This window comes from Euprymna scolopes, chromosome 30 (genome assembly GCF_053919585.1).
Source record: "Euprymna scolopes isolate OS-2025 chromosome 30, ASM5391958v1, whole genome shotgun sequence".
NCBI lineage: Eukaryota > Metazoa > Mollusca > Cephalopoda > Sepiida > Sepiolidae > Euprymna > Euprymna scolopes.
The window spans coordinates 31,568,932-31,773,720 of NC_136511.1; the positions used below are offsets into that span (position 1 = coordinate 31,568,932).

General features: G+C 32.9%; 1 protein-coding gene across 1 annotated transcript; it reads right to left on the bottom strand.

Annotated features, from left to right (window-relative positions):
• Window positions 1-796: 796 nt before the first annotated feature.
• LOC145254562 (uncharacterized) lies at window positions 797-132,995 on the bottom strand. The gene is made up of 18 exons (XM_080113144.1): window positions 132,617-132,995; window positions 62,668-62,842; window positions 36,284-36,376; window positions 35,291-35,425; window positions 35,051-35,164; window positions 30,447-30,526; window positions 29,353-29,458; window positions 28,495-28,552; window positions 26,539-26,633; window positions 25,695-25,838; window positions 23,755-23,902; window positions 20,367-22,190; window positions 18,054-18,173; window positions 15,707-15,835; window positions 13,746-13,959; window positions 8,414-9,255; window positions 3,382-3,443; window positions 797-1,745 (listed from the first exon to the last, which is right to left on the bottom strand). The coding sequence occupies exons 2-18, from the start codon at window positions 62,812-62,814 to the stop codon at window positions 1,173-1,175; spliced, it is 4,884 nt and encodes a 1,627-aa protein (XP_079969270.1). The 5' UTR covers window positions 62,815-62,842; window positions 132,617-132,995; the 3' UTR covers window positions 797-1,172.
• Window positions 132,996-204,789: the final 71,794 nt, after the last annotated feature.

Here is a 204,789-nt window from a genome sequence, read left to right on the forward strand (position 1 = left end):
ATGCCTATGGATCTTCTGATGACACAAAGTAATCATATTTTTCATGAGTTTATATGTGGCTATATATTTTTAACCAATATTTTGAAATAAATATATATATATATATATATATATATATATATATATATATATATATATATATATATATATAATGTGATCAAAATACATTTGAATATTTACTTTCCATAACTTATTTTAAAATAGGTTATAATTAATTAATATTTGTTGTTATTCATTTGTACTGTTTTATTTTCCCTCTATATCTGCAAAAGTTAAATATAACAGCATAAAGAAATGCCTGCTAAATTCAACAGTTGTGAAAGCAACAAGAAAAAAATGGATCAGTTTGAAGACAGTGACTAATTCCATGGCAAAATAAATGAAAATAGAATCTATCATTCAACTGAATGAAAACAAACCAAATTAGTTTATAAACAAAAACTTTTTTCAAAATTATAGATTTTTTTGTAAAAACATTCACATGTTTTTGTTAATAATAATTGTTTCTCTACATCAAACACAGTCAAAGATGAGCATGGATTTATAGGGCCAAGCAAACAACGCTTCCAAAACAGATTTCTTAGAATGACTCGATGTGCCGAAGAAAGTGTGGAGAGGGTATGCCAAAAAACAAAATTGTTAGTAGGGGGAAATATACAAAAAACTACTTTAAGTTGCGGAGATATGCCAAGGAATAATTTTTAGAAGGGGTGGTATGCCAAACCAAAGATGTTTTTAGAAGGCGGATAAAAAAATTGATAATTGTGTTTCTTTGAATATCAAGATTTAAAGTTCCTTTTTTGTTTGTTTTATAAAAAGCTCAAATAGAATATTTACCCAAGAAAGAGGAAAAAAATGGGATTCTATTTTATTCATAATTAGTTCATTTAAATTCATGATTCAAAACTCTCTGGTCGACTTGGTAATTATTTTGTTACTATGGGCAAAAGAAAGGTATAGGAACAGAAAAAGGTTAGCTACCACCCTAAGAAAATACCCTTCATTACCCAAACCCTCTCCAAGAGAGAGAGGGCATTTTACAAAATGACCAAGCCTGTACCTTCGGGTAAATTTTTTTTAAATAAAAAAACCCCAGAAAGCAAGAGAGTTTTATCGGATTCCATCCCACTTATTTTCTCAAATGAAAGTAATCCCTTTCACAAATTAACAACTTAACTGTTCGGTTGAAAACGGCTCATATAGAATGAGCACTTTTCACAGTAAGTCTGCCCTTTGGCAACCGGTCTCTTTTGACACAAACTACATAACGGACTTTCAGTGGACATTGTACTATCGAGACCATCATCACTGGCAGAACTGCTGCTACTACTGCTGCTGCTGCTGTCAAATTCATTGTCCAGACTTCGATGAGTCGTTGTGTGAACCTCATATGGATATGTATCATCAGTCAAAGCAATTAGAGCGATGCTGTCGCAGAACGTCACAGACTTCCGGGGCCGCGACCCTTGCTGAAACTGGTGCTTGCTGAGAGCAGGTTTTGGTAGAGTGGTACTCGACTCGGACTTGCTCCGCATACGGAATGTGGGGCGTGATGTATCATTTGATTCGCTTGTATCTGATGAGCTGATGGCAAGGTTGTCCACCGAAGCATTCTTCTTGGTACCGACAACGTCTTCAAACTTTGAGGCAAGGACTTTGACGCTGGGTCGCAGACTCTCTTCATCACTACACGGTTGTTCCGCTGAATGAAGGTTATATTTGTCTACCTGGTTGAACCCAGAAATCTGAAAAGGTAAAGAAAAATGAAAAAGTGTTTAGTCTCATTTGTCAATGTTCAAAGAATTTAAAAGAAAACAAATCCATCAACCAGAATTTTTTCTGTTGCAATGCTCGTTTGTCTTTACGACATTTCAACTCTTTTCCCGTTATTTAATACAAAATCCAGTAATTTTGAAAAAAATATTTCAAGAACGGTTTATTTTCAAAATATATGGCATAATTATATTATTAGATCACAGAAGTTAATACCAAAATGGGTGACTATTTGATAATACCAAGTGACATATGTGCTTGGAGAGAGATGGGTGCTGCCAAACTGTTCTTGCTCAAGACATGTTGCATGAAATAATTCAGCTCCTCCCCCAAATCTGGAAAGTTAATGGATTTGGATCGATCGATATCTTCAAATATTTATTCAGAGTGCTTGGTTTGATTGTTTTGTAGGAAAGAAATATTTTTGTTTTCAGTTTTGCAAAACGTGATTGAGTTTTGCAAAGAAAAAGGAAAATAAAACAAAGCCATTCATCTCACGGATAAACTTTGGAATTCCTTCCCTATTTCCTGCTTTCCTGATTGTACTAACCTGCAAAAGTCTAAATGTGATGTGAACAGACATTTCGAATATGCAATCTCAAATAGTAGCCTCTTATGTCCAAATGGCAATGTCGTGTTTGGGGGTGAAAAAAGAAAACATCTGTGTCATTAATGATCAAAATATGAATAATTTGACTCGGATTCATCTCTAGATCATGAGTATACATGCATTATCATCTCAGCTTTTTACATCGGATTGACGAAGATTCAATGCAAAAAAAAAATTTTCAACTCCACTCCTGTCAAAGCCTGCAAACTTATTGACAGCTGCAAATGCATAGTCAATTCTCAAGGTACCTGCAAACCAAATCTAAATATATCTACATCCATTGTGCTATCCTTTTATTACAATCATTGCTACACTCTGACCAACAATCCCATGTCAAATTTCTTTTTTCTACCCCAATGAATAGCTTCTTACAACTGATAAATCCTATTTCTTTTGTTAAAGTTTTTCCTTTTTTTTCTTTTACTTTCAAACATTTGGGATGGGTGGGTGCCTATAGTATGACATAAGTGTGTTTCAGTTTGAACAAAGGCGGTTCAATAATAATCTAGAGTCTGCATCTGCACCAAATTTCAATAAAACTAAAATATTTTCAATATATAACAGATCGAGACAACTGCTAGTATGTTAATACTGTGAATCTATTGCAAAAAAAGCAGATACAATTTTCTAAATATGTTTGAATATTCAAAGAGTGGATGTTATAAATTCAAACAAAATGGTGCTGTATCAGTAATAGTAAAGCAGTCCAGTCTATTAAAATAGACAAAAGTTGTGATAATATCCAAAGTTGTGATAATTTTAAAAAAATAAGGTTTTTGGATTATTTGATGCCAAAAGCACACTATCAGAAAGAATTAAATTTATATTTAACCCAAGGAAGAATAGGTTCATAACATTTCACAATCACAGTGAATGCAACACATTCAACTGAATTTGAAATCAGCTTTGCCAATTCTAGTCTGCATCGGAATCCAGTAAACCATTGTGCATCTACTCCTCACAAGAGTCAAGTGAAAGGGAGGGAGAGCAAATCTTACCTGCTGTGGTGCACTGTTGGCAGAGGAGGGTCTGGCATTGTTGTTTGGTGTGGGGTTTACTGCTATAAAACAGAAAAAATGTTCACTTATTAATATTTTGTATAAACAATAATAAAAACGAAAAGAATTGTTAGGAGAAAGGAGAGATTGCAGATTTTCAAATTCAATCTAATTTAGAATCAACTTTTATATTCTGTTCTTCAAATTTCTATAGCGTAGAGAAAGATAATATTTCAAAGATGATAAACATCTTTGGCTACGAACAAAATCTTGTATCAATTCTACATTTTTTATTTAAAACTTTTTTTTTTAAAAACATTCTCAAATCATTTGTTTTTCCTTAAATAATTGATTTTTAAACTCAAGTTATCTTGATAAAAAAAACAAACAAATAAAAACTTATATCTTCAAGTTTAAATTTATTAAAATAATGAAGAAATCCAAAGCATTTCTTTTATTATTTAAACATATTTTTTGAGATTTTAATATACTTGGAAAAATAAGACGTACAGTGCAAAAAATAAATCAAATTTATCTTGATTGTTTCAAGAAATTTTTTAGTAATTTAGTTTTTATTTACATTCTTTTACTTTAAAAATTGTGAAGAGAATTTATGAATTCTACTGTTTTGCATAGATATGGGGCATTCCAAACACCTATATATTAATAAAATAGTGTGCGTGTGTTATTTTGTGCATCATGCTTGTTTAATTGTTATGGACTTCCATTTCTTGTAATAAATAATTTTACAAAGAATTCTTCATAAGTTTTTCTGGTTTTGATTATAGCTGAAGGAACTCAAGTTATACATATATATATATATATATATATATATATATATATATATATATATTTTTTCATAAATTTTGGTTTTGATTCAAGCTAATGCACCTAAGTCATATGGATATATTTTTTATTTTTGAAATTGCAACTTTATAATATATAAAAATCGATAGAACATTAACTCTTTAATAATATATACAAAATCTACAAGAATTAAAATATCATATTAAAGCATACTTTACAACCGGGCTATGTTGGGCATCCCTGCTAGCTTAGATAAATACTTTTGCAGTTTTAACAAAAGAGCTACAATAATATCAGAGTGTCTCCATTTAAGCTGAACTTCTACAGAATGCCAACATCAATATATGACACATGATCAGTCCCCTGATGAATTTCCATAGGTCCTACTAGTTCATTAATATTATTTGCTTCTCATCTGTTATACAGTAATCGTCTGATCTGGAATGCAGCATTTGGTGCTTGTCTTGAATTCTTCCCATATGAGAAAAAACAAAATTAAAGATTGTTTGGTTTGATTATTTTGTTTTATGGCATATCAACTCTGTTTAGGTTATTTAATGGCTAATCCAGTTATTTTGGAAACAGTTTTTATGCTTCAAATTCTTTCTATATTCAAATATTTATTTGAAGAATTTGGTTTGGTTGTTTTATGGCATATCAACCTTTTTTTCAGGTTATTTGATGCCAAATCCAGTTATTTTAGAAATAGTATTTATGTTGCAGTTATTTTGTGGAAGGGTTTTATTCTTCAAGCTTTTTGTATCTTAAATTGCTAGTTTGCAGTGTTTGGTTGTTTTATAGTGGATTTTATCGTTTTTCTTCACTGCCCTGCAGAATATAAGTTTTGCAATGGGAGAGGGAAAAGGGTTACAGAATGAAAAGAAATTTAATAAACATTTTTATCCAATTTTGATAATGTATGAATCTTTTTTTTTTCTATTTTATATAATTCATCTGCAAAATTTGTTGTATTTAAAATGTAAGTTTTATAATCGGTTTCGTGTGTTCATTATAATTAAAATTAAAAAAAAATCTTACAGATGCTGAGAAATGGAGTAAAATATATTAAGAAATGTTAAATGAATATATATATATAAAAGTTTTAAAATTTTTTTTCACAATATTATTTTGTATTCCTGCACGTCACCAATTGAAAACGAATAAAGTTATAAACTTTTATACTTTTCGTATTCTTTTTTATTCATATATATATTAGTGTTGGGACGATTAATCAGAATTAGAAATATTGGAACTTTTTGTAGTATCAGAACCAGGAAAAATTTGTGCCTATTTTCTGATGGCAAAAACGATTATATTTTAAAAAAAAATCTTCCCCTGCTGATAGCAATAATGAAATAAATATTGGTTTAAACTTCCAAGAGTGTTTTTACATTTGAGAAAATATATGCACATTTAATTTAGTGTTTTTATGGTAATGAGGACAAAATAAACTTTTTATAGTTAAATATTTAGAGACTTAGAAAAGAATCGGAATTTAGTATAGAATTGGGAAAAATATTGGAATCGTCTTATCACATATATATACCTAAAACACAAAAAACTAAATTTCTCGTTGAAAAAAAGGTATTAAATTTAAACAGTTTCAATAAATAAAATTTATCAATTTATTAAATCAATAAAAATGTTAATTTTATAAAGCAAGAATAAGCAAGAAATTTTTTTTCGTTAGTGAGCAAAGAAATGTGTTATAAAGTGAAAACTGATCTTTGATTTATTGTTTCTTAAAACTGAGAAAAAAAAGGAAAGTATAAAGTGCAACATTTGATTCTGGATTAAGTATGATTTAAACAAGCTACAGATTGTGAGATTTAGTTTTGACCGAATTAGAAGAGGATTTCAAATTTATTTCTGTGAAAAGTACTCATAACTGAATTCTACAATTACTGAATCCACTTTCAATTTCATTTTAATCATTAAATAAATTTAACATAGATATATATATAGATATATTTATTTTACAATATCACATTTTCTTATTATGTAGATTACAAACAGACAATGGTGATTATTATATATATATATATATATATATATATATTGAAAATATATAGAATAAAATTAGAATACAGAACTGCACACCTGTCAAACTCTTCCATTTGTGTGCTTTCCAGCTAACTACAATATGGTTGTCTTCAAGTCCAACATAAACAAATTCTTGATGAGCCATCCCTTTAAGTAATCCAATTTACCAAATTTCCACTACTAATGATTACTATGATATTGTACGCTCATTAAGCCTTATCCTCCAGACCTTGATAAGTGCCGACTCTTTTGTATAAAATATAGCAATTTAGCTACACAGAATGAAACATGGAAAATTCTTTGTAGCTTAATTGACATAGATATTAATATATTTTTAAAACTTACTGCCTGTCGAAGTAAATACTGAAAATAGATAGCTAAAATTTTATGTAGATACATAATAGATAAATAAATATACACTCCAATAGCTTATTTCCTCACACTGCTAATCATTGGAATTCCCCTCCTGCTTCCTGTTTTTAATAACATACAGAAATTTAAATATGTAAATTAGCATCTCACTGCACAACTCCCCACTTTGGATGGCCCTAATTCACAGTAACCTCTTACATGTCAGTTGCATAGTGACTTGTTTTGTGTGAACAAAAGTAAGCTAGCATTTTGAATTAAAAATTATCAAAAGTATTTTATCTTATTTCTTCCTCCACAACTACAAAACGTGCATTTTAATATAGAATTAATTTGATGTCTTACTACGGTATTTGATAATGGATCTATTCTCTTTCTTTTTTGTACTGTGGAAATTGAATTTTATGAACAGTAATGTTCTTTTTTGGGGGGGGGGGATAAACTTACAAGAATTCCATTCTGAATAGATTCAATGCGTTAAAAAATGTTTAATTATATGTTGCCATGAAACAGGCGTAAACAACTTTAATATATTTGTGTATATTCTATTTTAAATATGATTTACATTTATTTAAATTGTGAATATATTTTATTCAGTCACAGAAATACTAAATAATGACTGCAAAGATTTCTACAAAACCACTGCAGTTGTTATGTAGCATTTACATGTGTGCGTGCGTACATGTGATTATATATCTATGATATCAAATTGAAGTTTGATTTTAGGTTCAATCTTCATGAGATTCCTTATATTTAATATCAAATTATATTAAAAATAAAAATATAATAGTAAAGGGAATATTTCTGAATACAGAGCTTGAAAGCCATTGTATAAACTTGTCAAAATAGAGAAATTGGCTGAGCAAAGAAGAAAACGGAGAAAGGAAGGGTGTAAAATGGAAGGAGGGGGAAAGATAGTTTTAACGTTATACTTGCTAACTATATATATATATATATATATATATATATATATATATATATATATAAATAAACTCCTGTAAATTTTCTTCAATATCTATTAAGGATTGGACTTTGTAAATGAAACATCACCTAATGATGTCCTTAGTTAGTTATAACTAGTTGATTGAAACATACTTATGAATGCGTAGTGATACGTAAATGTTTATGTACAAATAAATAAAAGTATATAAAACAAAATTATCAAAATGGAGGAAAGGTTTTGCATACACAAAGGACTTCATATTCTTTCAGATAGAGGAGCATAATAAACATTGCTTATTTTCACATTTTATTGCAGTTTCATGGGACATCCAATCGTTTATGAAATACATGTTTAAATTCTTTTAAATCTTATGATGCACTGATAAATGCAGAAGCAAATTCTATCTAAAGAAGCTATTGGTTTAAAATGCAAGCATTAATGGTTAATTATATTAATGGTTAATTATATTAATGGTTAATTATAAGAAAGAATAAACATGCAGCTGCACAGAAAGGTAAACATGTTCAAGACAGAGAGAAAGAGTTTTAGTAGCGTTGTTAGTACCTGTCGGGTTAAAGCATGCATTTTCAAAGCGAGGTTCAGCAGAAACTGGCCGTGCACGGGCTGTAGAAATGCTGCATTTAGGCTTAGTAGCAATACCAACAGGTGTGGTACTACGATGTACACCAGGCTTAACTTGAAAAACAGCGGCTGTGGTTAGCTTAGTATAGGTAGATGGACTGACAGTCAGGTTAGTAATGCTAGTCGTACTAACAGCAGATGCTTTGGCAGAGGAAGGTCTCTGTGACGGATGGCTTGCAGCAAACCGTGTCACAGTTGGACAAGTGGAAGCAATTTTGTAAGACGCACTTGTAAGATGGCTTGAAGATAAGTTGCTTGCCATCGACAAGGATGTGGGGTTGTCTAATCTGCTGTCAGTGGCATCAATATCTCGATCAACATGCTGGCCATTGTATCCATGCAAATTGTACTGGGAAGGTACAGTCGGCAGGATACGAGACCCACTGAGATTCTGGCTACAGCTGCTCGAAGATGAGGATGATGCAATCTTGCTGATCGAACCCTGTCGACGGATCATATCTTGCTGAAGTAGATGCTGGATTTCTTGCTTGTTAATCCTTGCAGGTGTTTGTCGGTTGTGCATGTTAGGAACCGTTGTTTTCGTAGAATCGCAGGAAGCTACGCTATCAGGAATTGAGTCAGAACGATTGTGAGAAACTGGGATCGTACTTGAAGGACGGATCTGTGGACAGCCAGGATAACCAACACCAAGGCCATTGCTTGAGGGCGGGTTTGGTGTGTATGCCCTTCCGCTTGATAGACCGTTTCCAGTTTGTTGGTTCAACTGTTTCTGCCGACTTAAAAATTCTTGATAAATGCCTGCTTCACGTGAAGCTGAACTTATCTCAAAATGTCTTGGCTGGTTTTTCGGCAAGGTTCCATAAATATCAATGCTTTTACGAGAGTCGCAGGTGTTTAATATCTGAGGCGGCAATTCTGTTTTAGCTGATGAACCACCTAAAGGTCCAGACTTTGAAGAACTTGTATTTGTCTTTTCACATGCACTGGCCTGTTGCACACAGCCATTGGTGGAGGAAACCATGTTGTTGTTGGAGGTGTCTCTCATGCTGTAGCTAGAAGAAGCAGAGGTGGAGGTGCTGGTCAAGGACATTGGACCAGCCATGCAATTCCTACGACAAGAAAAACGAATGAATGAACAAAAATGGAAAGAATAATTAGACATTTACAAAAAGGACAAAACAGGCAAGATGACGTTAGTGGTCAACATACATTTTTTAAAGACTCAGTCGGGTGAAATACTAATGTTTTATCAATAAATTTGGGTGAGTTTCATTACCCTGGAAATATTGCATTTTGATTAAAAAAAAAAAAAACAGCATTCACACTAAGTTGGTTGAATCAGTTTTCCCAAAAGGAGGAAGTTTACAAATATTAATATTTTAATATTAATACAAATATTAATATTTATTAATATTTCATATCAAGTTTACAAATGGTCCCCAGTCCCATGTATATCCCCAATCAGAGGAGATAACCACGTTAGGTTTTTGTAGTTTGTGAGTGTAGATGCCTTTCTATATAAAACATTTGGTATTATAAAATGGTTACCCATTTGGTAATGATCAGTCTCAACATTACTTAACTTTATTTGAGAACTGGTGTGTCAATGTGATTATATCGTATATCACATTTTGATTGAATCCCCCATTAAAAAAAATGATTTTCCTTAATTTTGATTTTGGTATTTGGTTTTAAAAACTAAATACTAAAACAGTTTAATTGGATATTTTTCATAATTTACATCTAGCCATTTTTAGATGTTTTTTTTTAAGGTTTTGTAATTTAAATCAAATGCTTTTGTTAGATTAGCATTTTAGTCTTGAATAAAAAAAATTATCAAATAAAAAAAAAACAAATATCAAGATCTCATTTTTATTTCTATTTGAATCAAGAAATCTTATAGTAGAGATTTCTAGTTGAAATCATGTAGTTTTCTATCTCACCAGGAGAACAAATTCAAAGTCCTCTTAACATTATTGAACCCATTGTCCTCCATTTTGGAAAGAAAAAGAAACCATGGGACCAAGCGAGATATTGTTAAAAATAATCGACAATGTATCGATTGAGTTGTTTTTACTTTTCCAGGGATTTTTCTCAATTGTTTAAATAAAGAATAAAAGAGAAAATTTACTTCAATTTATTTTATATCCAAAGTTTTCTGAAGTTATTATTAGGGTGTGAGTGTGTGTGTGTGATAAAAATTATGAAATATTCCAATATGCTTGAAAATCGAAAAACCAAAATTATTTCCATGTTTTGTCTTTATTTCAAGATTTTCTCAGGATGATTTATTTGAAGAAATAAAATATAAGTAAAAGATTTGAATATATTCGGTGCGTTTCTGATCTAAACAAAAACCTTTTCACAAATATTTTTCAATATTTTACTTGTATTTTATTTCTTCAAAGCAATCAACCCAAAGAAGTATTGACAAAGATGAAACACTGATGATTATATAAATAATTTTGGCTTCAAATAAATATTTCTTTGTAACAGGCATTTCAAATTGTCGTAGACTCTTGAAAATTCAGTATCTTATTGCTATACATCTTATGAGATGACAGACCAATTTTATGATTTCAGGTTTAAATGAACAGCTACAGCAGGAATTGGAATACATTCTACTAAAGCCGGAGTATCACAGCTGGTGAATCTTAAAAATGCAATCTGGATGTGAGGACATTTTAAAAGTATGATATGCAATAAAATTTGGTTTTAAACTTGGAAAAAATGCCACACAAAACATATGGGATGATTCTGACTGCTTTTGGACCATCTTGCATGAATCAAGCATCAGTTTTTGAGTGGCATAAGAGATTCAAAAAAGGCAGGGAGTCTGTGAGGGATGATGAGAGGTATGAGAGAAGTAAGGAAGTCAAAACACCAGAGTTGATTGGCCAAATAAAGAATTTCATGGATAAGAACTGCCATGTGTTTATAGAGACAATAAATGCAGAGTTTGATGGCAGGGTGGGAACAGTACACACAATTATTCATGAGGAACGAAAGATGCGGAAAATTTGCACAAAGTTTGTTCCAAGGGTGTTCCATCTTTGTCAGACAAAAATGGGCATCAAGACAGTTCTTCACTCTCCCTATAGTCCAGACATTACTCCCTGTGACTTTTAGTTATTCCATAAGCTCAAGGAAAACCTTCGAGGCTATCGTTATGAGACAATTGAGATGAAAGAGGCTGTGACGAGAGTCATTTTCCAGAAGTTATTGGAATGGTACAACAAGTGCATTGCATCCAGAGGAGATTACTTCAAATGGGATTAAAGTTTCATGTGTCTACTATCAATAAACGTGGTCACATGAAAAAAGTCTGGAAACTTATTGAAGACACCTCGTATATATTACAATGACCTAAAAAAAATATTGCGTGCACACACACACACACACACAGATTGTTATTTTATGTTTAGTAAATCATTTCTCAGCTATTATTTACAAGCATAAAAATCAAAAGTTGAATTTTTTTCAGGACAATGTTGTGCATTTGACAAATTCAACACAGAAGTCTGAAGCGCAAAAGCTTTGGACACCAGTTGATAAAGAGCATTCAAAGTTTATTTGCTATGAAATTTGTCAAACAAATATTACTAATGGAGATTTGGTATCTATTTCCCTGAAATCTGAAACTGTACTATCACTATCTTCCACTACTCAATTCAGGAGTGTAGTATAGTATCTGTTCTATTGTCATGATGCCGTTCTCCCAGGCTTTACCTTGTTTAAAAGGCAATGTAGCATATGTTAATCAGTCATATTTTTCTTAATTTAAGATAATTTGAAGTTTCTTATAGAAATTTTTATCAAGGTGTACACATTTATGTGTAAATTAAAAATTTATGCAAAATATTTTCTCAAAGATAAGATTGTCATTTCATTGTTTTTTTTTTATGAAAAGAATTAAGTGGTTCATGCAGAAAGAATAAAAATATTTCAAGCAATATTTTCTTGCTGTTTTTCATGCAATTCAAATGGGACAAAAAAAAAAAACTTTTTAAAGAATCCATGCCATGCATTGATTTACTTAAAAAATTTGTTTAAAAAAAAAAAAAAAAATTACGAATCTTTTATAAAATATTTAAAATGCAGACATTTTAGCTAAAGTTTTTCACAAAAAACATTCAAACAATTTGCAATGAAAATAAACTCCACAAACAATAGAAAAATCAAGTAAAAATTAATCAAAGAAATATTGGCATACAAAATTGTCTCACTATCTACCCAACATTATTAACTTTTATCCTAAAGTGGCGTATGGGCCTTGATAAGAGGTGACTGCCAAATAAAAAACAAAATGATGAATTTCAGATTAATTATATATATATATATATATATATATATATATATATATATATATATATATATATATTCATTCAGGTTTGAGGTATTAAAAACTCGGGAATAATAAAGACAACAAGGTTGTTAGATAGTGCTCAATAAAAAGAGCAAAATATATTTTTTTTATTATTTGAGGTTAAATAATTACATATGGTCACTACAAATAGCCATCTGTTTCAGTCAAAGAGACTTTTTCAGGTGACCCAGAACCTCTTGATGCCAAAAAGAAAAACCCTTTTTCCCTTTCCCTTTTTGGTGTTGAGAGGTTCTGGGTCGCCTGAGGAAGTCTCTTTGACTGAAATAGATGGCTATTTGTAGCGACCATATGTAAATGTTTACCCTCAAATGATATATATATAATTATAAAACTCTGGACTATCTGACCACCTTTGCTTACATTTTGTCTATCAAAAACATTGCTGTCATAGAAGAAACCAGCTCGTGTTTAATTCACACTCCTTTCCATGAAGAGAGTCATGATACCTGGCAAATTCATTCAAAGGGGCACAAAAAGGGAAGACACTGCCAGTCAAGATGCACTGTCAAACCTTAGAACAACTTAACCTCTATCACCAATATTAAGCACTCATCTTTAAATACATATAATCTTGCATAGCTGAATGACTTCACAGCTGAATGATTTATTAAAAAAAATAAATAAATAAAATAAAGGCTAGTCAGAATCAAATATTTGTCCACGGCATTGCTGGTTCAATCTAGGTTTCAAAGTTAATCTGCCTTAATTTTATCTCTTAGATATTAATCTATGAAAAATGAAACATTTTTTTTCCAGTTTGCCTGAGTTCAATACATCAGTCCCATCACCACAATGTTGCATCTCTATGTCTGTTTTACAAATATTTTAATGAAATGTACTCTGATGAAATCTTTGCACTTGTGCCACCTCAAACAGCTAGACTTTGAAATTCCCTTCCTGCTACCAACTTCCCTGGCTGTACCGATATGCAGAAGTTTAAATGTAACATAAACCAACATCTTGTTAACCTAGGTATGGTCCTAAATAGTAGCCTTTTACATCCAAGTGGCAGTATGTCTTGTTAAAGGTGAACGCAAGTAAAAAAAAAAAAAATCCCAATTGAAACAAGTAATGTAGAAAGCGCAAAGAAAATGAAATACATTTCAATACGCAACTGGATGTGGTGTCTCGTAAAACAAGATTCAATTTAACGTTTCTTCGTACATAATATTTTGGGTTAGTGTCTTCTTAAAGACTTTCATTTGCAATTACCTGAGAGCAGAGTTTTCAGCAGCTGAACTTGGAACAGTCATAACGGAGGCAGGTCGCAGATTGGGAGGCTGGAACTGTTGTTGCTGCTGCTGCTGTTTACTGTATTTGTTGTATAAAGTCCGTCTCTTCGTCATACAACAATGGTGTTTAGTTTGGACATAATTCACGGCTTGCACATGAATATTGACCAACGCCAACACCTGTTTACAACAACCTGATAAAAAAGAATAACATTTAAGTTTTTTTTTATATCTTAAAAAAGAATATCTTAAGTATATTGTGTTTTTTTTCAATTTTCTTCTCTTGTTCAAGCTGGGGATGGGGCATCCAACCAGATGCCAAAGATTCACCCACTATGTCATATAATCCAACTGAGAGATCTTTTTAAAGATTCTAACCGTCCATTTAAGTGCAAATTGTTTGAATCTCTTTCACTTGGTTCACCGGATATATTTGCCAGGTGGTTTTTGTGTCTATATGCATTCAACTAAATTAAAAAACTACACAAGATACATTCATATTTGGATTTATATATTTATTATTTATCATGTATTGAAATTATTTATAAAGGATAACTATAGATATATATATATATATATACACACACACACACCGACAAAAACCAAAAACAACAAGAAGGAATAACTTCATATTTGTATTTTTTTTTTTTCGGATTATTACAATTGTTTCGGCATAAACCAAACAATTTAAAATTTTATAACATTTAAAAATTTTTGTAGTTACATCTGATCAGAAATGTTTGAAAAAATACAAAGTTTGTATGTATCTTGACACATTTTCATTCCATTAAAACTACATACATACATATATATATGTATATATGTATACATACATACATATATAGGTAGTAATAATCTATAGAAATAGCAATATATTATGACCAGTAGAAAGATTGTGCATCTAGAAAAAAAGTTCTTAAAATTTATACTAGAATTGTGTGTAAGAATAAAGTACTTGGTAAAATTCATTTGTAAAGTTACACTCTTCTGGAGGCTGAAGGTTCAGTGGGTGACAGTCAAAACAATTGTGAATTGCTTAGGACTTGTACTCAGTTATGACTGATGGAATGAGAGAATGGTAGCCACAAGGAGTAAATAAAGAACTCCATTTGAAATTCTGTGCAGAGAATAACAAAATGATTCCGGAGTTCGACAAGATACACCTTAAGCAGGTTGGAGATTACATCGGCCAAACCATAGTGAAAATACCACTCGAGATGAAAACAGTAGTTTGAATAATATGAATAACCAATCTTTATCTAAAAAATTCAGAAATGTAATTTTTTGTTTTTGTTTTATTTTTAAATGTCTTAAAAACTTTTTTAAAAAGATGTACTTTAAAAGAATCCTTTTTAGATCTTTTAAAGTTTTCTTTTGTAGAAAACAAAGAAAATACTGCTTGATTTCACAAAATCTGTAAAATATCTGGCACTCGTGCACTTTAACTTCGGAAGAGTTCTAGTAAGAAAATAGGCAAACCAAATTTTTTATAATATTGTAAATTTTTATTTGTACATTTTTTTAAATTATTTGGAGATATAGACTGTTATATTTTATTTGGGAATTTAAAACTATTTTGAAATTTTTTTGATCATAGTTTAAAAACTTGAAATTCAAGAAACTTGTTTTGAATTAAAAAATTTTGGTATGAATAATCATTAACATCATGATTGTCTCCCCTTTTCGCTATTATAATTCTAGTGTCCAAATTAAAAAAAAGATCAATGACTTTTAAAAATATAAAATGTTAAAAAACGATATTTTTAAAATAGACTTTTTTTATAACTCTAGAACATATTTTAGATTTTTTTTTACTGTTAAGTTCAAAATAAATTGCTGCAAATCCATGTAATTTGATAAAATTGAACCAAATGCAACAACTTATACGATAACGTCGTGAAATAAACAAGTTTTAGGAAAACATTTTAATTCCAAACTCACCGATGGCTTTATCACAATGACAAATAGCCGTACGCAAATCGCCTTTCGCTTCCGCTAAAAGACATTGCTCCATTAAATCATCAACCTGGAGGCAACATCGCTGGACATAATCCTCTTGAGACGAGGAACCTATTTTAAAAAATGAGAAAATAAATATTATTCACATTTTGTGAAAATAAAGTTTTATTGAAGATATTGTTTCCCTTCCTTTTCTTTAACTGTTTTTTAACATTTTTATATGCTATGCACTCTTGTTTTAAGATAAACATGTTAATTGTGAGCGCCCTCTACATAAGCAATATGTTATCCATGTCGCTTTCTAGATTTTCTAAAATCTGGTTTCCATTCTCTTAAGTTGGGCTTAATGGAGAACAGTGTTGTTGACATCACAATTCAAAAATCCTTGCCATCTTTAGTGGGCAAATTTATTGATTTTAATTCTCCAATCAGTGCATGATATTTTAAAGATATTCGGGGACAAAGTGGTAGTAGGCAGGAAGGTTCGAACCCGTGATGCGAAGGTGGAAGAGAAAATGAAAGAAAACCTGACGTCTTACCTCTACTCCATGATGCGACCAGAAGTTCAGAATGTTAAAATTAGTAAAGTCATTCCAAACGATACGATGACTTGCAAAAATGGTGGTGCAAAAAACCCCCCAAAAAAACCCCGACCCTCCCAGTAGAAAACTGCCAAGTTGAGGGTGAAGGAATTAATGTTTTTAGCCAATTTTTCGATATTTGTTGTCTGAAGTGTCAAGCTTCAAAATGATACCAACTTTGTGAAAATCTGTCATACCTGTTGAAAGTTTTAGGCAGATATACATATACATATAAACAGACAGGTGAGATCTATAGTATGTTTGGTTTTGCTGTTTTGTAAAAAAAAAAAAAAAAAAATTGTTTTCATTTTTTAATTTGTAGAACATGCTTCATTTTTGCAAAGAGAAAAAAAAAAATCACGCCAATGTTTGGTGCATTTTAAGTCAGAAAGCCAATATCTTTAGAGAGCCTGATCTAATAGCATCCAGTCACCATTTGAGAAAATTTCCCGGTGCATCAACACGAACGACATGAATCAAAACTAAGTGCCATTGAGGTAACTGCCAAGGCTGCTGCGAGGAAGGTGGATTCTATTGTGTTAGAAAGTTACTCACATCTTGTTGCCCAACTCCCTACATAGTATCCCTGCAAATCTGGTCCCATATAGTAGCCCCTTATGACTAAGTGGCACTGTCTTATTTGGGGAGAAAAGAAAACAGCAAAAATGGCAAAAACAAGGAATCATCTGATGCTATTCCCTCAAACCATTTTTTTTCAACGGCATCACAATATTCTCTTCTGTATCAAGTTGAAACACCAGTTCTCATCAAATGCTCAAAGTTGAGCCTTGCCAGTATTTAGCTAACCGAGTGTCATTTTTTATTTAAGGAGAGTAGAAAGAGGACCCTAAGCTTATTTTCAGCAATCTTGTAACGATCACTTCCATTTATTTTGTCCTTTAGTCCTCACATTCTATGACGTTTCTGACAGAGAGAAGAATTGATGTTTTCCGAGTTGGAATATATTTATCTAACACATTATTGGCCAGTGTTTAACCTTGAAGTAGTATTTTTTATTTATTTTAGCACCTCAAATCAAGTGGCTTTATGCCTTGTCTGGAGCAATTTCCATAAAAAAAAATAATTTAAAAGATATGACTGAAAAATCTTATTTTCTCATATCTTTGGAAAATGTAAAGAAAAAATTTCTTGTCTCCACTTCTGCTAGCAAGTTAGACTAGACTCTCAAGCCTTTGTAGAGCAACTAATCTCAAAAAAAGAAATCTCAAATACAACTAATCTTTCCATTTCATTCGGCTCATCTTTGATGTTTCTTGCATTTGAGATAAGCAGACTCCAGCGAAATGCATCTGGTGATAAAGCAACCCTTGCTTTACTGTAAACTCCTATTCATGTAGGCACACTTTCAGAATGTATCCATTGTTTTGACAAACAGTCAACAATGTGCAAAGGATTTCAACCAACTTTCTTTTTCCACAATTGGAAGACCATTTTATAACTATTGTACGCTGTAAAATGGACCCCTTCTTGGAGTTGAAAATAATAATTAAAAATAAATTAGTTTTATAGAAAGGATGATAAAGCTCAAACTTTGGCAAGTCTACAGTGGGGATAATGATGATCACGAGATTAAAGACAAACTAAAAATCTGGGTGAACCAAGTTAGAGTAGAATTTGTTCCATAGAAACACTTTCATCAAAACTCATGACCTTGTGCCTAACATCCTAAGGAGGAAGTAAATACAATAGATTAAGATCGATTATGATTTGTTTTCAAAATTGTATACCTTGACTTGTTTGGGTAGAATTCATATTATTCTGGATCCCAGACTTGAAGGTGATCAAATCAGTTCCATTGGCTGGACTTGGATTGGGGTGTGTCGAAATAATGGCCTTTGTTCTGGCATCTAAAGCAAAAAAAACAAACAAAAAAAACATTGAACAAACATCTAAATACAATGTTTTAGGAGAATGTTCATGTCACACTCCAGTCGATTATTCGTGTCATGCTATGCTGAAGCGCTCACTTAAAAATAATCACTAAGTGACTTTTACTTCACTTAATTTGTTTAATCTTCAATGAACAAGGTTTCTAACAAATAGAAAGAATCAATACATTTAACGCTTATTGTTCGCTAGTATTTAATAATAAAGTGTTTTTTAGCTTCTTACATCCAGTGGTTTCATACTTTGTCTGGAGCAATTTCCATAAAAAAAATATGCTGTTCAAGAAACATCGATATAATTGACAGCAATCAGATTTAAATACAGGAAAAACATTTCTGTACAGAACTTGATATCTGAAGAAGGCCGAAAGCAACATCGTTTGAAACATCATAAAAATATTGACGGTAATTTAAATAAAACATTTTTATTTTATTTGACTGATTGTTTAATGAACACCAGTTTTATTTGGCTGCATAATAAATGAACAGATTCTTTTTTTTTATCATATATCATTTAAATCAGGGGTGCTGGCGTTGGCAAACTTCCAGAACCTCATGGCAGAGCTGAAGACAAAAGAGCAGTCATGTGCGCACTACATAAAGAAAATTGGCAATTGTTTGTTAGAGTTTAATGCTACTCAAGCCAATCTCTATATTCATATGCTATCATTTTCAGGAAGATGCTGAGGTTGTTTCACTCCCACCAAAAATTGCAACACTGTTTCACTTGAACTCTTCTAGAGTGACGGATGAGATTCTAACACTATAAGCCGATATTCAGCTGATGCAAAGCTTATGAACAATTCTAGAACTCACAAAAAAGGACAAATACCCCAACATCAGGAAATGTGTTATCCTCTTGAGTATTTTCCCACAAAGGCTATTAAGTCCGAATACAGCTTCACCATGACTGATAAGCATCTGGAGGCCAGCTTGAAGCTACTCTCCACACGATGCAACCCTGACTGATTCCATCTAATGCAAGTCATCAATGTAAAGTAATGACAAAAAATGCACAGAGTTTCACTTTGCAATTTGTGTTGATGCAGTAATGCAACGTACACCTGCATATATTCTACATATAAAAATAATTTACGATTTATTCATAAATAATGTGTTTTGCATTTTTGTAGGTGGTAGATCATTTAGATATAGTCATGTCATAAGTAGCTCTTATGCTGAAAAAGTATGTGCACCACTGATGTAAGTGCACAGCTGCTCTTTCAATGTGACTGCACCAAGTTTTGCAAACAGCTCCTACACTTGTATTATTATTCATCGGACTACTGTTCTCATCGTGAGTGTGACTTTCACGTTTCTCCGACCTTCTTCAGGTGTATCTTGTCGAACTCGGAAATATTTCTGTCGAACTCGGGAATTTGGACGGAATTTTGAGCGGAACCCTTTATTTACTTCACGCATGGTAGCGTGCTCATTCCGTCAGCCATAACTGGCGCTACCCCCGTGAAGTGAATAAAGGGTTCCGCTCAAAATTCAGTCCAAATTCCCGAGTTTGACAGAAACATTCCCTAGTTCGACACGATACACCTGAAGAAGGTCAGAGGTTACATCGACCGAAACGTTGTGAAAATCAAGATGAGAACAGTAATCCAATGAATAATAGAAATAACCAATTCTCATCTCCTACACTGTCGAGATTTATTCTTCCTCCAAGGTCATCTGATCTAAGTCTGTCCTTAAGACTCACATTACACATCCATCAAATCATTCTCATATCATCACATACAAATTATATCTGATGGATGTAAAGATTAAAAAATACAAAAAAAAACAAAACAAATATTGGTGTATAACCAATGTTTGTTTGGTTTTCGTATTTTTTAATCTTTACATCCATCAGATAATTTCCCACCCCCTGCTGTAAATGCTTTCTCTAAATTGCCAAAAACTTTGTCCTTTCTATTTATTTTAAAATCTACCAAATCGGAAAATCGATTAAACAGGCAAAAACTAATTTCTACTAAATTTAATTGCATATTCTATAATTGCTCATTTGGCTTAAATGGTTTGAAATGTTCACTAAAAAACTGCTAATCAATCCTTGATTGAGCCACACCAAAAACATCAACTAGGGTTGATCAATTTAGTTTTTTAAATAATGGAAATACAAAAAACAAAAATCATATTACTTACCTCGTACAATATGGCCACCCATTGGCTTGTCAGGAAGAAGTTTCTTCCCTTGCTGTAGAAGAGTGGAGCGAATTGATTGAGATGAAGAAGATATTGCCGTATTATTAATCGCTGGCGGTTTTGAACCCAGAGAAGCATCTGCGCAGGTGAGATCACTTGGATACATCGGTCCATCAAGACCGCTATCCACGCTACCTTTCCTGGGCAAATAAAGCGGTTTTGAACTCATGGGATCATCAATGGCTCTTTTTTGAGTGACATAATAGACATCATCTTTTGATTGCGGCAAGTTCTTGAACTGGTTTTCAAGGAGACAATCCTTTGGTAAGGTCTTGATATGGTTCACTTTGTTGGCGGAATTGAAGTATTGCGGGTCCATTGTTATGCTACTCGTCGAACTCGAACTGTTACGGTCACTGCTGCCGTAGCCAGAATCTCGGTGAGATTCCAATGACAGATTGTCGTATGGAATCTCTAAAGTAAGAGCTTCACTTAGCTCAGTCTTGGACGGATTGCCATTAATCAAGATATTCTTACTTGAAAGCTGATTACTGCCAAGCGATTTCCGTTGTGGTGATGGAGATTTCATATGAAGTCTTTTCATGACGTTCTTCACCATTTTCCGATCGATGTAATTGTCCTCGTTGTATGTATCGTCTTGATCCAAATACGATTTACTAAGCGTCTTCGTTGGCGGTTGAGTAAATGAACTTTCACTGTTCGTCCTGCTGTTTGTCGAAGACAATGAATGAGCAGAGGCGCTCCTCACCATGTGGCTATTAAACGGACCATTTCCAAAGACTCCTTGCTGACCAGATCGTCGAGCTTGACCATTGTAATATCCGTGGAAGCTAGTTTCCAACTTGGCCGGAGACTGACGGTACTGAGAATGCAGAGAAGAGCTCGACGAGGTTGTGGTGGTGGTAGAAGCTGGTCGAGAGTTCTGTGGAGGTTGAATCATAGGCGTACTCGAAGGTGGTCGCTTTACAAGGGTGGACTCTTTACTCCTTGGTAACGTTGCAAGGCCGGAATGAAGCGGACTGCCCTCCACATTTTCATAATAGTGATTGTTAATTGGCTGAGCCATTGGCTTGATAACCTGATGACTCCCGTTTGAAATGTTGTAGCCATTCGATGAAATAACTTGCGAGTTTCCAGGATCCTTGGAACTACCACCAGGTAGACTAGGTCCAGCCTTGTACCGACTACTTAAAGAACTGGCATCATCGGATTTTTGGTAAGCGTTATCCACTTGGTATCGGATCAAATCTGCTGGAACTCGGTTTCCCTTTTTAAAACTTTCCTGTTTTTGGATTTCAAACGCTTTGCTCATGTTTATGGGTGGTGGCTGCGGAATTCTTTCAACCGCTGAAGCTTGCTGTACATTATAGACACCGGCATTAGAGTTTCCGCCCTGTTGAAAAGATGCCTTGAGAAACCCGTTGTTGCATACATATTCTCCAAGCAAATTTGCATCATCAGTTTCAGATGTAACGCTGTTTGGTTTGGACGACTGTACACTAACAGGAGCAGAGTGAGAGCTAAATGAGTCATAGTGTGACCCCTGGCTAGTCATCTGGCTGGACATTGAGACTCGGTCCTCTTTACCATTGATAGCCATCAGGAAACTTGGTTGGCGCTGATGATCGGTGTTAGCAGAACTGATAGAATCTCTGTCAGAGTCAATATAACGGTGACAAGTGTCAGGGCCTGGCGTGATGGCGCGACGATTCTGGGTCTCAACAAAACTGCTGTGCATATCAGGATTTGGAGTGATAGCTCGTCTCAAATCAGCCGATTGACTTCTTGGTATACAGTTCGGAGCTGCAGAAGAAAGAGAAACACTTTTAGAATAGAAAATCATTGAAAATATTTTTGAAACTTTTTAAGATAATTCCAAGTTGGAACAACAATCCGATTAACCCTTATCCTCAAGTGGCTTTTGGCCTTGGTAATTTTAAACCATCATGCCCACCATTCAGTCTTGAGAGAAAATGGATAAACCCTGTAAGCAAGGCTGTGTGTGAAAGAAGGGTTGTGTAACCCACCAAAATCATCTCTCCTAAATTGACACTCTTTAAATATAGGATGACTGGAAACAATGCCGAGATAAGCAGAGAGTACATAGAGCACCTGGTATTCTTAAATAGTCACCTATCCTGTACTGGCCAGGCTTAATGTTGCTTAACTTTAGTGATCTAATGAGAACAGATGCGGTCAAACATGAGTATATAAAAAAACATTTCCACAAGATGCTCCGTCTTTCAGTCTGTCTAACCAAGTTTGTCATTGTCGCTAAACTTACACATCTTAAAAATATTTCTTTCCATCTTCTACAAAAACTGTGCATTCAAGCTCAAGTTAGTTTGAAAATGTTTGCCAGCTGATAACACCCAACTACCTTGGCCACAAAGCGTTTCATTAATTGGTATTTTTGCACTTTGTAAACCAGATTTCCATAAATGTCTGCTACAGTTCACTTGGCACTTAACAAACTGCCAGTATAAGTCAAGCACCGATCAAATTTAAAAAAACCTTAGGGAACAACAAATAACAATTTAAAAAGAAAAATCCAAAAACAATAAAATAAAATACAACAAACTACACAAGCTTCATGAATAATTTTAATTTTTTATGGGAATAAATAGAAACATTTTTCGCATGATTAAAAGTAAATTTTCTTTTAAAATTTAGAAGTCTCTGTGATGAGGAACAGTATGTTCTGAGCCCACCTCACATTCTCTCTTCAGATTTTTTTGTGGCCACATCGTGCATCCATAGTTAGATGATCTTGAAGAATTATGACTTGGTCTGGCATCTGTAATAATTTGTCCAGCATAGTTAGATTCATTGTCGTGTACTCCATTCTTTTGACAGATTAAAATTAAAGCTAAATATTTTTTCTTCCAATTTATTAAAAGTCATCTACTCAGCTTTTTATTGGTTAATCATATTACCACTTTTTTTTTATTGGTTAATCATATTACCACTTTTTTTTTTATTGGTTAATCATATTACCACTTTTTTTTTTTATTGGTTAATCATATTACCACTTTTTTTTATTGGTTAATCATATTACCACTTTTTTTTATTGGTTAATCATATTACCACTTTTTTTTATTGGTTAATCATATTACCACTTTTTTTTATTGGTTAATCATATTACCACTTTTTTTTTTATTGGTTAATCATATTACCACTTTTTTTTATTGGTTAATCATATTACCACTTTTTGATCAGCTGATCAACTCAATCAGTGCTCGGCATATTCCGGCAGTTTGCATTGGTTTCCTGTCGAGCCCTAGCTGACATTTATGAAATCCGGTTTGTAAAGTGTACCCATTAATCATCATCAATAAGTCATTTAAATGAGCCCCTTTCTACTCACCCGATTTGAAACCAGGAGCCATGATGACTTTTTGGGGTGCTTCTGCCGTATGAATTGGAGTTCCATTCGGGTTGGCATAAAGTAGCAACAAAGGCTGATAGTGACTTCGGCAACATTTTTCCACAACATTTTCCCAATTGGTTCCCATCTGGAAAAAGAAAAGAAAAAAATGGCTTATTTTATTTCAAAGAAATATTGGCAATCGTTCAAAATTCTCCCTATATTAAAAAAATAAAATACAAAAAAATCTTTATTATGTGCATACCCATGACAGAACGAAAAGATCATATTCCAAAAATCACATAAATTGATTAAGTAATTTTATTTTTATAAAGAAAATAATTTTTAAATGATTTAAAGTGATCAATGGGCAATTGTAAACATTAAAAGGTTAATCTTACAAGTTTGAATAATTATGGACTTATCTGCCAGTGTTTCTTCAAGATGGCAATGTGAGAGTTCCTTTCTGTTTACTCATAAAATTTGATTTTCTTAGTTATAAATAAAACTGCTTTATTAATTTATCTGACTTTTGGAATATGACATTTTTTGTCAGTCACAGGTATATGCATCATAAAATTTTATGTTTTCATTTTTTTTTTTTAACAGAGAGAATTCTGGGCAAAACCCCTTAAAATTGGTTTTTAAAAAAAAACGTTGTTTTTTTTATTTCAAAGAAATATTAAAAACAAAACTTCTAGAGATTAAAATGGTAGTTCTGCAATATTTTCTATCTGTCATCGCCCCCTTATAACAAAGAAAATAGTACTTATAACAAAGAAAATAGTACTTATAACAAAGAAAATAGTACTTATAACAAAGAAAATAGTACTTATAACAAAGAAAATAGTACTTATAACAAAGAAAGATTTATGAAACTAATACAAGAAATGTAAAATATTGGTGAATTCTTCAATCTTAACAGATTTTTTGTGGCCAGCTTCATAGACAGAAACAACTACTTATCTCACTTAAACATTAGTTGGCTCATTGGATAGTGACATCTGTTTCTTTTTCATTGTATTAAACTAGCCTCATCATCAAAGTAAAGATACAGTAGCAAGTTTCCCCTTCCTTTCCATTTCATAATCTGACGATTTAAAAAACTCAAAAAATATTGTTGCTTTATGCCTAAAGATTTTTTTGTTGTTTTATAACCAAGATCAACCTCAACATCAGTAAGATGAACCTAAACGAGGTTGGAGATTACCTCAGTTGAAACTTATTTAAAGTAACATCCAAATTGAGAACAGTAGTTGAATAATCCAAATAATGCAAGTTATCAATTTCATCTCAAAAGTTCCAAAACAATTTAACATTTTTTCCCTCTTGCTGATTTATATATTTAGGTGATTACCTAAAAAAGAAAAAAATCATATTAACAGTAATCTGGGCCCGAAGTAAATTGCAACTAAGTATATTATTATATTGTCACAGTACTACAATAGAAAATGAAAATGTTGCTAAGTTAAATATTATATAACAATTTATATATTGTATCCAATATTTTGATAATATTGTGATATTTTCATCTTTCACTTGTGCCATTTTTATTCATTTTTTTACCATAAGCCATTTTACATAAACTCACATTGGATTTCAGTTTTGAATCAAATATTTATCCGTTTATCATTTTAATATCAGCAATGGAAAATCAAGTTTAAAAAAATGAGAATCATTTTCGGAAATTAAGCTACATTTTTCTAATTCCAATACTTCCTAAACTTTTGATTTTTTCAATTCCTGATTTCGATTAATCATAACACTAAATTATAACTACTAAATTACTAATCATAACTACTAAATTAGTAAATTAAAAAAAAAAAAAGATGCAAGAAACAAGCACAACATCTGAATCACAAAAAAGTTTTTGTGGATTCCAAAAAAGTTTTTAATCCCTTTAATTTTACCGATTCATGAAAGAAATTTTTCTTGCTTACCTCTTTGACGGTAGCGTCATCAAAATAGTACCAACTGTGGTCTCGCGTGTGAAACACAAACGTGGAATAATGTTTGCCGTAATAGCAAACGAGACCGACCAAGTGAAGTTCAGGCAAGTCCTTTATTGTTGAAGAATGAAACATCTAGGGAGGGGAAAGAAAAAATAACACGTGTATAATTTTATTTTTAAAAGATCCAACAATTGTGCCTTCCATATTTTATGCTTCCTCTGGAAGATGACAATCTCCAAATATTGAGTGAATTATCTATTGTATTCAACAAAATGTTACCTAAGTATACATTTTATATATATATATATATATATAACAATAAAGTAAAGGTTGAATTTACTTATAACAATTTGATTTCATATCTGAATTTTTACATTAAATCACAAGTTCAGTTTTCCAAAAGGATAACTGTTGTGTCGTAAGACAATAGTAAAAGAAGAAAATCAAGTTGAGGTTGGTTTAACAAACGGAATGTATTAACATAACAGGTACAAAGGTAGGAATACAGGTATAACTGATTAGCGCTCAGCTAGGCAGTGGAGTACTGTCACTCCTTCTCACCGGTGTAGACATTACTGGCACTATATATATATATATATATATATATATATATAGTGAGAACCGGCGTAATTCTCCTTATGCATAGAAAGGCCGGTATAACTATCAGGTATAAAAACCTTACAACCAAAATTAATTATATACATATATATTATATTTAAATTGAAAATTAAAAAAAACAACAAAAAAATCTAATAAACAAAAACAGAATACAAAACTAAATCATGCCAATTTTTTGTTTATTCAAATCAGATATAAGTAAACATTTACTTACATCTTGTAGATAAAGACTGGTTCTTATATTCATCATAACCGCTGAAATAAGATCCGTACTTGGGCAATCCGAGTTCCAAACAAGTCCAATGCTCACTAGAATGAAACCAATACGCTGAGTCAACATGGTTGCAAATTGAAAACAAACAAAAAAATTCAAAAAATTCAGTCAATTACAATTTTTTGTTTATTTATCTACAACACCTTCTGTAAACTCACTTAACCTTTAATTTTAGAATTTTACTGCCGAAAAAAATACTTCTGAATCTAGGCACGACAAATTTTAACACCTTCACATCTAAGATTATTATATATTTTTATAGTTATATGAAGAAAACAGAAGATATATGTGTGTCTAAATGTTTTAGTTTTAATGAAAAGTCTCCAATTTCCAAGATTAAAAAGTTCACGTCAGGGTTGTAATAAAACAGCTGTTTAATGACAGGTTTAAAGTAGTGGAAATCCGTTTGTTGTCCATAATCGCAGGGAGTTCAAATGTCAGTAGTACTTAGTTTAGTTTTATGCACAAGAGGCACTCGTGAAAATTAAGGGTTTTTTTTCATGTAATTTTAATAGATATTTTAGACATTAATAAATATTCTCTACATTTCAATTTCTTTGAAGGTAAAATATATGCAGAATTGAAAATTCAAAGATTGCAGATTTGCATTTAGCCGGATCCACAGTACACCAATGAAGCAAGCTTCACAAAATTTCAATTTCTTCAAAGCCTTCACTTTTGGACATTTTCTAGAATCAGAACGGTGAATGCTGTTTTTTTGTTTTAAATCAAAATTGAAATAAGGATTCTAGACATAAAGTTAAGTATCATTACATCTTGAATTTTTTCATCTTTGTAAGAGGACATAAATGCACATACACTAGACAAGTAAAATTATTTGCACCACTTTTATGTCCTCTTACAAAGATAAAAAAAATTCAAGATATATATATATATATATATATATTCTGAATCAATGTAGAATTACAACAAAATTTATTGTTTGACAAAAGAGTACAAATAATTCCTCAAGTTTTTTCCTTAATCCATGGATTTTCAATGAATGGCTCATCTCATCGGAGGAAATGTTATTAGCAAAATGTATATAGGCAATTATAAATTTTGCTTATTAGCACAGAAATTGAAACTTAAATTTGAAATGATAGTGTATAAAAGATACTTTAGGCTTACAGTATTATACAATCAGCATTTTGGTATTTCATTTAATATATGTGTATCCAATATGGTGGCATGAGATTTGTTGTTTTGGAAATCAATTTTTTTTTTGGGGGGGGGGGTCTATGACTATTACCTTAAGTAAATGTTTTCAATCTCTGTTTTTAGAGATGAGTTATTAAGTGATGAGGAAAACATATCCTGCTAGCCAATAAAACATGCAAAACACAATATAATGAAAATTTAGGTGTCTGCCTAAATTAAAACTTAAAAAAAAAAGAATAAAATAAACAGAATTTATTGATTCCATCTTTTGGCATTTAGAATAAAAACCACTAGCATATGTATGTATGTAAGAGCAGGGCTGGTCTGAAGAGCCACCTTCGTTCACACAGAAAATAGGAATTGATGCATCTTGATCACATCTCCACGTGTATATGTGTGTACATATGTGTATATAATTAAAAAAAAAAAAAATTTCCAAAAAATACATGAAAATGATTGAGTAATCAACAATAAAGCAAGGGAAAGATCGTCTTCCGTCAAGAAGTGACAATCACCATGTATGTATGATGAGCATTGAATCTTTTTGAAATTCCTTTTTTTTTTTTCTTCGTTTTTCATGTTATATCAAAAACACAAAAAAGAAAAAGATTTCAACCGGTACTCACAAAGACAAAATAACAAGTATGTATATATGTAACAGTATATTTTGCAGTAATAAACATTTTGAGATAAAAACTTGTCAATAAAAATGAAAGCCGTTATTAAATGACTTACCAACATCTGGTTGGTTGTACAACGTTCTACAGATTGGTACCTTCCTGCCACACATTTTCTGAAAAGAGAAGATACATACAAGGATTGAAACCGTTTTAATGATTACCGATATTCAGTATTTGAAAACAAAAAATATATCAGGAAAGAAATGAAAGAAATAAAACCATTGTTAAAACCATCTTAATGATTACCGATATTCAGTATTTGAAAACAAAAAATATATCAGGAAAGAAATGAAAGAAATAAAACCATTGTTAAAACCATCTTAATGATTACCGATATTCAGTATTTGAAAACAAAAAATATATCAGGAAAGAAATGAAAGAAATAAAACCATTGTTAAAACCATCTTAATGATTACCGATATTCAGTATTTGAAAACAAAAAATATATCAGGAAAGAAATGAAAGAAATAAAACCATTGTTAAAACCATCTTAATGATTACCGATATTCAGTATTTGAAAACAAAAAATATATCAGGAAAGAAATGAAAGAAATAAAACCATTGTTAAAACCATCTTAATGATTACCGATATTCAGTATTTGAAAACAAAAAATATATCAGGAAAGAAATGAAAGAAATAAAACCGTTGTTAAAACCATCGTGTTAAACTAGTATCATTAAAGTAATCTCAGTAGAAAATTACTGATAAATGTTGAGCCATAAAACTTGCTTTAATGGCTGTTCTGAATATTTAGGCAGTGTTGATTTTCAAAAGGTAATATTTTAAAGACATGCTTCATAAAAACCACAAATTCTGAAGAAAAATGTTCATGTGATCCGACATTGGAATAGACTATTTTTAAGTTTCTTTCCTTTTTTATTCAATAAGAAAATTTTTTAAATGGACACTTACTGGACAATCTCTGATATCGCCTTCACTTCGGGCGTTACGTAATAACATTCCAAATCGGCTTGGCGATATTTTGTGACCAACTGCAATCATATTGCTCGCAAGAGAACTGAAAAACAGAAATTTTTTTTCATGTATACAATGATAGTAACAGATTAACTGAACCGAAAAATTCAATTTTTATTATAAAATTCATTAAATATAAAAATTTAATTGATATAATTGGAATTTTTTTTAATGAAAAATTTAATTTTTCTTCCAACACGTTTGGCGGTATTCACCCTAATAATCAAAGACTTCGCAATTTTTTTTATTGTTTAGATTCATTGGACTCATCTGGAGTTGCAGTTTCACATTTCAGTTGATGTAATCTCCAACCTTCTATCTTGTTGAACTCTGGAATTTGGACGGAATTTCAAACTGAACTCTTTACTTCATGGGGGTAGTATGCTCTTGTTCCATCAGCCATGAATGGATAGAGGTCCTAAGTAATTAGCAGTTGTATTTTTCACTTGTCCACACTGAGAATGGAACCTTTAACCTTCAGGAGAAGGTCACTTTTATAATCGATTTTTCCAAGTACTCTAACCACTGCGCCATGGGTCTTTGCGGACAGTTCTAGTATGAATTTTGGGAGCTTAAAAACTATTTTCATACACATGTTTGGTCATTTTTTAATACTTTACAAAAAAATTGGATAAATTATTTTCATACACATGTTTGATCATTTTTTAATACTTTACAAAAAAATTGGATAAATTATTTTCATACACATGTTTGGTCATTTTTTAATACTTTACAAAAAAATTGGATAAATTATTTTTATACACATGTTTGGTCATTTTTTAATACTTTACAAAAAAATTGGATAAATTATTTTCATACACATGTTTGGTCATTTTTTAATACTTTACAAAAAAATTGGATAAATTATTTTCATACACATGTTTGGTCATTTTTTAATACTTTACAAAAAAATTGGATAAATTATTTTCATATACATGTTTGGTCATTTTTTAATACTTTACAAAAAAATTAGATAAACTATTGTTTGATGTTCAAGTTAAGAGTATGGGGAATGCTTTTTTTTTACTTACACGAGGGCTGTAACAGAAACATAATGGACAATCTCCGAGAAGATCATTGGTTCAGAATTTGCTCCACAGACACATCGAACCTGTAAAAATAGGAGAGAATAAAAGTTTTCATTGCATATTCATGAAAAATGGCGACATTTTCAAGATAACCGAGCCAAAATATTAAAAATCAATGTCATTTAATTTGTTTTTTTTACATAGGCATCACCACTTATCAAGGCTAAAGACCACTCGAGGATAAGTGTTAAGAGTGTACAGTAGTCAATTGGACAATATAGTAATTGTTAGTAATGGAAATTCGATAAATTTGTTAACTAAAGTGGAACGGCTCATCAAGAACTTGCTTATGTTGGACTTGAAGACAACCATATTGTAGTCAGCTGGGAAGCAGGAAAACGGGAGACAATTCACCAGGCATGCAGTTCTAAGAAATAAGCTTTGTTCATGCAATCTACGTTTAGGTTTAGGCACAGATAAAGAGTGGGGGGAATTATTGATAGTGTTTTCAGCTAGACGAGTGTTTCTTGTGAAAGTTTGGCGAGGGGGGGGACCATAGATTGAAGCTCAGTCTAGCACTTGCCATGAAAATAATGATAAAGCAAAGACAAACCTGCAACATCTCTGTGAAATAGAGGTTGCAGGAAAGAGAAAAGGACATCTCCTACGAGGCTACAAAGTCTATTTTGAACTCTATCAAGGCAGGACAAGTCCTTTCTAGCAGCTCCTGTCCAAATGTGGCAACAGTACTCCATCCTTGGACATACCTGGCTCTTATATAGATTGAGAATTGCATTAGCAGTGAGAATTTGTAAATTATTTTTCATGGAGTTTTCAATTTCATCTTAATTTAATTTTCCGTTTTAGTTTAACTTGATTCATCTTTTTGATGAGGCCATTATGTTTGATATAAATCTCTGTAAGGCAGCCATGATGGATTTTATTTAAGCAATGTTTAAATATTTTAATCGTGCATTTCTCAAGTCTAGATGAGTAAAATAAAATAAATTTTCACTTGAAATGACTCCTCATGTACTATTTATCTGATCGGGCTCCTTGTCTGAACCAATGTGACTCTCCCTCTCCAGATTTCCCAGTCTTCCATCCACTGCTTCAGATCTTCAGGATCACAGTTAGCGTCATGTGCAATTTGCCGGATGTACATGGATCTAGGTCGTCCTATGCTTGTGTGCCCGTGCCGTGGAGTCCACAGCAATACATTTCTTATCAGCTTTTGCTTGCTCTTCTAGCAATGATTGGCAAATCATAGACGTTGTTCTCTGATGGTGGTAAATATGGCAGGTAGGGTACCATAAAGTTGCTGCTTCATGATCTTGCCAAGATATATTTAACACGTTTCATAGCATACGGGTATAGGTACCATCTAGCTTTCTTTTCAATCTTTTGGTGAGTGTCCAGGTTTTAGCACCATAAACAAGGACAAACTCCACCACCTCATGTACTAAGATTTAATGTAACATTTTTGATTCCTACACACAATTATTTTCTCATATCAAGACTAGTGATTTCACTGAATAAGGGTAAAATGGTTGTATGAGCATAGGGAAGATGAGACACAAGCCAGCAGCCTCATCAGTATTCCCCGATAAGGGTGCCTCAAGCGATTAGTAATAAACTAATCCCTTGTCAATGAGAAAAGACACATCCTAGGAGAGTGGACCTCCTAGAACTGCACAGTACCAGCAATATGCTTCAATAAACATGGAAATGGCCATTTCAGAAATGGTCTCGATTCCATTGATGTTGGTACAGAGGTAAATAAAAATCTAGCAGCGCAGAGGTGGGATGAGCGCAATGAAAAGTGATATCAGATGTTCTTGCTAATTTTTTATAACCTAAAAGTGTACTGCTTAATTGATAAGAATCAGACATTTTTTTTTTGCAAATTGAGAAACAAAAATTTTCGAAGTGAGGGGGGGGGGAGACTGATGTGTTGTATGCCTGCTGGGTTATTTGTTTTTTATTATTTAAGAGCAATAATTTAATTTCTAAGTAACATCCTGTCATTTGTAAAGGAAAGAAACCTTAATAAATAATCTATTGAATTTATCTAAATGTGACTATAATAAATAAGTCAGTTTTGTTTTTATTGAAAAAAAATATGAAAAAAAAAAGGGCGGGATAATGAATGATAGTAACATCTGGAGACTTGAAGTTTGTTCAACAGGAATTTTACTCTTCTGGGGTTATTTAATGCTGATATAGGACCTATACTACATCTGGTGCTCCCAGATAAGGCTGTCTGAAAATACTGGCTTCCTGACTTCAATGCATATTTTTGTCCCTAACCCTTTGTAAAACTTAATCATATTCTGCAAAGTCAAAAAACAAAAGTTTTTCTCTACAAAACCACAAAACCAAAACCTATGAATAAATATTTGACAATATAAACAACTTCAAGTATAAAACCCTTTTTCCAAAATTAATGGAATCGGCATTAAATAACCCAAAAAGAGTTGATGTATCGTAAAACAAAACAACCAAACGTACACTACATGATTCATTGTATACATAATTTAACAGATGTTACTTTAGCCATCATAAAGTGGGGGGGGGGTAATCATAGTTCCGTCCAATCTTTTATGGTTATTTACCTTTCTTAAGAGATTGGACGGAATTGTGATTTTGTATTCTACTTTACATAATGCTAGTAAAAAGGGGATCTGCTCAAATATATAGCAAATTCATTTGGCATCGTCCACAAATATAACCCTGCTCCTAACTCTGAACCCCTTTTACTATTTTTTGTACTTATGCAAAATACAAACTGTGCTGTTTTTGTAGATAGGATTTCCAAGTTAAATTCAATATTTACAGTATTTAAATATTTAGGTGATAGTAAATAGTTAAAGCTTTTCATTCCATGTTAAGAATGGCTTTCTAAATAAGATTTCAACACATGCCATAAATGCCCTATGTTTTTATCATTTTTTTTAATCTATTTTTAAGTCAGGAAAAAATATCTTCACTTTTTGTAGATGTCAAACACAAATACAAAATTGCAAAATGTATTGAATACAAAACTAATATCATTGGATTTTTAATTAAATTTTAATCAAATTGTATTTGATCGTGGTATGTGCATCTCTCCTTTTTTATCAGTTGTATTCATATTTTGTTTTAGCTGAGGATGAGGCATCCTACCAGATGCAAGACAGTTTCCTGTTATCTCATACACTCTAACCGAGAGATCTTTTAATGATTGTAACTGTCCCTTTTAAAAAAAAAAGACATATATATAAAAGCGAAAATGTGTGTATTAGTGTGTGCACTTTTATTGTATGTCCACAAAAGCCTTTTTTCGAGGGGGCGCTTAATCGGCTCACTCCATAAAACTTTTTATATGCTGTCTAAATCATAATATCTATGACTTAAGAATGGGGGTCGCGTCTATCTTTAATTTGCCTGACTTTTATGCGCTATTTTCAAGATTTTTTTCCATCGCCGCATGTTGATTCAGCTTTTTCGTATAAAAGCGAAACTAATTCGAAGCTGGCATTGAATGTCCAGAAAGCAATCAGCTTTGATCAATGCGGAGATTTGGACAATCCCCTTTTGATGGGGAGTTTGTTTTAGATCGGGGTTCCGCTGTTGGTTAAATTCCGCGAGAAGTTTTTCTATACTTCAGAGTTCATAATATCTTAGCTTCGCAAATGGACACAGTTTCTTTCCTTTTTTTTGATAGAGTTAAAAAAAAAATTCCCCCCATGCTGTCATCTCGAGTGTTTGTCTTTTTCGTATAATGAAGCGACACTATTCAAACACAACACATGGCTCCTGGCCAGATTTAAAAGCAACATTCATTTCTGCGCATGTGTGACGACTCCTACAATTCTTAAGTTAATTACCAACTCATTGAATTCCTTATCCTCTTTGGTCTAATGGTTAGCAAGGAAGACTAATAACCCTACGTTTTCGAGTTCGATCCCACCTCTCCATTGTTTTTTTTTATTTTGTCCTTGTGCCAATATCCTCCACCCAGGCAAAAGTTAATTACCAACTAATTGAATTCACTGTCCTCTTTGGCCTGATGGTTAGCGTGGAAAAGAAATTACCCATCCTCTCTCTATCGTTTTCTTTTTTTTTTTTTAAACCACGTGGAAACCATTCTTAACATCACTTTGTTCTTGTGCCAATATCCTCCACCCGGACAATGCCGGGTACTCCCCACTAGTTTAGTATAAATGGGTATGCTGATTTTTAATTTTATATACCAAGAAGTTATCTCATTATATAAATTTCAATTTGGCAGTTATATTTTTTGATGTGTGATAAGATATTTAAAAAAAATAATCTTATTCAAAAATGAATGAAAGGAAAAATAATTTGAAAACCATTGTCATTCAGGGCCTCAATGAAACGTAGTTGACAACATAAATGCTATGCAGCAGACATGCAACAAGACACGTGTATGCCAGAAGATTTTTTGGTCAGAGGGCAAAGGTAATTATCTGAAAGGGTTCAATCTTGAAAAGTGAATTAAAATGAAAAACATAGATCAAAATAAAATAAAAAATAAAACAAAAAAAATAAAACAAAGAAAGAAAGTGGAAGAAATTGCTTGTGCTAAAGTTCAAATTACTTACCTGATCCGAAACTGTAAGAGAAAATTTCCGATGCGTCAGGCAGTGAGAAGCATTACATTGATCTTCATTGTAGCCATTCGCAACGTGAAAATGGATTCTTCGGAGAATGTTTTCCTGAAGTAAAAAAAAAACAAAAAACAAATTTACATTTAGGAAAAAATGCTTCGAATATGCAAATGCACAAATGTGGAACAAGCAAATATGGAACACACAAATATGGAGCGTCAATGTTATACTTACAAAGCATTCAGCCGCATCATCCATGTGTCCAAGCTGAAAACGATGTTGATCAACAAATGCTTCGGCCAGTGCCCGACGGAGTGCATTTGGGTGGAGAGAACTCTTATCACTGTACTGGAGTTGCGTGAAAATTACCTGAAACGACGAAACACTTTGGTGCTTATTTAGAATCACACTTAAAAATAAATAAAATACAGAAAATGCAAATTCCAAAAATCACATACATTGATCAAGTAGTTTTTTTTAATAAGAATATCAAATATACATTTGTTCATTTTTATCTCAGTAAAATTGGAATTTGCTTATTGTGCTGCAATTATCAGTTGTTCTGTTTCACCTAGGTCATGAGTCATGCATGATTTCAACATTTCCTTGATTATAAAACTTCATTTCAGGCAAAGATGAACCTTTCATAATTCAGAAGTATAGGTCCAGAGTCAAGTGAAAACCTAGTCTTGATGTGAAAATGTTCCGATTACCAAACCGGATTTCCTGTTTTAGTATAATATAAAAAAAAATTTTAAAATAAAAAAAATGTTCAAAAGTTTCACATTTTCTTTTATTTCATTTTAAACGAAAGCGCGTTATTATTAGGTTGGTGCAAAAAGAATGTCGGTTTTTGACGTTCAACTATATATATAAAAAATGACATTTTTGCACCAACTTAATATATATTAGATTTATTTTAAACTAAAACAGGAAGTTTTGGTTTAGTAATCGGAACATTTTCACATCAAGACTAGGTTTTCACTTTACACTGGTACGGTCGCACTTAGGGTCGCCTATTCTTCTGAATCACTGAACCCTTTTTATCACAATAACAAGGCACATTGAGCCTGAATCTGAACCCCAAACGAGAAGGCCAGAGAACACATCAGTTGAAACGTAGCATAAATGTTGATGTGGACAATAGTTTAAAGAAAAACTATAGAAAAAAAGATTCATGTAAGATTAAAAAAACATTTTTTTACGTGAAAAAGATGGAATGCTTACCTTCAAATTGCAAAAGATACATGAATTGCCCATACAAACATGACCGGTGTATCGCTTGAGACTGCGTCGAAATACATCAAGATGCCAAAAAACCTGCAGAGAAACAAAATAAAATTAAATTTTTGTAGACAGATCTTCAAGGCCACATCAGTGATACAGTACGTCTGACAATGGATCTACAGCCAGACGACACAGATGGCATTCATTGAATAGCCACTTGTGAGTGATGCATAAGCAAGTTGGAAAACCATACATGAAAAGACTATAAAAATGGCTAATTATCTTTATTAATTATTTATTACTAATTATCTTTATTAATTATAGCAAAACCATACATGAAAAACTATAGAAACGGCTAATTATCTTTCTATAAAAAAAAGTTTAACTGGATTATAACGTTTAACTTAATAGCATTTAAACTAATAATTCAATTATTGCTTCTGACTAATCAATTTTTTTTTTGTATCTTATTATTGAAAATAAATAATGTATCTTTTGTTAACGCATAAAACAATTTTTCATAATACAAAAAACTTGTGTGATGTTTTATGAAGAAAAAATGTTTTCAAGGTTACATTCTCTTTGCTGGTTTAATGCAATTCTAGAAAGAACAAGGGAAAAGAAATAAACAACTTTTGAATCAACTTCTTATGTTTGAAAAAACACAAGGCATCAGCCACATACTAAATCATGGATCGATTTCAGAATTGTATTATTCAGATTATTTGGACTATACATTTATTCTCACAACGTTTCTGCTGAACTTAGGAATCTGCATGGAATTTTAAAGAACTTTTTATTTAATCCATGGGGTAGTTTGTTCTTGCCCTGTCAATCATATTCAAGCAAAAGTCTCAAGTAATTAGCAATTGTATTCTAAGTATTACTCACAGTAAGGATTGAACCTTCAACCTCTATAAGAGTGTCACTACAACTAAATATTACCAAATACTTTACCCTTGTGGACAATTCTTGTAGAAATTTTGGGAGCCTTAAACTATTGTTTTTTTTAGATGTACAATCTTACGACTTATCACTATAGATCACTACTTCTTACAACATAGTACTGTATATTATTTCAATTATCAATCTTCATCTCCACATGAGGAAACCTAATATCAAATTGATTTTGAATGTTTTAAAAACAAAAAAGGCATTATTGATGATCTTGATCATCTAAACCAGTTTTTATTTTCAATCAAAAAAATTTGTTCAAAACATGGATACTTATCTACAAATAAAGCAATTCCAATGGCACAAAGCTTACAGCATGTTATTTTACATCGTACATTTAAAGGCTTCAGATTTGACTAGGAAGACTACTTCTGAAATTGAGTGAGGCACCAACCTAGCATTCGATCGATGATCAGTTCCTGTTCTCACAGTACAGCACTAGCAAAGAGGAGTTGACACCTAATGATTTTTTTTTTCATGGAAATAGCTTCAGAGAAGACGTGAAACCACTTGATGTAATGAGCTAAAGATATTAGACAGTAGATGCCTGTTGACCCTCGTCTTAAAATGATCCAGGTTATAGGTAGGAGGAAAACAGTATACATGGATAGAGTTCCACAAACCTTAGTTCTTAGATACATCATTTTGTTTTAACTAAACCCCTATCACAATTTTTTTATTTTTATTTTTAAATTTCGTCCTTAGAAATGCTTTACTCCCTTAAACATCAAAGTATACATGTTTGTAAATTGAACAAGGCAGACTTTATAATTCGGTCATATGATTTTTTATTAGAATTTTAGAAGCAATAATTAATTTTTACGTTAAGGGTAACGTACAGTTCTAACATTTCAAAATACGACTTAGAGACAACGCGCGGATCTTTACAAAGAGACTTTTCTTTCTCCAACTTTACAACATGGCAAGAAAGAAGAGAAAAAAAAAAAAAAGAAAACAACATACTGAGGATGGAGTATAGCTCCGAAATATATTTATATTATGAATTTCAAACAAGTAAAATATTTGTTTATTTTCATAATATTGCGTTGTGATTTGGCTTTCAAGTGCACTTGGATCGTATTTTATTTTATTCAATTCAAATTAAGTTTTCATTTATTTACATTCTTTGTTAATTATACTCAAATATTTGTCACCTTCAGCAACATAAAATGTCCTACGAATCTGCGTCTTGTTCCATAGAATGATAATAGTCATAATTAGACTGGATTCTTTTATAAGATTTGCCAGAAAAAAAGATTAAATTTAAAACTAGAAGCATATGGAATAGAAGGAAAATGAAAGATGGAAACGACAAATAAAAATGAAGAAACAACAAAAAAGACAGAAGAGGTTAAGATAGTCAACATGAAGGTAAAATATATAGGAAAAATGAATGCAGATGAAGAGTGTTCGATCCTCATAGATTCCAGTTACCCCGATCTTACTCCATCATAAACAGATCAAATACAAAAGATACACACTTAGTGTGCATCTTTCATAGCTTGTAATTTAATGTTTACAAAATATTTTTTTTACTGACCAGACAAAAAAACAAAAAAAAAACAAAAAAAAAAAAAACAAAAGCGAATAATTAAAAAGGTATATAAAAAAATACATTCATCCAAAATAAAAACAAGAAACAAAATAAAAACAAGAAACAAAAGTTTAACTTCCGCGTTGTCTAAGAGACCCTTAGGAGAACAAAAGCAGATTTAAAGGGGGAAAGACAGGTCATTATCACTAGAGAAAAAGGACCCTAATCTATGAATAGCTAAGCTAACAACAGGTAAGAAGCCGCCTACAGTACCCGCCGAACTACCCCAAAGCAAATTTATTAAGAGTTGAATTAAGAGCAAGCAACAGCTGCAGACAGCAGGAGCAGCACGAGTCCAACTTGGTCGACAACACTCATTACAATTATGACTAATGCACTAACAGCCACTTCAAGTGCTGGGAACGGACAATATTAAGTATCTCTTTGCCACCTCATCGAATGTAAATATTAGACTCAACCAAACGTAAAATCAGGTCCTCGGCTATTACAAGTATTGGACAATATATGAAGAAACTAAATCATCATCAGCGTCATATTCAATTTAACTTCTATTTTACATGCTGGCATGTGTTGGCTGGCTTTAAGAAATTGACTGTATCCCTTTTTCTTGCAAGACCATTTTTATCACTTCCTTCTATGTTTTCCTTTCTCTATGAAACGACCTTGCTACCTCAACTGTTGCACATCTACCAAGCCAAACACTCATTCTTTTAACGTGGACATACCATTGAATACAGCATAATCACATTGAAACATCGGTTCTTATTAGATAACCAAAGTTAAGTGACATGAAGCCTGGCCATTACCAGATGGGTGACCATTTGAGAATACTTGATGTTGTATATCATCTTCCCATAACATGGATATACATGTGGTTGGGGACTGCTTGTAAATTTTGTATTCCCTGTAAACTTACTTCTTTGGAGGAAACCGGCATAGCTCATACCACATTAAGTATTACTCGTTCAATATACCATCAAAGTCTCCTATTCTGCACATATCTCCCTTTACTGTCCAGATTTAATCGTTCTCTGAAGTCATCAAAATAAATCTGGTTTTTAAGATGTACACACAACACCTCCATCATATAATTTTTATGTCATGTCTCTTCATACAACGCATGTCCTCAATTCTCACTAGTCTCTTTCAATATTCTATTAAGGTTCGGGCATCTAGGGAATTAAGGATTAACCTTGAATACCACATATAGAGGCCAAAAGCCATTCGAGAATAAAAGTGTAACGAGATGAAACGATTGTTAGTTGAAAAATGAAGAACCTCATGAAACGATTGAAGATTAGAATGAATGTTTTTATAACAAGAATGTATTGACATCCGATTTGAAAAATATTTCTGCTGAAACATTTATTTTTGCATGCAGGCTGGTTTCCTTTTTAAAAATGGATAAAAACACAGAATAGCTAACATTCGATAACTTGTAAACCCTCCAAAAACGAACACATTAATATCAATTCCAATTAAATTATCTACCTAACTTGCATATTTGTAACGTTTATAACATTTTATTTCATGATTTTCATAAAGGAAAAAACAAAATGTCTTCTTGATATTTAATAATTGCCAACAACAACAACAACAGGGAGGTCAAAGTGGCAAGTGGTTGACTACACGAACAAACAACCTGGGTGTGCCAAGTTGAAGAAAAAATATGACATTTGAAACAAAAATGTTATAATCGTTAAAATTATGCAAGTACAGAATTGAATTCTCCTGCGTTTAGTGCAGATCTTTGATTAAATGTTAACTTTTTTTGTACTTTTATCCGAAAGTGACAAACTTTAATTGCTCCTCTTCCAATACGAATGATACACCATTTACAATTTATTTCATGATTTTCATTAAAAACAAAAAAAAACTTGTCTTCTTGATATTTAATAACTGCCAACAACAGCAGGGAAGTGACGGTGGCAAATGGTTAACAGACAACCTGGGTGTGTCAAGTTGAATTGCTCCCTACCATTAGCAATGATGCACCATTTACAAATGACGAAACACAAAGACTTTTGAAAGTATTAAGGAAAAAAAAATATGCTTATATGTGCAAAATATATAAAAAAAAAATTTGAATTCTTTAATGGCTGAAAAATTTTATTTTAATGTTTTTTTTTTATTTACTTTTGTCAATTTTGCTCTGGCTCATTGCCTTAATATCTTCAATTTCAAAAACCCAAGAAAGCAATTTCTGGTTGCACTTCTCAATTGAAATCAGTCCTTGTAAAAGTAAAATCAAATCGTATCTTTGGACTTCAAATAGTTGATAGAATTCTTACTTAAATGAAACAATATTCATAATAGACTAGCGGGGAGGGGGGCGTTGCCCGGTCGTAAAATACGGTTAAATAAAAATCAAAAAACGGGACTTGGGTGCCATCAGCCAAAAGCAAAATTTTTTAAGTGCAAAAAAAAAAAAAAAAAAAAAAAAAAAAATGCTGTGTGCTGGGCATGAACTTGCAAAACTTAAGTTTGTAAGCAAACACGTTATCGATCGGACCAAGACACTACATGTTATGATGTTGCAAATTAAACTTTAAAACGAAAGAACCAAACTGTCGTTCATGCATGTGCAATTTATAAACAGCATCGAAATCAAGACTTTTACTGACCCCGCTTCAAAAAATATATTTCTACATAAAAGAATTCACGATTTTTTTTCTAATTTTTCGATATCATATATCCGAGAGATTGGCTTTCAATGATACGTTTGGGCTGCTTCGATACGGATGACAAAAATTACATACATACACACAGACGGCTGAGACTTAATCTAGAGACTGCACTTGCTAACATAAGTATAATGGAACATCCCAGCCTTTTTATAAACTTTCTCCAGTTTCTATCGCAGAAATAAACTGAGAGTTCAACCAGCAGTTTCATGTGATGTCCAGGAGAGAACAAAAATGCTGTAAAAAATCGTTTCTTTAAAAGAAAAATGTGTGAATTTCCAGAATTTGCAAACAAAAAAACAAAAACACAAAAAGAAAATGAGTAAAAAAAAATAAATAAATGTCACCAAAGACAAGATAAGTTTTCTTGATATATATATATCTCAAGTTTAATGATTAAAGTTAAATTCTGTAGATTAAAATATATACAAATATATTTAAATTAAGAATTTATTTTTTGAAACATATTCCTTGTTTTAAACAATAAATTCTTAACTTATTTTAATCTACAGAATTTAACTTTAATCATTAAACTTATATATTGCTCTATTTTTATATATTGAGCTTTACCGTTTTGGCTAGGATCATCCTGAAAATATTAACTCAATGTAATATCTAACAGGAAAATTCACTTGATCTCTAATCTGATTTATCTCTCTCTCTCTCTCTATATATATATATATATATAGTTTTTAAATCCCCGAAATAGTGTTTCATGGTAAACAACTGATGATCCCTTAAAAATAGATTACTGGTACTATAGTGAATTCGAGAGAGCAAGTTTATGCAGTGATTGCAGGTGATTGAATGACTTACTGACTAAATTTTCTAACGAATGATATTTTTTCTTTTTTTTTGTATAGTTTTAAAGATTAAAAACTTCTAAGACTATATATATATATCTATATAATTATAAAACTCAAATGACCTTGTAACGAGTGATGTAACCTACTTTCTGGTTTACGACATCTGGTTGCGCATGCGCGCATAAACATCAACGTAAACAAACAAAAATCGCTTCTTTCGCAGATTTTGACCTGTGCACTGAAATATTAACGTTATTATTTCGAAATTATTTAACATGGGAAGAGTGGGGGTGTTTTGCAACTATTCTTTATTACAACTATACTGTTGCTATTTTCTTACAACTAAACAACTTTAACCCGTTGACAAACAAAAGAACAATTGTAGTAAAGCCAAGAATACTACTACTCTCTATCCGGCCCTTTTCCTTCCTTCCTTTTTTTTTTTTATTTTTTGTTTACATTTCTAGATACAAAAATAGTTGTGTGAGAACGGTGAATTTGTTGACACATTTACTAATCTGTTTCAATAGAAGTTTTATTTTATTCATTTATTTAGGTTTTATTTTTTTTGCTTCAGGTTTTATTCATTTTTCTTTTTAGATTTTAAGTTTCTATAACTTGCTTGAAGGATTCCAATATGGGTTTTTCATTCTTATATTTCTCATGGGTAGATTCATGTACGTTTTTTCTGCTAAATGACTTTCGTCGGCGTTCGATTCTTAGGAAAATCATGTTTAATTTTCGATTTTTGAACGATTATTCGGAAAAATAGGTAACTTTACACGAATAGCGAGGTTTTTTTTTCATGTTTGAGTGATCCGTCCATGATTTTTCATTTTAATATACTTTCATAGAAATGTTTCTGTTATGTCAAAAAAAAACTATTTTCTTTACGTTACAAGTGTCACGCTCACACATGAATTCCATAGCTAATATAACATACTGACCCAATGGGTCACAGATAGTCTATATATATATATATATAGATACAGCCTGTAGAGTTAGAACGAAAGAATGGTTTCATCAGAGACCTGGTCAAACCTCGATAATCGCTCAAAAATCGAAAATGAAATATACTGACAGAAACACATCCAATAAATTGCACCAATCTTATGAAAACGTATGTTCTATCATCCTTTTTTTTTTTGTTGGCTATTCTGTAAAATAGCCAAGAAATTTAAAGATGAATCAAACTAAAAAAATAAATAAATCATTGTAGCCTGAAGCGACATTTGAACCTTTGACTCAAGCCATATTTCTAATAAATCCCCCTGTTAACAATGAGTTTAATCAGAAATACTCATTTTTATCTAAAAAGGTCAGTTCTAGCTGCCAAAAACAAGGTAGGGACAGGTGATTTCTTACAAAGGATATAAACTGAGTAGGGAGTGAGGGGTATGTAGGGGAAGAAATAAGGTCTGATATATTAATGGAAAATATTGACTGTTGCATCCGGAGAGAGGGGAGGAGCTGCTTTGTCATATTTTGCCTACCTGACTGAATCTGATGATGACGCTGAGAGCAAGAGAGGTCGTGAAGCAAGAAGCAGTGAACCGGCTGATTATTGATCATACTCTTTCTTTAAAGACATGGATGCTTTTGTTGTAGCTATTCATGGGGAAGGGAAGTTGTTTTTCTATTCTTAATGAAGAATTGTGTAAAATGCGCAGATATTATTTTGCAGTATTTACTTGAATAGCCAGCAAAAACAAAAGGGGTGAAAAAAAATAAATATACAGCAAACAAAGGTTACCAAAGATAAGTTACTTTTCTACCTACCTGGATAATGTTTTGTGTTTTAACTTATTTTAAACTATTTTTCTATAGTTTAATAAAGTACTGTAAAGCCTGTCTAGTAAGAACAAAAAAAAAATGGTGGTTTCACTAGAGGCAGAGTTGAGGCCCAACTATCGCTAAGAAATAAAAAATTAAACAAAATACTAATAATAATTGTCTGTATTTTTGAGATGAGGTGTTTTCATTGATTGAGATTGTCGGACTGACTTCCTCATCTTGGTTGTTATTGTCACAACGTTTCGGCCGTTTTGCCCTCCGGCCTTCGTCAGGTGTTTTGTATCGAACTGGGGAACCGTTTGTTTGGAGTCTCGAACCCAACCCTTTATTATTATAGACGTTGTATCAAAGTTTACAGTTACCCAAAGGTGCTGAGTTCAATCCTGAACGAAGGCAGTGAAAAAGTAACATTCAAAACAGAGAATCAGCAACTATGTCCCAAAGCCTACCTGGAGTCCGAACACGGTACCCCTGTAATAATAATAAAGGGTTGGGTTCGAGACTCCTAACAAACGGTTCCCCAGTTCGATACAAAACACCTGACGAAGACTGGAGGACAAAACGGCCGAAACGTTGTGACAATAACAACCAAGATGAGGAAGCCAGTCCGACAATCTCAATCAATAAAATACTAATAGATGACATTTTTGCATGATTTAGTGAATGTTTTTCTATCAGTGTTTTGCTTAATCTTGGATGTTTGAGCAATTATCATAGCCCAAATAAGGTTCTAAAGAGAACCATTTTTTGTTGTTCTAATTCAACAGGTTTTATACTAAATTTATTTTTTAAATAACAAAACACTTTAAAATAAGTTAAATCACAAAATCATATCCCGATGGGTAGAGGAGCAACTTTGGTAACATTTGCTTTGTAATTTTTTTCACCACTTTTTTGTTTTGCTGACTATTCTAATAAAATGTACTATTTTTTTGCTTAATCAGAAGGCAAACATACATCTTAGCAAGAGGCAGCACACAAAAAAAGAGTGACAGAAGTAGAGATACTGGATGAGAGAGGGGGAGGAGATCCTAAGTTAAAGATCAGCACGAGAGGAAGGAGGAGAAATAAAACAGATAACATATTTAAAAAAAAAAAAAAAAAAAAAAAAAAAAGTGTGTTATTTCATGATGAAAGATTAAACTAATCCAACAGCAACTCATTTGAAACAAAACCGGTTTCAGGCTAAATCCGCCCACAGAGTGACATGACTATTTTTCACACAGAAAAAAAAAATCTTCAATAGATTAGAAAGAGATTGAGAAACAAACAAGTTTAATTCACATTTACTTCGTCCTTTCAGAAGAAAAAAGGTAACTGCAAATAAACTTTTTGGCACGTTAAAACGAGCAAAAGTTATAGGCCATTGACTTGAATGCTTTATAGTATAAAGTGATGGTTAAATTTGTGTTTATTTTTGCATTAATACTAATCAGTATTAATCGCTAACTGTACATCGAATGGATACCATAATACTTAGTTCGCTACACGTTATCAATGAGGCTACACATAGACAAAGGTCTGTACAATATTTCAGCCAGATTGGCTCAGTAGTTTCCTCAAAAACTTTTAGACTAAATGTGGTAATGTGGTGACTAATTTTTATTAATCTAACAGTGCATCCAAAGGATACCATAATACTTTGCTGCAACTTATCATAAAGGTCAATACAAAATTTCAATCAGATCTGCCCAGTAATTTCAGTGAAGTGGAACAGACAGACTAAAAGAAATATAAGATAGAAATAAAAAAATTATGAAAACTGGATTGACATGTTTGAAATATTAACATGCATTTTGATCTTATTTTGGATTAGTTTCACCAGAAATGTTTCAAAATGATATAAGCTTTTCTTTGTGTGTAAAACTAAGGGAGGTAATTCATACAGCATGTATTCAAACTAAGTGATTGGATCTCTAATTTCGGATTTGTAAAGATGGTCTTCACGAAGACAGACATTATTTAAATTGTCAAACTTTTTATTTAAATTTTTAGCAGAATATATTGCATAATTTTAATTGTAGAATATGTTTAATATTTAAGTCTTAATTGTTTGCAGCAAAAATCCAATTCATAATAACGTGCCGATGTCAATCACCGTATAGACTAGAACATAGGTAAAAAAAATTATAATCTGTTCATTAGTATAGAAAAGTATCCCGTACATAGATATATGTAGTACAATCATGTTGGTAAACAGCTTATCATTAAATCACTGAAGTTAAGCAAGGTTGAATCTAGTCAGAACGAAAATGAGTGACCATTTGAGAATACCAGGCGCTGTATGCGATCTCCACTTATCTCAGCAGTCGTTTTCAGTCGTCCTGGATTTCTCCTTGCCACTGGAATCAGGCAGTGCTGACTCTGGAAAGGTGTGGTTAAGGGTTGCTGTAACCCTTGATTCACAATTGCACACGCAGCCACCCCTATAGGATATTCATTATCTCTAGAAACTGACAAGCATAAACAGATGAATCATTGATCTTGTACATTTAGAAGGAATGGTGAGAGAGTGCAGAAAAAGACGCAAACAACTAAGAACGTAGCATGATACCATATGTGTGTTCTTTGACTTCCAGATCAGGTAACTTAACTAATTAGCGAGAACTTGGAGAAATGTTAATCCATGATGGGGGTGGGGGTCGGGTTCTACATTATGAAGAGAACATGTATACTAAGCCAAAAGCCCTCCGAGGCCCAGGCGACAAGATCAAAGTGTAGTATCTGTTCCGGCAGATACTGCACTTGAGATGGTTTGTACCAGTCAATGGAGGGGAGGCCCTCTATACTGGGACAATTATTATTTTTGGTAACCAGAGTGCCCCCTTTTTGCCTACTTTTAGGGGAGCTGGTTTTTACCTCACATTAAAAACGGCCTTGTGCCTAATTTGCTCAGTGGGGGAGCAAATAAATACCATCTGTTCCGACAGATACTGCAAGCAAAGACCATATGTGGGGGCGACCCCACATATAAGACCTTGGTCAATGTAGGGGCAACCCTTCATACCAATTGTCACTATCCAGCTCCCCTACTCCCCAGGGAGCTGGTCCCCATTTCCCCTTCACTCCTCACATTAAAAATCGGCCTTGTGCCTAATTTGCTCGGTGGGGGAGCAAATAAATACCATCTGTTCCGACAGATACTGCAAGCAAAGACCAGATGTGGGAGCAACCCCACATATCTGATCTTTAACCAGCTCCCATTTCCCACCTCTCGGGAGATGGTCCCCTTTTTCCCTTCCCCCTCCCTTCACTCCTCACATTAAAAATTGGCCTTGTGCCTAATTTGCTCGGTGGGGGAGCAAATAAATACCTACTGAGCTTCAAGCTAACGCAAGCATTGGCGAATCAAAATGTTATTGTTTGTAAACAAGACGACAGCTTTCATCCAAGTAAATTTAATTTCTTTTTGTATGTTTTGTTCAAGTTTGACATTCAAGGATTAATTTAAAACCTTTAATATTCGCAATTAAAACAAAGATACCCATGTGAATCTGCCGAATCAACAAACAGAAGCAACGAAATCTGCAGGTATTTGAAAGGACTCGTATATAAACTGATCTTTCAAACTTTGTTTTATTGTCAATCAAATCCAAGAACGAGACACACACATATATATATATATATATATATATATATATATATATATATATATATATATCTACACTAATAAAAGAAAAATAATTTTGGAATATACTAGTATTCGTTGAGTTTTATAACTGTTTCTGTATATTCATTATTTTCAACTTTGGATATGCTTTTTACCTTATCAGCTCAATTTTATTTTTTCCATTTATGTGTTAATAAGCAAAATTTATGTCTATTTTGCTGACAACATTTCCTCCGAAGAGATGAGTCATTTATTGAAAATCCATGTTAAGGAGAAGACTTTAATAATTATCTGTACTCCTTGGTTAAACAATAAATTTTGTTATAATTATACATAATTTCCATTTGCTGTGAGATATATATATATATATATATATATATATATGCAGGGTGTCTACAAAGTCTGGCTACATTATGTAGCCAGACTTTGTGGAAGCATCCTGTAGATTATGTAGCCAGACTTTGTGGGCACCATATATATATATATATATATATATATATATATATATATATATATATATGCACACGTGTGTGTGTGTGTGTGTGTGTGTGTGTGTGTGTGTGTGTGTGTGTGTGTGTGTGTGTATACAGGGTGCTCACAAAGTTTGGCTACATAATGTAGCCAGACTTTGTGGACACCCTGTATATATATATTACAGCTTATGTAGTCAACCTCAAGTGTACAACTCAATGAATATTAGACATTTAAATGATACCAAAATATAAGTCAAAGCAAATATAAATTGAGATATATTCCGAAAGTAAAAAAAAAAACTCATAAAAAGCAAAATTGGTTTTATCTAAAAAAAGAAATTACACCAATTTCATCATTGTTGATAAAAATGAAACATTTACAAAAATGAATACTATATAAAAAAAAAAAAAGAAAATATTTTTATTTTATTTTTTCATAAGGTATGTGATTCTGGACAAGCACCTGATTTTGTACTGTATTTTCTTGAAAAAATATTGTGGGTTCTGCATTCTTATCGCACAACCATAAAGAAACATCGTTTTGTTTTATTTCAAATCTGAATAATAGAAACCAAAAAGAATAAAAATGGGTCTCCTTTATTCTGATGCAACGCAGAAGTTTTTGCTAGTTTTAGATGTACTACTGTGCTTAGGTTTGAAATACGCAGTCAGGAAATGAGTGTTTGGACTGAATAATTAATGAGCTACATCATTTTGAATGTTACTTGATTATCGTTTAGAAGACTCAAACAGAGAGGAAGTTTTTTTTTTTCTTTTTTTGTTATCATTAATTCAACAAGTCACGGATGGTTGAACTTGCGTTTTCTTTATTCTCTTTGTCTCTATGTAGTCTTTTTAAATCAGTTTCATCATCTTGCGTTTAGTTATATTTTTTTTAATCCATAAATATCCCCAAACTTAGTTTGATATGTTATCCGGTTAAATTTTATCTATATATAAAGTTAAGTTTATGTATCTGTTTATATATTACATGATTCACCCCTAAACTAATGAGCCTATTTTAAGGACTTTGGAACATTTTTGGATCTTGAAAGGAACTAATATATAATTCATCCTTTCGGTAATCATCATTGCAGGAAATTATTATCGCCAATCGAGAGATTCGAACCTGGCCATGAAGCCATCTCTGATGCCATTAGCAAGAAACCGCTCGGTGAATGTTAACTGCAAGAAATACAGTTGAAATAAACATTTATATAAAGCATAAATGTCAAGACTGCCGAGAGTGATCTTATGATTATAACATCATGATCTGCGCACGTGAGCTTAAGTGACCGATTTATTTCAACTTAGAGTGCTCAACAATAAGAACTGAGTTTTAAAGGGACTGACATCATATATATATATATATATATATATATATATATATATATATATATATATATATATATATACTAGCAGAAGTACCCGTCATTGACTGGACTAAAATAGTCTTTAAAAAAAAAAAAAATGGACTCTGATTTATGAACGTATGAAAGGTTATGAAAAGGAGGTGTAGGTGTAAAGAGATAGCTTCAAAATTTTAGGTGATCAAAACCAAAGCAACCTCCTCAAACGAACATGAGGGGGGCCAGTAGTGGGAATTTTTGACACAAACGCATGAATATTAAGGTTCCCCCATTATAAGTGACCCTCATGGAGCCCCAACCTCTGTTGGTATAAGTGAGCGATGTAACCCATAAAAATCTCCCCCTTTCCTATGGTAGGGTTATCATGGCAAGATCTTTTGAGCGTGCATAGGGTTCCCATTTATTAGTGACACCTCTGGGGTCCCCATCCCATTGGTGAGGGTAAGCGGTGTAACCTGTCAAAACCTTCCCCTTCCCATGGTGTGTTATCCTGCCAGATTTGATAGCTCTACTTGTGTGTGTGTGTGTGCAAAGGGTTTCATAGGAAATAGACACAAAGTGTTTTTTTATATATAAGTAGAAATACACACACACACACACATATATATATATATATATATATATATATATATATATATATATTATACACACACACAAACTTTCCAGCAGAAAGTTGTAGCCAACAGGACATATGTGACCACCAAGTGAAAACATGCCAGGAATTTTCAGCAAAGTCGTGGTCAGTTGAGGGGAAAAAGTTTTTCCAACACATAATTATGGCCAGAGATGTGAAGGCTTGAGTCATGCACAGAAAAATGTCAGAGTAGCTCAATGAACGAGTTCAAATACAACAGAAATAATATTCAGCTTTTGAGAGTTAAATGATGTCAGCCATACTTATTTGCTGATTCCTTCTTTTGTGACACAAAATCGTGGCAATTCTTCACTTTCCATTTGTTCACAAGCACGGGGGAGAGAAGAAATGTCCAAAGTGCTTATGTGTTCATTTAAAATATTTTTTAAAAAAAATCAACTTGACTTGGTTTATTTTGTTCACGGCATATCAACCCTTTGCAGGTTATTGAATGTCTAATCTAGTAATTCTGAAAAAAAAAAAAAAAAGTTTTATATATTATTTAATTGGAATTCATTATTGAAATGAGTTTTATTTATTAATTTATTGCAGAATATTATCCTCATCTGTTTTTTTTTTGGTTGTTTCATGATGTTTCGGCCAACTATTCCTCTGGCCTTCGTCAAGTAACCGCGATGGGATAGGAATTCCGAATCTCCGAACTGCATCCTCAGAAATTACTGCATTCTGTAGTTGTCGTTGTCTCACCATGTTTTGGCAAAGTAAGCCTTTGGCCGGCTTTGGGTAGGATTGAAACTGCTATCTTCAGACAATGGTCACCTGGAACCATAGAGATTCAATGTCTCTATCCACTGCGCCACAGGTTGGCCAAAACGTGGTGAGATGACAACAACTATGGAAGGCAGTAATTTCTGAGGATGCAGTTAGGAGATTCGGAATTCGTATCTCGTCGCAGTGACCTGAGAAGGGCAGAGGAATAGTTGACTGAAACGTCATGAAACTAAAAAAAGATGAGGATAATAGTCCGCAACAAATAAATTAAAAGGCTTTTATGCTTCAAATTCTTTAAATATTTATTCAGGGTTTTTGGTTTATTGTTTTAAGGCAAATTAATGCTTTTTGGATCATCTAATCCTGAGCCCGATAAGTGTTAAATGAATGGATTCTGCCCCAGAAAACATCAATTCTTCCCCTTTTCTCGGAAACATCACTCATGGAATGTGAGGACTAAAGGACAAATTAAGGGAAGGGAAAGTGAAAAGAATGCTAAAATTAAATCCAAGGTCCATTTTCTACTCTTAGAGATTTGGAGGCATATATTTTGTAAACAAATAGATGGGACCCTGACAGGTACAAGTCAGAGAAGAACCAAGCGTAGTGGTAGTGACATCCCTCTTCACAGCCCCAAAATTGGAGAAGGTGGGAATCACCATTGGGTGCACTTTATGGTCATTACCAGTATGATGTGTCAGGGGTAGCTTGTGTAGTTGATAAGGTAGCAAAAGAAAAATGGGATGGGGTAGGGACAAACACCTTACCCAAGGGTACTTGAAGCAGTTCAGTGTTATGCCCAAGAATAAATTCTATCTAACCCTAAGAGGTACTTCCACTCCTCAAAGTCAGTGAATCTGAAAGTAATAACTACAAAATAATTTCACACAACCCCAAAAGATCCTAAATTGAGACCCTCACCGTAGGAGCTATTTGAACTTTTTAAAAGTGAGTTAGCATTAGGGTTTAACATTTGCACCAGTGTAAAAAACTTGTAAGAAAAATACAGAAAACAAAGCAACTTGTAACTTTTTCGAATCGAGATGAGGAGTGACAGACACTCGCTGATACACTTCTGACACAAGGATGACGACACATTTTATTTGAAGAGTATTGATTAATCGTGAATCTGGAGAAAGTCAGACATCATTTACCAGAATTTGTTGCAGAAAACAAATAAAATTAGTTGTTCTGCATAGGAGGGGAAACAGCTGTCCAATAATAGTTTCAGATCAGATTGCAATTTGGAAAAAAAAAAAAAAAAAAAAAAGAAAACGCTGTTTGGATTATTCAAACTACTATTTATTATCTTAAATGTTATTTTCACAACGTTTCAGCTGATATAACCTATGACCTTCTTCAGGTGTATCCTGGCACACTCAGGAATCTACATGAAATTTCCAAAATCCATGAGAGTAACAAGATTACATTCTGTCAGTCATGCAGTTTTAATTTGCAATTGTATTCTTAGTATTGCCCGCATTAAGGATCGAACCCTCAACCTTCAGAATTTCACTTAAAACTAATTTTCACTAATTACTGTATCCGTTATGTCACAGGCCTTTGTAGATAATTCTTGTATGAATTTAGGAAGCGTTAAATCTAGTTTTTGTTTTGAGATGTTCCATCTTAGTATTTATAAGTCATCATCACTAAATTGAGATCTTAAAGTTATTAATTTTGTAAATTTTACCTTTCTAATCTGTTGTAGATGACTAAGTAGTTCGTATTCCTGAAACAAGTTGTACAATGAATATAGAAACACCAAACCGAAAATTTTGGAAAAAGAATGTGTTGTTATTTTGAATTTAATTTGGTTGAAAACAGAATGAAAATTTTGTAAAAACATTTTTTATATCTTGAAATCATGCTTGGTGATCAGGACAAATCATAGCATACAAAAATGAATGAGACAAAATGTTGGAATGGGTGAACATTTTTCGTGCTAATGATTTGGAAAGAGCAGAAAAACCATTGTGATGAGTTAATTTTGTTGATATTGAAAAGTTGAAACAATTGAACCTAAGAAAAAAAACAAACAAAAAGAAAAAGAGAAACATGATTTTGATGTTAAAATCTATGAAAAATTATGTGTAAAAGTTACTGTTGGAGGGTAAGAGATAAAAGGAAATGGCGACATTTTCTCTTTAATTTAAGAAAAAGATTTTAGAAATGCAATAGATTTTTTAGTCCGTTAAAAACGGTAAAAAAGTTACAACCTGTTGAAACAAGTGCTTTATGTCAAATTGATAGTTGAATTATGTCAAATTGATAGTTGAATATGGTTAAATTTGTGCTCATTTATGCATTAAATACTAATCCAATAGTTTCCGAGAAAATTTCTCGAGTTAATGTGGTATTGTGGTGACTAAACCCTATTAATCCCTAACTGTGCATCAAATAGATGCATAATACTTAGTTTGCTGCACCTTATAAAGGTACACACAAAATTTCAGGCAAATTGAACCAGTAGTTTCCAAGGAAAAGTGGTAAGACAGACAAAGAGAAATTTAATATAGAATTCAAAGTTCATTAAAATCAAAGTTAAATTCCATTTTCGGTACATAAAAAATTTGACATAATTAGAAAAATGACTTTTTTTTAATTTAACGTATTCAAAGGAGTCAAAATCATTTATTTGCCTCCTGACAGCAAAATATGTGTTGAGCAGTGTCATATATGTCACTTACATATAAACTGTTTCATTGTATCACAGCTCTTCAGTGTGACTAGACAGGTAGATGAACTCTTCAGCCAGATCTAGAAGGAAACTGATGCAAAACCTGCAGCTCAAGTGATTCCTGTTCACCTTGATGCACCACAAAAGTGATTCATCCATGTTGTTGCTTCCTTTGCTGGCGGCTAGCACTTGGAGCAGTACAAAGCAGACAGCTTTTTAAATATCAGTATTTTATACTATTCAACATTTTTTTATGTTTCAGACACAAATATATCTGCCACATATTATTTAAGCATAACACCAGCAAAAATAGCATCAGAATTTTCAGTTTCAGAAAGATCATACTATACTTTAATATAGACACCGCCAAAACTGGGGGGGCAGGTCAGTACTTTTTGACGGACCGTCTTTTTAAAAATCTACCAAAAATCAGGTAATTATCCGATCACTACGAAATTTTCAGCGATTATTAGGAGAAGAATGAACTTTATAACAGTGTACTTATTTTTCATAAACGATATTTATATATATATATTTTTTTGCTTACAAAACCCCCCCTTGTTTTGAAGTGGGAACAAATATGCTTAAAATAATCATCTGAACCTGAACAAAACATATTGTGTTGTTGTAAGGGACAGAATTATAGATTAAAAAAAAAAAAAAAAAAAAAAATTGTTTGCATACCTTATTTTGACGTCTGAATATCAGAACTTCGATTGTGTTTAATTATCCCGCTTTTGAGTTTTGAAGTGTGAAATTCGGTAAATATGTTAAGTAAAATAATTAATTTAAGTTAAGCAAAACAAAAAAAAAAAATTTTTATATTTATACGAAAATAGCCATTTTAAAATTTTTGATAAATAAATTAACAATTTTTTTTTAGCGAGCCGAATAATGCATGACCATTATTAAACAGAGCATGCTTTGAATAATCGATACAAAAAAAAAAAATTCGATAAATATTGTGCCCTTTGTGTTAAAAATAGCATCATTTTTTTCGATCTCGTTTGAAAACGTTTGCCGCCTTTCGACTACGGTGGACCAAACGCGCTGAAATAATTTTTTTTTATTCTGCTTTAAATTGCCCCCTCCCCCCATTTTGGGGAGCCTGGCCCCCACACACATACACATTAAAAACCAAACTCATACAAATGGTCACCCATCTGGTACTGGCCAGCCTCAGCTTAATAATACATTGAAATTTTCGTCACTGAAAAATAAGTTTTTTTGGCCTGTTTGGTCTTCCATAGTTTTCGTCTCATCAAAAGAAAACGTAAACAGAGTCGATCTGAACTCTACGGCGACGCGAAATATCTGGTTACCTATATGAATAAGTGGAATTATTTGAAATTCAGGTACTTATATTATAATATTTTTGCATATTCTCTTAGAAAATCATCCTAAATCTTAGTTAGACAATAAATGAATAAATAAATTATTTCAAAAACCCTTTTTTTTTTTAAATATTTAAGTACGTTTTTTGTGCAAGACAAAAAATATCAATTGTTAACTTTTTGGGAAAATTTAACATTTAAAATTGAATTAAAAATAGTAGAAAAAGTTTTACATTATTCTGTTTTCTATATGATAAAATTCAGGGTTTTATCTTTCTAGAAAAAAAAAAGTTACTCAGAAATAATGGATTTTAATAAATGTAATTTAGTTTTAAAAAACAACAACAACTTGATTTTGCGGCCATTTTTGGCGGTGCCTACTTTAATAGGAAGGTGAACTTAGTTTGTGTCAAATGTCTGCAAACCTTGGGATTCCACTTTCCAATGTTAATCGAATGATTGTCCAATTCATTAAAAAATATAAAAATAAATTCTCTTGCCTAGATCCATCAGGACGCTGACAACAGTCTTGATTATTAATAAAAAATGGAGGGAGGGGGGGGGGGTCCGGTACAGTTCTAGGCAGTCCACTATCTCAAAGCGAACAGAGTTTGAGCGATTGTTAAGATGGCTTATTCCCTGTCAACCGAAGTATGTTTTTAATCCTGTACAGTTTGAGGGGGTCCAGCCTTTGATTTCTCCTTTAAGAATTGATTAGTTTATTGCTAATCACCTGGGGCACCCCTACTGGAGAATACTGATAAGGCTGCCCAAGTATGTTTTGCAGACCAGAGTACTCTTCCTCTAGGGCGCTGACTCTTCAGATGCCTCTTTGATCCTTGTGTCACATCTTTCTGCCATGGAAGGGCAATCAATATCAATGCCAATTTACTTTCATTTGTATTTAAATTCTTTGCAATACTCTTCATCTGGAGCGTTATTTTTCACAATGTTTCAACCGATGTTACTTCCAATTTTCTTCAGATGTATCTTATCGAACTTGTGAACCTATGGCGTGGTGGATTTATTGGTAAAAATTCAGTTGTAAGTTACTGTCTTCTGGAGGTTGAAGGTTCAATCCTCAATGCAGGCAACACTCAAAATACACTTGCATTTCTAATAAATTCTACCCAATCATGGCCGACAGAACAAAAGCATGATACCTTTGTAGGTTAGAGGGTTCCATTCAAAATTCTATGTAATAACAGAAAGCATCCAGAGTTCAATAAGCTACGCCTGAATAAGGTTGCGGAAATAACAAGAACACTAATCTGAATAATATGAATTATCAACCCTTATCATCTGTGGCACAGTGGATAGAGCCTCCCCCGCCCCCCGTGGTGCAGTGGATATAGCCATTGAGTCGCTCATTGAGCAATGTCTGAAAATAGTGGTTTCAATCCTACCCAAAGCTGGCCAGAGGACGAGTTGGCCAAAAATGTGGTGAAACAACTATGGAAGACAGTAACACACAACAACTATGGAAGACAGTAATAACTGGAGATACAGTTATGAGACTCAGCATTACTATCTCGTCACCATTAACGATCTGAAGAAGGCCAGAGAAGGAGTTGCCAGAAACGTGGTAAGACAACTATAAAGATGAGGATAACAGTCTGCAAAAATGAATACCTATACGCCTTTCATATCTGTATAATTTTACGGCTTTCATTCTATCTCTACCTTTCATAATGAAACTCCTATTTAAAACTTGAGTGAACGTCGTCTAGCGATACTTGATAAGGATCAAGACAAAATACAAAAGCAAAACAAAAACCGGAGACAACACGTAATACAATTTGATGTTTTAATCCTGACACAAAGCTTCTTTTGAAAAGTTTCAAAGATTAAATTAAAAAAGGTTTTTGTTAATTTTACAGAAAACAACTTTCCCAAGAGAACTTTGCAGCAGAAAGTAGCAAAAACATAAATCGGGCAATTAATTTAAACTTTCGAGGCCCTCAAGGTAAGTTTCTTTTACTTATGTAAAACAAACAAAAACAAACAAACTATTATATAACGTGGGAAATCCATTTAGAAAGATTTAACAGAATCGCTTAACCTTCAACCAAATTTTAACTAGCATTTTGTCTAAGCTCAAAGATAAAAATAAAAAAATATTGGTGAAGAAAACTTATATTAAATACGAGTTCAACATGTGTCATATAATGTTATATACGTAATAACAGAAGATACATTCTAAAATATGCATTAGTTCTGGGATTAAATTATGTTTAAAAAACAAAACAACTCATTTCACTGTTTTATTATTACTGGAATGATGGAAATCTTCCTAAGATTCCAGTTTCTATTTATGTCCTACAAAAGACCTTGGTATTTCATTATCGTCTTCCTTTCAGTACTGTTTAAGTCTTTAACTATGGTTACTACTCCGTGTTTCATAGAACTATGTCAGGCATTAATAGATATGTAATAGTTTATGAATTTTCAAATGAATGGAAAAGGAAATTGTGGTGGTGATTGTATCTCCTTGAGTCACAGGTGTGTGTGTATATATATATATTATATATATATATATATATTATATTATATATATATATATATATATATTATATTATATATATAATATTATATTATATATATAATATTATATTATATATATATTATATATAATATAATATTATATTATATATATATTATATATATATTATATATAATATAATATTATATTATATATATATTATATATAATATAATATTATATTATATATATATTATATATATATATATATATTATATTATATTATATATATATATATATATATATATATTCATTCAATGTTCCTGTCTGATCAGAATACTATTTCCAATATTCTCATCGTATATTATATATTAAAAAGATCAGGGATAAAAGTTACATAGAAGTTTATTGTATCAGCAAATGAATAAGGATAGAAATAAGAGTAGGAAAAAATCTCTTTAGGCCAAAGCATTTCAAAGCTAAATGCTTCTCATCAGAAGAGGAGAAAAGTCAGCATTATACAAATAAAAACTGACTTAACATTTAGATTAGAAATGAAAAATAGGGAATGAAATAAATGAGGGCTAATAAAAAAAAAGCAACAAAAAAAAAATTAGCAATGAGGAAAGGAGTAGATGCGAAGACCTAAAAAAGTTCTTACTTTTTTTCATTATTGTCCTTATTGATTTTGTAAAGTTTTTATTCTTCATCTTTTTAATTTATGAATCGCTTCTCTTAACCGGCTAAAACTTTACCTTTTCAATTTTATTATATAAATTTGGAAAATATATATGGTAATAAAGTCATACAGAATTTTCTAGATTTCATCTTCGTGAGAATTCATCAGGCTATTGCATGGAATCAAGGTTATTTCATGTTATATATAAGAACATATATATATTACACATACACATGGTAGTGAGTTTGATAGTCAGCCAAACAGATTCTTTGTTATTTACTAGTGATGGTATGATTCCAATATTTTCCGATTCTAATGCAATTACTGATTCCTTACTAAATTCTCGATTCAGATTCATTATAAATCTCTAAATATTTAACTATAAAGTAGTTATTTTTTCACAATCATTGTAAAAACACATGTTAAATATGCAGATATTTTCTCAAGCGTAAAATACACTTGTGGAAGATAATCTATAAATTTTAGTTTTACTATTAATTAAAAAAAAAAAAAAAAATCAATAAATATTTTTTTATCATTACTAACAGCAGTAGAAGATTTTGTTTTTAACAAACATTTTAAAAAAGACAAAAAAATCATTTTTGGCATATAAAAAAAAAAAAATAGGTACAAATTCTTTTTTTAATAGTCCCAAGCAACACTCTGCTAATTAATTAAAATAAGACCCATGAATACAAATTACTGAGATTTCCATTTGTTTTCATTTAACAAATATAAAATGATTTTGTTTTTCAAATTAGTTAGCAGGTCATGTTTTTTTAAGTTATAACTTTCATAAAATACTATCTACAATAAAATACAGTTTAGAATAAATTTTTTATTCAAAGAATTTTGAATTTAGCTACAAAAGCTTTTTTCAATAAGCATAAATTTTTTCTCTAACAAATATAAAACCATAATTCTGCCATGACAGAAAGGTGTTATTTAACAAAAACAATATTCAGAAACTTTTGTTTTGAAAATTTGAAGATGGGTATTATTTTGATTATTCAAACTGTCCTTATCTTGCAAGTTATTTTCACGTTTCAGCCAATGTAACCTTCGACCTTCTTCTGATGTGACTTGTTAAACTATGGAATTTCAAACAGAACTCTTTGATAGATCAGAGTTAGCTCCTGTTTCATTAGCCATGGTCCAGGGTAACAGCTGTAATTTGTAATTAGTATCACCTGGACAGAGAGTCGAACCTCCAATCTCCACAATACAAACACTTAGAACTGATTATACCTAGCACTTTTATCCATTGTTTCACAGGTTCGTAGGACTATTGCGATTTTACCTTATAATCGCAACCTTGAAATGGATTAATGCCATATCCCCGGGGTTCTACTGTATTGTCTACAATTTTTTTTTCTTCAACTTCTATTCCTTAATTTCTTTCAATGTATTTTTTAAAATTTTATTTAGGATTTTACAGTAATATGGAATTTATATGAAATCTATATATTAATACAATAGTGTGTGTTAGTGTGTCACACATCTTTTTTTCTTCTGAGTGACTGTCCTTTAATTGTTATGATCTTCTATTTCTTGTAATAAATAATTTTACCAAAAATTCTTCACAAGTTTTGGTTTCGATTAAAACTGAAGAAACTAAAGTTATATATGTATACATATATTTTTTCTTCATAAGTATTGGTTTCAAGTCATGGATATATATTTTTTAATTTTGAAATCACAACTTTATAATATATAATAATCAATAGAAAATTGACACCATAATAATATATACGAAATCTGCATGAATCAAAGTATCATATTAAGCGTATTTTACAACCTGTCTATGCAAAGCGTCCCTGCTAGCTTAGTTTTGCAGTTTTCACAAAAGAATTATAATAGTAGGGCGTCTCCATTTACGCTGAACATCCACAGAATGCCAACATCAATATATTACATATGAAAGAATCCGCTGTGGAATTTCCACAGGTCTCGTTAGAGAAAGTATAAATAATCCTGGGCAATGCTGTGTCGGGTCAGCTAGTATAGATTCTATGTGGCATATGAAATAAGAGTTTAGTATTTTTTATGACTGCATATTTTAAGTCATGAAATAAAACTCTTGAAAATATGGATTGATTCTATTTTGCGTACACATTCCTTTATGTTTAGTTACATGGCAAAAATGTGATGCACATGTGTACGAAGAATAGCCGGCAATTAAGTAGAGAGCACTTAAGTAAAACGATCTGGCAGTTAGAGAAAGACCAACGTACAACAGCATGATAACCACAAACAACAGCTGGTCAAACTGTTTGGACAATTCCAATTAAACACATTAAAAAAAAATACAGATTGTGTAGGTGAGTCGAGAAATAGCCCAATTGAAAAGAATAGAATTAATGAAAGATAGCAAGAAAGAGGCAGAGATTGGGTGAATGAAAGATAGTAAGCAAAAACATAAGTAAAGAGTGAACCAATGAGTGAGAGCTTGGGCAAACAAGTGACCAGTGAGTGAACAAGTGACAATATTTGGATCATTTGGTTGCAAAAATTGTATTTGGTTGCAATTTAAGCATAGTGGTGATGAATGCCACACAATCATATTGCACTAAAGTTGAAGGAGATAGAATTGAACAAAAAATTAGATGGAATAAATGCAGGAATAAAAAGCAAAAAAGCAAAACTAAAAACAAAACTGAAAAAACTGCAACACCTGCCATTGATTAAGATGACATGGATGAAGAGGCATTCATCTGAATGTAACAGTTTGGAAAACACTTGCAAGTTCGGACATGTCTGTTACGTGCTTTGTTTAAAAATAAATGGTCACTCTGCATGTTATAGTAATTACTAAACTTCGCCTTTTTTAACAGCCATTTTTTTTTTCTAAGTTTTTACCAAATCATAAAAAAGTAAAAAACAATAAAATGAAAAATTCTGTAGATCATGTTTTAACATTTAATGTTTTGAAATTTTTTAGATGAGGATTGATAATTTGTATTATTCAGACTATCATTCTCATCTTAGCTGTTATTTCCATAATGTTTCCCCTGACCTTAAGATGCATTTTTTCAATTTACGAAAAGAATCATAAACAATATTTTGGGGTAAGATCTGACTTATTAACCGGAAATGACGTTTGTATTCCCAATGTGCCAACAATGCATATAATGATAACCCTTTGTTTATAAAATAAAGCTGAACGTCGGATGCTTTTTGAAATAACAATCCTTAGTAATTAAAGTAAATACGATGTGAATTTTGTATTTTGTCAAATTATTACTGTAGAAAACGTAATAATTTAATATTATGTTTTAGAATTTTTGAGATATGCATTTAGGATTTAGATTACTTGGGTTATTCTGACTACTATTCTCATCTTGATTTCATGTTTTATATTTCAGCTAATATAACCTCTGAACATCTTCTGGTGCATCTTTTCAAACTGTTTAATTTAAGGATATATACAGAATTTTAAACGGGATCATTTATTTAATCAATATGAGTCGATTGTTTTTGTTTCATCAGCCATGTCTGGGTAGAGGTGTCAATTATATCATTCTTAGTCATTAATACCTGCTGTAAGGATTTAACTTCCAACCTCCACACAATCACTACTAAGAACTAATTATCAAACAGCGCCTTTAACTGTTGTGCCATGCCAAGAGATAAGTTAACAATTATGAGTTCCAGGTCCAAGGATTCCTAACCTGATTTTATCTTTCTGAATTTTTTAGATGAATATTGATAATTCATTTTATTTGGATTCCTTGGACTACCGTTCTCATCTTGAGTGTTATTTTTGCAATGTTTCTGTCAATATAACCTCCTACCTTCTTCAGATGTATCTTGTTGAATTTGGGAATCATCACAGAATTTTGTACGGAACAATTTACTTAATCCACAGGAGCAGCATGTTCATGTCCCATCAGTCATGACTGGATAAAAGTCTTAAGTAATTTACAAAATCCTGAGTATCACCCACACTGAGGATTGAACCTTCAACTTTATTTAACCAAGTACTTTATCCGTTACGCAATGGATTAAATAAAAGGGTTCCATTTAAAATTCTGTGCAGATTCCTGAATTTGACAGACAGATTCCAGTGTTTGACAAAATACGTCTGAAGAAAGTTGGTGGCATTAGCAGAAACGCTGTGCAAATGACACGCAAGATGAGAACATTTGGCCAAAGAATTGACTGATTGAAAGACTCCCAAATTCCAAAATATCCACCAAGAAGTTCAGAAGTTAATTGGAACAAATAAGAAACAGCGTGGCTTTCGGGCAAAGATCACAGTGTAGTATCTGTTCTGATGCTACACTTCACCTATTCTGCCTTGGTCAGTGGAGGAGAAATCCTTCATGACCGAGACAATTTTAATTTTTATTCCAATCTAGAGTACCCGTTTTGGGGAGCTGGATTTTTCCCAAATAAAAAAATCGACCTTGTGTCTAACTCTGCCCTCATGGGGAGACAAGAAAATAGGAACAGTAAAATTGTTAAAACTTTAGTGACCAATATTGTGGTTGTTTCCGTTAATGCAGCCTTCCACAGGTAAATTATATCGAGTAATTTGAGGTTCTGGATAAGAAAAGAATATTATTTCGAAAGAATATTTTCAATTTGCATCTTACCTGTACAGCGCTATTCAAAAAACAATTGTTTTCTCCTGGAGGGTTTCGTAATCCTTTCGTTGTAGCAAGAGAGAGACTGTGATGACGGTCCCACGTGTCTTCATAGAGACACTTCTCAGGGAACTGGAAGAGCTCAACGTCATCCATAGCTGTGGGTCAAGTCCAAAACCGCATTCTACAAGAAAGAAATACAAAGGGTTAATATTTGAATACAAAGATTCGCAGAGTGGATTTCATAAGGTAAAGAAGCAAAGAACTTACTGTTAGTATAATTCTAAATGTATAAATGCAAAATTTGAATTCAAGTTTACACATAGATGGATCATCTTTTATATACTGTTTATATATTGTTAAGCATATATAATCAATATCATAGATATCGATTTTGAAAAAGGAGATTATTTGTTGAGTTTTGTTGTTTCATTCTACCCAAATATTTTGCATTTGTGTTCAAATGTTTCTTTAGAGAGACTTGATTTTTTAACAACTTGCGATCTATTTCTAAATTTCAAATGAACAAATAAGTCGATTTGTTTCTTTGCGATCACATTCAAAAGAAAGAAATTCGCATCGAAATTATTGACATAATAATCTATGAATAAATGAAGATTTTCTTCTGCATTTACAAAAAAAAAAAAAAAAATTTTTTAAATAAAATAATTAAATTTGATTTATGAAAACAAAAAAAAAAGCAATACAAAACAAAATTAAAACAATACTCTTGAGAAACACCGAATAAATACAGCTAGTTCATCAAATGAAAAACATTTTAGAAATCGCTAGTCGTCCCTATCCAATGTTGCCCGGGAGTAAAAAATACTCTCTAGATTTGGATGCGTATTTTGAAGAAACTATTAATGAAAAAAAAAAAAAAAAAAAAACTTCAAACATATTTACATGTTATTTAATTGGAATTCATTATTTATTGCACAACGTTTCAGCCAACTATTCCTCTGGTCTTCATCAGGTGGTAACCATAACAAGATAGGAACTTCGAATCCCCTAACTGCATTCTCAGAAATTACAACTATGGATGGCAGTAATTGCTGAGAATGCAGTTAGGAGATTCATTGTTCCTATCCCGTTGTGGTTACCACCTGATGAAGGCCCGAGGAATAGTTGGCTGAAACGTTGTGAAACAACAACTAAGAAAGATGAGGATAATAGTCCGCAATAAATAAATTAAAACATTTGTTTGTTTTACAAGCAAAAGTGAAGTGACCGTAAAGGAAGTACGAGTTCACTCCCTTATTACAAAACAGGTCTGCCCACAGAAGAAATAAAAAAAACAAAAGACCCCCCCCCTCCCAAAAAAAAAACAAAAAAACTCTGGATAAAATGCTTTATAGAAAGGAAAGAAATTAATATTTTTCATAATTCTTAACATATTGCACTGATCAGAAAGACAAATTGACGAATCAGAACCAAACATCGATTTACCAGATCATTTGTTATCAACTCTGAAGATAATTTCATGTTAGAAGAATCTTAACGTTGTTCACAACTGAGGTAGGAAGGAAACGACAGACATACACCGCATATTTATTACTATATCACAGATTTTAATCGAGATTTACGACAAGTTTTAAAATGCTTTGTTATACATTTCATATAAAACAAAACTTTATTGATCATTAATTTTCTCATTGTTAAACAAAAACTTCTGTACAGACTTCTCAATTTCGAGCATTGCACACAGAAACATACAAGTCATCATCCAATAAGCTGATATTTATGATAGGACAATATTAAGAGAACACAGGTATTTGCTTCCAAAGTTGAAAGCTTTTAATAAGAATAACCAATCACATTTTTTCTATCACGTGGTCACTTGTCCTTTTATGTAAAAACAAGTGTGTGACAAGCATGCACGGAAGCACTCAAGTATTGTATATCAATGTTGGGCCTACCTACAGCGAAAATGAGTTCATCCAAGGGCTATAAAAAGCCGTTATCATAGTTGCTTAAAAGGTAACTGCCAAGGTTTCTCTGGTAACGTGTTGAGTTGTTTCTATGAAGTCGTTTGAAATCATGTGTTGAATCAACACAGGCATTTGGGTTCGAATCGACAGAGTTGTCCGTCACATGGGCAAAATTATTCGGGACTGCGTTGGGTCACATGGACAAAATTGTCCGGGAACGCCTTGGGTCACGTGGACAAAATTGTCCGGGAACGCCTTGGGTCACGTGGACAAAATTGTCCGGGAACGCCTTGGGTCACGTGGACAAAATTGTCCGGGAACGCCTTGGGTCACGTGGACAAAATTGTCCGGGAACGCCTTGGGTCACGTGGACAAAATTGTCCGGGAACGCCTTGGGTCACGTGGACAAAATTGTCCGGGAACGCCTTGGGTCACGTGGACAAAATTGTCCGGGAACGCCTTGGGTCACGTGGACAAAATTGTCCGGGAACGCCTTGGGTCACGTGGACAAAATTGTCCGGGAACGCCTTGGGTCACGTGGACAAAATTGTCCGGGAACGCCTTGGGTCACGTGGACAAAATTGTCCGGGAACGCCTTGGGTCACGTGGACAAAATTGTCCGGGAACGCCTTGGGTCACGTGGACAAAATTGTCCGGGAACGCCTTGGGTCACGTGGACAAAATTGTCCGGGAACGCCTTGGGTCACGTGGACAAAATTGTCCGGGAACGCCTTGGGTCACGTGGACAAAATTGTCCGGGAACGCCTTGGGTCACGTGGACAAAATTATCCAGGACCGTGCTAAAGCGTGTGGACAAAATTGTTCGGGACCATGCAGAAGCATGAGGATGAAACTGTTCAGGACGATGCCAGAGTGTGTGAATGGAATTGTTCGAGACTGTGTTGAGTTGTATATATATGACATCGTGTGGTTTACGTTTATTATCCAGTTGACTTAATAGTTGTCAGTCATGCCACCACATGTGATAAATTTTTTTTTTTTTTTTTTCTTTTGTCTCTTCACACATGAAGCATCCCTGGTTAGCAACTCCAGTATTCAATCAGAGTCATTGCATAAACACCAAGTTGTTTCATAGGACCGGCATATTTAAAAAAATTTTTTTTTTATTTCAAATGTGCATGTGTGCCATGCAACGATTCTTTTAAGACAACAAAATTCGCTCGAGATCATTATTATTATTATTATCATTATTTAACGTTTATTAACCCTAAACAAGATATATTGCCACTTGGACGCAAGGGGCTACTAATTGAGATCATGTCTACAGGAACCATATGAAGGGAATTGAACAGCGAGATACTATCTGCATTACATCCAGACCTCTACATATCAGTACAGCCAGAAAAGTAGGAAACAGAAGGAATTTGAAAGTCAAAGGAAGATACAAAAGTAGAAAGCTTTCTAGCATCATAAGAACCTACATCTGTTGGGTTACTTACATCAAGGGGGGAATGACGACCACAAGCCCGTTGAAGCACGTTCCATCAAAATATTTGTAAAACAGGCAAAGAGATGCAACATTGTGATGACAGAGGTTGGAGCTGACGTTTGGTAGGGGATAGAATAATTCATATGATAAAACCGAGCTTATACATTTATAGTTAAATTTTTTTTTTTTTTTTTTTTTTTTAGCTAATTTCAAAAGTTCATATCCTTTTATGATTATTCAAAAAATGCTAGTTATAAATAAAACAAGATTTCAATTTTTCTTTCATTTTCATAAAAGTCTCAAGCAACAAAATTCTATTCATTTTTAACAGCGTGTTCAATTTTAGGGGGAAAAAGTTCAAATAGGTGAAAACCTCAAATTTTGACACTTTGCAATTTCACATTTTATTCAACTAAAAGTGTTTTCATGAGGACTCGACACTAAACATATTTAAGAAGCCTACAAAAATTCCAAAAGCCAATTAAACATTTAAAGCCATTTTGATTTTATGTAGAGTCTTTAATATTTTTATATATTTTTAACAGTAATAAAACAACCAACGTTAATACATTATATTTTTTAGATAAATGAGCAGATAAAAATGGAAAAAGAGGTTAAACAGTATCAAAGTTTTAAACGGCGGTAAAAGAATTGATATACAAAGCAGACGATTTTCAATACGTCAAAGTATAGAAATATACGTACATATCATATCCAACATCAAAAGATGTACTTGATTCACACCCATGAGTTTTTATTTATTATTTAAACAATTTTTTTATATAGTAGGTCTTATATGCGTTTCGTTGAATAGCGGAAGACCACTCAAACTAAACTCAAAGATAAATGTATATTCCTCAAAAATAACAATGTTCGGGAAAGTCTAAAAAAAAAAAAAAAAAAAAAAAAAAAAAAAAGATATTGTAGTGTTTATAGACTACCCCTTCTGAGCTCAAACCACACGTGGAAAAACGTATTACGTCGCCATATTGGATTTCTCTCTCATTATGTATGTGTGAGAGAGATAGAAACAGTTGTAAACAAATTATATTCATATCTTACGTTTCTGAATTTTTGAGATGAGGATTAGTTATTCGTATTATTTGGAATCTTTGAACTACTGTTCTCATCTTGAGTGTCATTTTCACATTTCGGTTGGAGGTTAAATCGACTGAAGCATTGTGAAAAATGACACTCCAGATGAGAACAGTAGATTTCATATAATACGTATTCATATCTTGCTAAAATAAATGTGTAAGAAAACTTTTATACAAAAGCAACAAAGTCTTAGTTTGGACCAAATATGAGCCATAATATTAGATTGTTTACTTTAAACTTTAAAAAAAAATTACTTTCTATTCGCTAGTTTAAACTAAGTGGTCGATTCTAGTCAAAGACAACCCGAAGGCTCCTTTTTCATTAGCTACTATACCGAAATGTAGGAGAAGGTGCCACTCCTTACTAAGGATTATCCCACTTGTCTTTGATCTTTACCTTAAAATGCTGAACGTTTAGCAAGGGGACACATGTACAAAGTTTTGGTATGACTGAGGATTGAACCCTGGTCTCCAGGTCCATTAACACTTACAAGTATGCCGAGTTTAAAGACTTTTAAATCATTTCTGAATTTTGAAATGCCACATTAATTTATGCGCATAACCAATAAATTTATTCAATACAGATTAAAATAAAAGATGTCGGAAATGTGTTTATATCATACCCCCCCCCCCCGAAACTCGATTTTAAAGCATTCATAGTCACATAGTAACGTTTGACTCGAAATGAAGATTGAAACTAAAGTCAAGTATCAAAGTTCATTTGTGCTTCTCAAAAGCAAACACTTTTCAACGTTGCACTTTGTCGCATTGAATTCAAACTTCAATCAGCCATTTTCAATGTAAATGCGATCATAAACAAAATCGATCAAAAACTACTCTCATACAAACTTGTCCCTTTTCAGTTAAGGATTCAAAACCTTTTCTATTTCTCAAACGATGATGAACGTCAAATGAGAAAAAGTCAATCTTAAAGAATTATAGATCGGTCTTATACTTACATATCTACAAGATAAAGTGTGGAGAAAAGGCAAAACCGAAATCAAGTAATCAAGTAAATATCCGTTTGTGGAAATGCATTTGCAGTGGCTTTCACGTGAAGCTGGTTCACATGAAGTGTTGCAGGTGGAGGAGTGATTGGTTATAAGCTAAAGGGATTATTATTGAGGAGGAGGAGGCGGCGCAGTGGGAGGTTAATACGACCGACCTTTTGACCCAGGGCAGGGATTTACCCAGATCTAAATAATACCACCTAAAAGAAGGTAGAAACCCAAATGAGTATGCATAAAGTGTGAGAGAAAGAGAAGAGGAAGAGATGGAATAACTTCTCATCTCAAAGTTATCACAGATACAAACCTTTCGAATTGTAATGGCGACTATAGATCAAATTTTACCGATTTACAAAAAACAAAACAAAAAAACAGTGAGCATAAAGCAAACAAAAAAAGCAACAAAAATGCACATATTCATAGAAAAAAGGTTCAAATAATTGCAGATATTGTTCAGATATTTTTGAGGAGGAAGCAATGGAAGTAAAATGAGTAAAATTCATACTTTTTGCACGTAGATTTACTTTCACATTTACAGAAACCGCAGATAATCACTGTCACTATTCGAAAAAAAAAAAAAAAATCAAATCAAAATTAAAAACAGTGTTCAGAACAATAACCGTTTTAAAAGGCAGTGCACAGTCGTCAGACTACTCGGGTTTCACCATAAAGGGCCCCCCAGAATACAAAAGATGAAAAACATGTTTTATATCTTTTGCAACCTGAGGAACCCTCTACAGATGGAACTTGAATAGCCTAACAAACATGCACCACATATTTAATATATAATTATTAGCAGGGTGACCTGATGTTGCCCGGGATTGAATGATGATACACGAATGTTTCACTCTCCTATATTTTCATTATAATCGAAATTGGTGAAATTGTACATTTTTCAATCAAATCGATTGATTGCCTGCTCTAGCTGGAAACTCATCGCGGTGCACCGAGAGGAAGCTCCCATGTCTCTAACAGTGACTTAGTTCGCAATACATTGTAGTCTAAATGCACTGTAGAGAACCAACTGTTGATTTTATAAAATTATTTCGTATATATATAAGGGCTTAAATTAAAGTTTAAAATGCAAAAGTTAAGTATCATACTTTAGTTGTACTCTAAACAGAAATATTCATTTTGAACATGCCCCTGTCATATCAAAGAACCTACTGTTGATTTTATATGTCGGGCCTTTCTGCTTGTGTGGTAATCAAACTTCTCAAATGCACTTGTGATGTTAGGCTGTGTAAGGTGTTAACTTTAGTCAAAATCGCTTGTTCCTCTATTGATCAGATTATTTCGATTATCGATACTTATCGAAGACATTCTGATACAAAACCTAAGAGCACTGCCAGGCAAATAATGTATCTTTGTGTGAAATTTCATAAAAATCAGTCACACCGTTTTCGAGTCCGTAGGGAACGATCTCATAAAGTTCCCTTTATATGATAGAGATTTTATGCATCCATACAAAATATAAGGAATGATATCTTCAGTATTTATTTCAATTGCCATATATATTTTATAACATATTTGTTATAAACTTTATACAAACATTTTGGCTGCACATTTTTTTTTTTTTTTTTTACAAAGGCATCACCACATTATCAAGGTCCAGAGGCCACTCAAGGGTTAAAGAGTGTACAGTAGAAATTGGACAATATAGTAATCATTGGTAATGAAAATTTGGTAAATTTGATAACTTATATGGAACGGCTCATCAAGAACTTATTTACTTTAGACTTGAACACAACCATATTGTAGTCAGCCGGAAAGCAGGAAAACGGAAGACAATTCCACAGGCGTGCAGTTCTAAGAAAGAAGCTTTGTTCATGGAATCTACGTTTAGGTTTAGGCACAGATAAAGAGTGGGGGGAATTATTGATAGTGTTTACAGCTAGATGAGTGTTTTTTGTGAAAGTTTGGCGAGGGGGGACCATAGATTTAAGCTCAGTCGAACACTTTCTCAGGTAAGGGTTTAATATGGATGTGAAAAATAAAAATGTATAAATTAAAATGAATAGTTTTATACCAAATAAAAATACGGCTTTATTTACTGAACATTTTTGTATAAACAGTAAAGATTCATTGATTTCTGATTAATCATCTGAGCATTACTAATATATATATATATATATATATATATATATATATATATATATACACACACACACATATACACACACAGTATCCACAGTCTGGCTACATAATGTAGCCAGACTGTGGGCACTCATATATATATATATATATATATATATATAACACACACGTATGTGTGTGTGTATATATATATATATATACAGGGTGCCCACAAAGTCTGGCTACATAATCTACAGGATGCTTCTACAAAGTCTGGCTACATAATGTAGCCAGACTTTGTGAACACCCTGTATATATATATATATATATATATATATATATATATATCACAGCAGATGTGTGTGTGAAAATATTTAACAGATAAACTCTTAAACAACTAGTCACATAACATGGACATCAACAGAAAATAGTAGTCATATACCAAAGATAGTTTATAACAAGTAAAATCTTTGTTTGGATGAATAACGCGTACAGAAATATGCCAGCAAGTTGAAATGCAAAATGTTCATTTCAACTTGTCGACATTTTTCCGCATGTGTAAATTTATTCATAACTTGAAGTGGTTTAATTTTAAATATTTTTTTTTATCTAACTATCAATAGCTCAAACGGGAATGCAACACAGCTGGAGTGCTAAATGTTTTGGTTTCAATTCTAGCTCATGGCAGCCAAGTCATTTTTTTTTAAACATCTTTTGAAATCAGTACTATATATTAGGTACAATATAATATTCAACAGAGAATTGGCTCTGTAATAATATCAAACTCTGCATGAATTAAAATATATTTAAGTGTATTTTACGATTGGGCAAAACTGGTCGCCTCTTGCTGGTATATAATAGAGAAAATCTACATATTTTCCTGACAGTAAATAGCAATTGTTCAACCTAGATGCACATACTCCCGACTAACTCAGTAAGTTGCAAAACTCCCTGTTTCTAGATGCCAGAAAGCTTTCGACTATAGTTCATTCTCTCAGACTGCTAGACTTAGGAATTCCCTCTATTTTTCTTGCTTCCTTGACTATACTAACCTACAGAAGTTTAAATGTAATGTAAACAAACATCACTGCTCAACTCCCCACAATTCTGTGTTAGACAAGATCCCAAATAGTTCAAAGTGGCAATATGCCTTGCTTGAAGTAAAAACGAATAAAAAAGTAAAATTTAAAAATGGACAGTATGAGTTAAGAGATGCAATAAATAGAAAAACACTTAAAAGTTGAAATAAAAAATTAGGGTAGAATTGTTCAGATTCTTTGATTATTGAGTAATTCTTTTATATCTATAAAAGTGAGAATGTGTGTGAGGACACTTCTCAACCTACATACTCAACAAATTTTTGATCTACAAGCTTGAAATTTTATATATAGGGTATTCAGACATGTGGGAACCGTTTTAATCTGTTTTCATCCGGGGGAGGGGGAGCTGCTAAGGGGTCAAAATTGAAAAATTGGTACATGGGTGGGGGGGTCATCAGATTTTTATGTTTGTAACCGTTTCACGAATGAGCATGCGTGAATCAATCACATGAGAGCTTCCTTATGTTAAGAATAAGTAGATTTGAAAACACTTTAAATCGTGTCAACCTGGTCTAATGGTTATCGTACTTCACTCACTGTCTTTAGGGTTTGATTTCGATCTCAGCTACATTATTTTTTTTTACACTTACAAGAAGTGAACGGATTAGAAAAAAAACATGTCTTGGTTTTTGTATGAATTTAAATATACGTATTTTACGACCAGGTATGCCAGGTGGCCTGCTAATCTATCATATAAATCTCACCTGTCTGTTTAAATGTATGTTTGTATGTCTATCTAAAACTTTCAACTAAGGTGACGGATTTTCATGAGATCAATATCGTTCTGAAGCTCGGCCCTTCAGATGACAAATATCAAGAAATTTGCTAAAAACATTAATTCCTTCACCCTCAACTATGCACTTTACTATAGGGAGGGGTCGCTTTTTTCGCCGATATTTTCAAAAGTCATCCCCTCTTTTCGATTGACTAGCCTTAATTTAAACCTTTGTCTCTTCCGGTTTGGTGATGGACGCAACAGCAAAGACGTCACTTTTTTTTTCACGTTCTTTTCCTCTTTTGCGGTACGGGTTCGAGCCTGCCTGCCTACTACCACTGTTTGCTCAACACACCTCCAAACACCCGGGCAACGCCGGGCACCCAGGTTAATATATATAATTATTATTATTATTAACCTATTAGTACTTTAGAAAAAGTCTACATATTTTCCAGACAGTTTAAGATATTTATAACAGGTGGTATAATAAATTAGGAGATGCAATAGAAATCACATTGAAAGTTAAACTAAAATAAGAGAAACCCACGATAACGTCAATGTTTATCTGATTCATGAGCAAACCGCAGGTCGGGTTACTAAGAAATCAGGTCATTGAGTACTACCTGCAGCGTAGTCGGGTTGCCGGCAAGTAAACCACTTCAATCAACAGGAAAGTGCCAAACCACTCGGCAGGATACAAAAACAAGATGCACAAAAGGCAATTCTTTGATAGCCTCAAGTCCAGTCAGCTTCCTGTAGGCATGGAAGGAAACTAGTTGGTTTTGGTTTCTTTCCTTGCTACTGGATTCTGGTCTCGTTTTGAATAAGCATCGCTGGGACAAGTGTAGCTTTAGCGGCTGTATCTCTTTCTCACAGGCATACAAAACAGTTAACAGGCATAGAATACAGAATTAACAATGTATGTTGAAGAATTTACCCGGAATTTCCAAGAAGGTTAGTAATCACATTAAGTCTGGATCGTAGGAAACATTAGAAAAAAACAAACAAAAAAACAAAAAGCAATCTGAAATAAAACCGACACAACATCTTTTATTTAATTTGGTTTTCTGGCATATCAACCCTTTCTATTAGGTTGGTGCAAAACTAATGTCGTTTTTGACATGAACTTGAACGCCAAAAAACATTTTTGCATCAACCTGATACATTTGAATCATTCAGACAACTGTTCTCGTTTTTTACAATGTTTCATTCGATGTAACCCTCCACCTTCTTCAGTTGTAGCTTTTCAAACAAGAATGTTTACAGAATTTCAAACCCAGTAAATTATATGCGATGGTTGGTGTGGACTTGTGTTTATATACAAACACATTTATTTTGGTCGTCATTGCAGAGTATAGAATATATATTTCTCAAACTTTTGAATATTTGTCATTTTCAACTAACCAACATCTTTTCTAAAAATCAGTTCCATTAATTTGTGCACCTTAAACGATTATAATGCAACAAACTACGTTCAGACTTCGGTGATCATCACGTCTCCATGCGATTAAAACTAAATGACGTCATGCAATATCCTTCAACCCAAATCTTCCCTTGCTGAACATTAAAAAGATTTCTTCTCGATTGATCGGAATATATATATATATATATATATATATATATATATATATATATATATATATATATATATATATAGATATATATATATATATAGAGAGAGATATATATATATAGAGAGAGAGATATTAAAGAACATAACTGTTTTCGCTCCAATCTTAGAAAGGTCCTCGTTGACAACATAAAAATTATGCAACATGAAAAAAATATAAAAAATAAAAATTCTTGAAGCGTTATATATTAGAACCCTTCAACCCACTATAAATGATATCGCATTCGAGAAAAGCAGTAACGTTCTAAAATGTCTTGCGTAATTCGTAGTGGACGGACTTTGTTAACAGTGCCCACGAACTTGCTGATTTTAATACTCAAATTTTTAATTGACCTTTATTTTTCATCGACTCTATATATATTTTAACTTATTATCACCTAAGGCCGTTTACTGTATATTTTAGTTTTCACTTTTAATTCACATTTTCGCTCCTTCGCACTTTTACTTCAACACCTGAAGATGATTCGTGGACGAATCGAAACCGCTTGTGATAGTAACTATGGAACTTTTATTAATATTTTTGATTTTGATACAAAAAAAAAAAAAAAAAAAAAAATCATAAAGGAAAGTGTCTCGGAGACACTTTGCTTTATGATTTTTTTTTTTTCGATTTTCCATATAATCTTATATATATATATATATATATATATATATATGAATAAAAAAGAATGCGAAAAGTATAAAAGTTTATAACTTTTCTTTATTCGTTTTTAATTGGTGACGTGCAGGAATACAAAATAATGATATTATGAAAAAAAATTAAAAAACTTTTTTTTATAAGTACATAATTTTCGACCGATCCTTCAGTCTTCATCGGTGTATATACATATATATATATACTTCATATATATATATATATATATATATATATATATATATATATATATATATATGAAGTATATATATATATATATATATATATATATATATATATACATGAAGTATATATATTATATATATATATATATATACATGAAGTATATATATTATATATATATACATGAAGTATATATATTATATATATATATATATATATACATGAAGTATATATATTATATATATATATATATATATATACATGAAGTATATATATTATATATATATATATATATACTTCATATATATATATATGAAGTATATATATATATATATATATATATACTTCATATATATATATATATATATGAAGTATATATATTATATATATATATACTAGCAAAGATACCCGTGCTTCGCACGGAGCTTTGTTGCGCACTCGGGTACCAAAATCTGTGGGCACCTTTCCAGTAAGTTGATGTTGTAAGAGCAACGATTGCATAAGGTGATTAACATTTTAACTACCTCTTGTAGTGACTGAAATTCAATCAGGAACTTCACAAAACATTTTCATCAAAAAGGAAGGTTACTTGATGTTACATAGTAAATTTTTCATTGAAGTCATTTTCAACTCTTGCTTAAATTTTATCTTGCACATTCAATACTAAAAACTTACCACAATCAGATCATGTCAGTTTTTCCTCATATCCATTTCTCGAACTTTTCACTAAAGAGCCTCAGGGTAAACTACATTTCTGCTGCTTTGATTTGGAGCCAGAATGTAGAGTTTTTCTGAACTTCCTGTCCGGCTGATGGAGACGTAGAACATACCGTGACTGAAGCAGTCTGATGTCAAGTCTACGCCAATGGTGTTAAATGTCTGACCTTGACTTTTGTTTATGCTCATTGCAAAACACACCTTCACAGGAAATTGGAGTCTCCGGAATTTAAATGGAAGTACTGAGTCCGATGGAACTAAGGGGATCCTTGGCAGTAGAACGGTTTCGCCTTTGTAGGGACCACAGGAAATGGTGGCCTCAAGTACATTGGTGTGCAATCTGGTGATAACACATCTGGTTCCGTTTGTTATTTTTGGCGGTTCCAAGGATCGAAGAATCATGATTGGCGATCCAATTTTGAGATTTAAAATGTGTGGAGGCATTCCAGATATCTCCAAAGAGTTTAAAAACTCCACAGGGTAGTGAACAGCTTCATATTCATTAGTAGCTGAATCAACTGACTTGTATTGCTTTGTGTCTCCTGGAAATTCATCCATTATTGAATTGTTCAAATGATTCACATTGCTGTTTAATGGCGAAATAATAGCCCTCTCAGCAAGCCAATCCGGTGATTTTCCATTGTTTTGCAGGTCTGGGTACACTTTGTCTTTCAGTTGCTTCTGATTACCGACACATTTACCAAGCGCAGTTGGAATCTTAATTGTGTCAGGTGAAGAAGTGATAGGAAACTGACCATTACCGATTTGGAGAAGCAATTTTGAGAAGTCTGCTGCAGCTGTGTTATCAGAGATATAGGCTCTCATATTAGTAGTCAGTCTCTTCACTATAACGTGCCTCCAGAGATAGGATTGTTTCAAACTTGCATTGACAATGTTAGCCCTTGTGCCATTTTTAACCACTGGGAGGATTTGACGGAAATCACCGCAAAATAAGGTTGGAATGCCACCCATGGGATTCTTGTTTCCTGTGATGTCTTGCAGTGTTCGGTCAATTGCTTCATAAGCACTCTTGTGCGTCATTGGGGCTTCATCTACAATGATTGCAGAGGTGTCTCTAATTACATTTGCCAAGGCTGAGTTACCAGTAATTTTGCAAACTGGCTGATCCATTCGATGAGTATCCAAGGGTACTTTAAAAGTGCTGTGAAGAGTGCGGCCACCTTGTAGTAGAGTAGCAGCAATGCCACTGAATGCTGTTGCAAGCACAATCTTTCTCATGGATCTAATCTTTGCAAGGATCAAATTGATTACAAAAGTCTTGCCCGTACCACCTGGAGCATCAAGAAACATCATGTTTTTGTTCATTTCACCTTGTGCTTCCAACATTGCCATGAATGAATTGTAAACTTCTCTTTGAGAATCGGTCAGTTTTTCTTGCATATTTTCTGCTTGTAGGGAAGTTCTTCAAGATTATAAGTAACTTCACGTTGATACTCTCTCGCGAGTCTTTCATCTCTCCCTTGCATTGGTGCAGGTAATCCATAGCTTGCCAATGGTTGACCGCACATAAGGAGAACTTTTTCTTCAATTAGACAAAGAGTTTTATTGTAGATGTCCTCATTAAAATCTGCTTCTGGATTGTTAACTTCTTGCCTGTATCTGTGAAGAATGTCTTCAGATATTACATCACGAAAAGCCATCCAGATCTCAAGAGGATTTCTTGGCTCACAGGCTGTTAAAATTATCACAAATAGGCTTCGCAAATTAGAAGGTGATTGAGTGGCACTTGCCTCTCCTACTGCTTGATGCAAGTGATGGTCAATTTCTAGAAGGCCTCGAGCAAGGCACGCTGCTCTGTATGTTTCAAACACCTGACCATTGTATGCTCGCAAATTTTGAAATGAAGTTGGACCAGCAACCTCATTGAGCAACAGGCGTAAGAAATAACACTCCCCTGCTTTTGGACTAATCGTGTAGATTCTCCCAATGCATGGTGCCTTCCATACATCATCATTTTCAGTACCTTCAACTTGTACCCCACGCATTCTTCTCATCCATTTCTTTGTCGATTTGTTCCAAGTGTAAAACTCAGGGACTTCTACGTATTTGAGACCCCTTGCAAAGTCATCCTCATGGCAGAGTTGAAAAAATGCTGTCAAAGTTGTGGCAGGCGGTGGACCTTGGGCTCGTTCCAGAGCAGTATCAGCTGAGAACATGACACGCTGCCCATTTTCAAGATGAACAGAAAGTTGTACAATTGGGGGGAAATGTTCATGGATGGGATGTTCCAATATCCTCCAGGCTGCCTCTGAACTGCCGACATACCTTGCATTCTGGAACTGCTGGATCTCATCCACAATGTGACTTTGTACTTGGCCTTGTTGGTTAGCTGCTCCATCAGTTCTTTGTAGTTCAAACACTGCTTGATCACATCCTTTATTCACGTATTTGAGGACATATTTGATGCTTTGGATCGAGCTGCAAATTTCTACGTTAATGTGAGCGTTGAACTGCTGAAGGAGGACCTTGTTGTAAGGAACAATCCACTGGTTTGTTATTTCTTGATTAACATACCGACCATTTCTCTTCATCCTTATTGTACCAGTCTGGCCTCCATCTTCTGGTTTTCTTCGCCTGTACTTGGGGTAAGAGTCTTGGCCTTGCTTGGTACACTGAAGAAATTCTTTTGGGTATTTTTTGGAACATTTGTTGTCAATCATACATGGACAATTTGGATTAAATGGTCCACAAGGTCCATGCACCATATGTGCCATCAGTCCTCTTTTTTGATATTCAATACTGTACAGGAAAGCCCTCAACCTGCCAAATCCTCCCTTTTTAATAAATTCAAGTAACTTTTTTAGCTTCTGCCTGAAAACCCTGGCAACAATATCTGGACGATCCTGAGGGTCTTGCCCTTGAAGACAATTTTCTGTAATTTCTGTCCACTTTGGATTTGTTGTGAACATGATGAAGAGGTCGGCTCGGCCCATTCGCCGAACATATGCCATGGCATCACTTTGACGCTCAAACATGTATCGAGGGCCTCCTGTATAAGTTGCCGGAAGTACAACTCGTTGACCAAACTGTTCTGGATTCCCATCCTCCCTAAGAATTGAATCTCTCAAGTTGCTATAATTGTCAGCTCTCAGGGTCTGTTGCTCACGCCTCAGGAACTGTAAACGTTCTGTTTCAATCTTGCAGTACACATCCACCAGCCATTGTTGAAATAGCCTTCGGTACCAGAGAAAATAGTTTCCAGGCCGAGTCATTAAATGGTACGAATAAAATTGCTGTTGGGTAACTTTTCGCCCATTGGATGCCTTCATGTAGATGTTGTAAGATGGAGAACCATAGGGGTACATTAACGGGTACATTAAAGTATCGTAGAGGGGATGTAGTTCGGAGATCCATTTTAATGTATCATTTCTAAAACGCAAGACAATATCCCGGTTAGCTGTTGGTTCATTCTCCATTAATATTCCAATCTCATACGTTGTTGTTGGAGCATTGAATCGCCGTGGATGCTCTTCTTGCAGCCTTCGGTCTTCCCTTATGACAACTTTATGTTCTACCAAGTGTTCTTCTTCAATCCTCTCCTTTGTTGTTTTCAGCTGACAAATAAAGCTGTTGTTCTCATGTAAAAATTCAGTCAGACTTTGGAGAATGTCTCTATTGAGTCTACTGTCACGTCCCCGATTATGTAGTTCCTCTTCCAGACTATCCAAGAAGTAGACTTGAATAAATTTTGCTGTTTCATCTTCAGGTGGTAAAAGACTCCCAATCTGGTGGCAAACCTGGCCTCGAATTCTAAAAGAAGGATTCCACCCATGTACTGCCGCAATTTTGTGACCAAATGATGTCATTGCAAAACAATTGTTATAACTGCGTAGATTTTGCAGAAAATCTTTAGAGATGGGACCATTGCCGGAGAGCAAATCTTGAAGCAACTGAGGCAGTGGTGGAAAGCTATCAAGTACAACTTTGCCAGAAGAACAACAACAACCAGGGGTTTCTCCTTTAAATTTTACAGCTGAGCAATGTTGACATACTTTGTCCATTTTTCCTATATCAGCTGTAGTGAGAGAGTCATTTTTGTTGTAGAGCAATCCTTTTCTATTGCAGTGTTCTATTTCATGGTGTCTCAAAGCAGTCATTCGTTGTCTAGCTGCCTCGTTTTCTGTCAATTGCTGGGGCAAAGTCATACTCTCTCTCCATGCAGCCTCTCGTTGTTGCCCTTGGTATAGGCGAAAGCTTCGTTGGGTTTCCGATTCATTCTGATGTCGTTGAGCCACTCTCAACTCACCTTGTGTACGTCTACTTACCTCATAATTCATTCGATCGTAATATTGCTTCTCTTTCCAGTGCATATCTTTGCCTTTCTTGAATTTCATCTTGTGATGAATTTAACCGCCTTACAGCATGTCTAGTTCTGTCAGCTTCACGTTGGGTTTCTCTTTCCAAATCTGACAGTCTTGCTCTCCTTTCTCTTTGACGTATCCTGTTAAGTTCTAGACGTCTTTCTCTATCTGAATTGTTTTCATTGGAGCGAATTGCAGCAACTCTTTCTTCCTCACTTTCGTTTCTACTTCGTTTGGGTGGCATAATTTCGGTTTTAAACGGAATTGTTTAACGATATTAATGATTGTAAATTAATTAAGCGTAAAGGAAATGTATACTAACTGAAATGGACGAACTATAAATAATATTTCTGAATAGTACAATTATAAACAATTATGCCTCCCCACGGGACAGAGTTAGACACCAGGGTCGTTTTTTAACGTGGAGAAAAGGTACAAAAATAAAAATTGTCTCAGTCGTGAAGGATTTCTCCTCCACCGAAAGAGAACAAGAAAATGAAGTGCAGCATCTGAAGAGCAGATACTACACTTTGATCTTGACCAAAAGGAATGAATAAAAGCGACCTACGTGTGACTCATTACTTCCGGGTGTAAACGTCACAGTCTAAAAGTAATAATTAAAAAAAAAAAGTAAATGTAAAATAAATGTAATACCAACTTAGGTTAACTAAGTAAACAGTACAATTAAAACAGTTCTATTAAAACAAATAATTACTAAGATCTAGGTAATTGTTAGTCTCATTGTTATGGTTTTAAAGAAAAAAATGTGTAAAAAAAAGTTCTGCTTTTGTGAGTACGTGTATTTCTTTTAAATTACATAACCTTTTTATTTTATTATTTATATCTCTTTTAAATTTATATATTTTGTTAGTAAACTGGAAGAAATTCAGTTGAATAAAACCTTGTTCGTGTTCTTTACGTTAAACTCATATCTTTATAAAGGTGCCGGGAAAACTCGTCCCGGGAAAACTCGTCTCGGGAAAACTCGTCTCGGGAAAACTCGTCTCCGGAAAACTCGTCTCCGGAAAACTCGTCTCGGGAAAACTCGTCCCCTTTCGCTAGGTAGGAAAACTGGTCCCTTATTGAATAAATATCGATTGAAAACACATTTTATGATCGTTCTTGAAGGAGATATTGTTTTTTAAAATAAACTATAGCCCCCCCCCATAATATTTTAAAAAAAATATTTTTACTTGTTTAATGTTTTTTTTTGTGTTTTTAATAAAAGCGTTTATTATGTTCATAAACGAGACCGCATATTTTTTTTTATATTAATATAAAAAGAATTTACGGGTTTGTATTAGTGTACACATAGATTCGAAAAAGTGTTCAAAAAACAAATATATAACAAATAAATGTTATCAAAGGCAAGATAAGTTACTTTTCTACCTAACTGGATATATTTTTTGTGTTTTTATTCAGTGTAACATGTTTATTCAGCTCGAAAAACATGCAATGTTTACCGATGTATTGGAAAATTCAAAATGGCAGCCGACTGTCTCTCGGAGAGGGTACGTTTCGGAAAAGGTATTATAAATAATAAACTAGACAAAATACTGTTAGAAATTCGCTCAATATATGTTACCGTGACATAAGTTGACATGTATTCGGTTGTTTTCTAACAGTATTTTGTCTAGTTTATTATTTATAATACCTTTTCCCAAACGTACCCTCTCCGAGAGACAGTCGGCTGCCATTTTGAATTTTCCAATACATCGGTAAACATTGCATGTTTTTCGAGCTGAATAAGCATGTTACACTGAATAAAAACACAAAAAATATATCCAGTTAGGTAGAAAAGTAACTTATCTTGCCTTTGGTAACATTTATTTGTTATATATTTGTTTTTTGACAACTTTTTCGAATCTATGTGTACAGTAATACAAACCCGAATTTACTTACTGTTGTTTATAAAAGGGTAAAATCGATTTTTCTACTTCGCCGACTATGTTATTTATTTATTTGGAATCGTTTATTTGGCGAAGAAAAAAAAACAGAAAACAAACAAAAAACATGTCGGTCGAGTGTTACGGGAGAACGAGAAATAATGCTTAGGGGGTCTTGATAATCGCTAAAAAATAGAAAATTAAAGAAATTACTGAGGGAGATTTGGGTTTTAAAAGAAAATAATAAATTTTAATATTTTTTAAAATATAATTTAGAGAGAGAGGGGGGGGATAAAACCTATATCTCCCTTTGAAAAGCAACCAACAAAAAATGAAATTAAAAAGATTCTTGATAAACGGTAGCGGAGTTTTCAATAAAATTGATTAATAAATTTATTTAGTGATTACTTTCTCTCTTAATGATTGATTTTAGAATTTTGAAGTAAAAATTTAAAAAATTAAAAATGAGTTAACAAGAGATTGTTAACACATGGCATCTCTCGCGTCAAAAAATATTTCGCTTTTAATTTATTAGTTAATTTTTGCAAAATTTGACAGGACGACAATAAATGTTGATAATTGATAAAATCATAATTTTAAATAACGCATGAGTGCATTTGGTATGACAGAAAACAAAAACATAACAACAAAAAACTATCTAAATTAAAAAACAAAACCAAAAGCGTAACGAAGAATCGAATCGCTCCCTGTTTTTTAATTTTTGGGTTTTGTTTTTTTTATTGTTTTTATGACTCCAAAAAACATTCGTTAAAATAAGAACAAAAAAAAAATTGTAATTAACTTTGTATGAACATAATAAACGCTTTAAAATAAGTTAAACCACTAAGAACTTAGCCAGTTAGGTAGAAAACGGACACTTAGAAAATCGATTTTATTTAAAAAAAAAAAAAAAAAAAAAAAAAAAAACATTAAACAAGTAAAAATATTTTTTTAAAAATATTATGGGGGGGGGGGCTATAGTTTATTTTAAAAAACAATATCTCCTTCAAGAACGATCATAAAATGTGTTTTCAATCGATATTTATTCAATTAGGGACCAGTTTTCCTACCTAGCGAAAGGGGACGAGTTTTCCGGAGACGAGTTTTCCGGAGACGAGTTTTCCGGAGACGAGTTTTCCCGGGACGAGTTTTCCTAAATTCCTTTATAAAAGGTTCATCCGGTTTAAAGAAAGCACTAAGTTTAAATAAGACTGGAAATAACTAATTCAATATATAAATAGAAAAATGAAATAAATATAAGCTTTAAGTCTTAAGATAGTAATAATCAAAATGTAATAAATTATTTGTAGTTCAAATCTATGATAAACAGGCTTTCGAAATAGGCTCGACCAGAAAGATTAAATTGGAACGAAATTATAATCTCCGTGCCATTTTCAAAACAACCCCACAAAAGTAACGGTATCCTGCAGTTGGTTAAAATGACAACGTTGGTTGTAAGAAAAATGTAAAAGAAAATGCGCTTATCTGTTTATTTTGACCTGTTTTATTTAATTAAAAAAAAATTGGCTATAACTGGAAGAGAGCGTTATGTTTTGGGGGTTGTTTAAAAAATAGAATGGAAATAAAGTTAGTTCCGTTTTAATTGTCTTTAATTGCGGCAAGCGCTAACAAAATCGAAAAATCACTGTTTACATTCGAAATGTTAACTTTTATAGGTTTACAGGTTTGCTGACAAGGCTGGGGGTGTTTAATACAATTATTTTACTAAATTGATTTTTTTCATTTAAAAATAAAATTATTTCTTTTTTAATAAAGTTTTATTTTAAAATATTTGTTTTTGTTTATTTATATACAATTACGATAGTTGAATTGTATTCTTTCAATTATATTGGCAAGTAAAATATAAAAGATTAAAACGGAACGAAATTGAAATTTCCATTACATTTTCAATACAATCCCAAAACATAAAGCTTTGCTCGCCAATGAATTGTTTTGATAATATACGTAAAGTGAAATAAATCGAATATAAAATTAAATGAAAATATATTAAATAATTAAATATTAAATAGACTTTGTAAATAGTACAGTTGAAATGATTAGAATATTTCCAATACGTAATAAGGTCGAGGTAATTAGTTAAAGAGATTTAATATAATGTGATATGCAAATGAGCATAAGTCATTCGATATGGGGGTGGTTTGTAGACTAGTATATAAACAAATTAGGCATAGATTCTTATGTCTCCTATAACAGAAACATCCTAAAATGGGTTCTAATGTTTCTCTACCAGGAGAGATCTACCCTCTTACCTCCTTTATATTTCGTTGATGATGGAGAGCTGTACACACAGACAGAAACACACGAACCCTATTACTTTATAAAAATATAGATATATATACATATACTTCATATATATATATATATATATGAAGTATATATATATATATATATATATACTTCATATATATATATATATATATGAAGTATATATATTATATATATATATATATAATATATATATATATAATATATATATATATATATATATATACTTCAGTCTTCATCGGTGTGTATATATATATATGCAGGCACGTCTGCAAAAGTTACTCTCACGAACATGTCGACATTAGCACATGGGTTTGCATCAAGTGCAGTCATTACACACTCTGCAACCTTTCATTTTTCCTCAACCCAGAGAAAACAATTCAGCAGTACAGTACCCCCCTTCAGCTTCCTCCTTCTTTGAATAGTCTACCAAGCGATAAGTAAAGATTGAAAATTGCGAATGTTGAATAACAGCCCCCCCCCCCCCAAAAAAAAAAATGGAGAAAAATTCAAACTTGGACAGCGGAAATAGTGAGAAATGAGAGAGGCTCTGATGATTAGAGCACAATCACGGAGCAATAGGAAGGAAAATTGGGGATAGTCAATTCGGTGGCTAAAATGATACAATAATGGCCATACTAATGTTAGTCATTACAGCAGTTATAAAAAGAGGATTAATCTATTTTGATTGTGGTTCAGACAATCCCTGGAAATTCCAATGCTATGCCATCCCATGGATATTTGATAACGATGATGCAGATCAATGATTTTTTTTTTTTTTTAATCATGGCTTTCTTTCCTTCGGAATCTCTTTTGGTGAACCTCTATATCTTTATTTTTCAGTAATGAAAAGAAAACTAAAGAACATATATTAACAGTTATTTTGGAAAGAAAATTTAAACCATAGTAACGTTACATGTACCATGACGGAAGGGAGTCCATATGGACTACAACTTGACCAATAATATAAAATTTCATTTTTATAATGAATTTTATACCTACAGACAGGAGTCTTAAGAAATTGAAATTTAGAGGATTCTATTTTTTTTTTTTTTTTTTTTTTTTTTTACATGGAGCTCATCGCATATCAAGGCCCGGAAGCCACTCAGAGATAAGAGTTATTGCGTGTACATGAATTAATGGGATAGTATTGTAGCAATCGTTAGTATTGGAGACTTGATAAAGTATCTTACTTAAGGGGGCGGTTCATCAGGAATTTGTTTATGTTGGACTTGATCCGTATCTAATAAATATGGATCACATTTAATGCAAATATGATTGTAATTATGAAATAAGGTTATGCTTTTTTTTTTACATAAGAGTCACCACTTATCAAGGCCCAGAAGCCACTCGAGGATAAAGGTTAAATAGAGTACAGTAGTCAATAGGACAATAATATTATATTATGTCTCTTTAAATCTATATAAAAATATCCCAAGGAAACTGAAATTTGAGGAATATTTATTCATGCATAATAGCCATTGTTAACTTTCACAAAAATTGGACTCCCCCCCCCCAACACACATACTTTACCCATTTACATAAAACTAAATATAGCCCACATTACCTACGTTTATGCCTTGCAACTATGTTCAAAATCACCAGTTAAGTGCAATTTGAAATATGCATACTATTAGCCTAGGAGAGAATCCTGTACACAAAAATATATAAAAACACAGACACTGCATGGTTTCCATGCAGTCTTAAAAGAATGGATACTTCATGTAAGAATAGCTGCTCATGTGAAGCAAGGGTTGCACAATAACCACCTTTTTTGAGTCGGAACTGCCCGATTCCAGTGACAAGGAAAAGGCCAGGACGACTGGAAACAATACCAAGATAAGCGGAGAGCAAACACAGCGCCTGGTATTCTCAAATGGTCACCCATCTTGATACTGAGCAGACTTAATGTCACTTAAACACACACACACACCTAACATTATGTGTTGGGATGATTAATCTGAAAAATCAAAACTTTTTGGGGGTATCGGAATCGATGTTGGAAAAAACTATTTTCTGATGCCAAAAACGATTCCTTTTTTAAAAATTTTCCACTGCTGGTAGTAATAATACAATTAAATATTTTTTTGATTTTAAACTACAAGTAAAGCTAAAATCTAATCATCCTCCCCACAAGTGCTTTTTATAGTTCAGAAAATATCTGCACATTTTATGTATTTTTATGGTAATTGAGGAAAAATAATTTTATACTTAAATATTTACAGATTTATAAAGAATCAGAATCGGATATTTAGTATGGAATCTGGAAAAATATTGGCATGGTTTCAATATATATATATATATATATATATATATATATATAAGTATTATAGTTTGCTTGAAATATTGTGTTCTGTGTATAATTGTATATTTTACTCCAACACTTTGATAAAAAGAAAAAATGGCAGTTGTCAAGGGAGAAGAAGATGAAGTGTATGGGCGCGCAATCGTGGCATGCAATGTGAGAATACTGTCAACTGAATAGTACTGTTTTCGTTTGTAATGTTGGCAACCTTCAAGTGGTCTCTCTTGTGAGTATCTGATTCTATGCCAACACAAAAGAATTAAATAAGTTTAAAAATTTTAACAAGCAGAAACGTGAATTACATTTGCAATGGATGGGGTGCAGTGGGGTGGAGTGTGCAAAAGTTAACCCGGCACTGAAGCCAACGTTGCGTCACAAAGCTGTCACCGGATGACGAGTTGGTGAGGAAATACTTGGAGGTCACTACACTGTCGGTATAACGAGGAAGTATCAAATTCAACTGACGTTGAAAATAAACACAGACCTAACTTTTGCGTAGGTGGACGTGTGGGAAATGGTTGGGGTGGGGGCAAAACATTCAATTCTTCAAAAAAAAAAAAAAAAAAAAAATTCGAAAAATTAAAGGTCGCCAAGAAAATTGAAAGAATTAAAAAAATGAGCCAAATAAAATAACGTTTACTAGGTTGGTCTTTGAATTGCGTTTTAATGTTCGTCAGAGTTGGTTTCAACTCCCTGCTATTGATGTTGAAGTTACTCAAATTCGAGTCAGCTTTGCGTTGTGATCGCCGATGGTAGTATGGTTATGTTGGAACGATGATCTCAGCCAACGTAAACGATAGCGTTTCATGAAAATAGTCACTGTGTAGGGCTTTACGTTGCGAGCGAAACAGTTGCATTTGTGAGTTATTTTTCCAAATGGCAACTAGAAATAATAAAACGCTTATCTTTTGGCGATTGCATTGCTGAGTGAAAAATGTTTTTTAACCTTTTTTATATAAAATGAGCAAATTAACATCTTTAACGAAAGCTGTTTAAAAAACACATTTGAACCAATTCAAGTGTTTATATTTTCAAGTCTACACATAAAAATTCGATGCATATTTCAAATTACACTTATTTTAAAAATACAAAAACATCTTGATGATGTACGTACTTGTCATGTAACGAAGATGTCATATTCCGAAAATCATGTGCGTTTACATTACAAACGAAAACAGTACTATTCAGTTGACAGTATTCTCACATTGCATGCCACGGTTGCGCGCCCATACACTTCATCTTCTTCCCCCTTGACAACTGCCATTTTTTACATAAAGTTTTTTTTTTGTGATTTACCGCCTCCTCCCCTCTTGAGCAGAATTGTTGGTAAAGACCAAGATAAACTCCTCTAGGTACTCATACATCTTATCTAAATCTATGATTGAAAAAAAAAAAAAGAAGTAAAACCGTTAACAATAAAGATATAATCGGTAAAAAAAAAAAAATGATTGGCGGACATGTAAAATGAAAACTCGCATAAAATTCAGTTTCATAAAGAATTGCTGAAAATTTCATAAAAATTAGATGAATCCAAATGCTTTGAAAGTTTCTTTTCAAAGAATCCATTTGTTTACATAGAAACATAGCCTCTTATTCCTCCCTCGATTTTCAAACGAGAGTAGACCTTTCGGCAAACTTATAACCCGTTTCCCTTATCTTGTCATATCTATGAGCGATATTTCTGACACAGGGAGAAGAATTTTTGTTTTTTGGTGTTGATCCACAATACTTATTGTTGGCTAGTTATTGACCTTGAAGTAATATTTTTAGCTCCTTACAGCAACTGGTTTCGTGTCTTGTCTGGTGCGATTTTTAGAAGAGAAAAATAATGTAATGGTATAAAAATCACTGACGTTTCAGCTAGCGAGAACATTTTAATAACATCGACTTTTTTTGTTTTAAGTATTTTTCATCCCTAAATTACTATTTAAGTGCGGTGCTTTAATTATAAAAACTTTCCATCTTAAATAGGATAACAGACAAGGCTGAACGATGTAAAATTTAATATAACAATCGAATCAAATGGAGATTGACGAATGGCTAAAGGCTAGTCAGTTGTTTGTTTAGGTTGCTTCTGCTGGAAAGATAAGGCAGAGGCCTTTGTTATTCTTAAGTTCTAACAAGAAGATGCAAACAGCATTGGTAAATGGCTGAAAAAAAACAAAAAAAAAGGGGGGGGGTCGACGAGGAAATATTTCTTATTCTCTGTGTTAAAGTACACAAGGAAAAGGCCGCCTTCGTTGTCATCGAACGGAAACAACATCTTTCAAACGTCTTTGCCTTCACGGATTCGTGCCTTGAGCCGCAATAGATATCGACATGAATCCCCCAAAAAGTGGATTGCTTAAAATCCTTACTGTCGATCAGATAAGAAAAAAAAAAAAAAATGGTGAAAAACTCCGGCTCCATTGGAGCCATTTTCTTTACAAACTCAACATACCGGTTCTTTTTTAGTAGCGAACACGGCGAAAAGATCGACGTTAATGACCGTAAGCAATCCGCTAGGGAGGGGGGCATATTGATATCTATACTGATCCCCAAGAAAGGCAAAGAGGAGCATATTGTTCATAAACGTTAAGACTCAGAGTAAAAAGGATAAAATTCTCTTAACAGTGAACCTGATTCAAATCATTATTATTTAGGTCCAACAATAAGAAAGAAAGAAAATCAGTATTTCTTATTAAAAACAAAACAAATCCAAATGAATGCAGAGGATAAGAATTGATCTTGAATCGATGAACAAAGAAACAACAACGATTCAAATGGAAAGAAAAACAAAGGAGGATCTCATCAAACCTTGATCAGATTGACACAATGGATTAAATTGTCACCTGAGATTAACCCTTTCATGCCCCTGTCCCCTAATCCCGTTTTCATCTTTCCTGATTTGCAAGATCAGATTAAGAACAGAACTGTAAAATCACATGAATTCACAAATGGCTAAAAAAAAAGTCAAAATTTGATCTGTATATTGATATTGTAAATGTTTTTTGTTTTGTTTTTTGTTTGAATTGTGAAAAAGATAAAAGATATAAGAAATGATCATCTCAGGTTGAGTTTAACTCAAGGAATTCTGTTATGTTGTGATGTATCTTTGTTATCTGTTATATAAAGGTCAATTGTCTTTGTGTATGTTTGTATGTTCAACTAAAGCTAAAAAAATAAACACAAAATATCCACAAAGTATTTTCCTGCCTTTCTCTGGATGCATAATATCTAAAATTTGGAAAAAAAAAGAATATTCTTTGACCTTAAACTGGATCAAATTTCAGGGGAAGGAGTCTCTTTTCCATCTACTTGATATATTAATTAAAAGGAAGTAACTATTTTTACAAGTTTATTTCCCTTACAGACATATTCATTGAGAAATCTATAAAAGTGTGCGTGTGTATTAAGAGAGAGAAATGGGCTAGGCCGAGAAGAAAGAGGAATAAAACTGAAGGAGAGAAAGATAAAGGTTTTGAGATGTTACATTTTTGCTAGTACTTGAGAAATATAAAAGCAATACACTGATATAAAAATTCAGATTTTTTTATTATTATTATTATTATTATTATTATTATTATTATTAGTAGTAGTAGTAGTAGTAGTAATAATATTAGTAGTTGCATTGATAGTCATCGTAGTAATTGTTGTATTATTATTACTAGTAGTAGTAGCATTTGAATTATTCAAACTACTGTCCTCTTCTTGATTGTTATTTGCACAACATTTTGGCTGATGTAACCTCCAACCTTATTCAGGTGTATCCTGTTGAACTTAGGAATATGTACAAAATATTGTCATAACTTGGATCGGTAGAGAGCATGAGTTATATAGTGGCACATCTCTGATCTTGCTCATTGAACATTGTATCACTTTCTTGGGATTTGTACACAGCTAGTAGATGGTCTGCAACAAAAAAAAAGCGAGTTTCATCAATCAGAAATGGAATCCTGTCTTTTCTATGGCGACAATTCTATCGTTGCATCCTGTAGAAATATTCCTTGCAATCAAATTCATCATCGGAAAAAACACTAAAATAGGCCGTAATTTAGGTATGCAAATAATTGCATGGATTTGACAGGAAGAGCTAATAATGATGGAAAGAAAGCAGTGACAGTATTTTGATTTTCTATTGAATTCTTTTTTTTTAATTCTATTCTTTTGGATTTAGATTAATTGTTGGTGAGGGGGCAACTTCTAACAGCAGAAGTTGGAGTCTGCACTTTTTGAACAAGCCATTATTTTTAAAATTAACGCTACATCTCTTATGGTGATAAGCATTTTGTCTTTCAATTGAAAATTGGAAACTAACAGGACCTGTGTACTGGTGTTGCCCGGTGGAAGTATGCCTTCACCCCCAACTTGTATGTAAAAAACAAACTATGTAGCCAAAATGAATGTACTGTAGTGATGTACTCACTCATTTCATATATGTTCATACGGAGTTTAACTTCCAAATAATAGCATTTTTTTTTTATAAAAAAAAAAAAAAAATTATGCAATTTTATTAAAAGAAATATGTTGCAGAAGTAAAATTGTTGTCAAAAAATAAGTTTATTATTTTGTTCAAATAAGTTTGGTATTTTTTTTTTGGCAAAATAATAAAGACCCACAACTATCTGGGAGCTAATCTCTTCAATTTAGACCAGAGAAAACATCTTTAATTTCACCATATTTGCTATATAGCATTAATGAAGGCAATGGTCAAGGTTCAAGAAAAGTTTAATTAGTTTCTCACCGCTTTTCTCATTCACTCTAATTTGACGACATGTATAGATGTTCAGGTAATCTGTAAACGAATAATACGTGTAAAATGGTCACTGACAAATAGTCTTGCCATAACCTAAACAAAGTGCGCATGTGCACTGTTTGGCTGCCCGTTGGAAAGCATAACATTTTGTTGGCAATAATTTTACAAGCAATAATCATTATCCTAATACAGGAAAACGTAAAAATGTAGTTAAATCGCATGGAAAAGAAAACGATTAACAAATACATTTACATATTTTGTTGTTGTTTTTTATTTGTTCTACGATGACGAAGTAGATTTTATAGTAGATAGTGTTTTAAACTCTGTAAAAGAAAACAAGTGAACGGGTTATTTAATGTTCATTTAATGATTTTCTCTTGTATTTTTCAGTTTTACATGCCTGTAATGACCTATGCGGTAAATGAACTTGACTCGAGGAAAATAAAATGTCTCTCAGCAATACCATATTTAAATGTTAACCAAAGCTTCCATTTATAAAGCGAAGAAATTGATTCTGGAATATGAAAATTTTCAGAGCTCAACCAATCAGAATGGATGGACTTTGGAAAGGGAGCCTTTATTATTTCGAAACGATAATTGGGAAGATTATATTATGTCCATGTATCTATGTGCCAGTTACGATCTGTGTAATTACAGAATCTGTGGAACATGTAGAATTCGTGCTGGTGACAACTGGTAGTGATGGCAGGATTAAATATTTAGAGAGAAAAATAGGGCTTTTTCCTCTAAAGATGTTGCGATTGTAATGCTATTGCTCGTAACATACTATTATCACGACTGAATGTGTCTAAAATTTTGTTCATAAGCTACATAAGATAGTGGCTATTAGTCTAGATGTATTGAATTTGCATGTGGCATCTATTGTTGCAAAACTACGATACTTCGGTCCAGAAAGGGAATTTCTGCAATCATTTTATTATATGGAGATAAAATCCAAGAATGAATTTGTTCAATTAATATTTTTATATGAAGTTATTCAATAATTATTTCCGTGTGACAATCATTTTCAAGTTGATTAAAATTAATACCAATAATCATTAGCAAAAGAAAAATGAACGTTTTTTGCAATCATTTTAGCCATTAGCAAATCAACTATGATTGTAAAATAAACCGTAGGATATGCATTCAATAATCCATCAATTCTGCCTTTGAGAGATAATGGAAACTTCCGATAAGGGTAGCTGCGTGTGTAAGTGTGAAGCAAGGGTTGCACAATTCCAACCACACCTCTCCTGAATCGATGCTTGAATTCAAGGAGAAGTCCAGAATAATTGGAAACAATGCCGAGATAAGCAGACAGCACATACAATGCCTGGTATTTGCAAATAGTCACACATTTAGTACTGACCGAGCTCAACGTTTCTTAAGTTTGACGATCTAACAGGAACTTATGTGTCAATGTGATTATGACATATACCCAATAATTGCATAGATTCGATGAAAAGTGAATCGAATGATCTTAACATCTGCACATTTTATGACTTGCACATCTATTTACAATTATGCTGCACATGTGTGCATCTTTCTCCAATCTTCATGACAATTATGTCATTGTATCTGGAGGAACCATTTTTTTAAAGAATCCAACAAAAAATATTAATTCATATCAACCCACAATCACATTCATCCATCTTTTCATCAAGACATTATCAGGAACAAATATAAAGAAATGATGGTGGCTAAGTGGCTAACGACCTGTGCTGGTAATCCAAGTGTGCACAGTTCGAATCCAGTTCATATCAAAGAAATACTTTCACTTAGGAATGTTGGCAACCTTCATGTAGTCCCTATCGTAAGTACCTAATGTCTTTCTATAAAAAATTCTAACTAGAAAGATGTCTAGGAAACGAATGCCAACAATAGAACCATTTGATTCATTCTAAATATATGTACGCCCTCTGGAAGCAAGATTTGATTTTTCAGGAATGCAGATAAAAGGTTAGTTATTTCCTTCAATGTCTTCCCCATAAAATGTATACACAAAGCTATTACTTATATAGCATTTCTTATTATAGGTCTATCTTGGGGATGGGAACGTATCAATACCAATAATATATATATAAGTATTAAATAAAAAGTTATAGCGATAAATAGTAAGGTTGTACATCAAAAAACAATAGGTTTAAGGCTCCCAAAATTCATACTAGAATTGTCTGTGACGTAACGGATAAAGTACTAGTCTCAGTTGTAAGGTTCAAATTACAGTTCAATCCTCAGTGCAGAATTGCGAATTACTTAAGACTTACTTGTCTGATGGAACAAGAACATACTATCCTCGTGGATTAAATAAAGGATTCTTTTCGTGTAATTCTGTATAGATTCCAGAGTTCAACAAAAAGATTATGGAATTTGACAAATACACATGAAGGTCGGGGGTTACATCGACCGAAACATTGTGAAAAAAACTCATGAGAACAGTAGCCTGAATAATTCAAATAATACAACAATAGAAGGATTTGGCTTTTCCACCACAACTAGTCTTTTTCATTTACAGATGTAGTCTTTCAGCTCAATTTATAATATTAATCCCCCTCCCACATCAGAAAACATTCCTATTTAAATAAATGAATACAATAGAAAGAAGAAAAAAAAATCAGTAAATTATTATAGGTGGGTCAAGATCAAATCAATGAGAATGGCAAAAGGTATTTGTAATGAAGGAGTGGTTTATTCTTCTTAAAGAAAAGAAAACACTCCTTTGTGTGTGTGTGTGTGTGTGTGTGTGTGTGTGTGTTATTTCTATGAATTCAAATAAACAGGAAGTTGACACACGTGATAGAAAGAAAAAAAGACTGGAGTGAAAGTTAAGCAAATATTTCACAACATTATTTGCTGATGAATTCGAGACAAAAGTTCACCTATTTTTAATCTGGTCATTTAGGTTTAGGGAAAATTTGTTTTAATTGAAAAAGGCTTTAGTCATTATTAGGCTATGACAACATATTGTTTTCATTGTTTTGACTCTTGAGTGTGTATCCGTTGATATGTTACATACTTTTACATAGAGTGATGTGGTTCTCGATTGATTAACTGTCTGTATCGGATATATACTCGAGAGTAAAAACAATGATAAGAATATGTTGTTGTCCTAGTCATTACACATATCTTTCGCTTTTGTGTTAATCCCAAACTATTAAGAGGTTCACAGTAAAAGTTTCTTGTCCCAATATGGCACGATCACAAGCTTGATCTGAGTGAAAGCCGATTTTATAGAGAACATTATTATGCAGGGCGCCTACTGATTTCATCATTAACCTTTCTTTTCGTTGAGTCCATGCATCTTCTAATGTTAAAAGACAGTGCTGTTGTTAGATCTCAGCACATGACAAAACCGTCCGAGCCATTTTTCCATTATCTTGCCAGCGATCAGAGTGTGTGTGTGTGAGATACATATATACATGAGAGACATTCCAAAGGTAATGCTTCCTATTTTTTTAAATTTCCATCCGAATGGATCAGAGGAGATTGTAAACTGCATTATTATGATGACTGAATTTATGCATTCATGATCTGAATGTTTCGTCTCCCTACTGCAGATATTGATGGTGTTAAACTAAGAAAGCAACCCCTGTTGTGGATGTGCATCAGAAGCAAAGATGCGTCATCGAATTCCTGGCTGAAATGCAATGACAATGGTGGTGACTATGTAGATAAATAAATTCTGGAGCATGAAAGGTCGCTAATTCTAATGGTACCACACCCGTCTTTGTAGTTCTTCAACTTTTTGAGTTAAAAAAAAAGGAGGTTTTACTTTTAGAACGACCATCCTATATAAATTTCCTCCCACTTGGACAAAGAACTTTTATGAAAATATATCTGCTGCTTACTTAGCGTGATGCAAAGCTTTTCGTGAACAAACAAATGGAGCATTTTAAAAGAAGTCAATATTTAGATAAAGACATTGGAGATATTGTTTACGAACACCAATCCTGCGGTAGAACTGCCGACTATCAACTTGATGGTTGGAGGTTCAATTCCTGGCTTGGTGTTAGTCTAAATGCACCAAAGGACTGTGATACAACAAAGCAGTGTCTGCGGATGACACACACACACACAATCTATAATCTAATATATAAAAGGCACTATATCTGTCTCCATATTTTTTTCAAACTATCTCTTCCGAAACTAAAAGTCACAAAGTGGCGCTAGGGGCCTCAAATGATTGGATTTTTTTTATGTACTGTTCTTTTATTGGTCTTTAGCCGGTTAAAATAGTTTTTAATGGGTTAAAATAGTTTTTAAGGGGTCATAAAAAGGTCAAAATTGAAAAAAAAAATCGTTATACATTTTGTACATTTATCTTAGTTTATTTTCAGTCAGTTCGTAAGCGTGTCACGTTGGTACAGTGGTAAGATATAGGGAGAGGGAGCAAAGAACTAGAGATAGATAAAAAAAAAAAAAAAACATCTAGGTGATTTATGTGGTTAATTACAAATTATGGCAAGATAGAACTTTTTTTTTCTCAACCATAAATCAATCCCAAAACTGATAAATATTTTGCATATATGTTAAACTATACATTAAAAAAAACTTAAAGGATCAAATGTTGCTTAACTCATATTTTATATAATGTTTGGCATGCTTATATATTTGTGAGTACACAATTTGCACCTACAATAATTAACTGGTCATTATGAATTTGAAACAGGCATTAGTAGTACAAATGTGAGCTATATTTAGTTTTATGCAAAGAAGCATAAGAGATGAATGCTCTTTGTGAAAATTCAAATGTATTCGATTTTTGTGACATTTTAACAATAGGTATTGCATTATCGTTATTTTCATGGTAAGTGCTCGTCATGGTCCCTCCTGGCCTGACTTTTGCAAAAAACACTCGTCTAGCTGAAACCACTACCATTAATTTCCCCCACTCTTTATTTGAGCCTAAACCTAAACAGATTATATGAACAAAGCTTCTTTCTTAGAACTGTACGCCCGTGGAACTTTTCTGTTTTCCTACTTTCCAACTGACTACAACATGGTCGTCTTCAAGTCCAGCACAAACAAATTCTTCAGCCATCTCCTTAAGTAATCCAATTTACCAAATTTCCACTACTAACGATGACTACGACATTGTCCCATTGACTACTGTACACTCATTAAGCCTTATCCTCGAGTAGCCTTCAGGCCTTTATAAATGGTGACTTCTTTGTAAAAAAAAAAAAAAAATATTCCCCAAATTTTGATTTCTTTCACATATTTTTTGGAAACATAAATAGGCGCAATCACTGATTTGAAAATATTTCAGATTTGCATTGAATTTGACTTCCTAGTCATCAGACTCCAGTTAAGCAAGATTCCTTGAATTTGAATTTCAAAAGACCATTTTAGACATTTTCTAAAATTAAAATCATCTTCAAGATTTGGATGAAAATGAGAATAACGTTTCTAGACATAAGGTTTAGTATCATTCATTATATCTTGATTTTAATCTTCGTAAGAAGACATTAGTGTAAAACTACTTTAGGGAATTAATTTCACTCATCCTCAGACGGGTTCTCTTCTAGTTTAGTATTTATATATAACATTAGTAAACATTCCAAAGTTATTCAGCAATAAAATATGAATTAAGTGAATGCTTTTGTGCCTTTGAAATGTTATATAAAGTTATATATGCTCTGAAAAGGTAAATTCATTTTTATTGAGCTTATTTGTGACAATTTTGAATAACTTTATTGAATATATACATGATAAGCATATATTTGTTAAAAAATATAAACACTTTTTTCTCCCATTTCGGTCTAGCTGGGATGGGGCATCCTACAGAATGCCGACATTCACCCATACAATCGGGTTTTGTCAGATCACCGAAGTTAAGCAATATTAAGCTTGTTTAATACCAGATGGGTGACAATTTAGGAATTCTAAGTGCTGTGTGTGCTCTCCATGTATCCCGGCATTGTCTTCAGTCATCTTAGATTTCCACTTGCCACTGGTATTTAACAACGCCGACTCAGAAGAGGTGAGGTTGGAGATTGAGTAATTTTTACCACAAAAAAATTTCACACGCAGGCACCATTATATTGAGTATCTGTCAAGACTGAAGAAAGCTACCATCTTATACATTCCAACCGGGAGATCACGTTAGGATTATAACAGTCCCTTTAAGTACAATATATATGTGCAAAGGCACAAATGTTCATAATTGACTTCATTAAAATGTTTCTTGTCGCAAGCATTTCCACCAGAAAAGATCGCCCATCCTACTTTCAAGAAAAGGAAACAATTCCAAATATCACATTCCCTGAACATTTGGATAACATCTCGGATACAAACACTTATCCCCCCCCGCCTCTCTCCAACTTCTTTTGTCCAAGAGCATTTATTCATTTAATTACTGATTTCGTAAATCGGGCACTTGTCTCAAAATTAGGAGTTTGCTTCGAGATGTTCTCGCGGTTTTGATTAGATCGAGTGCACCGAAATTAAAACGCATTTCGTAATCGACTTGATTGCTTAATTGTGGAAACCCTGCCGAGAAATTGTTCAGTTTTCTTCCGATTGGCTGCCTCACTCGCAGAGAAAGAAAAAAGGTGAAAAGGAAATAGAAGTGTTGCAGGAACTCCATTTCACAGGAAATTAAATCACCAAGAACCAAATTAACTACGGAGACATCAGTAGTACATTAATACCAAACTAGAACTGTGGGCTCAGTGTGTCGTGTAAATCATTTAGTCAGAGATGCTGCTCCACTTTTACTTTCAGATGTTGAGAACGTTTATGTTGTCCCTCCCGATCTGTGTGTAATCTACCCTAAAACCCCTGAAAAATGTCATCTATATTTTTAAAACATTTTTTTACAAGAAAATAAAAACCTTTGTGAGCGGGGGCTACTCAGTTACCCATTTGAGAACGATTGGCATCTTAATTGCAATTTCAATACTACCAAATGCACTGCTTTCACAAATATGCTTGAGAAAAGTTCTATGATTAGCTAGGGATTAAGTAGTAGGCCAGATTAGACGAACAAGCCACAGTAGAGCAACTTGGCTTAGAAAAGGAAAACTTCAAAATAGCATACAACCAGGTTTGACATGTATTATACATGGTGCTCCTGAACACGCACTTAAGTAGTGAAAGAGTGCGCCATATTCTCATTGCACAATCTATTTAAAACAAATTTAAGTGTTAAATTTTTCTGATAATTTCAAACGATCATCTCTGTGATCAATAAACTGTTCATAGTACTGAGATTTACGAGGGTCGTTCCAAAAGTAAAGCCTCTTTTTTTCTTTTAACTCCACAAAAAGTTGAAGAGTTACAAAGACGGGAGTGGTATCATTAAATAAGCAACCTTTTTATGCTCCAGAATTTATTTTTCTACATAGTCACCACCATTCTCACATGCTATGTTGAGGTATTATTTGGAGCTGCGAGAACACAGCGAGGTTAAGAGGTGGGGTGAATGCAGCGTCAGTAAAAGTGCTGTAAAATTATTTAGAACGCAGGTACCACTGGAGAGAACTAAAATTATAACAAGGGAGATAACCCTCCACGTCCATTTTTTTTTTTTTTTTCTTTTTGCATGTATTCATTTATTACGCTATTGATGAGTCATTCGATGACATTGGCGGACGGCTGTTACCACCATGACCTTATTTATCTATTAAAAGAACAGTGATGATTTACTCAGTTTATCAATGTCTGAGGGGGGGGGGCATTATTCAATAGGTGTATGATTAGTTTTTTGTTTGTTTTTTAATATTTAGACTGTACTGTTTATAAAAATAAAATCGAATGTAAAAATTGACCTTCATTTGCAAATACAACATAAGAGCAAAAACGACTTTTTAATCAAATCTATAAAGTTAGGTTGGTATAAGATACAGCTCCTTGCTACACAATTCCCCACGCAGATTGAACTCTAAATCTGGCTCCTATCACAGTAGCACGCATGCTTCATTGGTGGCAATATGTTTGATTAGGAATAAAAACATACACAAATGTTTTAAATCATACAAAAGACGTGATAGAATATTCCTCAGTTTTGGGATTGAGATATTTTTAAAAATTATTTGAATTAGGCATAATTTGCAATTTACTTACTAAATTTCTATCAATCATTTTGTAACTCTCTCGCTCTGTTTCTTAACAGTTGACTGTAACAAAAGTAAATAAAAATACTGGAATAGTTCATTATAAGCCTTCTCAATACAAAATGCTTAAATAATCACCTAAAAATAAAAATCAACAAGTGAGACAACTCATTTTAAATTTAATAAGACTTATCTACCTTAAGTTTAAAAGTATGCAAACAAATAATCGCTTGTACTACTTGTTTTGGTCGGACTATTGTTCTCATCTTGTTAATTGTGCAACGTTTCGGTTAGTGTAGCTTTCGACCTTCGTCAGGCATGTTGGTCGCCATATTGGAATCATCTAAAAAAAATTCAGAACTGTACATAATCGTTTATATTTTCATTTTCACAAATTTTTATTTTTCAAACAAAATTCAAAACATTTTGATTCGCTTGTCTTTTTTCTCCATTGACCCATTTTTTTCATCTATTTAAGTGACACACACGTACCAGATAGAACCACCTGGCACAACAATAGCACTGGACAAAGAACTTATTTATTGGTCTTCAAATAAAATGTCATTGTCAGTTTGCCATTTTTTCTTAAGAAATAATGAGTTTCTAGAGATTAGTCTACAATATAAACATATTTTTTTGAGTTTGAAAAACAAGATCCAAATAGTTGCTCTGGCATATCGATACTTATACCAGCTAAAAATCTATTAGAGTGGAAACATTTTCCCTTACTAACTAAAACCAATTAAAGAGAAGTTATCCAATTTTACAGAGTTTGTGATTAATAATATTAATAATTGTTAACTATTCTGCACTTCCTCAAATGGATTGCTATCTATTCTGCACTTTCAACAAACAATTTCCGGGATTAAATTAAACACACCTCTGTCACTCCAAAATTCTATATTAAGCTGTCTCTGGAAAACAAGTTTTTTTGTTATTATTGAAACCGACATCTCATTTGCATATGATGAATCTTGTTAATTCACAAAATCGCCAACATATAATTAGAAGCAGTTGCCATTAAAATTTTTTGTACCAATTTTTAAGGCATTTAATCACACAGTTCTCTTCAAGTTTTTTTTTCAAAAGTGAATATATATTTTAATTAAATTGTTTGGGTTTTTATCACTTACACATTTATTTTTCTCTTCACTTCTTTAACTGGAAAGAGTGTATTCTTCTCTTTCTAGAAAGAATTCGGGGAAAAAAATGCCAATAACAGAATCGAGCTGATCAAAAATGTATTGTGCGGATCCATTTAAAGACCTGGATAATAAAACATACGACAAAAAGTCAGTAGTCTCCTTCCCCTTCCAAACCGCATTAAAAAAAAAAAAAAAAAAATCACACCTGCGTGCCCCCATTACTCTACTAGCGGAAATTCTTTGAGTGCAGCAACAAGTGCACTGGTTTTCTAAGCCAGCCAAAATGGCCAACATTTTCAATCTTACAATATCAAAAATATGTTTCACAGATTAACATTTAAAAATTCAAACATAATAAATATATGTTATCAGCAATTTTTAAAGAAAAATCCTGACCTTTCACATCCTTGATCATAAACTTAATCTCTCGACTGATGACTATCAATGAGGTAAATGTTTAAAAATACGACTGATATGAGATAAGGTCAGTTTCACAGCGTTTGACTGTCACTTCACTTCAGCAAAATGAAGCCCTGGACAACTCGGCTGATTGTTGGGCTTCATAGTCAAGCATTATCAGCTCATTTCCTGGCAAAAGCAAACATTTCGCACATGAATGATTTAAAGATTAATTGATTTTGTAGACGTGCATTTTGTAAATAGTTTGTGAATTTAAAATCTCTCACAGATATGTTGTTGCAAGTCTCGGTCTTTTTTTATCAATACTATTTTTCAAAATTGTTTGATCTATTCCTTGCTTCCTTTGTTTCTGCTCGTTTGACTACTTGGTCTAGTGGTCTCCATCAATTTGCTGTTCTAATATCTTATTGTAATACAGCTTATTCCAGTAGCTTTTTTTCTAGGAACTGCAATCTTGTGGAATTCTCTTCCTGCTGCTTGTTTCCCCTCCTACCTATAGTCTTACATTTTTCATGTCTTTGTGATAACCATCTTTCATTCTTGTTAGCTCCTTACATTAAGTGGTTTCATGCTTTGTCTGGAGCGATTTCCATAAAGAAAGTTAAATTCTGAATCAGAAATTGGAGTGACAGGTATAATTCTGGTCAAAACGTTGATTTACTACCCCCCCCTTTCCAGGAGAGGAGACACAAGGTCAGGTGTAGGTTTGAAAAGCCAGCACATCAGGAGACATGCACTCTGGCATACAAAGAAAAAAAAAATGTCAGAGAAACCTTATTTGCATTTCCTGGTGGTAGTACCTCAGGCGATCAGTATGTAAGTAACACCTTCTCAAAGAGGTGAAGCATGGAAAAAAAGGCCCCCTAGGACCGAATAGAATTATACTTTAATCAGACAGCAACAAAGTTTATTGTGGAGACCGATACGAGCAACTTTCAAAGTGGACATGAATGCAATAGAAACTATGGATCGAATTCAAGCTCCCCATATTTGGGGTCTGATCAACATAATTTAAGATCATAACCAGAACAATACTTGCATAGAAAAGAAAAGATATTAGAGCTCTGTCCTTTCTTACTTTCTAGAATAAAGAGCTACAGTAAAGGGTTGTCTCCCTTTATTTTATCCTAACATCTCCAACTAACAATTGGTGTAAGAGGAATTATTTACAATACATCTCAGTTTTCCGGGATTAAGTGCCCCCACCCCCACCTCACAAATCTTCCTTCGTAACTCCATTGTTTTTTTTTGGTTTCCTACATTTATGCCTTTCTCAGTGCATGTGACATCAAGCTCAGATTTTTTTTTACATGTGATCCTGTCACCGAGAGTGAATTTACTTCATGTGTAAAAATAAGACTACACTTTAGAACACATTGTACGCGTTAGATGTTTTCAATAAATACAAAACAGTATTTGTTTCAATAAACTGTAACTCAAAAACCAAGCATTTCCAGTATTTTTTCTTCACAATTTATAGAACATAAGCCCGATGTTATGCTATGAATGTTCTAAACACTATATGTATAATATATATATATATATATATGAGAAAGCGAGAGAGAAGGATAGATAAGAGGTAAATAATTTTGAGATTATCATTTACATATGCTCTGCAAATTCAACATAAGCAACACTGTACGATCGTTTCCGAGACAATATTGGTTTTTTATTGAAAATGAATATCATGAACGACAATGAAAATTGACACCAAGTTGAAAGTTAAAATGCAGCATTAGGACCAATGGGCAGGCATGAAACCGTTATAAATCAAATCCAGAGGTAGAGATGATTATAACTCAATTTTAACTATTTTATAAACGTACAATGGAGCACAACAAATAAAGATAAAATTTTAAGTGAAAAAAAAAAAAAAAAAATGGGAACAAATAATTATGCATGCCAAAAGGCCAAGAAAATTGTTTTATTAAACGACTGGGATGTTCAATTCTATCTAAGTGGGCACATCCAAGAATGGAGTACTGTTGCCACATCTGAGCAGGAGCTACTAGAAAGGACTTATCCTGCCTCGATAGAGTTCAAAATAAACATTGTAGCCTCGTAGAGGATGTCCTTTTCTCCTCCCTGAAACCTCTTTCTCACAGAAGAGATGATGTGAGTGTCTTTGCTTTATCGTTATTTTGATGGCAATTGCTCGACTGAGCTCCAATCTATGGTCCTCCTCGCCAAACTTTCACAAGAAACACTCGTCTAGCTGAAAACACTATCAATAATTCTCCCCACTCTTTATCTGTGCCTAAACCTAAACATAGATTCCATGATCAAAGCTTCTTTCTTAGAACTGCACGCCTGTGGAATTGTCTTCAGTTTTCCTGCTTTCCAGCTTTCTATAATATGGTTGTCCTCAAGTCCAACGTAAGCAAGTTCTTGATGAGCCGTTCCACTTAAGTTAACAAATTTACCGAATTCCATTACTATCGATTACTATATTGTCCAATTTTACTACTACTCTGTAATCCTTATCATCGAGTGGCCTCTGGGCCTTGATAAGTGGTAATGCCTATGTAAGAAAAAAGTCCATTCTTGAGGGTTATGATTGGTTGCGATGAATGAATAATCCATTCTATAAATATCACTCGTAGCTCATTTCTGTTCAGAAACATCAATTTGATTGTGTGTATTAATAATCTATTCGTTCGTTCAACGATTTTTTTTACTTTTATATAGTTGATGCGTTAAAAGAAAAACAGTGAGATAAAAAAAAACTACAGAAAAATGCAGATCCTCGAGAGATTCAAATGATTAAACTATTAATCTTTGAAAACAAGTTGATGATTCATCGGCTTAATGTTATAAGAATGTAATTTATCAAGTTATCAAACCGGAAATTTGATAATATGAAAAAAAGAAAAAGAAAAAAAAAAAACTCCAGTAAAAAGAGCAACTGAATCAAATTTATAATCATAACTTTAAAGGATATCATAAAATATGCTATAAAATTAGTTTGGGGTGAATTTGAGGAAACTGCAGACCAGCTTAATGCGGGTACTGGTCTCCCGCTTTATGGTTTTATAAATCAGAGATTTGCTTCTCCTAGAAAGGTTGCCTTCACCACGGCTTACGGGAGCCCTCTCTACCCCAACACCCAATACACATAAACACACACAGTGCTAGTTGGCCGTTGATCCCGAAAAAGGGTTCATTCGCCCTTTGGAAGATCTTGTTTTTAATCCTTCAGGGAGACTAGCCACCCTACTCACCAAACAAGTCTGGTGGGAGAACCAGTTTAGTCGCCGGTGATCCGACCATGAGGCAGCTAGTACTGGGTTACATGGTACCAGTAGCATATGACATGACCTGACACATATATACATACACATATATATATACACATACACACACTAGCGGGGGTCGGGGGCTTTGTCCAGGCATAAAATACGCTTAAATATTGTATTTTGATTTGTCCAGATTTTGTATATATTATTATAGATTTGTGATTTCAAAAGAACAAAAAAAGAAGTATTTGGGTGCCATCAGTTAGAATCGAAACCGACCCTGTAGCATTCAAAGGTAGTGACGTTATCACTGTACTAACGTGACACGCATATGAACTGATTAAAAATTAAAAATAAACTAAGATGAATGTACAAAATGTTTAACGATTTTTTTCAATTTTTAACCATTTTTAACCCATTAAAGACTATTTTAACCCATTAAAAACTATTTTAACCCATTAAAAACTATTTTAACCGGCTAAAAACCCATAAAAGAACAATCCGTAAAAAAATCCAACCATTTGAGTCCCCAGCACCGCTCTGCAACTTTTAGTTTCAGAGGAGATAGAGTTTGAAAATACGAAGACAGACATAACCTTTTATATATTGGATTCACACACACACACACACACACACACACACACACACACACACACACACACACACACACACACACACACACACACACACACACACACACACCTGTATATATGTGTATTAGCTTATCTTTACAAATTAAGCAAGTTTATATGAAGAGCATTCCAAAACTAATGCCTTCATATTTTGATTTTGAGAGGGGATTGCAAATTGCATTGTTATGATGACTGAACTTATGCATTCATAACCTGAAAGTTTCATCTCTCCCTTGCAAATATTGACATTTAGAGACTAAGAAAGCAACTCTGCCATGAACGTGCAGCAAAGAGCAGTGATACATCACAGAAAAAAGCTGAACCGATCAACATTCACCAGCGCCTCTTAAACGTCTACAAAGCTGATATAGTTGCTGTCAGCACAGTAAGAAAATGGATTCGTTGATTTCTTCATAACTCTTCAACGTTTTCGTTTTGAGTTAAAAAAAATAGGAGGCCTTATTTTTGGAATAATTCTTGTATATTTGTATGAACTGAATTCACTTATCTAATTAATTGATCATTATACATTTTTGAACATTGTTGCTAGGCATAAGGGATGAAAATGTGGGATATATCAAGTTGGATCAATTACAGTTTAGGCACCCAAGAATAATCAATGATTAAACGGGCACATTTTTGTTCAGTGCTTTTTCTGGAGGTGTTTTGCGCATAATTCATTCAGTTCAATTTACGTTTACGCAAAAGTAAAAATGGGGCGGAAACCCTTTAAAAATTCACATATCTCTGATTTTTAAGGCAATTTAAACATCGGTATTGGACATTAAATTAATGGCCTCTTACATTCAAAGTGCGTCGTGTTTAGGGGTGAAAACAGTAAAAAAAAAAAAAAAGAAAAAATTACATAAGCGTGGGCCTCAGTAGGGTATAAAGCATAGTGAATTTCTGAGTGTAGATAGTCCTGGTTTCTGAGTCGGGCACATCCCCTGCATGTTTGTTTCTGTGATGAATGCCATTGTAGAAGACGTAGAGGAAGAAAATGTAGATGAGGACAAAGAAAAAAATTCAATTGGCAGGATTGAGTTGGGCAAACTGATTAGTTTATTGGGTTGGGAAGTAAAGTAGGTAAAAGGGAAAGGATGAAAGGACCGAGAAAGACGTATGTTAGGGTTGTGGTGAGATTTAACACCTTTGCTAAGGGTGACTTTTTTTTTAATGGAAATCTCTCCGGACAAACCATGAAGCCAATTGATGCAAGAAGTTAACAAGAACGAAAAATGATTATTACAAAAAAAGGAAATGTTTATTGGCTTTAATCTTGGAAAGACTAAGGCTATTAGTGGGAGGTCAGTAGGAAGAAAGTTTCACAAGCCTGCAGTTCTTGGAAAGAAGCTACTGGAATAAAATGTGTATTTCAATGATGTATCAAAACACTGAATTGGTGAAGACCACTAGACCAACGATTCAAACGAGCTGAAACAAATGAAGCAGGGAATAGATCAGACAATTCTGAAGAACATCCCGTTTGTGAGAGAGACGATGCAAAGACGAGAGTGGGGGGGGGGGGAAGCAATCAAATTATAGAGACGTTTCTGCATCTATTCAGCATCCTCAAAATGGGACAGTTGTTGTGAAGAGTGTATACGAGGAAAAGTTGTCCCAGCAGAAAACAATCCAAAAATATAAGCAGAGAAGAAATAAACTACCGACCCTCCCTCCTCTTCCTCACCTTATTCCCAAAATACACTCAAGTTTGAAGTGAGTGCAAGCGACATATGGAGGGGGCGGGTAATAGAAAGCAGAGGTGTTTCGGTGTAACTAGTGCAGCGGAGGCGACAAACCTGTCATTTATGAACAGATTGCAGGTAAAAGTATAAAAGAGAAAGAAAGAGAGATTTACAAATTTCTTATTGAAGAAAACTGCGAATTCTTGCCCTTATTCCAAGAAAGGAAAACAATTGAATTTTTAATTTGAAAAAGAAAAAGGCAAATAGGAAAAAAAAAAAAAAAAAAGAAACGTTGAACAAATGAAAGAGTATCCAAACAAGCTCATGCAATGGAATATGGCAGGCCGTTTCTTCTCCAAGCGCTTACTGATGCATTATGGCCGTGTTTTTATTTTTGGAAAAATAAATTCATTAACTTTGCAACACTGTAAAGCTTTTAGTTAGTTGGTTGTTTTGCTTTACGGCATATCAACCCTTTTCAGGTTATTTAATGCCGAATCCAGTGATTTTGAAGAAAATTTTTTTAATAGAATATTTTTATTTTTTTCATATCGGTGTCTATTTAACCCATAGTTGGGACCCTAACAGCTACTACCACTCCGGGTAAGAGTGGACCTGAGAGGAATGGCAATTAAACAGTGGCACCACACTCCCCAAAGCCGGCAAGCTGGAGCCTCATCATCAGATATAGTTTAAGGTCATATCCAGGATCTAAAGCTTTTAGAATATGGAGCAATTTCTACTGTTCCACACTTGCTATTTTTATTTTTGAAAAAGAAAAATACTATAATGCCTCACTGAGCATTAGTCACCATGGTATTCCAAACATGGTTAGTCCAATGAGGTTTTTTTATCCACCCCATTACAAAAAAGTTTATATTATTTTGTAAAATATAGTTATTCTGCTGGTTTAGAATACATCTACGGTCTCTGTTGAACAGTTTGAATCACTTGCATCTTGTTAATATTAATATAAAATAATACAATAAAATAAATTATAAAACTAAAGAAAAATTAAGATATTACATTAACTAAGTTCATAGTTACAAGACTGAAAAAGTAATAAATTATAAATAAAATAATCTCATCAAAATTTATGATAAAGAAAAATACCAAAATATATTAATTCCATTTTAAATATTACAGAGTAGACTAATTATACATAATATGCGCTTATATCTACAAATTTTCATTCCCACTGTAAAAATAGAAATCATAAAATCATACCTACATTAGTCAGCTGGGGTGACTGGGCTCCCCAGAAAGACAAAGCGACGTCTATCTCCGTGAAAAACTGAGATACAACTGCACCATACCACGTGCGCTATACCCTCACCGAGTCAGGAGAGTATTGAGGGAGGAAAAGAAATAAGTTGCCAACTAGGAATTATGAGCACTTAAGCAAAATTGGGGTGACAACACCCCATAAGACTAACAGGGTTAAACAAAAAGAGAGTCTGCCATTTTGCATAAACAAAAATGGATCTCCAAGAGATCGGATTGTTTTCTTGTTTTCATTATACGCATTTTTCTAGCAAAATGTGCAATAGATTTAAAATAGCATCAAGTGATATTCATTTTAGAATTTTCTTATTTTAACCGAAAAGATTTACAGGAGTCATCATTATTATTATTTTTTTTTATTTTTTTTATTTTTTTTTTTTTATTCAATTTTCACCTCAAACAAGGCACAGTGCCACTTTGAAGCAGGGGGCTACTATTAGGGAATTAATTAGCGGGGTCATTATGAAGGGAGAAGAGTAGAAAGATGTTTGTTAACATTACACTTGAACTTCTGCATATCATTGCAGTTGGGAAAGCAGAATCCCGGAAGGGAGTTCCAAAGACCCGCAGTTCTGGGGAAGAAACTATTGGAGTAAAAGGCTTTCTTGCACCTAGGGATCTCCACTGTAAAGGGATGAGACTTAGTAGCTTGTCGGGTTTGTCGGGGGTAGTTACGTCGGGGAGGTACAAGTGTTTGCAGTTCGTCAGAGCATTCACCATTAAAGTATTTGTAGAACAGGCAGAGGGATGCAACATCTCGTCGATGGGACAGAAGTTGAAACCTAGATGACAGTTCAGGACCTATCAGGTTGGCGACTCTTTTTTGAACCCTGTCCAGGAGCGAGAGACAAGCAGCAGATGCACCAGCCCAGATGTGACAACAGTACTCCATACATGGGCGAATGGTTGCCTTATAGAGGTACAGGATACTTTCAGGCGTAAGTAGTTTTCTAGCACAGTAGAGAGAGCCTACCTTCCTTGCAGCAGCCTTGGCAATGCTCTCAATGTATCTATTCCAGTTCATATTCCCTGTAAACGTTAGGCCGAGGAGTTTAAAAGAAGTACTTTCAGGCAATGTGCTCTTGGCCATTGCTATTGGTGGTAGAGAAGGTTTCTTGTAGTTATTGAAGGAAACAAGCTTAGTCTTAGCAGCATTGAATGAGACCAACCATTTTTGTCCCCATTCCACTACGGATTGGAGGTCATCCTCTAGTGTTTCTGCCATTTTCTTGGATATGTGTTCATTTGTTTTCCCCTCATATCTGTTATAGAGAGTGGTGTCATCAGCAAATATACCCATCTCCGAAACAATATTATCAGGGAGGTCGTTTATGAATATCAGGAACAATAGAGGTCCACTCCCGCATTTATGTCATATTGTTTGGATGTACGTCCGTCGAGGACAACTTTGATTTTTCTATTACTTAAGAAGGATTTAATTACGTTATGAATTCTTCCAGTGATTCCATATGATCTAATTTTCCTTAGAAGACCATCGTGCCATACCCTGTCAAAAGCCTTAGATATATCAAGGGCCACCGCTCTACCCTCCCCTGTTTTATCCAATGAACGGTATATACGTTCAGAAACTACAGTTAAGATATCTGCTGTTGAACGGATTACGGATCGAAATTATTTTAAAAGGAATTACAGTTAGAAAATTAATCCAAAACAATTTATTTTTCTTTACCGACACATGAGACCGATTTGCGTTAAGAAAATTTTAATAGAAATTATGAGCCTTAGTTAGTAAACAAAAATGACTATTTCATCAAATCCGATATTTACTGAACTTCTATTCAATAGTTATTTTGAACGGAAATAGCTCACAAATGAGAACGTAAAGTTAAATTGTTTCCAACTAATTGCCTAACGACATTTCATTAAAATATTCTATGTCCATAACTGTAAGGTTCGTTTGTTTTAAAACGGACTCACAGTCGATATGCTTTGCAGCCGACTATTCATATAGGCGATAACCAGTTAGTTTTCCATCAGTTCCAAAGTCACTAGAATTTTTGTTGCTTGAGGTATGGCTGGCTTTCCTGTGCTGTTCTGGGAGGTCCTTCGTCTTAGGATTCGCCTTTTCCCTTTGAGAAGGGATTAGTTAATTAGTAATTGTTTGAGGCGCTCCTACCGAAGAAGGCTGATGGGGCTGTTCAGGCATTTTTGCTGGCCAGAGTGTATTTTATCTAGGACGCTAACTCTTCAACCCACTTTATCGACCCTTGTGTCACATTATCCCGTCGTGTGAGGAAGATAAATTTCGGCAGCTAGATGATATACTTTTTTAAATTCATTTTACAGTTACTTTGGTAACACCATCCCAAATAACAAACGTTGAGTATCAGAATAAATAAAGGGAACTTATGGACGTAAAAGGGAATGCGTGTAAGGCTTAAATACAGAAGGTTGACCACCTGTGGACAGGGAAGCTTGACAAAAATAGAAGTGGGGGCCCGGGGAAGAAAATAAAAGGTGTGGGACAAAAGAAACTTGAATAGTTAAGATGGCCGCTGGGGCGAAAAGGAAGGCGTCACGCTTGGCTACTTCGCCCTTCCTTTCCCTTACTGACATTTTTTTTTTTTTTAAGAGAAACGGGCGACCCTATTTTAGATTAATGAAAAGGCAATTGTTGTTTATAGTGAATTTGAAAATTACATATGAAGTGGTTGGGGACACAGCTGAGCGGCGACAGGAATGTCAGGCAAGAAAAGAAAACATTCTTCTTATCCGTCGTCACTGTCAAGGGTTCGGAAGACTCATCTATTAACTATGTAGAGTCTATTTTTGTCTGTTCATGGAGCTGAACACAAAAAGATATCCCAAGACTAAAAGTTAAAAGTAGGAAAACCATTAACCCAATTAGAACCACGAAAATACAGATGTCAATGCCTACACTTGAAAAAAATAAATATATAAAAACCCTGGAGCGAATACAAAACACACTCCAAACTTGCCTGCGTTTAACAAAAAGAAAAATAAATAAATAAAAAATAGCGCTCGACCTAAATTTTAACAAAAACGCATCTGACGCTATTCCTTTTCAGTATTACAGGTTGTCATCGACTTACGGCCAGGTCAGTCGAAAAGCAATTCGGACGCAAGTCGTGGCCCCTTGCTAAATGACCGCAAAAATATTCCATTGCTGCCGTGATATTTTAATCGACATTTTCTTTTAAAGGGAGAAACAGACCAAATACCGAAGTCTCATGTATGATATGAAAAAAAAACTAGAATCTTAGAGAAATATCAATCATACCAGTTATTATAGATACCACAGGGCTCATGAAGAAGAACCTGAAGTCCTACCAAACTAATATTCCTGGTGAACGAAGTGCAAAAGAGATCCAGACAATTGCACTTAAGGGAACAACGAGGATACTAAAAAGAGCTCTCGGTTGGTTTCAATAAAAAGAAGAGCAATGTTGACAGCTGGTTTGGCTGCCCCATACCCAGCCGTTACAATCTTCAAAGGAAGAAAATTTAAAATAAAAAAATAAAATAAAAAATAATGAGCCAATTGATTGTATTAATATATTCGCTGCTGTTAGGCTCGTTCTCCACATCTCATGAATCTGTTTTATTATGCGATTTACACTTGCAATCAATATGGCACAAGAGCAAAGAAAACATTTGTTTCGAAAGAAAACGTCAGAAAATGTAGAAGCCTAACCCTACTCCTAATCCAAACGCTCGAAAACACTACGCGACACTTCAGCCAATTATTCAACGAGAAGTCGCTGAAAACTCATTAATCTTTCGTTGTAGAAGCCAAATTAGAGAGACGTACGATGTAGATAGATGTGATATCTACAAGAAAAACTAAGTAACACTATTTGGTACTCATACAGAGAGTGATCCGTGCTGAAATAATAGCGTTATTATTTAAAACGCCATTCTTAACATGTGGAGGGGAGGGTGTTTTGTACCTATTCTGTACTTTAACCTTGTAATTGAATAAAAAAACATAAAACTTTAATTAGACGTGGAAATACGATTTAAAATAGCGCGGATCACTCTCTGCATTAGCACCCACTATTTCAAAGTTGGTCGTTCACTAACAAGTTGAATAGGTCATATCAAATCTCCAATACTAACGATTACTACGATACTATCCCACTGATTACTGTACACGCAAGAACCCTTATCCCTGAGTGGCTTCCGGGCTTAATAAGTGGTGACTACCTTGTAAAAAAAAAAAAAAAAAAGGTCGTTGACGATCTATACTAATTAACGTTATTCGAAATATTCTGGAAGGCTGTAAAAGCTTTCTGTCAGCATTTTAATTCGTATTCTTAATTATAACTAATCCAACATCACAAAAATGCAATATCAAACCGAAAAACCGTGACGCAATGGTTAAATGTGCTGATTTACAACCAGCTTTTTTTTATGCAGGCAAAACTATTATGGCAGAAAAGTAGTCAACAAATGGCTGAAATGCATAAGAAACTTTGACAACAACACCCAGCATTAGTCGACAGAAAAGGTCCAATTCTCCTCCACGACAATGCCCAATCGCACGTTGCTAAACCGATCCTGCAGAAGTTGAACAAACTACTAAACTCTAGTCTACTAAACTTTACCTCAACTGCCATACTCTCTAGACCTCTAACCTACCGACTACCACTTTTCAAGCATCTCGACAACTTTCTGCATGAGAAATGCTTAAAAAAACCTAAGCGATATCAAAAACGCCTTCAGCGACTTCATCGCCACAAGAATGCAAGATTTTTTTACATTTCTAACTTCGATTGCTTGCGTTGGCAAAAGTGTCTTAATTCTGGTAGTAATTACTTCCATGAATAAATTTTTGTTTGAGCCGAGATATGTTCATATGAAATTAAAAGTTAAAAACTGCAAGAACTTTCTTGTCAACCTAATAATTAATCCAGCATCACAAAAATGCAATATCAAACTGGAAAAACCGTGACGCAATAGTTAAAGGTGTTGATTTACAACCAGTTCCAAGTGATCCAATCTTTATTAAAATGGGGACAATCACGGTAGTTGGATGGCTAAAAAAGTGAAAATTATGGCTAAGCTACAAAATTTCCAAAATATGTTTTATTTTTTTAATGAAACGCGTTTGTTTTCTACTTTGAAATGACTAATAAAGAGGAGTTGAGAAAGAGTTAAAAATGAGACTAGTGATGCCATTCACCGAATGGCGATTTGAAGCGTGTGAAACGGTAAAATGCTCCAAGTAGACGGGAGAATCAATGGATTTTTACGCCACTACAATCAAAAGATTGGCTGGACTAGCAGGATATCTAGGATGAGGGCTGAATTAAACTTATTACGAGATTCCTAGACGATGTATCTGTGACACTACAAGAGTTGCATTCTTTTTACATCCGAGAGAGAACTTTGGGATCGAGATTTGTCGGTGTTCATTACGACGTTGTTGAAGAGGAAGTTTGTTAATATAACAGACACGAGGGGAACACGAATGGACACATATCGAAGACAATGGCGGAAACCCTAGAAGAGAACATCCAGTCGGTAGTGGAATGGGGACAAAAATGGATGGTAACATTCAATGCTGCCAAGGTTAAGCTTTCCTTTAATAATCACAAGAAACTTTCTCGACCCCTAATAGCCATGGCTAATGATGCATTACCTAAAAGTACTTCATTCAAACTCGCCGGCTTAACATTCACTGGGAACACGAGTTGGAACAAATACATCGAGGGCATTGCCAAGACTGCTGCAAAGAAAGTGGGTTCTTTCTATCGTGCTAGAGTATCATGTACCTCTACAAGACCACCATTCGCTCATGTATGGAGTATTGTTATGGTGCAGCTGCTAATAGTCTCTCACTCCTTGACCTAATAGGTTCCGAACGGTCATCTAGGCTTCAACTATTGTCCTATCGACAAAATATTCCATTCCTTTGTCTGTTTACGAGTATTTTAATGGTAAGTGCTCCGACGAACTACAAGCCCTTGTACTCCCTTCGACATATATAACCCCGACAAACATCAAAATCTCATCCCTACAGAGTAGAGATCCCCAGATGCCAGAAAACCTACTCTAATAGTTTATTTCCCAGAACTGCTTGATTTTGGAATTCCTTTCTGGGTTCCTGGTTCCCTGACTGTACTGACATGCAGAAGTTCAAATTACAAGATATGTTGGAGAGGGGGTGATAAAAACAACCCGAGGGGGAGGAAAGCAAAGAAGGCCTGCTTGCTTCCTAACCGTTAAACATTTTTAGAAAACATTTTAATTTCGACCTTTTCTCATGTCTGCTTTTAAACTGAAAAAAAAAAAAATCAGTTCTGATGAAGTTTTTGAAGCAATAAAAACGAAATATTAAATCTGTGCAATATGAAAGGATCGCCATGCGTCCCAATCCTTTCATATTAAATCAACCAACAGCGTGAGCAAAAACACACCTGAAAACAACACTACACTTTTTTTAAAATACAAAACTCCCAGAGCAATTTTAACCAAATAAAAAATCATGATGCCAAGACAATTTCTTTTCCAATTTTGCAAAAACCTTGCCCGTTAGGAACGACAAAAGTGTTTAGGAATGTCTAAAGTCAAAAGAATAGAAAGAAAATCCAACTAAAAATATCCAAATGTTGAGACTACAATGAAAAAAAAAAAAAATGGTACACGATATGTTTTCAACTACGTCCGTACGATTAAAATGATTTTTGGCGCCGGTGAGTTCATCATTTAATGTCAAATTTTCGCCCACAAATCAGCACACAATTACGTTTCCGCCTGACGTTTCCGTCTCCCTTATCTCCTCCACTTTGAGGCTGGGGAAGCTAATTAAACTCTTCCCCTGTCATAGACAGGCGTACACTTTCCCACCCCAAGAAAAAGCAACACATACACACAAATGCTTACACTGTCGTACGCATATACACACTCGTAAAAAAAAAAAAAAAAAAAAAAAAAAAAAAAAAAAAAAGCACATAATTTTATTATTCACATAAAAATATGATAATTTTGTGCGTACATAAATATTCTTCGAGAAGCAATGTTTTTCTTTAACTCAACAAATTTTTGTTTTATCAGCTTTTAGTCATTTTCAAATATTTCCTCATAATTTAAGCGACCACGACTCTACGAGCTGATTATAATGTCTATAATTGTGATACTATGAACAAACCCTCCAAAGTGTCAGGAAGTGAAAAGAAAGACGAAACACTGCAACAAAAAGAGGAAATAGTTGGTCAGCAGAACAAAACTATAGAAAATGAGGTTAGAAAGAAAAACAAGATGAGAGGGGTCATCAAGGCACACAGAGATTATCTGAAATAGGATTGTTAATCAAGGTGTGGCAGTAACTAGGGCAAAGGATAGGATATAGAAGTCAATATATTTAAAGTTAGTTTATAAGCAGTAGTGTGTGGGAGTTTTGGGACAGTTTATGGATCGTCCTGAGTTTCCAGTTAGGGATAGTGGACGGCGGGTTGTACCATGGACTAGATCGGGAGAACTTTAAGAGGCAGGGATAAAATGAATTTATCAACCGACTGACGAACATTGTCTTCACAGAAAACTAAGATGTTCCCGTTGGTTTTTAGAGGATCGATGGTGTCACACATATACGCCCAACTGATATTTACAGAATGTGTTGGAGTCTTGTTTCGTTTGCGTTATTTGTGGTACTTGTGAACCAGTGCTTGCCATTAGTAGTCGCCAATATGCAGAAGAGGACGACACGTCCAAACGAGTAGAGAAAATGAGAAAGAAGAAAACCAAGGAAATAGCTTTGGGATCAACAATTGTCGCGAAGGAGCACATGGTTTCAAAGAACCAATGTTTCTCCCATTTTATCGTCTGCACATAAATTAGATATACTCTCTTAGAGTGGAGTTTATGCATGCATTGAAATGACAAAATCTCAGTTCAGAAAACCGCCAGAGAAATAATGTTCAGATTGTGACAATATGAACTGCTGGCAAGGTTACCTGGCGAGTACAGATATAAATAAGAAAAATCGATAAACGGTTGGCGAGGAACACCAGCTGTGAGGTTATGTATCCACCTACACATGTCTTCCTTTGGTGAGGGATTGGGGCGCGAGACGAAAAAATAAAAATAAAATAACACTCGGTTATTTGTGCCTTTTTGTTCAATGTTATTGTAGTCACATCTTGTCTTGTTCAAAACGAACTTCTACACGTAAATCGGTGATCTAGATTAATAAGCAACCAAACATTTGTATGCATGACGTAACAAGTTCCTACTACGAACGGAGAAAGTTTAATACACATGACAGATAACTAAGCCCGTACCCTCCATGTTAAGTGTTGTGGTGGCACCCACTCATTTACATATGTGGATAATACTGCACATAAATAACAAGACTCAGTTAGTCTGAGTGTGTGTTAACCAGAAGCCACCAAAGGCCGAGCTGAGAGCAGATATGTTCTCCAGCCAAGACTCTCTTACTTGACAACCATTATGTAAATATACTGTGAATATACTTTTCCTAATACACTTCTTATTGATCTACCTTTGTTTGTTGAGTCTTCATTTGTATTGCCTTATACATTATTTGGTTCAACCTGCAAACATAACAGTTGGCGACGAAGATGAACGTCAAACATAACATCAAAAATGGCTTTCTAAATGTTATTTTAGTACGGTGTGATACAAATAAGAATTAAAAAAAAACATGGCTCCATTCAGTCTCGTTAGACTTCGGATACCCACTAAGAGGTGGCTGCGCGTGAAATTACTGTGGCAAAAATTGCACAATCTCCAACCACACTGCCCCTGAGCACGGATTTAATTCCAGTTGCAAGTATAATTTCAGGACGACTAGAAATAATGCTGAGATAGGCGGAGAGCACATACAGCGCCTAGCGCTCCCAAATAGTTACCCCTTAGATATTGGCCAGGCTCACCGTTGCTTAACTTCAGTGATCTTGTGAGAACCAGTGTGTCAACGTGAAGTGTCCGGGAAAAACTTTCTGTTGACTTAAGTACTGATAAACTTATTCATATGTTTAGGTTCTCAATCGTTAAATATTCTGGATATTTAATTGTTTTTGTTTAATCAAATAAACAAACAAGAACTCGTAAATAAAGTTATAGCAAATGTAGAAGAATTAAATTCTCTACCAACCTGTATTCTTTTAAAATATATTTAGAAACTGTTTGTATAATTTTGGGGCACTAGTGCACTTTAACTAGCTGGAAATATGTTTTTTTTGTTTTCATTTTTCGAAGAGTTCTACTAGAAAAAGGGAAGACAGTCAACATTTTAATAATTATTCAACCCAAACTTTCCAGGTAATTCCAAATGATAGTTCAGTAAAGTAACGAACTAACACAACAGAAAATATAAAACTATGTGCATTAGTTTACGTGATTTTTGGAATACGATATTTTCTTTCCGACACAGGTATGTACATCATACAGATTTTTCGGGTTTGTACTACAATCCACAGAGGTATGAAAAAGTGGTTAAAAATTTATCAATCAAATAAATGTTATCAAATACAAGATAAGTTACTTTTCTACCTATTTGGAAAGGTTTTTAGTAATTTTACTCACTTTAAAACGTTTAAACGGTTCAGAAATCGATACAGTGTTCATCGATAAATGTAAATAAGAAAAATGGCGGTGAGCTGACTGTTAAATATGTGAAGTTTGGAAAAATAAGTTAAAACTAAAAAATATAGAAAATACTGTTACAAACCCACCCATTATATGTCGCAGTAACATATTGAGTAGATTTCTAACAGTATTTTGTATATTTTTTTGGTTTTAACTCATTTGTCCAAACTTTGCGTATAGCTCACCGCCATTTTTGTTCATATCTATCGGTAAACATAGATTTTTAAACCGATTAAACGTTTTAAAGTGAGTAAAACCTTTTTTTAAATAGGTTTTAGAGTAACTTATCTTGCCTTTGTAACATTTGTTATATATTTTTTTTTATCTTTTTCGTACCTCTGGATTGTAATACAACCCCGATTTTTCTTTGTTTTTATTTGAGGGAGGGGGTTCTGGAAAAGTACTCATTTTTAACGTAATGCAACGACGACGGCACACGGCTTTACTCGTTGGAAACGTTAAGTGTCGGCGAGATATTGTTTTCGAAACCATGTTTAGTAGGTCTCTGATTGCAGCCATCGATCTTTTTAGAGGAGGAGGATAAGGGGTTTTGTAGTGCTTGTTGGATCATAGAATCAATTAATTAAGCTGGAAGCAGAAAGCTTTTCTTTGCCACTTGTCTTAACACAGCCGTAATGACAGGTGTGTGGGTGGTCTGCTTGAATCGGAGATCAGCCGATATGATTGGCTCCTGGCGATCTCACGTGCACGACAGCAACAAAGCTGTTTTTTTTTTTAAATTTTTTTGTTTTGTTTTAAATACAAGCTTCACATAGAATGAAAACAAAAATTGAAGATCGTTTTCGCCTCTTCTAAGACAGGTGGTTTTAACGGTAACGATCGATAGAGATTTGCCAAGTTGAGAGAGAAGCAGAAAACGAAGTTTGCAATTAAGTTGCCTTCTTAAATGCTTACTCTCTTATCGCAAATTCTTTACATATGCATGGAGATGTAGAGATAGAGTCAGTTGATAGAGGAAAGCCAAGGAAAATATTTGGAGGAAGTAATAAAAATGGACTTGAGAGAAAGACGGATAAATAAAGACCTGGACAGAGATGGGTTAGTTTAGAGTCAAATTTTTAAAGTCTCGTCCAAACATGCCAGCATGTAAAATGAACGTTAAACTGAATACGATGCAGATCCTTCTAGCGGTATCCGCCCGGCGTTGCCCGTTCGGAGGTCTATTGCTGGTCGAGAGATTTTTTTTTAGAAAAAAAAAAAAAAAAATTAAAATAATTTTAATTATAATACAATGTCAAGTAAAAAAAAAAAAAGCAAAATGGTGAGGTGTACCAAATAAATATTCACCTTTCAAAAGTTGATTTCTAGAAGTATCTGGGTGTGTTTCGAACGAATATCACATTTAAAATTGTTGCCAACAAGTAGTTTTTAAGACATTTATTATCTAAAGTATTCTTTAATGATTTTTAGTGATCGCCATTTGTTACTGAAGACGATACAAACAGAAGCAAAGCAATGCGAATTTGGAGAATGTCTAAAGTTAAGTTTTAACTTTAGACATTCTCCAAATTCGGTTTTAACTTAAAAATTTTGGTTTTAACTTAAAACCAAAATAGCGATCATTTAGAACCATTAGAGAATACATCGGATAATAAAAGTCTTAATTTCATAAAAAATTACATGTCGGCGACAATTTTAAATGCGATATTTGTTCAAAACAGACTCGAATACCTCCAAAAAGCAACATTTTAGAGGTAAGTTTAGTTGGTACTCTAGAGCATATTGACCAACAAAAGGAACACATTTAATTAAACTATAATAAAGAAAAAAGAAACTGGTACTTATGCAGAATATGGACCGTGCTATAATAACATTTAGAAAGCCATTCTTAAGATGGAAAGGAGAGGGGGAGGGCGTTTGTAACTATCTGTATTTTGACCAAAATCTTAATGCGGCTTTATTAAAACGCACACAAAAACTACGTTTCTTACATAAGTGAAACAGCAAGGTTTCTTCCCATGAAGTTCATATCTGTGGAACACATCGTCATGATACTGTTTCCTTGCAGACTAAAACATGGCCGCATCAAGTTCAAAGTCAGCAAGCATTTGTAGAGTTGTTATCTTAACCTGGTTAACGATGCCGTTAACGACAGAACTCCATTTTTATTGAGGCACCCCAATCTTAGGCGCCCCAATCTCGAAGATAGTAATGGTTTTGTTGATGTCGTTTCAAGGTTGAAATACGATAATTATTGGAATCAAGCCTCGTCATCTTTGCTTGTCCTGGTCTTTCGACTGCTTTTTAAAAGCTTGAAATATACGAGTTTCAGGTGGCAGTCTCACTAGACGGCCAAACCATGACGGTCTTCTTGTAACAGAGTGCGCATGAGAAAAAATTAGCAGTCGCACAAGCACATATGCAAATTTGCAAGTGTGTGCAAGCTTGCGTCACAAGAAAAGCAGAGAAAAATACAGAACGTGGTTGAACAAAGGAAGTGATCGGACGTTTTTTGATTCGTGTACAAGGCGGAAAAATGCACCACATGGCGAGGGGCAGAAAGAAAAATGCAGGGTGATATGGACGTGTAGCCCAGTGGTGGCGGCGAGAGACTTAAGCTGGTGTCGAGACGGCATTTTGTTAATCTCATGGCGGACGAAATGAAGCGTCAAAAAAAAAAAAAAAGTATTGTTTGGAAAGTAACGGTAATAAATGCCTTTTGCTAAAACAACAACAACAACAACAAAAAGTAGAATTTTTGTTTTTCCTTTCGTATTTGTTTCATTCGAGATTGGCTATTTTCAGGAACTTCTTTTAAAACACATCAAAACAACAATGCCATGTTTAAACGTTTGATTTCAGGTAGACTCACATTGCTCAATCGACGGTTGTCGGTGTTCTGTCTTCAACATTACTTCGTTGCAGGTAAACCATGCTGTTGGCAGTGGTTCACCACCAAACTTATATACTGGTCAGAACGTGGATCCGACAAGTATACATAATGAGTAATTCTGTGACAACAGCATATTCTTTTTATTGTTTTGACTCTGGAGTATACATCCGTTAATATCTATGTTTTTATATAGACTGATGTGGTTCTCGGTTGATTGACTGTGTCTTACTGTGTCGGATATATACTCGAGAGCCAAAAGAATGAAAAGAATATGCTGTTGTCACAGCCCTAATAACAAGTCAACCTTTGAAATGTCATTGAATGAATAAGGACTTGTTGTACAGACATTGAAATGATTCATTTAATAAACACAGACTTAAAGAATGAATCCTTATAGAAGGAAGATGAACATGTGAACTTTCCGAGATGAACTTCGGAATTTTTTATTCTTTTCTTATTTCAGATGTGACTAACCTTAATAGATCACTCAACACTTTAATTTACTATATTATAAAAGAAACTATGTGTCAGAATGAGTTTATTCCCTATGGTCTCCGAAACGGCTGGACCGATTTTTATGAAATTTAGCACAAATGTGCTATATGTATCTGGCAGTGTTCTTAGATAGGTTTTGTAGCGGAATGTCTTTGATAAGTATTGATAATAAAAAAAAAATCTGATGAAAAAAAAAAGGGCGATTTGGACCAAAGTTAACACCTTATACAGCTTAACATCACAAGTGCATTTAAAAAGTTTTATTACTACACAAGCAGAAAGAAAAAAATCAATAGCAGGTTCTTTGATATGACAGGGGAGAGTTCGAAATGAATTTTTCTGTTTAAACCACAAGTGAATCATGATACTAAACATTTTCATTTAATACTATAATTAAAGACATTATATGAAAAATGATTTTTATAAAATCAACAGTAGATTCTCCACAGTGTACTGTGGACTAAGCGATTGCAAGAAGGCATGTGAAGCTTCCTCTCGGTGCACTGCAATGGGTCCCCAACTAGAGCAGGCGATCAATTGATTAGATTTAAAAATGGACGATTATAACGATTTCGATGATAATAAAGATATGGGAGTGTGAAACATTTGTTGATTAGCATTATATCCTGGGCAACGCCGGGTATCCCTGCTAGAAATGTTATGTTCTGATGTTTTGGTTTGTGTCCAGATTTGAACTGTATAGGAAAATGCGTTGGATGCATCTTTTTCACAACTGTTATTGCAGACAAAGTGAGCGTAAAAATTGTACAAAAAAAAAAAATAAATAAATAAATAAATAAAAAATAAATAAATAAATAAAAAATAATAATAAAATAAAATAAACCTAAAGAATCAACTTTGAAATTTTGTCATTTTCGACGAAAAAAGAAGAATCTCTGGTCGCATCGCTTTCGAGGACTGTTGTTACAAAGATACTGCGGACCAAAAATGACAGAACTAGTGATCTCATCTCATTTGTGGCTCCTCTAGTCCTGCAATATGGCTCGAGGTTTTGTGATGGTGTTAATCACCTAAGTTAGCTGCGTTTCCAATAACAGAGCGTCAAATCCAGCATCTGTTATTTCAGAGAAACCGTGCATATAGAATTGCAGTTTCTTCAGAAGATGGAGAAAGTGATTTTTTTTTTTTTTTTTTTTTTTTTACATAGGCGTCACCACTTATCAAGGCCGATAGGCCACTCAAGGATAAGGGTTAAAGAGTGTAGAGTAGTCAAAAGGACAATATAGTAATCGATAGTAATGGAAGTTCGGTACTAAGCTTCACACACACACACACACTTATCAGAACAAGATTTTTTTATATAAATGATCCAATTCGTTAACATTTGGTTAAATTTATAAAATTCATGATAACTTGCTATTAGATTTATGAAAAGTCAGGTTAAAAAGTTATCGTCTGGTTTCTATTATCGAATTTTTATTGATGCAAACATTTCTAACTACATATATTCATGTAGGTTTTGTCAGGGCAAATATTGAATTTATTTTAGAGTAAATATTTTACTTTTTTTTTTTAATTTTTTTTTTTCTTCCTTTGAAGATTGTAATGCTGGGTATGGGGCAGCCAAACCAGCTGCCAACATTGCCCCGCTTTTTTATTGAAACCAACCGAGAGCTCTTTTTAGTATCCTCGCTGTTCCCTTAAGTGCAATTGTCTTGATCTCTTTTGCACTTGGTTCACTAGGAATATTAGTTAGGTAGGACTTCATAAGTCCTGTGGCACCTATGATAACTGGTATGATTGATATCCCCTTTAGGTTCCAGTTTCTTTTCATATCATACATGAGACCTTGGTATTTGGTCTGTTTCTCTCTTTCAGCTCTGTTAAGACCGCAATCATTAGGAACACTCACTTCAATCAAGGTTGCAACTCTCTCTGACTTATTCCATATAACTATGTCAGGTTTCACAGCAACATTTTCAAGGTAGGTGGCTGTAGGGATTACATGGTCGTAATGTATGGTATATAAGTCATTTCCAACTGTTCTTTCAGGTTGATGTCCCCAGGACTTGCTGATACACTGGATGTTTAATTTTTGCTGCTACATTGGATGTTTAATTTTACTATAATGGCGCTTAATGTGCGTATTTAACTAAAATAGAATTAAGCTATTAAGAGAAGATATCATTTCTTATAGTTTTTACTAAGTTAAATCGGATGGCAAAGGTCACGTGAGGGAAAAATTGACACTTTTTTTTTTTTCAAAATAGATTCCTGAAGAAAAAAATATTACAATTTAGATGTTTATAAGTTATGGCGGGGTACCTGTTTAATGCGACTGGCTGATGAAATCTGTTTTATAGAAGTTTGCATTAACTTTATTAATTTGACAGACTTGTTACTTATAAGTTTTGAAACGATTTTTATTGATTGAGTTACACGTTCTTGTGAAAACTAAATTGCTTTATTTTGGAGTAACAAAGAAATCAAATTCAAACGAAGCGGAAAAAGAGGGTAAGCTATTAGAGACGTTTGCTTTTTAGCTTTCTTTCGGATCGCGATTGTCACTAAAACCTAAAAATATTTTTCACACCTCCGATCAGGTTTTATTAACTTTTTTTTTGGGGGGGGGGGAGAGAAAAAAAACAGAAAACGCAGTTCACTATTATTTCAAAACAATTTATGGTAACAATTCATTGTTTTGATGAGAAATATGTTTAATAGAAAGAAAAAAAAAGTTAACTTGTGGCTCATTTCAAAATGTTATTTATTTTATTTTATTTTATTTTTTTTTTTTTTTACACCAATTGACACGCTTGTTGGAGATATTCCAAGATTGCCATTCTATGCTAACTTATTCGGCTTAATTATGAAAGAATTTAGTATCTGGTATTTAGGCTGAGCTTAAAAAGTAATGTTTAAGAGTTGCGGTCAAAGAAGAACGCGAGGAAAAATTCTGCACGGGCATTAAAAATGGATTTATATCAAGTATTAATTTATATACATTGATAAATATTATTAAATGATGAATCATTGGAGTTAAAATTAGAGTTTCGTTTTTAGATAAACACGACATCAGGTTAAATTCGGTAACCATTTTGTTTGGATCTAGCTTATATTCATATAATGTTGACACATTTTAAATATCCATTTCTCAATTTTACATGCATGATACTAAATAGATTTCATATGGAAATGATTCGTGTGTGTGTGTGTGTGTGTGTGTTTGTTTCTCCCGTTCTTTTATGGTCACGATCTTTAAACATTACCGATTAAAGTATCCGTTCTTTCGCAAGTCAGGATAAGACAACATTTTCATAAACTGAGAATTTTTTTATTTTTGTTCACAATCTAACTAGATTTTCACTCACATTAAAAAACCATCGTGTGTGTGTGTGTGTGTGTGTGTGTGTATTAGGGGGTGGGGTGATGTTCTTTTCGCCGACTCAAATAATAATGTGATCTATTCAACTGCTTCGAAACCGTTGCTGTTGAGGTAAGCAAGCACCCGACTCAAAAGAAAACCTTATAATAATCTCACCTGACGAAAACAATCGATTTCTTTTTAATTGGGGGGGGGGAGAAAGAGAGAGAGAGAGCTTTCCATTTCTGCGTTCATTTATTTATTTTTTTTTAAGACAATGCATGCTCGAATAATAATTAGGATCGTGATCAATGCGCTAAAAATAAAGTTTACATCGATTTCAGAACTGCGTATCGATCACCAACTTTCAGCAATTGATTTAAACTAAAAATATAGTTTTAACGGGTACTTTGCATTTCAACTTTGAAAGAAAATAATTAATTTAGAAGGAGGGATCAGTTTCACTTATAAATTTAACGTAAAATGACGCCCCCCCACCCCAATTAGCCGTTAAACCTTTTTTTTTTTTTTTTTTTACTATCAGAGATAGATCTTTTGCATTTTTTGCATGGTAGGTGATTTCGTGTAGCTTGCCAGTCAATGTTAGTGGTTAAAAATACTTGGTTATCTAAAACGCTAAAATGATCTCGAAATGGGGAAATGCGAAATTGATTCCTCCACTTTAAACGTACAGTAAACGTAAAGTGATTTTTAAACGTAAAGTAATTTTTTCGACGGTGTTTACATGTAATCGCTTAAAAATGTAGAATTACTTGCTTGTGTGTGTGGGGGGGGGAATTCTACACATTTACCATTTTTTTACTCGTTCTGCATCGCAAAAGTTCACTTGAAAATTGATATGGTAAATAAAAATATTAAATCCTATTTCAGTCGCTTAAATTATTGGTACTTATGCTATGCAGTTATGTTACGGTGCTGAATAAACATTTAGAAAGCCATTCTTAACATGGAGAGGGTAGAGTGTTTTGTAATTATTCTATACTTTCACCTAACAATTTAATATATGGCAAAACTTGAAAATACAATTAAAAAAAAAAGATAACGATCAGTGCACTGCATAAGCACCAAAATATTTACTGTGAAATGGTTTGAGTTTTATTTTGTCAAACAAATTAGTTTTTCTTAAAAACTGAAAAAAAAAAAAAAAAAAAAAAAAAAAAACAGCGAAGAAACAAAACAAAACAAAAATATTCAAAAATGAAAGTTAAAAATTTCATCTACAAGTGAAACGCCGGAAAAAAAGCAATCGCCATTTTTATAAGCAAGGTGATAAAAAGGTTCGTTAAAAAAGCAACGTATTCTTTAAGCCTAATCCCCCCCCCACACACACACACACCAAATGAGATTATACATTTTAAAGGCGATTACATGTAAACACCCCGAAAAGTTGCCAGCACTAATTGGCATTAATCATCTATTTTTTTTATGGTAATTTTACAGAACAAACCCAATCCCCAATCAGGTGTGTTTTGATGGGTTAGGGTTCAAATATACCCTCGCCCCCCCCCCAAAAAAAAACTGAAGACGGGAGTGATTCTATAAAATTTCCCTTTTTTGTTCTAATTTCTACGGGCCTTGCCTTTTTTTTCTCAGCCAGAAGATTTTTCCATCGGCTCCCAAATCAACAAATATTAGATCATTCCTGTTAATGACTTGCTCCACGCTCATTGCGGTGTAATACGGATTCTGTACAATTCTAGGAGGCCCTCCCCCCAAGCTTTTCCTTCTCTATTTGAGAAGGGATTATATTGCTAATCGCCTGAGGCGCTTCTACCGGGGAATGTCAACGGGGCTGCACAGGCATCTTTTGCAGGATCCGAGTGCTTATCTGAAGCAGCAGCAGCAGCACTGACTTTTCAATTCCACTTTCCAACCCAACGGTCATATTTCTCGCGATGGGAGGAATAAACACCGCATCTTTTTTGTTGGCTGAACGGGTAACCAGCGCAACCACGTATTTGCGATAGTTTAGATAAATAATTGGCAAATAATTCCTAAAACTCATTTTAAAAAATTAAGGATTGCTTTGGATTGAACCCAAAAGTTATAATTTAAATCGCCACTGACTTTTTTTTTTTTTTGCAATTTAACTCCAAACAAGACAGTGCCACTTTGATAGGGGGGGACTACTATCTGGAACAATTTGTAGGGGGGTACTATGTAGGAAGTTGAGCAGCAAGATGTCTGTTTACATTACACATAGACATAGGGAAGAAACTATTAGAGTAGAAGGTTTTCTTACATCTAGGGATCTCTACTGTGTAGGGGCGGGATTTTGCTGATTGTCGGGTTTGTCGAGAGTATTTACGTCAATGGGGTACAAGGTCTTGTAGTTCGTCGGAGCATTTACCATTAAAATACTTGTAAAACAGGCAGCATTTCGTCGATGGGACAGAAGTTGAAGCCTAGCTATTGGTGCGGGACTGCGGGACTGCGAGGCCCGTTAGTTGGAGACTCTTTTGAACCCTGTCTAAGAGGGAGGGACTTGGTGACACCAGCCGAAATATGGCAACAATACTCCATGCATGGGCGAATAGTGACCTTGTAGAGGTGGAGATGTTATTGGGGGTCTGGGTCCCAAAAGAACAGTTACCGTGGCGTGGCGAGAACCGATTTTCAAGAAAATCCGATTTCCTTTTAAGATCTGAGGTAAATCAGGTTGTAAACAAGACCCCCCCCCCTCCCCCTATTTCAGTCGTTCTCTCGACGGTCAAACCAGTTTAGCAGCCCCCCCCCCCCCCCCCCGAAATCCGTCACAATGCCAAGTTTTTAATAAACACAAAAGAAATAAACGAGACTCGGAAAGTTGGCAAGTTACGCGCTGACGCGGTTAAAAAAAAACAAAAAAACAAAAAAAACAAGGGTGCTAGTGCTTGGCCACTGCTTGCTACCGTGATATTAGTTTTTAAAATAGTATTTTCAAGTTAAATTCAAATTTTACGATATCTTTTTTTTTTTTTTTTTAATTGTTAGGTGTACAAAACAAAAGCATCCTCCCCATGTTAAGAATGGCTTTCTAAATAACGGTATTATGCCAGCACGGTAACATAAATGCATAAGATTCTTATTTGATTAGAAAAGCACAAATGAACCACGATACTTGACAGTAAAATTTTATCTGGTTTCCACCTTAACATTGGTTTTCGGATATGCTGAAAACGAATATCGCAAATAAGTAGTTTTCCGAATATTAAGTAATGTCATTTATGTTATTATTGCTGGTGGCAAGCGTACCAAACATCCTATTTGAGAAACTACACGCAAGCGCGGGTACCAAGCTGGCCACCACCAATAACATTAGAAATGACTAGCATTTCAGCCCGGCGTTGCCCGGGTGTTTGGAGGTGTATGTTGAGCAAAAAAAAAAAAAAAAAAAGCGGTCAATTTTTTAAAACTTTGAACACTATTATGACCCCTTAACATTTGTTTTGGGCTCAAATCAAGTTATTAAGTTAGATCCATGTCCAAGGGACCTATATCTAAAATTTCAAGTGTTTAGACCCAAAATTGGTGGAGGAGTTTGGTAGAGTTCTCAAAGGTCAAATCGTTGAACTTTGGCCCCTTAACACCCAAATTTCTGGCCGAAAACCGATCAAAGATTTCCCCAAATCTCAGTACCCTGTATATCAAATTTCGAGTCTGTAGACTTAAAATTGACAGAGTTATTGCGTAGGGAAATGTACACATACAGACACACACACTTTTTATAGATATAATAGAGTAAACAAAATTATATACGTATACATAAATATATATGGAAACAATTTTATGTTTACTGTAAACTTTTTACGCAAATATTATACAAGTATAAATCATGTAGAATATCTGCATGAATATAATTACACTTAAAGCTAACTAAGGATGACAATCCCATAAGAAAACCAAAAAAACTAATAGGGAATTAACTAAAATGAATGTTCAAAAGAATATGCAGATTAGCTAGATCTTTTGCTAATGAATGCAATTCCACAACCCATATAACAAAATTGTATTTTCTTTTTAAATAAATAGAAAAGAGGGTTTATGAATATCAATACACACAAAATAAAAACGAATTTATAGGAATATAGATATTGTTTAATATCCGGAAAACTACTTGCTGAAAATTTAAATGTGATATTCGTTTTTAGCATACCCGAAAACCTACATAAGTCGCCATTTTGAATGGAAAATGTTAAGCCAAGATGTCAAGATCACAGTGTACTATCTGTTCTGATGTTACTTCACCTATTTTGTTCTGTCAGTGGAGGAGAAATCCTTCCTGACTGATACAATTTTTGGTACTAGTGCACTTATTGATCCGTGCTGAAATAACGTTATTTAAAAAGCCATTCTTAACATGGGGAGGGGGAGGGTGTTTTGTGTCTACTTCAACCTTACAATTGAGTAAAAAACAAAACTTTAATTAAACTTGGAAATACGATTTAAAAAAATAGCGCGGATCAGTAAGTGCATTATGACCCAATTTTTATTTTTGTTCCTATCCAGAGTGCCCTTTTTTTGGGGGGGGGGGCTGGATTTTTCCCACATTAAAAACCTACCTTGTGTTTAACTCTGCCCTCGTGGAGAGGCAAAATAGGAACTTCGTGAAAATAGCGAGTTGATAAATGCAGATGTATCCTGACTTCATAATCTGCATTCCTTATAAAGTATCTGTAATTGTAAACAAATTTAGTTCTATCCATGAAGTCAAAGGTCTTTACATCGCTTTCTCGTATCGAAAGTTCTGATTCTTTACTTCCGTTTTCTGCTGACCGTTCTGCTTCACGATGAATAGTCTGCGCACACGTGAAAACAAACATGGCCACCAGTGAAGACAATATATTGGACAATAAGTCTTAATATCATGAAAACTAGTCGTTGGCGAAAGTTTTAAATGTGAAATTCGTTCAAAACAGACCCGAATAGCCCTAAAAAGCAACTTTTTAGAGGTGAGTCTTTAGTTGGTAAAGGAACACGTTTATTTAATCCGAAAAAAAAAAAAAAAAAAAAAAAAAACTGGGACTTATGCAGAATACGGATCGTGCTGAAATAACGTTTAGAAATTCATTCTTAAGATGGAAAGTGGAGGGCGTTTTGTATGCTGTGCTTTCACCTAACGATTTAAAAAAAAAAAAAAAAAGGTACTAGTGCAAGTGCACTTATTGATCCGTGCTGAAATAATAACGTTATTTTTTTAAAAGCCATTCTTAACATGGGGGAGGGGAGAGTGTTTTGTACCTATTCTATACTTTAACCTTACAACTGAATAAAAAACAACAACATAAAACTTTAATTAAACTTGGAAATACGATTTTAAAAAAAATAGCGCGGATCAGTAAGTGCACTAGCACCAAAAAAAAAAAAATGTACCGCAAAATACTTGAACTTAAAAATCCTATCGGCGGACCTGAATGAGCTCCCCCACCCCTCGCTGTAAAATTATTATAGCCGATAAAACACTTAACTTTCATATTGGCAGGATTTTTTCAAAAGTTTATTTAATAACTGAACGTGGGAGGATCACTTTTAAATTATAAAGTTCTATCAATTTTTTTTTACACCACGAAAATAACTTGAGTGTTGCTTTTAAATTATAACGTTCTAAGAATCTTAGAACGTTATAATTTAAAAGTGATCCCATACGTTAAAAGTCATTAAATAAACTTAATTTTTTTTATATGAAAGTTAAGTGTTATCGACAATAATTCATAGAAAAAATAAGAAAACGTAAAAAAGAATTAATTTTACAGCAGGGAGGAAAGCTCGTTCAGGTCTGCCAACCTTTCTAAAAAAAAAAAAAAGTGCTAATGCAGAGAGTGATCCAATCCACACTATTTTTTAAATCGTATTTCCTCGTTTAATTAAAGTTTTGTTTTTTTGGTATTTTTTAGATTAGGTCCACCTCCGCAATTTTCTTTTAAATGACGACTTTTATAAGTTTTCTATTATGCTGAATACGGAAATCGCATTGAAATTTTCAAGAAATAAGTAGTTATCGAGATATAAAAAAGTTGTATTATGCATTGTATTCTTTGACAGCCATCGTTTTTACGCGCGTGCGCGCGCTCCATAAACAAATCTAGGCGCGTAACAAAGATGGCCGTCAAATAATACAATGCATAATACAACTTTTTATATCTCGATAACTAATTATTTCTTCAAAGTTACAATGCGATTTTCGTACTCGGCATCGCCGAAAACCTATAAAATTCGTCATTTAAAAGAAAATTGTGGAGGTGGACCTAATCTGAAAATTTACCTTTTTTTTAATCAATAGGAAGAATACAGAATAGGTACAAAACACCCTCCTCTCCCCATACTAAGAATGGCTTTTTAAATAATAGCGTTATTCCTATTTACAGTGCCTCCCCACGGGACAGAGTTAGACACCAGGGTCGTTTTTTAACGTGGAGAAAAGGAACAAAAATTGTCTCAGTCGTGAAGGATTTCTCCTCCATTGACCGAGAACAAGAAATTGAAGTGCAGCATCTGAAGAACAGATACTACACTTTGAGGTATTTATTTGCGCCCCCACTGAGCAAATTAGGCACAAGGCCGATTTTTAAAGTGAGGAGTGAAGGGGAAATGGGGACCAACTCCCCGGAGAGTAGGGGAGCTGGATAGTGACAATTGGTATGAAGGGTTGCCCCTACATTGACCAAGGTCTTATATGTGGAGTTTCCCCCCACATATGGTCTTTGCTTGCAGTATCTGCCGGAACAGATGGTATTTATTTGCTCCCCCACCGAGCAAATTAGGCACAAGGCCAATTTTTAATGTGAGGAGTGAAGGGAGGGGGAAGGGAAAAAGGGGACCAGCTCCCGAGAGGTGGGAAATGGGAGCTGGTTAAACGTCAGGCATGTGGAGTTGCCCCCACATCTGGTCCTTGCTAGTCATAGCTTGCAGTATCTGCCGGAACAGATACTACACTTTGATCTTGTCTCGAAGGCCAACAGCACGGATCACTCTCTGCACGAGTACCAAAAGCATGGTCCTTATTCTGTATAAGAACAAACTTTTTTTCTTTTTACTTTAAAGTAAAAAGTTCATTAAATCAGCGAATATATATTTTTTATTAAAAGCAATCAGAGAATATTGAATTAATCGGTGTGTGCTGTACTGCTGTACACGTTTAAAAAGTTTTAAATGTCAAAACAATGGACACACCTTTGAACAGGTAGGAATGTATGTTTAGCTTAAAACAAGGAAATTAAACCAAATGTTATATATATCAGAGAGAGAGAGGAAAATTATTCGCGATTAATTTCTTTAATTCATGATACGAAAAATAAAAAGTACTTATGCATTTTTGTTACCGTGCTGAAACCATAACGTTATTTAGAAAGCCATGCTTAACATGGGGAGGGTGTTTTGTAAGTATTCTGTACTTAAGTACTTACAAGTTAAAAATATATCGTAAAACTTGATTTTAACTTGAAAATATTAAAAAATAGCACGGTAACAAAAGTGCATAAGCACCAAAATAAAAGTATGTTAAAACTAATCAACAAATGGGTTGAAGAAGGGCAGTGTGAGTCACTTTTATTAAAAAAAATAAATAAAAAAACATTCGCATTTACGCTATCAATGATTTGTCATGCTATCTTTTTCAAAAAATATTATTTTCAAGTTAAATTAAAGCTTTACGGTATCTTTTGTTTTTGGCGTGTGTGTGTGTGTGTGTGTGTGTGTTTTGCATTGTTAGGTGAAAATATAGAATAGTTAAATACCCTCCCCATGTTAAGAATGGGTTTCTAAATAGTCATTATTTCAGCGCGATACCTTCTTCTGTAGAAGTACCTTATTATGTTGTTCGTCGGTGCGTGGAACGTGATAAGTTTTCTAGGCAAGTTTTTTTAAATGTCAAAATCATGGCCACACCTCCCTTCAGATTTATTTACCTGTCCCCTGCTGCGGCAAGCTTATGAGGTCAGTTTATGGCGGGGAAATCTAGCTCACCTTCCAATCCCCTAAAAAAGAAAGGGTGGGACACGGGATGGTTGCAAAAGTTGTGTAGAGTGGACCCGTCCGCTTCCCCTGGCGACCAGCAATACCCCCACCGCTTTTCCAAAAGGAGATGGTAGTGCCTGGGAAAATGACATTTGGGACTGGCCAGAATAACGATAATCCACTCTGAGAAGTCCGAGGACACGTGACAGGCAACAAAAATTGTTGATGGCATAAGGAAATTAAACTAAAAATTGTTTGTAAAATATTTCATAAAATTTTATTTGTCACTTTCACTCCAACAGTGCTCAATACGTGAGTAGAGCTAAGTTTATATATATATATATATATATATATATATATATATATATATATATATATATATATATAATAAAAGGAATAAATATTATAACTTTATTTTATCAGAACATTATGGAAAAGTAGTACAAGAGAAATAGAAACCTCTTTAGGCCATGATACTTCGAAGCTAAATGCTTCTCATCAGAAAAAGTAGGACCAGAATTATACAAAATGTAAACATAGATAAAAACAAAAAATTTAATATTTAATTGCTCTTCTTAACAGTGTTGAGCCTTTTCTATCTTGATAAGTTTTGCTTTGTTAAAAATATACTCTTTCATGATCTAATATATGTGTGTGTGTGTGTGTGAAATTACTAGTTATTAATTGGTAATTTAATACAAAACAAAAAATAATAAGCTTATGCACTTGAATAAGCCAGTAAGTAGCGCAGAGATTATGTAAACATTTGAACAGGTAAATTGGGGAGGGCAATGCAATGCAAGTCCATATATATAACAAATTTAAAATATTAAATAATACAAAGGAATTTAATAATATCTAAGGACCCTTATTTTCTTATTTGAAAATAGTTATTTTATGTTAAAAAAGTTTTAATAATAATCGCAATCAACCCAATAGAAAACAGTGAACAACAAGTACGTTGAGGAGGGAGGGAGTAGAGAAGTGTACGGATTTTAATTTTAGAAGTTAATATATATTTTTTAATAAATATTATTAAAACCAAACAATTCTATATATGTTATCAGTAATTAATCATATTTAGTTAAGTAATTATAACCATGTGTATAAACGTGAAAGACAAAAACAAACATTTCTACAACTCAAACCCAATCAACACACCTGAAGGAGACGGAAAAAGTCAATAAAAACAACTTACCTTGACTTGTAACAAAATCGTTGAAAAAACAAAAAAAGACTTGGATAGTTTTGTAATCCTCCTGGATATTAAATCCAACGAAACAGAAATGAGTTCCAATTATAGTATATTTTTTAAAAATTTTCCAAGGAGGTAAAAAAAACAACAAAAAAAAACGAACAATTAAGAAAGGAGTTAATAAAAATCTGTGGGACGCTTTTAGACTTCCATGTTCCTACGTTAAGCGTGGCGGATGGATATATCGTCTCCGTTTCTCCGTGAATCGGTCTTAGAAAACGAAAGAAAGAAAAAGAGGAAGAAAGATTAAAAAAAACAAAAAAAAAAAAAACAAATAGCGAAAGCAACGCGCACCGACCGCCTTATCACTACCGTTTTGACTGCTTCTAATTTAGTACGTTTCGATGGGTGCTTCCGCTCAAACACTGAGCTAAGCCTCGTCACAAATTAGTTCGCTAATATTTTAATTAAAAACATCAATTTGAAATTAATCATTTAAAAGAACGTTATAATACGTTTTAATATCTAAACTAAATTAATTATATTAAAAGACTTTTACATTTATAAGCGTATGCTCATTATAAAAAAGGTATTTGTTTTGTTAAAATAAAAAAAAAATGTCTTAACGTCTAAAGAAAGTTGAGACAACTTGTTGAATAGTTCGCTTTTGTTGTTATTATTTTATACTGTCTTGTGCAGTTATTGTACCGTGCTGAAATAAAAAAAAGTAATTATTTAGTAAGCCATTCAGAGGAAGAGGTGGGTGTTTTATAACTATTTTGTACTTTCACCTCATAATTTACAAAAAAATAAAAATAGAAAAAGAAAAAAATATCGTAAAACGTGAAAATACTATAAAAAATAGCACAGTAGATACGGTTTGTAAACGTAAAATTATTCCATATTTATTGTTTTTATCAAATATATTTACTCAATTTGCCTGTTTCCCACCTGACTACAACTTGGATGTCTTCAAGTCCAACATAAACAAATTCCTAATGAACCGCCCCCTTAAGTAAGACACTTTATCAGATCTCCATTACTATCCCATTGATTACTGTACACGCAATAACCCTTATCCCCGAGTGGTCTCCGGACCTTAATAAGTGGTGACTTCCTTGTAAAAAAAAAAAAAAAACTTAACAAATATAAGCAAAACTTATCTATTATAAAATACCTGTCTTTTTTCTAATATTATTATTTTATTTTGTCAATGAAGAGGAAAAAGGCCACTTCAAGTAATGTCTCTAAATAGGGTTTACGGGTGATGTGAGAAAAACAAGACAGTAAAAATGTTTCTCATCTTTAACATTGTTATATGGGCGGGGGGGGTAGTCCTCTCCCACTGCAAGAACTTAGACACCAGGGTCGGAAAGTGGAATTGAGAAGTCAGCGCCTCAGACGAGGGGCACTCTGACCTGCAAAAAAAATGTCCGGGCAGCCCCGTCCTCATTCTCCGGTGAGGGCGCCTCAGGCGATTAGCAATAAACTAACCCTCTTCTCAAAGAGAGAAGACAAAACCTGGGAGGATTGACCTCCTTAAACTGTCCAGAACTTTACTCTCACGGCAAAATCAACAGGAATCGGATCATTATGAGAATGGTCTAACTTGATTCTGGAGATCTAGAATAAAAATCAATATGAGGAGTCATTTCGCGTAAATCTATTGAAACTCAAAAAATGTACAATTAAAATGTATAAACATTTAATAAGCCAAAAATTAACATGGCTGCCACTTGCAATTTTCGTAGACCAAAAAGCGGCCTTAACCTTGCAATCAAAAACTAAGATCGAGTTAAAACGTAACGAACCGACAGGACTTTTGTGAATCTGTTTTATTCGTATCAATCAGTATGCATTTTTTGTGTGGGAGAGAGCAAGTGGTATAAATAAATTCAGCAAAAAAAAAACAAAACAAAAAAACAAAACAAAGTAAATAAATCATGAAAAATAATTGAAACAATTTTTATTTTAAATAATTTTTTCTATACTTAAGAATGACAAATAATTTAAGCAATTTTTATTTTAAATAATTATTCTATACTTTAGAATGACAAATAATTTAAGCAATTTTTATTTTAAATAATTTTTTCTATACTTTAGAATGACAAATAATTTAAGCAATTTTTATTTTAAATAATTTTTTCTATACTTTAGAATGACAAATAATTTAAGCAATTTTTATTTTAAATAATTTTTTCTATACTTTAGAATGACAAATAATTGAAACAATTTTTATTTTAAATAATTTTTTCTATACTTAAGAATGACAAATAATTTAAGCAATTTTTATTTTAAATAATTATTCTATACTTTAGAATGACAAATAATTTAAGCAATTTTTATTTTAAATAATTTTTTCTATACTTTAGAATGACAAATAATTTAAGCAATTTTTATTTTAAATAATTTTTTCTATACTTAAGAATGACAAATAATTTAAGCAATTTTTATTTTAAATAATTTTTCTATACTTTAGAATGACAAATAATTTAAGTAATTTTTATTTTAAATAATTTTTTCTATACTTAAGAATGACAAATAATTTAAGCAATTTTTATTTTAAATAATTTTTTCTATACTTTAGAATGACAAATAATTTAAGCAATTTTTATTTTAAATAATTTTTCTATACTTTAGAATGACAAATAATTTAAGCAATTTTTATTTTGAATAATTTTTTCTATACTTTAGAATGACAAATAATTTAAGCAATTTTTATTTTAAATAATTTTTTCTATACTTTAGAATGACAAATAATTTAAGCAATTTTTATTTTAAATAATTTTTCTATACTTTAGAATGACAAATAATTTAAGCAATTTTTATTTTAAATAATTTTTTCTATACTTTAGAATGACAAATAATTTAAGCAATTTTTATTTTAAATAATTTTTTCTATACTTAAGAATGACAAATAATTTAAGCAATTTTTATTTTAAATAATTTTTTCTATACTTTAGAATGACAAATAATTTAAGCAATTTTTATTTTAAATAATTTTTTCTATACTTTAGAATGACAAATAATTTAAGCAATTTTTATTTTAAATAATTTTTTCTATACTTTAGAATGACAAATAATTTAAGCAATTTTTATTTTAAATAATTTTTTCTATACTTTAGAATGACAAATAATTTAAGCAATTTTTATTTTAAATAATTTTTTCTATACTTTAGAATGACAAATAATTTAAGCAATTTTTATTTTAAATAATTTTTTCTATACTTTAGAATGACAAATAATTTAAGCAATTTTTATTTTAAATAATTTTTTCTATACTTTAGAATGACAAATAATTTAAGCAATTTTTATTTTAAATAATTTTTTTCTATACTTTAGAATGACAAATAATTTAAGCAATTTTTATTTTAAATAATTTTTTCTATACTTTAGAATGACAAATAATTTAAGCAATTTTTATTTTAAATAATTTTTTTCTATACTTTAGAATGACAAATAATTTAAGCAATTTTTATTTTAAATAATTTTTTCTATACTTTAGAATGACAAATAATTTAAGCAATTTTTATTTTAAATAATTTTTTCTATACTTTAGAATGACAAATAATTGAAACAATTTTTATTTTAAATAATTTTTTCTATACTTTAGAATGACAAATAATTGAAACAATTTTTATTTTAAATAATTTTTTCTATACTTTAGAATGACAAATAATTGAAACAATTTTTATTTTAAATAATTTTTTCTATACTTTAGAATGAAAAATAATTTAAGCAATTTTTATTTTAAATAATTTTTCTATACTTTAGAATGACAAATAATTGAAACAATTTTTATTTTAAATAATTTTTTCTATACTTTAGAATGACAAATAATTTAAGCAATTTTTATTTTAAATAATTTTTTCTATACTTTAGAATGACAAATAATTTAAGCAATTTTTATTTTAAATAATTTTTTCTATACTTTAGAATGACAAATAATTGAAACAATTTTTATTTTAAATAATTTTTTCTATACTTTAGAATGACAAATAATTTAAGCAATTTTTATTTTAAAAAATTTTTTCTATACTTTAGAATGACAAATAATTTAAGCAATTTTTATTTTAAATAATTTTTTTCTATACTTTAGAATGACAAATAATTTAAGCAATTTTTATTTTAAATAATTTTTTCTATACTTTAGAATGACAAATAATTTAAGCAATTTTTATTTTAAATAATTTTTTTCTATACTTTAGAATGACAAATAATTTAAGCAATTTTTATTTTAAATAATCTTTTCTATACTTTAGAATGACAAATAATTTAAGCAATTTTTATTTTAAATAATTTTTTCTATACTTTAGAATGACAAATAATTTAAACAATTTTTATTTTAAATAATTTTTTCTATACTTTAGAATGACAAATAATTTAAACAATTTTTATTTTAAATAATTTTTTCTATACTTTAGAATGACAAATAATTTAAACAATTTTTATTTTAAATAATTTTTTCTATACTTTAGAATGACAAATAATTTAAGCAATTTTTATTTTAAATAATTTTTTCTATACTTTAGAATGACAAATAATTGAAACAATTTTTATTTTAAATAATTTTTTCTATACTTTAGAATGACAAATAATTTAAGCAATTTTTATTTTAAATAATTTTTTCTATACTTTAGAATGACAAATAATTTAAGCAATTTTTATTTTAAATAATTTTTTCTATACTTTAGAATGACAAATAATTGAAACAATTTTTATTTTAAATAATTTTTTTTATACTTTAGAATGACAAATAATTTAAGCAATTTTTATTTTAAATAATTTTTTCTATACTTTAGAATGACAAATAATTGAAACAATTTTTATTTTAAATAATTTTTTCTATACTTTAGAATGACAAATAATTTAAGCAATTTTTATTTTAAATAATTTTTTCTATACTTTAGAATGACAAATAATTTAAGCAATTTTTATTTTAAATAATTTTTTCTATACTTTAGAATGACAAATAATTGAAACAATTTTTATTTTAAATAATTTTTTCTATACTTTAGAATGACAAATAATTTAAGCAATTTTTATTTTAAATAATTTTTTCTATACTTTAGAATGACAAATAATTTAAGCAATTTTTATTTTAAATAATTTTTTCTATACTTTAGAATGACAAATAATTTAAGCAATTTTTATTTTAAATAATTTTTTCTATACTTTAGAATGACAAATAATTGAAACAATTTTTATTTTAAATAATTTTATCTATACTTTAGAATGACAAATAATTTAAGCAATTTTTATTTTAAATAATTTTTTCTATACTTTAGAATGACAAATAATTTAAGCAATTTTTATTTTAAATAATTTTTTCTATACTTTAGAATGACAAATAATTTAAGCAATTTTTATTTTAAATAATCTTTTCTATACTTTAGAATGACAAATAATTTAAGAAATTTTTATTTTAAATAATTTTTTCTATACTTTAGAATGACAAATAATTTAAGCAATTTTTATTTTAAATAATTTTTTCTATACTTTAGAATGACAAATAATTGAAACAATTTTTATTTTAAATAATTTTTTCTATACTTTAGAATGACAAATAATTTAAGCAATTTTTATTTTAAATAATTTTTTCTATACTTTAGAATGACAAATAATTTAAGCAATTTTTATTTTAAAAATTTTTTTCTATACTTTAGAATGACAAATAATTTAAGCAATTTTTATTTAAAAATTTTTTTTCTATACTTTAGAATGACAAATAATTTAAGCAATTTTTATTTTAAATAATTTTTTCTATACTTTAGAATGACAAATAATTTAAGCAATTTTTATTTTAAAAAATTTTTTCTATACTTTAGAATGACAAATAATTGAAACAATTTTTATTTAAAAATTTTTTTTCTATACTTTAGAATGACAAATAATTTAAACAATTTTTATTTTAAATAATTTTTTCTATACTTTAGAATGACAAATAATTTAAGCAATTTTTATTTTAAATAATTTTTCTATACTTTAGAATGAAAAATAATTGAAACAATTTTTATTTTAAATAATTTTTTCTATACTTTAGAATGACAAATAATTTAAACAATTTTTATTTTAAATAATTTTTTCTATACTTTAGAATGACAAATAATGTAAGCAATTTTTATTTTAAATAATTTTTTCTATACTTTAGAATGAAAAATAATTGAAACAATTTTTATTTTAAATAATTTTTCTATACTTTAGAATGACAAATAATTGAAACAATTTTTATTTTAAATAATTTTTTCTATACTTTAGAATGACAAATAATTTAAGCAATTTTTATTTTAAATAATTTTTCTATACTTTAGAATGAAAAATAATTGAAACAATTTTTATTTTAAATAATTTTTCTATACTTTAGAATGAAAAATAATTGAAACAATTTTTATTTTAAATAATTTTTTCTATACTTTAGAATGACAAATAATTTAAGCAATTTTTTAACAACTTTTATTTTTAAGTAAAATTTAGTTTTATTTTAAAATGAAAAATAATTTTAAAATTTTAAAATGAAAAATAATTTTAAAATTTTAAAATGAAAAATAATTTTAAAATTTTAAAATGACAAATAATTTTAAAATTTTAAATGCACAAAATTCAGCAAAAGATTTTACCGAATTTATTTGTACCACTCCGCATCTCCACATAAATTCATAAACGAACTAAAACAGATTCACCGAAGTCCCATCGAGTCACTCCGTTTTAACTCGATCTTAGTTTTTGACTGCAAGGTCATGACTGCTTTTTGGTCTACGAAAATTGCAAGTGGCAGCCATGTTGATTTTTTTCTTATTCAATATTTACACATTTTAATCGAATTTCGATGGGTAAAATAAATGGACTTTTTACACGAAATGACTTCTGATGCAATAACAAATGCCTTATTTTTCTCAAATCATCCGCAATCCCTATTAAGCGACATTAACCAACTTCGTGTGTAGTGAGTGAGAGATGTACCACAATAGGAGGATAAAAAAAAAACAAATAAAATATTTTTTTATGAATTGACAATAATTTAAGTAATTTATTATTAAAACAAACCGATTTAAAATGTGAAGATAAAAAGTTTTTAAAAAATTTCTACTTTGAAAAATTATTGAACTGTAAAATAAAATTTAGGAAGACTCGTCCACGGAAAACTCGTCCACGGAACACTCGTCCATGGAAGACTCGTCTGTTTTTGTTAGGTAGGAAAATTGGACCATTATTGAATAAATATCGATTGAAAACACATTTTATGACTGTTCTTGAAGGAGATATTATTTTTCAGGTGCCCGGAAAACTCGTTCACGGAAACCCATCCATGGAAAACTCTCCACTAAATATTTGTCCATGAAACACTCGTCCATGGAAAACTCTCCACTGAATATTAGTCCACGAAAGACACGTCCATTTTTGCTGAGTAAGAAAATTGGTCCATTATTGAATAAATATCGATTAAAAACATTTTATGACCGTTCTTAGAGGAAATCATATTTTTAAAAGAGACTACACCCCATACTATTTTTTTAAAATATTTTTACTTTTTTACTTTTGTTTTTAAAAAGATAATTTTTTTAAATGTTCGTTTTCTACCTAGCTGGATAAGCTTATAGTAGTTTAACTTATTTTAAAGCTTTTTTTGTTTTATTTTTATTCAATTTTCACCCCAAACAAGGCATAGTGTAGGGGGCTACTATCGGGGACATAAGTTGCAGGGACATTATGAAGGGAGACGAGCAGCAAGATGTCTGTTCACATTAAACTTAAACTTCTGCATGTCAGTACGGTTGGGAAAGCAGTATCCCGGAAGGGAGTTCCAAAGTCTAGCAGTTCAGCGGAATAAACTATTGGAGTTAAAGGTTTTGTTACACGTAGGGATCTCACCTGTGTAAGGTAAGTAGCTGTTTGTCTGATTTGTCGAGGGTAGTTACAGTGAGGTGGCACAAGTGCTTGCAGCTTGTAGTTTGTGAAAGCATTCATCATTAAAATACTTGTAGAACAGGCAGAGGGATGCAGCGTTTTGTTGATGGGACAGAGGCTGAAGGTTAGATGGCAGTTCAGGACCTATCAGGTTGACGACTCTCTTTTGAGCTCTGTCCAGGAGTGAGACTAGTAGCAGATGCACCAGCACAAATGTGACAACAGTACTCCATACATGGGCGAATGGTGGCCTTATAGAGGTACAGGATACTTTTAGGCGTAAGTAGCTTTCTAGCACGGCAGAGAAAGACCCCACTTTCTTCACAGCAGCCTTGGCAATGCTCTCAATGTATGTGTTCCAACTCATGTTCCCTGTGAACGTTAGGCCGATGAGTTTGAAAGAAGTATTTTCAGGTAATGTGTTTTTGGCCATTGCTATTGGTGGTAGAGAAGGTTTCTTGTAATTATTGAAGGAAACAAGCTTAGTCTTGGCAGCATTGAATTTGACCATCCATTTATGTCTCCATTCCACTACGGATTGGAGGTCATCCTCTTGTGTTTCTGCCATTGCCTTAGATATGTGTTCATTTGTTTTCACCTTGTGCCTGTTATAGAGCTTGGTGTCATCAGCAAATATACCCATCTCAGAGACAATTTTATCAGGGAGGTCATTTATGAATATTAGAAATAATAAAGGTCCAAAGATAGACCCCTGAGGTACACTAGCATTTATAGCATATTGTTTAGATGTACGACCGTCGAGAACAACCTGGATTCTTCTCTTCCTTTACAAGGATTTAATAATGTTAAGTATTCGTCCAGTGATAACGTATGATGTGATTTTCCGTGTACTCATTATAGATGCGTATGCGTCTAGTTAAGTGTTTTGTTTATAAATAAAACCATAATGATTATACAGTTAGAAGAGCGTGAAAAACATGTTTTTGTATTTTACCAGTCAGTTGTTTAAAACTTGATTTTGCAAATTTTTGTCAAATGAAAAAAAAAAAATCCATTGTTAGTTGTTTTGTCTTCCAATTAATGAAATTCAAGATTGCAAGAAACTTCAAACCTCGATTTCTGCAGGGGTTGTTTTCGACTAAATATCAACACAACATATAAGAGTCATTGTATCACAAATGAAGGTGTCGGATTGAACTGCAAGGATGAAATTTCATATACACTATATATATATATATATATATATATATATATATATATATATATATATATATATATATAATCGACTCACAACTGTAGAACACTTGTTTATTGTTATTGCATATTTCTTATGACTGGCAGCGACTCAGTTTTGAGGTCATTTAAAACGACCCTCTTTTTCATACTGGTGGACAGGAAGTCTCCTGAATGTGAGTTTTTGTCTTCATCCGACAAACACAATGTATGCATTATGTGAATTCTTCGGACTACTGTTCTCATCTTGAGTGTTATTCGCGCATCGTTTTGGTCGATGTAACCTTCGACCGTCTTCAAGTGTATCTTATCTACATTACAGAATCTTTCTGTCAAATTCGGGTATCTGCACAGAATTTCAAACGGAACCATTTACTTAATCCACGGTGGTAACATGTTCTCGTTACGTTAACCATGACCGAGTACATACCCTAAGTGATTCGCTATCGTATTCTTAGTATTGCTTGTGATGTAGTTGATAATGTGCTTGGCAAAATTCAATTGTGAGGTTGAATTTTGTAAGTGTTGTAAAACTTGTTGATACAAAAAATTCAAAATTATTGGTTAATAAATGAACAGTTTTAGTTTTTACATTTTTTATGTTCACTTTTCAGGGTTTATACAGGGTGAGTCAAGGGAAACGGATGTTTTTAGAACACTCCTTGCTCTCCTTGAGTAAGGGATACGGAGTGAGGAAGGTATTCTTTAAACCAGCTTAAGATGCCATTTAGTTTGCTCTTATTTATTAAAAGCATCCGTTTCTCGTGACTCGCCTTGTACTTTTGAACAACGATAAACATTACTATTTAAAAATATTTTTAGATAAAAAATATTATTAGACAAAAAATAACAAACTTGAAACATTATAAATTTATTATACAAAAATGTTTGAATGTAATTTAATAAATTTGTTACACAAAAAATGTTTGAATGTAATTTAATAAATTTGTTATACAAAAATGTTTGCATGTAATTTAATAAATTTCAAATACAGAAATGAACACGTTAAAACACTTACAGTCGGAATTAAACGTTTGATTATTAATTTCCGAATATTTAACGTTCAGTGCGGGTGATATTTAAAATATGATTGCGAATTACGTCGAACTTCTGACTAGTCGTGTCTGACGAAACAATAAGAAGCTACCCTCGTGGATTAAATTCCGCGAAGAATCCCGAGTTCGATAGAAAGATGCTCAAGTTCGACAAGATACACCTAAAGGAAGGCGGAGGTTACATCGGCCGAAACGTTGTGAAACTCTATAAGGCCACCATTCGCCTATGTATGGAGTATTGCTGTCACATTTGGGCTGGTGCATCTGTTACTAGTCTCCCGCTTCTAGACAAGGTTCAAAAGAGAGTTGCCAATCTGATAGACCCTGAACTGGCATCTAAGCTTCAGCCTCTGTCCCATCGACGAAATGTTGGATCCTTCTGCCTGTTCTACAAGTATTTTAATGGTGAATGCTCTGGCGAACTGCAGACACTTGTGCCCCCACGATGTAGACACCCTCGACAAACCCGACAGGCAGATAAATCCCACCCCCATACAGTAGAGATCCCTAGATGTAAAAGATCTTTCTACTCCAGTAGTTTCTTCCCCAGAACAGCTAGACTCTGGAATTCCATTCCAGGTCCCTGCTTCCCCAACTGTACTGACATGCAGAAGTTCAAGTGTAACGTGAACCGACATCTTGCTGCTCAAATCCCAACATAGTACCCCAATAGTTGTTGCCCCTGATAGTAGCCCCCTACACCAAAGTGGCAATGTGCCTTGTTTGGGGTGAAAATGTAAAAAATAACACTTAAGATGAGAACAGTAGTTCAAGTAATGGAAATAATACGAATCATCAATCTACATCTCAAAAATTCAGAAAACTAACAATATAGATTGAAATTCATGCTGAATCTGTCATTCATAAAAAAGTCAAATTTTTATTAGTTTTTACTTGTTCCTGTAGTAACTTGGTAAGTCAATTTCGATCTTTATTATCTACTAGTCTATAGAAAGAAAAAATATACTTGGAAAATTTCGTGAAAATAAATATGCTATTTAATTGTTGTAGGGAAGGAGGAGAGAGAGAGAGAGAGAGAGAGAGAGAGAGAGAGAGAGAGAGAGAAACTACGATATATGTATTTACGTATTGTTTTTATTGCTAAAAAACACTAAAAACTACCAGACCACCCGGCGTTGCCTCGTCGTAAAATACGCTTAAATAGTATATTTTTATTCATGCAAATTTCATATTTATTATTATAGAGCCAATTCTCTATCGATTATTATATTGTACCTAATATATATTTATGATTTTAAAAGTTAAAAAAAAAAAAAATTGTGTGCCATCAGCTTGAATCGAAACCAAAACATATAGCTCACCAGTCTTATACGTAAACGTATGATCTAAATTGAAATGCACGCAAAAATTGCAAGACATAACGTTGTTTAACCTATAACTTTTAATTAGCGCATGCGCAGTAAACATTTGAAACTATTTTACTAATTTTATTTTAATAATTCCAAACAACTTATTTTACTTTAACTACGGTATGGCATTAAAAAGGTAACATTTTTTTTAATATACTACAGATTGGAACTAAAGGCAACGACTTCTTAAACAGAAGTGTCAAAACAAATTACGTGACTTGCTAACGTCACAGGATTAAGTTCAACAACTATGGAGCCGCAGTATTATTACGAAGGGTGGTTATTTTCTATTTTAGTCTTGAAAGAAATTACCGAGGGATTTATAAAACTCGTCCAAAACTGATTGTATTTTATTTTACGAATGATAATAAATTGTTATACATTTGGACACGTGCAATTAAAAAGGAGTATATATATATATATATATATATATATATATATATATATATATATATATATATATATATATATATATATATATTAGTTTCGATTTCACTACCATATATTAGGTATAATATAATAATAAATAGAGAATTGTCTCTATAATAATAAATACGTAATCTGCATGAATTAAAATATAATATTTAAGCGTATCTTGCGATCAGGCAATGCCAGACAGTTTGCTAGTTGATTATAAAAATGAATTCTGTTTAAATTTTTTGTTTAAAAAATAAATGCAAACACAATAATACGATTCAGATGTAAAGAACCGCCCCTTTTTTTGTTAAAGTGGAACTAAAAATGGACAGACAGACGGCAGCTGGTCACTGTTGATCTTTCAACTAAACAAACGTACAGAAATTGTTGCGTTTTTAATGTTTTAATTGTGAATAACGTTGGCTTCGAACTGACTTAACAATAAAAAGGATTAAAATAAAAGATTAAAAAAGATAAAAGTTGTTTAAAATCTTCGTTTCAACGGATTATTGTTTTTTCTTAAACATTGAACAATGTGAGACGTTTTGTTTGATTTTAAATCCCATTTATCTGTGCTAATCACAACTCGTTAATCTCAGTCGCGCACATTTGTCGCTGCACAATATTCGCGGGCTTTCTTGGCGTCTTTTTTGGATAACGGATTAATGAAAAAAAGACGTACAAGCAAGCATATTTTATTGCGTATGTTCTAAGAGAAATTGAATGCTTATTGGAGAGAACTTGAATGCCTATTAGACACTATCTTCGAGTGTCTAAGGTCTCTCTGACCAGAGGTTCATGAGAAAATCTGGCATGAGGATATTTTTTCTTACAAGTAAAACCTGACCAAATATTTCAAATCACATCATATTCGCAGCTCAAATAAGCTCTTCTTGGCATGACCAATCCACACTTGTTTTTATGAGGAATAATGTACCTTCCCCATATCGCGTTACCACAATAAGCAGCACAAAATTAGTTAATCCATCAGATTATATATTATTTATGTAAAATTATATCATTTATTTTAAATTACATAATTTTTTAATAATTACATTATCTTTTTTTTTATAAATATAACATTTTTTACGATTATATCATTTTTTAAAATTATATCATTTTTTTATAATTACATCATTTTTTTAATTATATCATTTTTATAAAGATGTTTTTATTATTTTATTTTTATAATTATATCACTTTTTATGATTATATTATGTTTTAAATTATATCATTTTTTTATAATTGTCATATCTTTATATAATTATATTATATTTTATAATTATATCATGTTTTTATAATTATATCATTTTTTATGAATATATAATTATTTTATAATTATTTTTTATAATTTAATTTTTTATAATTACATTATTTTTTTATAGTTATATCTTTTTTAAATTATATCATTTTTTTATAGTTATATCTTTTTTTAAATTATATCATTTTTTAATATCATTTTTTATGAATATATCCTTTTTTATTGCTTTATCATATTTGCTAATTATATTATTTTTTCTAATTATATTATCTTTCAGAATTATATCATGTTTTTTAATTATATCATTTTTTAAAATTATATCATGTTTTTTAATTATATCAGTTTTTATAAAAATATTTTTTTACAAATATTTTATCTTTTGTATAATTATATCATTTTTTAAATATAATCCTTTTGTAATTATATTATTTTATATATATATTATTTTTTTAATAATTATATCATTTTTTATAATTATATTTATATTATCTGTAATAATTGAATGTCTATTTTATAATTATTGCATTTTTTATAATTATGTTATAATTTTATAATTATATCACTTTTTAAAATTATTAATGATTATATTATTTTTCATAATTATATCATTTTTTTATAATTATATCATTTTTTTAATAATTAAATTATCTTTTTATAATTATATTATTTTTTATAATTATATAATTTTATATAAGTATATTATTTAATATAATTGTATCATTTTTTTAATAATTATATATTTTTTCATATTTTTGTTATTTCTTCATAATTATATCATTTTTTATAATTATATCATTTCTTTATAATTTTATTATTTTTTGTAGATAAAGAATTCTTTTATAATATAATTTATTTTATTATATTATATTCTTAAATATTATTATTATTTTCTAATAATTATAACATTTTTATATTATTATATATATTTTTAAATGATAAAATTGTATTATAATTCAATCATTTTCTTATAATTATATCATGTTTAAAAACATCATCACTGTTCGTGACTATATAATCTTTATGCGATAATTTTTCAAAATTATATCATTTTTGTTATAATTATATCGGTTTTTATAATAATATCAGTTTTTGTAATTATATCATTTTTTATAATTATAGCATAGTTTATAAATATATGATTTTTTTATAATTATGTTATATTGTTATAATTATTTAATATTTTATGATGAGATTTTATTTTTATAATTATGTAATTTTTTATAATTATATCATTTTTTATAATTATATCATTTTTTATTATTGTATTATTTTTATAACTATGTAATGTTTTATAATTATATCATTTTTTATAATTGTATTATTTTTATAATTATATAATTTGTTATGATCATATCATTTTATATTAATTTTTATAATTATATAATTTTTTGTAATTATATCATTCTTTTTGTAATTTTATCATTTTATTATAATTAGATCATTTTTCATAATTATTTCATTTTTTATAATTAGATCATTTTTTTCTTATTAGATAATTTTTTATAATCATATCATATTTTTATAATTACATCATTTTTTTTATAATTATACCATTTTTTGTAATTACATCATTTTGTTTATACTTATATTATTATAATTATGTCATTTATTTATAATTGACGTAAAAAATATCATTATTTTTATAATTATATCATTGTATTATAATTATATTATTTTTTATAATCACATAATTTTTTTTATAATTATATCACTTATTTTATAATTAAATCATTTTTAAAAATGATATAAATTTTATTTAAGATCTTTTACTGTTGTGACTTGAATAAAAAATATCTTATTTATTTTTTTGCTAATGAGTATCCATTTATCAAGGTAAAACAACAACTGGATGATAGAGGTTAATAAGACGGATAGATTGACATTTCTTTGTGTGTATTTTAATTATACGATTATTTCGCACTATTTTACGCAATCATTTGTATTATTGTTGTTCCCTGCGATATTTAAAAAGATGCACAGATTGAGCAATAAAGGGCATCGCGTCCTCTAAGTAGAATTGGTAAAGCTTTCTTTGCAGATATGAGCGAGAAAGAAATTCGTTGATAACACGCATCTCTACTTATATAAGCACTGTGTGTATGTGAGTGAGTTCCCTATGGACTCGGAAACGGTTACGCTGATTTGTGTGAAACTTCACACAAATGTACTTCATGTGTCTGGGACTGTCCTTAGATAGGTTTGATATTGGAATGCCCCAGTTAAGTATATAAAATCGATAGTCGAAAAAATCTGATTATAGGAAGAACAGTCCGATTTTGACGAAAGTTAACACTCTTATACAGCCTAATCAGAAGTGCATCTGAGAAAGTTTATTACCACACAAGTATAAGGGCAAAGCCTATAAAATCAACAGTAGTTTTTTTGATAAGACAAGTGTGCGTTCAAAATAAATGTTTCTGTTTAGAGCAGAATTGAACCATGATACTTGATTTTTTTAATTAGAAACTTTAATTTAAAACATTCTATTAAAATAATTTTATAAAATCAAGAGTAGCTTCTCTACAGTGCAATGTAGACAGCAGTGTATTATGAACTAGAAAAGGTAATCAATTTGATTAAAAAATGGGCGATTTCGCCGATTTTGATGACAATAAAAGTATGGGAGAGTGGAACATTGGTTGATCTTCATTTAATCCCGGGCAACATAGGGTCTCCCTGTAAGGATAAAACCAAAATTATTTTTTACTAGCAGTTCAGCCTGGCTTGGCTCGGGTCCTCTGTACTCTTCATAACTTTATATATATATATATATATATATATATATATATATATATATATATATATATATATATATATATATATATATATGTATATATATATATATGTATATATATATATATATATTGTATTTTGCGTACAAGTCATTGGTACCGTCGGTTTCAAGCCCGATAGTTAGGACCGTTTAAGATATCCATATCAAGATCTTTTCAGTCAATACTCATCTCATATATATATATTAAAAAGTTTGACTCATGTACACGTAACCTACATCTAAAACGTCTAACCCAAAATTGGCGAAGGAGTTTGGTAGAATCTTCAAATGTCAACTCTTTCAGTTTTGACATCTTGGCAGCCAAATCTTCGGCCCAAAACTGACTAAAATGCTTGCTACATGTCTAAATACCATTTATGTAAAATTTCAAATGTTTAGATCTGAAACTGGCTGAATAGTTTACTAAAGACCGCAATGGTAAAATCTTTTGAACTTTGCCCCCTTTGCAGCCAAATTTTCGGCCAAAAGTCGATTAAAAAGCTTGCCCTATGTCAGAATACACTTTATGTAAAATTTCAAATGTTAGACCAAAAATTGGCTGAGTAATTTGGCAGAGACTGCAGAAGTCAAATTTTTAAAAAAATTTTAACCCTAATTTTGACCCCTTAATATTTATTGTTTTGGGATCAAATCAAATTGAAAAGCTTGATCCATGTCCAAGTAACCTACATCTAAAATTGTTTAGACCCAAAATTGGTGGAGGAATTGGTAGATTTTTCGAAGGTCAAATCGTTGAATTTTGACCCCTTGACAGCCAAGTTTGTGGCCGAAAATCGATTAAAAAGATTTTCCCAAATCTCAATACTCCTTATGTCAAATCTCGAGTCTGTAGACTGAAAATTGACAAAGTAGTTTTGTAAGGAAATGCACACACACACACACACACATACACACACACACACACACACACACACACACACACTTTTATAGATATATAGATTTAAAAAACCACTCAGGTGTCGCTGATTATTGCAATTTTTTTAATAAGCTTCCTGCAGTGTTTTTGAAGCTATCCTATTATATGGGACTAGCTTGAAAGCTTTTATGGTTTCTCGCCAGTTATACTGACGTTTTCCGGTCACTGGTAGACAATATGGTATTAAGAAGTAGGAGAGAAGGTAATGGAGTTAGCTAGAGTGTTTGCGTTTGTGTGTATGTATGTGTATGTGTATGTGTGCGTGTGTATATAAGTGTGTACGTATATGTGTATATATGTTTGCATATATGAGTGTATGTATGTGTGTATATGTGTGTATGTATATGTGCGTATATGTGTGCATATATGTGTGTATGTGTGCATAAGCGTACATATGTGTGTATATGTGTGTATGTGTACGTATGTGTGTATGTATGCGTGTATGCATGTGTATGTGTGCATATGTATATATGTGTGTATGTATATGTGCGTATGTGTGTTTATATATATATGTGTGTATGTATGTGTGTGTGCATATTTGGGTTTATATGTGTGTATGTATGTGTGTGTGTATATGTGTGTGTATGTATGTGTATGTGTGCGTATGTATGCTTATATATGCGTATACGTATGTATCTGTGTGCGAAATTGGGTGTATATGTGTGTATGTGTGCGTATGTGTGTGTATGTATGAGTATATGTGTATGTGCTTGTATATGTGCGTATGTGTGTGTATATTATATGTGTGTATGTATGTGCGTATGCGTATGTTGTGTATGTGTGTGTAGGCATGTGTATGTTGGTGTGTTTTTATGTGTGTACATGTGGGCAATAGAGAGAGGGAAAGATATAGAGTGTGTGAGCGAAAGGATAAATGAAACAGACATGAAGATTGAAAGTGATAGATAGATAGATAGATAGATAGATAGATAGATAGATAGATAGATAGATAGAGCGGGTTCGTATTTTTCGTAATTATTAGTTATAACCTCTGAATCCAGTTCAGTGAACATTCTATATTTTTTAAAAGCAATTGACGTCAATCATGGCGAGAGAGCGTTGAGTGTCGCTCCAATGCTTCAAATAATTGTATACATGATCCCTTGGTATTAAAACCAGTCATACCAGTATGAAGTTCGACTTGATATAATTTTGACAACATGGAAATTTGATCCCTCAGACCCATCCTGTAAGGGGTGGTTCGGCTCTGCCCTAGGAAGTGCACCCTCCTATTCATTACCTTCTCCTTTTGGAGTGCAGATTAGTTTATTATAGATAATGCGCGGGCCGCGGCGCCTCCATCAGGAAATACCGATGGATCCGTTCATGAATATTTTTATACCGGAATTGGAATTTGGGCAGGGGGGGGGGGGCTGTTTCTCCTCAAGTTCCGGTATTATGCCACGTCTTACAGCAATACAAATCGAGTAAAGTTCCTTATTTACTGGCCTTCCTGCTTGGGCAAAGTTAAACACAAGGTTGTTATTTTATATGGGGGGATATCCAGCTCTACAACTGAAGTACACGGAATAGCACAAAAAATAAAAATTTGTTCCAATCAAACAGGATTTCTCCTACCCCCAAACTGAGTACCGAACAGATACGACACCAAGATCCTCAAGGAGAATCAAGTAAACATACAGAATCCCAATATTTACACACGCATTTTCCAGTGTACGCGTCTGTGTTGGGACGATTAATCGGAATTGGGAACAGAAAAACCGGATATTTTGGAGTATCGGAATCGGAAAAATTTGTGCCTATTTTCCACTGACAAAAACGATTCTTTTAATTGCTTGCTTTAACTTTAACTTAATTCCTCATTGCTGGTACTAATGATAAAATGATGAATATTATTTTGATTTTAAACTACCAGTAAAACTAAAATCCATAGATCACCCCCTCATCAGTATATTTTGCGGAAATATATGCAAATATTAAATAGGGTTTACAGTAATAAAAAAAATAGTAGACAACTCTATAGCGAAATATTTTTTTATAATTTTTAAAAGAATCGGAATTGGTAATTGTATCGGAATCAAGAAAAATATTGGAATCGTCCCAAGCACAAACACGCAATTGCATTTAAACACGACGCGACAATGATTGATATTTTGATATAAGTCTTAAATGTTGATACAAATGTATAGCTACCGTTGACAAATTCACAAAGACATTTTTATATCTCGAACATGGTACATAACCAAAATCAGAAATCCTGTTCATTTTTATAAGTTTTTAAAATATGTTTTATAAATATGTTTTATATATGTTTTATAAATATGTTTTATAAAATTTTATTTTATTTTCTAAATATATTTTTAAATATGTTTTTTTAAATATGTTTTTAAATATGTTTGTTTAATGTTTTAAATGTTTTTTTAAATATGTTTTAGAAATATGTTTTATAAATATGATTTTTAAAAATGTTTTTTAAAAATATATTTTTAAATATGTTTTTTTTTAAATATGTTTTAAATATATTTTTAAATACGTTGTTAAATATGTTTTTTAAATATTTTTTGAATATGTTTTTTTTAAATATGTTTTATAAATATGTTTTTTTAAAATATGTTTTTAAATATGTTTTTTTTAAATATGTTTTAAATATGTTTTTTAAATACTTTTTTAAAATATGTTTTATAAATATGATTTTTAAATATGTTTTTCTTAAATATGTTTTTAAATATGTTTTTTAATATGTTTTTAAATATATTTTTTTAAAATATGTTTTTAAATATATTTTTTTAAAATATGTTTTTAAATATGTTTTTTTTAAATATGTTTTTTTTAAATATGTTTTTAAATATGTTTTTTTAAATATGTTTTTAAATATATTACTTAATGATAAAGTTTAATGAATGTCAAGAGGTCAAGAGGTCAGTGAGACAAAATGATAGAGGTGGAAGTTATATAGGATTTGATTATTTAAGAGGTCGACTCAATAAGAACTTGTTTACGTTGGACTTGAAAGCGACCATGGTGTAGTTAGTTGGAAAGTAACTTCTCTGTGGTATTGTGTTTCACAGGCGAGCAGTTCCAGAAAAGAAACTTTGCTCATGGAATGTTCGTTTAGTTTTAGACACAGATAGAGAGTAGAGAAATTGTTGATATTTGTTGTAGTTAGACGAGTTTAAAAAATATATATTTTTACAGGGGCGATCATATAATGAAGCGCAGTTTAATCTAAAAAGTTTATGGGTGAGGAGTCTTGATTCGAATCAAATCAATTACTATTTGGCCAACCATTAATCACGCCTAAGCATCCCCCCCCCAAATATCATCTCTACTAAAGCTACTTTGGAATTCCTGTCACGACGTTACTCACTGCCACCATTCATGCTGTCATTGTCACCGTAGTCACGTCGGCCATTTCCCATAGGAAGACTTCGACTAGTTCTTAGAAGTTTGTGGATTTTACAACTGATTCATGCTTTAAATCTCATCATTTCAGTCTTATAAATAGAGTCATCCGTATTATTTGGATTATTCGGACTACTATCTTCATATTGAGTGTTATTTGCTCAACGTTTCGGTCGATGTAACCTCCGCTGTTTTTCACGTGTATCTTGTCGAACTCGGAAGGACCTATGACGTAGTGGATAAAATAATTGATAACATTCAGTCGTAAATTTACCATTCAAGGTTCAACACACCCAAAATGCTAAACCAAAGTAATTCGCAATTGTATTATGAGTGTCGCCAGCACTGAGCATTGATCCTTCAATTCTCAGACAACTGAATTTCACTGAATACTTTATCCACTACGTCATGAATCCTTGTAGGAAGTGTGGAATTGTGAATTACTTATGACTTGTACCCAGTTATGGCTGTCGAAACGAGAGCATGATATCCTCTTGGATTAAATAAAGGGTTCCATTTCGTGCAGATTCCCGAGTTTGACAGAAAGATTCCTGATTTGACAGAACGATTCCCGAGTTCGACAAGACACACTTAAAAAATACCAGAGGTTACATCAACCGAAACGTGAAAATAAAACTCAAGATGAAAAGAATAGTCGAAAGCATTCCAATAATACGAGGGGCGTGCAATAAGTAATGTCTCTGACCCATTTCAAGTTATCTGATCTAGCTGAAATTTTGCATGTGCAATGATTAATATTTCTAATAGTTATGTGGCAAATTACAGCTCTGAACTAATTGTGGTTTCTGTTTTACAGGTGTTTGAACTGAGTCAGGTGTGAAATGGAGCCTGTTGAATGGCGAGCAGTGATCCGGTTTTTGTATTTGAAAGGACGCACACCACAAGAGACTTTTGATTAAATGAAAGAAACTTATGGTGATAATGCCCCATCATATGACCTTGTAAAACGTTGGCATTGTGAATTTAAACATGGCCGGAAGTCTGTGGAAACAGCTCCCAGACCTAGTCCCCCCCCTTCTGCCATTGATGAGGCATCTGTCCAAGTTGAGGCTGTCATTCTGGAAGATCGGCGCATTACTATTCACCAAATAGCCCAAGATATCAAGATTAGTACAGGGTCTGTGGAAACTATCATTCATGACCATTTGCATATGCATAAGGTGTCTGCCAGATGGATTCCCAGGTTGCTCATACCATTTTAGAAGCGAGAACGCGTCAAGTGCTCGAGGATGAATTTGGAGATGTGCCAAGAAGATGAGTTAAAGTTTTTCAAAAGTCTGATTACACAGGATGACACCTGGGTCCATCACTATGATCCAGAGACCAAAGCCCAATCAATGCAGTGGAAGCACTTGGACTCACCACCTCCAAAGAAGGCAAGGGTGCATCCCTCCGCTGGCAAGGTCATGCTCACAGTCCTTTGAGACCAGGACGGAGTAGTGATGACAGATTTCTTGGCAAAGGGTACCACAATTACAGGAGCCTATTATGCGTCACTTTTGAGGAAATTAAGGGAAGCTATCAAAATCAAGAGGCGGGGCAAGATCAGCAAAGGTACCCTCCTCCTGCAGGACAACGCTCCGGTCCACAACTCGCATGTCGCCAGATCAGAAGTATGGGCGTGTGGTTATGAAATCGTCCCCCATCCAACTACTCTCCTGACCTTGCACCTTCTGACTTTCACCTCTTCCCAGCCATAAAATTGTTTTTGAAAGGAAAGCGTTTCCCAGATGAAACAGCGTTGATTTCTGAAGTTACGTCGTGGTTGGAGGACCAACCTAAGGTGTTCTACAAAAACGGCCTCCAGATCTGCATCAAACAATGGGAGAAATGCATAACTCTGGGTGGTTCCTATGTAGAGAAAGACTAATAACTGTGCCAAGTTTCGTTGCTCTACTTCTATGGGAAGTGGATCAGGGGCATTACTTATTGCACGCCCCTCGTACGAATAATCAATCTTCATCTCTAAAAGTAAAAAACTTAATTTGAGTCATGTTTACTAAATTAATTAACGACAAAGTTTATCCATGCATAATTTTTTTTACTATAGAGTCACCGCTTATCAAGGCCTAGAGGTCACTTAAGGATAGGTGTTAATGAGTGTCAGGTGCCTGTCTGCATAATTCTAACTGGTAAGATGCTGACATTCGTTGATCTTGTGGACATCGCATGTCTTTTAGTTCGTTTCAAAATGTGTGATATTATTTCTGATGGTCAATTATTGTGGAAATTGTGAAGAAATTCATCAGTTCAGAGAATGTCTCAACAAGGAATTTTTGCGCTTGCTTTGAAAACGATAATGTTATAATTAGCTGGAAAGCAACTCCGCGGTATTGTGTTCAACACACTAGCAGTTCTGGGGGAAAAGTCTTGCTCGTAGAATTTCCATTTAGTTTTAGGCACAGATAAGAATAAAGAAAATTGTTGATAATGTTTGTAGCTGTGCATTGTTTGTAGCTGTGCATTGTTTTTAGCTGTGCATTGTTTTTAGCTGTGAATGTTTTTAGCTGTGAATGTTTTTAGCAGTGAATGGTTTTAGTTGTGAATGTTTTTAGCTCCGAATGTTTTTAGCTCCGAATATTTTTAGCTCCGAATGTTTTAAAATGGAGCTCAGTCGACTACTTGCCATGAAAATAACAATAGCGCAGAAATAGGCTCGCAAAATCTCTACTAAAAACAGGTAGCAGAGTGGAGAAAAGGAAATCGTCCACTAGATTTCGAAGCCAGTTTTGTACTCTGTCTAGGCAATAAAATGTGCTGTCAGAACTTTATTAACTTGATGGAATAAAATTGCTAAGAGTTCAAAGTGTCATGGATTGACGATGTCGAAATCTTATTTGTTGGAAATGATAGTTGATCCATCAACTGAGACTAATCTACTAAGCATTAGACGTTCAAACAGTTAAAATGGAACATAGCAAGGAGATCCGACGAAAACTCTTTACATTCATCGTATCTTTGTCAAATTTGAGGTGATTCTTTTTTCGTATTTGGATTCTTCGGAATACCGCTCTCATTTTGTCATTTTCACAACGTTTCGTTAGATGTAACTCCCGACCTTCTTCAGAACTTTGTGAGATTTTCCTGTGAGCATTTTTTTTTATCAGTCCAATGATCCATTTTTGTGTTAGAGGTCCGGAATTTTTACCAGACTTCAAGGCACTGATATCGGTATCGATCGAGATCTTTTCAAATACGAACTCGGCGGTGACGCAGTTAGCCCAGTCTACATTTGGTCTTTGCTGTTTGGTGGGGGATTTTTCATCAAATTGGGTGAAGAGTCATGATTCGAATCAAATCTATTATTTTAAATTACCGGATTCATATAGATGTTTGCATTACTTATACCGTTTGTTCCTTTTAGCATCGAGTGCAGCTATGTATTGAAGTAGTAGCGTGTTGGAATGTTCTTTCCTCCTGATTTACGCACGAATCTGGTGAAGTTGTCATAGTTTTAAAGTTTGATGTGATATGGAGAATCTTTCGCTCAAGATCTTTTTGGAAGCAAGTCCAATTTGCTTTCTCAAAATTGGATTTCTTTCAGAATAGAACTGTCACTAAGGTGACTGTAACATTGCTGATAATGCTAATGGTGTTGTGTTTTCGGTAGTGACTTTAGCACTAGTTTCTTACTGATGTTCTGACTGACAAACACAACATCGTGGTTGGAGCTTGATTTCAATCGTCCATTATTGAAGGACTTTGGTCCCCTTTTCATTATGGACGAGACCAAGCTGGTTATTATCGATCCATATTTCACTGCATCTTCATCATCATTTTTGGCATATCGCCGTTGGGTGCTACGACTGAAATATCAAATCACTATCGTTGGTTCCTCAGATGATAGTGAGATTTCTAGCATCATAAATGGTGTGAGACGTTGTTTGTAAACTGAGACGATGATCAGATTAGGAGTTTGACGTTACTTCCATCATCAATTTTTGGTGTTGATTCGATGATTCCTCGATTTTTAGTTATAATGGTGCTTCCATATTTCTCATGTGGTCTTTTCAAGATGGTAGCCATTTCATCCACATAAGAGCAGGCATGTTTAGGTCCACATTTGATGTAGGCAGAGAATATTACACTTCTATGTTCTCTACAGAATTTTACAACAAATGCTTTTTTGGTTGTGAAGAATCATTCAATGTTTAAGTCGATTCTGGTTTTTTAAACAGGTTTTGGCCTGCGTGTTTCTGATTGATAAAATGTTGACATTCCTTCAGCTTGTGGACATCGCCTGTCTTTTGACTCGTTTCAAATGTTTAATAGTATTCACAAACAATCGTAGGCATTACTTGACAGTGATCGTTACGTGAACGTTACTACTTTATCCCCAACCGTAAACATAACCGACTTGGTGGAAGTAATGCAAATTATGTGTGTTCACTTTTTCAATATTTATATCAAAACAAATATTTTATGTGAAGTTAACAATTTATATAAAACATTAAACGTTATATTCATTTTGTTTACAAAACAGTTTGATTTTTATGAACAAAGCAAGAACTTTTTACCACCGCTGCTGTTTTATTCATCTATGTACTTAAAAATTAAATGAAATTTGCATGAACAGAATTTCTTTCCAAGAACTATTCATCTCTGGAAAACATAGTCATGGAACTATCCACCCGAATCTCTTCAGACTACAAAATGATCATCTTCAATTCAAATGGAAACAAATACTTATGGAACAATCTCTTAAGTTATAAAATTTAAACCATTGTTTTTAAATCTTTTAATGGATTGTTTGTAATACGACTTTCAAGATGTGTCTTGTCGAACTCGGGAATCTTTATGTCAAACTCGGGAATCCTTATGTCTATCTGTATGTTTGATGGGGGAATTCTTATGTCGAACTCAAGGAATCTTTATGCCATATAAAATTTCCACAAGACGCACCAGAAGAAGACCAAAGGTTGCATCATCCGAAATGTTGTGAGAATAACAAATAAAACGAAAACAATAGTCCGAATAATACAAATAATATATATTTACTGGACGTTTGAGTCCGTTAAAATGAGAAAAGGTTATAGGCCATTGAGTTAAAATAAATACTTCATTCAAATTGATAATTGAATATGATTACATTTGTACTCATTTTTTGCATTAAAACTAATCCTTATTAATCCTCGTTAATTCATATTAATTCCTAACTGTATATCAAACGGATATCATAATATTTCGTATGCTGCACCTTATCAGAACAAAGATACATACAAAATATCAACCACATCAGTTCAGTTTAGTTGTTTTATTTTATGGCATATCAACCCTTTTTGGGTTATTTAATGTCGAATCCCATTATTTTGGAAATAGTTTTTATGCTTCAAATATTTATTTGTAGAGTTTGGTTTAGTTGTTTTATGGCATATCAACACTTTTCGGGTTATTTAATGTCGAAGCTTATTATTTTGGAAATAATATTCATGTTGCATCCAGTTACTTTGTAGAAGGTTTTTATTCTTCAAACTTTTTGTATCTTCAATCGCTAATTTGTAGTGTTTGGTTTGGTTGTTTTTTAGCGGATTTTATTGTTTTTGTTCACTCACCTGCAGAACATGAGTTTTGCAATGGGAGAGGGAAAAGGGTTACAGTATTATTGTTTGGTACATTTTAAGCCAGGAAACCAATCAGGAAGTGGGGGGAGATAGAAAGAGAAAGGGAAAAAATAGATAGGGGAAAAGGTTGATGATTTTTTTTTTTGTTTTTGTTTTTGCAGAAAATAATTAAATTTTGCAAAAGGAAGTAGAAAAACAAAAAAAGCATCAATGGTAGGCACATTTCGTCTTGGGAAAGCTAATATCTTCAGGCAGCCTGATATGGTAACACCAGATCAGTTCAGTAGTTTCCGAGAAAAATTGAACGCAGATGCAGATAGACTACGATAAATATAATTTAGATTATGATCCAAATTATTCCGAATAACAAAATACTCAGTTTTTTTTTATTGTTTTCTCAATTCGTCGAGTTATTTTCCAAGTATGAGTGTAGTTTGTGTTGACTTTAATAGGTCACTGAATTATCTTATGACGTATAACACTTAACCACGAAGGATTTACATCGACCCTCTTTCATACAATTGACGAAACACTTATTAGGCAAAACCTCTTGAATTGACTCATCGTATTCTACTCAAACCAAAAAGTCAATGATGTTTGCGGTTGTGTGACTAAGAAAGACAAATCCGCACGACTTAAAATTATAAACTCATTTCACCAAGTTCAGTTTAAAATGGTATAGATGACTATGGCTTTGCGACGACCAAAGACAAAAGTTACCTTAAAACTTAGAACCACTTCATATGTTAATAGTGAACGTGGAGGTATTGCTTGTAAATAAATATCGCGTGAATGAGTCAAGATATTTTACTTAAGCCCCGGCTAAGAATAACCGCGTCTATATTCGAATCAGAATGATTCAATTTCACAACAATCTGGATTAGAAACCAAAATCTAAAGGCGTGAAGGAGGATAACCGTTTTGATTGCAATTGAATGGATGTAGTTGCAACGATGTCTACAAAAGTAGACACTATATTGGTTTTTAATGTGAATCCAGCTCTTCCAAAAAGGCAACTGTTCCACAACAAATAAGCACTACTTAAAACAACTCGTAGGAGAAACATAGATGTACAACTGTTTATACTGACACATCAGCAGGACGTTAACACTTACTGATGATATAAACACAAAGCGGATATTCATCTGGTATATATCTATACTCCTATAATTTCTTTTTTTGTGTATTGATATTCATATTAAAAACCCTTTTTTCTATTCATTTAAAAGAAAATACAATTTTGTTATATATGGGTTCTGGAATTGCATTCATTTGCAAAAGATCTAGCGTATTTGCATATTCTTTTTAATTTTTAATTGCATATTCATTTTAATTAATTACCTATTAATTTTTTTTCCGTTTTCTAATGGGATAATCATATTTAGTTAACTATTACGTGTAATACAGATATTCTACATGATTTACATTGGCGTAAAAATGTTATAGTAAACACAAATCTCTTTCTCTCTATATATTTATGTACGTGTATATATTTATTTGTTTAAAAAAATTTTGCCTACCAAACTCCTCTGTCAGTTTTTGGTCTAAAGACACCAAACTTAATATATAGGGTAGTTGGGTTTTAAGCCGGGGGAAATCAGTGCAAATGGAATTTGCCAGGTGAAGGTTGAACTACAGCATTACGAATAAGCATGCGTAACGTAATAGCTATTGGTTCATGTTTTAATTTTTAGCCTTGCAGCGAACATGTCTTCATAGCTCATACATTAACGTCAAAAGAAAAAGTAAATCGTAAGCTAAACGTTTTGGTTTCGATTCTTGATGGTGTCGTACGAGTCGTTCCAAAAAAAAAAAAAAAAAACCTTTTTAATCATTACTATATACTGAGTCCAATATAATAATAAATACAACATCTGCATTAATCAAAATATTATATTTAAGTGTATTTTATGACCAGGCGGCCTGCTAATACGCACACGCGCGCGCACACACACGCGCATATATATCATTAGCGTATTAAGCGATGCTCTTTGTAAACAAATTGAGCTTAGGTATTTGGACAATGCCAAAACATTGTTAATTCACATATTGCACACTGCATAGCAGCAGCCGAATAATGCAACGGTAAGAAGCTCCGACTGTCATTTGGGAAGTCTGGTTTCGATCCTGGCTTGAGGTAGTTGCTTGTCTAGCCGCACTGATGAGTTGTGAAACAGCGAAACAGTACTGTATGTGGTTGACTATATATATATATATATATATATATATATATATATATATATATATATATATATATATATATAATAGGACAACAAGAGTATGAAATGAAGACACAAAAATATGTATTGGTAGATACAGAATGGACCATTTATTAAATAATGGAATAAAGACAAAATTTGGGGGATAGAAGTGACTCTTTATACCAGGGCATTTCGAAGCCTATTGCTTCTCATCAGAAGAGTAGAGAAGGTGCTAGGTAGCAATGGGGAGATGCGGCGTCTAGCGTAAGGTTCATTAGGGATGAAAAAGATTAAGAGGAATCATAGAATGTTGGGGGAAGTTTTATTGAATTCTAAATAAATAAGGAAAAGCTTATTATATATCGTATGATATATAAAAATATATATGGTCTTTAACATAGTATTGAGATTCAGGGGTATATGTATTATGGTTAAATAGGGGGTGTATTGTTGCTGTGTGGTAATTTATTTTAACGGTTTTTGGGGTGTCTATTTTCTATGGAGTGGGTATTTTGATTAATTTGGGAGGGGGGAGGATTATGTAAGGTTGTAAAACTGAAAAGTAATATGCGGCAATATATTTATAAGTTTCTACTGTTATGATATAGGGAGTATGATCATAAGGGGGCGGTCGGAGATTAGGGTGGCAATGACTATGAGTGCGCATAACTTGATGTAAAAGGTTAAGTATACATATTGATGTTAAAATGGGGGAGTAAGGAAACCATAGCTACTTATGAGAGTGGTAAAAATATACATATATATATATATATACATATATTATATACTATGTTAAAGACCATATATATTCTTGTATGTAAGTCAATCTTGCGTCATGGATGCATTAGTTTGCATGTACGAATATTATTGTGGGGATCATCAGTTGTTTACCACGAAAAAGTGTTTCGGGGATTTTTTTAATCATCACTCACAGCAATGTTCCTATTTACTTGCCTTCTCACGAGGGCAGAGTAAGACACCAAGGTCGGTTTTTAATGTGGAGAAAAGAACACAAAATAAAAATGGTCTCAGTCATGAAGGATTTCTCCTCCACTAAAAAAGAACAAAAAATTGAAGTGTCGCATCAGAACCGATGCTACACTTTGATCTTGGTCCGAAGTCATCTTAATCCAAACCAACTCCGTAAAGACATTAATTTTAAAACCTTCATTGGAAAACATCAAAACCTCTTGCCATCAATGCATTAGTTAGCTTCCACGAATTTATGCTCGTTCTAATATTATTGACAGGATCATTAATTGTTTAGCATGAAAAACTGTTTCGAGGATTAAAAAAAAATAGTGTTTTATGTAAGGGTTCTGCAGCAGTGTTAATCAAACAATACCCCTTTAATAAACAAGAACAAATTTCCGGATATTGAATCTAATTTTATTTATTTATTTTTTTTTTGCTTCAGATTATTTTTTTGCTGACCTCTTAATGCTATATATTGTTTTTCGATTCAAGGAAAAAAGATTTGTTATTTATAAAAAGATTTGTTATTTATAAAAAGATTTGTTATTTACAAAAGAGTTTGTTATTTACAAAAAATGTTGTTATTTACAAAACTATTTGTCATATACAGTTGGGACAGCTCTTTTTATAACCTGCGTTTTTAATTATTTATATTTGTATGCATGTAAATTGTAATATTTTTATATTCAGTTTAGATTCATTAAAAATATCTGATATTATATTACAATTGGTTGATGAATCCCCCCCCCGAGGATGAAACGCATAAATTCTGTGTAGCTTAATTGCCATATATATTTTCATAATTTACCACCTAATTCTATTTACGTTTCGAGCACTGTCGAAGTAAATACTTTATATAAAATTTTATGAAGATACATAAAATTAATATATATATATATATATATATATATATATATATATATATATATATATATATAAGTGCTATATATATATATATATATAGCACCGCGGTGCTATATATATATATATATATATATATATATATATATAATGTGAAAAAATGTTAGCAAAATGTACGTATGGATAAATATCTATTTTTGCTGGTAAGTTCGAGTTTGAAACAGTCGGAAAAAAAGAAGATTTTTGAAAGAAAATAAAAGTTTATATATATATATATATAGCACCGCGGTGCTATATATATATATATATATATATATATAGCACCGCCTTCGTGTTTCCAGAGAGTGTTTCCGTACTCATACCATTCTCTGCTGAATATACGTACACACACGCGTGCGCACGCGCATGCGCACGTCCACGCGCACGCGCACACCCACGCGCATGCGCGCACTCCATTACCCTACCTGCCCACCCCTCTTTTCCTTCCATGAATAGAATAATTTAGTGTCGATACAAAGGTCTATTTTATAACAAGGACTTTAGAGCAAAGACACCGCCAGTTAACCGGTGTTCACTTTCCGTTTTTTTTTCCTCTTTCCATCAGACGCTCATGGTCTGGGTTTCATTAGCCACAGGAGCCTGTTCCAATAAAATGAAACCACTGGTTTGTATGTATAGTTTATATATATATATATATATATATATATATATATATATATATATATATATATATATATATATATATATATATATATATAATATATATATACATATATAATATATATATATTTAATATATTTATAATATATATACATATATAATATATATATATTTAATATATTTATAATATATATATATACATATATAATATATATATAATATATATACATATATAATATATATATATAATAAATATATACATATATAATATATATATAATATATATAATATATATATATATACATATATAATATATATATATACATATATAATATATATATACATATATAATATATATATACATATATAATATATATAATATATACATATAATATATATATAATATATATAATATATATACATATATAATATATATATACATATACATATATAATATATATACATATATAATATATATATATACATATACATATATAATATATATACATACATATATATAATATCTATATATGCATATAATATATATATACATATAATATATATATATATACATATATAATATATATATATAATATATATATATATATTAATTGGAAAAGTCAAGATATTCTAGAATATTTTATTCAAAAACAAGGAATACGAAGTAAAGGTGAAAGGTTCCTTATTCCGTGGTGTTTCAAAAATAGGCTCTTCTCCTCAGATGAAAAAATGTTAGCAAAATGTACGTATGGATAAATATCTATTTTTGCTGGTAAGTTCGAGTTTGAAACAGTCGGAAAAAAAGAAGATTTTTGAAAGAAAATAAAAGTTTATAGGAGAAATGGAAAAGAATACTCAACAGTATTCAATAATTTTGGTTGCAAATATCCAACGAGTTTATATATATATATATATATATATATATATATATATATATATATATATATATATATGTCATCCACATACAGTACTGTTTGGTTGTATCACAACGCGGCTAGACATACACCTTTCTCCAGCCGTGGATCGAAACTAACCCTCGCATTGATAGTCGGCAGCTCTTACCGTCAGGCTACTAATTAGTGCCGTAAATATTTCTCCTTGAGTGTGTATTAAATCCACACCCACCCGTCGCAACAGTGCTCTAACCATCAGCTTGTTTACAAACAAATTAATAGTGGTATTCGCTTAATAGCTTAAATACGCATCGTATATATATATTTTTTTTTTTTTTTTTTATTCAATTTTCACCCCAAACAAGGCACAGTGCCACTTTGAAGCAGGGGGCTACTATTAGGGAATTAATTAGCGGGGTCATTATGATGGGAGAAGAGTAGAAAGATGTTTGTTAACATTACACTTGAACTTCTGCATATCATTGCAGTTAGGAAAGCAGAATCCCGGAAGGGAGTTCCAAAGACCCGCAGTTCTGGGGAAGAAACTATTGGAGTAAAAGGCTTTCTTGCACCTAGGGATCTCCACTGTAAAGGGATGAGACTTAGTAGCTTGTCGGGTTTGTCGGGGGTAGTTACGTCGGGGAGGTACAAGTGTTTGCAGTTCGTCAGAGCATTCACCATTAAAGTATTTGTAGAACAGGCAGAGGGATGCAACATCTCGTCGATGGGACAGAGGTTGAAGCCCAGATGACAGTTCAGGACCTATCAGGTTTGCGACTCTTTTTTGAACCCTGTCCAGGAGCGAGAGACAAGCAGCAGATGCACCAGCCCAGATGTGACAACAGTACTCCATACATGGGCGAATGGTTGCCTTATAGAGGTATAGGATACTGGCAGGCGTAAGTAGTTTTCTAGCACGGTAGAGGGAGCCAACCTTCCTTGCAGCAGCCTTGGCAATGCTCTCAATGTATCTATTCCAGTTCATATTCCCTGTAAACGTTAGGCCGAGGAGTTTAAAAGAAGTACTTTCAGGCAATGTGTTCTTGGCCATTGCTATTGGTGGTAGAGAAGGTTTCTTGTAGTTATTGAAGGAAACAAGCTTAGTCTTAGCAGCATTGAATGAGACCAACCATTTTTGTCCCCATTCCACTACGGATTGGAGGTCATCCTCTAGTGTTTCTGCCATTTTCTTGGATATGTGTTCATTTGTTTTCCCCTCATATCTGTTATAGAGAGTGGTGTCATCGGCAAATATACCCATCTCCGAAACAATATTATCAGGGAGGTCGTTTATGAATATCAGGAACAATAGAGGTCCAAGGATAGACCCCTGAGGCACTCCCGCATTTATGTCATATTGTTTGGATGTACGTCCGTCGAGGACAACTTTGATTTTTCTATTACTTAAGAAGGATTTAATTACGTTATGAATTCTTCCAGTGATTCCATATGATCTAATTTTCCTTAGAAGACCATCGTGCCATACCCTGTCAAAAGCCTTAGATATATCAAGGGCCACCGCTCTACCCTCCCCTGTTTTATCCAATGAACGGTATATACGTTCAGAAACTACAGTTAAGATATCTGCTGTTGAACGGGCTTGCCTGAATCCATATTGTTTGTCAGTCAAGAGTTTAGCAGCTGTTAGGTGCTGGACTAGGGCTTTATTAACTAAGGACTCAAATATTTTGGCGAAAAGCGGGAGGAGGCTAATGGGGCGATAATTTAGTGGGTCAGTTCTTTCACCAGAATTCTTGAAGACTGGTACCACAGAGGCGGTTTTCCAGCAGTCGGGAAAACAAGATTCGTTAAGGCATTTATTGTAAAGTTTGGACAGAACTGGAGCAACCTCGGCAGAGCATTTTTTTAATAGCACAGCCGGGATGAGATCTGGTCCACATGCTTTAGAGGTGTCTAGGTTTTTTATAATAGCATGTACCTGAGAAGGGGTGATTTTCAAGTCGTCAAGTGTGGCGTCTGTTCGCAGAGGAAAATCAGGGAGTGAGTGGTGTACCGAGTTCAGTGTGGAGTTTGAGGCAAACCGACTGGCAAGCAGATTAGCCTTGTCAGTTGCCGTGCAAGCAACCTCATGATTGTTTGTTAGTGGGGGAATAATTGACTGTCCATTATTAACTACGCTGTTGTAGATTTTCCAAAAATCCCGGGTTCCTAATTTCTGTGCTTCGATGCGCTTTCTGGTGGTTTCAGAGTAATCTGACTTAGCTGTGTCTATCACTCTCTTACAATTATTTCTAGCTTCTATAAACTTCTGTTTATTTGAGCTGGACTTATGTCGGTTGAATCTGCGGAACGCATGCTGCCTTTGACAAATGGCAGCTGCACAAGCAGAAGTAAACCATTGGGGGGAGTGGGGCTTGCTATAGTATTTCCGTGCGGGAACATGTGCTTCAATAGCAGTTTTGAACCATTCAGTTGTCTCATTTGCACACTGTTCCGCTGGAAGAGTAAAGATATTTTGCCATGGGGCATCTCTGATGAGCTCCCTGATGGCTTCCCAATCAGCCTTTTTGTAATACCTCGTTGTTTTGAGTAGTGGGTCTTCAGTTTTAGGGCGAGAATTTAGGCTGATTTCTACCATTATCACAGCGTGATCAGCATTCCCGAGTGGGCTATGGGCATTTGTTGTACAGTCATTGGGAACTGTTGTCAGAAAGAGATCTAGAAGTGAGGCATGTTGATCGTGCTGGTCTGGGAAACGTGTCGGAAATGTAACCATCTGAGATAGGGAATGAGATATAGAGAAGCTATATGTGGCGCTACCAGCTACGTCTGTGTGATTTGAGAATCCTAGCCAGTTACTGTGGTGGACATTGAAGTCACCAAATACATGTATTTGTGCGCTAGTATCGAGGGAGAGTGCTATATCTATGCTGTCTGAGACTTTGTTTATTAGGGTACAGTCTTGGTTTGAGGGAGAGCGGTAGAGAAAATATAAGTAGCTAATATTGTGTTGCATATTTAGTCTGAAGCACATAAAGGCCTGGCCCTCTGATTCTAGTTTTATTTCTCTAGTTAGGGGGAGGGTGTTTCGAATATAGACTCCAAGTCCATGCATATGTCTGTCCGAGTCCTTACGGTAGAGTGGGAGATAACCAGGCATGTTAAAGTGGTTAGAGGGTATGGAGGAGTGAAGGTTAGTTTCACTTAATGCTAAGATATCCGGGGTGTTTACAAGGAGAAATGACTCAACATCATCTAAGTTAGTTCTAAGCCCGCGGATATTAGTAAATGCAAGCCTCAAGGGAGGAGGCAGGTTGGTTTTCTTTGAGTTTGGTCCTGGTTTAAACGTAACTTTTGCTTGAGCTGTCATTTCATTTTATTTTATTTAAAAGTTTCAGTTAGGGTGGATGAGTGAGGGGGTGCTGGACAAGTAGTTGTGCAGAATACCAGACATGCAATACAAGTAGACCATCAGCTGTCCTCACCCACAGGATTGTGGCCTCGGGAAAGCCCACCGGGGATGAGTGCAGGGTCCCTTTCCATGCGCGACATGGCACTACAAACATCCCGATATTTTACAACTGTTGATGGAGCAGCCGCTCTAAGCGCTACCAAAGAGTTAGGGCTCCTGTACTATCAGTCGGAAACAGCAGCCAGGAACTGTCAATCCGGTACCCTCAATCCATTAGGCAAAGCCAGCCCAGTCCAACTGCACTGACATATATGGCACTGAAGCACCCCACTGTGTCCAGTTTAGGGGGATGGGATGTGGCAGGAGTGGGGAAAAGCGGCGTTCATTACCCTAGTCAGGAAACAAGGTCAACCACTGGGTGATTCAAGCGAGTCCCTGTGATAGTACCTCTACGCCTGGCCAATAGGCAAAGAAGGAGTATGAAAGCCGAGCGATAGACAGAGTCTATCTCCTCCTTAAGCAGTTTAGGTTTGCCAACCGGTGATTTGTTTGAGTCACCAGCTCTAGGAAGGTTGTCGTCCAGGACTGAAGAGGCCTCCCTCCCCTAGGTTTAGTTTCAGAGTTTTCCTTCTCCTAGACGGATGGCCTGGGAAGACCTACGGGTCCATCAACTCCGAGGGGGTTCGCCCCGCGCCTGGGTCCTAATCCAGGTATTTCTGCGACCCCGCATGGGTAGTTAATATTTATTGGTTATTTAGGTTAATATCTCCTGGAAAATCGGGCATTTAGGTTAGCTTCTACAGAAGATTTTCACTCCTCAAGTGTGGTTTAAAAAGGGCATTATTATGCTGTCCATTTTCATTTATACTGAGAGAGGGCATACGTAAAAATTCATGCAGTGGAAGCAGTTAAATTTGCTACAGTATTGGATCGAGAGAGTCGAGTTGATGTATGGTTAGATATAGTTTTGTAAGTTTAGCAATGTATGGTTAGATATGGTTTAGTAGGTTTAGGAATTAGGATAAAGTGCTAGAGTATGATCTACTTTCTATTAGAAATTCTGATTTGGTGCCCAAACCGGACATTTAGTAAGACTGAAAGATTAGATATGTTCAGTATAGAGACAAGAGAACATTTGATATGGAGTACAGTTATACCTGATAGATATAGGTTATTGCATATTCTGTAAGTATAGTAAAAGTATAGATGGATGGATAAGTAGTATTGTATACGAATGCATGGAATTTTAGACAATTTGAGTAAGTTGCCTTTAGACTACAACTAAGGAGAATGACTTCGCCTTTCTCTTAATATCCGGAAGTTTTTATTTCAATGAGTACCGGTTTAGTTTGTGTAATAATTATTGCAATACTATCTCTTAATAAAGAGATATTAACGGTTACTGTTCATTATAGATTACTTTAAGTCAATGTATTGGACTAAGGCTAGTAAGTATTTACTTAGAAGCTTGGTTATGGGTTGGGAGTTATAATCGGGAGCATGCCTAGGAAATTTTAGGTGTTAATGGGTATCGATTTGCGAGTTAGTTAAGGTCAAGGGCGGAGAGCAAGGACCAATCTAAGTTACGTGAGACGGATTTGTTTAGTGTCAACTTAGGAAGTAGAGCAGATTTGATTTGTTAGTGATCAGGAGAAAGAGAATTTAAGTAAAAAATAATAAGGTTTGTCATGCAAAACAGACAAGGCAGTCATCTTGGAGGTAAAGTATCTATAGGAGGTACTTGCTTAGTATACAAGCAGCAGTATTTTGTAGTTTGGAGAGGAATTTTAGGTACAATAGTTTCATGACTTATTGCAAAAGTCCGTAGTCAAGGTGAGGGACGATGTACTTCTAATATTGAAACTGGGTTTTTCTAATTTTAAAAGTAGTTGACTAGAGTGTTATTAGGTGTTCTACTTTGCTTAGGGATAGAATAAAGATTTAAGGTAATATTCAGGGTGATATAAGCAGTTTCATGAGGATTGGATATATGATCACTGGATGTTGAACTGCTCAGGAGGATTCTTGTATCAATTAAGAAGGATGTCTTGGTGATATAAGATTTGAGAAATTAAGAGTCTGGGGATACAGAGAGCTTTGAGCCGATGAGGATTCAGTATAGGCGATTGTATATAGGTAACAAAGGTGGTTTAGTTTAGTACGCACGTATTGTACATATTAAGTATACTGCTTCAGTTCAATCATCTAACGCAAAGGAAAATCCGTTTGCATTCCGGTTTGCAATTTTGTCAAGAGGGGAAATTTAAAAACAGCTTATCTAATTGTTGATGATATCAGTTTATAGACAATAGTATAGACTGATAAATTGTTGTGTAAGGCATAAGAGCCCCTCATCTTCAGATGAGATGATGGATCACGAGCATAAGTTCGGAGCAGGGATCCGGAAAGGAAATGGACGTGTACAAGCAAGGGGGGGTCACTGATGTTTATAACTTTTTATTTTTTTTCCTTAAAAAAAAAAAAAAAAAAAAAAAAAAAAAAAATTTTAATTTTTTTTTTTTCGATGGCTGATTATATTAAGTATCGTACTTAAATAAAGTTTTCATGTCCTCTAAATAACTTAGCATAATTTCTTTTTTTACCGAGTTTGTCTTTACTATAGCATTGACTTATTAATTAAGTGACATGGCATTGTAAGCGGCGAAATAGTCACATATATATATATATATATATATATATATATATATATATATATATATATATGATGTGTTTGTGTAATCAGGCTAGTTGAATATGAAAATATTACTTTCTCAATATCTTGGGTCAGAAATCTAAGTCTAGTTAGACTTGCAATATATTTCAGATGTTTTTATCTTCTGTGTCTTGTATTTCCAGACTAAATTTACTTTTCCTATGAATAAACACTAATGACTTCAATTTCTTGTCATCTTTTATCTTTAAAATGGAAATGATATGCAAATTTGCGGAGCGCGGGAAAATTTTTTATCTTAGCACTCACTTTGAAGTTAACGGTTATTCCGACAGGAAAGGCATGGCACAATGGGTCGATAAAAAAGAAAATGAGACAAAATGGCGCTGAAATAACATTTCTAAAATAACCCACCTAAAAAAAAGAAACCCTGAAAATGTGTTTCTTTTGACCTCGATGCGGTAGGATAGAATGAAATTATTTATCTTATATGTTAATGGTCACTAATATTTTTGACTTCATAAAACGATAAATGTTCAATTTCTTAGGTTGTAGTTTGCTTGAAGCATTGTTGAAGAAAATTATAAGATAAAATTAAAAGCCAAGAACAATGCGAGATTTTTTTTTTTATATAGAGTAAAATTAAATGCAAACAAAAGAAATAAATTTCTTTTTTTTTTGTTGTTTGTTTTTTCTTTTTCACACAAATTTTAACTCTAAACAACAGTAATTTTTTTTTCTGTTGTATTCAATGGTGTTGTAAATCTACAAATTGAACACCATTGAATACAACAGAAAAAAAAAGTACTGTTGTTTAGAGTTAAAATTTGTGTGAAAAAAAAAAACAAACAACAAAAGAAAAAAGAAATTTATTTCTTTTGTTTGCATTTAATTTTACTCTATATATATAAAAAAAATCTCGCATTGTTCTTGGCTTTTAATTTTATCTTATAAGTTCAATTTCTTATTTGGCAAGCACTAATAGAAATTTACGGCACAATCACGTTGACACACACGTTGTCGCCTGATCACCGAAGTTAAGCAACGATGAACCTGACCAGTACCAGATGGGTGACCATTTGAGAAGGCTATGCGCTGTATGTACCGCACCGAGTCATACAGTTCCCAGGTTGGTATCTGGGGGCGCATTTAACTCATGGGGGGTACACCCCCGAATTAAAACAGAAAGCAACGGGAAACTACTTTTTTTACTTGTCTTCCGAGTCGCTGCCTGATGATATCTGTTGTTTGATTGAAACAAGTGGCTATTTGTAGCAGCGGGATGTGAGCATGTTTATATTACAATAAACAAGTATATATATATATAATATATATATATATATTATGTATATATATTATATATATTATATATACCTATTATATATGTATATATATTATATATGTATATATATATTATATATGTATGTATATATATATTATATATACATATATTATATATGTATATATATTATATATGTATATATATATTATATATATATTATATATATATTATATGTATATTATATATGTATATATATTATATATGTATATATATATATTATATATATTATATATATATATTATATATATATTATATATATATATTATATATTATATATGTATATATATATTATATATGTATATATATATTATATATGTATATATATATTATATATATATTATATATGTATATATATTTTCTACAATTTTGAGAGCCGGGGTACCAATGATGATGAATAAAAATTTAGTAAAAATAAATTTAATTATTTTTATATAACTTGAAGAATACCCGTCCCAGCACGTGCATGACGAATTAATCGAACAGAAGATTAAAATCAAGATGCCATGAAACAAAATCTTATGTGTTAAAAATTGATTCCAAAAGTTTTGGAATAAGGATTCTAGTTTACTGAAAATGAGGGTGAAATTGAAATGCAGGGAATCTGGTGCAATTAGTATCTAATTATTAGGGATGATATTTAATGCAAATCTGAAATGATTTTCAAATAGAAAGTTGTGGGTATTTTATACTCCCTAAAATATTTCTTCAAATCATTAAAACAACAACATAAATTTGAGTCTTATTCATTGATCGATATTGTTCAGATTCCACAAAAAAATCAGAATTATCAAAAGTTCAAAGAACTGTACTCATTGTTCTCTCCTACATTTCCTGTCAATCGAAATTAGTGGTGAAAAACTTTCCCATCATGTCAGTGCAAACATTTTCCTGCGTTGATGCGTTTTTTTTTTTTTACAAATTTAAAATGATTGGCATAAAAATGTGGACAAGACGCATACGTCTCAAATTGCATTTTCGTCGATGATAGTGTAAATTGAATCAGTGGCTTTTTTTTAGATGCGTTCAAGGATCCTATTAAGAGACCCCGTCCGTTATTCGGTATGTCATGCTTAACTTCAAATGATTTTCGTCGTTTGTCAGTTTCGATTCGAAATAACTTTCCCATTAATTTTGAATAATTTAAATGATATAAATGAAGTTTTAAATAATTTTTTCGTCTGTCTGTCATGTTCCTGTTTATTATATGTTCATGTGTCTATACCAATCTAATTTGAAATAGCACGTTCGATTGACTGTCATGCTTAAATTGAAAATAACTCATATCAGTTTGTCTGTCCTACTTCAATTTGAAATAGCATGTCTGTCTTTCCGTTATCTTCCAATTTTAAATAGTATGTCTGATTGCCCCACGGAACATAGTTAGACACCAGGGTCGTTTTTTAATGTGGAGAAAAGGAACAAAAATGAAAATTGTCTCAGCCGTGAAGGATTTCTCCTCCACTGACAGAGAACAAGAAATTGAAGTGCAGCATCTGAAAAACAGATACTACACTTTGATCTTGTCCCGAAGAAGCATGTCTGATTGTCTGTCACGTTTCAATTTGAAAAAAAAAAGAAACAAAAAAAAACAAAACAAAACAAAAAACAACAACAAAATAAGTCCGCTTGTCTACTCCGCTTTAATTTGGAATAGAATGTCCATTTTTTTTCTCAACCTTCAATTTTAAATAGCATGTCGGTTTGTCTGTCACTTTTCAATTTAAAATATTATCATCACTAAACGCGCAGATTGGATGGACACATCTTAAAAATCGGTGCATTCTTGTGATGCACTCTCATAAAAATCTTGTGTTGACTATTTCAGTTGAACTTCCGCGTTTGACAGATATTGTTAACAACAAACAAATATTTAACAAACGTTCGTGACAGCTCACATTCTCATGTCTCTCTTACCACCTCATCTCACGTGCGTCATAGAGTTCGTGAAATGAGTTAAAAATAAAACGTGCACCTTCAAACTCACCATGTCTGTCCCTTGATGTCGAAACTCTGCGCTGACCTGTTATGTTCTCATTCAAACATCAAATTACTGTTTCTCCCAACCAAACGCTGTCTGATGATATTGTAAGTACGCCATTATAGTTTTCATTTTAATGCAATGTCGTAATGAGACGGAAGCTGAAGATGACGTTTGCCCCTTGGATAGTTTAGTAAGGCCGAGAGGCGATTCCGACGAACACTAAAAAGCAAATGCATCGAATTAGTTGCCCTTTTCTTTCTCCGGTTTCGATACACACTTTTCGTCACTTCCTAAAGCAAGTAAGCTTCCACGGGAAAGAGTTAACTCAAGGTATTTCCAACCAATGAGAGTTTTTTCAAACAACATTTCCGGTAAGGGCATCATAGGTGATTAGCAATAAGCTAACCCCTTCTCAAAGAGAGAAGGCAAAGCCTGGGAGGATGGACCTCCTAAAATCAACAGGGACTGAATCACTTCAGGAATGCTCTAATCTCTGTTGATTTTGTGGGCCCAGGATAAAAATTATGTTAATCTCTATATTAATAGAATAACGTGTTTTATTTATTTACTTTGCATGTCACGCTTACATCCGAGTGACTGTCATTTAATTGTTATGGACTTCCATTTCTTGTAATAAATAATTTTACAAAGAATTCTTCATAAGTTTTGGTTTCGGTTTCGGTTTCGATTGTAGCTGATGCACCCAAGGCTTATGGATATATTTTTTATTTTTGAAATCACAACTTTATAATATATACAATTCGATAGAACATTAACTCTATAATAATATATATGAAATATGTAAGAATTACTATATCATATTTAAGCGTATTTCACAACCTGGCTCCGCCGGGCGTTCCTGCTAGCTTAGATAAATACTTTTACAGTTTTAACAAAAGAGCCACAATAATATCAGAACGTCTCCATTTGCGTTGACATCTACAGAATACCAACATCAATATGAATGAGTCCCCTGGGGAATTTCCACAGGCTCCGCTAGTTTTAATTAATTGAATATAACAATTCTGAATTTTTGTGATGAGGGCTAATTGTTTATATTACTTATTTTGATTGGACTATTGTTCGCATCCTTAGTGTTATTTGTGCAAACTTTCAATCGTTTTTGTTCCGACCATCATCCAGCATGTTTGTCGTTATCTTGGAAAAGAAAGGAGAAAAGTTACTGCTCTGTCGATGGTTTCGCGTTTTTTTTTTTTTTTTTTTTTTTTTTTTTTTTGCAGTAGTTTCGTATGTGTGAAAAAATTTGGTTGACAAAGGAAGGTGACTTTAATAAAGTTCAACAGGGGATTATCTCCCTTTTACCGTTGAAAGTTTTTAGGAGGTTTTGGACAATTTTTGGTTTTCTTTATAATTAGAGGTTCCCATATACTGCTAATTTCTATGCTTAGTAATTTTTCTTTTTTTTAGCATATACCCTACTTTTTAATTTAATTAATTAATTTATATAATTTGGAAAAAACGACAAATAACAAAACAAAAGTGTAACAAAAAGTGTAACAAATGTGTAACAAAAATAAGTAGTCATGAAATCTATTGAGAAATACACATTTTATATTGAAAAGTACACACTTTAAATATGAAAACATTAGGTAAAGAATAACAAGTTATCAAAAATAGCTGCCACATTTGAGCTTATAGCTAGTCGATGTAAAAACGAAATGCCGTGATCTGACATTCAACCGGAAAACGAAACGAGCACTTTTTTCATTATTCTAGAAAATGCTACGTCACAGAAAGCAATAAACAATGGCTCATAGAATACATCTGACATGCATTATAAATGGTGTTTATGACGAAGATTCTTTGCGTTTTGCTCCAAGTTTTCAATTTTGGTTCTTTTCGTTTTCCGTTTCGAATCACGACGTTTCACTTTATACATCAACAAGCCATAAGCCCAAATGTGACAGCCATAAACCATAACTTGTTAATCATGACTTAATAGTTATATGTTTAAAGTGTATTTCTTAATAAAAAATGTGTATTCCGCAGTTGATTTTAATTCGAAATGATTCCCCATTACAACAACAACAACAACAACAACAACAACAACAATAATAATGATAATAAGGATAATAATAATAATAATGATAATTATAATAATAATAATAATGATCATAATAATAATAATAATAATAATAATAATAATAATAATAATAATAATAATAATAATAATAATAATAATAATAGAGAGTTAAAAGGGATTTGGATGATGAAGAAAATCAAAATAGTACCGATAATAGTAGGAGCACTAGGAACAATTCCAAAAAAACTTGGAAAAAAGAATGGCAGAAATTGGAATCAGAGGAATAGCTGCAAAAATACAACGCCTAATGATAATGAAAACGGCTGAATATTAAGGAAACCCCTTGAATGCGGAGAATAAGACAAGACAATATAACGAAGTAGCGTTACAGGGAATGAAGAACACCGAAGCTGCAGATCTACATGTTCTACACCCCCCCCATCATGCATATCTCCATTGTTTTACCACCGTTCCCCTCCCCAAAAAAAGTGATAACAAGGAGCCGAGAAGGGTCAAGGAGGATGGAAAGACCGAGGAGGGAGCACTGGCCAAACCTCCGCTGGACAAGTGCGAAGAGAACTGGGATCTTCGGGGGGCTTAGTGCCACTCAAATTCCAGTATAAACCAATGGCCACTGCAAACGAGAAATTAATGGTAACAGGCTGTTGCGATGATGCAAATTTATTTGCAAATGATATCGAAGGAGGAGGAGAGAGCTGGACGTCTAGGGAGACTTGTTGTCACTCAGCTTCCAGAGAACACCACAGGTCTCCAATCAGATCGTTTGCTGACTCGTGTGAAAGCTCCAGGTGAGCCAATAATAATAATAATAATAATAATAATAATAATAATAATAGTAATAATAATAATAATAATAATAATAATAATAATCATAATAATAATAATAATAATAATCATAATAATAATAATAATAATAATAATAGTAATAATAATAATAATAATAATAATGATAATGATAATGATGATAATGATGATGATGTAAGTTCATTCTGGCTTCGATATAAAAAAAAACCGTTCCCACCACTTTGTTGTCTAATTTCTTCCAGCTGAAAAAATACAACTCTCTGCTCAAAAGACTAGTTCCTGTCACTAAATCGCCGAGCCTATATAAAAGCCAGTCTTTTATAATACAATCGACAGCATCTCATTTGCATAAAGCAATCAGTTGGATTAGCATATTACCGGAAAGGCAGCCATTTTTATTTTATTTCCTTTTTGTCTGCATGGGACTGCACAAGAAACAGATGTGTATTAATTTTTTAATGCCTTTTAATTACAAATAATACAAAACATTTTAATGTCTACACAGAATTGTTTTCTTTTTCTCGCAATCTGTAACAGAGCGCGTGTGGAAATATCAGCAGCAGTCGAAGGATGGATGGCTAACGAAAATATTAGCAGCAGCAGCAGCCGTTAATGTACTTATGCAAATTAACTACTTGCGTCAAAGGAAAAGGAGAGACAAATACTTTTAACTATCAGTCACATGTTTCTATTTGCGTAAGAACTAAAAAAAAAAAAAATTAATCACATATAGATGCCCGGGTAACGGCAGATAACCCTTACAGAATGAATATAGAAACAAATAAAAATTAACTGTAAAAAAAAAAAAGGAAGAATGAACGAAAGGAATTATAAAAAACAAAAACAGAAATAAAGAAAAAAGGCGAAAGAAATATGTCGTATTTGAAAGCAAAAGATATTGAAAGAAAAGAAATCGAAAAAGACACAAGTAAAAAAAGAAGAAAAAAATGTGAAAAAAAAAAACAATAACAAACAAAAAACGAAAATTATCAAGAAAGTTAAAAATAGAAATGTTCGTTTTCGGTTGTGTGAACTCTGGACTAATTCTATTTCAACAAGGTGGTTGCGGAGAGTTCGTGCAGTCACAACTTTTAATTTCAGCTGTAGGTCGATGATGTGGTGGCGGTGTTGGATAGAAATAGAAGATACAAACGGTGAGAGGTCAGGGTGGAGGTGACCAATTATAAAACATTGCCAGTTTTTAATAATAGAAATTGAGCAGGTGCTTCGATTGATTTCCCACGGACAAGATTACAGTCAGTATCGAATGCCCAGTTCGTCCAAAATTCAATAAAAAATTCCATTTTACTTTGACAACGAACATACACACGTTTATATATATATATATATATATATATATATATATATATATATATATATATATATATATATATATATATATATATATATATAATTTTTTGCTAAAGACCGTTCCGCACATACAGAGAACGTAATTATATATATATATATATATATATATATATACACGGTATAATCACGTTGACACACCGTTCTCGTCAGATTTCTGAAGTCAAGCAACCTTGATCCTGGCCAGTATCAGATGGATGTCCATTTGAGAAGGCTAGGCGCTGCGTGTACCACGCTGAGTCGTAGAAATTTCTAGGTTGGTATCCGTGGGCGCATTAATTCACTGGGAGAGATGTAACCCCAGTTTTCGTCAAGACGTGCATCTAGAAGAAGAAAACTTTGATGTAAAAACCTGAAGTTGACTGTATACTCTGTTCTGTAGCAGTTATCTACACCGACAAAGGTTAGCAGTAATACCAAAAGTTGTAATTGGTTCTACACAAAGGCTTCACCACTATAAACGATTCATCTGTGTGGATTTCCGAGCAGTTTTGTTGTGGTGTAAGCTCCTTTGTAGAAATCGACTGGATATATATATATATATATATATATATATATATATATATATATATATATATATATATATATATATATATATTATGCATTACCTTGGATTTATTTTATGTAATGTACATTCTGTTTCACTTAAAAAAAATCATTGAAAATTTTATATCTATATCATTAATTGCTAACTGAAAGATAATGTTTTTAAATTGCAACAAAATGTACATTACATAAAATAAATCCAAGGTAATTTTTGATTCAATTTAAATTAAATTTTTATACCTTACTTTGTAAAATTTATAAAAGTGCACTTTGAAGATAAATAAATTTCAAATTGAATCTTGTACCTTTATCTTTAAAGGCTGTAGTAAAAACATTTTGTTTAACAATTTTCATGACTTGGATGAAATGCTTTTCTAACTTGTATCTTATCTTTTCAAGATTATATTTTAAAACTCTCCTTCTCTCTATTTCAGTTTGTATTTCTCCTCACACCACAACTCATTTTTTACAACTCCCTCTTTGTAATACAGGTCTGAATAATGAGAAAATCTGAACTTTTTTACAAAAACTTTAAAATAACTTTTTTAGATTAAAATTTTAAAAACTTCTTTCAGAATAGAAAATCTTTAACATTTAATAAGGAACATATTTCATATCGTTTCATTAACAAATATTCAGTACATAATGAGAAAAATAGAGATGAAAATTTCCAAAGGACTGTATAACTGGTTACGGTCAATAGTAGTCCTCGCCAGCGAAAGTCTTTGTGATTATTATTATTATTATTATTATTATTATTATTATTATTATTATTATTTAAAAAAAAGATTGTATCCTGCTCTTTCGTGCGAGGACTAATTTTATTTATTTTTATTTTATTTTAAAGGAAAAAACAAAATCCTATATAAATTGTTCAAAACTAGTAAGATTAATTTATCACTGGCGATAAATCCTGAAGGATTGGAAAGAACCCAGACTTATGATAAATATAATGATTACATGCTGAAAGTGAAGACTGTTTTTCAGAAGTTAGAAAGGATCGACAAAAACGATTGCTCTATTTAATGAAATACGCTTAAGAGAAAAAATGCTTCATTTATATATATATATATATATATATATATATTTATATATATATATATATATAGTCATCCACCTACAGTACTGTTTCGCAGCTCATCAGTGCGGCTAGACAGGCAACTACCTCAAGCGAGGATCGAAACCCAACCGTCCAAATGATAATCGGGGCTTCTAACCGTTGCGCTATTCGGCTGCTGCTATGCGGGCATTGAATTAACAATGCTTTTACATTATGCAAATACCTAAGCTCAATTTGTTTACACGAAGAGTATCGCTTAATACGATAATGGAAATTTGTATACCACTTCCCAATATACTCAACCTAAGATAGGGTGATTTAAAACTCTTTTCCGTTTACTTGCTTTCCAGCTGATAACAATATGTTCGTCTTCAAGTCCAACGTAAACAAATTCTTGATGAACCGCCCTCTTAAATAATCTAATTTACCAAATTTCCACTTGTAACGATTTCTACGGCATTGTCCCATTAATTACTGTACACTCATTAACTCTTATCTTCGAGTGGCCTCCGGGCCTTGATAAGTGGAGACTCCTTTGTAATATATATATATATATATATATATATATATATATATATATATATATATATATATATATATATATATATGTAAAATAAAAATCTTGAAGTTAGAAAATGTTTTTTCAAATTTTCAAAAGAATTTTTTTAAACCGGTAAAGAAGGTATACACAATTTTAAATATTCGACAAGGAGTGCAAATAAAGCAAAAGAAAAAAAAAAAAAACTTATTCCATGGAGTTTCGAAGAAAGCAATTCTTCTTATCAGAGGGAAGAGATTAGCAAAATATACAATAAATTTTGCAGGTAAATTCATTAGAAGAAATAAATAATATGAAGTTTAACATATTTGCATAAAATGTTATTTTAACAGTTTAGGGATTCTGTTTGAATGGTACAGCAAGAAACAGGAAAAAGGTAGAAAAAGATATGGTAAAAGTTCAATTGGAGAGATGGTCTATATATATATATATATATATATATATATATATATATATATATATATATATATATATATAGATAGATAGATATACGAGCGGTGTTCGGTCTTATCTACTTCTAGTTATCTGATATACATGTGCAATGATTTATATATCTATGAATTATGTAGCCAATTACAGCTCTGAACTGATTGACAGGCGTTTAAACTGAGCAGGTGTGAAATGGAGCCCGTTGAGTCTCACGCAGTGATCCGGCTTTTGTATTTAAAAGGATGCACACTACTTCCTCATCATATGATCTTGTCAAAAGCTGGCATCATGAATTCTTACATGTCCAAATATCCGGGGAAACAGTTCGAAGATCTATTATCCCGTTTCTGCCATTGATATTTGTCAGTAAAGTTGAAGAAGATCCTGTTCGCCAAATAGCGAAAGAAGTCTTATCAGAAGTCATCTTATCTGGATTTTGACGTAAAACAAACAAACCAACTCAAACCTGATGTCGCATCTGGATTGGAAAAGTATCTAATGACGTAATCTTGGGGAAAGTTTTATATGAAAGTTTTTTTTCTTTCAAATCTATTTTATTTCTGGGCGTAGATAGATAAAACTATATCGAGTTTACATAAGTTTCAGTGAGTGGGATGTTTTATTTGGGAGTGAGAGAACGGAAATAGATTAATTTCTAAAATACTCCTACGGTATATTTACAAGGTTGAGTCAACATTTGGCAATATTTGCATAGTTGTGAATTTGCCCCGCGAATATCATGTGACCGAGGTAATTAAAACAGCGGAAGCTGCACCCGCTGTGATTGGACGTTGTTACGTATTGTTTCACTTCCTGCGTGATTTGAAAAGTCTCAGAGATGAACAGTCAGAGTTTAATTCCTGAACTTTTGCTTTACGAGTTTGTACTGGAGCCTAATGCTTCAAGAGCGATTAAATATTTGTGCAACAACTTAAGACGTAGCTGATCAAGTGTAGCAGGATTAGCAATAACAAATAAGGAGTTTCTCTTGCGAATCAATGCCCCCCGTCCGTTGAGTGATTCGGCCACATACTGACCAATCAGCTGGGAGAGCGCATTGCTTCCTTTGTCCTTCTAAGATACATTTTTAGCCTCTTTGGGAACCACGGTCAGTCAGAGAAAAAAACTAGACACGCAGTGATGCCAGACGCCTTTCTCCTCTTTCTCTCGTCCCTGTCCACTGGACATTTCAGCATTGAGGATTTTCGCTGAAGATAATTGCTGGCCGACCTGGAATTTCACAAATGACTGCTGCTTAATCTACATACCCAAAGAACTTTCTATTCTTCCTTTTTGCACTCGGACACTATCCAACTTTCTGCCGTCCAAAATAACACTTTTCTTTATTTTGTTTTCAAAGAAGTTCAGGGAAAATGAAAACAGAAAGAAAGAAAAAGAACCACACATCTGACGTCATAGCAAAAATGAATTCTCAATATAGGAGCTAGTTTCAGTCAATCTGGGCAGAGGAAGATGAGAGGCAGTCAAGTCCGGATCGAACAGTCAGCAGAGTCGGATAGAGCTGACATGATCAGAGGACGTCCCTTTAGAAGCGAAGGGAGAACGTTTAATCATGTAGAACGACTTTGAATTCCTTGACGTCATCATCATTCAACCGGTCGATACGATAATAAAGAAGATATTATCATGTTTTTGTAAAACTGTGTCGTTTCATCATTCAACAGCAAAAGGTAATTGTGTGAAACATCCTTAATATGAACTTTGCCTCTCTCATCGTTATTAGGAACTTTATGTAACTTTTTCAAGAATGTGCATCCCCTATCCCAACCCTCGCTAATATATGTTATAAGAAGAAACACTCTAGAACGGTATCAATGTCTCTTCCCCTCATCAATATGAATGTCCCCATCCTATCTCTTTAATATGAAACCCCCGACTATAAAACAATAGTATTGATGTCTTGCCTCGAAAATCTCGATCGCTATTTCATTTTGGGAATACGGTTACGTAAAAATGTGCACTATTGACTGAAAACAACTAAAATTCAAATAAGTTTCTTAAAAAAGTTAACATTTTAAGTAACAACACATTCTTTGAAACCACGTTTAAGCTGTAAATATTTTATTAAAACTCATGAGTTTTTTTTCCTCATTAATTTCGGATAGTAAAATATCGACCATTACATTAGTGTCGTAGTAATGCATAGAAATTACATTAGGAAGTGTTGTTGTAGTATAACCCATGTGGCAATTTGTTTATGTTCTTTTTAGAAGACGTCATATATTTATATGCTTCGTGGTCATTGCTGGTGTTGAATATAAAGACGCGACGACGCACATTTTAAAGCAAAGCTGTGCACACATGCACATTCCGGATGAATTGATCTACATTACTGTGCCCCATTAAAATGACCAAAATTGTACTTATCACGAAAACAAAGAACTGTTTACATTCCAAGGTCAGAAGTTATAAACTGCACAATGCAAATAGGAAAAGAGGAATATAATATCTTGATGTTTACAATTCATGGAATGTTGATTTATGATTATAAAAGAAAAATAAACAACAAAAACAGAAAACAAAAAAGAGCAGATTGACAGCGGCAGGTGTGATTGAAATACTGACAGCTCTTCGTCGTTGAGCCACACACCAATCCCTTACAACTAACGCCTCCCTATCTTTGTTAATGATCAAGAAGTTTAATTGTACATAAAACTTACACTTTGAAAGTTATCTCCGTTTTGATTTTGAGAAAAGCGACAAAAGAATTGCCAGTGTGTATATATGATATTAGCAAGCATTTGAAATGCAGCTAGAAACTTATATAGACATGTAACAATGCAACACATAGACATCGAAGTGTTAAATGATTGAACTATAGGAGCTGGTTTTCCCAGCCCCCAGTAAATGTTGAGGGGTTGAAACATGAAAACACGAAATTTTTTCTTTTGCACGAGATTTGATATTTGATTAAAAAAATCAAACAATAAAAGAGTTCCAATATTCTACACACTAAAAAATTTGATTATTTATTTCTGTTTTATAAGAATTATAACACAGTGAATAGAATAATAAAAATATTTTTTTTTTACTTATATTTTAAATATTCATACGTGTTTTTGATTCGCTTCCTAGCAATTATCTCATTACTTAACAATTTATCTCATTACTTAATAATTCCTTTCTCAATTCCTCGGTGACGCCATTTTTCATTCGATTCCATATTTCTTCCTTCTATCCTCTTTGATGAATCTAACCTTATAACTCTGCCAAACAGCATATACTTAAGAAAATCCATCGTGTTGGGAGAAGACTTTTCGTTTTGCCAACTCATCAGTGTTTTGCGCAACCCCATGCTGGAGACTCAGGATCTGGCGAACTAGGTACACTGAAAGTCCGTAGTTTTTATCACTACGGTTGGTGCTCTGGAGCGCTGGTCTCTGGCGGCAGTGAACTTGTAGCGACGAGCATCTTCAAAGGTGACAGTAGTTTTGTAGGTTGTGACTTGCTAGTTTTTTTTTACTTGGAAGTCAGCACTTATCAAGGCCTAAAGTCCACTCGAGGACAAGGGTTAATGAATGTAAGGTGATAGTGTAATAATCGTTAATGGCATAAATTGTGTAGAATTTGATTATTTATGGGGACGGTTCAACAAGAACTTGTTTACATTGGATTTGAAAACTACCATGTTGTATTCAACTGGGAAGCAGGCCAGCAGAACAGCGTTCCACAGGCGGGCAGTCATGAGAAAGAAGCTTTGTTTATGGAATCTGCGTTTAGATTTAAGCACAACTAGTCTTTCAATTCCTTTAATCCAAGTCTGCACTTCTGTGGATTAAGCTTGGCTGTATTCTTGTAGCGTATTTTTTTATGGACGATTCTAAGCCGAACCGCAGGAAAATAACTATTATTTTTACCTAGTTAACATATCTGACAATCAATATAAAACAACAGACAGCAATTATTATTAATAATATTACAATTGATATTATTAATAATATTACAATTAATATTACTGCGAATAAAGACAGAATAATTTTAACTATAGAGTATACATTTTTCTTTCCTTTTTTCAATAAAGGTTGCGCCAAGAATCCCACACAAAAGATAAATCGATCCGTACATATGTTATGAAAGCAACAATAGGACAAGTGAATCACTTCGATAGTATATTTGCTTTGATAAAGAAGAAAATAAAATCGATACGAATCAACAGAAATAATGAGTTCGAAAAAATGATACGGCAATAAAAAGATATGATGCAACTAAAATCAATGAATTGACCAGAAGTAAATCTGAAATCGTGGATAACTTAACGAAGAATACACGTCTCCGAACGGGTTTCCAAAATAGGTTTTAAAATTAAGGAAACTTGAAAAAAGTTTTGTTTTGCTGTCAAATGTACTTTTTTAGATTTTTACCTTGACTGTCATTGTTTAAAGCAAAAAGTTACTACCTTTTTTTTGTTGCTTCACTTCATGCAATATTAGCAGTGACACCCGGCGTTGTCCAGGATTGAATAAGGATAAAAAAATGTTTCACCCTTCTATACTTTGATTGTCATAGAAATCGGACAAACCACCCATTAAAAAAAAAAAAAAATTAAATCGACTAATTGCCTGCTCTAATTAGAGACCCCCCCCCCGCAGTGCATCGGGTGGAAGCTTCATATGCTTCTCCGTAGTGGCTTAGTTCACACTACATTGCAGTCTATATTACGCTGGAGAGAATCTACTGGTGATTTAAAAATATCTGTAAATGATGGCTTCACCTAAAGTTTAAAATACAAAAGTCAATTATGGTTCAATTGTGTTTTAATCAGAAAACATTCATTTCGAACGCGCCCCTTTCTTCTAAAGAACCAACTTTTTATTTTATGAATTATTTTTATATAATTACTTGAATTATAGTTAAACGTAGAAAAGTCAAGTATCTTTGTTCAATTGTGCTCTAAAGAGAAACATTCATTCCAAACGTTCCCCTGTCTTATAAAAGAATTTATAGTTGATTTTATAGGCTGGGACTTTCTGCTTTCGGCGATAAAACATCTCAAGTGCACTTGTAATGTTAGGTTGTATAAAGGTGTTAGCTTTGGTCAAAATAGGACTTTCTTCTTAATCGTTTTTTTTTCAATTATCGATGTTCGATACTTTTCGGACGCGTTCCGGTACAAAACCCATTAAAGAACCCCCCTCCCAGATACATCAAGTACTTACTTAAATCATTCGTTGACATCTATGCTGATGACACGACCATCTATGGCAACACATCAAAGGCCGTAAATGACAAAGTTCTCTCTAATTCTCTCTCCTCTGATCTTGAGCACGTGGTACAATGGGGGAAGACGTGGCTGGTCACTTTTAATGCATCCAAAACCAAGCTTCTATCTTTACATCATCAACGCTCTGATCCCTATCTGGCATCAATTGAAATGGATGGCTCTCGTCTTGGAGAGGCTCCATGTTTTGACAAGCTTCTGGGTTTGACCTTTACTCCTGATCTAAAATGGAACACGTACAGTTAATCTGTTGCCAGGGATGCTGGGAAAATGGTGGGATCCTTCTTCTACCGCTCCAGAAGATATCTCACTACTGATGCAATTATCTATCTTTATAAAAGCCAAGTACGTCCAAGGATGCAGTACTGCTGCCACATCCGGGCTGGAGCTGCTAAAAACAGCCTATCCTGCCTTGACAGAGTACAAAATAGACTTCGCGGTTTAGTGGGGGATACCCTTTTCTCTTCCTGCAACCTCTCTCCCACAGAAGAGACGTTGCAAGCCTGTCTTTATTTTATCGCTATTTCCATGGCAGGTGCTCGTGTGAGCTCCAATCCCTCGTCCCCCCTCGCCAATCTTTCACGAGAAACAGCCGTCTGGCTGAAACTACTATCAATAATTTTCCCCACTCTTTGTCTGTGCCTTAATCCAAACATAGATTCCATGAGCAAAGCTTCTTTCTTAGAACTGCACGCCAGTGGAACTCTCTGCCGCTTGCCTGTTTCCCACCTGACTACAACTTGGACGTCTTCAAGTCCAACATAAACAAACTCCTGACAAACCACCCCCTTAAGTAAGACACTCTATCAAAACCCCCAATACTAATGATTACTACGATACTATCTCATTGATTACTGTACACGCAATAACCCTTATCTCTGAGTGGCCTTCGGGCCTTGATAAGTGGTGATCCCCATGTAAAAAAAAGTACCTTCGTTTGAAATTAAAAAAAGTCATCCCAGCTGTTTCCGAGTCCACAGGGAACGAACACACACCCATCCATCCACAGACAAAGCTCCTTTTATATTAAAAGTAGAGATCCAATTTTTGTTTCGTTTTATGTCATATGAAATTCTGATTCATTCGAGCAGAATAAAAAATAGGAGGCACTACTTTTGGAACGACATTCGTATATTCAAGGGTTAAACAGAATATCATTTTCTGATGGCAACCCTTCCATAAGATCCAACATTTGAGTATTTTGTTGTGAATTTTTATACGTGTTTTAAAATTGACACAAAATTCACAAAGGCGTTTCCATTATTGTGCCCAACCCTTGTATGTATTTGTGTGGTTGTGCATGTGTTTTGAGCTAGTGATGAGATATATGTATAGTAGGAATATGTTAATTTTAATGTTTATATATGACAAATTAAGACAAGACAAATGTACGTCAAGGCACAAAACTGCGCCTGTTGATTATCTATCCGTGTGATAGTCAAGCACATCATTCGAGAATCTGGGATTCTAATGTCAAGAATAACAAGAAGCACCCGATTTTTATTTAGATGGACTAACATACTATATTTTTTCCATTCCAAATCTTTTTCTTTTCAGATTTTTGGAAATTAATTTGTTCACGTATTTACTTTTCATCGTAATTTTTGGTAAACATTTACAAAAACAGCATTTAATATTAAAAAAAAACATTTATGTTTAAAAAAAAGTAAATAAAGATCTTTTTTGTTTTACTTAAGGAATTCGTATTTTTTATGTTTGATTCGAATTTTTAAAAAAATCCCCCTAAAACACTGACATTTTCTAGAAAGATGTTTAGAAAAAAACAACCAAAGAAACAAAACAAAAAAAAGCAAAAAACAAAACAAAACAACAGAACCACTATATCGTACTTTAATTTGTCGTAACTTAATTTGCCGTACCTTTATTTGTTGTGACAGGTCAATCAAACATGGCCGTTTATTTTGTTTTTATTATATTTTTCAAACTAAGAGTTAAAAAAAATAATAAATATTCCTCCAAACTCCTTCTCGCCAACTCCCGACTTCAACTGTAATATTCACCGACCGATCTCACTATCTCTCGCTCTAAGCTCTCAAACTCAAACTCAACCAAAAAAAAAAAAAAATACAAAACAATACAAAAAAAATAAAAAGAAGAAGAAGAAGAAGACTGCTTTTTGCTTTCCCCTTCATTCCTTTTCACAGCAGTCATTGTTCTCATATTCAAATTAATTCCATATGTATATAAATAAACGCTCTAAAGATGAACTTTTTTCTCTTTTCTTTCTTGATTCCGTCATTCGACAGAAAGATAGAAGCGCCGTCGCTTGTGTAAGTCACGTTTTTCATTACTTTGACACAATCCCCATCAGAAATGGTGCCGCTAAGTGCAAAACTCTTTATTCGTGCGTTCCTGTGAAGTGAGAGAGCAACAATTTCCTCCACGAGAGAATTACGTCCAAGATTTTTTCGGATGGCCTATCATCATCATCGTGGTCAGGCAGTGTAGCAACGCCATCATCAGAGGTTTCCGAGCTACTAGTGTCGGAAGCATCATTTATAGATATCGACCATGACCTGTTCAGTTGTTCACTTTCTTCTGACGAGCCACTAGCGATATCAAGTTGTATGCGAGCTCCTGGACAAGGGCGCAAAATTTTATACGAGAAATCATCAATCATGAACGAGTGTGGAATGTTGATTCCTGTCACCTGGCTTATCTTGGTCTTGCTCGTATACTTGTTGCGAGGGATTCTAACCCAAACAATGTGTCTCACTTGGTACTGCCTTTGGGCATCTTGGGAGTCAGGTCTAGTCATAGAGTGTACGCCTTGTATGCGGATGTCGTAGGTTTATATGGCGTTGGACGGCGCCGTAGATGTTGAAACACTGTTGAAACACTGTCTTTTGGTGTGACATTATACCAGTAAACAACTTCTAATATAGAACATTGTTCGTATTATTTGGATTCATCGGATCACTTTTCCCAAATAATACGAATAACCAATCCTCATCTCAAAAATTCAGACGTAGAACATTGTTCTCTAACCGCAATGGTTTTCACACTTCTGTGACTTCTTTCAACCACACCATTTCCTCCTGGTTCGTAGGCACACTGTAATCAGAGACGCACACACCAGTCTTGCAGGTAATGCCGAAAGTGCTGGCTGGTAAATGCATTGCCTGTTAGTATTTCGATTGGTGGGCCTCGCTCGTAAAATAATAACCTCAACTAGCGTACAATGCTTGGCGAATCTTGCCCATGTACGCAAATCGCGAATGACTTCAGTCAATGAGTGCAATGTCCACACCCAATCTGTTCCAATTGTCCCTCACGTAAAACCCTTCTTTGTACTAGTGTCCAGGCGCAGAAGTGACGATTTGATCTTTGAAAACTCAACCAAACTCCCCCGCCAATTTTGGGTCTAAACACTTGAAATTTTATATGTACGTAACTTGGACAATAATTAACCTTTTTAATTGTAATTGAGCCCAAAACAAAAAATGAAGGTTACGTGGATATGAGTCAAACTTTTTAATATATATATGCATATCCACATAAAGTTATGAACAGTACATAGGGCCCGAACAAAGCCGAGCTGAACTGCAAGTGTATATATATATATATATATATATATATATAACTTATTTACCTCTCGTCCATCTTGGCTTTTGCATGACCTTGCTACTTTTCTTTAAAAGGATCTCCCCCATTGTAAGTGCCCCCAGTCTTGGATCCCACCTACGTCCTGTTCTCCGTTTGAGGTTACCTTTGCTGCATTCCACTTCCTATATGTTCTTTTTACGCCGTTCTGATAACGGCTGATCTGTTTTTGATATTGAACAGTATTGATAATGGATTACAACTTCATCCGTCAAGCTCTTTGTCTTCTTTGACTTCAATGCTGATCATTCTGACTAGCTTCACTTTACTCTAAAAGCACAGATCTTATTAGTGAAATCTGTCTTATCTTTTCTTTCTCATAACTTGTCCCAAATTGTCACCTTCTGTACACGCTTCCAACCATCTTTACATGATTTCTTTTTCTTACTTCTGTTCCTGAATCATGTTCTATTTCCTCATCTCCTCTATTGGGTTCCTCTGATCGTCCCTTCCATAGGAAGACATTTAACTACAGGAGGGTTATGTAACGTTCCATATAGTCCTATTTCTAGTTTGTCTCCTGAGTTCTGCTGCTAAGGAGGTTACTGACTGGCTTCTTGTTGGAACTGACACCTTCAGTCTTCATCATAAATTTCAAATCAAACCTCATTCTTCTTCCGGAAGGATGCGAGGCTTCTAGACAAACATACAGAAAATCTAGCAATGCAATTTCCGGGGCTAAATCTACACCTCGAAATTATTTATTATGTTTGTCTCAGCCCACTTTCCTTTCTTGTTAGAAGGAGTCCTCTGTTGTCACTATCTTTACAAATGCTGATGATCGGTCTGACTCGACTAGATATCGCCCCGCGAGCTTTCTGTCTGTAAAGTTTTGGAGAGTAAACAGCAGGTTTGTTCATTTTGTGGAAAGTCTGGGCCTCTTTAGTAATGTTCAGTATGGCTTTCTTGGTTTTCGTTCAACAGCTAATCTACTGACTGTTATAACTGAATAGATTTGTCAGTTTATGGATCATTCAGAGGAGAGTAATATCATTGCGCTTGACATTTCGGAGGCGTTCAAAACAGTGCAGCATCCTGGTCTTCTACAAAAACTTAAAAGTTATGTTATTGATGGTAAAGTTTTTAACATGGTTATGTCTTTTCTTTCTGATCAAAGCTTATGAGTCGCTATTTATGGAGTATCTTCGTTTTCTTTCCATATCAATGTTGGTGTTCCTAAGTTCTCTATTCCAGGTCCAACATTATTTCTTCTCTATAGAAATGACCTTCCAGTGAATATTGTTAAAAAATTAATACTTATGCTGATGATACCACTCTCTATTCCAGTATTGCTTCTCGGCCTTTTTTCTCGGATCAGTTGAAATTTGCAATTGATCTAGAAGTTGATCTGATCTGGGTTCAGTTATGAACAAACCGACCACCGATCAGACTAAATATGACGGAGAGGACAAGCTTACGCGGTTTTAAACGATTTTAATTGACTTTTTCAATAAATTCACTAAACGCAATTTTTTAATCCAACACTCGCCTGAAGACGACTCATGGAAGTCAAAAACGCTCGCGACTATAAAGCGTTCAAACATTAACCCGCCAAATGGAATAGATGGATCGCAAGAGAAACAAACAGAAATTATCTCCGCTATTCACTGGAACATGCATATATATATATATATATATATATATATATATATATATATATATATATATATATATATATTCTTCAGAATAAAATTATCTAACAATCAACTGGTATGGAAACAAGATATTACATGCAGTAATATCCTATAAGTACTATCCCACCTTAATAAGAATTGCTCGATATACAAGATAGAGCAAGTAAATCAAATTTTAGTCATTGAATGAATTTAAAAATTTATGACGTGAAATGTTTGAATTTCTAATGAAAAGATTTTTATTATTCTATGTAAGACAGGAATACATTTGAAATATTATAACTCCTTATCCTATAGGATTTCGATGTCTACTATCTCTTCATAAGAGAAAATATTAGCAAATAGTTATAATGGTTTACAAATTATTTGCTAAAGTCAGTGAGACATGGAAAATCACAATTAAAAGTTGTTTAAGTATTTAAATGTCATAGAGTAAGGGAAGTTAATGAAAAGGATATAAAAATTTACATCCAAATTGCATGGTAAAATCTGAAGTGAATGTTTTTGATAGTCGTGTGGTAAAATGATCCAAACTGTATTTTGAGTAATCCATGTCACAATGTAATGGTCCGAAGTAGGCATTTCCCTGGAGCAATTTTCTTTGTTTATATAATGGGTCCGGTAAAAATTTATATACATATATATATATATATATATATATATATATATATATATATATATATATATATATATATATATATATATATATATATATGTAGGTCTGGTGAATCTGTTTATTAATAAACATATAAATTGATATATTTAATATTTTTTATAATTATAGAAAATGAGCTTTAAATTCTACTCCAAAGTAACTTAAAATTTTTAATAAATTATAATTTAAAATTTAATTAAAATTAAACCCCTTTCAGTAGGCAAGCAATGCAAAATGAGAGAAAAATGAAAAGAAAAGAAAAAATTGCTTAGGCAATAAAATAGCGAGTATAAGAAAAGATAATAAAATAAAATAAAATAAAATGGAAGGAAAGGAAATATATTACTGAATAGGGAGATATAGAAAAAGAGTAAGGAAAAAAGAAAGACAATAATAATGAAGAAATAAATGGGGGGGGGGGAAGAGAGAGATAGAGAGAGAGAGAGAGAGAGAAAGAGAGACAGAGAGAAAGAGGAAAGTTAACTAAGAAGACGAAGTCAATAAACCTTTATAAAATAAAGTGACAGGTCGCGAAAATAGGTCAGGAAGTGAAAGCAAGGCCATACATATGCAGGAGAGAATAAAAGCAAATAAAAAATAACGCATGTCAAATAGAAATTCCCGCTTAAATTAGTTTGAATTAATTTAAATCAATTCAAATCCAGTTAACTCAAAATAATCTTATCTAATACATAAAGTACTATTCTTGGTAATTTTATATGCATTGATCCTTTAAATGACAATATTCAACTGAAAAATTTAGAACTATAAAAATCTGTGTAAGTAATTTGCAAAACTAAATCTAGGCGTATTAATAAAACGTGTTATAAATATTATAATACTAATGATAATACTTTACTGAAAAAAATATAATATTAATAATAATACTTAACTGAAAAAAATTAAGGTATAATAATAATAATAATAATAATAATAATAATAATAATAATAATAATAATAATAATAATAATCAAAGTAACTACAATAATTGTTAAGTAAAATCAAGAGAATAGGGTACCGGAACTATGCCTATAAAACAGGGTTACTATAATACCACAAATATGACGCATTATTGAGGATTATGTGTTCATATTCATATGTGTGAATGGGGAAAGTACCTTCCAATGGGGAGTGCTTACTCTATTTGTGAGTAATAAGAAGAGAGAAAATTTATAAACTCCCAAGTTTAGATGCTAAAAACTAGCTTGAAATAGTATTCGAACAAAATCCTAGAAGTGTAAGTTAAAAGTGTTGGAATTTAAAATATGGTATGTAAATGCGTGTATTGTGAGTTTCTATATAAAATGGAAATAAGAATGTATTAGTATATAGGGTAAATAATTCAGCATGACTTATACCTTAGTTTTTAGTCAAAAAGTGATATATATTTAGTGTTATGGTTTTACCCATTTACAGGTATACAGAAAATCTATGTTATTTTAAGTTGGCTGTATTTAAATTTTTTCTTGTGTTTACATATAGACACTAGTTCGTTCTTGGCATTTATTATAGGCTGTGTTAAGGTGATAATGTTAACTGCTTCGGGTATACAAAGATTACAAAATTCGTCTCCTGGGGTATATGATCTAGTTTTATCCAGTATACTCCATTTAATTGAATAGGGAATTTGCTTGTCCTCCAGGCTATTGATTAATGTAGTTAAAATGTACTATTATTACCAAATCTTTTGATTTGAAATTCAAACATTTCGCGTCATAAATTTTTAAATTCATTGAATGACTAAAATTTATATATATATATATATATATATATATATATATATATATATATATATATATATATATAGTCATTCTCATACAGTACTGTTTCGCCGTATTATCAGTGCGGCTAGACAAGCAACTACCTCAAACCAGGATCGAAACTCGACAGCGCTTCACACCACTACGCTAATCGGCTGCTGCTATATATATATATATATATATATATATATATATATATATATATATATATATATATATATATGTGTGTGTGTGTGTGTGTGTGTGTATGTATGCATATATATATGTATTTTTATAATATACATACATATATATATATATATATATATATATATATATATGTATATATGTATATGTATGTATATTATAAAAATTTCGACATTGAAAATATTCAAATTTTCAAAAACTTTTATAAACCTGTAAGGAAGGTATACAACATTTTAAATATTCAACAAAGAGTCTGTGTTTTGCTTTATCGCCCTATATATAGAGGGATATAGGAAAAGACAGGATAAATAGAGATAAAGAGCGAGAGAGAGAAAGAAAGAGAAATACGATCAAAACTAAGATAAAGCGTTTGATTAGTAGCGACTGTATAAATTTAAAAATTATCTTTCAGGAATAAAAACAACTCTATTTGTCTCCATATTTGTCTGTCTCCCCCTTTTGAAGGCGTCTTTTATTGTTTATTACTCATTTTATTTGTTATCTAGTTGTAGTGGTGGTGGTACTGTGTGTGTGTGTGTGTGTGTGTGTGTGAGGGAGAGAGAGAGAGAGAGAGAGAGAGAGAGAGAGAGAGAGAGAGAGAGATATGGCAGTATCAATATTTCTCTGCCAACGTCCTGGTAAGTTTAAAGTCAGTCAAGCCAGATTTTCATCTTTCATCTTCTAGATGCGCGGAGGTGTGAAATTCTGGGCCTTCAGTTTCATTAGACGCAACAAAGATTACGGTTGCCACTTGATTGAAGCACCTGTAAAGTCGGACCCGTGTAAGTTATGATGGGAGGGGAATAAGTTAAAGGCGAACAAGAGAAAGAGAAGGTGAAATATTTGGCCGCAAATCGATTTATTATACAAAATTATGCAGAAAATATGGAGAGACCTTCGTTAGCTTACGCATGCGCACAGCATTTCATGCAAATGGCTTAACATTTATGTAGATATAGAAAATATTTACAAGTGCAAATGTAATATTCGTTCGACAGACAAATATGCATATATCTTAGTTATATAAAGTTAGATATGAATATGTATATGTTTATAGATTTATATACAAGATTCACACCTAAACAAAATAATCGATCATTATGAATATTGAAACAAAGCTATTAGGCACAAGGAGTCCAAATGTGGAGTATATTTAATTTACTTTAATTTAGTTTTATGCAAAGGGGATAAAAAAGGTTGGGAGCATTTCGTGAAGATTAAAACACATTCGATTTTTGTGAAATTAGAACAAGAAATATCAATTAATCAATATTCCCAAAAATTCACTCTATTTTTTAGCGTAGCATATTTTTAAAGACATAATATGACCATAAGATCCCATTTCAAAATTTAGATATTTCAGATATTTAAAATATTTATTGTTAATTTTATGACCTGAATTATGATGTACATGATTAAAAATATTTATTGTTAATTTTATGACCTGAATTATGATGTATATGATTAAAAATATTTATTGTTAATTTTATGACCTGAATTATGATGTATATGATTAAAAATATTGATTGTCAATTTTATGACCTGAATTATGATGTATATGATTAAAAATATTTATTGTTAATTTTATGACCTGAATTATGATGTAGATGATTAAAAATATTTATTGTTACTTTTATGACCTGAATTATGATGTACATGATTAAAAATATTTATTGTTAATTTTATGACCTGAATTATGATGTACATTTCCAGCTACGGTATAACTGGAAATGTTTTCTCAAACATTAAATCATTTCTCTCCAATAGGCTCATAAGAGTAGTGGTAGATGGACAAAAATCGGAGGCCTGCAATATAAATGCTGGAGTCCCTCAGGGGTCAATCCTGGACCCAACTCTCTTCCTGATCTACATCAATGACCTCCTTAAACACATACTTAAATCATTCGTTGACATCTATGCTGATGACACGACCATCTACGGCAACACATCAAAGGCTGTAAATGACGAAGTTCTCTCGGATTCTCTCTCCTCTGATCTTGAGCGCGTGGTTCAGTGGGGGAAGATGTGGCTAGTTACCTTTAATGCATCTAAAACCAAACTCCTATCCTTACATCATCAACGCTCTGATCCCCAGCTGGCATCAATTGTGATGGATGGCTCTCGTCTGGGTGAGGCCCCCTGTTTTGACAAGCTTCTGGGTTTGACCTTTACTCCTGATCTGAAATGGAACACGTACATCAAGTCTGTTGCCAAGGTAGCAGGAAAGATGGTGGGATCCTTCTACCGCTCCAGAAGATATCTCACTACTGATGCAATTCTCTATCTATATAAAAGCCAAGTACGGCCAAGGATGGAATACTGTTGCCATATCTGGGCAGGAGCTGCCAAAAACAGCCTATCCTGCCTTGACAGAGTACAAAATAGACTTCGTGGTTTAGTGGGGGATGCCCTTTTCTCTACCCTGCAACCCCTCCCCCACAGAAGAGACGTTGCGAGCCTATCCTTGTTTTATCGTTATTTTCATGGCAGGTGCTCGTCAGAACTCCAATCCCTGGTCCCCCCTCGCCGATCTTTCACGAAAAACACCCGTCTAGCTGAATCCACTGTGAAAAATTTCCCCCACTCTATATCTGTGCCTAAATCAAAACGCGGATTTCATGAGCAGGGCTTCTTTCTTAGAACTGCACGCCTGTGGAACTCTGTTCCTCTGCCTGCTTCCCTCCGGACTACAACTTGGATGTCTTCAAGTCTAATGTTAACAAATTCCTAATAAACCGCCCCCCTAATTAAACACTTCATAAAATCTCCTCACTAACGTGATGTACTTGCAATAACCCTTATCCCTGAGTGGCTTCCGGGCCTTGATAAGTGGTGATCACTGTGTAAAAAAAAAAAAAAAAAAAAAAACATGATTAAAAATATTTATTGTTAATTTTATGACCTGAATTATGATGTACATGATTAAAAATATTTATTGTTAATTTTATGACCTGAATTATGATGTACATGATTAAAAATATTTATTGTTAATTTTATGACCTGAATTATGATGTACATGATTAAAAATATTTATTGTTAATTTTATGACCTGAATTATGATGTACATGATTAAAAATATTTATTGTTAATTTTATGACCTGAATTATGATGTAAATGATTTAAAATATTTATTGTTAATTTTATGACCTGAATTATGATGTACATGATTAAAAATATTTATTGTTAATTTTATCACCTGAATTATGATGTACATGATTAAAAATATTTATTGTTAATTTTATGACCTGAATTATGATGTAAATGATTTAAAATATTTATTGTTAATTTTATGACCTGAATTATGATGTAAATGATTTAAAATATTTATTGTTAATTTTATGACCTGAATTATGTAGATAATTAAAAAAATTATTGTAAATTTTAATTAGTTTGAACTGCAATAATACTATGATTCCTTTCAAATTGGAAAAATTATGAAGTTCAATAGTTAAACTACCACTGAGAATTTTTGCATTTCATAAACTTACCTTGATTATTATCCATAGTGTTTGAAAATGTGTGTTTATGACAGCAAATGAAACCCTCCACTCTCTGAGACAGATTAACTTCCTGTAGTGTACCGAGAGTGAGGTGTCTGTAGCATATTCTTGATTATTCATTGACAGCGTATGGCCATAGAATCTGTATTTATACGTTATTATGGTGCCGCCTGTGGAGAATCTTTGTATTTCTGAGTTTCCTACGGTGCATATTTTAGCCTGGTATACCACCAATGATGTGAAGCAATTATTGCTTAATGAGCATTCGATCGGTCTTTGGCAGCGGATACAAAAATGCCGACATTAAATACAATAGAAACGGAGTAAATAAAACTAGATCTAATTATTGAGGTAGAAAAATAATCTGGTTCACCTCTCCTTTAACCTAATGGTAAAAGCAAAACTTGGGATTAGGTCCTTACCTCTTATAGATAAATACTTTCCACCGGGTAGTACACTACGTAAAATTTTTAACAAAAAACAACTTAAAACTTAGCTACTGCTATACTGAAAGCCTAGAAAGAATAATAAAAAGTATAATAATGAAATATTAAGGAAAAATAATTCAACTACAGACACATGTGATAGCAGAAAGATCTGCAATTGCAAAAGACCGACCGGGTGCCCACTAAGCAATAATTGCCTCACATCTTCAGCGGATTACCAGGCTAAAATATGCACCGTAGTAAACCCTGAAATAAAAAAAACTCTCCATAGGCAGCATCCCAATGATTTTATGGCCATATATTTTCAATGAATAATAAAGTATATGCTACGAACCCCTCACTCTCAGTACACTACTGGAAGTTAATAGAAGCGAACAAAACACCTTCAGTCGAATGGAAAATACTTAAACATGTAGTTCATAACCTTCACCCTGTTATTTAGGTTTAGCGGAAAAACATGAGATTTAAGGACATGAGTTTTAAGGACCGTGATAAATTATTAAATGTAAACGTAGAATCGGCTGTAAACTGCAAACACTTTGGAAGCAATGCTTTAAATCAGATGTAAAAAACGAATAGCCATTTCCTCATAGTAAGACTACAATTTATAACCCCAATACGCTTAATATCTTTATTAATAAATAAATGAACCAAGGGAAAAGTTGAAAAGATAGAAAATAGTCCCGGTACACCACAAATTAATAACTATACTTACTAAAAACCGACACACTTCAAATCAATAGTTATACGTATCGAAGAATAGGCAAGTATAAATAACTTAGCTTAATTAAGGAAGGAGCCATCCTCTCGTTACCCCTCAACACCATCTCAAACGCCACCGTTTAATACTAAACTAAACAAACAAAAACAAAATATGCCACTAGCCTGATAAATGTGAGTGCACTTTGCATACTTACTAATTAAATGCCTGAAAAACTAAAATAATCTATAGGTCTGGCACGCTTGTAATTGGAATGTGATATATACATACGAGAATTAATTCTGTAAAGCAGCGTTAGATAAGGAAACCAGCCACATAATTGAACCTAAACGATAACTAAGATAGGTAAGTAGCAGCGACAAGCGTATAAGTTCAGATCAAAGCGAAAACTTAGGCCAATAATCTACCGCTAAGTTAAAATAATACCACTACATCCCAACTGAGACAGCTTAACCACACGGGATAGTACTTCACTCCTCTTCCTTCGCTCCAACCCCTACTCCTTCTTTCATCACACCTCCCTCCAAAACCTTTATTGCTCACATGCACAAAATATACACCTTACGTTCAGAGCGTAAAGTACACCCGAAAATATTTGATAAAAAACGAATGAAATCTTGGCTCTCGTTTCAATATCGTCTCTTCTTTAGTCTGACGAAGTGGTTTCTATGAATTAGCATTTCACCGAAACAAGTATGCAGATATGTAACCTATGATAAGTGTATAATAAACAGACTACATACCAGCTCTGTCCTATACTGAGTACTCTTTAATAATCACGCGGGTTCCATTGTAATTACGTAGACGAAACCAATTCATACAACAACTATAGCAAAGCGAGTTCTGGCTGTGAATGTTTTTAAACGGGGAACCAAAGATCGGAGTAATCAAGTATCTATGGAAATGACAATAGATTGGATGCAGATACGTTGTCCTGTTGAAACGTTGTACACGTTTACATGTAGAGTTCGCCAAAAGAGGATCAAGACGAGGGAAAATTCGACGTACTCTTTTTTAGGGAAACAACAGACATTTATTTACAGATACTTTCCAGAATAATGCATTGTCTCTTGTTTAAAAGCTCTTTCTCTTTTCAATGTGCTTAAACAGAACGCCACCGCGTCGAAAACGTGGTAGTCTGTTCTTGCCCGGCTATGTTTAGCACACATCTTTTTCTGTCGCCCTCGAGTCACCTGTGTATACATCTATTTCCATGTTGTCTAATGTCAATAATCTACGTTTTTCTTTTTTTATATAATATTTTTTTCTTTCCTGTTTCCTCTCCGTGACGTCAGCTCGCACACGGCTCAATTTGCATTCGTTGGCTGTTGATGCTACTGCTACTACAATACACGCGTCTGCGCTCTGTTACACTTTGGTTGACAGATATAACGTTATAATCAACTGACCGTTTGTTACGAACTAAAATAACATTGTGAAGTTTTGTAACTTTACAATAACGTACCGTTGTAACAGAGGTCGATGCATATTATTGCAATACTTTTTATTAATCATGCATGGACAATAAAGGGTGTTCGGATAAATTGGGCATTTTGGAGAATGAAAGGACAACAATCGTCACCATAGTCTTCATGTATACAGGGGGAGTATATATTATGTACGTGTGTCTCTCGTATATATATATATATATATATATATATATATATATATATATATATATATATATATAACTCTAGAAATATAAATATATGCCATGAGAGTAACCTCCCTTGAAACAAAGGAATAAATAAGAGTTTGAAAACCAAACAAAAGGAATATTAGAATAAACACGCATAAATGTAGAAATAAAATTATAAAAAATAGGAAAGAATAAATAATGAAAAAAATTGGAAATTGAAATAAAAATAAAAAATACGAAAGTATGGTTTAAAACAGAAATTTATTTTAGCATGACACGCAAGATGGCTGACATGAGGCAACGTGGGATGGAATTTTGTTCCCCCAAACACCATGTTTATCATGTAGAAAATCAACTTTTTGTTGGTTGTTACCAATTAAACCGCTTTGGAAACATCTGACGAGTTGGTGAGGACAGGAATTTCTTCTGGACACATAAAAATCATTAAACTGCCATCTCATTAATGAAACCGCTGTAATGAAGAAATCCAGGAGGAAATAAACAAAAGATACAAAAAGAAAAAAATGTAACTCTTTGAATTTCAACAAAGTTTTGCACTATATATATATATATATATATATATATATATATGTATCTAAACTTGTGCATCGTCTAATGAATAAATTGTTTTTTCTAATGAATGTGTGTATATACCTGTGTTAGTCTAATCTGGTTTTTCTATTGTTCGTTGAAGTGATGCATGTATAAAACTTACGATAACAGATACAGTTTAACAACGGACATGTAACATTTACAAGAGAAAGAAACAAATAACAATTCTCTGGGGCTGGAACATCGGGCCAATCGGAGAAACCTGCTTTGTGCGTTCTTAATTTTGTCTGATGGATCCTCGGAAAAAACTGCAAAGAAGATTGCCCCAATGAATCAACACATCTCAGGTTGTCTTTTCAGCAAATTTATTTACCTATGTTCCCCATTGGCAAACTGCAACGCATTCTGATCCCCTTTCCTGGAAGCCATCATCATCCGTAAGCCGCCTTCTTCCCTCCCCCGACTCCGACTACGTCTGCTCTCTCTCGTTCCCAATCTCTGACTAATCATACGTGTTTTCAAGCTGTACCTTTAAGTGATCTCTATGTAAGACTAGGTCAGACTGTAGAGGTCAACATACTTTTAACTTATTGTTTGTGTTCTAGCATTCTATTCTATTAAAGTATCTTAACCAAAATAATTTTCTCTGTAAATATTTATTTTGCTATGATGACATTCTATTTTTACAAATATTTCATCGTCGACAAGCATATTTTCGGCGTTGTCTTACTAATATCTAACATTCAAGGCAATCTCCAAAAGTACCTTTGTTATGTAGTAGGTCGAACACAAGAAAGTATTTGTTGTTGTTATTAATCTGTCTGTCGATCTATCTATTTATCTATGTGTGTTATCGATATATCTCTCGATCTTGTTATCTATCTATTTCTGTATCTATCCATCTCGACCTATCTATCCATCTCGACCTATCTATCCATCTCGATCTATCTATCTATCTATCTATCTATCTATCTATCTATCTATCTAACTGGAGAGATAAACAAGAGATGAATATGAAGAATGTTGATAAAAGTCTGTCAAAATATTAACATCATATCATAGACAAGTTACCGGAAGTATTTGATCAGTTGACAGGATTTACGTGTATGTCACCACGTGATCAGGTTAGCTGGAGATCACATTGGAGTTGGAATTTGGACGTTGGGCAGGGCGGACGGTTTAACAGGTCGCCCCCTTCACCAGGATGGGAGATGACGTGTCTTAGAATTGAGACCTAGAATTAACCATTCAAGCAAAGATATTCACTTTCCATTCTTCTGCGATCGACACCTGGAAAGTGAATAAAACTAGATAAAATACAATCAGCGTTTTTGGAAGTGAATGGATATTCGTTCAAACAGGTTCCAGCTTCCCTTCCGAGAACGAGAGGAATTCTACGTTGACAAGATCAACGACACATGAAACTAAGGTATATCCAAAATACATGTATCCCCCCCCCACACACACACACATACACACATACATTCGCACATGAACATTTAGACGATCATAGCATTGGAATATAAATAGACTTCAACAATAACTTAGGGTTCAGATAGTGAAGAACCACCATAGACATTTATTCACGATGAACCCTTCGTCACAAGTACATATCAGCTATGGTGCTATGGTCCATAATTTAACACCTTATCGAGAACAAATATCAACATAACAAAAAAGAAATACAGGATGTCAAGACAAATTTGACAATTATTGGAATAGAAAGAAAAAAGTCACAAACGTTTTTTTTTTTGTTTTGTTTTTGAAGAGTTTTAGAAAATCGTACAAATCTTTAAATTACTCTCATGGCGCTTAACAAAATTGATCTTGGATATCTCGTCTGGATCTCTTGTCTAGAAGTCGTGTTTTCCAACTAGAAAAGCCAAGTCATGTATCTATAATTGCTTAATGAGGCACACATCATGAGATGGGTGACTAAATGTTAGAAAAAAATCCCCTTTCTTATCGAGAACAAAAACACATCTTTGATCCATGTAACGCCGAAAATCTTCGAAGTGATCGATTTCATTTTGTTCAGCAGGCCGTGTCCACCATTGGCGTCGGCTTTCCAGTTGACCGCGTTAAAGGTCATCTATTCCCTCATTTAAAAAAAAAGAAAGTATTTCATCTTAGTTTTGTAGCTTTAACAGTGGCGTGTCATAAAATAATAAAATGGCACAAAATGGTAGATTAAGCACTTTTGATTCCCGGTGAAGCTAAGAGAAAGATATAAATAATTTCATTGAGTTTATTCATTGCTAAAAATGTACCCGGTATTGAACGTAACGTAAAATTACTTTAAAAAAGAGTAATTGAAACGGGGTCATGCATGTCTGATTTTTTTTCTAAATACTTCACTTCTTGTAAGTAAAAAAAAAAAAAAAAGAATACGGGAGCTGGGATCGAAACCGAAAACCAATGAGTCAAGTACGATAACCATTAGGCTAGTTTGTTTTTAAACCTACTGATAGTTAACATAATGTAAACGATTCGTGCATACGCAGTCGAGAACCAGTTAGCAAACACACAACAGAAACACCCGACGACTCCCACGTACTCATTTTCCAATTTTTGTCTGCTTAGCAGCCCTATTTCCGGATGAAAACTGATTATAAAGGTTTCCACATGTCTGAATACACTATATACTAAATTTAAAGTTTGTAGATCAAAAATTCGTTGAGTATATAGATCGAGAAGTGGTCTCACACACATTCTCACTTTTATAGGTGTATAAATTTTATGCAATAATCATCATCATCATCATCATGAGCAGCAGCGGTAGCAGCAGCAGGGAGGTGACGGTGGACAGTGGTTAACGATGCGGTTTGATAACATGGATGTACCAAGTTCGAACATAGTTTGTTCCACAGAAACAATTTCACTTAAGGATGTTGACAACCTTCACGTGGTCTTTCCATTAAGTACCAGATATCCTGCAAGAAATAATTCTGAATGAAAGGAGAAACGAATGACAACAAAAGTCATTATCAAGACTGATGCTTGCTGCAATATTTTTGCTATATATATATACCTCTGGAAAGTTACAAAGCAGCCCCCTAATGTTGGAAAAGAAAGATCTCGTAGTAGGAATACACTTTTATAGTAGAAGTGAGTTGACACTTAGTTTTTTTTTTCTTAAGAACCTTTCATCATAGAAATCTGGACATATGTAGAATATATGACCAGAGAAGTTGACAACAGACAACAGAAAGAATGAGCAAATGGAATGAAGGCAAGTTAATATCTAAGGCTGTAGTAAACATTTTTTGTAATCATCGATAATTCTGCCAGAAAAAGTTAAATGAGTGCCATACTGATGCGAAGAAGAAAAAGTAGACAGATGTACTTTTTTTCTCGGTCGTAGTAGAAAGAGATTAAAGAAGGAAACATGGTTTAAGCTTAAAGAGCCTTAAGAAAAAAAGGCAATCCATGGAATCTTGCTTAATTACTGTCTTCTGACTACGGATAAAATTTAATAACTATTTGAATGTTCGAATGGAAAGTTCAAATTTCATGTTCATGAAATCCTTTACCATAAACGAAAGTTAACCTTGAAGAATTTTTATCAATTATGGTTAATATGTATTGTGTTTAAATTTTACAAATTTAAATTAAATGCCTGATTTTTCACGAAAGACTTCCAATCCCTATTTGCCTTCGTTACACAAAATTAAATTAAATATAGCCCGCATTTCATCCCCTTACGCCTAGCAGCTGTGTTCGCGAATTTAAAATGATCGGTTACTTGGTTTATGAGTTAATCTTATACATAGAAATATATAGCGCTTTAAAAAGAATACACGAAAAAACCTTATGGGCCCCTTTCACCAACAAACTCATCAGGAGTTAATCGTTGGTTAACACAGAAATGCAAAAACAAATTAAATTATCACGAAAGAGCAAATATTCAAGGATATACATGAAAAAAAAAAACGAATGAGAATTAGTGTAAAAGAATATATATACAATTATATAAAATGTATGTACAAATAAAATGGAGGGGGTATGGGAACGATTAAAACTCCCTTAAATTTGCAGACACGCATTAATCAGAATATCCCAGCAGAAATTAGACAAGGCAAGTAACGTCACTCTTATCCCTCTTTCACCTTGGAATCTGCCATTGAGCAACACCTAATCGAAAATCCAACTTGTGCTAATGCATATAAAATTGATTGTTTAGAATCTTACACCGACGTGACTCTCCAAATCATTTCAAGATTTTGGAGACAGTCTCGATTATTTTACGTAGGCCCTCTCTTTGTTGACGAAAGGAATTTATTAAATCACTGGACTTGTTCGGGGATATATATTTTAATCGTTCTCATATCCCTTCCATCTTTCTATACATTATATATATATATATATATATATATATATATATATATATATATATATATATATATATATATATATATATGGATTCCCACTCGTTTTGTTTTCTCGTATATCCTCGAGTATTTGCCCTTTCGTGATAATTTAATTAGTTTTAGTATTTCTGTGTTATACCAACGATTAACTCCTGATGATTATTTGGCGAAAAGGACCCCGTGTATTTTTTAAAATTATTTTTTA

Coding starts and splice junctions, on each gene's coding strand:
- LOC145254562 (XM_080113144.1), bottom strand. CDS start 62,814: ATGGATGACGTTGAGCTCTTCCAGTTCCCTGAGAAGTGTCTCTATGAA. Junction 26,634..28,494: donor GTACAACCAACCAGATGTTG/GTAAGTCATTTA, acceptor GTTTCATTCTAG/TGAGCATTGGACTTGTTTGG. Junction 22,191..23,754: donor GGCTCCTGGTTTCAAATCGG/GTGAGTAGAAAG, acceptor TTTCTTCTGCAG/CTCCGAACTGTATACCAAGA.